This window comes from Mixophyes fleayi, chromosome 2 (genome assembly GCF_038048845.1).
Source record: "Mixophyes fleayi isolate aMixFle1 chromosome 2, aMixFle1.hap1, whole genome shotgun sequence".
Lineage (NCBI taxonomy): Eukaryota > Metazoa > Chordata > Amphibia > Anura > Limnodynastidae > Mixophyes > Mixophyes fleayi.
The window spans coordinates 190,507,663-190,770,543 of NC_134403.1; the positions used below are offsets into that span (position 1 = coordinate 190,507,663).

Sequence of the window (262,881 nt, forward strand, 5' to 3'; positions counted from 1 at the left end):
TTAATAGGTGAGGATGTGTACAGGTGTCGATGAGTGGAGGCATACAAAGAATAATAGGATGCAGACACTGAGAGCACAGAGGAACTAGATCCCAATAGATATGCAGCGTATCCAGCAAAGTCTATAACGGTATGTGGCGCTGCTTGGTAGAAACTTGCTCAGCACAGATATGCAGGCCAATAAAGGATAGTCAATCACAATTATGCATATAACGACTGAGTAGTACGTTTAATTCCAAACTGATATGCAGTGTAACAATAACAGTCTATAGCGGGTATGGATATCGCTGCTGAGAGTGGAAACTTGTCCTAGCGGATATGCAGAGTAAACGTAGAAAGTCAATAACAGATAGGCATACCGCTATTCAGTAGAACAGTCTGTCCACAGGAAGATGCAAGGACTGCAGAGACGCTGAACGGCAGAGACGAGTGTAGGAACCACAGGTGAGTAGATCCGGTAATCAGAGTCCAGCTGAGGGCACAGGCAGGAAACAGGAGACTGTAGCAGGTATGGAAACCAGGGATGAGTAGCACAGGGAATCCACAGGAACTGAAGACACTAGTAGTACACAGGAGACAGTAGCGGATATGGAGACCAGCGATGAGTAGAACAGGAATCAGTAAGAAACTGAAGACACCAGTAGAACACAGGAGACACCTTCAGAGACTCACAGGGAATGAGACTCAAGATCAGGCAATGAGGTAATGAGCACAGGTGCCTTAAATAGGGAGAGTTGCCTGATCAACCAATTAGATTAAAAGCAACAGTCACAAGAGTTCTTGGGTGTTGCGCATGCGCAGTCCATCAGGATGGCGGACGACCGCGGTTCAAGATAGGTGCCGGCAGGAAGGCTAGGGAGCTACGCACCAGCGTAGAGGCACTCACAGTCCGGTGAGTGACAGTACTCCTCCTCTTGATGAACTTGAACTGGCCGAGGTGCTGAAGGAGGAACAGAGAAACGGTTGATGATAAGAGGCTTGAGTAATGACACATGGAAGGCGTTGGAGATACGAAGGTTCTTAGGTAGTAGAAGTTTGAAGCAGACTGGATTTATTACTTGAGTGATCTATATGGACCAATGAAACGAGAAGCGAACTTCATAGATGGAACCTTCAAGCGAATATTTTTGGTAGAAAGCCATACACGATCTCCAATCTTAAGTGGTGGAATGGCCCGCCTCTTTTTATCCGCAAAGGACTTGTATCTGGCAGATGTCTTCTTTAAACAGGTTTTAACCTGAGACCAGATATCTTTGAAGGTCTGACAAACAGTCTCCACAGCAGGAACTTGGGTGGGAGGGAGGGCAGGAAATTCCAGGAAAGACGGATGGGACCGTAAACCACAAAGAATGGATTTCTTGAAGATGACTCGTGATACATGTTGTTATGGGCGAATTCAGCCCATGGGAGTAAATCTACCCAGTTGTCTTGGTTGGCTGAGGAGAACATCCTAATAAAAGTTTCAAGATCTTGATTGACTCTCTCGGTCTGTCCGTTTGATTGAGGATGGTAGGAAGATGAGAGTGATAATCGAATACCCAAGGTTTTACAAAGGGCTCGCCAGAATCCGGAAACGAATTGCACTCCCCTATCCGAAACAATCTCAGAAGGACATCCATGAATTCGGAAAATCTCTTTTATGAAATGATCAGCCAGAGTAGATGAAGAAGGTAAACCGGTCAAAGGAACGAAATGTGCCATTTTCGAAAAATCGATCCACCACTACCCAAATGGTATTACACTTTTTACTTGGAGGAAGATCGGTGACAAAGTCCATACTAATATGGGTCCTAGGTTTCGACGGAATGGGTAGTGGTTGCAGTAATCCCGCTGGTGTTCTGCGGGGAGTTTTAAACTGGGAACACAGCTCACAAGTGGCCACAAAGTCTTTGACGTCTTTCCTCATAGAGGGCCACCAGTAGCTTCGAGAAAGAATTTCTAAGGTCTTGCGTTCACCCGAATGTCCAGAAAAACGTGAAGAATGAAACCAAGACAAAATTTACCTCCTAAGAGATGGAGGCACGAGGGTTCTCCCAAGTGGTAGCACCTTGGTGGACGAAGTGGCCAGAGACACACACTTGGGGTCTAATATAGAGTGGTTAGGACCATCTTCAACGTCTGAGGACGTCACGAATGGCCGAGACAGGTCGTCTGCTTTTTTATTTTTGGAAGCAGGTTTGAAGGTTATAATAAGTTCAAAACGGGAAAAGAAAAGAGACCATCTTGCTTGACGGGGATTCAAACATTGAGCTGGTTGTAGATATGACAGGTTTTTGTGATCCGTAAAAATGGTTACAGGATGACGAACTCCCTCCAGTAGATATCTCCACTCCTCTAATGCTGCTTTTATGGCCAACAACTCCTTGTCCCAGATGGTATAATTCCTCTCCGCGCGTAGAAGACCTCGGGAATAGAAGGCACAAGGATGGAATTTTTGTTGCTCCGATCTTTGGGATAATATGGCCCCTAAGCCAACATTAGAGGCGTCTACCTCTAGGAAGAAGGGAAGCGTCACATCAGGCTGTCGAAGAACAGGAGCGGAAGAGAAGGACTCTTTGAGAGACTGGAAAGCTTGAAGAGCCTCGGAGGACCATAGCTTAGTGTTAGCCCCCTTGCGGGTCAGGGCCACTATAGGAGAGGCAATGGACGAAAAACCTTGAATGAAGCGTCTGTAATAATTCGCAAAACCTAAAAAACGTTGGATTGCTCAGAGAGTAGTTGGCTGGGGCCAACGTAATACAGCGTTCACCTTTTCTGGATCCATCTTAAGACCGACTCCGGACACAATATATCCCAGGAATGGAATATTGGATAACTCGAATGAACATTTCTCTAATTTGCAAAATAAAGAATTTCTTCGGAGTCTAGAAAGGACCTCTGCCACATGTTGATGATGAGTGGGCAGATCCTGGGAAAAAATTAATATGTCGTTCAGATAGACGACGACACAGACATACAGCAAGTCCCGGAAGATCTCATTCACGAAACCCTGGAAGACAGCGGGGGCGTTACACAACCTGAAGGGCATAACTAGATATTCATAATGACCATCCCTGGTGTTAAAAGCTGTCTTTCATTCGTCTCCGGACTTGATCCGGATTAAATTATAGGCACCTCGAAGATCCAACTTGGTAAAGATCCGGGCTCCCTTAATGCGATCGAAGAGATCGGTAATTAACGGAATAGGAAACCGATTTTTGATGGTAATGGCATTGAGTCCACGAAAATCTATACAGGGACATAATGATCCATCTTTTTTCTTTACGAAAAAGAACCCCGCTCCAGCGGGGGAGATAGAAGGTCGGATAAATCCTCGCTGGAGGTTCTCTTTAATATACTCAGATGTAGCTTGAGTCTCAGGTAATGAAAGTGGATACACACGGCCCCTAGGAGGATTCTTGCCAGGTTGTAAATCAATTGGACAATCCCATGCCCGATGAGGAGGAAGGCGTTCTGATTGAACCTTATCGAACACATCCGCAAAGGAAGCATACTGTGGGGGGAGACCCGGAGGACACGGTGAAATGGAAGACTGCTGTATTTTGAGCGGAACAACTTGAGAGAGACAACGATGATGACATTCGGGACCCCAGGAAGTGACTTGAGGAGTGTTCCAGTCAATCTGAGGGGAATGAAGTTGAAGCCATGGAAGGCCTAGTACGATGGGACTGGTAGTAACAGGAAGGATCAGTAAAGAAATTTTTTCCTGATGTAAGGCTCCAATTTGAAGAGTCAGTGGAGACATACTTTGAGTAATGAGACCATTAATTATACGTGACCCATCGATAGCAGTAACGGCAATGGGTATCTTTAAGGAAATCACTGGTAGAGACCATTGATTCACTAGGGAACTAGAGATAAAATTTCCGGCAGCTCCAGAACCTATAAGTGCTTGAGAGACAAAGGATTTGGTAGCAAAGGAAACGGTGACATCAAAAGCACAAACTTTCACATTCGTAGAACATGGAGAGGACTCCAGGGACCCTAACCTTACCTCTCCAGAACTGGTTAGGGCCTGGCATTTCCCGACTTCCTAGGACATGAGTTCAGCATGTGAGTAGAGTCAGCGCAATAGATACAGAGTCTATTTTTCACTCTTCGTTCTCTCTCCTCTGATGTTAGTTTAGAGCGACCTACCTCCATAGGTTCTACTGGAGGTGGAGAATGACGAACTTGAGATACTGATCGAAGAGGCGCTTTGCAGGAAGTTACTCTCTCGGAATCTCTCTCACGAAATCTCATGTCTACACGATGGCAAAGGGAAATCAAATCATCCAAGGAGGAGGGTAATTCTTGAGAGGTCAGTGCGTCTTTAATTTTATCGGAAAGCCCCTGCCAGAAAGCGGCGATCAATGCCTCAGTGTTCCACTGAAGTTCAGAGGCAAGTATACCCGAAATTGAATGACATACTGAGCTACTGTCCGAGATCCTTGGCGTAGTCGGAGGATACTGGAAGCTGCAGAGATAACACGACCAGGTTCGTCAAAAATACTTCAAAACGTAGAAATAAACATGGCACTATCTTGCAATAAAGGGTCATTTCTTTCCCACAGAGGGGAGGCCCATGCGAGAGCCTGTCCGGAAAACAAAGAGATGAGGTAGGCCACTTTGGAACGATGAGTAGAGAAGTTATGAGGTTGAAGTTCAAAATGAACGGAGCATTGGTTAAGAAAGCCCCTACAAGTTTTGGGGTCTCCATCATATTTAGAAGGAGTAGGCAGGTGAAGCGTGGAAGCGATGGACACCTGGGATGGCACTGGGGAAGGAGATGGAGATACTGGAAGATCTACGGTAGCTGCTACATTTTGCACAGGGGTTCCTTGGGAGGCTAAAGCCTGACAACATTGCAACAGCTGTTGTTGGCGAACATCTTGTTGCTCGATTCGGGTGACCAGATACTGCAGCATCTCTTTAGCTGTTGGTTCCGATCCTGGGTCTGTCATGGCCTGATCTTACTGTCACGGGCGCTAGGAGTCTTGCCCAGGAATTCACCAGATGACTGGGCTTACCAGAGTAGTGAAGTTCACACAACGGTCCTCTGGTAGCAGGGTGACTAGCGGAACATATATCACAGCAGATGGAGAGAGAATGCCAATAAAGAATAGGAAAGTCAGTGACTTGCAGCAATCTTGGTCAATGAGTCAGCGACTAGCTGATATAGTGGAAAGGCAGATTTGAACACGGAGATCAGGATGGACGTGAGCAGATGCGGGAGGTAGTAGGGAAGTCAGTGGTCTGCGTACAGCAAGTTGTACCACTGCTTATGGTGAGAAGACTTGTCCAGGTGCAGGTAGGTAGCGGGAAAGTCAGTGGTCTGCGTACAGCAAGTTGTACCACTGCTTATTAGGTGAGGATGTGTACAGGTGTCGATGAGTGGAGGCATACAAAGGATAATAGGATGCAGACACTGAGAGCACAGAGGAACTTGATCACAATAGATATGCAGCGTATCCAGCAAAGTCTATAACGGTATGTGGCGCTGCTTGGTAGAGACTTGCTCAGCACAGATATGCAGGCCAATAAAGGATAGTCAATCACAATTATGCATATAACGACTCAGTAGTACGGTTAATTCCAAACAGATATGCAGCGTAACAATAACAGTCTATAGCGGGTATGGATACCGCTGCTGAGAGTGGAAACTTGTCCTAGCGGATATGCAGAGTAAACGTAGAAAGTCAATAACAGATAGGCATACCGCTATTCAGTAGAACAGTCTGTCCACAGGAAGATGCAAGGACTGCAGAGACGCTGAACGGCAGAGACAATGTAGGAACCACAGGTGAGTAGATCCGGTAATCAGAGTCCAGCTGAGGACACAGGCAGGAAACAGGAGACTGTAGCAGGTATGGAAACCAGCGATGAGTAGCACAGGGAATCCACAGGAACTGAAGACACTAGTAGTACACAGGAGACAGTAGCAGATATGGAGACCAGCGATGAGTAGAACAGGAATCAGCAGGAAACTGAAGACACTAGTAGAACACAGGAGACACCTTCAGAGACTCACAGGGAATGAGACTCAAGATCAGGCAATGAGGTAATGAGCACAGGTGCCTTAAATAGGGAGAGTTGCCTGATCAACCAATTAGATTAAAAGCAACAGTCACAAGAGTTCTTGGGTGTTGCGCATGCGCAGTCCATCAGGATGGCGGACGGCCGCGGTTCAAGATAGGTGCCGGCAGGAAGGCTAGGGAGCCACGCACCAGCGTAGAGGCACTCACGGTCCGGTGAGTGACACCTCCACAGCTGATGAGTGGCCACATCAGAGCAAACTTTCAAATTTATCCAAATCAGGGCATGATCTGAGATTAAAATACTCCGAATTTGAGAATAACTTACTCTAGAAAGTAACAAATTTGAAACCATGAGATAATCAATACGTGAAAAGGTATGATGAACCCCCAACTGGAAGGTATAAGTTCTTTCATTGGGGTTATGAACCCTCCACGGCTCAACAAGCCCATGACTATCTTTACAATATTGAATATTATCCCTTTCAGAGCTAACATAGGAGGCAGGGATAGCTGATACATCTAACCGTTGATTATCTACCATTTTGAACTCACCTCCCACAATAAGATTTGGAAGGTTTCTTTGAAGTGAAAGTCCCAACAATTTAGCATAAAAGCCTCGATTAGGCATATTTGGAGCATAAATATTCAACAATGTAAAACGTTCACCATTAATTAACAAATGCAAAAGAATATATCTACCCTCAGTATCAATTATCTTATCCTCAATAGTATAATGCAGTCTTTTATTCAAAAGTATCGCAACTCCTCGCTTTTTAGTTTCATAAGGGACGAAAATACAATCTTGAATCCATGAAAACTTTAAAATCATCCCCTGAGTATAATTCCAATGTGTCTCTTTAATGAATACAATATTCGGTGACAGAGTCTTCAAATGAGTTATAACTTTTTACCTGCTTAAGTGGTGAATTCAATCCTCCTACATTCCAGGAGATAATATTAAATTTAGACTTCAGGATCCTCGAAACTCAATTTCAATCATATTATTTTTTTATTATCCTAACCCCACCTGTGGGCAAAATGAAACAATCAGGAATTTATTAAACATCTCTCCTGCCCTGTCCCAGCAAGCAGGACGAAAACAAATTTCAATTTCTTTATATCTATGACTGCACCTGAATTTCCAAAAGTTAATAACAATCAATATCCCAAATAAAAGTTGTGGAATATAAATAGAAAACTTCTCCCTTTTCCAATTTTCCACCTGGCCTAACTTCATGCACCAGGCTTTAAGTACCAGGGACATGGAGGAAAAATCAACAATCACAAATAACAAAACAAAAAACATAATAAACAAAATATTATCATTGGACATCCTATTCATTTAAATGATCTCATTTGCATAGTGTCTGAGAGATTCATGTGTTTTACAAAATCCCTCCTCTTAACCTGATCCTCAAAAAATAGTTTTGCCCCTTAAGTAATTCGTAATTTAGCAGGATATAATAAAGCAAATTGCACCTGATTCTCTGAAAGAATTTTACATATTGAAAGCAAATTCCCTTCGTTTTTGCGAGAAAGTAGAAATATCCTGAAATATCAGAATCCTTAACCTTTCACTGTCAAAGATTCGATCCTACGGAAAGAGCGTGAGATCATTTCCTTCTCTCCAAAGCTAAGGAATTTGGCCATGTTCTGGACCCATTCTATGAGCCTTCTCTATTGTAACACTCTTAACATCAGATGAAATGCCTAAAACTTCAATTAACTCAATTTCCAAAAATTTCAACAGACCAGTTCTTTTTACCATTTCAGGAATACCAATAAACGGAGATTACTACGTCTAGAACAATTTTCAAGATCATCTATTTTATCTATAAGCATTTTAATTGTTTTACTTTGGGAGGCAGTTTCCACCTGTAAGGACTTATTAGAGTTCTCAATATCACTAACTTTAGTCTCGAAAGAATTAATACGTTCGGCATTAGATTCAATTTATGCCAAAGTCATAGCAACAGTAGCATGTATGCCATCCAATTTCTGATCGATTAATGGCATTAATATAAGTGACAATTCTTTAGCCACCTCTGCAGATGTAGGAGAAATCAGAGAATCAGAGTTAGCTGTAACTGTAGATATACTAGCTTCTGAAGGAGGTACAGGGGATTTCAATGTAGGGGAGGGAGAACTTCGAGTAGTCTGGGATCGACCCTCAGAATGCTGTCACTCACCGGGCCGTGAGTGCCTCTTCCCGGACATTTAGGAACCGTGGTCGTCCTCCATCCTGAGGGTCTGCGCATGCGCAGCCCTTTCCTATACTTTAGTGTATGTCCCTTTAACTCAATTGGCAGATCAGGCAACACTCCCTATATTAAGCACCTGTGGTCAACACCACGTTGCCTGATCTTGGAGTCTCATTCCCCATGAGCCTCTGAAGGTGTTCCTGTGTTTCCTCGTGTATTCAGCGCTGCTGATTCCTGTGGTTTCCAAACCACTTCTACCTCTGTGGTTTCCTAACCACTTCTCCTACTGTGGTTCCCATACCACTTCTACCATCAACTGTATCATCGTGACTGTTTGCTGATTCCTATCCGCTGCCTCCGTGCACTACAGTCTCCTATACCACTTCAACGCTATTATATTCCATAGTGACTGTTTGCTGATTCCTATCCGCTGCCTCCGTGCACTACAGTCTCCTACACCACTTCAACGCTATTATATTCCATAGTGACTGTTTGCTGATTCCTATCCGCTGCCTCCGTGCACTACAGTCTCCTATACCACTTCAACGCTATTATATTCCATAGTGACTGTTTGCTGATTCCTATCCGCTGCCTCCGTGCACTACAGCCTTCTCTCCTTATCCACTCACCTGTTCATCATCAAGTCTGTGAGCTGATTCCTAGCTGCTGCCTCCGTGCACTACAGCCTCCAGCTGGCAACTCGCCTGTGTTCATCATCGTGACTGTGAGCTGATTCCTATCCGCTGCCTCCGTGCACTACAGCCTCCAGCCGGCAACTCGCCTGTGTTCATCATCGTGACCGTGAGCTGATTCCTATCCGCTGCCTCCGTGCACTACAGCCTCCAGCTGGCAACTCGCCTGTGTTCATCATCGTGACTGCTAGCTGATTTCTATCCGCTGCTCCTGTGCACCTCAGCGTCATCTCATCTCTCCCGTGGGTTCGCAGAGTCCTGCTGCCGTTGCCAGTCCTATCGTCCATCTACTGCTGATCCGCTCTCCACGCCTTCCTGGCTCCCCTGGTCGCTACCCTCCTGTCAGCATTGGATTCGTGTCCCTGTTGGTCTACTTGCCTGTGCGCTGCACCTACTAGACTCCTGCTTCTTACATCCAGGGACTTCTCATCCTGTCGGCCTCCTGCCGCCCAGGTATCACTGCACTCCTGTCTGACTGCCTTCTGAACCACGGTATGCATACTTCTCATTGACTGTGCTGGTGTATTGCATATCTTGCTGGACTGTGTTGGTTCTCCTCTGGAGTTTGCAATCCGCTGAGTCTTTTGCCATCATTGACTGTGTTACCTTGTGCTGGATTACTTCAGAGACTTTCTACATTTGCAGACCTGTTCAGTCATTTATATATATTGTGCATATTACTGTGGATCGTGTTTAATGTGCCCGTGTACATCCTGTGTTGCAGTCTCTCCCCGTACACCTCCTCACATATATTTTCAGTGGTACAACTTGCTGAAGGCAGACCACTGATTCCTGTTCCAGTATCACCTGTTCCATTCCTCTCACATAGCAGTGGTACAACTTGCTACCGCAGACCACTGACTTCCCGGATACCTCCACTTGGATTCCATTCCTTCACTCAGCCAGCGGTACCACTTGCTATCCGCAGACCGCTGACTCTCATCACCTCCTCGTTTCTGTTGGACATTCCTCCTCACTATAGCAGTGGTACAACTTGCTAACGCAGACCACTGACTACCTCCATTTGCCCTTGTCCATACAGTTCCTCGTGTATTATCACCTCCATATTACCAGTGCTGCTAGTCATAGACTTTCCTGAGCATCTCATCATCTACTATTGCCTGTTCCGTGATCACCCTGCTACCAGAGTACACTATTACCATCTATATTGCTCTGGTAAGCTTACCACCTGGTGATCCCTGGGTAAAGACTCCTAGTGCCCGTGACAAATGCTTAGATCTACCACTTTTCATCGCAGGATTCTTCCTCCCAGGATTCCCCATATATCTATCCATATCAATCAAATGATCCAAAAGGGTAAATTCACTAAGACAGCTCCCTCCCTATGCTAGTTGATAATTGAAAAAAGACAAAAAAAAACAAAAACTAAATATAAGAGCATAGAAGTGCTAAGGCATAGGCATACCAATTAGGATCAGTTTAAAGTTTAAAGCATTGGAATATTGAAACATTATTTCCACTGATACCAATAAAGTCCAGTAAGTCAAATGAAATGAAAAACCAGTCCAAATATCAACTATCAGCGCAAGCATAGACATAGGCCTTAGCAGCATAGACAGCTAGCTATATAACAGCTATATAACACATAGTTGCTCCAACCGTGGCCATACTTTACATGTCCAAGCATATGCGAGGAAGCATTCGATTCAGTTCTATCCTCTGCTGGTCTGTGGTCTTTTTTAGGCTCCAGACTGTATCCGTAATTCTCAATCTAAATTTTCAATATAGGAGTAGAATTAATTAGTTCTAATATTCCAATATAGAGTCAGTATAAGTCAATCCAATCATTCAGTTAGCCATAGGTTCATCATCAAGATTTTTTCCTCTCCTTTTTTTATGCTTTTATAAATCTTTTATAGACTTTTATAGACTATTATAGACTTTTATAGATTTTCCAATACTCATCTGTCTCTATCATCTCTACAAATTGCAAGCCCCAACTGAAAAACAGACACAGAACAGAATTTGGTTTGATTTTAGCTTTCTTTTCCTTCTTTCCTTTCCTTTTTTTCTTCCACTCTCTCCACTCTCTTTCATTTTTTCCCGCTCTTTCTTCTCTTTTCTTCTTTCTCTTCTCACTATTTTTTCTTTTTTTTTTCCCCTTCTTCAAATGGATATACAGTAAAGTCCATAAATATTGGGACATCGACACAATTCTCATCTTTAATTTGAGGGAATTTAGAAAGGCACATATACAAACTGCTGTAATTCCTACACGTTCACCTGATTTGGATGTAAATACCCTCAAATTAAAGCTGAAAGTCTGCAGTTAAAGCACATCTTGTTAGTTTCATTTCAAATCCATTGTGGTGCTTTATAGAGCTCAAAAAATGAGAATTGTGTCAATGTCCCAATATTTATGGACTTGACTGTATATTGATCCAATGCTATTTGGTGCACTAAGCAATCAAATGCAGTGTTGGGCTTCAATACACTTTAATATGTTTTAATACATTTTAAAAGTCCAAGTCCAAGTCCATCTCTATAATCAACACTCACTTGCTGTGAGCTAGACTCCGGGCAAATCACGACAGGGAGCTGACAAGACATCTTCACTTTGCCTTACCTGTCTTTATCCCATCAACCACTATTCTCCATCCAGCACTCTTTCCACGGCTACACCAACACTGGATATACCGTTCACACAGGTTCCAAGTGGAATACAACTCGGCACGGCCCCTGGCTCTCAGCTCTGCTCCCGGCTCCCATTCTCACCGCTGTACTGTTAGAGTAGTCACCCTCGAGTTTCCTCTCTTCCATCCATAGAGGAACAAGCCGCCTGGCACCCTGGGAGACTGTTGGTCACGAGCTTCTCCAGGAGCTCTTTAAAAAAAAGCACCTATCAACAGGAATGCCTACCCGGAGGAGTAACGTAACCATCTAGGTATAAGGAAAGAGGTCAGGGCAACAGTGGGAGGACCAAAGTTTCGTGAGTGCAAGTTTGTACCCTCTGGAACATAAAAAAGGGGGAATGTGCAAGTGGATGAGCAACGTTTGTTCTTGGGGGACAGGAATGTGGGGAAGGAGAGAGGTAGAGGGGGGGGGGGGCTAAATACAGGACAAAAAAGTAAACCAAAATAATTCCAGTCCTGGAGTTAAAGTAGTTACTGGAGGGGAAACTGTCCTGCAAAATCAGTAACTGAGGGAACATGGCCCGAACTTGGGGGCTTCCCACTCATAGCTCTTGTAAAGTTTTATGTTAACTACCCTTAGCAATCAACAAAATAATAACAAATTTATGAAGATAGATGCAAAAACACAACATAAAATAACTTTGTGGGCAAAAATGTAAAAGTGAGAAAATACTCCAATTACAGTATACTGGTAATTGATGTATGGGAAAACAATAACATTAACAGGAGACTGACTGAAGAGCTCCAGTGAAGCACAGTTCTGCTTACCGGCATGGGACCTACACCCTGTGCCAGAGGGAGGTGACCAGGCTGAGTATCCCAACTGGCTAGAGGTCACAGTCAAAGAGAAATTCCTGGATAGATGACTAAAGAACCACAGGGGGCCCCAGGGGAGTGATGCGAGTCCCGCCAAAATACGATAAACCTAGATAGAAGAAAAAGAGAGAAATCGGATGATCCATCACTTTCCAGCCACCTGTGACCATTCATTACAGGTTTGTGCCCGCGGGGTCGGGTCAGAAGTCGGCAACTGTACAGTATATCCCAAGAGTTCATGAGCTGTACTCCATCTTCCATGGAGGCAATTATGTGGGTGAAATTGTTGCACTGTATAATTAGATTAACTGGAAAGCCACTGCAGTAATGGATCTCCTGGTCCTGCAGGGCTTTGGTGAAAGGTTGGAAGGACTGCCGTTTAGCAACAGTGGCCGGAGAGAAATCAGGGAAAACTTGGAGTTTCTGAAGAACTTCCGCAAAAGCAGGTGCCCTGGCAGCCCTCAAGATCCTCTTCTTGATATTATAGAAATGTATGTGTATAAGCGTGTCACAGGGGACTGTCTCTGGGCCAGATCTCAGTTTTGGGAATCTGTGAATGCGGTCCAAGAGGAGGTTTTGTTCTCAAGGCCTCAGGGAGCAGCTTTTGGAACAGTTCTCTGACAAAGTCAGAAAGCTCTGACTCCATGATACGCCGTATTTTTAAAGTTGTTTTGCCTGGAGTGGTCCTCGATGTCTACTAACTTGTCTTTCATAGCAAGGACTTGGCCCTCGAGCCTCCCACGTGAAGAGATGAGACCATTATGGGATGCCACAAGCTCCTCCATCTTGTCTTTAATATGTGGTGTTTTTCCACCCAGCTTGGTCACTTGCTTGTTATCCTCACGTATAGAGGAGCGCATATCAGACACCAAGTTTGCTCTTTGATAGTAAAAGGTCCATTGGGTCAGCTTGTGAGTGTAAGTCAGTGGGAGAAGAGGAAGCTGGGGGAGATGTAGACACCCCGGTGCTAGTGTCTCCGGAGCTACTGTGCCTGGCTGTGCCCCCTGCGGAGGATGTGGACTGAGGTTTGAAGAACTGGACCGGAGAGGCCGCTGCAGAGGGCTTATTTCTCTTAGGCCCCATGAAGGCTATAGGCACAGGCACCGATATAATGATAAAATGGGCAGCACGGTGGCCTAGTGGTTAGCACTTCTGCCTCACAGCACTGGTCATGAGTTCAATACCCGACCATGGCCTTATCTGTGTGGAGTTTGTATGTTCTCCCTGTGTTTGCGTGGGTTTCCTCCGGGTGCTCCGGTTTCCTCCCATACTCCAAAAACATACTGGTATGTTAATTGGCTGCTATCAAAATTGACCCTAGTCTCTCTCTCCGTCTGTGCGTGTATGTTAGGGAATTTAGACTGTAAGCTCCAATGGGGCAGGGACTGATGTGAATGAGTACAGCGCTGCGGAATCAGTAGTGCTATATGAATAAATGATGATGATGATGATAAAATAAAGCCGATTCCAATAATGACTAGAGGATATTCAGACTTTCTATAAATTGGATGGACCATATGTGCGACATACCTGTTCCATGCCTCCTATACATTCCAAACACAACAAATGCCAGCATTGGAATTGCTGTCACTTACAATGCAGAAAGTGATATTTCCGGTTTTAAAGCAGCAATGCCAGGATCTGCCTAGTTAAAGTAATCTAAGGGTTAGGGTTAGGATTAGGGTTAGAGAAAGTAGTAGGGTTAGGGTTAGAGTTACCATTAGGGTTAGAGCTACGCTCCTGGCATTGCCACTTTAAAACACCAAATCTCACTTTCTGCATTGTAAGTGATGTCAATTCCAAGTGCCGGCATTTGCTGCATTTGGTATGTATAGGAGACATGGAGCCGGTGGGGAGCACATGTGGTCTTATTTGTAGCAAGTCTGCATTGCCTCTACATCATTATTGGAATTGGCACTATTTTATAAGCTTCAGTATAATGTACCCCACCCCTATAGTTATAGCTTTTTTTTGCCTGCACACGCAAATGGGAGGGCTGTTCCCACGCTGTCCAACAGCTACGAAATCTAATGTGCCTGGGGGGGTTATAATGTTTTCTTGGGCGGGTCATAATGTGTCTGGGGGGTTATAATATGTATTGTGGGAGGTTGTAATATGCCTTAGGGGGGTCTAAATGTGTCTGGCGGTGCGTGGGTGACATGATAATATAACTGGGGGTTGCATGATATGAAAATGGTATCATGATATGGTCTGAAAGGTGGTGTTTCTGGGGGGTAGCATGGTGTGTTTAAGGGGTGGCTTGGTGTGTCGGGGGTGTCGTGTAGTGATGTGGCAGGGGGTGGCGTGATACGTATTGTGGCAGAAAGGGGGCAAACACAGGATTTTTAAGGGGAGGGTTCCAAATAGTTGAATTCGGAACAAAGCAAAAGTAAAACTTTATGTCTAACGGAAACTAGACACTGGTGGGACCAGATTTCACTACAGAAGTATTTAGATAAGGATATTATCCCAAGAGGCCTCCGTATATTCAAAACTGCTTCTTTTCAGGATGACAATTGTTTTACGAATGAATGGAACACCATTCTGGATAGTTGCTCTATGAGTCTGATGAAATTATTAATTAAGTATAGGAATCTTAAAATAGACACCACACAAAAGGAAATTGAAAAGGTTCAAAAATCTTTGAGACCATTTGAGGCCTTTGAAAGTTTCAAAGAAAGGGACCTCAAAATTAATAGACGAATGGTAGATTCAGAGAAATCCCTAATCTCTCGCAAAGAAGCCAAATATAGGAGAGATCGGGAGGACTATGACACAGGCAGAACTAGGTCCTACAATAGACCTACTGGTAGATTTCCCAGAATTAACAGCAGGCCCAATCATGGACATACACAACGTTTTAATCAAACATTCAGGGACCCACATGACCAGAGAAATGATGGTTCTAACAGCTCTATTTATTATGGTCATTTAAAAAGAAAGGGCTCCTTTAGAGAACAAAATAACCATGGTCCTAATACACACCTGCAAACATCTGTCCAGGAATTCTCAAAGAGAACCAACAAAGTCAACACTTCCATCACAAGGAGTTGTATTAGTAATGTACCAGACTCAATAGATGACACACTTTATGTAGAGGACTCAGCTGGTTCTGCCATGAATACGGTCCCACAGGTTAATGCTGTTCCCTCTGGATCCTCTCTTCCCTCTTCATCTTCTGTGTCTTTTTTAGGGAGAGGTCATCTTCCCAGTCTAAATGCATTAAGAACAGAAGGGTCAAATTCAGTTACCCCCAAAAGAATAAGAGAGGAAGAGTTAGAGGGTCCAGAGGAGGTGCCGCAAAAAAACATAAAAAATGTACGCCGTTATTAAGCGGCAAAGGTATTTTCAATCTCTCTTCAAAAAAACTAACATCAGCCGATTTAACATTGCTACAAAAAGGTCTCAAGTTCGCTCCTTCAATGAAACCAAATCTATTCAATCTATTTGTGGATTTGAATAGATACATCAGAACTTTAAGTAGAAAATGATATTTTGCCATCAAAGCTATCAAAAAGGCTAAATCAGATACATCTCCCATTATCTTAGATGATGGTGATGATACAGTACTGTCCGTGCTAGAATCATTGCGGTCGGAGAATAAGAATCCTGTTTCTACTTCTGAGGTGGAACTTTTTAACATTAATGCTTCTACATCTGCACACAGATTTAAGAACCCATCAGATTTTTATCCCCTGCAATACAGGGGTCCATATATTGAAAGCTTTTTTAAGAGCACCATGGAAGAATTTCAGCGCATTTGTGAGTCAGCTTCACACGAACCCATCAAAGACAATTTAACCTTCCAATAAAGATCGGCCATTAAGAGTTTGATGGAAGACACTACCATCATAGTAAAACCAGCAGATAAGGGTGGTGGCACGGTGATACAGAATGTTTCCGATTATTATGCGGAAGCAATCAGACAGTTAAGTGATGGGCGATTTTATGTTTCATTGACATATGACCCCACCTTAGTGTTTTTAAGAGAAACTCCATGGCATACTGGATCAAGCCTTAACATCTGGCATTATTACAAAAGAAACGTATTGGTTCTTATTTTCTAAACATCCTATAATACCAACATATTACCACTTGCCTAAAATCCATAAAACCCTTGTGTCTCCACCAGGGATACCCATTATCTCCGGTGTAGGCTCATTGACTAGTAATTTGTCTTTTTATGTGGACACTTATCTTCAACCTTTTGGGACAATGCTAAAATCCCACATTAAGGACACTACTACTTTCCTATGGCTGATTCATGAAATTGACTGGAAACCCTCGTTCTATTTTATTACTTGTGATGTGGAAGCACTCTACTCGAATATACCCCATGACATGGGTTTAGAAGCCATAAAACATTTTCTGAATAAACAGGAGAATTATGACTGCAGACTATCCGAATTTCTTTTGATATCTATAGAGTTCATTCTGAACCATAATTATTTTTTGTTTGATTCCCAATATTATTTACAGATCAGAGGGATGGCCATGGGGACCAGGTTCGCCCCGAGTTATGCGAATCTCTATATGGGGCTTTTCGAAGACCAATACATATGGGATTCTCCATTTGGGGCGAACCTGGTCCTTTATGGCCGCTATATCGATGACCTCTTTTTTATTTGGGATGGGGATCTTTCTACTATGGAATAATTTTTTGATCATTTAAATTCAAATTCCTTTGGACTATGGTTTACTACCAGTTTTCACCCTACAACAATCAATTTTTTAGATATTACAGTCAAAATCATCGATAACCAAATAGTAACTACAAACTATTCCAAAGATGTAGACTCTCTTAGTTTTCTTCATTATAAGAGCTGTTATGTGCGTATTGTCGCTAACCAATAACGATTGTCGAACCTCGATTTATGTTTCCAAAGCACAAAGATTTATTCGCAAATAGTAGACTAAATATGCTCAAGCGAAGTAATAGTAAATACAGCCGTTACTTATCACAGGCGCTCTGGATCCAGTGCAGTCATTCAATCCTGAATTCTGGGGACAAGAAGTCTGCACTCTGGATCACAAGCTGCTGCTTATATACACAATCAAATACAGTAATACAATGAAGATGGTATAGCTTGCATCTATTGGTCCGGGTCTCAGGAATGTCCAAGGGGTCGTCAATCATTGGCTGGTTCATCCTAAGGAATCCAAAGGAGGGGGTCATCTCTGCAGGGGGTATGCTCTGCTCTTCCCGCCAGGATTCCTTAGTCTTAAGTAGTTCATAATTCCCTATCATTCATAACTTGTGTATGCACTCTGCGATTCCCTCGCAGAGTGAACCAAACAGTAGGATATGTAACGAGGTTCATTATGATACCACTCATGATGTTATTCCCTCAACCCGTGCCGTGTATTTCACTAATATGCATGTAACTCTAATATAACATATAAATACTACTATATTTCGACATAACTGACTATGTGTTGCAACTACCATTAATGTGTACTATTTTATTAGTATGCGTGTTAGTGCGAATGTTTGGTAAAAGACCAATTACTGTTGCTGCCATGTGTAGTGGATGCGTACGCCCTTTCACGGCATAGCATGCCCTTGTACGTCGTAGCGTACCGTACGCATCATTTCAGACAAAGACAACCAAGTTTGCTCGACTTAAATTGAAATGACTTTATCCAATTTGCTGACTTCGACAGCTCCACCCTTTGATAGTGTAATAAACTATCACCCAATCACCGTTTGAAGTTCAGGTTTATACAATACTTCTTCACAGACCATGATCTCGGCATCTGGTACCACCCTTTCAGTCTCTTTCTCAGTGTTACTCCTATGAGACCATTTTCCACACTTCAACACAGTAGGAACACATTTGACAACTAAACCAATTGCTAAGATGACACCCAGTATGAGGAGAAGGAGCTTACCTACACTAGCAACCATTTCCTGTACCCACTCCCCCAGACCGGAGAACCATTTCACAGGGTTCAACCACGAGAACCAACCCGCCACCTTTTCCCCGACCTCATATAACGAAGAATTGTGACTCTTTCGAAATTCCCATTTCAGCTGCAAAATTTCATCCATCTTCCGGTCTATAACCTCTTTAGGGTCATCCGTATTATTAGTAATGTACGTGCAACATTTGACACCGAACTGGGTGGCCAGTGTCACACAGTACCCACCAGTAATAGAGGTGAGATAATTTAGTACCAGTCTATGTTGCACCAACTCCTTCTTGTACGCTTGTAGCTCCCTTCCAGTATACCTGAAAGTGTCATCATACATCTCTGTGATATTATCTATTAATTTGGCTAGGTCTTGGATATATTTAAAGTTTAATGTTCCCCGAGCGGTCCTGGTGAGATCTAGAGCAACCATAACTTGGAAACCAGCAGTTTCACTAATCAATTTTGTAGCTATGGGTTCCTCACCAGGAATCATATTTCTCTTGCCACGGTGTTCATACTGTGTGTGTATGTATGGTGGTGATGTAGTCTTGTGAATATCAACCATTTCTTCATGAGTAATAGTCATGATTTCAGGAACCAGTTTAGCTAAGAAACACAAGCCCTTGGAACTCGGAGTCACCCAGGAATAAGCTTTCCTCCCACAAACAAAATACACATCATCAGGGAGAACATAAGGAGCAGTATACCCATGAATTATATCACACAGAGTTCTGATAAAACTTTATGACGGCTACTGTTCTGGGTAACTGGGTAACTGTATCGCTGTCAGAAGTCCTTTTATGTGTTGTGAGTGTGCCACTGGTGTACCTGCTGCTGTCGTAAAGTTTCTAAGACGCCAAAGGGCCCCAAAATCGTGCACTACCCCGAAGGCGTACCTAGAGTCAGTATATATATTGGCTGATTTACCCTCTGCCAATTCACACGCTCTCCTTAGTGCTACTAGTTCCGCCACCTGGGCTGAGTGAGGTGGACCAAGGGGTTCAGCTTCTACCACATCCTGGTCGTCTACGACAGCGTAACCAGTACATAGCTCTCCTGTCTCTGTCTGTCTATGGCAACTTCCGTCTGTATAAAATGTAAAATCTACATTTTCTAAGGGGGTGTCACGTATGTCGGGCCTTGCAGTAAAGGTCTGATTCAGGTGTTCCATACAGTCATGTGTGTCAGTATTCTTGCCTAACTCATCATCAACCAGGGTCTCCTCACCTCCCACCCTTTGTGTCTCTAGAGACACATACGGAAGGTATGTAGCTGGATTTAAGGTGTTACATCGTTTGATGGTGATGTTTGAGGGTGCCATCAGGGCTAGTTCCCACTTTGTGAATCTAGCTGAAGAAACATGTCTGGTTTGGGCTGAATTTAACAGAGCTGATACAGCATGGGGTGTATAGATAGTTGAATTATGTCCTAATACTACGTCCTCGCTATTACTCACCAGAAGAGCCGTTGCTGCTACACTTCTAGGACATGTTGGGAGTGATCTTGCCACATTGTCTAATTGTGCACTGTAGTATGCTACCGGTCTGCTAGCGTCACCATGTTTCTGTGCAAGGACACCTGCTGCACAACCATCAGCTTCTGTACAAAATAGCTCAAAAGGCTTTTCATAATCAGGTATTCCTAATGCAGGTGCTCTAGTCAGACTATCTTTAAGATTAAAGAACGCTTGCTCTGACTCTTCTGTGTGTACAACACGTTCTGGTTTTGAGGAAGAGACTAGCTCCTGCAATGGTAATGCCAGAATAGAAAAACCTGGGATCCAGGATCTACAGTATCCACACATCCCTAAGAAAGTACGAATCTGCTTCTGGCTCTGCGGCAGAGTCATGTGTTATATGGCCTCAATTCTGTCGGTTGTCAGGTATCTTAGCCCCTTAGTGAGGCAGTGTCCTAAGTATTTGACCTTAGTCTGACATGGCTGTAATTTATCCTTTGCCACCTTGTGCCCTGTTTGTGAAAGATGAAGCAACAACAATTTAGTATCATGTAAGCATGACATAAAAGAATCAGAGCACAACAACAAATCATCCACATATTGAATTAGAACAGACCCATTGTGGGGTTGGAAGGATTGCAAACAGTTATGTAAGGCTTGGGAGAAAATACTGGGGCTGTCAATGAACCCCTGGGGTAGTCTGGTCCATGTGTATTGCACTCCCCTGTAGGAGAATGCAAAAAGGTATTGGCAGTCAGGGTGAAGAGGGACTGAGAAGAAAGCAGAACATAGATCAATGACAGTAAAATGACTGACAGACGGTGGAATCTGCATGAGGATGACAGCTGGATTCGGCACTACGGGGAATTGGCTCTCAACAACTTTGTTAATTCCCCTTAAGTCCTGGACTAATCTATAGCCCCTCCCCCCATTCTTCTTCACAGGGAAAATGGGACTATTTGCTGTACTAGCTGTACGAATTAAAATCCCTTGTTGTAACAGCCTCTCAATAACAGGATATACCCCTAGTTCCACCTCCGGTTTTAATGGATACTGTGGGATTTTTGGAGCTATCCTACCACTTTTTAGATTGACCATGACAGGGGCTACGTTTGCCATAAGTCCAGTGTCCTGTCCATCTCTGGTCCATAGGGAACCTGGTATTTCCAGCAACATCCCCTTTACTTGAGATGGACTTTGTTCTATAACAGGAGAGTGTAACATTAACCTTTGAGGGGTGTCCAATATATCCTGTACCTCATGTGCGACCTTCTCCGGTATATCTAAGAACACACCATCAGAAGTACAGTATATGACACATCCCATTTTACATATCAAGTCTCTCCCTAGCAAGTTAGTAGGAGCCGCTGCAGCTAAGAGAAACGAATGCTTAGTATGCAGAGGCCCGATAGTAACTTTGGCGGGCTTAGTTAGAGGATAATGTAACACTTTTCCCGTTACCCCCATAGCTGGAATGGTTTTACTGGTCACCTGTAGATTGAAAGGAGAGGTTATCACAGATCGGGCCACCCCTGTATCTACAAGAAAGGTTTGTTTCCTACCAGCTATGTCAACTATCATTGTTGGTTCTTCACTCTGACTCTCAGTTAACCTCACTGGCTGTAGACTACAGGTATGATCTGACCCCTAGCGCTGACCATTGATTTCCCGCGCAGCATTTGCTGCTGTAATAAGCGCGGGTAAATGTGAGTCTTCTAGTCTATGTGAATCCCTCCTTGGAGGATATCTATGTGACCCTTCATTAGGATTATACCTTCCCTTTGTACAATCTTTTCTCATATGTCCTTCTTCTTTGCAATTGTAACATCTGAACATTCTGCGTTTCCCGTTATGTGGGTTATATGCTGGTGGTCGTGTATGCATTTCCCCTAATGCCTGTATACTCACCGTCATCAACTTGTCACTCTTTTCTTCCCTTTTCCTAAAGATATTTTTGTCGTGTTCCACAGCAACTTCTCTAAGAGAATCTACCGTGCTGCCTCTCCAACCAGGGGTTGAGGTTTGTACTCTTGTTTTTAGATTTTCCTTTAAACCATCCATCAGTACTGTTACCGCTACTTCCCTATGATGTGGGTTCTCCCTTATATCTGATATCCCCGTAAACTGTGTCATTGATGCAAGAGCTCTACCAAAATAATCTGCTGCAGTTTCACTGTCTTTTTGTTTTATGGTGAAAATCTTACTCCAATTTACCACTACTGGAAAATATATGGCTAAGTGTTTGACAATTCTTTCTATATTCTTTTGGTTAATCTCATCAGTCAAGGTGTCATCTTCCTCCAACAAACAATCTTCAATAAATTTTTGTATGTTAGTATTGGGAGGAAGACACGCCCTCAACACTACATGCCAATCCTTATTGGTTGGTTCGTGGGCATTTCCTAAGTCTTTAAGAAATTTCTGGCATTTAGCTAACTCCTTTCTAGGATCTGGGAATTCAGTCATAATGAAACGTAATTCTGATCTAGTCCAGGGACAATGCATTGTAACATTTCTTAAAGAAACTACACCATCCTTATCCGGTTTACCATTGGGAACTGATATTGTGCGGACTGGGAACGCACCCTCTGGTATACTGACTTCAGGGGACACTACAGGATTTGCTGGTTCTAAATTTAGAACGCTTTCACTCCTAGTGATCACGCTACTCTCACCTATCTCAGCCATTTTCTCATACTTGTGCTGAGCCTCTAGTACACTATTGGCATGGGCAATGGCCAAAATCACAGTGGGTTCATCTTCATTTTCAGATACACTTGATTTAAACTGGCTTAAAACAGGATACAACTTAGCAATTTTTCTATTTTCAGTTTTAACAACGGCTGTACTTACCCCTCCCGCCACATAAGGTGGCGGGGGCGCGCTTGCGCTGAGTTCGCCACGCTTCTCGACGGTTACTTCCGTTGTGCGAGCGCTTTTAGCCACGCCTACTTCCGGTTTGCATTCGCTGCTCTGCCACGTGTTACCTTCCATTTGCCATAATTTTAAACAATCATTATGTTTATTCCTCACTTTCGTTGAGGTAATCAACCATACTTTATCTTTTACAGTATTTAGTACCTCTGCATTAAAACTCCCTATTGTTGGGAAAGGCCTATCACAACCTTTGGTCATCTTGACCCACGTGTCGCAATACGCAGTTGCGTATGCACCATATTTCTTACACATAAGAAATCTCGCTGAACCAATAGGACCTTCCTTAGGCAGTACCTTGGCCTTCTCTAGCGTTTGCTTAGCACCCATATTGAACAATAGGGTCCCAGAAATATCACAATATCCTGCCATAAAGGCTTCCAGAAATAACACAATATTCAGCCACTAATTTTCAACACTACCGCTAGAGATATTTTACCGGCCTGTGGACGTATTTGCTACAAGCCGCGTCCACTCGCTTCCTCTTGTATTAAACAAGGACCCCTAATACAGAAATATCAATGCGGACTAAAGGGTTATCAGCTCCTCGATTACCCCTGACTCTCCAACAAGATCTGTTGAGTTTATTACAACTGGTAGCATCCGGTAAAGTCAATTACCAGCCTTACCAACGTAATTCCTCCCCGTTACCCCAAGTCGCAATCACGGCTTTCCTTGCCGTGCGGTGCAATCGCAACGCTTAAAGCTAGTCTGTAAGCGATGCGATTACCCTTGGGTGCACGTCGCGAAAACTTATTCAGTTTCCGCCCCCCGGTATACCTGCCTTGTATACCGTACACCAGTTGGGCACCTGCCTCGTCAAACAGCAACAGACACTCTATTTTGCAATAGATAAACCTTAGTGTATTTAAAGTCAACAAATCACACGACATACACCTTTTCTGCGCAGAAAATAAACGAATTCCCAACAATAGTAATAATGTCCCAGAGGTTTTCACAAGTATTTATATTATGCACATATAATAACTATCAAGACGATTGTTTAACCATGTGGCAAATCTACCGGAAGTTCGCTTACGCACAGCAGGAAATACACATACGCTAAGCAATGCAATACAGTTAAAACGCACAATGACAGAAAAAAGAAACAGTTTTCTCTTTTGTCCCTAGGTTCTAGTTAGCGTGCCCTAGATAATGCAAAACGGACATTCGGTTTCGCAACACAGAGTAAAATTCAGGTTTGGAACACCATGCGTTCTTACCCGTTTATGACGCGTCTCCACCCTTTGTTGAGGAACCGAAATCCGTTGGTCTTGCGTATCATCGGCAACGAAACCTCCAAAGCTCACGAGCCCCCAAATCGTTATGTGCGTATTGTCGCTAACCAATAACGATTGTCGAACCTCGATTTATGTTTCCAAAGCACAAAGATTTATTCACAAATAGTAGACTAAATATGCTCAAGCGAAGTAATAGTAAATACAGCCGTTACTTATCGCAGGCGCTCTGGATCCAGTGCAGTCATTCAATCCTGAAGTCTGGGGACAAGAAGTCTGCACTCTGGATCACAAGCTGCTGCTTATATACACAATCAAATACAGTAATACAATGAAGATGGTATAGCTTGCATCTATTGGTCCGGGTCTCAGGAATGTCCAAGGGGTCGTCAATCATTGGCTGGTTCATCCTAAGGAATCCAAAGGAGGGGGTCATCTCTGCAGGGGGTATGCTCTGCTCTTCCTGCCCGGATTCCTTAGTCTTAAGTAGTTCATAATTCCCTATCATTCATAACTTGTGTATGCACTCTGCGATTCCCTCGCAGAGTGAACCAAACAGTAGGATATGTAACGAGGTTCATTATGATACCACTCATGATGTTATTCCCTCAACCCGTTCCGTGTATTTCACTAATATGCATGTAACTCTGATATAACATATAAATACTACTATATTTCGACATAACTGACTATGTGTTGCAACTACCATTAATGTGTACTATTTTATAAGTATGCGTGTTTGTGCGAATGTATGGTAAAAGACCAATTACTGTTTCTGCCACGTGTAGTGGATGTGTACGCCCTTTCACGCCGTAGCGTGCCCTTCTACGTAGATGCGTACCATGCGCATCTTTTCAGACAGCGACAACCAAGTTTGCTAGACTTTAATTGAAATGACTTTATCCAATTTGCTGACTTCGACAGAGCAACCACCACAAACCCTGGAGAGACAATATCCCCAGGGGTCTATTTTTGCGTGTCAAAAGAAATTGTTCACAACCGGAAGAATTTGTTATCCACTCTAAGAAGCTGTATATGGCATTTCAACAACAGGGTTACCCAGATTCCATTCTAGATAAGACACTATTAGATGTAAGCCAGATCGCCAGATCTGATTTACTCACTCAATCAAACAAAATTAAGAATCCGGCGAATAATTCTAGAACATGCACTTTTGTCACACAGTACAACTCTGCAGCAAGAGACATTGGAAGTGCCATCAATAAAAATGTTTCTTTGCTGAAACTTGACGATTATATGGGCCATGAAATTGAGACCAAGAACATTGTGGTTTTTAGAAGATCGAAAAATCTCAAAGAAACACTAGCACCTAGCTTATTCAAACATTTTGATAAAACCCAATGTATCCCAAAGTCCACTGAACCTGCTGATAGATGGCTAAGTAGATCGAATGGATTCTACAAATGTGGGAAGTTAAGATGCATTACGTGTAATTTTGTGGACCACAGAGTGAGTGAATTCTCCTCCTTTAGACTAGGTAACAGCTTTCCTATCAAGAAAATTATGGACTGTCAATCTACTTTTGTAATTTATCTTCTCAATTGCGCTTGTGGAATCCAATACGTAGGATGCACTACCAGATCCTTGAATACACGCTTCTTGGAGCACAGACGTAATATACTCAATAAAGTAAAAACGCATAGTCTTTCGTCACATATCAGCACCTGTCAATGTGGCAGTTTATCTGGTCTTAAGATAAGAGCAATTGAGCAAATTGATAAAACAAAAGGAGGAGGTAATAGATTTAACTTACTCTGTAGACGAGAGGCGATTTGGATTTTTAAACTGAACACTTTGGCCCCACAAGGCCTAAATGACAGCATAGAACTTAACAATGTCTAATGACACTATTTATACATATATATATATATATATATATATATATATATATAAAATGTTCATTGCCTTCTATTTTATAGTATGTTTAAATATCAATAACAACCCTCCTTAGATAATCTGATCTTAGTGCCATTTATGTTTTTCTGTATAGTAACATACGAACCTATAAGCTCTATTTCTCTCAGAATGTTAAAACCCTTTCTAAATTTCTGTATTAGTTGAATTATAGATATACAGTAAAATCAAAATATTGGCTGTGTGTAATTCACACACCTACAGATATGTTTCAGTAGGGGTTGTCTGTATCTTGTATACTCATTATGTTATAATGTAGACTTTACCAGATCTATGTCATAATTATGGCATATGTTTTTAGGGTTATTTACCATTATACGAAATGTTTATTGTTATCATTATTATTATTTATTATTTTTTATGTTTATTTTTATTTTTGGAGTTTTAAACAGTACTTTATTGCCTGTCAGTTTGGGGAGATATAAACATCACTGAACACTGTTGCCCATTTGAGGTATAATACTATTTATTCTCTTGTCAACTTGGATCTTGTTGATCCACAATATGGTTGCATCAAGCGATTTGCCACTTTTTCTTTCCCCCACTTCTGTTATAATGCGGTTGTTATTTATTTTGCTATTTTATAACTTACTCCTCATGAATAATAGTATATACAATGACTTTTTTACGAATGGACTCAGTACCCTATTGGATCTCTAGGTGTCACATGTCCGCCTATATGTTCATTGGCTAATACTCACCACATGATCGTGTCAAATGAGTATATGACAACTCCCACAACTTTGGATGTTCAATCATTTGCCTCTGATGAAACGGCAGGCCATTGCCGAGAAACGCGTCAAGCAGACTTTTTGAATGTGCACTGGTGATTTTGGAGTCTTTGGAGATTTGGAGATTGTCCACTCCGTATACCCCAGGGCAAGGCTGATTGCACTAGACAAGTTATACAGTATCTCCCTGTATTACATCGGAGCGATTACCGGCTTCACCAAGTCGTAAGTGGAGGACATTGAGCCCGCGCTAAAGGTTTAAGATATACAACTTATATAATATAAAGTGATATCTATCGGGCAGTACTTTTACTAGGTTTTCTGCATACGAGAATAATAGTCAGGAACGGAGGACATCAAGTCCCGCCCACAAGCGGGCAATTTTTACTTAGAGCATACCGCTCTCTGTCAATTAGGATTTATACACTTACGTTCAACTATTTTAACAGAGTGATTCCACAAATAACCTGTGACAAAGGTCTGGAAGATACAATCTTCATGACACAAAAGTGTCATTCTGTTGGGCAGAACTTTTGTTTGGTCTTATTTCTATGAGAACCAGTAGCCGGGAACGGAGGACATTAAGCCCGCTTACAAGTCAGCATCTTATATTCAGAGCATATCACTTTTTGTCAGCCAGGATCTATACACTCAAGATAGAGTGATTCCACAAACAGCTCTGTGGAATAATTATGAGTCAGCTTAATTGATATTGGCAGCATATACAGTTTTTATGTGGTTTCTCAGTACCCGGGTACATTTCATATTGTGATACAATTTTGAGATTATACAATGCTGTCAAAGTGATTGCCCTATTTGATTTATCATGTGATGCAATCTCCTTTCACGAATTACTGATTACTATTTAATACCAGTGTACATTACAACTATTTGTATTGTTTTTACCTTTGGATGTTATTAAAATTTTCATGCCGATCTGAGTTTTGCGCTATCTGATCTATTTGTATTAGTTTTTAGCTGTGTCAACAGGTCCAGATCCTGTTTAGGTAGCAGCATCTCGATCAGGCATTTTAGGGTAATTAGCGCCCCCTATATGCGTGTTTGCTATACTATTTTACTGTGTTTCCAAATATGTCTATTATTTCATTTTGGATACGCCGGCTGTTGTATCTTGAGTTTTTGGCAGAATTTTGTAGATGGTCTCTCAATTCACTGTCTCCTTCACTTCAGTATTTTAAAATGGCATTAAAGTTGCCTTTGTTTGCAGAATCATCCCTAATACAGTCTAGATGACCTCTTAGAGCATTATTTTGACGACCACATTTAGGTTGTAAATCTTCTAGCAGTGAAATAAACCTCTGCACAATGTTTTCGCTTTACAGACTAACAAAATATAATGACACTGATAATTGGTTTAAGCTTAGATCTATTTTGCTCAAAATTCTTATATCTTTCATGGCTTAGGTAGTGGTCCACTGGTTTGTGGATTCCCATATAAGTCTGTTAAAACTCTGAGGCTACTGATACAGCATTTACATGAGTTAAACAAACTTGGTGTTTATTTAATGTGCCAATCATTTTTGTCCAGTTTGAAAACGAAACAGACACATAATTTTTAGCAGCACCGCTTGGCGGAGGGGAGACAGCACAGAAAACACAGAGTCCTGCATCAAGCGATTTAGAATATGTCTAGGTTACAGAGAGTTGTGTGCAAAACGAAAAAAAATAAAATATCCAGTGCGCGGCAATTCTGTGGGCAAAAACGCCTTGTTAATGAGAGAGGTCAGAGGGGAATGGCCAGACTGGATTAAGCTGACAGGAAGGAGACCGTAACTTATATAACCATGCGTTACAACAGAGGTATGCAGAATAGCATCTCTGAATGCACAGCACATCGAAACTTGAAGTGGATAGGTTACAGCAGCAGAGGACCACACAGGGATCCACTCCTGTCACCTAAGAACAGAAAACTGAGGCTACAGTGGTCACAGGCTCACTAAAACTGGACATTTGAAGACTGGAAATACTTTGTCTGGTCTGACAAATCTCGATTTCTGCTGCAACAAGCAGATGGTAGAGTCAAAATTTGGCATAAGCAACATGAATTCATGGATCCGTCCTGCCTTCTGTTAAGGGTGCAGGCTGGTGGTGGTGGTGTAATGGTCTGAGGAAGGATTTTTGATTTGCAGCATGAATGTGAAGCCAATAAATCTGCAGCAACTGCGTGATACTACCAAGTCAACCTGGACCAGAATACCTAACAAATGTTGCCACAAAGAATTCAGGCTGTTTCTGCCCAGTACTAAATAAATGTACCTAATAAAGTATTAAATTATAATACTGATATATAATAGATTCTTTGTGTGAAGCAATCTGTATTTTAGGTTAAGTGGCCCTTCAAATGGTTTCCACTAAATCCAAAAAGGTTCTGTGTGAGGCAGTGTAGATAAAAGTTTGATATGTACCATGCCATATTGTGGATGAAAACAGTGTTTTGGGGTGTAAATATAGGAGGAAGCTGTAGTGTACAGTAGTATTTGTCTGATATAAATGTCTAGGCAAAGAGTGTGTACAGTCCAATATACAGTGGATTTAGTATAAACAGCAGGAGCACATTGTGTGTGTGTTGGGGGGGGGGGGGGGGGGGACTTTGAAAAAGGATTCCCCACCTGATACCTGATGTGGCCAGTTGTATAAAGCAAATCTCTGATACATTCAATGGTAACAATTTGGTTCCTGGCGTTAATAACTTTAATATCTCCCGTGCACAGCTTTCTGTCACACTTCTACACTCGCTAGATATGATAAGTGAGCACATCATAGCTGGGCTTTCTGCATCCATGTAACAGCACATGACCTTTTATAGGGAAGAATTTTGTTCCGCTGTCCCTCAAAATTTACATCACAATGGCACCCGTAGCAGATGACACCACACCAAGCAGAGAGAATATAGCCATAGCCTTTATTTATTTATTTATTTTAATCATACTTGGTAATTTAGGGCCCCAAATAGGTCGGCCCATTAACCAAACACCAATGGTGTTTTCGTTTTATAACAAACTATAACAAAGTTTAAATAACGGTGTTATTTTACCTTTGCAGTTAAATTGTTATGACATTTTCACATATATTAATAAATTGACCTATCCAGATTAGCCAGTACATCAGTTATCAATTATAAAAAAAAAAGTGAACGTAAATCCTACAATGTATTTTTCTTACGGACAATAGAACAATTGAAATCTCAGATTCAAGTACTTGGTAGTGTATAGTGCCACTATGTGGCAAATCTGTGATACTGCAATAGTTTACTACATTATTAAAGTTCCTTCAAGTGTTCCTGTGCTCTCCTATAGCCACTAAATGGAGCTGGACCATTCCTATTTGTAAGGTTCTACCCACTAAATAAGATATAGAAATAGTAATTACATATACATAAGATATATTTTAAATCAACAAATATGCTTTGTTATTGGGGCATTATATTGTACATTATTATTATTAGTACATCAATATCATTATGTATAGGAGGCCATTTGCTGCATACAAAAGAGCCACTTCTGGGTATTTGAGACATCTTTTTGTTGCATTTGCACCTTGTTTATGCAAAGATGGCAGCTATTCAAGCAGTATACAGACATTGCATACATTAGAATAAGAACACTTCTGATTACACTCTTACATGTTTCCACCGAATGTGTAGACATGTTTGCAGTAAAATCATACTTGCCTACCTTTGGCAAGCTGAATCCGGGAGAGGGGCGTGTCTAGAGGGCGGGAGGGGGCGGCGCACAGCGATTCACATCATTTTGGCCCCGGCAACAAAACAGCATATTTGACGCGGGGGCGGGGCCAAAATGACGCGATTCACAGCAAATCGTGTCATTGTAGCCCCACAATTGCGGGATGCAGGAGAATTGCCAGCTCTCCCGGGAGTCCGTGAGACCAACCTGACATTCCGGGAGAGTTGGCAAGTATGAGTGAAATACACTGAATATCTTAGATTATTTTTCATCGTTACAAATAAAGTACAACCTTACCCCTACTCTTAGTTTTGTTACCTACAAATCTGCCACTTGGTTGTTTCTAAATCCTCCAACCACATTATTCAGAAGCCTACCCAGTTTGAGAATATCTGTCTGGAAGTAACTGCTCAAAAAACTCTTATCATGTTTTTATAGTCTTTTATACATCCTGCAAGGGCTAAACAAATTAATCTATATAGGTTTCAGATGGTATTAAGCTAGGTACACACTACATAAAATTTCTCCTGTTGCGTTATCTGTAACGATTTTACCAATGACTGAAAGTCCCAATCAGCAAGCCGATTCATGAGTACACGATTTTACACAATTTACCTTCAGATCTGTGTTCTTCATCTGTCATAACCATCTGCTGATAAGATCGTGTCTCTGTAGACTCTATGGAGATCTGCCTACACTGTTGATCATGAGTGCATAAATACTTCAGAATTTCAATTACTTTGTTCCATCATTTTTAGAAATTTTTAGTCCATTATAAAAGCAAATGAAATGATACCATGTGCTTTGGAACGATAAAACATGATTGTGGGAGCATACACAGTAATGGAATATGGGACCTAACAGTCATTCATCGTATGATTGGCCTGTTAATCGGGAGAAAAACCTATAGAGCCTGATTCATCAAGACACATATTCTGAGCTCAACCCACACAAATTATGTACATCTATCTAGGGTTTGCGTGCTCCGGAATTCATCAAGCCACGGATCTCAAGATCCATGCCCTGTTGAATTCAGGTGCAAGGCAGCTGTAATACACAGGCCGCTGTAGCTCTAATTCAGTGTAAAAATAGAAATTTCAAAAAACAGAAAACTGTGGGGTCCCCTCTTCCTAATGCTATTAACCCTAGTGCAGCCAGCCTAGTGCTGGCTTCTGCGAAATCAGGGGTAAAAATGCGTGGGGTCCCCCGATTTCACAAAAACCAACATTAGGCCAACCAGCCGGGGTTGTTGGCACTATAGCAAGGGAAAGTTGTTGGAATGTAGGCACTCTTACTTGGGGTATCCTGGTGTTGCTCGGTACCCCACTTGCTGTCACCCTTCTCCACTGCTCTGGCTTTGGCGTGGGTATGGCATCCATCACCAGGGGGTTCCCTGCATACTCAGGAATTTAGATCAGTTACTGTGGAGTGACCACTAGTGGCAATGCAGTGCAAATGTACATAAATATTGGGCACCAGGACACCTCAGTTCCAAACTGAATAAAACTTTATTATAACTCCTCTTCTCCTCCAGTACAAAAAAGCATAATGGTTGCAGATAACGGTTGTATGACCACTTCAACTCCTCCAGCTCACACTTGCAGCAATAAAATAACTCTGGTAATTCACACACCTGATGTTACAGCATCAGTCAGAGCCAATCATATACACAGACAGACGGGAGGCATGGTCCAGAGGTTCTCGCACTACGCTCCTGCGCACCATCCCCTATGTCAGGGACCCTCCTTTTCAACTTGTTGCCACTGTTGCCACACTGCCATCATGCAGTGAACCCCCCCCCAATATAGGGGTGCTTCCCAAGGGGGCTCCTACTGCTGCTTTACAGAGTAAGTATCTACTATCTAGGTACCTTTCCACATCTCTCTGCTGAAGTTTCATTTATCTATTTGGGAGAACACTTTCAAAATATTTTATAGTTGTGCATCCCAGTTGTCAGGGATTTCTGCATCACCTCATCATAGCCACAAGCTGGCTTGCTGACTCACAGTGCTCCCCTGACTGCCGGGTCCAACCGTACTGCTACACATGGCACTCTCCCTCCTCCTTAGGACACATGAATCAGTCTCACAGGGCATCAGGCCATAAACTCTCTCCCCGGGTGCTAACACTAGTCAGGACTATGTCCAAGAGCTTTCTTTACTCCTTGTTAACGCACAAATGTTTTTTCTGTTGCAGCTGCCACACACTCACCTCTATCCAGAGTCTTTGTATGACACTCCATACCTCACTCTTACAGACACACTCCTCCAGGCAGCACATCCAAAGGCTCTACCATCCATAGATCTTTCTAGCCTAATCTGGGGTACTCCTGGAGGTGGGAATCCCCCCTCAGCAGACCCACTGCTCACTATGCCTCACTATGGGGCTATTTGCTGCCCTTAATAACTTCAGGGCTTATACACACCTCTTACTAGGGTCTGAAAGTGGCACATTGCGGAACTTGCCGCACACCCCCTCTCCACATGCCTCTAGGAGTGGCTCTCCGATAGATAGATAGATAGATACTCTTTCATTGCTGGCTCGCGACACCTGCCGTGATCCTGGGATTACCTCCTCCCTCCTGGGTCCTGGCTAGCAAATGGCTTTACCAAGGGTGGGAAGCCAGAGTCTTTAACTGTATGTGCTATAATAATCATACTAAAAGCACTACACAGTGCCACCCTAAATCTAGGATGTTCACTGACCACCGTGTTTTAGTTTTGGATCTTCATTTTTTCTGGCAAAAAATGTAAAAAAAATCTAAAATCACATAATTTGGCACTTTTTGTTATTCCTACATTATTATTAACCTCAATAACATTAATTTCCAGTCAATTTTGACCACCTCACAGTTCACAATATTATTTTCATCCACCTTAGGCCAAAGACTGCAGTGAACTGGCTGGATACTAAGCAACAGAGCAATGGTACAAACACAGGGCAGTTCACAGCACATCTAGGAAACATTGCCACACAGCAGTAGCAGAAAAGAAAAGTGGTGCAAGATGGAATTGTCCTTGGACTCTCCCACCCACCCTTATGTTGGATATTAAAAAGGACATGTACAGTTTAACAAACCAAGCACTTCACTTTTGTGGCTGAAGTGCTTTGTTTGTTTAGGGCCCCACAAAACAAGCTACCAATGGGCTTAAGACAGCTAGGCTAACAGTGCTGTCAATGAACTTTACAGTTTCAATATGTTGTCCTCTGCCTCATCCTCACCCTCATCAGTGTGTATATCACCCTCACACAATATTAATTTATCCCCGCAGGAATCCACCATTATAAAAATCACTGTACTTTGTTGTAATTGCCGGTAAAGGTAATGGAATTTGTAGTTCATTTTGATGAACATCATCTTTTACATATTTTTAGGAAGTAGCGTCCTACGCCGATCGCTGACATGGTTCCCGGCTGTGCTGAAAACTTGTTCTGAGTACATACTGGAGGTTGGGCAGCTTAGGTATTGCAAAACGGGTCTGTACATGGGTCTCAAAATTGCCTTTTTGATGTGTCTATTTGTATGCTGTCATTAAAATAATCCACCATTCTTTGGATGTTGATAGTATGATCAGGTGGGGTTACGGCAGAGGTGTCACGAATTTTGGGCAATTCTTTTAGACCAGACCAGATGTTAAAATGTTGTGCTGACTCACCTACATTACCACTGGGTCTCTTGGGAAAGCTAAGTCTTTTCCTAGCAGCAGTTGCCTGAGAAACTGAATGAGGAGACGTTGTCGTGTCATGTACCACTTCAGCTATCCACTTGCTCACCAAGCACTCGTTGCATCTGTTAAGATCTGGGTCAGTTGAAAATAAACATAGTTCTTAAATCTAGGATCAAGCACAGTTACCAAAATGTACTGATCCGCTTTCAAGATGTTGATAACTCTTGGATCCTGGCGAAGCGAATAAAGTACTTGATCTACAAGTCCAACGTACTTAGCGTAATTGCTCCTCCTTCAATTTCTCTGGCTGCCTTTCCAAAAGTCTAATAATGGAAATCACTTTACTCAAGCTAACAGTGACTGCACTCACTTCACAGGTGATTACTTCGAATGGTTTCAGCACCTTGCACAATACGGAAAGTATTCTCCACTGCACTGAAGTACATTCTCCCTCCTTCCCCAATGTCATGGCTTGTTGAGTAATCGTGGATGGCTTTTTGCTGTTTCTCCTTCTTCTGAAGCATATAAAGGGTGGAATTCCACCTTGTTACCACCTCTTGCTTCAGTTGGTACCAGGGCAAATTAAATTCTTCTTGCAACTGCAGCAAACTTCTACATGCCAAATTTTGCTTCATAGATAGCATCTCCTGCACGTCCCTCTGTACCACCAAGTAAATTTTGTGAGCAAAACAGGGAAAGTGATTTAATTCACCCAGCTATAATGGTCTCACAATATTGGTGGCGTTATCAGAAATCACATATCCTCAGTAGAGTCCAAGCAGGATAAGCTATGTTGCAATGAGATCCCTTAGTTTTTCTAACAGGCTGTCAGTGGTATGCCTCTAAGCGAAACTAGTGATACACAGAGTAGCCTGCCTCTAAAAGATCTGGCATTGTTTGTTAGATGCTGCTGCTGTTCCTGCTGCTGAAGGCTATTCACAACCAGTGGGCTGTCACAGACTTTAGTTTGCCCAGTTCCGCTTGTCCGCATATCTGTGTGTGAAGATATGTGGTTCCCAATTCACTCGGACACAGTATTAGAGGAAAAATAGTGGGATGATTCTGCAGAACAGGATTAAATACAGCACGGCCCTGTAATGATAGCAGGTCCAACAAATGAAGAAATCAGTTAAATAAATCCAGTGAGATATGTTCCACAGCGCATCTCTGGCAGAGCATCACCTCTTGGCCAAAAGTTAGTCACACATGTCCAGCTCCCAGGGTAGCCTCTTTTATCACCTCCTAATCCCACCTTGGGATCTGCCTGTCAAGGGGAGTTGCAAAAGGTCTCGATGGTGGGCTGCTTACACTCTCAAGCCCCCTCCCCTACCTCCCCAGGTGTCTTCCCTCAGGTGATCTCAGCTGGCTCAGCCTCCTGGCTGGCTGTAGAGCTCACTAGTGAACAATAGGGAGCAAACAGAAAACCCAATGATAGCTTAATTCACTTAACTCCTGAGTGTTCCCTGTGGATGTGGAATTTAACCCCTGAAGTACTTTTCAAGGAGATATTATAATTACATCACTGATATTTGCTGATAACAACATGGCTAAAAGTTCAGGTATGGATTAGATTAAGGGGTTGTAACACCATACACCAGTCTCGTTGCCTAACACTGTGATTACATGTACAGTTGGTAGAATGGCATTTTGTAGCCTAATAATTAGGTTTTTTCTAACCTCCTGGTACAGGTGTGGAATTGCTTATCTAGTAAATAGTGTCAAGATGGAATTTGGTAACAGGGACAAAGGACCTCAATTAACTGTCTAAAACCTGCTGCATTAATGGTGGATACTGGATACAGATCTAACACTAATATAGTCACCATGGCATCTGTGATCCACTGTGCAACTGGGTGAAAGCTGTCATACTTGCTTCTTCTTGCAAATGATTGTTTAACAGCCAATTGTTGTAAACTACTAATAGACTTCTTCTTGGTCTGCTTCTAGGATGGAGATCCACCCCCAGCAGCAGCAACAGCGGGCCTAAAGCTCAAGAATTCTTCTGAGGAATCCTGGATAGGGGAGGAGTCATCTAGACTTAGCAACTTAGATGCAGGACTAACTCCGATCACTAGTGAGGATATTGATGATGAAGGTGTTGGCGATGTAGATTGAAGGTGGGATATAGCTGAGAGAAGGGAGGTAGCTGATAATGGACTGCTTGTTATTTTTTTAGCATTACGTTTCTGATTTTCCCAAAAGCTTGCCATAATCTCACTTCAAATGGCGTAACATGGATTAGGTTCTTAGTAGAGATGAGCGCACTCGGATTTCTGAAATCCGAGCCCACCCGAACGTTGCCGATCCGAGTCGGATCCGAGACAGATCCGGGTATTGGCGCCAAATTCAAATCTGAAACTGAGGCTCTGACTCATAATCCTGTTGTCGGATCTCGCGATACTCGGATCCTATAAATTCCCCGCTAGTCGCCGCCATCTTCACTCGGGCATTGATCAGGGTAGAGGGAGGGTGTGTTAGGTGGTCCTCTGTCCTGGTAGATCTCGTGCTGTGCTGTTTAGTTCTGTGCTGTGCTGTTTAGTTCTGTGCTGTGCTGTGTTCTGCAGTATCAGTCCAGTGGTGCTGTGTGCTGTGCTCTGTCCTTCTGAGGTCAGTGGTGCTGCTGGGTCCTGTGCTGTGTCCTGTTCACTCCAGTGGTGCTGTGTCCTGTGCTCTGTGCGTCTAAGGGCATAGTTATTTCCCCAATATTCCCCTGTGTTTAAAAAAATAAAAAAAAGTTATTTAAAAAAATTCCAAAAACTAATTTAATTTTTTTTTAATTACCACAAAATTTGCACAACCAATCCTGCAGTATAAGCCCATTGGAACTGCAATATTACCAAGTTCACACATTCAGCAGTAAAAGTCCAGTGGTACTGCAATATTACAAAGTTCACACATTCTGCAGTATCAGTCCAGTGGTGCTGTGTCCTGTGCTCTGTCCTGCTGAGTTCCGTAGTGCTGCTGGGTCCTGTGCTGTGTCCTGTTCAGTCCAGTGGTGCTGTGTCCTGTGCTCTGTGCTTCTAAGGGCATAGTTATTTCTCCATTATTCCCAAGTTTTTAAAAAATAAAAAAAAAATTATAAAAAATATTAAAATAAAAAATTAAAAAAAAAGTAATTATAACCAAATTTGCAAAACCAATCCAGCAGTATAAGTCCATTGGTACTGCAATATTTCCAAGTTCACACATCATTCTGCAGTATCTTGTGCTACATATAATGGAGACCAAAAATTTGGAGGATAAAGTAGGGAAAGATCAAGACCCACTTCCTCCTAATGCTGAAGCTGCTGCCACTAGTCATGACATAGACGATGAAATGCCATCAACGTCGTCTTCCAAGCCCGATGCCCAATCTCGTAGTACCGGGCATGTAAAATCCAAAAAGCCCAAGTTAAGAAAAAGTAGCTAAAAGAGAAACTTAAAATCATCTGAGGAGAAACGTAAAGTTGTCAATATGCCATTTACGACACGGAGTGGCAAGGAACGGCTTAGGCCCTGGCCCGTGTTCATGACTAGTGGTTCAGCTTCACCCACGGATCTTATCCATCCTCCTCCTCCCCCCCCCTCCAAAAAATTGAAGAGAGTTATGCTGTCAGCAACAAAACAGCAAACAACTCTGCCTTCTAAAGAGAAATTATCACAAATCCTCAAGGCGAGTCCAAGGGTGTTGGTGGTTGTCAAGCCTGACCTTCCCATCACTGTACGGGAAGAGGTGGCTCGGGAGGAGCCTATTGATGATGTAGCTGGCGCTGTGGAGGAACTTGATGATGAGGATGGTGATGTGGTTATTGTAAATGAGGCACCAGGGGGGGAAACAGCTGATGTCCATGGGATGAAAAAGCCCATCGTCATGCCTGGTCAGAAGACCAAAAAATGCACCTCTTCGGTCTGGAGTTATTTTTATCCAAATCCAGACAACCAATGTATAGCCATATGTAGCTTATGTAAAGCTCAAATAAGCAGCGGTAAGGATCTTGCCCACCTAGGAACATCCTCCCTTATACGTCACCTGAATAACCTTCATAGTTCAGTGGTTAGTTCAGGAACTGGGGCTAGGACCCTCATCGGTACAGGGACACCTAAATCCCGTGGTCCAGTTGGATACACACCAGCAACACCCTCCTCGTCAACTTCCTCCACAATCTCCATCAGATTCAGTCCTGCAGCCCAAGTCAGCAGCCAGACTGAGTCCTCCTCAATACGGGATTCATCCGAGGAATCCTGCAGTGGTACGCCTACTACTGCCACTGCTGCTGTTGCTGCTGTTAGTCGGTCATCTTCCCAGAGGGGAAGTCGTAAGACCGCTAAGTCTTTCACAAAACAATTGACCGTCCAACAGTCGTTTGCCATGACCACCAAATACGATAGTAGTCACCCTATTGCAAAGCGTATAACTGCGGCTGTAACTGCAATGTTGGTGTTAGACGTGCGCCCGGTGTTCGCCATCAGTGGAGTGGGATTTAGAGGGTTGATGGAGGTATTGTGTCCCCGGTACCAAATCCCGTCGAGATTCCACTTCACTAGGCAGGCGATACCAAAAATGTACAGAGAAGTACGATCAAGTGTCCTCAGTGCTCTAAAAAATGCGGTTGTACCCACTGTCCACTTAACCACGGACATGTGGACAAGTGGTTCTGGGCAAACGAAGGACTATATGACTGTGACAGCCCACTGGGTAGATGCATCCCCTTCCGCAGCAACAGCAACAGCTGCATCAGTAGCAGCATCTACAAAATGGCTGCTCGTGCAAAGGCAGGCAACATTGTGTATTACAGGCTTTAATAAGAGGCACAACGCTGACAACATATTAGAGAAACTGAGGGAAATTATCTCCCAGTGGCTTACCCCACTTAGACTCTCATGGGGATTTGTGGTGTCAGACAATGCCAGTAACATTGTGCGGGCATTAAATATGGGCAATTTCCAGCACGTCCCATGTTTTGCCCACACCATTAATTTGGTGGTGCAGCATTACCTCAAGAGTGATAGGGGTGTGCAGGAGATGCTTGCGGTGGCGCGCAAAATTGCTGGACACTTTCGGCATTCAGCCAGTGCCTACCGCAGACTAGAGGCACATCAAAAAAGCATGAACTTGCCCTGCCATCACCTCAAACAAGAGGTTGTGACACGCTGGAACTCCACCCTCTATATGCTGCAGAGGATGGAGGAGCAGCAAAAGGCCATTCAGGCCTACACAGCCACCTACGACATAGGCAAAGGAGTGGGGATGCGCCTCAGTCAAGCGCAGTGGAGACTGATTTCCGTGTTGTGCAAGGTTCTGCAGCCATTTGAACTTGCCACACGAGAAGTCAGTTCCGACACTGCCAGCTTGAGTCAGGTCATTCCCCTGATCAGGCTGTTGCAGAAGCAGCTGGAGAAAGTGAGGGAGGAGCTGGTAAGCCATTGCGATTACACCAAGCATGTAGCTCTTGTGGATGTAGCCCTTCGTACGCTTTGCCAGGATCAGAGGGTGGTCACTCTTTTAAAGTCAGAGGAATACATTCTGGCCACCGTGCTCGATCCTCGGTTTAAAGCGTATGTTGTGTCTCTGTTTCCGGCGGACACAAGTCTACAGCGGTGCAAAGACCTGCTGGTCAGGAGATTGTCCTCTGAAGAGGACCGTGACATGCCAACAGCTCCACCCTCATTTTCTTCCACATCTATGGCTGCGAGGAAAAAGCTCAGTTTTCCCAAAAGAGGCGCTGGCGGGGATGCTGATAACATCTGGTCCGGACTGAAGGACCTGCCAACCATTGCAAACATGTCTACTCTCGCTGCATTGGATGCTGTCACAATAGAAACAATTGTGGATGATTACTTTGCTGACACCATCCAAGTAGACATGTCAGACAGTCCATATTGTTACTGGCAGGAAAAAAAGGCAGTTTGGAAGCCCCTGTACAAACTGGCTCTATTTTGCCTGAGTTGTCCCCCCTCCAGTGTGTACTCGGAAAGAGTTTTTAGTGCAGCGGGGAACCTGGTCAGTGAGCGGCGAAGGAGGTTGCTTCCTCACAACGTTGAAAAAATGATGTTTATAAAAATGAATAATCAATTCCTCAATGAAGTACAGCACTGCCCTCCAGATACTACAGAGGGACCTGTGGTTGTGGAGTCCAGCGGGGACGAATTGATAATGTGTGATGAGGAGGAAGTACACACTGTAGGGGGAGAGGAATCAGAGGTTGAGGATGAGGACGACATCTTGCCTCAGTAGAGCCTGTTTAGTCTGTACAGGGAGAGATGAATAGCTTTTTTGGTGTGGGGGCCCAAACAAACCAATCATTTCAGCCAAAGTTGTTTGGTAGGCCCTGTCGCTGAAATGATTGGTTTGTTAAAGTGTGCATGTCCTATTTCAACAACATAAGGGTGGGTGTGAGGGCCCAAGGACAATTCCATCTTGGAACTTTTTTTTTTGCATTATATGACCAATCAACAGTCGTTTGCCATGTTCAAAAAGTAAAACCAAATTTAAACAAATTCAAGAAATTAAACCAAAAGTAAAATGCCCTGTCATAATTTAAAACAAGAGGTATTGACGTGCTCTAAAACTACTGTATTGTTGTTTATATTTTATAAACACTACACTTGAAAGCTTGAGTCTTTCAATAAAAAAGTAACTGTCCATTGCACGAATATTTGCAACAGGGACAATTTTAGGGTTAAGAAAGTCAACTAATAACACTTCGACGCTGTCTGTCTTTATAAACACTACACTTGGAAGTTGGAGGAGGTATTGTGGCCCCGGCACCAAATTTACTACCGGGGCCACTCCACTGTGCAGTCCATATTTAGGTGTATCAGATATTAAACAACGGTGACAGTTGATGCCCAATTTTTTAATTATATTGTGGCCTCGGTACCAAATTGTGTACCGGGGCGACAACACTACGCAGTCCATACCCTTTTTTGGTGGAATTCTGACCCGTGGAGGGTTTTTTTAATTATATTGTGGCCTCGGTACCAAATTGTGTACCGGGGCCACCACACTACGCAGTCCATACCCTTTTTTGGTGGAATTCTGACCCGTGAAGGGTTTTTTAATTATATTGTGGCCTCGGTACCAAATTGTGTACCGGGGCCACCACACTACGCAGTCAAGATAGATAGATGCGTATCATAGATAAAGTACATTCAGTGGTGTGGGGCAAATTGAAAAATATTCAAAATGCACTGACATTATCAAAAACAAGAGGTTGTCACACGCTGAAACTCCAACATGTATATGATGGAGAGGATGGAGGAGCAGCCGTATGTGCAGTGTAATGCAGACCTGTTGAAGGTTTTTTATATATTTTATTGTGGTGCCCAGTGCCCACTACTCTACGCAGTCCAGATACTATTTTTGGGTGTAATTCTGACCTGTTGAAGGTTTTCTATATATATTTTATTGTGGTGCCCAGTGCCCACTCCTCTACGCAGTCCAGGTACATTATTGGTGCGAATCATACAAGTTCAGGGTTTTTAATTTATATTGTGGTGACCCACTCCTCTACGCAGTCCAGGTACATTATTGGTGCGAATCATACAAGTTGATGGTTTTCTTATTATATATATTGTGGTGACCCACTCCTCTACGCAGTCCAGATACATTTATTACTGCGAATCATACAAGTTCAGGGTTTTTAATATATATTGTGGTGACCCACTCCTCTACGCAGTCCAGGTACATTATTGGTGCGAATCATACAAGTTCAGGGTTTTTAATATATATTGTGGTGACCCACTCCTCTACGCAGTCCAAGTACATTTATTGGTGCGAATCATACAAGTTCAGGGTTTTTAATATATATTGTGGTGACCCACTCCTCTACGCAGTCCAGGTACATTTATTGGTGCGCATCATACAAGTTGATGGTTTTCTTATTATATATATTGTGGTGACCCACTCCTCTACGCAGTCCAGATACATTTATTGCTGCGAATCATACAAGTTCAGGGTTTTTAATATATATTGTGGTGACCCACTCCTCTACGCAGTCCAGGTACATTATTGGTGCGAATCATACAAGTTCAGGGTTTTTAATTTATATTGTGGTGACCCACTCATCTACGCAGTCCAGGTACATTTATTGGTGCGCATCATACAAGTTGATGGTTTTCTTATTATATATATTGTGGTGACCCACTCCTCTACGCAGTCCAGGTACATTTATTGCTGCGAATCATACAAGTTGATGGTTTTCTTATTATATATATTGTGGTGACCCACTCTTCTACGCAGTCCAGAAAGATACCTCGTTGCAACGTTTTGGACTAATAACTATATTTTGAGGTGTTCAGAATACACTGTAAATTAGTGGAAATGCTTGTTATTGAATGTTATTGAGGTTAATAATAGCGTAGGAGTGAAAATAAGCCCAAAAACTTGATTTTTAAACTTTTTATGTTTTTTTCAAAAAAAATCCGAATCCAAAACCTTAAATCCGAACCGAGACCTTTCGTCAAGTCTTTTGCGAGACAAATCCGAACCCCAAAAATAATGAAAATCCGGATCCAAAACACAAAACACGAGACCTCAAAAGTCGCCGGTGCACATCCCTAGTTCTTAGATGGTTAAGGTCCCTACCTAACTGTGGCTTTACAAACGCTACAAATGGCTACACAACTGTTGTCAGGATTTGGGTAAAAATAATTCCACACAAAAGAGGTGTATTTTTTGGCCCTATGCCCAAGCATGACAATGGCCTTCTGCTTATCACTGGCAAGAACTGCTTCCACTGGTGCAGGACTTACACAAACAACATCCTCATCAGCATCCTCATTAGCACAGTCGTCAGCTACATTAATATCCCCCTAATCCTGTTGCAAAACCAAAGTGGCATCCTCAATTTCTATATCACTAACTATACCTGTGCTGCTCATCAACACATTTGCAGAAATGGTGAAAGGATGCTTCTTTATGAGTACAGTATCAGAAAGGTCAGGCTCAGACATATCACTCGTGGATAGACTCTCCTCAGGGATTTGTGACGTTTCTGAACACACAGTTTGTTCTACTGCCTGTTTTTTTTCAGCACCAATTTTACATATGTCATTTTTTGGGCACCTCTTCTAGACTCTGAATGACAAGGTCTTGCATCGTCATGACAGACATAAGTAGATGCCTCACTGACAGTTGCAGAACTATCACTTATAAATAAAGGCGAAGGCCTGAATCTTTCTTTGCCACTGAGTGTGTAGAATGGCATGTTGGCAATTTTATGTTTCTCTAGAGTAAACTTTCCCTTTATCAGTGGTGTTTTTTTCTTTACTAATTTACAAGCTTTTTGGGGGGATTTCAGTTTCCCTTACTTAAATCCACTATTCCCTTGAGCATAGGCTTTAGTAGATGACACTGAAGGACTAGTATCATCATGACAGGTGGCAGCAGCTGCTTGGTGCTCCTGCTCTTCTGTCGACTGATCGTGATCCATATTGATGAGCATCCAATTTGTCCAAAAATTTAAAAAAAATGTAAAATTATTCCGCAAATGACAAATGAGTACACAACTGAGTACAGTACACACTGCAAGTCAGTGATTTTTCTGAACAACGCTGTCAAATAGACACACTAGAACAGCGTGCAATTCTAATTAAATATGTTTTTTTTACCAAATGAAAACTAAGCTGAGTACACACGGCCAGTTAGTGATTTTTCTGAACAATGCTGTCAAATAGACACACTAGAACAGTGTGCAATTTTAGTTGAATATATATTTTTCTCACCAAATGACAAATGAATAGAAGACACTGTCAGGCAGTGATTTTTGTGAACAACGCTTTCAGATAGTATACGCACACTACCGTGTGCAATTTCAATAAAATAAAAATAAAGGTTTTTTTTTAAGCAAATGACTACTGAGTAATGACAACTAAGTAGAGAAATCACTGTCAGACAGTGATTTAGGTGCTCTGTTGCAGGATAGATTGAGATTTGTGGCTGGAGACTGGAGAGTAACAAAACGATGTTAGCCCTCCTGTGTCTATATGAGCAATGGCACCGGATCTCCTGGGGATGGAGGGACATAGGGAATCCCAAACCCGTGAGATCCGATGACGAGACAATGATGTTTTGCCTCATCGTTGGATCCGAATAAGTGGAGAGTACCGAGTCAGCTCAGCTTGGTACTCAAAACTATATGGTTCGTGGGGGGGGGGGGGAAGGTCGGTTTTCTAAAAACCGAGCCTGTGCATCTCTACCTAAAACCTTGGTGCCCCATACACCATGAAAGCATATGGTGTTTGTTTATGGGTATAAATGAGATAAAAAAATAATAATTTATTTATATAGCACCTTTCTCCCATTAGGACTCATCTTGGGCATGCTCAGCTTCTATTCTATGGAATCATTCACATCATCCCTGCCCCTTTTGAGCTAACAGTCTAAATTCCCTAACACGTACAAACACACACTAGGGTCTATTTTTGTCAGAAGTCAAGTAACTTACCAGTTTTTAGACTGTGTGGGAGGAAACCCTAGCACCCGGAGGAAACCCTAGCACCTGGAGGAAACCTACATGCAGGCTCCACACCGATAGAGCACTGGTCGGAATCGAACACATGACCCAGCGCTGTGAGGAAGCAATGCTAACCACTGTGCAACCTGTGCTGTCATTACATAAAAATTACATATTATAAATTTGTCAATGTGTTCTCTGGGGTAATACTGTAAAACCTGTGTAGTGTATGTGTATGTTACTCATTGCTGTGACTTTGTCTTGTCAGATGCAAGTCATAAGAAGAGAAAAATAATTTGAAGACCAAGTTCCAGAATAATATAAATTATATTTGATAGTTTGTTTTTTTGTAGCAGAACAAGTATCTACAAAACATGAAATTCTCTGCACAGCAACGCACCTGCAGAACATTGGTATACAGCTGATACACAAATACCTCCTTGACGGTAAACTTGTTGTCACAATTGTACTGGGACTTAACACTTATTTGGGACGCGGGGACATCCAATGCTGTATGGGCTGGAGTAGAATTACATTACAAGGTACAATTTCACTGTAGAAGTAAAAGTAGCCCTCTTTTCAGAATGGCTGTTTAAGTACACTAGATATAAGAGATGGGGGCCAGATAAGGATAGAGAAGATCAGCAACAGATATAATGGCAGTCTGATTGGGAAAGATTTAACAAAAACAGTTTAATTATCTTTACATATTTTGCTATATCCATTGTTGACACATTTTACTACAACACCTCACTGAGTTACAGGATGAATAACAAAGTAATTGTGATAATTTCTGAGCTGTCTTGGAAAACACATCACACAATCTTTATTTAAAAACACCCACGCTTTCATGTAACCATGTAGTTAAAAAGAATAGAACTGGGACATTTTTGGGCCTTAATAAATATGACAATCACTATATATATAGATACAGTACATTTCTAGACATAACTTTCTCACTATTTGCCAGTTTATATCAAAGCATGTTTATATCATATTTATACAAGCACAGTTTTTGCTGTGTTTTTACTAAGGCACACAGTTTCAAATAAACCAATGGATTACTTTAGTCAGTTTCTGTCAATAATTATAAAAGAGTGTAGAGAAATATTTCACCTTTAACGCTGATCGTAGCAGAACAAATCTGAAAGTGCTCAGTCAACAACAACACAGAGAAAACAATAGCAACACTATGGAGGTCATTTACAAAGTACAAAACGTCTGCATTGGAAAAGCGGTTTTAGACCTGTCATGTGATTAGAGGTGTGCATGGATTTCTGACCAAGAATTTGGGTTTACAGAGTAAGTTGGTGGCATTTGTAGAGGAGCAGAAGACAAAGAAGTTTTACGGAGTAAAGGTGTACTTAGCAAAGTATAGATTAGGATTTCCTTCTGTGGAGCTGTATTGTTGAGATAAGATTTGGGGATCTACTGATAAATTTGTGATACAAACTAGAGATTGTAGAAGAGATTCAAACATTGTCAATATAAACATTACCTTGACCACTGAGCTTGCTGAATTCCAAAATGTGTGATGTTACTGAAATTACACTAAAATTGCCAGCAAGTGAGAGAAGCCAGGACTGCTTTAACATATCAAGCTCCCCAGGGGGCAGAAATAAGAACTTTTAAGAGCCTCACCTATCCAGGCTCTATTCCATGCCTAAAGTTCTAGGATGGGACCCCTGCCCTGGTCAGCCCAAGGCTTGTGCTTTTATTAAAATGGCCCTGGAAGAGGTATATGAAGATCAGAAGATAACAGCGCAGATTACAACAGGGGCATTTAAGGTTGTGGCCCAGGGCCTAGAACTCCCCTATTGACACTCAATAGTGTAACTATCAACCTGACAACAGATAAAGTAAACTTGGGGTGAGAGCTTACTTAATATCCTGAAAACCTTTATAGAGATATTCTTGCAATTTATTGCGAAATACATGACCTTAGAATGCCTGTTATGTATATTTATACACTTGGGCTAGAGTCTTGCAGTGTGCTATTGTGAAAAAAAGGCAAAAGTCATCTAGCATGGATATAAAAAAAAAAAGAATAAATGAAGACAATTTTAGAAACATTGTGAAACATTTTTTTTTAAGATTTTTGCGTTCCATTCAAAAATTACTATTTGTTTGCTTGTTTTGTTTAAGGAAAATATCTATGAAACACAATGAGTTGAGAAGTAAGAACACTTAATTTACACCAAGTAGCTAGAAGTACAAAAGGAATTGCCTGCACGCTCAGATGAAAGTAAGGGTGGGAAGAAATGAGCCTCATCTGGAACTTCAAACAAGAGTAATATCTAAATGAGAACTTTCCAACATAAGGGGCTTATCATGTAGCGGAAAATGGCTAAAAGTAAACAGTTCAGTTTTCATAACACCTGACCAATCAGTGTCTTTGAGGTGTATTTTGTTCCATCATGGTCAGGGATCATACAGTTGACTCAAATGCTATGAGACAATGTAGGCAGCAGGGGGGCGTAAAAAGACAAAGAGAAAAGGGAATGCAGAGCCTAATGACCTAGAGACAAAAAAATAAGGAAAATATATACAAGGTGCATGAACATATCCTTCCCATCCTTTTCCAGAAAAACCTGCATCTCGATATGGAGCAATATACAGAGATCAGTATATCGAGAAATGTGCTGTTGGTCATTGACAAGGAAAGGGAATAACTCTTTGAAGATTATCCGGTGAGACAGTCGGTGGGGTCTGAGGTTTGGGAAGATTATCGCCCTGGCCCTTTCATGTTCTTCGGCTGGTACTCTTGCACTGACATCATACTGTAACAGTCCGATGGGTTGCATCTCCCTTCTTTGCCTGTGTTACCTTTTGTCCCAGCTGGTCCAGGGATACCAGGGATTCCTTGTTGTCCCATTGGTCCAGGTAAACCCACTTTTCCATAACCAGGTGGACCCTGTGGTCCTGATGCAAAAAAAAAAGAGGGTAATAACTCATTGGTGGAAGTTACAAGTTGCTTGTCCTCCTTTAATTACTTCTCTACACAAATGAATACAAGAAGCTTAAAGTAAATCATACCTGGTGCTCCAGGGGGGCCCACATCACCCATGATACCAATACCATTGTTCCCCTTCTCGCCCTTTGTTCCAGGTTCACCTACAAATAAAAATGAAAAAATAATATGCATGTACATTCCTTAAAGGTGTGAGGGATTCCTTAAAACAAGTTGGATTTTTTTATTCAATAAAAACAGTTTATTCAAAAGCTGTAAAGGATATATCAGTATTATTTCCCAAATGATGCTTGTATGTAAAATATATACATATCACAAGAATTTTTTTTTTAGTAGACATAAAGTAGACTGAAATACTTATAAAATAACATACAGACATAAGTAGATAAGTTTTAGACATATTTTCAGCTGCACTAGTTTAATGCATCCACTAATCTGTATGTACTTTCTTTTTACCTCTCATTCCAGGGACACCTGGTCTTCCCTCCCGGCCAATCTGCCCTGGGGATCCTGGAGCGCCTGGGGTACCTGGGCGTCCTGAAACGCCATCCTTCCCAGGAGGACCTGGTCTTCCAGGTGAGGAAACCATCTCCACTGGCACCTGCATGCGTGAGGTGTAATACGCCATCCTCTCTATGGGTGCAGTCATCAGTCACAAAAAAATATATATAGGAAAAATTTGCCACAAGCATGTCTAAAATTTCATAACCTTATTATTATATGTTACATTTAGAGAAGTCAGATACATATGTCATTTAGGAATCACAAGTCCACAAGTCTAGCAAACATACCGTCAAAAAGCTTCATCATCTCTTGCCGAATCATCCTCTTAATTTCATCATAATTGATGGGGTCCGCCTAATAATAAAAAAACACAACATTATTTTACTAGCTCCTGTAATAGGACAAAATAAATAATGCACAAATATTATTTAATTCTTCAAACGCTAAATCTACTTTTAGTAATAAATTCCCCATGGTTTAAAAGGTATGTTTGCTTGTAACTAGTAGAGTTCCTATGTTTTACTTTCCACTTAAAGCTACAGCTACTTTGTATTGTTCTGGGAGTTGTAGCGTTGGACAGTCCCCTTGGTAGTTAGCAGCAACCAGCCGCTCCTGCATATGGCTGCAAATACATGACACACGGTTGGTTAACTGGTTGGGCTTCAAGCATGGTCGTATTTACTATAAAAACATGTAAGGCCCAGACCTAGGGCTAGATTTACTAACGGGTGGATTGCTCAAACCGCCACTTTTCGGCTAGTTTTTCGGCGGTTTTGAAACCGGCGGATTTACTAAAGCCCAAACTACCATCAAAACGGCCAGAAATTACACTTTTCAAAATCACCACTTTACAAAACGCCATCCCGATTTTAACAATGATGAATATACAAACAGCAGGATTTACTAAGCTGGGGTTTTCAAAACCGCCGCAAAACAGCCATCCAAATGGCCAAAATGAAAGAGGCGCTTGTGAATGGTGAGATTGATCAAACAGCTGCTGCTTGAGCTATTTTGCCATTCAGAACATAAGAGAAAGCACCATTGATATTATAATTATTTGGAAAATCATTATTTATTGATAAAGGGACAAAATAAATGTAATATTAACTTATGAGAGAATTTTTTTTTATATATTTTCTTTTAAAGGGACACTATTATAGCATTATATTATGTAGAAAATGTTAATATATAATATTATTAACCGATTGTTAATGGTGGATATAATTATTTATGTTGCACAATTTGTCATGACATATTATGCAAATATATAATAATTAAATAATGTTATCCCCTTAATATAATGAAAATTTTTTATTCCCTCATAAGTTAATATTTAATTATTTTTTCCCCTTAATCAATAAATAATGATTGCAAACATAATTTAAATGTCAATGGTGCTTTCTCTAATGTTCTGAATGGCAAAATAGTTCAAACAGCATATTTAAGCTATCAAGCCATTGTGAAGCAGGTATTCAAACTGTCCTGTCCAGTCTTTTGGATGGCGGTTTTGATGGCAGTTTCATCCAAACTGCCGGCGGTTTAGCTTTTTCAATCTGCCACACATCACCAGTCATTTTAAATTGAAGCCTCAAGCTGCCCTATAGTAAATGCGGCGGTTTGAACCACTAAACCGCCGGCGATGGGTGGCGGTTTCAAACCGCTACCAAACACGATTCTTAGTAAATCTAGCCCCTAGTGTGTCAAGAGGGACATTGCAACAGGCTTTAAGATATAATGTTTTTTTAATGTATTTTTGTTTTATTTTTATTTTAATGTATTGTTCTCAGCTTTCTCCTCTGATCCAATGGAATTATATCCAGGATTGAAGGGGTGGGGACTGGCAGTGACCAGCACTTCTAAAACTCACCAGATTCATGGGGCAGATGCAGATGTTTGATAGAGTGGATTCCAACTTTGCCTTTATTCAAAGTATTCATAGGATAAGTTATACATATGTTGCAAATACAACATAGTACTTTATATAAGGCAAATATTCTATATATAGTTCCTCTAGACATGTCTACAAATCACACTGCTTTGCAAAAGGAGTTAGTTGAAATGCTTGTGCAGTTCTATAATTAGTAGCACTTCAGCTTTGCCTCATATATTACACAAGTTAACCCGTGCATGATACTCATGCATTCTAGTCAAATCAAGCTACTTAAGGTCTTAAAAAGGTTCTTGTCATGCATTTGGACCTAGTCCAGGCCTCCTCAGGGGAAGAGCGTTAGTTCCCGACGCAAGCGGCCTTTTTAATGTGTGTTCATGAGGTAAAATTACCTCACGAAAATGAGTTTGACCCCTCAACTCGTAAATTTAGCCTTTACTACCCCTCCCACGGGGGGAAGGGGGGATGATGGAAGTTAACTGACTTGACTATTCTAATTTTTTTGTCAAATAATGTCAGTATACCAAATTTCAGGTGAATTGGATGAGCCCTTTCTGAGAAAATAGTTTTTTCCACACACACACACACACACACACACACACACACACACACACACACACACACACACACTAACGCACGCCTCTACACATGTGTGTTCATGAGGTAAAATTACCTCACGAAAATGAGTTTGAGCCCTACCAAATTTCAGCCCTTTTTGAATTTTTTTTTCCCACACACACTAAGAATTTAGTAGGTCAGTGTATAACTCTGCCCAGCAGGTGGCGCTGCAACTTGTTTTTTTTTCTTCACACACACACACGCCACTAAGCATTTATATATTACATATTAAACCTGGACTAGAACTCAGAATATAATTCTAATTCCCCTCTGCACTTACCTATGGGAAGGTGGAAGCCTGGCAAAAGGTGTGAACTGTTGCTCATTAAATTAAAGCTACTGCAGTTCATAATAAAGCTACATACTACTACTGGGCTTTACTACTACAGATAGGCATCTGATTGGACGGTATTGCTACTGATTTGCATATTACTAGGTAATAATGCTTACTGAGAATTGATGCTACTACTAGGTACTTTATAGCCATTACTACTGCTGGTGTATAAATTATAGGACACTGCATCCTGCTCAGAAATTTCCATTAGTATATAATGGATCTTACTGTGCATTTTCACTGTTGTTGGACAATATCACTGCCATATTCTTTCTAGTTGTGCATTACAAATCACTGATCTTGACATGTTAGCCCTTGGAAATTATCAGGGGCATATGATACCGTGCTGGGCACTGGTATATTATATATTGCTGGTTATTATCCACACTGGCATATTACATCTTGTAGAGCAGTGTCTGGCATTGATCATTATCACTAGGATAAATGATGTTTTCATAGACATTGAGCATATTAGATCTTAATGGGGACATGCTCCTCTGGAGTCTCCCATCCTGGGGATTATCAATAGCATAATATATCTTAATGGACAAGACCGCTGGCATATTATAACTTAATGGGCATTATCATTAACATAATAGACTTTGCTGGGCATTATTACTGGCATATTTTATTTTCAAGAGCATTAGAAATGGCACATTAGATATTGCTGAAAATTGTAACTCATGTAATAGACATAGATGAACATTTTAAGTGACATATTAGATTTTGCTGTGCTTTATCACTGGATTATTATATCAGACTGTTGGGCGTATTTATCAAAGGACGAAAAGCCTTATGGCTGACAAAAATGAGTCTTTTCGCCGGCGATAGGGCTTCTCCCTATACGTCAAGTAATTACCCCTGCAGGCGTAGTAGATGAGAGGACATTAAGCTCTGTTTAACCTAACTTGTGTTATCTATTTAATCTATGCGTGAGAATTAACCTATTATTTACTTCCATTGAATTAATTCCAGCTGAATTTTTTTTTAATTAAAACATGTGCCAATTTCTTGTATTTGGAAATATGACAGTCTGCACTTAGTAACATCTTTATTTTTTTATAAAATTATAGCATTTTTCATATTTTTAAATATTTAAATTAAAAGCGACTTTTCTTTTTGCTCATTGACAGTTGTACTCTTACTTCTGTTTCCTGTATTTTTATGGCTATGTTTTATACACTTTCACACACTGTACTATAGGTATAATGAATCCTTTTTGTAGGATTTAATGCACAATCAGAATGATAGATTTGCATTTGAAAGACTCAGTTAATAAAGTGAATATTAAAACAAAAACTGTACATTTTATAATGACATTTCTCATAGACTCATAAGCTTCTACCTATGCCTTCCAACCTCCAATTTTGCTTCTACTTTTAATCTTTCCATAAGATGAACCAACAGCAGTTTCTGCACAATATTTATGTCATTTTATTTCTAAGACAAGCATTAGAATCCTCAATGCTCCATTGTAACTTTCCAACTAATGAGACTACAAAATTCTGATCTACCCACACTTTTTTCTCTTTCCCCATTCTTACCATTATTCCAGGAGTTCCTGGAGTTCCTGGAGTGCCTGGTGGTCCTGGAGAGCCAGGCGTTCCTCTCTCTCCAGAAGGTCCTCTAGGCCCCACAATTCCTGCAGCTGAACTTTTTCCGTAGCCATCTCCAGGAGGTCCTGGTCTTCCTCTCTCCCCTGGAGGCCCTGCAGAACCTGGAGCCCCAGCTTCTCCCTACAATAAGAGTGTAAGGCATGGGTAATGACATCAGGGGGTATATTTACTAAACTGTGGGTTAGGAAAAGTGGGAATATTGCCTATAGCAACCAATCAGATTCCAGCTGTCATTTTGTAGAATATACTAAATAAATGATAATTAGAATCTGGTTGGTTGCTATAGGTAACTTCTCCATTTTTTCAAACCCCCATTTTAGTAAATATACCCCCAGATTACATAACTTCCAAATGACTAAATAATGGATGACTCCTCACCTTTTCTCCATATGTTCCAGGAATTCCAGGTTTTCCAGGAGCACCCTTGCAGAGAGAATGGGAATGAACATGAAAAGACATATAGAACAAATCTAGTGACAGCCAGAACCTCATATTAGTCTAATATCGATTGCATGAAAATAGTAGAACACAAGATTATTTTGGAATTTTTGTGGACTTTTTGTTTTTCTCTGACCTAAACCTAAATGTATTATGTAGATCATGGACTTAGTGCCAATAATACGGAGGAGATATACCTTATTTACAGTGGTTTGAAAAAAAGATTTGCCCCCTGTCTGTTTTTCTGCAATACCACTTAGTTCACAGTGAATGTTATAACATCAACAAAAAACTAATATTAGCTAGTAGGGGCCCTGATTTACTAAATAAGACAAAATATTGATATTTATTTGATATATGTATTACTGAAATGTGTGCAATACCGAATGGAATGTAAAAAAGTAACTGACCTCTTGGGCACATTAACTGGTTATACCACTATTAACATCAACAATTGAACCTGATGTTACCATCGGACTTACATAGAGCACTAGAGGAATTTTGGACTGCTCCTCCTTGCACAACTGCTTCAACTCTGGACTTTAATTAGGCCATTTTAAAAGTCAAAGTACTTTTTTATCCAACCATTGTTGAGCTTTATCTTCAGTGCTCTGATGGTAAGTTATCCATAGCATGATGCCTCAAATCACTCCCAAACCATGACATTACCACCACTATGCCTGATTGAATGCAATATTAGATTTTCTCCAGACAAAATGAGAACCATTTTCACCAAAACCAAATCCACTTATTTGTCTATAGAATATTGTTTTAGAAAAAATCCAGGTGCATTTTGCCAAACTTTAAATGAGCATCCATTGTTTAGTGGTCAGTGCTTTCTGTATTGCTACTTTGGCTTGGATAATGTTTTTGACCAGCATTTGTTTATGATGTTGAAGTAATAAACACTACTAGCTGATGTAAGAGAGGCCTGCAGATCCCTAGATATTCCAGAGTTCCTTGTGACTTCATGGTGGGGTCTTCTTCAGCCTCTGCCCCTACCATATATGCCAGAGAAATGTTTTAACACTTGAATCATGCCCCATGAAATGTATCTAATGTGTTTAATAGAAAACATTAATTTCACAAGATCTGGAGTGTGGGGAACACAAGTGGCCACTGCTGGGACCCACCCCAGGCAGTGTTCCTGTTAGCTATGCAGGATCGAGAGTGAGAGAAGGGGCCAGTGGTGTTTTGTCTGCCATATTCCAATTCTCCAAGTGGTATTGGAGAGTAGCATTGTCTCCTTGCTGTAGCAATGAATGGATTCTAATCAATTCATAAGGTTCAGTGCTTTTTGGGTGTCCCATGATGCAAAGCATCACAGTCTTGAGCTCTTACTGCCACCCCGGGATCTGGTGTCCAGTCCACTGGAGCCATATGTCCCCCCTTTACACTGCAGTAAATGTAAAAACAAAAGGCTTGACCCAGATTGATCTTCATTATAGGTACTGTAAGTGTATCAGCCTGGATAGGTTAAAAGGACAGGGGGGCTCCAAAATGTTGTATAGACATTGCATAAAAAAAAGGCCAATGTAACGTGTGCCTGTGTGTAACATAAATATCTCTAAGTTTTGTGTAACAGGTCTTATAAAAACCTTTGGGCAATGAGCATCTTCACTGCTAAGATCCTGCTATGTTCTTGTGACCAACATATTAGAGTTATCTCTATAATCCATCTACCGATTGTCCTGCATCGAGCCCAGATTCTTGCTCGCTACCCTGCTGTCCTAATCCAATTTAAGCAATCAGGAGCCAAAGTAACCAGCTTAGAGGTTTATAAAAGATATGCATACTACCCTGAAGTGTGAGATGTTTCCAGGTGCTGGTTGAAGGAGCATGGTGGTGGCAGCAATGCCTTCCCACAGTGGGGGACACCAAATTGATGTGCAGTGGACCCTCATAATTGCTGAGAAGCTGATGGCCAGGTGGTGGCAGTGGGAGTTGCAAATGACAATAAGGCACTGGCTGAGAGCAATCAAAAGGGACCCATCTCATTAAAAACAGCTTTATACCTTGCCCTTAGAGAGATTTTGACACAATAGCCAGTCCTTGGAAGACTGACTTATGTTCCAAATTGTGGTTTGGCCCCCATCCACCACACCTTCCATGTTCTGCAGGACATGTTTAAATTTTTAAGACTGACAATTGTAATCAATCCTTCTGTTCCCTGGAGGTCCCAGGAAGAAAAGCAACAGCCCAGGTCAAAGAGCTCTGACTGCGCCAGCAGTAGGACCACTAGTATGAAGTCTTGGTTCTGTCCTCCTCGAGCCATATTTGGCTTGAAGGGGGCACCAAAACCTTGGGGACTCAAGTCCTCAAAGTCTTTGTGGTACCAGTCTGAAGAAGGGACTGAGTACAAGATTAGTGAATCAACCTGGAGTGATTAAGGGGCTGGATTAACTCTGACAACAATATGTATAAAACATTGTCATGAGTTCAATACTCGACCATGGCCTTATCTCTGTGGAGTTTGTATATTCTCCCCGTGTTTGCATGGTTTTCCTCAGGGTGCTCCGGTTTCCTCCCACACTCCAAAAACATACTGGAAGGTTAATTGGCTGCTACCAAAATTGACCCTAGTCTCTCTCTCTCTCTCTGTCTGTGTGTATGTTAGGGAATTTAGAATGTAAGCTCCAATAGGGCAGGGACTGATGTGAATGAGTTCTATGTACAGCGCTGTGGAATCAGTGACGCTATATAAATAAATGGTGATGATGATGATGATAAAAAAAAGCAGCAAGCCCTAAGTAAAATGTCTGTGTACTTCCTTCAATTTCACGTGTTTATAACAGCTGTTTTAAAAGCTATTAATAAGCAATATACTAATACTATTCTTAAAGATCCTGCTCTATTCCTGCAAGACACTGGTACCTGCCGAACTCCTATGACCTACAGATAAGAGATAACACTCTCATCCATGAGAAAATAGATGCAGCACTGCACCTATCCATTCTTACAAGGCAATGAACCATTTATCCATATTGTTTGTTTATTTGTCTTCATTGTTTCATATTTGCATATAAATCATTAGCTGACTCAGGAACTTTATTGTGAGAAAGGTGTAGTTAATCAATACAATTTATATGCTAATTCTGTTACTTTTCAGTGTAATTTGTGCACATTAAGTAATTAATCTATGTTTTGAAAATAACCAATACCTTTCATAAAACCACACTTTCTACTTATTTGTTAAAACTGCTTACAAATTCTAATGATTAAGAGCAGATAAATCTTCGATTGCCAGAACCACAATTTGATACATTTACCCCCAGGTGTGCAGAGACATACAAAGTAAGACTCTCACTCCCTCACATCCTTGGTTGCCATTCAAAGGGGTAATGCAGGGTTGATAACCTGGCACCACTTATCACAAATATCCCAGAGACCATTTAGTGTTAGGTATTAGGTTTAATAGGACATTATTAGTTAGGAAGTCATCTGGTACCTTTATATAATGTGTCACATATCAAAATGTAGCCCTGTTCACACATATACATGTAGTGTGCATATAACTGAATAGAAGGACTATGCTTTGTCATAGCACATACCTCTTTACCAGGAGCTCCATCTGTTCCCATTTCACCCTAATGAGAGACACGAAGATAAGATTTACCTATACACATATACTGATTGCTGACTTCAGTGATGCTTGGGATACTCACAGCAGGCCCAGGATGTCCTGGGGCTCCTGGTTCACCTGGAAGACCCATTAGACCCCTCTCACCAGAGGGCCCACGTTCACCCTTCAAGCCCTAGAATAAAACAGATGTAGTCAGGCAGGTGTTATTATAAAGTCTAATATTTGCCTCTAATTTAATAAAGCATTATTATAGAATTACCAGTCCTGGAGATCCTGTGTTGCCTGGTTGTCCTGGGCTTCCAGCGGGTCCCTAGAAATAAGGTGCCAAATACAGTATAAGGTGGACAGTCTGTGTTTGTTTGTGTCAACATACATTATCTTTCTTTACTTACAATGTGTCCTGGAGGACCTGGACGTCCTTGTGGACCCATGGGACCAGGGTCGCCCTAAATTGAAGAATGGATATTCACAGCATCATAGACATGATCAAATCAATTACATTTTTAGTAACTAGTGACCAATACTGTTCTGAGCTTACCTCTGCTCCTGGCCTCCCAGAAGCCCCTGCAGGTCCAATAGGTCCACAATCTCCCTGTGAAACAAAGGTCAACCTATGAGTTAGTCCATATAGTAAATCTTTAGCAAGAGTTAGTAAAACTTTAGTGTGGTTACAACAGAAATGATCAGGAACCCAAACATAGTTTAAAAAGCTGTACCTTGGGGCCAGGGACTCCTGTATGTCCTGTTTTTCCTTTAAATCCCTAAAAATAAAAACAAATTACACACATATTCGGAGAGATAAAACAGCTTCAAAGTAGCACCCAATGATATAATCTACTAAAACATGTTCCAAATTTGAATGGCGATTATTTTAACTTAATCTTACATCCAAACACACACAATGTGATTCAGCTTCACAGTATACCCAAAATCTGTTATTAAAACACCTCTTTCAATTTAGAAAGTAAAGACACCAACATAAAAGGCTTATTTTAAGGCCTCCATAAATAATAAAATGATGTCAAAATACGCACAAATGATACCTAATCGGACAGGACACATAACACTTAGACCTTTTTGCTTTCACTCACCGGAACACCGTTACGTCCAGGCAGCCCTGGAGGACCTGGTTCTCCCTGCAGATGGAAGACAGGGCAGGATAGATAAAAAGAACTAAACTTTTTATATGAAGTAATATAGAATCCCTGGTAATACAGTATTTACTGCAATGCAGAATAGCTCTAAGCATAGCTACTTATATAAGTAACACCTGTACAGGCTTCTGGAGAAAATGAATACTAAAACTTTACTTAATAACGTATCCATTAATATATGATCATGCAATGTACTCTTCTATACTGTGTTTAATAGTTACAATAATTTTTATCATGGTTGATTTTGTTTTGGTACATACCCTTACTCCGGGCTTCCCATCCTTCCCATCTAGGCCTTCAATTCCAGGTGGTCCCTATAGAATTTCACATAGGATAGTTTTAAGGTTATTCTGGCCCTTCATGCTGTAATTCTTTTCAAAAGCAGGTTCCACTCACCTGTATTCCAGGCATCCCTGGAGGACCAGGTGGACCAGTTAGTCCTGGAGAACCACGTTGCCCCTCAGGACCCTGCATAAAAGTGAATAAAGAGATATAAATTAGTCAAGGTTTTGAATTAATTGTAAACTTAGACCTTTACAAATGAATACATGGAATAAATTAAGATAGTATCTCTGCAATGCTTTAGTTTTATTATATTGTGCCAAATAGTCAACCTTATAATGATCTCTGTGGCTCCTTATACAACTCTATAACATTCTTTTACTCATTAAAATTATTCACTCATTAATATTTTCTTTTATAGACACTATAAGTCTATGACATTGATCTGGTCAATTCCCCAATGATACGAATAGAGAAATAATGTCAAGATCCATAATTTGGGAAGCAAAAAATAGAGATGCAAAGTGCAAAGCCGTTTTTTTAACTGTTGTCCATCACACAACTGCTTTCTCCCTCAGATTTATGTCACTGCACACGGATTTAGACATAAAGAGGGTGTCTTTTGTGAAAAAACAAATGCACTAAGGCTAATTTACAAAATGTGGACCAGAAATTGCTATTTTGTAACATTGTGTGCCTAGTTTTGTAAGAATATGGCAGCATTTACAGTTATTTTTATAGTTTAGCTTGTCAACATAGTTGTGAAGGCAGGGATGCAACATTGTGCTTCTTCTGATGTGAGAAGGCCTAATGCTTGCATTGTTTGGCAGTGAAATACTGGGTGGGCATCTTTTAGAGCAATAGAGCAGTCAAGAGATCTCTATAAAGTAATAATAAAGTAGCTTGAAAACGTTGGTAAATATAGTTAAAAATACAGCTGACCCAGTAGGCAGCAGGAGAAACCTCTCCACTGGTAATCCCATTTACCTTATACCAGTGGATCCCAAACTCTCTCAGTTCCAGATGCCCTTAATTTTTTCCAGGCACCCCTAAGCCAAAATAATTACCAAGTAGTTCCCTGACTTGCTTACCACCGGCCCTGTGAGATCGCCTCGGCACCCTTGTGTGATCGCCGCGGCACCCCAGGGAGCCGGCGCACAGTTTGGGAACCACCTAATGCTCTTCACTTTGCCTCAAATGTATCTGTTCAGCCACCCCTGTGGTCACTGGGTAAATGATGCTAAATTAGATTTTTGCACAAATCTGCACTATGCCATCAGTTTGTAGATGACCCCCAAAATATTAGTAATAGAAATTTGAACATTACTCATTGCTAGTTGTTCACTGTAACTGATCGGCAACATAACTCAGTCTAGTCATGTTTTCTTTCCATATTGCTACACATTAGCCAAGGGCAAAATATTAGACTATTGTATAGTATAAGGCTGGGTACACACTGGAGCTTTTTCGCCCAATCATCGGGCAAATCAGCCGACAAACGACCGTTCGGTCGGAAGTCGGGTTAGTGTGTATAATGTCACGATGGTAGAAAGTCATCCCAAAATATTGATTGTCGGCTCATTGGGTTGGTCGTACTGTTTAATATTTTCCTCCCAATCACCTAATGATCATGTAGTGTGTAAAATTTCCGATCAACCCACGAGTAACTGTGACTCCTTTGGGGGTGTGTGTATAAAAATTTCTGATGCCTGTACCTGTAGCAGGAAAAGAGCAGTTGCTTGTTGTTCTTCAACATTATCCATATTAGAACGCTTTTATCACAAATGGGGACTTTATATAGAATCCTTACCTCAAAATATGCAAGACATAATACATATTCTGTTCTATACGAATATTGAAAAATATTGATAGTCGGAGGGTATGAGATAGTATTAAGACTTAAATTACATATCTCTCATTCATTTGTTTCTTATGAAAAAGGGTTTGAAGTGAATATTATCTTGTTTATAGTATCTCTAATACAGCTAAAGGTTGCTCCAAGCTGAGCTTTACCCCCTTCCTCCCCCCACCCCTACCCACCCCACTCGTTCTACCCCCTTTATTTTTTATTATTTAAAAATGTGATTGAGAATTAGATACAAAACAACTACAGCCAATTTTCTTGTGCACTTTTGATACTAGAGCAAATATGACCAAAATATTGTAAGTCAAGATTGTTGAATCGAATTGTTAATTCTGTATTTTTTATATGCACAAAAAACTGTTATATGTTTTGTATGTATGACTTTAAGAAACAATAAAAACAGATTATAAGACATTATTCATATTAGTAAAAAAAATTGTTGATATGCAGTTGCAAATTAACACAATTATGTGCTAATGAATGAATGAAGAAAATATGTTCCCTTCTCTTTTTTATGAGGTTTTGGGTGGTTTCTATTGAACATGCTCTGCCCTTTATTTAAATTTCTGGGGATATTGTTTAAATGGACCTTCAAATCTTTGATCACGACAATATGCCTGTGAAAAGTTACAGGCCAGATGGTTGGTCTTTTGTTAATCGTCCAAAATGTGACTAGTGTGTACGCATTAATTGTCTGAGCGATCGGACCTTTAGTCGAAGGTAAAGTCATTGTAGATCACACGTTGGTCAGGAAATTCTTCAGTGTGTATCTAACCTAAGTTAAATAAAAAAAATCCTAGAATAATATATCACTTACCTTGTCAGCAGGAGGCCCAGGTGGTCCTGAGGACCCTACTTTTCCTGGAAATCCAGGAGGTCCCTGAAAATAGAACATTGTCACATTCCCAGTCTCCAAACTTCCAGTCATAGAACTGCTGTACTAGTATATTGACCAATCATTACATCACACTGACAATGGCTGTCTCTGAACCTCATGTTATATATCATAGTTTTAATTTACAGATAAAGTATAGCATATTATCTACTAACAGATTATCAGAGGTCATATTATATTTCAACTACAGTACCACATCTTAATTTACCCAGTTCTTTACTTACAGGAGGCCCAGGGAATCCAGGTGGACCTGCAAATCCCTGTGGGGTGAAAAAAACAGGAAAGATGTATAAATAAATACAATGTGACATGTGATCTCATGCATTTACCCTGACATGAAGCATTGATAGCATGTATAATAAGAAAAGCTGGCAGAGGTGCCATCCAAAGTGGCTTCTGTGGGTAAGATATGGTTCCAGGGCACACACAATGAGGAATTTTGGCCAAACATTACTAAAAAGTAGCACGTTGTGTTTATTGACATAAATTGTGTCAAAATATGACCTTGTATGAACTTGCAAATTTGGAAGAAAATAATATTAATAGGTCATGAAGTTTTGTTGGTTTTCAGATGTTGCACTTTCTAATTAACGACAACGTTTCCATGTGAATGACTTTACTTTAGCAGTAATCAGCCTACGGCAAGCTATAGCACTGGTGCTCGTTATTCACTGGTGTGGGGGTGCCAATTTTGAAATTAATTAATTAATTTAATTTTCATAAAACAATATATATGTGCTGATGGCACATTGTTTATTCCTCTTATTTATAACAGTAAAGTTGATGATGATGATGATGACATTTTACTCCGACTGCACATCTACGCCAGATTGAATCTATGCTGTGGTCTATACGCTGTATTTCAAACCCAAATCTAAACCAGGCTTTTAATTAGCAATAACCATTCCCGTCACATAATGAAACATCACTGTTAGATATGTTGTATAGTCTATTGTGAAAACAAATAATGATAATATGACTAAACTAAACTAAACTAAACTAAACTAAACTGCTCTACTCTGGAATATGTTCAAATACATAGTATATATTTTACATCTTACACAAATATATTTTGTGTAAGTTCAATCATGTGACAAGCCAGCATCACCATGTACGAGGCGTTGCTATCTCAACAGTTGCTCTTATGCTTTTATTAATAGCCACTTTTTCACTGTTGCTCCTTAGCCCCAACCTTGTTATCATTGTAGCTGCAACCCTCCCTCATCCCATCTATACAATAAATAAATACAAATAAGTTACCCCATATCTAAATGTTTATCTGTAAATAAGAATTCTTAATAATACAATAATAACAATAATAATGTACAAAGTAAGAATAGTGTCCGTAGCCATATTCACAAATCCGAGCCTAAATGGGATGTGACATGGTACATCGTAATAGTGGAAGATACACTAAAAGGGCAAGGAAAGGAATAATCCACAGTGACATTTAAATGTATTTTCACTTTAATGCCTGTATTTATAACTTTGCATTGCACAACGGATGCAGCTAAAGAAAACACCAGCATTCAGAAAATAGTGGTTATCCAGCTACTCACCTGATCACCTTTCTCTCCAGAATTTCCTGTTACTCCTCGTTCTCCTCTTGGTCCCTGAAAAGTTAGACGACATCATCAAATAATTTGAAAACTGAGAGTCGTCACAACAAGAGGAAATAGCGAATACAAACTTACCGAAGGTCCAGCTGGACCAGGAACGCCAGGAATACCAGGAGGACCCTTACATGATAAAAAAAAGACAATAATTAGAAGTATTACATTTTATTATGAACATTATGTTTTATGTGTGTATGTAATATCAATGGTCTATTACTGAAATAGGGAAACATATACAAACGGGCCTTTTACATTTTTGTGCATATGATTTCTTCCTTGAATTGAGGCTTTGCCTTCATCTAAATCAATGCACAGCTTCAAGTTTTCTTTTAAAATCTTGCACATTTGAAGTGGACAGCTCTGAGGACAGTGGCAGGTGGGGAGTTTAACTGGGACGGTACACCTGTCAAACCATAAAGTAGGTGCCCTAAGGCAAACTCAGGGAGGACAGAAACCTCCCGTTGAGCTGAAGGAGTGATGACCATGCTTGTGAAATCAGTTAAGAATTGTGTGTCACAAACTGCATCCACAAGAGAGTACTGACCCAAATTTTATTTTAAGGATTCTTTCCCCAATTTATATAAGACAACTGTGCAATTTGTGGGTCATGCAATTACTTTGCATTAACATTCTTGGCTCAGATAAGGCTAAACGATAAAGTGATATTTAGTGGGCTGGGAATCATATAGAACTTGACATCACAAGGGTTATTTAACAGAATGAAGCAATACATAGCTCCTTGCTCTCTCCATTAATTAGGGTGTCAACTCACCGACTCTCCTTTTTCTGCTGCTGGTCCAGCGTACCCTCTTTCCCCCTTAAGACCCTGAAAAAAATATTGTCATTTGTCAGTCATTCAGCACTTTAAATACTCTTCCTAATACCTCTTCTTGCAAAGTCTTCTCATATAACCCTATTACAATAAACCCACTTACGGGAAGTCCGGGGGGACCCAAAGCTCCAGGATATCCAGGAAGACCAGGAGGTCCCTAAATCAGAATGAGAAAAGTACAATATTATATGTACCCACACCTATAAACTCACATTAAATATATATATATATATATATATATATATATATATATATACACACACACACATGTACACACATACATATATATATATATATATATATATATATATATATTTATATATATGTATATGTATGTATATATATATATATATATATATATATATATATATATATATACATACACACAACAGAAAACAGGCGGGGCGCCTCATAGTGTGATATCAAAATGTACAAGTTGAAAAAGGTAATAATATGCGTACCGTAAGGTAAGCAGCTCCTGATGAAGTCTTGGTTATTCTCAGACGAAACGCGTTGAGCTGTACTATTCTTATCCAGCGCTACTCTGTATACTTCATGTGAGTGCTTTTTACACATTTTTATTAAAACTTTTGTATATATACCAAATTGTCTTCCCTTTTCTCAATCTCGTTCATTTCCGCCGATTGAATGAGGTTGGAACTGTGAAGCTTATGGTTATGTATACATGAAAACCTGCAATCAACAACTTGTTTGATATGTGAGATTTCCTTTGTGTGTCTGGTACGCAGATTTCATATTAATTTTGCACTTATAAGGGTGTCCTTTTATGTGATTTAGGGATCTAGGTCCCACACACCCTATAGAACATTGGTGTTTAGAGGTGCGTCACCCCCATTAGGAGTATCATCTATTGCGGTGTTACACAATGTTTGTTCTCCCTATATTGCTGTGCTGATTTATGGAGATTTGAAGGAATCAGACCAGAACAGAGGCTACTCTATCTTTGCTTTGATATTCACTGCTGCTTACCTCACGGTACGCATATTATTACCTTTATCTACCTGTACATTTTGATATCACACTATGAGACGCCCCGCCTGTTTTCTGTTGTAGTTATCCCCTTTGTCCGGACTGACCATCTGGTTCCAGGCTCTTGAGGCTGCCACTCATACAGGAGTCAAGTGCTGATTAATGTGGAACTCATATTTGGGACTTTTTATATATATGTTATCTGAGATATTGATTTTAGAACATACGCAGCGGTGACTAGCGCCATACATATCTTTTTGTTTGCTTTTTATATATATATATATATATATATATATATATATATATATATACACACACACACACATATATGTATACAATCACATACACATGTGTGTATCTGTGTGTACATTATGCATCTCTAGAAATCAATAACTAACCAAGCTGCACATAAGTAAAGTTGTCTTGCTTTCTACTATCATATGCCTATTTTGTTCATTTAGATTAGCAAAATGTCATGTTTTCTGAAAATAGCTTATTTATGCTATGATGACGGGAGCTTGTAAAGTATGGATGGATTTATTAGTACGTTCATCAATGCTTAATGTGGTATAGCTTAATGCTGTAATAATGCAGCTTATTCAAGTGCAAAACAAAGACAGAATATTTTAATGAGGAGTGGAGACATATTTAGTGCATATTTCAGACATTCAAGACCAACAATTATTCATGTAGAATGGAGATATTGTTACACCACCTTAAAGTTGGGAGCAATCTGGCTTCGGCCACTACATTCAGTAGGATGCCTTTTGCACCATACAGAGTAGGTGCATTTCATAGCAGAAATGTATCAATATGCATACATGAACCCATGTAAACCAAAATCAATGTGTAAAATTACAACAATTGAAATAAAAGAAATCCCCCTAGATGTTTAAGAGAATGAGAGTGATGCCCTGAAGAGCAGGGGACATGAGCTAATCTATGCACCCAGCGGGAGTTCTTCAAGTTTACAAATAGCTTGTTTGTATATAATGGTCCTTAAATGAATTTTAATGCTCGTAAACTTTTACCATATTGCTTACACTATTTAGTATGCTGAGAATTTCCCTACACTGTTTCCAGTGTCTGACAATCTGTATTCACCATTAATTGTGCCCCCTAGATTCTCAACATGCTGTTCAATGTAATGTAAATGTAAATTTTACCATTGAGTATAAACTAAAGACATGAGCATTGGGTAAAGAAGGTGAGGAGAAGGGGATGGGCAAAGAAATTATTTGAAGGTGGCAAAGAGGTGACAATAGTATTTTGACTGGGTGTATATTAGGGACTTAATGTGGGTTTGTTTGGCGAGAGAAATGGCAGTGTAGTAAGAAGATAGTATAAATTTGTAGTGAATGAACTCAGAGTTGTAGCGAGAACTTCTCTATTTGTTTGGGGTTGGGATTGCTAGAGATGACATGTTGTGGTTGGAGCTGCCTTGTCTAGGTCATTGGTGTGAATTGTTGTAGAAAGAGAATGCAGTGTCAGGGCAAGACATGGTAGAAGACAGGTTAGAAGAGGATCTGTTAGAGGGCGTTTTGGCGTTAGTGTGTGTGCATGGAATTGGGTGCAAGTGGAGACAAGGTGAGGCAAAGACAAAGGAAGTTCTAGGTGGAGAGCCGGGAAATTGAGTTGGAGAAGCTTGAGATGGAGCAGAAATGGGAGACATCAAGGACCAGGTAGCTTCATTGTGGCATCACAGGGAGAGACAAAAGGAGGAGTTTAGAGGCAGAGTTATTGATAATGATGTTGAGATCCCATAGAATGTGAGTTGGTAGGTCTGTGGGTAGGAAGAGAGTGAGTCAGGTCCTGAAATTGTCAAGGCATTTGGAGACTGGGCCTGGGGGGGGGGGGGGGGTGATAGATGACAGCAATGCAGAGATGTAGCAGAGAAAAAGAGCCAGATGGAATGGACTTTGATGTCAAAGAATGCAGGGTTATTGGGAAATTACTTGAAAGGTGCAGCCTGGGAAGAGTAAGAAGCGTACTAACCACCTTATCAGCTACCTGGTCGAGGAGTGTGGATAAGACGCCCATAGGAGAGAGGTACAGGGGAAGACGTGTCAGAGGGTGGAAGCTAAGTTTCAGTGCAGACAGATCTAGTGTTCCAGAGTGCATAGGAATAAGAAGGGAAAGAAGTGGAGAGATGAGAAGAAAAAATGAGGTTAGAAGAGTTGGAGTTTCATGGTAAATGTGAAAAAATTAATAATAAGTTGATAATAATTATATCTCCCTACATTTTTCACTCTGCCTAAAATTCTGTCATCCTGGACAGTCCTCTTTCGCTGTTAACCTGAAAGTCTCCTACAATGTTCAATGTGCCTGTAAATTTGTTATTACCCTGTTCATAATGACTGATATTCTCTTACCCTACACTAGACACTAGTTGTTGTGCCCTAGATTCAATATTCAAGTGTGACGCTAAGGGATGCTTAGGGAACAATAGAGGTTGCAATCATTAACTGAGTGATTCGCTAAGCATATGATGATCATACAAAAAGGAATGTAAGGGCAATGACTATATGATAATAATGTATATGATATAATAATTCCACAATACAAAAAAAAATATTAAAATAAATACAAAAATCTAAATCTACAAATATTAGTCAAATGTATTTAGGCTTCATAAAGACCGAAAATTGATGATAAAAAATGTAATCCTTTTTTTTGGCTCATTTCCATTGTAATCTGAATTAATGATGCCAGTAAAGTATTACTTTGCAAATAAAAATAAAACGCACATAAAACAAAGTACAGTATTTCAATCTCTGCATTGCTTGCAAAATCCAAACAATAAAAGTGTTTTATTACTTTAATTAGTTTCAGACTTTTGAAGCAACTAATTTGCATAACCATAATCATAAGTGATCAGCCGTGTACAGTGTGAAAGTGGTTCACAACCAGCACATATAATTCAATATTCTAATGGCAGATTAGAAAATTTACTTTTACATACTTTGATCTTATACAGCTGTTTTCAAATGTTTGCTATGTTCTTTTGATTGTTCTTTCAAACACAATTCCCTTCAATACTTTTCCTTTTTAAGGAATTATTCAGCTATAGTAACGTCTTACCGAATCTCCCTTATCTCCGTGAGGTCCAGGTGGTCCTCTTTCCCCTTGCATGCCCTTGAAACAGGAAAAAAGACAGTTAGATCACTTTGCTACTTTATACTGTGCTCTAGATTCCGTCACTGCTCTGGGGTCCATTTCTCAGTGTTAAGGTCAGAAGCAATACTCACCCATTTCAAATGATTGGAAGACAGAAGCCCCCTTTCATGGTGATTGTACTCTTATAATGAGACTTTGTTGCAATGAAACCACTGATATTAAAAAGTATCAAATTAATATCTTCTTTTAACTCAGGTCAAAACATATTTTGAAGACTGCACTTTCTGGTGAAAGACTTTTTGTCATTGATCCAGCTGTGTATTGTCTTTTTCTTTTGGATGCAAAATCCAAAAATCACATTAGCATCTAATCTAATTATTGGTCATAGAGGTGAGATATGAGATATTTTAGCCAAATGAACAAGAGTGACACAAGTGAGCTAACATCAAGAAAAGTAGTTGTGTAGTGTGCATAGCATAAATTATAGTGGTAGATAGATGGAGGGATGTGTATCAGGCTGCAGTTAATTGGTACAGAAGGCATAATTATGCTAAAGATTAACTTTCTTTAGTAAATATGAGCTCTTTTGCTCAGTAGTTGCAATTAATATACCATGCGTCAATACACAATAATATATGCATCAGTTTGGACAGTTTTGTATCAGACTATCAATAATAATCTATTTTGAAGAAATTTTCTTATATAATATCCAATTATATCCTTCGTCACTTGTTACCATGCCACACAATTTACCAGTACTGAGCATGTGCTAACCTCACTAGCTCACAAATCCTAGCACAGATCTATTAGACATGAATTAGATCTGGCAAAGATTTTGAGAGATTCCAGACAACAGCCATTCACATAACAACTTTGCTTGATACAGACCCCTGAGATGCAGCATAGTAAAAGATACACCAAAACGGGCAATGTAGGACAGTCCCGCTCACCAAAAACATATGCAAAACACAGGTTAGGTTAAGTAATACATGGAACAGTGACTAGGACAATGACACACTGGGCTCACAGGGACATGTAAGACAGAATGGTGCTCTCAGATTAGGCAAGTGACATGATGATACAGGATAGAGTGGTGTAAGATTGGGGTAAGAGATTCCAGTACATGAATTGCATATACTGTATAGTCATTATAGGGATTTCTATCCAAAATGAACCATCTAAATACAAAGGTTGGTTATGAATAGACCTAGAGTATGTAGGGAAATGTATTCCTACAAAGTAATAATATTACTCAAAAAAAATAACTGCACTATAGATCTCCCCATCACACCTATGGTCTGACTCACATGTGTCCTGGTGTATTTACCACTAGAAATCTATATTTTGTTATGAAATTCAGAAAGTGAATGAATTAACAGGATAATCTGTCAATGTGATTGATCTGATTTGCTTTCTATCTCAAAAGAAATATTAGGTGGTCTTTATGACCTTAGCAAACATCATGTCTTTTAAGTGCCTACTCTTTTTGATTCAAACTATGGTAACCCAGTCCCTAGGTGGAGGATAAAACCTCTTCATTAAACATAGATATAACTATAGACATCTCTCTCATTAGGTCCCCCAAATGTGAACTATATAACATTTTTTGCTAGCAACCCATATATAACCATACTATCCACATATGTATATCAATAGGTTTCTTACACCACTGATTCTTTATCACTCCATGTATCTGTCCAGCTGTTTATCCATCTCTGTGTATATATTTTCAAATCCACATATAAGTGGGCAAAGTGGAATGGGAAGGTATACAATCTATGCAGAGTAGGTGGCAGCTTGAGGAGATTTTCAGACACAAAAGGAGAGACTCTTGATACACAAGGGGAGAAGACTGTCTCACAATAAGACTTTGGGCACAAAAGGGATGAAGTTTGAAATCACATCAGGTGTGGCACAAGAGGTAAGTTTATTGGCACAGCATTGGTGAAGTTATGTGGCACATGGGGTTGAGGGTAAGCGAGCTAGCAGTTGTGAGGAGTGTTACTTTCTTACAGGTAATCCGGGAGAGCCAGGAGAGCCTGGAAAACCTGGGGGCCCCTAAGGGAAAAAATAGGGGTATCACAATCCAAAAGCCACTGCCGGTGGAAGGAGGAACAAGAGCACCCTGTATCCAAGAGAGTGAAACGACCCAACCCTCTGGAGAGAGGAGCATCAACACGGTTATTAATATTGTTAGAATTGTTACATTTTATTATGCTTGTAATGTTTTCTCAGAAGGAATCACTTGAAAATATTATTTTCTAATTCCCAAAATGCATCAGAAGTTGAGGTTCTCATTTCTCGCATTCAGAAGCAGGAACCTTAATAATTTCCTTGGGGATGGATGGTGTTATTTGGTTTGGAAGCCAATGACGGATTGGTCCTGTTTAATCTAGTTCACCAGGAATTTACATACCAAAATCCATGCAAGTTCAAGAAGAACTCCATTTAAACATAGCATTTGCACAATAACCATTTCCCACTAAGAAGCACCTGAGCCCATGGTGCAGATGTAAGCAACCTCTGTACACACTGTTATGTCTCTCAGGCTGACAGTCAGGACAAGCTTGTAAGTAAACTGGGGAGATTACCAACCAGGACATGAGACTCCAGTGCTTCTATTAGTTTAAGTGAGGAGGTAATTGTGCAACTTTTACATTTAGGTATAGTTTCTATTTAAGTGAAAGTGATATTATTGCCAGGATAATGATACAGATATTATTAAGGACTCCAGTTATACACGTCATCAGAAGGATTTTGAAGGCGTGAAATACTTACAATTGATCCTGGAGAGCCAGGAAATCCTCGTGCACCTGGAGGTCCCTGCAGTGAGACAAAGCAAGGAGTAAGACTAAGGGCCACTTAGAGTTAGGAGCACATTCAGCTAAAATATGACTGTATGCACCATGGAAAAACCATGCTGCTCTGCAGGTGCAGCTGGTGGGGTGGCGTGTCTATGCCTATTTGTAAGTTACAATGCACGAATAAAGCTGCTCAATATTTGAGTGCTATGTGCAAAAGCAGCCAGCATTTTCCCTGTATGTAAAAGAAAATAGCATTTGCACCCCTGCATCACAACATGGGTTGTCCAGTTGCAAATTTGCTCCCTTTAACTGGATTCGCCTTTAATTATAATTTAAATCCTAAGAGGATACCAGATAATCTTAGGTTCCCATAGCAGGATGCAGTGTCCTTACCTCTTCACCCTTTAACCCAGGTAATCCTGGGATTCCTTGCTGGCCTGGTCCACCTGCACAACCAGGATCAGGTTCATCTCCCTATAAAGTAAAAGTGGGATAAAGTTTGGGAAGACTACTTATGTACAAATAGACATAAGCAGGTGTGATGTCATAAAATACTCACCACTTCATCATTCTTTTCTAAACGACACTACAAAGAAAGCAATATAAAGCAGATGATTATAGGGGAAGATATTTCATAGTAGGAAAACAGGCAGAAACACATTGCGTAGTGAGGTTATTGGAATTAATTTGCGCTCACGGACAGTTATAGCACAAAAGATCCCAAGATCCCAATCCTTTATGTTGACATACAAACAAGTGCTTGGACAGAGAGCTAACACACAAACATGACGGAACACCATATTATTTACAGTTCACATAGTTTGCTTGTTATTTTCTACTTACAATTATTTATAACAACTTTAATTCAGAATCATTACAATATCACAGACAAACTTCACAATATAAGTAAGACAAAGACAAGGTTTTTACAAGGAAAGCACATTATTATTACAATACCTCTCAACCTCACTATTAAGGTAAACAACATATTTACAGTGTTGACAACATTACACTCTTACAAACAATGGAGGTCCTTTACAAAGTGCACAATAGCTGAGCTGCAAGCAAAACCCTATTCAGAGATGCTGATGTTTCTAGATTTCCGCCATGGGTTTCTGGAGTAAGATGGTAACATTTGCGCTAGAGCAGAAATTTGCACGGGCATTCCTTACTAAGTGCTGAGTAAGCGCACTGATGAGCCTCGATTTCTGGAGCAGTGCTAAAATGAGATGACATTTAGCAGAGCTAGATTATTACAATGAGATAACTGTGTGGATTGGGTCTATCTTTCATTGCTCCTTAGGAGTAAGCATAGCCATTTTCACTCCACAAAAACATTTACATTTTGCAGTTGGATTGGGTCCATCCTATACATATAATACAACATATTTTGCCACTTCCTCTTGCACTTCGACAGAGAGCCCATTTCTACACTTTGCCCAATGTTACAAAAAAAAGTCACATGTATTATTAACCCAAACTCCCCTAACTCTCATGATTAATTTGAGCCATAAGTAAGGCTAAGCAGAGCAGTTAGGAGAAAAGGTGATAAGTTTTATTTAGTAAAGAGGATTGTTCTAGAGGAGAAGGGGTTGGAATTTCATGATATTTACACTTTTGCACAGTATGCCACTTCAGATTTGTCCACCTCTTTACATACCTAGACACACTTAGGCCATCTAAATGTTACAGAACAAAACCAAAGTGATTTGCGGTTTATCAGCTAGTGCACTTTTTAAATGAAATCCACAGTTTCCCATCATGTTAGCTCACAACCACAACACCTTGTCACATAACCTTGTCATACGGGCACATCACATTATCATACAGTCTTGTCTTTCTCCTCTAAGCAATGCCGTAATGTTTCTTCATATGGTGATAAGGAAACATGATGACTGCTGAGTTAAAGAGCAATACTTAATGCAACCATATCAATGTACATTGGTATTAAAGATACTACATATTTGTTTTAAATTAGTCAAAGTACAGAGACAATTGTACTTGGATCAAAGCAACAAAATAATTGTAAGTGCCAGGCAGAATCCTTGCAATTAAATGAACAGCTTGACATAGCATACAAGGATCACACAGTCTTAAAACAATACCATTCAGACTCCTCACTATACCAGACAATAGTGCAGAAGTCTCCACAATACCACTCATTCCCATCACCAAGTTGTATTCCCTTATACAGCATCTCCATACCCTCTCACAGTCCTCCGTTCCGGGATTCCCAGGCTGGCCTTGATCTCCCTTCTCTCCTTTCATGGCGGTTGGATTGTTCTGCCCATTGGCACAGTCCCCACAAATATTCTGTATGAAGCAGGGGGATATCAGATAAACTATATCACCCCCCATAAAGTGGCTGGTCCATTGTTCCAAGGATTTCCCACTAGACACACAAACTTCAAAAAAGGCTACCAAAATAAATTAAACCTTTGTTGTAGTCCCACAATCCTTTTAGTTTTTCCCTATGACATCCTCACCTTCAGGATATCAATATTTCCTTCTGCAGCCAGGGGTTCCTGTGAAAGAAAAGGTGGGAGTGAGAGATTTGCAGGGGAGGTCTACCACACATGGAACACACAGAACTGCACAATGACCCTGCAAAGCAAAGTGACAAGGTGAGGACACCAGAAAAGGGGAGGGAAGGTGTGCACATGTCACAGCTGCCCTACTTTCTCTGTGTGACAGGGGTTAGGGGTACATGTAGAGAGCGTGGCACTGACACACAGCAAAAGCACACCAGCGCTCTTTACCTACCAGTTCTCCTGGCACTCCAGGTGGTCCTGGCATACCATTGTGTCCAGGCAAACCCTACAGTCAAGGAAGAAATCTGGGGCTAAAGCATATGCTATGGGTCTCCATCATCTGCACTGTGTGCCTCCTGCAGTCACATAATGCACTACTAACTCCAACAAGACTGTGCTAGCAGGACACACAATGCAGAAATGAAGGGGTAGAGTATTCCTGCTGCCCCTATTTCATGTGTGACCAGCACTTGCTCTCAAGTGATCTTTCCTTTGTACCTTTGTCTGTGTTTAAGGTCTGATAGCTCTAGTGATAACTCAAGTTGGAATAATGCAGTGTGGGCAAAGCCTCATTATAATGGTTATAATTCACTATGTTAAATAGTGTTTAAATACCCGATTACCACTGTTCTGAAAATCAAACTTTTACAATTTATTTCTAGAGCATTACATTATTATCAATGGAAAATAAACTGTTGCCCTGAGTTTCTTTTATATATGCTAAATCAGCAAACGTGTCTAGAATTGTTTTCTACATACTATTTTAAGCTTAGTCTTTATACAAATTCATCTCCACTGTATATATGATATAAAACAAAACTAGTTATTCACAAACAAATCTGATTCTCTTTAAAGTAGTCAATGAAAACTTTCAGAGTGGCCCGAATGTCTTTTACAGGTAGAGCACTACCACCCCTACAGAAGGATATAAGCCTTCACTAATTTCAATTAATACGTAAACATCATCAAGCTCAATTTCTTTTAAATTAGCCTCACAAGTATATTCCTCCATTATACAAATGGTTGGAGACTCACCTGTATTATGGTAAGTAAAGTCATGCATCATGAGAATACCTTCTGTAATGTACCTATTCGGGTCACCTCTGTGTTCAAAGTATATGTCAGCTTCCTGGGGAAATTATGCTAGCAATAGTTTTATCATGCATGGAAATTCCCACTATGTAGCTAGGAGGGCACTGGTGCTTTCTCTTCGCTATTAAATTAAGAATACGGCTCACCTGGTGACCGGTTAATCCAGGAGGACCGGGAGGCCCAGGTGGTCCAGGAGGTCCCTGAAACAAAGGGAATCAGAAAACAATGAAGGGTTAGGAGAATGTATGGGTCTGCAAAGATCTAAAAACGATTTGGATACAAATATGATAAAATATGTTTATTAATAAAGAATACAAAAGGACTAGTAAGTCAAGGGTTCCTTACCAGTGTTTTGGAATGTAATTGTGTGTCACCATTATTATTATTATTATTATTATTATTATTATTATCGTTTATTTATAAGACGTCAGAGCAGTACAATGGGGAGTAGAACAAAACAACTATGATTACATAATACAGAAAAGGGGAAAAAGAAGCATAAGTGCAACATACAGTTTGAGAAAGTGCTGGGAAATCCATGAAGAGCTGGCAGCGAGACAGCTGGACACAGGTGGGAGGAGGAAAGGAGAGAGGTCATGGGAGGGAGAGATAAAGTTGGTTGTCGTCGGTATAGACCGGTACTGAGATGGATATATCACAGGAATTTAGAGGTTAAAGTAGTAAAGAGTTGTTCATGATTGTAGCGTTATTTAGCACAATATTTTAACACTGGAGTGTCATGAAAAATCAGTCACTTGTCAGTTGTGTCACAACAATGAAAAAGCTATAAGTCACAGTGGTTACAAACTTGTCCATTTATGGTCTCCTGTATTTATATTTATAATATAACTGTTGTAATTATAACCAAGCAGATAATCATCATTTTCTTTGCTGTAAACAATTGTCTGTTGGGTTCCGCAGGGGACAGGCAGACTAAATGACTGTGCTAGTTCTCAGACAGCTATGTATCAGGATGCTGGCAGTAAGAGGCAGCAGTACATGGGTATCTTTACAGTTTCTCTGTATTGTATTTGGGTTCTGTTTTGTCATTGGTCAAATGAAGATCTAGGGCCTGATTCATTAAGGATCTTAACTTGAGAAACTTCTTATTTCAGTCTCCTGGACAAAACCATGTTACAATGCAAGGGGTGCAAATTAGCTTTCTGTTTTGCACATAAGTTAAATACTGACTGTTTTTTCATGTAGCACAAAAATATCAACTTTAAATTTCAGTGTACAAATAAGCTATCAAGTATTTGTTCTACATGAAAAAAGTCAGTATTTAACTTATGTGCAAAACAGAATACTAATTTGCACCCCTTGCATTGTAACATGGTTTTGTCCAGGAGACTGAAATAAGAAGTTTCTCAAGTTAAGATCCTTAATGAATCAGGCCCCTAAATTGTATATTGGTCATCAAATGAGCACTGTGTTGCATCCTGATTAAATAGCTGCTGCTTTTGAACATACTACAGTATTTAACAAATGTTACAATATATTAAGACGATATAGTGATCTCAGCTTGTCACTGCAATTTACTATATACTAGGGGCTACATTGTTTTTTTATAGTGATGTTTACTATAATGTTTTTGCATTTATTATTTGTATGATCTTGGTGCCATCTGATGTTTGTATGTAAAATAGCTCACATCCACTTCCTAAAAATATCCACAGAGTTAAATTATTTTACACTGGGCTGTCAATATACAATAATTGGCTGCTATCAAAATTGACCCTAATCTCACTATCTAATCTAATCTTCCCTATTTAGGGAATTTAGACTGTAAACTCCAATGGGGCAGGGACTGATGGGAGTGAGTTCTCTGTACAGCGCTATATAAATAGATGATGATCCTGCTGAGTGCAATGTCTTCAGGAGACTAACAAACAGGAGGTCTGGCAGGCATAGAAAAAAAATCTTTAGATAGATTTATGACGCATACTAGTAAGAAAATATTTTGGATGTATCTAACTATATGATCATTAGTGGCTAGTATGAGCAGGTTTTTCCTTTTTTTGACAGTAATCTGACAACATTACTTTTATGGTATTAACTGGGTCCAATTTTATATATTATGTAATAAGTACATGAACTGTTTTGTGGCAATCCAATTGTACAAGTCAGACTGTATGTCATTGTACCATACCAGCATGTGGATCTTGTGCCAGCTATTCATTTTCCATCCTGAGATAATGATGGAAGGAGTAAAGGAATAAAGACAAACACTTAGATAGAAGTTAAGAGAAACAAATGAGGGGAAGCTGGTGTTAATTACAACAGAAGTTAAAAAAGAGCAACCTAAAACAGACCTGAATTCCATATCGCCAGAATTCATTATTCGTTGTTGTGTCCTGATGAACAAAAACAGGTTCCGTTAGGCAGCAAGTGGATAATGTCACGTGTCAGTAGTGGATGGAGATACTTACCATCCATGGTCCAGGAGGACAAGAACAAACGCCGCCCTCTCCCTAAAATGAGATAAACACCCCACCATGAAAACCTACTACTTGGCTTAAATTAAGAGACATAGCATGTGTTTATGTAAGTATTATGGAAACATTGCTTTAGTCTTGTGGTGTGAGAGATCTCTAGACAGTGTTATTCATCAACACAAATAATCTAATTGCAATGATAATACAGAAACTACAACAACTGTCGCTGTTAAAAATGCACATAAAGAGTGTGGCTGAAGTAGATATATAGTAAATAAATATATATGATTCATAGGGGCAGATTCAATTCTGTGCAAGGTGCTGCTGAACATCGCCTCAATGTTGAGATGCGCATCTTGCCCGCTATTTAGTTAAGAAATCTCCATTCATCGTTCTGCGCGAGGAGCGCGCAGGAGCATTCTTCTCCGCTATGGAGCACAAGGAAATTTCTGTGAAAAACTCCAACACGATGTGGAGACACATTGCGTCACTTCGTGCTGAATTGAATCTGCCCCATAAAATCTATGAAACTCAATAACTGAAATTGATTTATATTATATTATACATGTGTTTACATAATGAAAAATATACCTTTATGCAGCTTAAAATAAACAAGTAGAGAATTTTCATTTACATAATTCTTTAAACATATGCCCTCCAATGGCCCCACACCACAGCAATCTTTTATATGGCTTGTCCTAACTAGGGTATAAAGTCTGCATCACATGTCCATCTCTATCTTTGTCCATCTCATTTATCTTTTGCCTGGCACTGTGTGCTGTTATTCTGCTTTCTTACAGCTAGTATTACCAAGTTATCTTCCATTTCAGGTTTTCCTCAATTGTATTCCATTTAATGTGTAATTAACATAGTTATTACCAAGGCCTATCTGCCATATCTTGACTCAGTTTACCATTTTGTACAATCATTTTTTAGTAAGTTACTATCCTGCTCTTTGTTAAAAACCCTCATAACTTTCTCGGCCATCTACAAGGTCATTAAAAAGAGATTAGAAAGGACAGAGCCCAGTACTGATGTCAGGATTGTCTTTAGTATGCGTATTGAAGTTTATCATTACTTTGGTTGAAGTGCTTAGAAATGCACCTGCAGTAGTGTAACTGGAATGTGCAAAATACTTCCAATAAAAACAAAATGAGACCCAATTTCTGACACCTCAAACATGGGAGCAAATTAAAGTCTGTTTGCAGGGAAAAAAGACTGTACACTCTTTGGCAAGCAGGGAACACCCCTGTTAATGTACCCTCTTTACCATTCCTTTATTTCATCTATGTCCCACAAATCAAAAGTAGTTGGTGCAAAATAAGGTGCACTCTTACACCATACATGCCAACTTTCAAAACTTGTCCCAGAAGTCATGTGACAGCCTGGGTAGGAGAGGGGGCGTGGTGACGTCGGCGCATCACCATAGCCCTGCCCCCACTATAAAATGCCGAAATTGACGACAAGCCCTGTCCCCGTCCTTCAATTACGTGAATTTTGGCAAATCCGGGAGGTTTTCCTACTCTACCGGGAGTCCGGGAAGACTACCCAAAATTCGGGAGCCTCCCGGGAATTCCGAGAGAGTAGGCAAGTATGTCATACACCTTATCTGTAATCAGCAGGAATGTCATTCATAAATGACCCTTAGATTCTACCAGCACAAAAACCTAGCGCACGGGGAGCGGAATCTACATCCTTCTAGCTGAGCCCATCGTGGACTAACGGTAATTATATATTTATTTACCTGCATTTGAGAAATCACCTCATCGGAGTGAATATCTGTATTCCACCTAGGGATTTCAACTGTTTATTACATCTGGTGTGGCCACACCGTTATCTCTACTCTCTACTCCCTTCGGATTGTGGTAATTTGAGACATTGGAATAATATTTTTTAGTCACATAGACAGGGTGACTCATGGTCATCATTCTATTTCATCGATCACTGTTCCCGACTCTTTTTGTAGTACTAGTGACCATTTGTTTCTGATATACTGCAGTTTTTCAATTTACTCAAAGGCCAGTGATTGCTCTTAATATTGTTATGTTTTTATTATTAAATTGTTTTTATTTCACCTCACCGATTGATTAGCGGGTTTCGTGTGTGCTAGCTGCCAGCGCTGTTTTTGTGTGTTGTTTGGACCCTTAGCATCTGTATGATATTATAGTATGACACAATGCACTTACTTTTTCTCCTCTGTCTCCCTTGTCACCCTGTACAGACAGAGGAAATGAATTATGAGTACAGAGAGTACATGTGGCAATGAGCAATAATGAGTAGAAGAGAATGGAGTACATTGAGTGCATAAGGAGGATGTCACAGAGTATATTTGCCTTTTCACACACAAATCCATCTATTTTCAGCATCACCCCTTAAAAACTGGTAGATAGTCTTTCCATTGTAAATACTATGAGCCTGAATCATTAGGGCAAGTAAAGGGGAAAAAAAGAAGTACATTTTCTCTTGGACAAACCATGTTACAATTTAAGGGGTGTAAATTAGTTTATTATTTTGCACGTAAGGAAAATAATGGCTGTATTTCATCTAACACACAAATACTTGATAGCTTTATTTTTACACTGAAATTTAAAGTTGATCTAGGACATGCTCTATCCCAACTATAAATCTGTTCCCACATTTTAAATTTACCTCCCCTTCCAATGCAACATGGTTTTGCCAAGGGGCAAAAGTTACTCTTTTTTTATGCTTTGCTCTCCTTAATGAGTCCCTATATCATTACTTTTTACATAGTTACATAGTCACGTGATGAAAAAAATCCCTTTCTCTGTTTCTGTGTTTTAATTTTAGCATGCTGTACTGTGCTGTCCAACAGAAAGACTGCAGCAGGTGGGTGATAACAAGCATGGAAGGAAACCTCTTATGTCTTTGACACACCTTTCTTGACATATCCCCAAACCCAGCATTATAGCAAGTGAATGATCTGGGTAGAAACAGAAGAATGAAGGTTGCTGAGATTGAAGGACAGAGATTGTGATTAAGTAGACATGGATGAGTGACTGCAGAGGGAAGACTGGCTGTAATATATCTGAGTCTGTTACTTACTGGTCTACCATCACTTCCCATGTATCCTGGTTTCCCTGGTGTTCCATCGCGACCCTGTTGGAAATATTTTTATTATTAGCATATGAGATAACATTTGTTGATTCTTTTTCAACACAAGCAATTAAAAAAGTACTAAATGGTGTAGAATATATTTGGCGTTCTGATCTAAAATAGGTGTGGATTAAGACTGGAGTAATGAGATTCAGATTAATGGCAGGATACCTCTTGTGGACAGCTGAATTTTCAAAACTCTTCCCCTGAATATTTGCATTTGGGCTTAATATTTTGCGTTAGGGTAAATTGAAAGTGTTCTTTTGGCAGTATGTAGCTTTAAGTGTTTAAACACAAAATTCCCTCTTTATTTCCATCTGGACTTTCCCTTACTATATCCCAAACACACCATAATCACCATAAAGCAAAATTAAGTAACACCATTGTGGTTCCAGCTCTAAAAATTCAGCAAAATTTATGTACTAAAGGTGTAATGGCCTTTCAACATAATTGTGAATTGACAGCAGAGTTTAAAAATCGCATTGCTCAAACTTCACATAGTTCCAGCAATGAAAACAGCCTATTGCAACCCAAAATTTGATTAGTGCTAGCATGAGATTCCACTGTAACTTATCTCATCTCCACCAATGTGAGATATAGAAGGAGAACTAGGATGTTCAGTCTACTTGTGAAAGAGTATGATAAGAAGATATAATGACAGGATATAATAGTATAGAAAATGAGGATGTTCTTCAGAATAAGCCTATGGTGGAGCTATATAAAGTGAGCTTATATAGAACTGAAAAGCAGAAAGAGAGCCATATGAGTTGACTTGAAAAGCACAATAGAGCTAAGACACTGTGGTCTTGATTCATCTTCGGACATAATTCCGTTTGTGTGTCATATCTTGCGTGAAACAGCTCTGCTCATGCTCAGAAATAAACCATGGGCCAATGAATGCAACTGCATGGAAATCACATCTGAACACAAATGGACTTACAGCTGTCTACAACTTGAAGGGCGGAATGGGGGAGGGAAGAGGCAGATGACCGTGGACAATGTACTTTAAGGGCGTGCCAATGCAGATGTGTCCGATTCATGTCCTGGATTTCTCTTTAGTACGTTTCAGATGTTTCAGGCATTTCATTTGCACCAGCTTTAGGGCGGGTGCAAGTGCCGAATGATAGTAATGACAAATTCGGCATAGTCTTGTTTTAAAAACTACACATATGCCTAGCACTAGCTAACACAGAACATTTGTATGCAAGTAATATAGACTATAAAAACTCATTGTATGTATGCATTAAGAACTGATTTATGTATTTACATTTAAAACATGGCTAAACAAAATATTTTTATTAATGATTGATAGTATTAAAAGTTGTTAATTTTTTATATAAAATATTTTACTGTGAATACGCTCTGATAGGACTTTATCTTGCACATATGCAATTCCTTTTTATATGTATTCGTCCTTTCTTGAAACATTTATGTACATTGGTTGAATATTAATGTAGGCATATAATTTTCTTCTAGAGTGAAGTTCATAGTAAGGGTACGTGCTTCCTTTAAGGAGTATACTATGCGTGCTCTTTTTTTTCCCCTGATGGTTTACTTGCAACCTTATGTGGAAGAAGTTATTTACTTATTATCTTTTATATATATATATATATATATATATATATATATATATATATATATATATATATATATATATATATATATATATATTCTGTTTACACCTTTATCAAATTGAAAAGATATTATTCAGCATATGCATACAGAGTTAATGTTTACCATTTTTAATTGCTGCTTTGATCTGATTGGTTGCTAACTATTTAAATACCTTCTTCCTGTGATCTTTTTTTTTACTTTTGAAGAAGCCATACAAGCTATGGAGAAATGCGTTCCTAAAATATACATTGTGACACCGGTTTATTTACTGTATCATCTTGTCACCAAACATGGAGATTAAAAGAACTGTGCATGTATCAATGTGGTTACTGTTTCCCTTCTCCTGTGTCGCTTTGGAAAGTATGCCTGTATACCTGTTAGTGTGAAACATCTTTTATCTAAACAGGGCAATAGAGGTCAGAGCTCAAAAGAATGGATCTGTGAATATATTATCTGTGCTGAACTTTTAAATCTTCTACAGTTCTACAATGTATATATACAATGCTGTGCAAAAGTTTTAGGCAGGTGTGGAAAAAATGCTGCAAAGTAAGAATGCTTTCAAAAATAGAAGTGTTAATAGTTTATTTTTAGCAATTAACAAAATGCAAAGTGAATGAACAGAAGAGAAATCTAAATCAAATCAATATTTCGAGTGACCACCTTTTGCCTTCAAAACAGCATCAATTCTTCTAGGTACACTTGCACAAATTTAGGGATTTTGTAGGATTATAATCAGGTGCATGATAAACCAATCAAGTGTGCTTTTTTCATTAATAGGATTCACTGTACTCACCGGAGGTCCAGTGGCACCCATACCAGGAATCCCAGGGTCCCCTGTTGCTCCTTTTTGTCCATAGATACCCTAGGAATCAATCATTGTCATCAGATTTGTGCATTTCACCATAATTTAAATCAGTCCTAGATTTGGAACAGAATGCTCATTCCTGTAGGCCTCTTTTTTCAACATCAATATTAGGTTTGCACTTTTCACAACTAATGAAACAGATATATTTCTACCTATAACTTTTTCCACATGTGACCCTGCTAATCTAAACTATGTCCCAAACCTCTGAAAAGACATTTCTTAAATCAGTCATCATGTACTGTTTCAGAACCACTGCACTATTACACTGTAATCAACAGTTTGATCTCCAAGTTACTTTTCCACTGGAAAAATGGTCAAAATATAAATATTGATTTCCTTATGAATTATCCTCCATTGTCACTGTCAGTTACAACTTGATTAGGGATGCGTTAAGGGACTGTCTCGTTTTAGAATTGTGATATGTTAATACCATACATTACATGCACCAATTTTTATACCCATTCATCCTTTACACGGTGTACTCACCTTTTCACCTTTGGGTCCCATATATCCAGGCGGTCCTAGAGGTCCTGGTGGTCCCTATAATAACACATTAGTTCATTATCATATAGCTTAATTTCTGTATGAGACCAATGGTTGAAGTAAAAATTTAGAAGTGGCAGTATGAAAAATGTAACGGGACTGTAAGTGAATATATTTTTACAGTTTTACAATGAAGACAGTAGGAGAAGTGACGGTATGGCATACCACCCTATACACCCCCACTTTCACCACTGTATTAGACACTAGACTTACAAGGTGCAGACTAGACAGAGGTTCTATGTGCTAGAGATAATACTCACTGTTTTCCCGGTTGGGCCACGTTCTCCTGTCTCCCCCTAAATGAACAAAAATGTATTAATCAGTATAGTGTTGGCTGTGCCTTAAAATGTATTGCTGCATACAGTTGTGTCAGTGTTTGCCACTGACTAGTATGATATGCACTGGCCATCTAATTTTCCTGATTCAAGACTAAAAAGTATTTTGTTGACAAATTGCTTCAAGCAATAATTATCTAGGTACTTGCCTGTGGTCCTCTCTTTCCTTCTCTTGAAAGTCCTGGCTCCCCCTGAAGGGGAAATATATAATACAACAAATTATATACAAAGTCCACTATTATTATTATTATTGTTATTATATTTTATGTATATACCATATGCATGGAAAGATTAATAAAAAAACAATTAAAACACTGAAAAAATGTGATTTGTTCAAACAGGGATGATATAAGATCTTAACACACTAGAGTATTTTTAAATCAAATTTCAGTGCATTTGTAAAATCTAGAAACCTAACAAAATATGCTAATATATTGGGCATTTTTTGCTGCTTAAGTTTAAGTAAAAGGGCCATGAAAACAAAATATATAAAAACCATTCATATTAATATAAATCCATGTATCTTTAGCCAAATAGTGTCATCACATTATAAACACGGTGTTAAATGCATATCTTTCACCCAAGCTAATAAGGTATAAAGTTGAAAGTGGCCGGATTGGCAAAGTCTAGTATCATCTGAATAAACACAAACTAGGGGTGTGCACCGGCCACTTTTGGGGTTTTGGGTTTTGGGTTCTGATTAGCTTGAGGTTTTGGGTTCTGATTTGTTTTGCCAAAACACCCCACGAAAGGTTTTGGTTCTGATTTTGGGTTTTGGGTTCTGATTTTTTTTTAAAAAAGCATAAAAAGTGCTAAAATCCATATTTTTGGGTTTTTTTCACTCCTACACTATTATTAACCTCAATAACATTCATTTCCACTAATTTCTAGTCTATTCTGAACACCACACACCTCACAATATTGTTTTTAGTTCAAAAGGTTGCACCGAGGTAGCTGGATGTCTAAGCTCCATCTAGGAGTGGCACTGCAGTGGCAGACAGGATGGCAGTTTGCAAGAGTTTGCTAGAGGTGCAAGATGGAATTGTCCTTGGGCCCTCCCACCCACCCTGATGTTGTTGAAATAGGACATTCGCACTTTAACAAACCAATCAGGAACAGTTAACGTAGTTTAATATCTGGTACTAATATTTCTGGACTGCAGGAACAGTGAACGTAGTTTAATATCTGGTACTAATATTTCTGGACTGCAGGAACAGTGAACGTAGTTTAATCTCTGGTACTAATATTTCTGGACTGCAGGAACAGTGAACGTAGTTTAATCTCTGGTACTAATATTTCTGGACTGCAGGAACAGTGAACGTAGTTTAATCTCTGGTACTAATATTTCTGGACTGCAGGACTATCTCTGATCGAGATCGTGGAGGAAATTGGCGAGGAGGGTGTTGCTGGTGTGGATACAACAGGACCAAGGGATTTAGGTGTCCCTGGACTGCTGACGGTCCTAGCCACAGGTCCTGAACTAAACAATGAATTATGAAGGTTCTTCAGGTGACGTATAAGGGAGGATGTCCCTAGGTGGCCAAGATCCTTACCCATGCTTATTTGAGCTTTACATAAAGTACATATGGCCATACATTTGTTGTCAGGATTGGGATAGAAATAATTCCAGACCGAAGAGGTGGATTTCTTGGTCTTCTGGCCAGGCATGACGATGGGCTTTTTCATCCCATGGACAACAACTGTTTCCCCCCCTGGTGCCTCATTTAAGATAACCACATCAGCATCCTCCTCGTCAAGTTCCTCCTCAGCGCCAGCTACATCAATATCCTCCTCCCGGTGTACAACATTCACACCTTCATTATCCAAATCTGTAACTGGACTGTGGGTAATCCTTCCAGCATATGCAGAGGGCGTGCTGCAAATGGTGGAAGGAGCCACCTCTTCCCGTACAGTGATGGGAAGGTCAGGCTTCGCAACCACCAACACCCTTGGACTCGCCTTGGGGATTTGTGATGCCATCTCTTTAGAAGGCAGAGTTGTTTACTGTGTTGTTGATGACAGCTTAACTCTCTTAAATTTTTTAGAGGGGGGGAGGAGGAGGAGGGCTTAGATCCTTGGGTGAAGCTGAACCACTAGTCATGAACACAGGCCAGGGCCTAAGCCGTTCCTTGCCACTCCGTGTCGTAAATGGCATATTGGCAAGTTTACGTTTCTCCTCAGATGATTTAAATTTTCTTTTTTTGCTAATTTTAGTGAACTTTGGCTTTTTGGATTTTACATGCCCTCTACTAGGAGATTGGGCATCGCCCCTTGTCAGACAACGTTGATGGCATTTCATCGTCTATGTCATGACTAGTAGCAGCAGCTTTAGCATTAGGAGGAAGTGGTTCTTGATCTTTCCCTACTTTAGCCTCCAAATTTTTGTACTCCATTATAGTTTAATCTCTGGTACTAATATTTCTGGACTGCAGGAACAGTGAACGTAGTAAAATATTGCAGTACTAATATTTCTGGACTGCAGGAACAGTGAATGTATTTATGTATTGCAGTGCTAATATTTCTGGAATGCAGGAACAGTGAACGCATTTTTATATATTGCAGTAGTAATATTTCTTGACTGCATGAACAGTGAACGTAGTAAAATATTGCAGTACTAATATTTCTTGACTGCAGGAACAGTGAACGCATTTTTATATATTGCAGTACTAATATTTCTTGACTGCAGGAACAGTGCACGTAGTAAAATATTGCAGTACTAATATTTCTTGACTGCAGTAACAGTGAACGTATTTATATATTGCAGTACTAAAATTTCATGACTGCAGGAACAGTGAACGTATTTATATATTGCAGTACTAATATTTCTTGACTGCAGGAACAGTGAACGTATTTATATATTGCAGTACTAATATTTCTTGACTGCAGGAACAGTGAACGTAGTAAAATATTGCAGTACTAATATTTCTTGACTGCAGGAACAGTGAACGTATTTATATATTGCAGTACTAATATTTCTTGACTGCAGGAACAGTGAACGTATTTATATATTGCAGTACTAATATTTCTTGACTGCAGGAACAGTGAACGTATTTATATATTGCAGTACTAATATTTCTTGACTGCAGGAACAGTGAACGTATTTATATATTGCAGTAGAAATTTTTATAGACATTTTTTATAATTTTTTTATATATTTTAATTATTTTTGTATACTTTTTTTATAATTTTTTTAAATTATTTTTGTATAAATTTTTTTATAATTTCTTAATTTTTTTTTAGAACTTTTTAATAATTTTTAAATAACAATGGCCTTAGCAGAACAGAGCAGAGGACACAGCACCACTGGACTCAGCAGGACAGAGCACTGGACAAAGCACCACTGGACTGATAAGCAGGACAGAGCACACCGCAAAGTAACCACTGGATTAGCAGGACAGAGTGACAGGACACAGGAGCAGGAGCACCACTAGACTGATAAGCAGGACAGAGCACACCACAAAGTAACCACTGGATTAGCAGGACAGAGTGACAGGACAGAGGAGCAGGAGCACCACTACTACAACCTTCCCTGATCTGACCCCTAATGAAAATGGCGGGCGCAAGCGGGGAACTTATGACATCCGAGTCTCGCGAGATCCGACGCGAGACTTGGACGTCATAGCCTCTCTTTCGTTTTTTTTTCCCCCGGAAATACCCGAACAGTGCTCGGATCCCGTCGAATCCGCACTGTTCGGGTGGGCTCGGATTAGCTCAATCCGAGCCCGCTCATCTCTAACACAAACGTGGATAAATATTGCATTTTATAATGTGAATTTGCAAAGATTTGAAAATAGGCAAAAGGGAATAAAAAACAATCATAATTTGAAGTACAAATACAGAGGAAAATAGTGAATCGTATACTTATTGGTTCATTGTCACTATTGGCATAGACTTAATAGAATGTATTGGATGTTGCTTGGTGCACTCACTTACCTGCTCACCCTTAATTCCTGGTGGCCCATGTACGCCAGGTAGACCAGGTTGGCCCTACAAACAGACAGAATGATTAGGGAGAAGATTTAGTGAGATAACAGAAATATTAAATATTAAAGTGTGGCTCACCGGCCTTCCTGTCTGTCCCACTCCGGGAAGTCCCTGGTCTCCTTTAGCTCCTGGTTTTCCTGGTATACCAATAACATCTGCGAGTCCATCCAGAGATACTGGACAGGAGTCACAGGCATCTCCCTGTAAACAAGATAAATATTGGTGGGTAGAGACCACTGCCAAAATATTTTAGCCTTTTTCATAGCAATTTAACTGTATAAACTTTTAAATAGCATACATTTGGCAAAACAGATCATTTTACAAGGCCACATACCAACTGGTGTTTATTAACATTTTAAAATACATGTACCTATTTACCCATCATTGGCGTCTGCCAGCATTGTGGTAGCATTACGTTTACATTCCATTTTTTGGAACACATCTTGTTTATCCCCATACATTTACAATGGGTAAACACATTGTGGAAGCCTACAGTGTGCTTCAAACGCTGTAATAACAAACCCATTACCAACATTTTAGTAGACTGTATTTTCACTAGCATTAAAAAATGATAACCCAACATCGTTGGGTACCTGGTGAAGCAGAAGGTAAAGATGCAAACTGTGAATTGAATCCATTGACCATCATTATGTAGTGGGAATGTAATGTTGAGTGTCCACACTATTGCTGTATTATGTGTTTAGACAGCCATAGAAGAATCTGAGAGGTAATGAAGAAGCATATTTGCAGTTCTGGGGGTAAATGTGTCTAGCTGAGAGTTTTCCTGTGGATTTGAAAAGTGGAGATGTTGCCTATAGCAACCAATCAGATTATAGCTCTCATTTTGTAGAATGTACTAAATAAATGATAGCTAGTATCTGATTGGTTTTTCAAACCAGCCGGAAAACTCTCAGCTTCATACATTTACCTCCTGATGTTCCTCAGCAACAGGAAATAATATGTTTTTATCCCTCCTTACAACTAATATAATCGGCCTACACAAAGTCATATTTTTCTTTATTTCCCATATCATATCACTGACATCTAAATATATTTACTATTGACTTTCCTGCCAAAGTTTAAGAAATAACACCATATTTTTGTTAGATTATGTTTAGGTAGCTGGTGAACAACACTGGAGAAATAATGGTTTAATGGAAACAATAGTTAACGTGTCTTTAACCAGCTAGTGTAGGTTGTGTAGTTTGTAAATTGTTACAAACATATGTACTTATGCACAGAAAGACCTAAACATTTTTTCACACATAATTCATTGTTTGCTATAAAGGAAATTGAATTTGAGCAAAATGTTACTTGAAGTCACAGCATGATGGGAAGTGTACTAAAGAAATATGATTTCTGAGACTTCAAATGCATCTGGTTTTTGTCTTGACTTCTTCACATCTTTCATATGATCTGAACGGCTACTGTATCTATACTAACATGAGACTGAGTGTAACATAACAGAGATCACCTTTACATCATACTCTCACCTTCTCCCCTTTGAATCCAATGGGCCCTTGGATTCCTTGTTCACCAGACAGACCTGGTTCACCTGCGAGCCCTGGCACGCCATGATCCCCTTGTTTGCCAGACTCACCCTGTATCACAAGTAAACAGTGTGGGGTTACAAGAGTGTGAGTTACAACAACCTAGAAAAATAGAGCCTGAAGAAACAAGAAAAGTTTCCTGTAGTGGGAATATGCATCTTCCTTGGGGTCTTCAACCACTTACTTTCTGTCCTTTCATTCCATTGTCGCCTGGTTTACCCTAGAGACAAAACAAATATTTATTCTTTAGAAGAGACAATTAAGCAGAGAAGAAGCAATTAATGAACTTTTATCATCTACATGACATCATTCCCAGCAAGGAATACGCGGAAATAAAGGTATATAAAACTATGTGATGAAACAAACAAGTTTAGTTGACGATCTAGAGTAGGTGAGTGATGTATCTTTCTCAGTATTGTTATATCACACTCATACAATATGGAAGATGGCTCTATGTTCCCATAATCCTTTATTATAACCCCTTTCCTATTTTCTTCCTCGCTGCAACCATCATCTACTGCTACCTCTCATTCATTTCCTTTAGTGTTGTAATTTGCTCTGTCCATGGTACTCACATTTTTCCCTGGCTGTCCAAATCCAGGTTCCCCTGGTTCACCTTTCTGTCCTGGTTCCCCTGGCACAGCAATGACTGTCTGAGGCATAATTTGTTCCGCTGGCAGAGATGGACACGTAGTGCAAGGTTCCCCCTGCAATAGAAAATAGATTGATGTATAGGAGGCTGCACCTTCATTTGTCAGGAGAAACATTCCACAAAAGACAGAACAAAATAGTAAAATTAACGATATCTGACCTTTTCTCCTTTGGATCCAGTAGATCCTTTGCTCCCCAGGTCTCCTGTTAAGCCCTGTGGAATAATCAAGCTGCTGCGGTTTGTTTGCTTAAAACTCTGATAGTTGTTGATGCTGCCTATCCCACTGACACAGTGTCTTTAATATGAGCTTTTATGACTAGAATTCCAGTTGTGCATTTTGAGGCACTTTATTGCAATGGACCAAAAGTGCAAATACACTATAACATCCCTCCCAAGGCTCAGCAATTATATCCCTCCTAATTTGGCTGTGATGCTATTGGGCAAGGTGACAGTATTAAAAGGTAAACCCACATTGATTGCAATATTGTACTTACTGGTATCCCAGCTGGTCCGACTTCACCGCTATCTCCCTAAAAACAACATGACAGAAGTATAGAATTAATGACTGATCACTGTGTCTGAGATACCTGCACAATCTCAGTAGGTGTGACATGGTAGAACATAAACCACTACATATGCTAATTTGAGTCATTTATCGGTGTAATCAATTTCTAGGCATTAATTCAGTATAGGTTATTGCAAATAGAAACAAATGTTAAACCTGGCCTAGAATGTTATAGAACAGTGATAAGGCTGGGATTGTCAGGTAGGATATTACTCACTAAGAACATGAGGAAGAAATAAGGGGAATCCAACCAACTAATTAGACACATTAAAACGGCAAATCTTTATCAATATTAGTTCACATTTGGAACCAAAATAAAAGCAAAATATTAAAAAGTGCAATGCTGTTTGTGTGTGTGTATAAAACATAGATAGGCATCTTATGCATATCAATCTAAATATACATGCATTTACTTTACACAAGATAATGCGGGTTGGGTATGGTGAATCTGCCGACAGTCACACTGTCGAAAGATTAATTCTGTCAACATGTTTAAAATGTTGACATTGTGATTGTCGACAGTAGTAATGTCGGCAGTCACAATGTCGACTTTCAAGGGCAATGCTAGGTGCAGCCGGCGGACCTGCCAGCTAACCTGCCGGCATTACAGCCATAACATTGATTATAGAATAGTTCATATAAATATAAAATAAATACATACACAAACATAACATTGATTATAGAATAGTTAATATTAATAAAAAAACATACATAGACATTAACCTCAACCCCCCTTCCCTCAAACACATTAATCCTAGTGCTGCTAGCCTAGGTTGGTACTAGCAAAATCGTATCTAATCATATCTAAGTGGGTATCAAATCCTGTAGAGAGATTTCTTATCTGATCTAAAAAGATCCTCAGACACTCATCAATGGTGGTTATTAACCAGAGCTGCATGTTATTTGCCACCAGTGTCTATAAAAGTCCTATAATGATCCTTATTTCATGTAAATATAATGTATATATTACATTTTCTGGCAAAGAGGAATCATCATTTATGAAAACCTCACAGCAGTACATTTTGGCTTTTTGGGTGATTGAGTCTCGCATTGATAATACGTAGTAATATGAATGATGAGAGCACATAAGAATATTAACAGCAATGTATACAATATGAAATAGTTCTTTTAAAGGAGATAACGCATAAACATTTGATGCACGTGGCACCTAAAAATTAATAATAACGATTAAGAAATAGATCAACTCGGGACACTTGTAGTAATTATAACAAGTAGAGATGTTCACTGACCCCCGTGTTTTGGTTTTGGTTTGGTTTTGGATCTGGATTAACTTTGTGTTTTGGTTTTGGCAAAACCGCACTCGCGTGTTGATCCTGAGGTTTTTTTTATTTATTTTTTGCTAAAATCACATAATTTGGCTCTTTTTTTATCCTTACATTATTATTAGCCACTATAACATTAATTTCCAATCATTTCCAGTCAATTTTTGTCAAGTGACAAAAACACTGCTACCCCTCCTGTTTCTGTATGAGCAATGGCACTGAGTAATGGCACTGGAGACTGGAGAGTGTCAAGAACACTGCTATCCCTGTTTCTGTGTGAGCAATGACACTGAGCAATGTCACTGTAGACTGGAGAGTGACAAGAACACTGCTACCCCTGGTTCTGTGTGCAGGACCGGATTAATGGAATGGAGACCCCTGGGATAAGAGGACCTCCATTCCCCCGTGAGCCGCCCCTCACTGCCTCAGGCACTTACCTCCTTCTCCTGTCACTGTAGTCCTTCCCCGGCGCGCTGTAAGCTCCTTACTGAAGAGATCACATGAGAGTGAAACTTATAAGATCTCCTCAGTAGGGATTACTGAGTGCCGGGGAAGGACTGCAGTAAAAGTGCTCAGCAGCATTGATCGGGCCAGGGGTGCCCCCGCCCCGATCAATAATGCTGCTGAGCACTTTCAAGGGCCCCCTGGATGCCTGAGGCCCCTGGGCTGTAGCCCAGTTAGACCTCTGGTTTATCCGGCCCTGTCTGTGTGAGCAATGGCACTGAATCTCCTAGGGAGGGAGGTACTTATGGAATCCAAAACCCGCAAGATCCGACAACGCGACAATGACATTTTGCCTCGATTCAGATCCGAGGACGCGCAAGAGTAATGAGCCAGCTTGTGAGCAGAAAACCGAGCCTGAGCATCTCTAATAACAAAGAGTGTTTTTTTCTGATTGGTGAAATAAGATGTCAATCATATATGTATGTCCTATTCCTTTTTGGCTTAACTTGAATACCAATAACGCACACTGTAGAATTATGTTTTCATGTTTTCTGATTGGATTTAGAGGATGACAATTATGTAAATTGACTCTGATAGGAGGTTTTACCATTTAAATACAATATCCAGAGATACAATTGGGTTTATTTAATGCAAAGCAAAATATGTGTCCAATAAGATAAAGTATATTTTATTGTCATCTAATATAGTTAGAGGAAGAGAACTAAAACTAGGTAAAATTAATTCTGCTAAAAAAGATATAATAGTGTCAGCAGCCCAGTTGGGGGATATTCAGTTCTTGCAGATAGAAGCCCTGAACCTCTCTGTTATAGAACCCAATGTCATGGTTTGAATGTTTTGGGTGAACAATAGAATCAGCAAGCACAGTCTTAATGCTAAGGGTGATTTGTGCATCAAAGCCAATGCTGTATTAGGTTCATAAGCACACAAGCAATAAGCCGAGATAATTAGTATAGCCAGTTGAGTGATGAAGTATGAAAACATAAATGTCCACTCATTATGGACATATATATGTACCTGCATGCCAGAGTGGGATGATAATATGAATTGCTTACTAGGGGATAAATGAGTATGTAAATAAATGTTTATAGAGGAAATGTGAATGGCAGAAATACATTTTCTGCAACAAAAGTTGGCACTTATATACAATAAACCTATCTGCTATTTTTCTGCTATAAACTGATATTTGTAAAAAATTATGGGAAACTCACTATTTCTGATAAGAAATACACAATTCTAAGAAACAAAATGTGAACTCCATCTCCCCCATTATTAATGAAGCAACTGGCAACTAATGTGAAGTTTGTTAAGGAAAAATAATGATAGGTTAATGGCCCAATGCTATTACTCTGTCTAAGATGTGATATATATCTATACATTTATAGATAACAACATTGAATAAGGATTGGTTAAAAAAATCACCCTTGATGAGTGTCTGAGGATCTTGGAGGATAATAGAAAATGAAATAAGAGCAGCAAATCTCTCTATATGATTTGATATATATATATATATATATATATATATATATATATATATACACACACATTATTTGGAAACAATATTTGGCCACATCTGTTAATTATTGAATTGAGATTTTTCAATCAGACCCGTTGCCAGAGGTGTATAAAATCAAGCACCTAGCCATGCAGTCTCCATTTGCAAACATTTGTGATACAAAATGGGTCGATCTGAAGAGCTCAGTGACTTCAAGCGTAGTACTGTGGTAGGATGCCACCTTTGCAATAAGACATTTGTGAAATTTCATCCTTGCTGGATATTCCACGGTCAACTGTAAGTGATATTATTAGAAAATGGAAGCATTTAGGCACAACAGCAACTCAGCCACGAAGCGGAAGACCACATAAAATCACAAAGAGGGGTCAACGACTGCTAAGGCGCATGGTCCGTAAAAGTCGCCAATGCTCTGCTAATTCCAGAGCTGAAGAGTTCCAAACTTCCACTGACTTTAATGTAAGCACACAAACTGTGCGGCGGGAGCTTAATGGAATGGGTTTCCATGGCAGAGCTGCTACATGCAAGCCTCACATCACCAAGACCAATGCCAAGAGTCGGATGGAGTGGTGTAAGCACACCGACATTGTACTGTGGAGCAGTGGAAACGTGTTCCGTGGAGTGACGAATCACACTTCTCTGTGTGGCAGTCATATGGGAGAGTCCTGGTTTGGCGGATGCAAGGAGAACATTACCTGCCCGACCGCATTATGCCAACTGTGAAGTTTAGTAGAGGAGGGATAATGGTATGGGGCTGCTTCTCAGGGTTTGGGCTAGGCCCCTTATCTCCAGGGAAGGGCAATGTTAATGCTTCAGCATACCAAGTCATTTTGGACAATGCTATGCTTCCAACTTTGTGGCAACAGTTTGGGGAAGACCCTTTTGTATTCAAACATGAATGTGCCCCAGTGCAAAAAACAAGGACTACAAAGACATGGTTTTATGAATTCAGTGTGGCAGAACTTGACTGGCCCACACAGAGCCCTGACCTCAACCCCATCGAACACCTTTGGGATGAACACAAACAGAGATTGCGAGCCAGGCCTTCTCATCCAACATCAGTGCCTGACCTCTTAAAGAATGAATGGGCACAAATTCCCACAGAGACACTCCAGCATCTTGTGGAAAACCTTCCAAGAAGAGTGGAAGCTGTTATCATTGCAAAAGGGGGACCAACTCCATATTAAAGTATATGTATTTGAATACAACCTTATTACAGTTCCTGTTGGTGTAATGGTCAAGCGTCTGAATACTTTTGTCCATATAGTGTATATATATATATATATATATATATATATATATATATACTTTCTTTTCCTTTTTCAATGTATTGTGCTTACAATTATCCTAAGTCATTTCATTATAATGTATATAATATAAATCAATTCTATACTGAAAAAAGATGAAAGTATACCAGTGAGGAGGATTTTTTGCTATTTTGAGCTCTCATTTAGTGTTCCATACAGGTATCTTTCATTATGTAGTGATTATGTATAGGTGTCATTCCTGTATTGATCATGCACATGTTTAGTTAATATAGTAACCATGCAGAAGTATCTCCCACAGCTGTCTCTCATCTAATTATTATAAACATGTATCCCTCATCTAGTGATCATGGCACAGGTATCTCTCACTTAGTGATCCTGTACATGTATCTCTTATGTATAGGTATCTTACACCTAGTGGTCATGCACAGGTATCTCTCATGTAGTAACAATGCCAAGGTATCTCCCATATAGTGACCAGACACAGGTATCTCTTATCTAATGATCATGTGCAAGTATCTCCCACCTAGTGGTCATGCACAGGTATCTCTCTACTTGCAATCACGCACACTATCTGTCTAGTAGTGATCATGCACAGATATCTCTCATCTAACCATGTACAGTTATCCCTTATCTAGTGACACAAGCACAGGTATCTCTTATCTAGTGATCAAGCACAGGTATCTCTTATCTAGTGATCAAGCACAGGTATCTCTTATCTAGTGATCAAGCACAGGTATCTCTCATGCAATAATTATGTAGATATACCACTCATCAAGTGATAAGTTGGTGAGCAATAGCTATAAATAGCAACTATATGACAGATACCTTACATGATCAGCTGACCTAGCTGAGAGAGATACCTGTGAAAGATCAAGACATGAGAGATCCTCTTATAAGGTGAACAGAGATACTTGTGCAAGACAACAATTGAGATATATCTGTGATCAATCACTGGAAGAGACACCTGTATTTATTATCATTTATTTGCATAGTGCCACCATATTATGTAGAGTTTTCTAGAAAATATTGAATCATTCATATCGGTCCCTGCCCAGGCGGAGGTTACAGTATCATTTCCATAACACACACAAACTAGGGTCCAATTTGTCAGACGCCAATAACCTACCATAATTTGTTTGGACTATAGGAGAAAACTGGTGCACCGAGAGGATGCCAATGCATACACAGGGAGAACATAAAAACTTCACACTCCCTAGTCGGAGTCTAACTCATGGCCCTAACCTTTGCAATAAGATCATAGGGTACAGATACTGTATTACTAGCTGACAGGTACTTGCACTTTAAAACTAGGCAAGAGAAGTCTAGTTATTTATACATCACCTTTTCTCCTTTGGGCCCTGCAAGTCCAGGTACACCAGATTTACCCTGTTTAAAAAAATAAATGAGGTCAGGATTCGTGTACTTAAAAATGTAAGAACATTTTATATCTTGTAAAACTTGAATAGTTATTTCTATATATAAGCACACATGGATCCTATTTGTACAGCTGCTAATTAGCAGACACTGCAATTAGCTTATTATTAGTATTAAAGCTTTGCAATATTACACTGAAAAACTACATTTTGTTACTTTCTTTAAAAGGTGAGTATGTGATAGGACACAGCGCTTACATATGTTGTGAAGAAACTTACAGAAGTTTTGGTAAGGAATCAAGTTTAGATACAAGTTCAAACAATTATATCAAGATAAATAAAACTTTCCATACATCTATCTTTGTCATCTGAATCATCCTACAAATATTGTTACCTGTGGAACCCAAATTGTTAGGAATCAATGTATTGTTACATTACATTAAATCTAAATATTGTTTAAAAGGTGTTATATCCAAGTTTAATTATTTTTAAGAAAATGCAACTAGCCAGATTGCAAGCTTGAGACAATGCCTTGGGGTATATTTACTAAACTGCAGGTTTGAAAAAGTGGAGATGTTGCCTATAGCAACCAATCAGATTCTAGCTGTCATTTTGTAGAATGTACTAAATAAATGGTAACTAAAATCTGATTGGTTGCTATAGGCAACATCTCCACTTTTTCAAATCAGCAGTTTAGTAAATATACCCCCTTGAGTGGCCAAGCAGATATTATATTTTGAATATGTGCTTCCAGTGCACATAAACTTTGTACTTTTAGATGTTCCCACAAGATATGACAGAAGTAACCATCATATTACAGTCAGAATTATTATATAATAATTATTAAATTGATGTAGATTGGCTGATGTGATATATGTTCTGTGTAACATCTTGAACACTTGCTGATAATCCCTAGACAGTTGTAACTTTTTCTGAAATGTTCCAAAATAATTTTCAATGTACCTTTGGATATTGGTTCATTAAATATTGTCTCCCAAGAATGTTTCACAGCTAAAATTTGATATACGACTCGTTAAGATTAGTGTATAAGTCATATAAACTACCTTCTCCTAGCTTGTAGATATAAGCATCTGAAAAGGAGTTGGAGTTTCCTGGATTATTACCTGAACAGGATCTGAAAATATTTCAGTTGGTCATAAATATTTTGTAACAATAAATCTTTGGGGACATTTATGGAATATTTGTTGCAGTGGAAAAAAGAGTGGTGTTAGTCAAAGCAACCAATCAGATCTTTGCAGTACTGTCTTAAAATGCACTAGGAAAGTGACCGACTATGATTGGCTGCTATGGGCAACACCACCTTTTTCTACTGCACCATTTTTTATAAATGCTCCATACTGGCTACAGTAGCTAAACTTTCTATCTGTGCTTATGTTCAATTCCAAAATGGTGTGTGGCATATAAATAAGTATGTGACTTAGAAATGTCACAAATTTATAAGATAAAAATGACCAACTGTGGAAAAATAATGGTGTGTCATTTCTAGAATTGTGCAGTTCACTTGTTCAGTGTATGAATGATGGCTAATGGTTACACAGGACAATTAATTAACACAATTATGTATAAACTCAGGAATTTATACACATATATTGACAGATAAGATAAGACTTTCTCATATTGAATTAAAATGTGTCTCTGGTTTAGTGTTCCTTTAAATAGGCTGGGACAAAGAAATTCAAGACATTGCAGACATTTGCAGTGCATGTAATTATAAATCATCAATTAGACATAAATAAAGTATTGGAAAATAATAGCCAGTCGGTGTTGTATAGAAGATCCATCAATGTTGGTGTCAATGTTGGGGTCTAACAGCCAAGCTACTGTATCTTTTACATCAAAGTAACAAAAGGTGGAGTCACAGAGGCGCTTTTTATCCCATGCTTAAAGCACAACATTTAAACCAGCACTAACACTAGGGTTATTACACACAGTTATTGAGGGAGTAAAACACACTTCAATATCATACATGAAAATGTTTTTGTTGTATAATGTATGCTCTTTGGCCTGCTGAAGGAAGCCTCTAGAGGAGGAAGAATACAGGAGGTTCTGTTCCGGATTACTTCCATGCGGAATTGACTAAAAAATTCCGGTACTTGAACCAATTGTAAGTGTTATTTGTGTCCATAGAGAAAAAAATGTAAAGAAAAAAATGGATAAAAATGCTGCTGCTGAAGGTCATCTGCATGGACATTGCTAGTATTTAAAGATCAAAACATTTAAACAAATAAAGTAAAAAAAAAAAATGACCCCCCCCCTCACCCCAAGAAAGTGCTTATGGCCTAGACTGGTAGGTCCCAACTGTCATTTCAGCTAAACACCACGTGGAGTTTAGCAGCTCCTAACCAGTCAGATTGGCTTAAATAACCAATCACTGCGACTTGCCAGTCATAACAAAACAGCCCTGCTGGATTCCTTTCTGACAAGTCTGGAGGCCTGTCATTCACAATGGAGCTCCGAGTGGAGCAGTAAGCGGTGTCAATAGTTGTATTTATCTTTTGCCATTGGCATGCCATCTGAAAGAGAAAAGAGGAATTCCCCCAGGATATAGGAGAGCAAAAAAGTGGAGATTGAGTGTGTGGGTATTATTTTTATTTTTAATAAAGGACCTTTTTTATGGTGATTGTGCATTTATTTTCCTGTATGAGCACTTCTGGAGCTGAAAATGTGTTAGCATAAAAAGGGGATGTCCCCTATAAAATAAAGGCAAATATCAGATTGGTTGCTAACACCACTTTTACCTTTTCTCAAATATTCCCCGGTGAATGTGAAAGTGTCATTCTGCTCTTAAATGCAATCCTTTGAGGAGCTACATTATCAAGATGGTAATCGCCACTGAGAAGCCACAAAATTATGTAATGTGCAAATGGCTCAATAGTTATGTAATCACATTAGTTATGCCACAAATGAAATCCACTAACCGGGAGGCCAGCTAAACCAATTCCAGGGTTCCCTGGTTCACCCTTGGGACCAATTGGTAGTTTCTGTAAACCAGCAGGATCTGGAAACGGTTGGCAAGATGTACAGGCCTCTCCCTGGAAGAGAAAGAAAAGTTCTAAAGTAAAAAATCCATGATCCCTTATTAAAGCAGTTGGGAATTTGGGATCAAAAACTAAGCGTATAAGTATGAACTTCAATAAGCAGGGCTATTTGTTAAGCAAAACTTGTAGACAGAAGGTGTACCATAAACGAAAAATATTTTCTGTGCAGATGGTCATTTTAGACTTTTCATTTTTACAGATTTAGGGGCATATTCAATTAGCTTTTGGATTCGCGGCAACGCGCCGGAACAACCGCGAAACGTAATACACGGTACCGCAATAACGTGGATTTTCGTTCGCAGCCCATAGGGTTGCGAACGAAAATCCGCGTTAATGCGGTACCGTAATACCCGCAAGAACGCGCACTTTTCGCGGTAACGTGCGTTACCGCGAATCCAAAAGCTAATTGAATATGCCCCTTAGAATAGGGAGGAACGTGTCCTAATTCAAATCTAAATCACAATGTTAAAATAAAGTTGCCCAGTATTTGTGTGTTCCATGCAAAAGCATCCAGTAATATACCTGCATTTCCACCCCTGACATAGCAGCATGGATTGTCATTCAGTGTATTGATTCCTAACTCTAAATTATTTTACTGGTTTTTAAACACTCATTATTTAATAAATAAAACACTGCATTAAGTGATACACACTGATATACACAAATAGTAAAGTATGGTTTTTTGATAGTGGATACTATTCTGCAGAATGTAAAATCAATTCAAGTGTCTCTTGCCAAACTCATGGATTTTCCTATAAATTATAAGGAAGAAAATATGGACTCTAAATACATACATAAATATGTGCAGTGTCGGACTGGGGCATGAAGGGCCCACCGGGGGACTGCAACGCTAGGGGCCCACCAGAGGGGGTGTGGCCAGCCATCATAGAGGCGTGACCAGACACTAGTGGGGGAGTGGTCAGCCCACGAAGGACAGCTAGCACCATAGTGTAGTATATAAATAATGTAGTGTGTATATAAAGAGTACACAGTGTTGACCTGCCCCTTAGATTGGCAGAACAGTCACCAAAAATCGGGATTGTCCCACTAGACCAGACTTGGTAAACCTGTGCCACTCCAGGTGTTGTGAAAGTGCAAGCCCCAGCATGCTTTGCCAATATATAGCAGCTTATTGCTGGAAGGCTATGCTGGGACTTGTAGTTTCACAACACCTGGAGTGCCACAGGTTAGCCAAGCCTGCACTAGACTCAGAATATTTGACAGACTGTCCTACCTTTTCTTGTCACTTTTACCATCTGTGGCTGCTGGTTTCTTTAGTTGCAGCTTGTCTGTATCCTGGAATGTTGAGGGTCCTATTTGGAAAAAATAATGGGTACATTTAGAAAATTCCAACCAGCCTCGGCATTAAATAAATAGGACCCACAATTAATACTTAGGCCTTCCTCCAGACCCAACATTAAATTAATAGTATTCCCATTTAATAAATAAACCTGATACCCTCCCTCCAAACAGCCCCAGCAATAAATGAATTAGCATTTACATTTAATTCATCCATTTCCCACAACCATTCCCAGCATTAAAAAAAATTCACATTTAATAGATAGCCCTCCTCCCCACACTCAGCCCCACATTCAATTATAGACCCAAAACACCTCAGCATTAAATTAAAGGTCCCATCACCCCCTCCTTATAGTGTTCTCTGTGCAGCCCCCCTCCCTATAGTTTAGCATAGGCAGCCCCCCTCCCTAGAGTTTAGCATAGGCAGCCCCCCTCCCTATAGTTTAGTGTAGAACGGCAGCCAACCTATAGTTTAGTATAGTCAGTCCTCCTATGCCACACAGTAGTGCCCCCAAACAATATTATTCCACACAGTAGTGACCCCAAACAATATTATTCCACACAGTAGTGCCCCCAAACAATATTATGGCACACAGGAGTGCCCCCAATGTTACCCCACACATTAGTGCCCCCCCAAACAATATTATGCCAAACAGGAGTGCCCCCAATGTTATCCCACACAGTAGTACCAAAAATTCACAAATGCCACACTATAGTGCCCCCAATTCATATTATACCTGCAATAGTGCCACCCAATTTATATATATATATATATATATATATATATATATATATATATATATATATATATAAATAAATGACACACACACATATATATATATATATATATATATATATACACACAAGTTAACCCGTGCATGATACTCATGCATTCTAGTCAAATCAAGCTACTTAGGTTGTTAAAAAGGTTGTTGTCATGCATTTGGGCCTAGCCCAGGCCTCCTCAGGGGAAGAGCGTTACTTCCCGACGCAAGCGCCCTTTTTTAACGTGGTTTTGTCCACATGTCACCACCTCATCATTTTTCTCCATCACCTCATCCTTCATCTTCATCGCCACATCCTTCATCAAGCTACTTAAGGTGTTAAAAACTCGCCACTGTCACCCCCGGCAACCACCAACCACTCCCAACTGTCACTTCTCCTTCAAGAAATATATAGGTCAGTGTATAACTCTGCCCAGCAGGTGGCGCTGCAGCTTGGCTTTTTTTTCCCCACACACACCACTAGGCATTTATATAGTAGATATATATATATATATATATATATGACACACACACACAGAGATATATATATATATATATATATATATATATGACACACAGTGATAGCACAAAAATATATATAATTGGCTGAAAGCTACTTACCCATTTGTTGAGTGTAGCGGCCTCTCTGCTCCTTGATGCTCCCGGCAGCCTCTCAGGCATCCATCAGGCAGTCAGCTGACAGGGGGAGGGGGAGGGTGTGTCACATGATCGCAGCTGCGATCATATTTGGAAGATGACAGGCTGTCATCTTCCAAATGCGATCGCAGCTGCGATCACATTTAAAGCAACGGGGACGCGGGGAGGACAGTGGGCTCCTTAGTGGGGACAACGGGTCCCCAGGGGCAGATCCGCCCACTTTTTAAAGGGGGTGTGGCCGTGAGGCAGCATGGCCCACCGGTGATTTTTCCGGTATCCCGGTGGGCCAGTCCGACGCTGAATATGTGTATTTATTGTTATATTTTGTGTAACTTCTGTCTCTCCCCTTTTAGTGCTTTGCGCCTCCCCCGTTTTATTTTTATCTGTTTGGGCTGTCCATTGCTATCTTACTGAAGCACGGGGACCTTGTCTAAAATGATGACAAGTCTCTCTATTTTACAGTTCAGGAGACACAGATTTAGAGCCTATTCATATACACTAGAGCAGTGTTGGGTAACCTGTGACACTCCAGGCGTTGTGAAACTACAAGTCCAAGCATACCCTTTCAGCAATAAGCTGCTATATATTGGCAAAGCATGCTGGGACTTGTAGTTTCACAACACCTGGAGTGTCACAGGTTAGCCAACACTACACTAGAGTGCTGTGCTACTCTTGTTCGTACATGAAATAGTAACAGTATCAGATCTTAGTAATGTAGGTTATATATACTGTATTGCTTGGAACAGTTTACATTTGGCCCTTAACTCTGCAGATCTACTGTAATGTGTTCTCAGCCAGGATTTACTGACCACAAATCGCTGGCCTCTAACCATAAATGTAATGCATTTTTACCAAACCTGTAATTTTGCCATTTATACCATATAATTTTAGTTCAATTCTTCATGTTCTTCAGCTTTAGTCTGGACTCCAGCTTTAATCATCAAATAGTGAAGCAAATAGTTTTCAATTAAGATGCTGACATGTATGTTTTTTTTGCAGTTTCTCTGCATCTAAACTGCTTGATATTACCATTGCCCCATTTAATACTGCCCCTCTTACCTTTTCACCCTTCAAGCCATTATTGCCTGATGATCCCTGCATTCAACAGAATGTAAAAAGAAAGATAACAGTTATTTACCATTGCTGCCTTCTTATAAAGGGAGACTTTGTAAGTACAATGAGAAAAAGAGTGTATCACCACCTCTTGTACACAAATTGTACATAACAGTATTTAAAATAATTGAACATAAATAATCCAAGCATTCTGGAGACTGAGAAATACAGATCTGGGGATACCACCTTCAGACGACGTTTTGTTTGTTTGTTTGTTTGTCACATCACCCTAAAACTTTTACTAAACACATTGCTTTAGATTTCCCTGTTCCTATTGTATTTTCTCAAATTCCTTTATATGATCTAAGCAGAATTGATTATTTTAATTGCAGATGGATAAGACACAAAACCGCTTTGTTGATACAACTTTATCCTGTGCACGAAATTGAGCTGAGCTGTTCCTGACCCAAGGGAAACACAAATAAAAAACTGCCTAGATATTAAACAGACCCTGGCAATATATTTACTAGAAGCTGCTTGAGAGCTGAACTAAATCAATAAGTTAAAGGTATCCTACGGTGGAAATCCATTTAGATAATTGCTGTATACTATATTAATACCAAGCCAAAAATAATTTGTTTGTACACTGTGCTCCAATAAGAATTACGGATTTTCATTGAACTTCCTATACAGCAAATACAACATTTCTTTGGTCATCAAAAAACATAAGCATAAAATCCCACTGAACGTCAACAATTACGAGGTCAATTTAGTGGACATTCAGGACCTCATTTGGAGTCGGACGCAAAGTCCGATTTAGGCGCATCTAACCAAAAAACACTACCACGCATGTGCAGAAAGCTCCAAATCCGTCTGCATCTTGGATACAATTAACACTTGCGACAGCTTGCGACTCACTACGAGAGAATGGAAGGAACGCGGAATTGTGAAGGCGTGACCATGTAAATGCATCCTAGTCGCAGTGAGGCGCAGACGCAACACACCTCAAAACAGGGCTAAAGCTGTGCGGGAGGAATTAGGTGGTGCAAGCGTTAGCTAGTTGCTCGTAGCTCGATAGGGTATTACGAGTGGAACGCAACTGGGGTTTGCTTGCAACTCGTAATACCCTACCAAGCTGCGGCACACTCCCACTGCTACACTCCTTACACAGACTTTGTGTCCGACTCTAAATGAGGTCCTAGATGTCCACTACTTTCAGTGGTGGCTCCTTGTAAATGTTGGATTGCATAGTACAAATAATAGGTCCACACAGTACAATGGAGAACGCTCCATAACGTGCTGTCAGTGCCTATATCCTTAATCCCTATTACAACACATATCTTGCATAATGTCAGTTATAGCAGGAAATGTAAAGTAATGTTCAGGCAATACTGTTGCTTGAGAAAAGAATTGCCTGTTGTTTCCCTCTCCAAACCACGCCAGGTATACCTGTTCACCTTTTGGTCCTGGTTCGCCTGTTGCTCCCTGAAAGAGATACAAAATATTACAGAGTGAAAAGAGAGACGGAGAAATGCCACATAATCTTGGTGAGCCAGTTTAGTTTGGTATTAGTAAAGCTGTTGTTTCATTGGTCAATGATAGAGATATATTTACTATATAGTACTAGTGAACCACATGTCTAGGATATTTCTCTTCAAGGGCAGCATATACATAGTATGATTTTATTTTATTTTTTATTTTTGGCTAGTTGGTCTGTACCAGGCAAACATTTCTCCAGTCAAAACCACATGGGAGGTGATGTTGAGCATGGTTATGTTAGGTGCAAAATCAATTAATTTAGGCCATACAGATCTCCAATAGCTTTTGGAAGGCATTTTATTTAAAATGTTTTATTTATTAATATTAATATTAAATATATAAAATTCTAAAACTATTAGACAATGACCTCTGAATTATCCAACCTATCTCAGTTACTCACAGTTTTTCCTGGCTCTCCAATACCAGGGAGACCCGTTTGTCCTTTTTGCCCCTTGGCACCTGGCATACTTATAACTTGTGTCCCGTCTCCATCGAGGGTTGGGCAAACTTCACATGGATCACCCTGTAAGAAATAGGGAATACTAGTCGTAGGTCTCATAGATTAACTGTAAGTGGCTCACATAAAATTCAGTGCATAAGTACAGATGATAATGGCCTGATACAGTAAAATCTGCTCAGGAACACACACTGTTATTTATACAAACATACGTGTACATTGAGAATGTTGGTTTACCTTCGCTCCTTTCAGTCCAGGGTTGCCTGGTTTTCCCTGAAAAATCACAAATTATAAGGTATATAGTACAAATCAGAATATCAATTCATATACTTCCATTAGAAAAGCACATTGTCCTGCCAACAATTTGATTGTACTTTAATCATCCGTATTTCCCAACATATGCAATGGGTTCAGGTGTGATAGTGTAAAGTGCAAAATGAGACAAGTTTCTCAAATTTATACTGTATATTTGGATACACGCAAAACTGGTAGATGTCTGGACACCAATTAACATGAAAACAGTTTACTACACAGTCATACGCGTCACAAAGTACACAGAGAGCATTTGATAGTAAGCTAGTAATATAGAAGTAGGGGAATGAGTGTATCTGTAAATATAAAAATAAGAGAGCTGAAAAGAGGACAACATGGAAATATGGATCAGGGGAAGGTTTTGAACTGACTAACTTTTTTTCAAAGCCCTTAATTCACTCACTGTGCTGTATTTCCAAATGTACATGTTAGGTACAAGCAGAAGGTGTCAGAGGTAGACGATATTTCAAATGTAATATTAATACCTCTTATGTTGTGGGCATATGTACAAGTATCACACCGAAATCTAGAATAGACAGTTGGACATAAGCCTCAGAGTGCTGGTTTCAGGTTATCTAATATCACAGTGCAAAAACAAATGATGTGTGGTAACCAATAGCAACAAATCAGAAATAGTCTTTTTGCAGTCTAGTGTAATCAGACTAATAAGCTGATACCCAGTTTGTTGTTATGGCGTACAACAGATGCTCTGCATGCACCACTTAAATAAGTTCACCATTAAGGTGAAGTACACATTACAAGTAGACCAATCCTGGGATACTGACCGGTTTTCCTACAGACCCATCATTGCCAGTAGTTCCTGGTGGACCCTGGGGAGGATTAGAAAATGGCAAGTACTGAAATACTTGACAATGCTACACAGGCTACATTACATGTGTAAGTGAAGAAATAATACTTTTTTTTACAATGGTCAATATTTCTTACCTTTTCTCCTGGAGGACCAGGTGGACCACCAGGACTACCCTGAAAAGATAAAAATCAGGACACATAGTTAAAATGGGCACATTACAAGATTATCGGAAAAAAATGCTCAAATATTCATGATAGTCACTCAGAACAGTCAGTTGGAGGAGGGAGTGTAGGGCATTGTATACTACATGCTCTCACCTTCTCCATGGGCTGGGGGCTCCGAATTAAAGGTAAGTTAATTGACTAAAGGTCACTAGATTAGCTGGTGGGGATGTTTGAATGGCATTTGGGAAGGACTGGGTTGCCTGTGTGGATATCTAGGTGGCATGTGTGTGTGTCAGGGGTCAGAGTGTTATGTATGTGGCATGTAGGGAGGCCTGGATGTCATGTGTGGAGGACTGTGTGGCATGTGGAGGGCATGTGGTGAGGTCTGCATGGCATGTGGGTTGATCTGAGTGGCATGTGGGGAGGTATGAGGGGCATATGGGGAGGTTTGAGGGGCACATGGTGTGGCATGTGCAGAAGTCTGGATGGCATGTGGGAATGTCTGAGTGGCATGTGGTTGGCAAGTTGGGAGGTCTGAGTAACATGTATGGAGGTCTGAGCGGCATGTGGGAGGGTCTGTGTGGCATATTGGGAGGTCTGAATGGCATGTGGGGAGGCCTCTGAAGGGGAGTTTGGACTAAATGTGGGTTCTGAGGGCATGTGGGGGCATTTTATGGCAGGTGGGGCTTTGAGGGCTTTTGTGGAATTTTGGAGCAAGTGAGGGGCATTTGGAGGCATTTTGGGATTAGGGGGTGTCAAAGTCGTTTTGGGACTGTTTTTTAATTATTGAAGTTAATGTGCAACACTTTGGGGGTTTAGAGACATCCTAGCACATTAGAAACACTAGGCATGCCCCTTGGGCGTGTGGCATGCCTCCAATGTGATGCAACCACTCTCTCTCTTCTAAGAAAGGTAAGAATATGTGAAACAAAAAGAACGGCACTGTAGTGAATAGTGAACTCGGGAAGCAGACAAAGTAACACATTCCTTTAAAGTAGGACAAGGTTGACCAAAATAGAAGGATCTGGTTGCTTGTGCTCAGGTCAAGAGACCAGATCATATTGCAACAGTTAATGAGATCAGCAAATGTCTGTCCACACTGCTAGACTGCCGTCATTGTCTGGCTGCAAATTCTAATTGTATCAAATAAATCAAAATATAAATGATAGACCTTATTTTGCAATGGTAAATTAATTGTATTAGAACAGATATTATTTACAATACAACTTTAAAGAATGCCTAAAACTCAAATTGGTTTATAAAATAGAGCTACTAATAACATTCACAAATATATATGTAAAAGTTTCAAAAGTTCATAAGAACTGAATATATTGTATATGATATAAAGCTGTGATTGGGGAGATATTTTTCAATATACAGCAAATCTCCTGTCCAGTAAACCTATTGGAGTACACTGCAGCCAGCCCATACTTACCAACTCTCCTGGAACATACAGGAGACTCCAGAATTTTGGGGACTACTCCCAGATTTCACTCCTCTTTCTTGTAAAGGGGGCAGGCCTTAGTGACGCAAATCGTACTTGCCCCTTGAACCAAAGAGTAGGCATGTAGGAAGTACATGTGTTTCAGATTTAAGGTCTCTTTAAATAAACTTCTTCTATATAAAGTCTGTGGATCTCTGAAACGAAGGTACTTCACTGAGCAACTGGCACTTATACTTAAGGCATACAAACTACAATCCTATCTGTCAACACTAAGGGATTAAGCAAATATTCAGTGATACGATATGAATAAAAGAATGTTCTGAGCATACAGGAGAATTCTGCAACTTACAGGTTTGCCTGGTATTCCAATCCCAGGGAGTCCTGGTTTTCCTGGAGGCCCAGGTTCTCCTGCAAGACCCTCTGGGCCTACTATTCCAGTTTCCCCCTAACATATGGGAATGAAAATCCATAGTTAGAGACAAATTTCAGCTAATACTAAGCAACTGTATCTTTTTCACAACACAAAATATAAAAGTTGTCTATACAAAATGTATTCTCTATATACTAACTTAAACACGTTTATTTCACTTTTAGCATGTGTGTGAGATGCGAGCCGGTCTATGTATGCTCACACAGGGGGCTTGCATGTGACAACGTAGTTTTGGATTAGCTGCTGCATAGATTAAGTAGTGTATAGACCATTACCAAACTGTCACTCACCTTTTGTCCCTTTGGTCCCACTACACATATTTCACCTGGTCTTCCCTAAATTAAAGAGAACACAGTTAAATAATGCCTGGTTCAATGTTATAATGAATACATCATCACACACAACGATTGCCCGATCTTTGTTCACCCATTAAACTACCTGGTAGCACTGGTAATGCAGATGGCAGATGAGTAAATCTACCATGGTTTAAAGATCAGATCCTTACTGTGCACCTATTGTTTATTAATAAAAATAACATAACCACAAACTGTCAGAACCAGCTAATTCATTTAAAATTGAAAACAAATATTTGTTCCTATTCCTACATTTAATTTGTTAAACTCAACATTATAATGTGTTTAACTGTGCATAGCAAGGGGAATGTACATGCTAGAAATACACTACATGTGGACACCTCTTCCAATTACTGTGTTTAGCCACACCCATTGCTAACGTATAAAATCAAACCTACAACCATGTGATCTCCATAGACAAACATTAGCTGTAGAATGGGGTGCACTGCAGAACTCAGTGACTTTCAACGTGTAACTAAAGGAAAACACCTTCCAACAAGTCAGTTTGTCAAATTTCTGCCCTGTTAGAGATGTCCCAATCAACTGTAAGTGCTGTTAAAGTGAAGTGGAATCATCTAGGAGCAACAACACTCAACCACGAAGCGGTAAGCTCACTGAATGGGATCACCAAGTGCTGTCCTCAGTTGCAAAACTCACTACCGAGTTCTAAACTGCCTCTAGAAGTGAAAGAACTGTTTGTCAGGAGCTTCATGGATTGAGTTTTCATGATCACACAAGCCTTGGATCACCATGCACAATACTGAACGTTGACTGGTGTGATATACCTCCATTGGACTCAAGCAGTGGAAACATGCAGGGTTTGACCAGGAAAATGTTTCTTGCCTGAATGCGCGCTGCCAACTGTGAAGTTTGTTAGAGGAGGAATAATGGTCTGTGGCTGTTTTTCATTGTTTGACCTATGCCCCTTAGTTAAAGTGAACGTAAATCTTAATACTACAGCACATAGAGACATTCTAGAGAACTAGAGTGTCATTATCCCAGTAGGAATGTTTCAATGTTATGAAGATTCATTGCCAATAGGCAATGCCTCCCATACTATTGTGTTGTGAGAGGAGTATCACATCTAATTCAGACTAAAAAAAGAGTTCTTAGGAGAAGATACAGGGATTATATGCAAGGTAATGTTAACAATGGCAACTCTACTGAATAGCAGGCTTAGACAATACAAAGGGAAAATAAACAAGGGTCTCTTTCAGAGAGCTCAAGTGACAGGGACCAATGGCTGGACAAACTATTTTGGCATTGAAAGCAAAGATGCAAACTATGCCCAACCCTAGAGGCCTGCACGTGCGAACACAGTGTAATTGAATGGTCACTGCATAACAATGCTCTTGGGCTTAAATGCTATCTTTCTGTGTGTTAAGATGGCCTTCAATACTAGAGATGCTCAGGTTTGGTTCTCCGAGAACTGAACACACCCGAACTTAGCAGATCCGAGTACCAAGCCGAGCCAGCTCGGTACTTTCGCGCACCGTCGGAATAGAAAACGAGGCAAAACGTCATTGTTACATCGTCAGATCTCGCGAGCTTTGAATTCTTTAAGAACCACCCTCCATGGTCCACGATCCAGCGCCATTTCCCAGAGGGATACAGAAGGGGTAGCACAGTTCTTGTCAGTCTCTAGTGCAGTTGGGCAGCGTCATAGGTAGAAAAGAAAGAGGAGGGGTAGCAGTGTTCTTCAAAGTCTCCAGTGACATTCAGGAGAGCTCCATTGCTTCATTGCTAATTGTCATTGCTGAAATACAAATAATAGGTCCGGCAGGCTTGGTCTTCTAAATCTGCAGTCTTTGTTTGAAAGGGTCTAAAAATAATATTGTGACCTGTGAGGTGGTCAAAATTGACTGCAAATGACTTGAAATTAGTGTTATTGAGGTTAATAATAATAATGTAGAGGGATAAAAAGAAAAAAAAATGATTTTATTCAGTGAACATCTCTATTAAATACATCTAATAAATCATGATGGAGCAGAAAGTCTATATTGTTTAGGTGCAGCCTTCTTAGGCCCATCCTTTGCCCTACTCTGCCCAGTGCCACCACTTTCTTTGCACTCTACAAACATGAAAGGTAGGTAAAGTGGCAGAAGGACAGTTGGATGTTACCTTTTTCCTAACACAGACCTAGCAGAAATGCTACATTAACTAAACCAAAAGTCCCCTTCCAAAAAGATTTAGCATCACTAAGCTATGGACTATGCAAATCACATAAAAAAGGATGTAGAGAAAATGAAACATAATCATGATGGATAGAGATGATAGGAAAGAAAAAAAATTAAAAGATGCCGGATACTCACATCTCGACCAGGAGAACCAGCTAATCCTCTCACTCCTGTATCTCCCTTATCGCCTTTCAGTCCCTAGGTAAAAGAAGGAAATTACTTTATGAACAAGAAGCTGATGTGCAATATAACATAGTGATGTACCAACAAATGTAACTTACTTTCTCTCCTTCTGGTCCAGATGGTCCCTCAAATCCTCTTGGACCCTGTTGGCGATAAAATAATTAGTTTGGTATCTGCAAAATAACTACATATGAGATTGATTTTATTACAAATGATAACCAAGCTGATTCCATTAGATGAGAGAATCCAAAACGCATTTTGCTGCAAGATCAATCACCTTTCTGATCCAAATCTGCATTTTCAGTGTGGTTGTCATGACAATGGAATGAATGCAGAATAAAAAGTGTTGAATAGCTGTCGGATCCACCTTGCAGGCAGTATCAGTGTTCAATCACATTCAACCTCAACATAAAAGGGTCATCAACAGAGCTCATGCATTTGAGATTTACTATGCTAATGGTCTGAGATTTCACATTTTATGTTGATTCAAGTTTGTGCAGTATGGTCCCATCTTTCATTAGTTAACCTGCTTTATCATTTGCTACCTGGGGCCAAAACTGCACACACCTTCACCCATGTCCAATGCAGTTCAACACAATGGATAATTAATAAAGCAACATGAGCCAAATTACTTAATTTGACATTCATCTACCACCATGTATATTTTTACATATCTTAGGCTTTACTGTGTCACTTTTTTCATCACAGGAGTTTATTATTGTGTTTTAGAAGGTGTTTATTTTTATTAGAATGATGACCGGAAAATGCAGGTTTCACAAGGAGAGTATGAAACATCACAATCCTATTATTAAACTTATTCTCCTTCAAGATCTGGGGTCAATTAGAAAGTGCAAAAATTGAAGACACATACAGCTTCTTTATTTTTAATTTAAAAATATAAAAACATTTTTACTGCTTGTTTTATATTCATTTTATACTATGAATAAGAACGGCTGGACATTGGGACTGTGCTTATTATATGTATCATCTTTGTGTATTTCAAAGTTTTTATCCCATTGGTCAAAGTGTGCTTAGTCATATGCATTTCCACAAAAAAAAGGTAAGATCTGGAAGTTGCAAAATGAACCAGATAGAAAATATAGAAGAGGACCAATCTCTACAACCTCAGGTGTGATGAAAATGTGAAATCCTTTAGCAATTAGAGAGAAGCTGTTAGCCCACCTGCAATGCAGGGAATTCCTTGTTGCATGAACCATCCCTTAATTTCATATAAATAATCTGTCCTGAAAAAAAACAATCTCATGTTTGTGTGTGTGTGTGGGTGTAAAAGTAGGTTCAATAATTTGTCCAATCTGTACTCAGTAATGAACGCCCTCAATTTTCAAAACTCCTCCGATCAGACAGTGTAAACTTTTGCAGCCTTCAGATGCAGCCATTATGATCCACAAATCCATGTGGAAGGCATGATTATCCAATAGGCTGACTAGGCTGCAGCCTAGGGCACAAAGCTTTTGGGAGTGCAAACTGAAATTCATTTAAATATAAGAGAATATGTGTTCTGCAAAATAAAAATTAAACATGAAAGACAAAATGCAGTCAGGTTTTAGTCTAGATTTATTACCGTGGTAAAGGCTGAAGACAATGGGCAGACTAGATTTACTAAAGGGTGCTTTGATGAAACTGCCAGATTTCTACGTTTTTTCCGGTGGTTTTAAAACTTTACTAAAGGCCAAATCACCAGTTAAAAACCTGAAAACAGGACAATGTTTGCACTAAATTTGCACTAAACTACATTATCCAATTGGACATGTGCTTTCATTGTCTAACTTGCATTAAACAGATAAAAGCTAATTGCTGACTGGATGATGGTGCAGTGCCAATTTTGCACCTAAACGCAGTTAGCTAATGAACCCTTAGGTGTGCATTATACATGATATGACCACTATAAAAATAAGTTTACTTACATAACCTCTTTTAATGCCAGGGGCATTGTCATTGACATAAATGTCCAGGGGTAAGCCCCTCCCATGCATTATGGAGAGTTAGCAGATATATATGCATGTATGTGTACATTATATACATTATGCTTACTACTGGATAAATCAGATATTGATATTAGTGTAAAAAAAATATCGTAAGTTAATTATTTAAAACAAAATATATTTTTTCTCATGTCAACAGTGTTTTTGTTGTTCAAAGTTATATGTATTAACAACGTTAGAGAAGGAGCAGAGATCCAAATATCTGACTACTAGACTTACAAGTCATAGCTCGTTGTATGAAAGTTTCACACGCAGGAAAAACAACATTTGTGTATGGGTAATTATTACTTAGAATTTCCTTCTTTGGGTATCTGGGCTATGTTTGTACAAAATGCCAATGGAAAAGATAAAGCATTCATAAATGCTGGAGAAACAATTCAGCAACAACAGGTATAGGAGCTACATATGTTCCTACATATAGTCAGCACTTATGTTCTGTTGGCAAATAATACATTTACTAGCATCTTCACTATGACATTTTCAGTGCTTATTTGTTAATTGCTCATTAATAAGTTTTACAACATTAATAACTGTTAATGTGCAATGTCTTTTCTTTAATACACTAAAACATTTAAGCACTATTCACAATTCACCCACATAATTATTACCTTTCCCTAAAAGTGTTTTCAGACCATTCATTTATGAGCATAAAGCTGCAATGTGACAGTCCCCAGCACCCTCTAGTGATAATATGATGGGACTGAACAAGAGACTAAATGCAGAGAATGCTTATAAAACACCAGAAACTAGTTGAGAGATTAATCAAACAGCCTGGCAAGAATGCCGGTGGTTCTACTAGTCAGATAACTAAACAGTTTAGCAAGCATTTTGTATGGAATTGATTACTGTGAAAAGCATTTTATAATAGTTGCCAACATCTGAAAATCATTTCCAGGAACACGTTATTGCGGTTAAATGCATCTTTAAAGGTTACATATGCTGCAACCAAGACAGAGAAATTGGGGCAAATGTAATGTCTCTAGCACTTGGTCATAAATATTATCCTTCAATTAATTAAAAGCAACTTATACAGTATAGAGAGAGCAGATACTAAGCTACGCACAAAGGGGCTTATTTAGAGTTGGAATTATGCCATTTTTGTTGCATAAAATATCCATTTCTATATTGTGCACATGTACAAAAAAGTGTACTCATCCATCTGTATCCAGGTTGTAGCGTATTGTTGACCTGCATCCCCATGCGTTCGAAGAGTCAGAACAGGGCTGTGGAAGCATAGGCTGAGTAGAAAGGGCATATTATGTAATTGTAGCGTAATTTATAGTGGATATATCCCCAAATATATCTTTTCCTGTGTACGTTAGCTGCGCACTTGTGTACACCTATATTGGATTCTCAAGAGTACAATATTAGGGAGGCTGTATTGTGCAATTTGTCATTACAAAGAATAAAAAGCATGAAAGCTTCCAGAGACAAATCTGAATAGCAGGAATTGTCCTCAAAATTAGGAATAGTTGGCAACATTGTTTATGGTGTTCTCAAATGAATTTCACAAGCTTACCTCCATGCCTCGCTCTCCTTTTTCCCCTTTCACACCCTCAGCGCACTGTGAAGAAGAAAATAACAGTTGTTATATTGCTGCAACCCTGCAAACAAACATGATTTGATTCACAATAGTCCTTCATTTCTATGTAGCTAGACACAGGGCCGGATTAATAATGGGCCTGATGGGACTGCTCCCCAGGCCCTTACATTGAAAAAGGCCCTAGGCGATCTGTAGCAATTTTTTTATTTATTTTATTTTACATGTTGTTTTTTTTTCTATACATCCTGTCTGGGGCCAGGACCAGGAGAGCCTCTCAAGTAATGAGTCATAACATATGCATATATAAACAACAATCCAGGATCAAGGCATAAAATACTGCTTTTTGGAGGACACAATTGATATATTTTTCCCTATATGTGCATTTTAGGAGACTTTTCTATACAAGATATTTATTAGTTCACAGGTCCGGATCTTAGTGTTTTTTAGTTGTTTTATATATTTTTATATATCATGTGATATTGACTTTTAATTTGCTGTCTTTTTAGTTATTAAAATACATTTTAATATATATCTATATAACTCTACAGTGATATATTTCTTACCTTAGATAGGATCATTTTTGTGCTTCTATGATATTTCTGTTTTTTGTTCTTCTTTTAATTGAAGATGATACACAAACAACTTCCCCAGTTAAACAGCATCTTTGATCTTTTTCTAAGGGTTTTAATGGCATTATTAATGGTTTTTGGCAACATATGATTTTTAAGGTCAGCACTTAGTCCTTACTCCCAATGTTGGGTGTAAAAGGTTCTGACCTTCCCGTTGCTTACTGTCTGTATGCTGGTAGAGAAGGAGGATCAGGTAGCACCGTCTGACTGGTACACAGTTAATAAGCTACTGCAGGACTCTGGCTATTGATGAGCATATACTTTGCATTGTGTAAGCATATTATTGATTAATAATACACCCGCCGGCTGCATAATGTACAACCCTTCCTATAAAACATTATACAGCCCCCGGGTCCTCACATTACCCCCCCATCAGCTATTACTTAGAAGTGACTCACTGTAGGGAAGTGTGTTTCTCTGATCTCTGGTATGTCAGTATTTCAAGACATCAAATGTTATCCATGCCGGAATTTACACTAGTCGCTATTAACATATAGTTCTAACCGTTGTCGGCATTTATGTTTTCAGTTTAATGACTACCACCACAGCATACAAGTGTCTATAATCAATTTAAATATTCCTAATGCCCAGCATACACATGTCTATAATCAACATAAATATTCCTAATGCCCAGCATACACATGTCTATAATCAACATAAATATTCCTAATGCCTAGCATATACATGTCTATAATCAACATAAATATCCCTAATGCCCAGCATACAAATGTCTATAATCAACATAAATATTCCTAATGCCCAGCATACACATGTCTATAATCAACATAAATATTCCTAATGCCCAGCATGTCTATGACCATTATACATATTCCCAGCATGTACGGCTACTTGGCTGGTCAGACTACTCATTGTGTACTAATTTGTGACTTCAATCAATAAGTCCACCATAAAAACCTGTTTTGTCATTGATCATGGTGCTACACTTGATTCATAACGTGAACACCAATTAGCTGGCATTCAGTATAGAAACACCTCATTTACTTAGTGACACCTCAGGATAACGGCTGTTCCGTTCTGCCAGGGAACCTAACTCATTGAGCAAATATAATTGCGTTTATGTTTTATCTCTAGAAACATTCCTTGTCTATAGGTGAATGTATGACAAATCCTTAAGCGTGTGTTTCACGGTGGCAGTGTGTGGGTTGGCAATTCTGGTACTGGGTAAATGTAGATGGATGGCCATTGCCCTTTGTATTTATTGAAACCTTTGGTTTGGTGAAGTAATGCCAAAAAGTAGTGTACATCTGTCTCAGACAACTGAGTGAACGTAATTGTGTAGTTGCTATAGTCAGATCCATGCAGAATTGCGTACAATAGTTTTGTGGGGTGGAGATACAGAGCTGGATGATTCTTCTTATATGAAATGTTGTGTTGTGTATCAGTCAATAGGATGCTATTAGCATTACATATCAGTCACTGATACTAGGAAAATTATTATGCATAAAAAAACATAATAGCTGCTTTGTACTACTTGTAATGCATCCCTGTTATTTCTCCTTGATGATGCAATGTGCAGTCTCCCGTCTATATTGGCATTATTTACTCCTCATTAATTTGATTAATATAATTTTTATATGCAGTCTTGTGTTTATATTGATTGGTACCATTTATATGCAGTGTCTGTTTTGTCGTTATTCATGGTCAGTAATATAACATAACTTTACTTCCCAACTTCCCTAATTTCATCAGGATAGTCCATATATTGGGGGACTGCCTTGCTTAGCCAGGAACATCAGGAATAATTGGGAGGTATTTGCTACTGTTCACTTTCCTTAAATATTGGGTGAACCAGTTAGTTGTGTGTGCATTATGCAAGGGAAGAGGAGTTAGAGATGGAGATGATTGGAGGGAGGCGCTACCTATGCCCTCCATGATGCTGGCCACACCCACTCCGCGGCGTGCTGCTGATCACAATAGGCAATCCATAGGTTTCAGCTCCAGGCCCATGTGGCTCTTAAACTGGTCCTGGCTACTCACATGACGGGTGGGAATGGGGGCATGTCATGTAGGATACTCACCTGTAGAGGTCCCTCTGATGAGGTCCGAATGCAATCTGCTCCCTAAAATGAAAAATAGGAAGAATGAGATATGAATGACAGAGACAAAAGGTGAGTGCAGCGCTATGTGCAGCATATCCGTACAAAAACAGATACTACACTTGATCTTAGCCAAAAGGCTGAGAGGCAAGATCACTCATCTACAGATACTCAATGTGGTTCTTATATTGCATGTTTGTGCAATGAGTGTCCATAAACTGCAGTCCAGCAGGTAGTTACTTAAGGTCATTAACAAAGCTACACAAATGCAGACACAGTGGTTAGGGCCGGATAACCATTTGCATCCTAATGTCCATTCACACTCATAATGAGGCTTGACCAAGCAGCATTTTAGGAGAGAAATGTAAAATCTGATGTAATGAAAAGGGTGGTCTTAAACTGCTATTATGATGTTTTTCCTGTTCCCACCATGTGCATTTCCTTGTGGACCCACAATCCCACAAAAGGTCGCAGAGTGTTTTCACAGTTAAGTTGTCAAAAAAGGAATGTGGCTATGATCCTATGGTATGTATTTAGGACAAAATAGGTGCAGTGTGCTTAATTAAATGAGCGATGGGACACGTTTTCTTCGAGTATGTAAATATCCTGTACAGTATGCAAATTTAATAAGTAATGAAAATATAAAATATTTGAACACTACTTACTCGATCTCCTTTCTCCCCTTTTGGTCCATAAGATCCAAACTGTCCTCTTTCCCCTTTAAGACCCTGTGGTAAGGTGACATTATTTTATCACACTCACAGATTACCAACATGCGATAAAAAACCCAGACATATACATATATACTGGCAGTATTCTGACAAACAAAACACAGATTACAGTTACGTAAAAGACACCATTTGTCCTCAGGTGCAGATTTCACCGTTTAGTCCCCCCAGCCACTTTTGTTGTACAACATTGTGTACTTACACATTTCACCTCAGCTATATTATTATTATTATTTATTTGTATAGCAACACCATATTACGCAGGGCTTCCAGAGAATATTGTACATCAACCTCTGTCCTACTAGAGCATGCAGTCTAATTCTGAACCACACAAACATACATTGGTAGGGTATGACGAGGCTATATGGTACTATGATGAGAGTATATGGTGGCATTATGAGGATAAATTGTTGCATGCTGAAACTATATGGTGAATAATGAGTCTATATTTGGGATATAATTGACAAATATGATGGTATGTTGGAACTGTATGCTGACTGAATAATATAGTTATATAGTAGGAACAGGGATTGTTCATGGTGGACTTGTAGATTTATTGTATTTGCTGGACTTCGGACTATATGTGATGGCCAATAAGGTCTGATGAACATATTTTTTTGCCATACCACAGATAAGCTTTTATTTTGCACTGTACAGTAAACGGCACACTGATTATATCCTTTTTATCAGAGCACTCATATCAAGTATCCACTTTTGATAAACATAATACGTAACTACTTAATACGCATCCACTTTTGATAAACATAATACGTAACTACTTCAGACAGGTTCCTATATAAACAAATTAATAAACACCATTTAGAGGATAATATTAAGGAAATCAGTATTATTGTGTTATGTTGAAGAGATTGCTGGGGGAAACAGAGGAAACCATTTGTTATAAAAGAGAACAGCTTAGTCCCATCTGCGACACTGCTACCCACTACCCCCTCACTCCTCTATAGATTACCAAGATCCCCCCATCAATTCTTGTTCCTTATGTATGTCTTGCACTAATTAAGTTAAGTTAAGTTGTTGCTCTATTTATCTTGGTTAGCTTTTATTTGTTTTCTATTATTTTTCTATTGTTTTGTCTGGCTTCATCTTAGAGAACAACTTATCAGCAATACTTGGATATTGTTAAGGTCTGACAAACATGCTAACGACTTGTGACAATGTTTACCATGTTTCCAACGATATTGTTAAAAAAGTATATGAAATGGTTTGTTCTGTATTGAAAAATTACAATGTCAGAACTATTACATACTAACATAGTACAGTCCTTGCAGACAGATGCTAGATCAGGGTTTCCCAAACCCAGTCCTCAGGGCTCCCCAACAGTGCAGGTTTTCCACATATCCTTGGTGGAGCACAGGTGTATTCATTACTGACTGACACATTGTAACAGATCCACAGGTGGTCCTAATTATGTCAGATGTGATCCAGAAAACCTGCACTGTTAGGGAGCCCTGAGGACTGGGTTTTGGAAACCCGGTGCTAGATAGTCCATGTTTCTTCTATGCTAAGCAATTTTGTACTCATGAGCCCTGATTTAGAGTAGGCCAGATTTGTGGCACAAATGTAAACGTAAACCCACGACCACAAAACTGCAGCCTTATACATGTATTTTGAGCTGAATGTATCACAAGATACGTGCGATTCAAAAGACAGTATAAATATGTTGCTGGATTAAAGATACTGCAGACATCACCATCAACTTGATGATTAATGCTATATCTTTAATATTTAAAGAAAAGAAAAGGGATATATATAATCTCAGTGCCATTTTCCGGGGGCACAAAGGGCATTGGGTCTCACTAACAATGCGGCAGCCTGCACCAGGCAACGGCCCGCTGGGCAGTTTACCACATTCTAACCAATCAGACACAGGATTTATCGATCCCTTTGTTCATTTGCATCATGACTCCACTACAACCAAGTCTCATCATTCTCTTAAGGTTTTTCAACTATTATTCCATTTGACTAATTCATGAACGAAGAAAGGAGGTACCCTATGGATTTAGGGGACTAATAAAGAGGTAGTGCAGTGAAAACCTTCCATAAGTGTAAAGTGTTCAATTTCCATATCCGTTTCTGTTCTTTTACGAGTGTTAGAAATGCTAGTAAAAGTATTCATTTTGATACCAGTCGGTATGAAGTCTTGAGCTTGAGATGAGAATGTCCAGGTTGTTTGTTGAATTTCTATACACGTATCTCTGACTGCGTATGTACAATTTTACACATTCTAAGAATGAACCCTTGAGTAAACCAAATCAGCGTTTAAGCCCCCTAAAACTAGGTGTATTAGAAAGAACAGCACTTATTCCTTACATCAGTTTTAAGAGCCCAAGCCATAATAGGAATTAAAAAGCTCAGCACAGTACATTATAAAATACAAATAATAAAAAATAAAAATCTCACTCATAAGGGACAATAATTTTTCTCACTGTTAGCTAATTTAACAGTGTATTTCCTATAATGCAGTATGGACATAATATAAAATTACAGCAGGATACGTCATTATATAAGCTGCTACACTGCTTTGTGGAAGTAGATATCATAGGCTGAGGGAGGGTGTTCCTTGAAAAGCACAAAGTAGGAGCTCTTTGTGTCTACATTTGTAGGAACTAGTTTGCCTTTAGCAGAGGAAGATTATAGAAATGAGATAAAGGGCGGAGAGGGAACATTTCCACTACACAAACAGGCTCATTTTAAACTTCTATATTGCATCCTCTTTTGTACTTTGGTGTAATTTTGTAATTTGCAATGACAGTTGTTCATTAACTGTTAAGCAGTCACAGCTCAGAGCGGGAGATCAGGGATTAAACCATATTTCTGCCTTAACTTTGGCTGCTAAACAGTGACTACAACTCATACAACACTAACTTCAATACAGCATTTTAATTTGCTTTATCATTTTGCTTACTTTTCATGAACCAGAGTACACATTATCTGTACTCCAGCCAGGCCTGAAGGAGGACAAGGGACAAAAAAGGACCATTATTATGTCTGAGCAGTGTGTGAAACTATACACAGTCCCCTAACAGACTTTTTTTTAGAGTAGCATAAAAAACTGACATTACACTATTACAGTACACTAGCCTGTTCTAGGTTAGAATGCCTTCAGAACTATTTCACAAAAAAGCATAGCACCTAATTAAACATAAAATGATTTGCAATCATGGAAATTAACATCAATGGTGATTTGAGATGATCTGGGCCCTAGGCTGTACATATGCCATGGGCACCCACCCAGCACCATTGACTACATGTGATACATACATTAAGCAGCATACCACTGAATTCAGGTGTGTGGTACACCACATAATGTACATTTCACATGTAGCTGCGGCTTGGATGGCCTGGCACACACACCTCTCTCCTGGTCTGGCGTCATATTATAACCCACTCTTATCTCCTCTTGTCACATATGCCCCCACTCTGAGAGTGGGGGCATATGTGACAGTGCAGAGCTGACCTGCACCAGCTCACAGATGACAGAGGAATTCCTCACAAGGAAGAGGTGAGAAAGATGCATAATAGGTCACATGATAATGATTAATATCATAACAACGTGTGCACAATCCCGTTCTGCCTTGAATATTCTGCCGGCCACAGCACTAGGAAAATATGGAGGAAAGAATACTAATAGTCTGAGCTTTCATATCCACATCCCTTTCCTATTCCTAGAACTTGGCAGGCTCCTTTGCCACTGTTTTATATTTTTATATTGGTTTCATATTGTTTAACTACAATCCATTTAACCATTAGTGGTGTAGAAAAGCTAATAGATTAAAACTGTGCTTTTCAACCATAAGGCTCTCATTTACTGGCATTAAGAGATGAAACCTATTGGTTGTAGTGATCATCCAATGATCACATACCCATTTATGCTTGCGTCTGATCGGCGGTGGTGCATGAATAAACAAAAATGTGAATGAAGTATCCCCCTCATAATCCTACTGCAGTGAGTTCTTTCTTATGACATTTTTTAACATTTACATAATTACTGTACTTAAAAAAATGATTAAACAATTGCTACAGCATACATTTTTTTTGCCTCTACTTTAGACATGTTAAATAATTTTTCTTTTTTAAAAATATTTCTTTGGACATCACCCCCTTCATGAGAGCTGAAATTGACTTACAGAAAGAGTACAAGGACAAATATTCCAAGGAACATAAGTGTACAAACAATTAGTCCAAGGTTGCTAGATTGTTTCAAACTTGTATAGACAGCATCTGCCTCAATGTCAGTTCCTACTTTCTAAAAGTTATTAAAGGGAATTTTCCAATTTCAGACCACCATCAAACAAATTATTTAATAAAGCTAATATTTGCCCCAAAACATATCTGTTTTTATTTTATTATGGTTTCTCCAATAATATTTTTGTTGGAGTTTCAGTGAATCCCAGTAACTGTTTTCTGGTTTAGATGCTTTTCAAAATACTGTTCTGGTGGGTTAAGAGCAGCATGCAGTAACATAGTAGTATTGTAGAAAATGTAATCTTCTATTATCAATTGCACGCATTACAGCAACACAAAGGGGTCTATTTATTATTAAACTGCAGTACCAATCATTATGTATCATTGCAAATCACAGTGATACATAATGCAGTACCCAGGGCCGGTGCTAGGGTCCTCGGCGCCCTAGGCACAATTTCAAAATCTTCCCCCTGGGTCTCAATGCCTCCCCCCTGGGTCTAAATGTCCCCCTCCCCTCTCTTTCCTTACCTTAAAGGTGACTCCATAAAGATGCTCCTCTCTGCTGGGTCCCGTCCCTCACTGACACTGTCGGGCCGTTATGATGATGTCACGCCCGACAGTCAGTGAGGGGAGGGGGACTGGAGGAGAGGAGACGGAGGGACGGTGCGCCCCATCAGCTGTTGGAGGGGAGGACGGCGGTCGCAATCTGTGGCCCCTCCCCCCTGCATGTGGATTTATTTGAAGCTGTGCGGCGGCCGTGGAAGGTATGCTCAGCGGGCGCCGCACAGTATTAAAGTACAATAGTAACTGCATTTTACTTCTGTGGTGCCCACCAGAGCCCGGCGCCCTAGGCAACTGCCTAACGTTGCCTAATGGGAGCGCCGGGCCTGGCAGTACCACTGCAATATACCATGTTGGGGCTGCTCTGGGATCCCCAACAAAGACCCCTCCTCCACAAAGACTTGGCTACCTAACGCTGCTGGTGATTGGAACATGTACATAGCGCTTTCATCCAGGAGGGATCCAGAATGGCTTCAGCTGGATCCCATTGAGAAAGGCCGGTAACACCATCCTGAAATGGCGTTACTTTGCATCAAAAAGCCTAAGAGGTCTAAGAGGACAGTGGTAAGCAGCTGCTCCCCGGGCTGGTCCCATAGTGGGCTACCTTGGGCTGGGCCACTGGGACACCTGGATTTTTTCTCCTTTAAAATAGGTTGCTGAATCTAATCTTGCCCCCTGGGCTAAAATTTGCCAGCCCACCCCTGGCGATAATGGGCAGTAATTAGGTTAATGCTGGTGAAATCAACCAAAATAAAACAAAAATGCAGTGCTATGAAATTCACTGTTGCTCCCAAAGATACAATCAAAAAGTATTCTTTGACAGTCACCAATTGATAAAAATACAATGTTTATTAATCATCATAACTATTATCGAACACAACCAAACCACAATTGTCCAGTCAGTGTTGTAACTTTTAAACTAAAACGCATAGGTATTATGTTATTTTGGCAAATATGTGTATCTAAACCTAATAGATTTTATGGAAGCCACTTGTTTGAAAGTGGACTTGTTCCATGATTTATTGGGTTTTACCTTCCCACAATCTTTATTAAATATATTAGTTCATCATTCTGGCTTTTGTTTTGTTTTTCCAACCAAGTCCTTGATATATTGTCTAAAACGAGTTATGTATTTACAGCTAAGTCTAGCTATGCTCTTTGCATAATATCCCCAATACAGTTTTTTTGCAGTAATTAAGAGCTCGTATTTATTTATATATATGTACCTGTGTTTAAAGTCTGCTTAATGCCCTTTAACATTAAGAGCTAGATTTACTAAGCTGCTGTCACGGGCACTAGGAGATTTACCCAGAATTCACCAGGTGTAACTACACTTACCAGAAGTGCGGACCTCTGGGTAGTGTGGTGAATCAGTGGAACCATACAGTAGAATAGAGGAAAGGAATGTCAATAGTATAAATGCTGAGTCTTGGCACCGTGGAACTGTGATGGTACAGCAGTTTAGTAAACAGGATAAAATGAGGAAAAAGTCCAAGTGCCTTAGCACGCAGGTAGCATATAGCAGGCCAGTATTTGATAACTGGATGACGTTAGGCAAAGACCAATCAACAATATAGTAGAAGAGTCAGCGACTTGCAGCTACAATACAGAGGCACTAGTAGACTTTAGTCTAGCTAATAGGTACCATACAGAGTAGTAGCTATATCACAAGGAAACATGAATGGTCTACAGCTGGTAAGTTTCACCACAGATATGTAGAGAAGACTTGTCCAGCGCAGGTGTGTAACAGAATAGCGTGAGTGGTCTGCAATTGGCAAGTTGTACCACTGATGTGAAGGGAAGACTTGTCCAGGCACAGGCATGGAACGGAGTAACGTGAGTGGTCTGCAATAGACAAGTTTTACCACTTTGTGTAGAGAAGACTTGTCCAGGTACAGGCGTGGAACGGAGTAACGTGAGTGGTCTGCAATAGGCAAGTTGTACCACTGATGTATAGAGGAGACTTGTCCAGGAGCAGGCAGGTAGCGAGAGTAGTCTGCAGCGGGTAAGTTCTACTATGGATGTGGAGAGAAGACTTGTCCAGAAGCAGGCAGGTAACGGAGGTAGCGAGAGTAGTCTGCAGCGGGTAAGTTCTACTACCGATGTGGAGAGGAGACTTGTCCAGAAGCAAGCAGGTAACGGAGGTAGCGAAAGTAGTCTGCAGCGGGTAAGTTCTACTACCGATGTGGAGAGGAGACTTGTCCAGGAGCAGGCAGGTAACGGAGGTAGCGAGAGTAGTCTGCAGCGGGTAAGTTCTACTACCGATGTGGAGAGGAGACTTGTCCAGAAGCAGGCAGGTAACGGAGGTAGCGAGAGTAGTCTGCAGCGGGTAAGTTCTACTACCGATGTGGAGAGGAGACTTGTCCAGGAGCAGGCAGGTAACGGAGGTAGCGAGAGTAGTCTGCAGCGGGTAAATTCTACTACCAATGTGGAGAGGAGACTTGTCCAGAGCAAACGGATAACACGAGCAGAAACAGGAAACACCTCAGAGTCTCAAGAAATGAGAACCAAGAACAGGCAAAGGTAATAGGGCAACAGGTGCCTTAAGTACTGAGATGTGATTAATTAACCAATGAGACTAGAGGCGAGGTATTAACAGTTCAGGGTTTCTGCACATGTGCAATCTTAGTCAAGATGGCGGATGGCCGCGGCTCAGGAGAGGCGCCGGCAAGAGCGAGAGAGACCCATGTCCCAACCTAAAGGGCACTAACAGTCCGGTGAGTGACAGCTGCAGGTTTGAAAAAGTGGGAAAGTTGCCTATAGCAAACAATCGAATTCTAGCTTTCATTTATTTAGTACCTTCTACAAAATGATAGCTAGAATCTGATTGGTTGCTATAGGCAACATCCCCACTTTTTCAAACCCGCAGCTTAGTAAATCTAGCCCTTTAGTCCAAAACATAATGTAGTTGAATAGACATATACACACGTTCTGACGAGTGTTTATTTCAATTTCAATGTTGCCTGCCGCACTCATGAGTTAATGTTCAATACTTAGTACACTATGCTGCACAGAGGCGTTGAGGGCACATTACGAATGCTCTGTTAAAAGCAAGGACAAAGTACAAGGTTTTATCCAGTTTTTCAATGCCCGTATGTACAGAAAATAAACATCTGACTAGATGATATAAATGCTTTAGCTAAAAAATAATAATCAACCAAGCAAGAAAGATAAAGTAATACAAGGATTAAAGAAGGGCATGTATAATTCAATAAACAAATAAAACAATTGTCAAAATGTGTAAAGCATTTTAATAAGGAAAATTCATTAGGAATGAGCAGGATGGTGTAGAGGGCAGGGTCGAGTCAGGAGTGAAGGACAGGCATACAGTTCAACAGCTTTATTAGATCCAAGTGTAGAAACACCAAAATGTGCAGTTCTGGAGGAGGGTGAATGTTGTAGAAGTTTATATGACATATAACGCCATTTACACTGGCAGAGGGTAGAACAGAGTGAGCCACCATACTACACCCATTCTTCTTAGTGGTCTCTATTATACTGGGCCTCCTGGTCTACATGAGGGACATAAGCCCATCCATTGGGAGCTATCTCATGCCTCTGGAGAAATTAACCCTATGCTGCTTCTAAGTGATCACAGTAACATTTTTAAATACAATTTACTGGAAATTGAAAAAATGCATCTTAAAAGCACAAATTCTAAGGGACAACTACATTTTAAGACGTTTAATGAATGCTGTATACAAAATATGGCTGAATCAGAACAAAGCTATGAGTCAATCACTATATCAGTTTTTGGAAAAATGCTGTAGCCTACAATCATTAGAGCAATATGAGAAATTCTATTCCAATATGATTAAATCCACTATAAGCCAGGATTTTGTAACTGGTAGTTCTAAAACCATTTCTGTTACCCACAGACTTTGGGGCCTCCATTAGTTTCCTTTTTGTACAGAATATACATATACAGAATATATATTACACATATTTATATATATATATATATATATATATATATATATATATATATATATATATATATATATATATACTCTACAAGCATTCTATCAAAACTAAACTGACCCATTCTTGAAAAGTTAGTCACTTCAATTATAGTTTCAAAGACCACCAAACATTAACTATGAACAACACCTTCACTAAAGAGATCAAAGATTCTTACCTAATAGTGTTTGATTGTATCTTGGCCGAGTACACCACAGACTCCCAAGGGGCAGCTCCCCTTGTCTGCTCCCTATTGTGTAGTACACCACATGCACGGCATGCTTCCCACGCTGTTCCCTATTTCCTAATCTGCAGCCCCATGTCTGCTTCACCATTTCCCATATTGTTAGCCTTGTTCCTTGTCTGATCATGCCCCATGTTCATTAAAGTGTCTTTTCCTCTCCATGTCCTTTGTCTCCATCACCCTGTCAGCACACACCATTTACTCCTCCAGTTTCTCCATAATGTAATTTGTTTGCTCTGCATAAATAATGCTTTTCAAGTTGTAAACATTCATGGGAGTGATGTGACATCGTATGTCTACATAATGTAGACTACATTACAGATTTCATAATTTAAATCACTTTTATACTTGCAAAGCAGGCAGCATTGCCACTGGTTAGCCATACACTTCAATGTTTAAAACATCATTGTGTTGGATTTTGAGCTAGTTTTTGCACATGAACTATGCATACATTTTAGTTTAGTTTGACAATAGCAAAGCTAAGCTTAGCCTTAGGCATAACAAGATGTGGTAAAATCACAAAAAAGTGGTGGGTTTGTGAGAATAATATTTGAATGAGCAAAAGTGGAGAACACTGGGCAAAACTTGGAGCCGTTCATGTGTACCCGGCCTGGAGTTTATGTCTCCTTCAAGGCAGTGTAATCTGATTATCAATTCCCACATGTAGGCACACATAAGCCAACTGGTGTACTATTGTGCACACTGTAAAGCAATGTAATACAAGGGTACACAATGACAAACAAGAAACAATTAGAAAACATAGATTATTAAGGCTTTCCCTTTCCTGAATTGTTTAATAATAAAATAGGGGTCAGACAAGCAAATGAATTACCGCACTTTGGGCAAGTGACAAATGTAGAAACAGCCATAAGAATATATTAAAATACATGAACAGGCTTATAATACAGACACTTACCCTGGGCCCTGGTGGTCCCGCTGTAACCTGTAGGGACAAACAAAAATTAAAGTGCATCTGTAAGCCAAGCATTACAGGGGCCTAGAATACACATTTATTGCATAATTGTCATGCTACATTGCAGGAACTGACTTAGATGAAATGTAAGTGTGAGCTACAGAAATCTCTGCATGTTATTTTTCAGCATTTCCTTTGTGTTATAATGAAAAAATAATGTGACTGCTCACTTTAGGTTTGGGTATATACCAGGTGAATAATATGCATTTTTATTGAGTTTTAAATCTACCTTTTGGGAACATTATCTATCTATCTATCTATCTATCTATCTATCTATCTATCTATCTATCTATCTATCTATCTATCTATCAACTTTTGTTATTTTTATCACTTTTATTACTCTATTTCCCATGTGCTATTGTGTCCTTTATATATCTGCCATTCATCAAACACACACAAGCAGAACGCAATCTGAATTGGACAGGCCAGGACTTGAAATGCTTTTCAAAGTATCCAGGAGCAGTGTTTTACACAACAAGCTGGCTGGCGCTGCTGCAAACCTAATGTATTCTTGTAATTATTAATAACTTTGTTATTTCTGTCATGGAAATGCCTGGATATTTTAAAGAACATCCTTTGCCTACAGGCTACATAACCATGTGACATAACCATGTGACGACCTCGACACAAACAAAGCATACAGACAGAATATTCGCCCCTCCTGACTATGTATGTATAGGGTGTACACCTACCATAGGTGAGCAACACCTGGTAGACATGTACAGCGGCTTTTCTTCTTACATTTTTTCCATCTTAACTCAGTGTTCTTAGTCTTCATGTAATGAAACCACTCATGTTATGTCGGGAATTCATTCCAAGTACAATCTACAGCTGCTAACTGTCTTCCTGCTTTACCACAATATGGATGTCAGGAGAGTGCAATAGACATTCTTACACACTAACAAAATGCTGTCCAGTCCACAATACTGTTCTATGTATATTAGAATCACATTTCACAGTAATGTATTATAATAAGTATTTGTCAAAAAGGTCTAGGTAATCTGTGGCTCTCTGTTGAACAGAGCATGCTGGGAACTGTTACACAATTGTGCTGAGATGTTGGAACCCAAACCATATATTATAATACAGATGCACCATCATGGTTAATGGTAAGAATGTCACATGATGTGTATGTTTAATATTTTAGATTTAAATTCTCCACTCCTCCATTCATCTAAGTTTTTACAGCCTGTAGTATATGTGATTCCTGGTACACTTGGTATACCATAGGAGGATTCAAGAGGTATTCCAGTCTGTTAAATATTACTTAAAACAGCAGTCAAAATTCTCATTAGTAACAAAAAAAAAATATACACAAATTCATAGGGTTATTTATTAAAGCTTTACATTTTAAAGATAATATTTAGTAAACATTTACAGACAAAATAGAGTGCTTGGTAAGAAAAATGTTGAGAAACTCGATCCAAAGACATGCAGTTTGTCTCTATGGCTATTTGAAACGTGTGCAATGAGAGCTGAGTATGTGAGTGTGGTCTACTTACATTGGGCTCTGGGAGACGAAATGCACATGACGCACACTGCATAAAAAACAGAAAGTCAAATTATATCCAGAGAAAATAGCTTTCAACAGCATTCAAATAATCTAAACAGGAGCAGTACAAGTGGTTTTCCACGGAAGAAAGAGAGTAACAACGTGCATAAAATGCAAACTTTTATACCATATACTCTCTTGCAGATTAGGAATCAAAGGAGTGGTATCATCACCAGAATCAGAGAACTGGAAAATGATCACTCACACATTTACTTGGAATTCAGTTACAAATGATATAATATACAGAACAACATAATAGCTACTGTACTGTAGAAAATATGTATTTAACTAATCTGTCCATAGTTGTGGGTTTCTGGCTTTATGTGAAGCAGCAAGGTGATTTATAATTTTGACTATGTAACATCCCATCTCGCGTTGTTGATCACGCCGCCCAGTAACTAAATGTGTGGCCCCAGTAAAATCCCAGAGAGAGACACCAGGTGCAGTTGCTTAGCAACACAAGGTTGAGATGAGCTGAGAGGAGGAAAAAGGGGCAGAGCAAAAAGGGGGGGGGGGGGGGGGGGTGAGAAAAAGTGCAGGAAAAGGAGAGAGAGCAAGAGATAGTGGGGCTGTGTGGTGATAGGACAGCCAGGGAACCGGACAGTGGGCAGGTGTTCCTGAGCTACTGGATTACAAGGAGCCTGCATGTGATGAAGGGAGGAACAGACAACCTAAACATTTGCCTGTAGATGGAGAGCAGGGAGAGGCTGATTCATCCAGTTGATGTGGAACTATAGTGCCCAGGGTGGTATGTAATGTGATTTACAACCTGAAAACTGACAAAGATTTGTGTAGGAGTGAGAATGGAGCTGTACATAGTTACTGCACTAGTGTTATTTGCAACTCATGTATCATGCTGGAGGATGGAGCGAAGAGCACGTTTAAAGTGAAGAGGCTATTTTAATAGAGATGGTCAAATTATTGAGACATCTGTTTGCACTGCACCCTAAGTTACAATCCATGTGTCCCAACACCTTTAAAGAAACATTGCATGAAATAACCTGCATGTGTGGGGACCCTCTGGCCATCTACATCCATGCCAGGAGCTAGCCAGGGCTGAGAAGGAGATGCACTGCCTAACTTGTGCACCTCACACTGCACTCAGTGACAAGGTGACAACTATAGTAGGGCAGGGGCAAACGCAGGATTTGTAGAGGGGGGTTTCCACACCACGCCGCCAGTGGGTGTGACAAGCATGCATGGGGGCGTTGCTATAATTTTAGACAGCGCTTGGCTGCTCTCCAACTCTTCCTATCCCCATAATATACATGGGCAATGCTGTGTGCACTACTGTTAGGTGCACGCAGCTCTCCCTGTTCAAGCAGAGCTGTGTGAAGCGGGGACAGGGTCCAGCCACCTCAATTATACAGTGCCCCAGGCTTTGAGGGGGTTTCCAGGCACTAGGAAACCCCCCCCCCCCCCTTAGTTTGCCTATGTAGGGGTATTATATACTACACATATAACTACAATATCATTCACAAATCTTAGCATAGAATATGGTATCATACATTTAGGGTAATTTTCACCCAGGAAAACAGCCACAGACATGAATATTATGGGGTTGGAGAATTTGGACTGTTTGGGGTTAGGTTGTTAATCATTAGTCCTAAATAATGTTTGTACTTTTTCTGAAACAAAAGGATTACACATAAACAAAAACTGTGGGCAGGAGTGACATGGGGTAGATTTTTGAAACTTGAAAAACAAGTGCAATGTGTATTTTGGACACTAATGACTAATGCTCCATTTGTCAATCATGTTTTCCATTATGTACTCCATGTATCCTCTACTGACTATACATGATGAGGTATTTCACAGTACATACAGTAACACATTTTACTTGTGAAAACCCACTTTATATCCAGTATTTTCTCTCATTACATTTAAATAATGGAGTTTGGCACACCCAACCCAAAGACCACATACCCACTGGTGTTAGTTACATGAGTTTATTATTATTATTATTATTATTATTATTATCTTTTATTTGTTAGGCACCACAAGGTTTCCGCAGCGCCGCACATAGTACAAACAGTAGACTATACAGGGTATAACAGTACAGAACAATAAACAAAAAGTACCAATACTTCAGAAACTCCAGCCAGGCAGATACAATAGACACGGAGCAGAAGAACGGGTAAGGAGACAGGAGGGAAGAGGGCCCTGCTCATACGAGCTTACATCCTAAGGGAGGGTAAAACAGACCAGGCACAAGAGGAGCCAGTTGAGGGAATGGGAGAGAGGGGAGAATGAGCGGAGGAGATGGGGGTTAAGTGGATGGTTGGTAGGCTTTGAGAAAGAGGTGTTTACCCATGTTGTAATGTCAGTACAACCATGTAAATGGATCAGACAATGAAGCCCATTGTGTAGTGGTTTCCCGAGTGCTCCATTCATTAAAAGTAAAAAAAATGCCAGTAGGTGCCTGGCCTTAGGCAGTAACAAAGCCAGAACAATCTCAAAGCCATTCTCTGTATGGAGCTTCAAGCAAAAAGTCCAGTATATAAATGATAACCAGAGAGGAAAAGGGGAATGTTAAAGCTTCAAAATTATGCTTGTTTCTTACAAATACAAAAAACATACCTGGTACTATCATTTTTTCAGGTTGATTGATATTTAAGAACATGTATCATATTAGCTTTCATTTGGCTTTGTTTTGTGACCTGCAGGCTGGGTATGTTCCTACAAGTCTTTTTTATGTGTCCTCCCAACCTCTATAGGTTCAAGTGAGTTAAATAATTTATGTACTGCCAAGTAAATATTTATAACATATATGTAGCCATCTTCGTGTCAGTACTTGGACAACATTGGTGTAACCTAAGCAAGTTAGCAAATATATAAACATAAATATTCGAGTCAGTGACCTGTACAAAGATGAGAAATGTGCTAAATAAGCCAAGCACACCCTTGGAATAAAAACAACTAAAGTCCAAAAAAGTATTCAAAAAACCAAAATCGTATTCAAATAGTATACATCAGACTAACATTGGCACAAATTGAAACCAATTAAAACTACCACCCATGGCTTTGAGAAGCAAGATAAAGGCTTTTGCAAAGGCTCAGGCTTCCCTGGGGGTATATTTACTAAACTGCAGGTTTGAAAAAGTGGAGATGTTGCCTATAGCAACCAATCAGATTCTAGTTATCATTTATTTAGTACATTCTACAAAATGATGGCTAGAATCTGATTGGTTGCTATAGGCAACATCTCCACTTTTTCAAACCCGCAGTTTAGTAAATATACCCCCTGGTGATGCAGGATCAGGGATATCCTATGTATATTGACATGTGTGCGACTAGTACAACTCTAGATCACTAAACCACAGAAAGGGATATGTGCATCTCAACATTTTTTTTTTAAAAAAGTTCTTTATTTTGAATGGTCAGTCAACAAAAGATGTATACAATACAAAGTCAAGAGTTTACAATGTAAACATAGAAGGGCAATAACATTGTAATGGAGTCCAGAGAAGGTGTCCTTCGACAACTTGAAACAAATATTGACCATATTTTCATTTTTTGCAAGTGTAAGAGACAAAAATGCAAAAAGTATAATGGGGGGAGGGGTGAAGGAGAATTAGGAGGGAAAGTGAAGGGAAGACCACAAAGGTTGATGCAGGAGTGTGATCAGAAAGAAGGTAAAAATGTAAATGATAGAGAATCAGGAGATGGCGGAACAGGAGCAGAGTCCTGCTCACCACACATGGGTCACAACGGAATCATTAAAGGCCAGAGGGGAACGAATGTTCTGCGAACTGCCTAGGAGCCCACACTTGGTTGAAAGCGTAATCTCTATCGTGTAAGTAGTAAGTAATCTCTTCTATGGCTGCCACATGCCAAATTTTCTTTTTAAGGGCAGAGGGAGATGGAGAAGAGCTGCATTTCCAGTTAAGAGCTATAAGGGATTTGGCGGCTGTAAGGATGTGTGCGGTTAGTTTTCTAGAAAATTTATCAAGGTCTGGAGGAGGGTAACAAAGGAGAAAAAAGGGTCCTTCACCACGGGAGCCTCAAATAGAGTGTTGATAAAGTCATGGATCGCGTCCCAGAAGGGAGCAATAACTGAACAAGTCCACCAGATGTGTAGCATTGATCCTCTGTGGCCGCAGCCCCGCCAACAGTCAGGTGATGAGGAGGGGAACTTTGTATGAAGTCTGGAGGGGGTATAGTACCAACGATAATAAATTTTATAAGATGTTTCTTTTAGTCTTTAGAAAGATATTATACCCTTATCCATGGGGTGATGTTTGCAAAGGTTTTAGAACTGGGTGAGGGGGATGTAGTAAATATTTAGGTGGTCGGGATCTTAAAAAGTGGGTGATTTGAAAGAACTCGAAAGGGTTAAGCTTTCGAGCTGGGGGGCGAGGCTGGAGTTCTGCTAGTGGGAGCCATTGGCCTTGTTTCGAGAAATCTGATAGGAATTTGAGGCCAGCTTGAGTCCAATGGCGGTGTCTCACATTGGAGAGGCCAGGAGGAAATATAGGATTAAACCAAATGGGAGTCAGGGGGGAAAGGGCAGATGTGATTTTTAATTTGAGTAAGAATCCCAGATCTTGGTGTCAAACTTAGTAGTATCTCAACATTTTAATGATCAAATATGGAGACAAAACAAACGTAAATTTCACACTTTGCCTGCTGGTGCCAATGGAAAACCAAAAAGCTGATAGCAGTGCTCTAGATCTACTATAAAAATAAATTTATCAAACACAAATGGCAAAACATAAACCAATGAGCACAAGCTGCAAATAGTATATAAAATAAACCATTATTTATTAATAACAAATAAAATATCATCATATATTTTTTTTCAAACTTCAGTGAAACAAAGGAACACACTCCCATCACAGAACTACAGAATCCGGCTTAGCTACAGCTATGTGTAGTCAATCAGATTCCTTTTTAATAAAAATTATAGTTTTCTCATCGCTTCTATGTACTCTCCTGACGCGTTTCATCAGAGCTTCTCAAATGCTTTGATTGACTACACATAGTTATAGCTTTTAGGTTTTCTATTGTTTTCTGAGTGTGGGGTTTGTGGCAACCTCTTTAATGACCGTTGCTTTGATCTAATTTTTTTAAATACATTTTATATATTTGTTTATTTTTGATTAGTCCCTACCCTCTGTGTCTAATTAGTTAAGTTTTTCCTGCTGGTGTCAAGCTTTTTTTTCTATCAGGCAGAATGCCTTGACTTTATCACCTATATCGCTTACGTTGAATTAATACAGTGGTGGAAGTGGAAATGTAGAGGTGGGTGTATGGAAAATGTTATTGAATGGAATTTGATCGTTTTACAGTGAAGGCTGTAGAAGTGGCGATATGGCTACCACTGTATACCAGCCCATGTCGAACTTTATATAGAATGGAGTACTATTACTTGACTTTTTCACGTTTCAATCTTTATGCACATTAATGTCACAAACTGCAAGAATCAATGGGTGCAGAAATTGATCAAAACAAATTGGCAAATGTTTTGCCCATGGTGCATGATAAAAAAGGCGAAAATCTAGGTGCAGTAGCAGAAGAGATAATGCACATTTTTTGCTGTGACATCTGATATTAAATATTAATGTGTTTAAATAAATGCTTAAATAAATGTTTATATTATTATTATTTTAATAACAAAATAAAAACATTAGAAACATAGAAAATGAGAATTGTACTGTACTCGGTCTAGGAGGTCTTACTACAAATCCCTACAGGCCCTATAGAAATGATTTAGCCTATGTGAATATACTTTGCAAAAGTAGAAAGCCAAAACAACTCAGTTATCTAGAAATTGTATCTGTGCTCTAAATGAACCAATACGCAATTACCTACTTTAGGGTGATCTTGAGGCTTACCAATAGGAGTGTCTGTTACATGTGAGCAAAACGCACATACACTTGTTGCTATAGTAGCATAGAACATCATTTACTTGGATATCTGGAAAAGTGTAATGGGAATTTTGTACACTTGTAAACTAGCAGCACGAAGCCTGGAAACTATAAACCAAAAATTCCCAGCCTAGAATGACAATAGAGCCTCTGGATACGCCTCTGGGATGCTGATAGCTTACTTCCAGTGCTATTTGCCAGAACTTAATTCATTCAATTATAATAAACGTGTCTGCCTACTATACACAACCCAAGTATTTCCTTAGACATAGATAGGGAATCAGGATTTAGAGTTAAGAAAGCGGTTGGCAACATGGTGCAGCTGGCAGCTAAGTGCATTGTAGCAGATGAGTTGCATTTTGTACATCTATAAAGCAGCATTATTGTTATTATTCTTTATAGATATCAGGCTTGGGCAACATGCCCAAAGTTACTCAAATCCAGTAACTTACAGGATCCCAAACAGCATGTCCTTACTGGGGGGAGATCATGATTGACTGGGTGACTAAAGTAATAGATAAAGTAATAGATAAAATGGAGGGGGGAGGGGGGGTGTAAATGTAGATTTTAGTAAGGCTTTTGACACTGTCACACATCGTAGACTGTGAAACAAGCTCCAAAGCTTAGGATTGGATTCGAAGATGGTTGAATAAAGAAGATCTTGATTGCAGGATAGAAAACAGAGAGTTCTAGTAACAAGATGGAAAGGTACAGTGGAGTACTCCAAGGATCTATACTTGGACCAGTGATTTTTAATATCTTTATTGGCACTGAAGGGAAAGTATGCCTTTTTGCTAATGACACAAAGATATGCAACAGAGTAGACACACCAGGAGGGGTAAAGCAAATGATCTAGGTAGACTAGAGGAATGGTCAAGAGTGTGGCAACTAGAGTTTAATGCCAAAAATGCAAAATCCTGCACTTGGGTCTCAAAAACCCAAAGTTTAAATTTAGTACTAATGACACTATAATGGAAACTACTGAGGAGGAAAGGGATCTAGGAGTCACTATTTCAGATGACTTAAAGACAGGTAAGCAATGTAATAAAGTAATGAGAAAGGCAAGTTAGATGCTTGGTTCCATAGGAAGAGGAAATCAGTAGCAGAGAGAAAGAAGTAATAATGCCACTGTATAGGTCATTGGTACGGCCTCATCTAGAATACTGTGTTCAGTTTTGGAGGCAATATCTCCAGAAGCATATAAATACATTAGAGACTGTACAAAGAAGGGCAACTAAAATGGTGCGTGTCCTACATTACACCACTTACCCAGAAAGACAAAGAGATCTTAATATGTATAGTTTGGAGCACAGCAGGAAAAAGGGGGACATAGTAAAAAACTTTCAAATATATCAAGGGTTTTAACAAGATACCGGAAAGAAACATTCTACAAAGGGAGATAAATATTAGAACACGAGGACATGCACCGAAACTGGAGGGACAAATGACTTCACAGAAAGGGTTGTGGATAAGTGGAATAGCCTCCCATCTGAGGTGGTAGAGACTAATACAGTAGAGCAATTTAAACATGCTTGGGATAGACATAAGGATATCCTTAGAAAGACTAAAGAATCAAAAGGGGTTTGAGGTTATCGTAGGTTAAACATTTTGCAGACTAGATGGGCCAAGAGGTTCTTATCTACCGTTAAATTCTATGTTTCTAGGCCAAAATAGTTGCATAAAAAGCATTTTTTATTTGGATAGTGACTTCTTACCAGCTTTCTATTTAGCAATAGGTTAATATACTGCTTGGCCTGACCACTTCATGCTGGTGTTCTGATCCCCCCATACTGTAATATTATGTTTCTCTTAAAATGTAATGTGCGGCCCCTTATGGGACCAAGGGTCACTTGTGAGGCCCCTACAAAATATAATTCTGACCAACAATGGCTGACAACTTGCAGACATTACATCAAGCTACAGATCTCAAAGGCAGTGCCTTGATACTGAACTGTTTATTAATGGAATGAAAGCAGAGGTGGGTCAAAGATTAAACATTTTCAGGGTGCCCATAATTATGGTGGTTGGTCCTGGTTATAGTCTTGAATATTACATTTCAACTACACTAAATGAATTGCATTCCTAGAGCCTTATATAGAGTTGAAAGCAATTTGGGTGTAATATATGGGCCAAAAGCGCACATGCAAAACTAGCATAGCATTTCAAGATGCATCTAGCTCTGCATCTGTAGCCTATGTGCCAATTTTATGGCAGACGTACTTTCACCCATATATGCATACACAGAACCAGATCTCAAGCACAATAAAACTGTAAAAAAATATTTTCATAGGAAAAATGCATTTGCTATTAAGCAAATATAACCTTTCTTTTATCTATGCATGAAAGTAACAAAGATATTTCTAGAGAAATACACACACAAGATCTTATAATATATGAACAATCAATGAAGAAAGCACCTAGCAGCTTTAGAGGTGATTTAGCAATCAGCCAAACAGAAACATTTTGCTAGTGCTGGCGATCGTCATCTTCATAGGTGTATATGTGGTGAAAATAATATGTCTGTAAAAAGCACGTCGGCATCATCGTGAAATTCCATGAACATGCCCTTCGTGTACATGCATGGTTTCTTTATGGACATGCCCAGAGTGAAATACGCTAGTTACGCTATGCAAACGGGCGTATGTTTAGCTCTGCATCAGGCCCAGAATTTTTAATTATCCAAACTTTATTATTGTGTGTATTTAATTTAATGAACTTTCCCGATGAGAATTTTTGTTATGCTGCCAAATCTACTATTTAATTTTCTCAATAAATTTTGGCCCCACCAAACAGTATTTAGTTAGTGCAGAGTTAAATTAAATGTTTTAGCCTTTTGGTTATTGGAATCTACCCACAATTACGGAACCAGATAAGGAAAGATATTTTTTTTCCTTTTGAAGTGTCTCACTCACCTCTGGCGGTAGGTCTACAGACATTCCAGAAGACACTTTCTCTCCCTAGACATGGAAACAGAAAATATATAATTTATTATTATCCTTTTATAAGTCTCCAACATTATGCAGTGCTTTACATTAAATGAATCACAATACAAATAAATGACATACAATGACATGAAACAGGAGGTAAAAGTATCCCCACCCAAACAAGCTTATATCCTAAGAGGTGTGGGTAAACTTGAAACATAAGGTCGCAGTATAACAATTGTAGCTGTTGGTTAAGATACATAGTCACGGATATGGGCACTGTGTTAGTTCCTGGCTCTAAGCAGTTGATGATTACAGACACTGTGCTAGTGGTACAGCTCATTTTCCTTTCTCGCCGCTCCTCTTCTGTCTCCCCCCTATACCAGTCCCTTCACTGGCTCCCCTTCTTCTACAGAATCATGTTCAAGCTCCTCACACTTACTTTCAAGGCCCTCTCCAACTACACTGCTCCCTATATCTCCAACCTCATTTCCATCCACGCTCCATCCCGCCCTCTGGGTTCGGCTAATGACCGTCGCCTCTCTTCCCCCCTGGTTACCTCCTCCCATGCTCGCATGCAAGACTTCTCCTTCGCTGCCCCCCTCCACTGGAACCAGCTCCCCCGCTCCATCAGAACATCCCCCAACTTGTCCAGCTTCAAACGGGCCTTAAAAACCCACCTCTTCCTTAAAGCCTTCCAGTCACCCACCTAACTGACCCCCTTCCAGCTTCCCGCCTACCGCCCTCCCTATCCTGCCCTCTTCCTACCTCCCTCCTCGTCATTCTCCTCTCCCCCTCTCTCCGTCTCTGCCTCCGTTCTCCCCCTTTCCTCCTCCAACCCTTGCGTCTTGGTCCGTCCTGCCCTCCCCTTAGATTGTACGCTCCTTCGAGCAGGGCCTCCTCTCCTCCTGTTCTCCACCACCTTAACTCTGCTCTCCAGCTCCTTGTCTCCTCTGTGAGGTCCTCCTGCCCTTCTACCCCTCTAGCTACCCCGCTGGGGGCTCTCACCTCTCATCTAGCTGTGCATTGAGCTTCCGAGTTACTGTGCTTTTTTGTTAACTGTACCGTGCTGTCTCACCCTGTATCGTGTTTCTGTCTGTCCCTGTACGGCGCTACGGATACCTAGTGGCGCCTTATAAATAAAAATTAATAATAATAATAATAATAACATAAATATCATATTATGTCCTTTGGGACGAGCCACAATATTTAAATGCACCTTGTTATTTTTAATAGGTAAAATCAGTTTGTGTTGGGTTTCTGCAGTCTGTGGGTCCGATTTGAAGGCCTATTTATTAAACAGATAACAGCCCTATCTCAGGGTAAATGGATGTTTTATGTTTTCTCTCTACCATCAAAGGGCAATTCACGCCGGAGTAAAGATTCATTTGTTTAGCAATATTTTGAAACATTTTTAATACATGTGGACCTGAGCCTTCAGTTTATCTGTGCATGCAAGAAACCACTGGGTCACACATTTACATATCCCTGGAGATTGGCCCGTCGGTGTGGTAAGATAAGCCTTATTGCTCTTGGTCAGAAGAGACAGGCAGTTAGTATCAGTCAAATGCCATTGCAATATATTATTAATAAATCAAGGCTGCGATAAGTGGCACTAGAAAACCATCCTTATTGCCTGATTTTGATAAATAAGCTCATTAGAGATGGACGTAAGTCCATTTGCAGCCTGAAAAATAAATGTAAAACTTGTCGCACTGTGCAGGCACAAAATTTGCACCTGTATTTTGAGCAGAGAGTATATTCTATTTGTGTCCACTTGTATTCACTCATAATTCAGTACAGTGATGTCATGGACATACAAGACAACCACTCCCCTTACACATGAAGTCCAATTGTGACTTATCTTTGTTCCTCTCGTTGGCCTGGTGCAAATTTGTGAGATGATGATGACATCTGCACTTTGTATCTACACATTATATTTAAAGCTGTAGTTGTAGTTAAGATACGTGCAACCAAAATAGAGCCACAGGAATGTAAATGCATTTTTGTGTGTGTAGAAGAAAAAAAGAAAACCACAATATTACGTTGAACATTGTAAATCGGGCCCTGTATGGGATGGCAACAATTCTGGGCATGATATGATAATTTGAATTTTCCTGAGTGAGCTCACACATTAAAGTATTTTTCATTTCTTTGTTATAATCCAGCTCTGAATGGGAATGATTTGTGCCCACACACAAAAAACAAAATGTCCTTTCTTCTTTCTTGGATGCATTATGCAAGCACGGAAGCTGGACCCTTTCCCTCCCTTCTTCTGACTGTATAAAACTCTCTCCCACCTTGCTTCAATTCCTGTCTCTTTTCCCGTACTTTTTGGCTGTGCATTGCAATGGAAAATGTGATGTATTGACAAATGAAGCATTAATGGGATTTGTTCTGCAGAGTTAAATATACATTTTTCTGCTCTCCGACTAATAAATAAACCTCAGACTTTTCTTGTTTCTGGAATTTCCACTCCAAAGATTTTAGATCCAAGTTACTGTAATGAACACTCCTTTCTATCTACATGTAGCATGTGACTTACAGAATAGTTTCATTTGAGTTGGAGTCCTGATATATATGAGATGGGAGGAGGAACTAAAGCTAATTTGTACAACTTATATTAAATCAGTCAAAATCCTTGGAAATCTTTATCCCAATATTTTAATCCATAAAGCAGCAATTGTTTTGTGATTTCCGTTGATTTAAAAATCAATGCTTTTCCCATTCCTTTCAATGTACCCACTCATATCAATGATGTTTCCCACTGTTGAAATTGTTGGGCACACTGAAATGAATGGGAAAAGCTCTATGGATTTTTCTGGTACTAGCCAAATAGGCTAGTCATTGAATAATTTGACATTTGGAAACCCTTCTACAGTTGTCAATTGAATTTTAAATGCCCAATGTTTTCTTGTTGGGTGCCAGTTTTACCTGTTTTCTTAGTGTTTCTATGTGCCTGGGATTCCCAGTAGAGTTAAATATTTTTCTTTTCACATAAGTGGTCAGGTAATACTGGCAATAAACAAGATCAGTTTATACTGTACAAGTTAGTTTAAGTGCACACTTTTTTTCAATGTTAGTACTGTTTATTTATATAATGCCATTCAAAATATGCAGCACTATATAGAGAATATGTTGTCATTATGTTATGAACAGAACTCAATATTCTGGTAACAAGAGTCTGTGAAAACCAACCTTTTCTAGCTGTAGGCCCAACATCCTGAAGGAGTCTACTTAAAGTTAAACTCTTAGGGCCTGATTCATTAAGGAAATTAAGGCAAAACAGTATAAATAGTCTCCTGGACAAGCCATGTTACAGTGCAAAATTAGTTAATTATTTTGCAAATAAGATAAATGATGGCTGCTTTTTCATGCAGCACATTTAAAGTTGATCTAGAACACACCCTACCCCACTATAAATCTGTCCCCACATTTTGAATTTACCACCCCCTCCAATGAAACATGTTTTTTGCCAAGGTGGAAAGTTACTCTTTTTTCTGCTTTCCTTTCCCTAATGAATTAGGCCCTTATTGTCTGCAGCAAGGAGCAATACTCTTAAAGCTTTCATAAATAGAGATTGAAGAGTATTTAACTGAGTGGATTAATTAATTAATGGATTAATTAATCCATTCATTCATAACAATGTCTGATTATGCTGAATATTGAAAGTGTCCACTGCATTATAATAATGAAATAGCACTAAGCATCCAATATTGAGCAAAATCAAAGTGTTAACAAATTAATTAACCACTTAATTAAATACTTATATATCTCTATTAATGTTGGTAAAAAAAAAACAATAAAAACTTTTGGGGTGTTCAAGGGACATGGAAAAAGACAGGATCATTTGGAATACACATTCCAAATGTCACAATATTCTTTAACTAGCTTGTTTGGCTAGTAATGGAAATTAATGGACTTTTATCCCACTGATTTGGAATTTATCTTGAGTCTCTGACATCAGTGCATTTTTGTGGTTTCATATTCTCTGCAGAAAGGATTGCTATCGTACATCACAATTCCTTTATAATGGTGAATTATTCAAACTATTAGGTATGTTTTCATTATAGAATACAATATTGGCTCTATATACTGTTCTAAATTTAGATTTAAAGAGGAACAACACTGAAAGGAAGCTTTATACCTACATAGTACACTAACCCCCAGGACTCATTACTTTGAATTCACATCTTGAACAGAAACAGAATATGCACTAAGTTTCCAAAGTGTGCGCCGCGGCTCCCAGGCGCTGTTACAGGGGTGCCGTGGCCAGGAGGAGAAAAAAAAACTTACCATCCAGCGGCACCCGGGACCTCCTCCCTCGTCGCTTCTCACTGAATGAGGGGTGTGACGTCATCACCCCTGACATTCAGTGACAAGCAGCAGTAGAGAGGATGCTGAGTCCCAGGAACCGCCGAATTGGTAAGACAGAAGAAAAGACAGAAGAAATATAAGAAAGAAGGTCAAGTATGGTAAGTAAAGAAATGGAGGGGAATGGTGATAGGAAACAGCAATGGAGGGGCAAATGAGTGAAGGAGGGGGCAGAGCGAGGATGAAGAGGGGGCAGAGGGAGGATGCATAGGGGTCAGAGCAAGGATGCAGAGGGGGCAGAGAGAGGGTGCAGAGCGAGGATGCAGAGCGAGGATGGAGAGGGGGCAGAGTGAGAGTGCAGAGGGGGCAGAGCGAGGAAGGAGAGGGGGCAGAGCAAGGATGCAGAGGGGGCAGAGTGAGTGGATGCAGAGGGGGCAGAGTGAGTGGATGCAGGGGCCACAGAGTGTGAGGATGCAGGGGCACGGAGTATGTGGATGCAGGGGCACAGAGTGTGTGGATGAAGGGGGCACAGAGTGTGTGGATGAAAGGGGCACATAGTGTGTGGATGCAGGGGGCACAGAGTGTGTGGATGCAGAGGGCACAGAGTGTGTAGATATGAAGGAGGGCACAGAGTGTGTGGAGATGAATGAGGACACATAGTGTGTGGAGATGAAGGAGGACACAGTGTGAGTTAGCTGTAAATTATTCTTTGACAGAAATATAATTGAAAAAAATATATAATAATATTCTTTTCCCTTGAATTTATGTGTATTATTTTTACATACAACTGAATAAGTATTTCTGTCCTGACATAAATACTTATTACATTTTTTTGCCCCAACTACTTATAAAACGGGACTGCTCTGTAATTATTTTGAAGGGGTGCCTTGAAAAAATTATGGAGACTCTAAGGGTGCCGCGAACTGCAAAGTTTGAGAACCACTGGAATAAGCCATTTTACTGAGCACCACAAGTGCTGGCGTTGTGGGGCTTTTGGATAAGGTTCAAATGTTAGTTGTAATCAGGGTGACTCTTTCATGATACAATCTATGATAACAACTATTTGGCTTTAATTAGCCTTGCAGGGCTCACACTCCTGAGCTCTGCTTATTCCCAAGTGATACCTGCAAAGTAAAGCTGGGTACACACTACACGGTTTTCGTCCAATAGTCGGCTCAATCAGCCGACATACGACCGCTCGTTCAAAAGTCGGGTTAGTGTGTGTAGTGACACGATGGTCGAAAATCTGCCCAAATGGACGATTGTCACCTCATTTGGTTGGTCGTACCGTTTAATATTTTCGTTCCAATCCCGTTTCCGTTGTGTAGTGTGTATAAACTTCCGACCGATCCACAACAGTGAGTACGAAATTACAGTCATTGCTCACGACAACATGGCTGTAAAAAGTCGCTAAAGGGACGTCCGCTCTTCCCTTTATCGTCCTAAACAAGGCTAGTGTGTATGCAGTCCATGGACCGAGCGATCAGACCATCGATCGCATGTAAAGTCGCTCGGCATAAAAAGTTGGTTGAAATTTCTGTAGTGTGTACCCAGCTTTAGGCTAGGTAGACACTGAAGAATTTTCCAATCAATCTGTTATTGTCACGGACTTACCTGATCCCATCCAGCCGCACTTCCGCATTCAGGACCATGTGACCGCACCCGGAGGTGGTCACATGACCACAACCCAGAGGCGGGGATTTTGAATCCCCTTCAGTATAAAAACCTCACTCTGACACTCGCTGAGTGTCAGAGCAACACTTACCTGTTCCTGGCTCCTGCTCTTCGTGGATTGCAGTGTCTTCCAGTTTCCAGTGTCTTCCTGTGTGCTGATCTCTGCCTGTTTGACTTCCCTGGCTCTCCGTTCCCTGTGTAGCGAACCGGCTTGCTGACCATTCTCCTATTCTTGTGACCCGTGTACCGAACCTGGCTTGTTGACTCCGAGTTGCCTTCTGATTCTGCCTGACTCCATTCCTGTGTACCGAACCGGCTTGTTTGACTCCGCTACCACCGCTTCACTCCGCTGTACTACATCTTGAGGCGAACCTGGGGACTGCGACCTGCGACTCCTGGCAGCGAAGCCCACCCCGCCTTGCGGCGGTTCTTGGTGAACACCGGGGAGATCGTTAGACTCCGCACCTCAGGTAAGCCAGTGCTAATCAAGATTAGTAATATAGTATCCAGAATCTGTTACAGTTATCTACAACGATTGTATCTACGACTGAAGGTCCTACCAGTCGGGTGATTCATGCATACACACTAAAGACGATTTACCTTCAGATCTGTGCACTTCATCTGGTCCTATAGTCATTTCGAAAATGACAGCACAATATGCTTTCATTCATTCATTCATTCATTCATATCACACTGATTAACTGCCTTGTCATAGCTATCCACATATCATAACCAATTTCGTTAGCTTCTGTGATTCTGAAACAAAATATTCAGTCTCAGAACGAACGAACGAACGAATGAACGATCGAACAAATTATTCCATCTACAGCAGTCTCTACATTTAGTCACCAGGACATGTTCATTGCCAGCATCGGCTGAAAAGACAATGACACTGTAAACTCTATGGAGATTGTGAGTTCATATACACTACATGATTGGAAGGTGATTGGAATGAGATTATTTTTAACTATTCATTTTGAAAAATAGCAATGATGTACAGATAACAATCAACAATTAGTACATTTGCAGAAATAGAAACAAAAACGGGGAACAATACAGATCATGGGCATATGTCACTGGTGCTGAAAGTATTTGAGTAGCATTTATCAAAGACAACAACAGGTTGTCATTAAACAGACAGGTAAGTGTACAATTGTTATCCAGAATATTCAGGATACTATAACATTTTATAACAATATAGTCGGGTAGGGGGGGGGGGGGGTACTGGTTGTCACCGAGAAACAGAGAGAAATAGCACACATTTCCCTTTATCCTCACATTTTCTCATCACTATCCTTCCCCTTCCCCTTTTTAAGAAGAGAGACAAATAAATAAAAAGGAAGTTCTTCTTAGAAGGGAGGAGATGTTACACAAGGTATGGGGTTATAGGTAAAGCCAAGGAGCCCAAATCTGGTGAAATTTATCATCCTTATCATGTAGGTGGTATGTAATCTGTTCTATCTGGGCAATAAAACAAATATAGGATCGCAGGGCCGCCATAGTGGGGGGTTCCACCTGTTTCCAAGATTTAGCTACTAGACAACGCGCAGCAGCCAGAACATGGGAGGCCAATTTTGCAGACTGTCTATCATCATCAATCAGAGGATAACAGAGAAGAAAAGACCATGGGTCTTTCCGAACAGGGCATGGAAGGAGGGAGGAGAGGAGGGTCCTAACTCGGTCCCAAAAGGAGGATATTTTAGGGCAGGACCACCAAATATGTAAGAAAGATCCCATCTGGCCACAACCCCGCCAACATAATGGAGAACTAGAGGGGAACATTTTAGTGAGTTTGTCAGGTGTGTAGTACCACCTATAGTATACTTTATATGGGTTCTCCTTCACCAAGGTGGAAATAGAGCTGGCGGCAACTTGATCCATTATGATTTCCCAATAATCCTCCTCTGGGGTGGGGGGGCAGATCCCTCTCCCACTCCCTCTCATGCCTATCACCTGGAGGTAAAAGTTCATTGAGAATTAAGCTGTAGATAAAGGAAATCGTGCCCCTACCCAAAGGTGAGGAGACATAGGGATTCAAAGGGAGACTTAAGAGAGGGGAGAGGAGCCCTCCCGAGGAGAGAGCCCAGAAAGTGTCGTAACTGGAAATACTCATAACATTTAGGATGGAGACTTGGATATTTAGAGCGTAGATCATCCTAGGAGATAAAGGCCCCCTGAAATAATAGGTCTCCGACAAATCGAACTCCCGCAGTGACACAGGGACTATAGAAGGCAGAGGAGAGCCCAGGAGGAAAGGCAGGGTTACCCCAAAGAGGTAGAACAGTAAGAGAGGACACCGGTATATTGAGATGGGGCCGGCAGGTCTCCCATATCGCAGCTGAGAATAATAAGGTAGGACATTGGGCGGGGAGGGGAGATCTAGTTTGTTTTAAAAGACCTCATATACAGGACAGAATGGGAAATTTAAGATAGGCGGATTCAATGTCAACCCACGACAGTGCCGCGGGGGGGGGGGGGGGCAAAGGAGGCTACAATCTGGCTCAAATGAGCGGAATGAGATTATTAAACAGTACGACCAACCAAATGAAACGACAATCGACACTTTGGAACAACTGTCATTCATCGTGTAAGTATACACACTAATGCGATATGTGGCCAAGCAGTCATTTATCGGGGATTGACCCGATAATTGGAGGAAAAACCTCCAGTGTGTACCTAGCCTTAGGAACAAGAAACTCTCAAGAGACTCTCAACACACTTGGTTGTACGGGATTCTTAATGGAGAAAATCAATTTTGAGAGGAGTTTTATTTACGGTAAAGATGGGAAAGGATGTTAGTGTGTAACAAAGTAGCATTGCAAGGTCCAAAGAAATCAAGGTCCCAGCCCCTCTACCAAAGTCGTAGTAGCACCCACTATGCACACTTTATAAATTTACATATTTCAATAAAATACAATATGACATTTTTGTTTCTTACAATTATACTGAGTTAGCATCAAACAACAGTTTGTCAAAATAAAAATAAAAAATAAAGAAATTAAAACCCAATTTTAAGATTGACCTGAGATATTGTTTTTGAGCTTCATGGAATGAATTTTTTTCTAGGGCCGTGCAACACCCCTGTTGTAACGTTTGTGACCCTTCTCCAAAGCTGCCTCATGTACATTGTGTATACATTATATTCTATTCAAAATAAATAGAGGATTATATTTAACTTAGGAACGGTTGAGAGCTATAGATAGTAAAATTATGTTATGACCATATTTGATGTTCATGTGACAGGATGGGTTAGGGGTGAAGGTTGCCACTATTTCTGCTATTTCACAGAATCTTGGCATGATAGGCTTAGATACACATGTGCTACAGCAAAGTGTCCCTGGAAATTGTATTCAAATATTTCTTGTACCTGGACTAGTCACGCTTTCCCATAAGTGATTTCCCCAGCTGCTGTTTATGAGAAGCTTCAGTAACATTTTGCAGGCACGCACAGAACTGTGTACTAATAGGTTCAATGCAGAAAGCTACATCACTTCAAGTTTCAAGTAAATAAAAACCAAATTCCACTCTTACAGACGAGGAAGATCAAATGGGCAAAACAAAATTATGTTAATCTGATGGATAAGTGAAGCGACAAGTGTATACAATCTACTTTTAATTCACATTAACATGTAGATGTCAACCTGAGATGTTCCATCTGGGCGATATTTCTTTGCTCTCTAGCATAGCACTGAGATAATACGCCGGTAAAGTGTTATATGGAGCGGTGTTTGTAAATAATAGGACTGGATAAGACCTAAAATAACTACATACACTACATAATTACTACATAATTAAAATTAAAAAATAAAAGACTATATATATATATATATATATATATATATATATATATATATGTACATTATTTTATCTAATCTCGGTATGTCTGCCTAATTCTCCTTATGTTTTTTAGGCTGACTTATTTGAAATAAGCAAGATATGGTAGGGATGGTACTATTGATCGCGACTTATGGGAGCAGGTGGTGGCATAAATAATTCTTCGTAGGTGGCAAAAAGTACATCTGGTCCTGGCTCTGAGAATGCTCCATGTGAACTAAATTTGCAGCCTACCATTCAGCCAATTATGTATTAAATGAATTATTATACAAATATTACTGTATATGACATATGTATTATCTCCATATGTGGAGTTTACTGGGACAAAATGTACACTTACATATACTGTAGTGAAACGCAAAACAGCCCTTTGCAAATGCGCTAATCAGCACAAGCCCCTGTCAGGCTGTGCGGTTAACCTATAGGGGGAGACCTAAATTGTGGGTTCCCCCAGTCATAATTTGCTCCTGCCCCAGCCTATGTGCCACCTCCCAGGAATTATCAGCCCTGTTCTGAAAAGCAGGGGAGCTCTGCCCGATCCCACTGCGTCAAAACACAATGCAACTTATTCATAGTCCATGAAGTGTCAATAAACGATTTGTCACAGTGGTTTCCTCAAGCTGCAGCCAACCCGTCACGGATGGTTCCCTTTTTCATTCATTCCTTTGCAACTCTTAGAGCAGCCTGTGAATCATTTAAAAGGTTTTTTTTTAACCTATTAAATTAATCTTGGATCACTTCAGGATGGAAGACAAAAATATCCCTAAGGATTTAGGAGTATAATAAAGATGGTTTGGGTGTGTATTTATTTTTAATAAAGGATTATCAATCACTATTACTTATGCAACTTGTTCTTCATTCCAAATTCCACATTATTTTACTGTGCATGCGCATTTTAGACCTTTTTATTGCCCTGCACTCTTTCCAAATGTAATTCCTGTAAATTCCATGATAATGAAATCATTATTATTATTATTTAGGTTTTTCTGCAACAGTCAAAAATAAACATGATGCAATGTCAAATTGATCGCTGACTATTGCTGTATTTTACTAAATATGTTGTTGTTTGCAACTGAGTATATGAATGAAGGCATTGCAGAAGGATTACATGTCCTAGACGTGCATAGTATAAAATAGTGCTGACCTATTTGTAACTAATTTATTACTTTATGTATTTGCTTAGTTGCCAGCTCTCTCTATTTTCCAGGGACAGTAGGAGGTTTATTTTTTTTTTTTATCCCAGTTGTAATACCAACTGCACAATAACATTTCTCTGTATTTCATTCAGACACAAGTGCCATTCCTGTCTTGTTATTCTCCTCACAACTGTACTGATTTAGGAGGGACAGCCACATTTGTCCTGAATGCAGGAAACTTGAGTGGAATGTCTCAATACTCTGTTTGGACCGGCACCAGGACCAAGAGAAGATACACCATGAATGGTTGCTTAGCAACACAAAGCTGTTATGAACTTATCAGAAACTAGGTATATATATATATAAATATATACATATATATATATATATATATATATATACTAAATAATATAAATGCATTTTTCATTCCATGATGGACTTTATTTACTCATGCCATAAAGCAAATGTATTTATTTTTTTAACTGTTTGGCAGTTCTGGTTTAATATATGCTTTGGAGGGTTAGGTGGTGGGAGGGAGGCCAGATACTTTTATACCAACAGGGACGGTGGGGGGGTTAACACGTACTGTCTCCGGACGCCATGACATCTTGATACACAATTGGGCACAGAGAAGTGTGTTGTATTATGTGTTGGACTCAGCTGTGTGTAGTATTGTGATCATTTGGGCTGTTTTACCATATGTTTAATATGATGCCGTTACTTGCTGTCTACGTGTACAACCAACCCTAATAGTTTCTACATGTCTCACAAATCTTTAATTACAAAATTACTGGCCTTGGCTTCTAATCTTTGAATAAGTGCGTCTGCCTGTGTTCTGTTCATCAGAGCCAGAGACATTTTATTGTGCTATGTTTGTAGCGAATCAGTGCAGCCAGGAATTATTCAGTCATCCTGCCCTACTTATTCTTTTGCCTTCCCTTGGACAGTTTGTTAAACTGTCTACTTGAGCAGTGAAGTTACAGAAATTCTGCGAAGTCAGCACAGAGTTGGAGCAGCTAGCGGAAGATTCCCATCCAACCCTCTCACCACTAATGCTTTCTGAGGTTTGCAGTAAACTTTTTGGAAGTCACATGAATCATTCCCTTTTATGTGAGCTCCCTTCCTCTTTCCCTCCTTTTTTTCATTTTCCCTCCATCCTCTCTGCTCATTTTTTCTACAAACATTTATTCAAGCTTCCAATACTGCTGTGAATCCCACACAGTAAATTCCACACACGTGGCTATTCATTAAAAAAAAAAAGTAAGAATAGAGCAAAGGCATAAGAATCACGGCAATATTATAGAAGACAATATAACATAACACACGGGTCAGAAACACATCTGCTTTATACTGTAAACAATTCAAACAGTTCACACTACATGTGCCGCCCTGTTCCATAGTACAGGGGCAGTAAAGAAAAAAGTGCATCTGCAAATGACTAGTTGCTCTTGGTCCTCTTAATTCAAAACATTGCTTGCATATGGCAGAACTACAAACAGCCAGCCTTTAGTACCAAGTATACTATCACAATAATTCCCAGGGAAATAAAATGGCTTATACATTGTCAAATAATTTTAATAAAAGCTTGAGCTGCAGTAATCTGTATAATGTAGATATATAAAACAACGTGGTCAGAGATGAATGTATATATAATGAATTTGATAAAAAGACAAAGAAAAAAAACTATTGGCAAGTATGAGCTTTTTAAACCAATCTAAACAAAGATTTACTCGTTGTTAATAACCATTTTACTTTGCTTTAGTTTGTCCTTCATTTTGCTGATAGAAGCACTTCCAGGCTTTCCTCACTATTTTATTATTTAATTAACACTTTATTACAAGCTGTGTTAATTAAATGGAGCATTTCAGAGAGCCTACTGTGACATGTCTTTGGGGAATAAGTGTACTTCAGTTACAGTTATTTGGTTTTTCTTTTCTTTTTTTTTGTGAGCGGTGGGGGTGGATTTCAATTTACATGTATTTAGAACAGATGCAATACTTTACACTACAAAATATAACAATGTTCAGTGCCATAGCTATGGATCTCGTTACCAAAAGGTGAAAAGCCCTATGGCTGATGAAAACTAATGCTTTTGCCAGTGATAGGGCTTCACCCTATTCATCAAGGTAGCCCCAGCTGATGGTAAGATTCGCCAGTGATAGCCTATTTAGCAAGGAACGCAACATCTGTTCTGTCTCAGTATTGGGATAACAGAAGTAAATCATAGACAAATGCTTTATTCTTTCCATAAAATATGTTTTATATGTCTGAAGATTTCACCTTTCTTAAAATATATTTTTACCATTTATTTATTTTTTGCCCACCAGGTGGAAGTGAAAACCCAAGTACGGGATTCCAGTTCCGCCTAGACGCCTCATGCATATCTGCAGATACTGGCCTGGCAATGCTGGCTCTGCGTGATTTTATTGATAAATTGCAATGATAGGAGCTTTGATATCGGCAGTCTTGATAAATATACTCCCGGGTGTATGATACTGGAACTCTCAACTGCTTTTGTTATACATGACTTATTTAACCCACTACACAACAGGCTGCTCCAGTTTTTCAAACTTATTTTTATATGCAACATGTGCAGGATTAATTGATCTTAAATGCAAAATAAATGGTACAATAAGCACTATATAGAAATATACCTGCATGCATTTACTGGGAATCCCATATCACCGAGTTTTTCTAAGACGTCTTTCCGTATTTGACATTTAAAGGATTAAGTTCTCACAATTCTTACATTATCACATGGAAAAAAAACATCTAGGGGCACATCTGTTCATAACACATAATCTAAATACTTTTTCACTTCTCAGTCCACAATGAGGCTTCAGCCTGATATTAGCCTCTGCTACCACACAGATCTAGCAGTTTCTATACCTACCTTACATGGGATATCCCCATACAACCCCCCCTGCAACCTGCAATCAGATGGTAGATGGGGGCCTTTGCTTAGGACCACTTCTGCATACACCCTGATATAAAAGATATAAAATAATGAAGTTCAACCCTGCAGTAACTTCAAATATCCTAAGAACCCGTTTCCAATGAACATTAAAGAGACATCCGCACTAATTCTTGCTATAGACAGGGCCATCTTTTCCATTGGGCACAATGGGCAGCTGCCCGGGGGCCCCACGGGCAAGGGGGCCCCATAGGCACGGCTCTTAATGAGAATAAATAATCCTGCAAAAGAAAAAACCTGCAAAAAAACCTACAAGGGTCACTGAGCAAGTACATCTATCTATCTCTAAATATCTATATCTATATCTGCATCTGTATACATCTATATATCTATAACTATATCTAGGGGCCCCGGTGCACTGCTTTGCCCGGGGGCCCATAATGTTGTTAGACTCACATATGTATAATAATAGTCTACATACATGCTGCCTAATTTGAGTTAATCCTCAGTTACCTCTTCTTTGAGTCACATCTTTACATCAATGTTGTGCCAAGTTTCTCTGAAAGTTTGCACTATAACCTACGTGAATCTAGCTGGGCCACTCACTCACCGGAACCATTTTCACCGTTGGCATTCATATTTGGCAACTTTCTGAAAGTCCCAGACATATTCTTCTGAGCATCTGCATATAGATTTACATGTTCAGATGAATATGTCTGGGATTTTACCATAAGTGTTTAGTACGGAATCCCCTCACTCACACCACAGAGCAGAAATAATTGGCACAGTTGTCCCAACTCTATGTAAACTCCTTGAAATTTACAACTACAATGTAGAATGGTATTCCAAGTAATGGTGGAGCAAGCGCAGAACTCAGATTTTTGTACCGGAAAGTCACACCTCTGGAAAATGGCCTATTCTGCTGCAAGACTCAATCTGGGCAGAATGCCATCTCAATTTCACTTATCTATACTATTCCTTGCTTTCTTTTGGGACCCTGATGAAATAGAACAGTTACCTATATAAAGCCCATGGCCCAGCCCAAGGTGACCCACCAAGGGACCAGCCCAGAGGGCAGATGCCCTTCTTTGCCCCCAGCCCATCCTGCCCCTGCCCTCTACTATGCAAATTGAGGTGCATCAGGGTTCTAGGAAAATGAAAATGCCAAATTAAAAATATCCAGTTTAGAAAAAACCCCAAAATACAGCAGTAGCATGAGAAAAACAGGACACGTTGCTAAGAGAACAAATGAAAGAACAAACAAACAATAGGGCCTATAATTTAAGCACAAATTATTCTGTCCCAGAATGCTCTTTCAGTGTGTGCCTAAATCTATTAGTGCTTTTGAAGCTGTATACCTACTTCTCGGTCTTTGGAAACCTTATGGCATACATATTCGGCTGGTTACCACTATTGACCATCCAAGTATACCGAGTGTTGTGACTCCGGTGCTCTACAGCCCTGGGAAAACTGCTTCAATGTGCAGTTGTCAAGGCTCAGCACTGGGCAACCACCAGGTCATGCCCTATCCCAATAGGACAATCTACCTCTACCTAGTGAGTATATTTACAACGCTAAGGTCCAATGAACAACATATTATTGAGAAAAAATGCAAATAGTACTAACAGTAAAATGTATTTATTAAAGAAAAGAAAGATTAAAATGCCAATAAACCTAAAATACAAGTTAGTGTCCCTATATAGGAGAGCTACTAATAATATTTACAAACATATGTGTAAAAGTTCCTATACCTTGACAGAACTTGAGATACTTTACATTATATTTACATTTGTTATATAGCTAATTGCAAGCTAGTATTCCCAATAAAGTTGGCTTAATGTGGATGATATATGAAGTGGTTGAGAGCAACTCAGCTGTGTGTAGGAAAACATTTCCTCCACATTCATTAGTTTATCTCAGATATCTTCAATCATGACAAGCTCATTAATCATTTACACAAATATACTGTATCTATATTTATCTTTATATTAATATTATTAGTAGCTCTTTTATAGAAACTAACTTCTATTTTAGGTTTTTTAGGTTTTCTGGACCTTTAAGTTTACAGAGTAAGCAGAACATTCAATATTGCGTAACTGGATTGTCCCATTCATGACCTGGGTTTGCGCTCCCATACCTCATTGATGTATATACCGAATCCTATAGATTGTAAGCTTGTGAGCAGGGTTCTCTTACCTCTCTGTCTGTATGTATTACCCAGTATTGTTTTATTAATGTTTGTTCCCAATTGTAAAGCGCTACGGAATTTGCTGGCGCTATATAAATAAATGATTGTGATGATGATGATGATCTCATCTTTTCTCTTACCGTTTTGCTCAATGAATCCTCAAGACAGAAGCACCGCGTATAACCCCGTTGCTTGGATTTTGCAGGCACTTCAATGAAGTTGCTGTTCTGCACATTCTCAACACCCTCCACATTACGTCTTGTCTTGGAGGCTTCCGGGTTGCACTGTACATGGGTATGTATAATAGGGAAAATATAATTAGATCTGCATATTTATCACCTATTTACAGAGTTCTTATTCTTTCTGGTATAAAAACGTTTCCATTAGTTTATGGGCTGTTGCAGGACAAGACACAAAGGTCCACTAACACGAAAAATGTAATTTACTTTTAATTTCATTATTTAAAATTAATTTTTATTTTCCAAAGCTTCCCAGATCTATTCTTATAAACCTCTTAAGGTATCCATTTATGTGACAGCTAAGTTCCATTATGTTACTACTTAGCAGTTTTTCTTAATTTTCATTCATTTCCAATGACTGAGTTCTGGCTGTCTGCAAGTCGGTCCACCTGTCAAAGGGCGAAAGGGGAGTGTCTAGACTAATGGTATGATTCTCATCTCATTGATGGCAGACAAATTCTTTCCCCTCCCAACTCATCTTATGCAACACACACTGAAACTATGGGCCTGACTCATTAAGGATCTTAAATTAAGAAGTTTCTTATTTCAGTCTCTTGGACAAAACCATGTTACAATGCAAGGGGTGCAAATGAGTTTTCTGTTTTACATATAAGTTAAATACTGACTGTTTTTCATGTAGCACACACATATCAACTTTAAATTTCAGTGTACAAATAAGCTATCAAGTATTTGTGTGTTACATGAAAAAACAGTCAGTATTTAACATATGTGCAAAACAGAAAAGACGTTAGTAAACCTTGTTCTGAAGGTTACCTTGAGATAGCTATGTGTTGACCATTATAATGACCAATACCAGATTGTGCCTTCATCTGTTGACCACACCAACAAGCCCTAGTTACACCAGAAGTAATCTAACTGCTCATCACAAGCGCTGAGTGTGTTCTATCATAGTAATTAAAAGCAAAATTCATATCATTCCATTTTTTTACAAATTAGGTTCAGGGAGTAAAGCAATATCACTATTGCTGATGCAATATACTCTCACACAGAAATCATATGCTTCAAATCCAGATAAATGGTTCAGTTTATACTTACACCTGAAGGAAGGATCTCACAACATCCTTCTTGCATTGCCATTTGTGGATCACAGTATATAAGGAATTTTTGGATGTCAATCTATTCAAACAAGAAAGAGAGCAGTACTATCAAACTGGGGGCATATTGTATTGAAAAGCTGATATGATTCTATTATTTTGATTAAAACTTACTTGTACTGGAGCTCCATTCACCATGTCCAGCCCAATAAAAGTGTGTCCTTCAACAGATATGGTTTTTCTGGGCTCAATAGGTCTGCTTGATATGAAGCTGCAGTCAATATGAATGGATACAACCCTCTCTTGCACGCTCAGCACAATCTTGTGCCACCCATTGTCAAACAGAGCGCTCACACCATGTCCAGTGAACGTGCAACCCACGTACTCTACGTCACGACCTCTAGCACGGAAGTCCAAGCTTCTCTCCTTGCCATTGATACCTAGAGAAATCTATAGAGGATTCACAGTAAGAGGATTTGTGAAGTCACTTCCAGGAAGAAGTTGGAGAAGTTTAGGAATAACTAATAGAATTAGCAATGAGTTGTGAATAAGAAAATGGAACTGGCAAACTCGGAGATAGACATGTTATGATCACCTTGGTCTGTAATGTGCATGAGCTTTGTTACAAAGTGACTAAGGAGAGTGCAGAGTTTTATAAAGATGGCTCATTATTACTTTCTAACACAGAGTATTATGTCCTAAATCTAGGTACAGTATTGTCTGTTTCTCAAGACAAGAGTTACATGAGACACAATTTATTACTGACTGTAGTGTACAGCATAAGTGTGGATGATCTCCAGCACAGTAAAGACTTCTACACAATAGAGTCATGGGGAGTCTTAGGGCCATGATCTGTTGCTCTGTGCTGCGCTCATAGCATGGTGTATGCAACTTTAACATTGGACATAACTGAACCCTCTGTAAAAGGCATGATCAATAATCACTGCTATATATTTACATAAACAGCATTTATGTTTCATCTTTTGTTTAAACCATACAGTGAAAAGTGAAAATGCATTTTGAATAGGGATCAATAATCTTTATTTTTATTGCAATTCCAGGTGATGTCACTATGCTGTGAAGGCAACATAGGACCACAGGTGGATGCTGATAGGTGCATGAGACCTAAGAAAATAGATAGTAGAGCCACAAACATACTTCCCCCTACATTGGTTATCTAAATGGCTACATGTACAACAAATATAGTCTTGTAGAAAGGCTGTGAGGAAGGATCATGAACAAGGTGGTAAGGTACCTGTGGATATCCCAGCTGGTCACTGATCTGAAAGAGGTACCAGTCTTCATCTGTCACCTGCTTCTTTAGTAACAGAGTTGTCACCAACGTGAACTCATGAGGTAGTCCGAGAGGGAACACCTGTCTAAGATAAGACAATACATCCCAGGTTACCTTAGTTTCTAACATGCTTTTTCTGTGTTCTCCTAATCTCCAATGAGGGATTTCTTGAATACACTGCACCACAGTCCATTCATTGAAGTATTAATGCCTTCTCCATAATAATTTAATTAAAGGATAGTTTAATGTGAGTGGCAGATTGTGTAACTCTTCTGTATACTCTTACAGTGAACACCAAGTCTAGTTTTTTTGCAGCATCTTTGATCCAGACTTTGTGTGTTCTGCTGAGATTTATGGCCTCTGCTGAATATCCATTACGAGATCAAAACTTATTCTTCTAAACAAGTTAGATATAAAATAAGAAAAATGCAGACCGTTTGCACAACGCTGTCATTTTATTGGAAAAAGATAGTCAAGGCTGGTGGTTTAATTACAGCCCAGAGAATAGCTAATTACACTTTCAATCTCATTACGGTGCCAAAAGAGGATTTGGCACTAACTAGACCTCCTGCCTGCAGGAAATTATCTAATTTATTGCAGCCACTCCTGGCCATGAAAGGGTTGAACTGGTGTGACAATGCATCCTGATTATAATAATAATAAATGAACATGACCTAAGGCCATTGTGGATTCACAAGAGTAAGTACAAGCAAGAAATTAAATGCAATTTTATGACTCTTGCCTATAGCTGTATACTGTGGACTGATACATGGGCTCTAACAAGGCACACTTTGCCACTCTACCTCTTGTTCCACCACTTTATTTAACATCTATATAGTCTTTATTATAGCTTGCTTTTAGAGCCTCAATGTTTGCTTTACAAAACAGTACTATGTCTTGGACTATGTTCTATATGTGATTTTTTTTTTACATTTCTGGGCTGCTGACTACATTATATTAAATAACACAGATGCTACAGAGTAGTAGTAACAATATCTTCAAAGTTATATAATTCTTTATCATTATCAGCAAGGGTAGGTAGGAAGGTTTCTTATGACAACGCAGGTTGCTCAGTGTGATTGTGATATCATCTGTCGTTCGCATGATAATGTTCCAAAAAAGCAATATGTAATATCCTCCAATGGAAAATACTGTTTTTATGAATATGGGCTCCTCAAAACCATTATTCATCCACCCAAGACCATCTGGGAAAAATGCCAAGACAAGAAAAAAAAAGAAAAGCTTGCAGTTCTCTATTGCGTAATGAGCTGGAGAGGTGCCCAGGATGATTCTGTGCCTGAGGCTCACTTTCCAGGATTAGGAAGGGTTTTACGAGACTCTCAGATAGCTGCCTTCAGGGTGTACACCTTAACAATATCAATCATAACAGTCGCCTTGTCAGCATTTGATTTGGGATGTGATTAAAACCATCTAAAACATTTGAGGTGGATAAACTTTACTTCATTGACAACTACTACGGTATTAAATCCACACAAATATAAATATCTGGATAACATGCAATTAATCTAGACATTTTATAGTAACATATTATAATCGTTATAATAATGTTGTACTCACACTGTATGCTCCACAAGCCGGGCCCCTCCAAGTCGCATAATTAGAGGTCCTTTGGGATTCCGAATTTTCTTTACAGAGCTCATTTTTTGGAGAGAAAATCTCTTGATCAAATTGAACCCTGAATGAGAAGTTATAAAGATGTATAAGAATTATAAATTAAGATTTATAAGAAATAATAGGTTAGCATATGTAGTACTTAAAGTACATTAATTTTCTTCAATTTGCAACCTAGTAGTCCTTCCAATTGTAATTTTTGTGTGTGTTTATATGCTGCATTTACCTCTTGAAGATGCACAATCAGCATACATCTAGGAACATTACTAACACACGTGAATGTCTCTGCAAGTTATACATGTCAAGTGACAACATTACTCCTATTTATCAATGTTTCAAAAAAAATATCCTAGTGCATACAATTTGAAACAAAATGCAAAACAAACTGCATGGAGGCTTCCAAGAAAACAGCAATTATTTACTTGCTGTTGAGAATATATCCTTATTTGACAAAGTTTCCATGTGGAGGAATGAGTTAGAAATATTGAAAAAGCAACATTAAGCACAATAAAAATTCAGTGATTAACAGAATTAAGTCATTTCATGATTTCTGTGTATTTAAGATTCCCATACAACATAATCTTAAATACACAGAAAAGCTGAGTGTAAAAATTCCTAAATTTCTGATTTTTTTTCTTTTGTGAAATATCATAGGTTGACATGTGGATTTCTAGCTGGGTTGAAACCACTTTCTCAATGACCTTCCCTAGAAATGGAAAGTTTGAAACTGGTCTATAGTCACAGGGCCTGATTATCCAATAGGCGGACTAGACTGAAGACAATGAGTCAACCTTGGGTAGGCGCTTGAGGATATGCAAGTAGGAGAGACTAGGACAGCGATGGGTGTAGGTTCAACAGCCCTCACACTCAGTAACGCTCATTCACGTTTCCGTTCCACTATACAGTTCTGATTCTAATTAAATCAAAATGAGTGACAAAGATTGCTGTGATCCATTTAAAAAGCCAAGTGGCGCTGAGTTGAGAAAACATGCAAAAGTAAACAGGAAGGAAGCAGAATTTTAAATGAAAGACAAGTTCATTTTCACCTTTAGCTGTTGTTGATGGCGAGGGAGCGCTGAGTTTGATGCATATGCATAAAAAAGATCTTTAAAAATCTGTGCGTGAGAATAGCATATGTACACCAATATGCCAGAGACATCTTAACATGCATCCAGCTCTGCATCGGTTGAAAATGCACCAGAATTACATCAGGTGTACTTACAGCCAACCAGGTCATAAGAATGCTACAAAAGACAGCCTCAATGGCAGCTCTAATGAGAATTTTTTTTAACATGCCGAACGATTGCAAGGTGGGAGTCTGTGATGGCTTAATAGGATATGCAAAACAAAGTGGTGATTGAACGGAGGTGTAAAAATACATGGGTCAAAAGTGGAAAAGTAAATGTAGTTGACATATAGGGCCTTGTGTAGAGCTGTATGTAAGACATTTTTATCTAACGTACACATTTGGGTACTGCGATTGAGCACCAAAGATACATATGCATATGTTTTTATGATGCCTTAAACTTAGAAAGGAGCAACAAGGGAGCAAAGGGGTGGGCAAGCTTAGGTTCATGTAATGGCGGCTAAAGTAGAGGTGAACACATCTGCAAGATACAGATGTCAGTAGGAGTATCTGGTGTGTGCTTGACCCCTGGTGCAAAAGTCCCTGCTGCTGCTAATGCTATATGTGTTTATTATAATTCTATATTTTGCATAGCCAAAAGTGTAGATATATATTCGTATGACAAGAACAATGCCATCAAAACTGTATGCAATATATGCAGTTGAAATGTTATGACTTTTTTAAACTTGGCTGCAATGTAATTTATTTACATTGCCAAATAATATATTAATAAATATTAAGTTATAAAGCCAAAAGAAAAAGAGTGTAGCAGTGAAAACGGTATCCAGTATATAAAATAACAGGAACTGTACTGTACAAATAGTCAATATTTAAAACCAGGGACCTTTCCATGGATAAAAAATTCCAGTGACAAATCCTTAAAACTCCTGGAAATTAGGGAACATTAATAGCTACATTGATATTGTTGCCAGATTCAAGAGTGGGCCGATAGAGAGATTCCAGTTACCCAGAAACCCCCCTTGTTCTAATCACCGACTTCTAGGAACCTTCTAGTCAGTATACTCATTAAATGAACTATAACACATTGTCTACAGGCTAGGAAACATTTTCATGAGTATCTGATATGTTTTGATGAACATTGGCGTCAACAAATTGGCCACTGTCACTGATTTTACTTAGTGTTTGGCATGGTATATTTAGTTTACAGTTTTGGATGTAGTGCTTTAGCGCTCTTCTAAAACATATAAATGTAGAATATAAATGACTTATGTTCCTCTGCACTTTCCTGTGAAGTACTGGTAAGTAACTATAACCCTAATTTTAATATTTTGTATTTACATTGGGTGTGAGGGAAGATTAATATTAGTTTTGTAGAGTAGTATTAATTTGGTAAAATGATCAGATTTTTAATTTGTACTCTCTATTTAAGTATTCCCAATTTCATAATATAGGCTGAATCTTTTACACTGATTCTAGGTACAGAGGGGCATTTTAGTGCTTATTTGTGTTAGTATTATTAGACTTTGGGGTCTAGTACTTGTGTCTTTTGGAGTATATTTGTTTTTTTTATTGTGTATATTGGTGTTTTCACAGCAGTATTAGTTCTGAGGAGTTTTGTGTCCCATTGGTCTATCAAAGGGGATGGTTACTCCCAGCATGCGTGCAAGATGTGGCATGCAGACCAGTTTTATTTGGCCCACCGGACCTCCACTAAAGCAGCTGAATATGGCTGCTGCGCACACCTCAGGAGTCAGAACTCAGCTGACTTTGGTTGCGGAACTGAAGACTTGTGTGCTGACTTCAGAGGTGAGTAGCAGCTGCTTACATATGTTGGCATTTGAACTGAAGGGCACAACTATGTGGTATAATATGATTTGGAGGCACTACTGTGTGGCATAATATGAACTGGGGCAGAGGCGGAATGGCCACAGGCCTTACCAGGAATTTTACCGGTACGCCGGGGACCTAATGAGGCTGACTGTAGGCTGCTTGATGTTTTTTTTTTCCATTACATCTTTTTTTGCCTTGGTTTATTTATTTTTTTACCATTGGGTGCTGGCCGACAATCAGTGCTAGCCTAACATGGGGTGGATTGTGTCAGTATAGTGTGTGTGGGCAAGGGGGATTATGTCAGTATAGTGTGTGTGAGCAGGAGGGACTTATGTCACTGTAATGGGAGTGAAGGTAGGGGACTTATGTCACTGTAATGGGGGTGAGGGCAGAGGGCTTATGTCACTGTAATGGGGATGAGGGCAGGGGGCTTATGGCAATGAAATGGGGTTGAGGGCAGGGGGCTTAAGGTAATGAAATTGGGGTGAGGACAGGGGGCTTATGGCAATGAAATTGAGGTGAGGACAGGGGGCTTATGGCAATGAAATGGGGTTGAGGGCAGGGGGCTTAAGGCAATGAAATGGTGTTGAGGGCAGGGGGCTTATGGCAATGCTATGGGGGTGAGGACAGGGAGGCATATGGCAAAGAAATTGGGTTGAGGGCAGGGGCTTAAGGCAAAGAAATGGTGGTGAGGACAGGGAGGCATATGGCAATAAAATGGGGGTGAGGGCTGGGGGGCTTATGGCAATGAAATGGGGTTGAGTGCAGGGGGCTTAAGGCAATGAAATTGGATTGAGGGCAGGGGGCTTATGGCAATGAAATGGGGGTGAGGACAGGGAGGCATATGGCAATGAAATGGGGTTGAGGGCAGGGGGCTTGAGGCAATGAAATGGGGGTGAGGGCAGGGGGCTTATGGCAATGAAATGGGGGTGAGGACAGGGAGGCTTTTGGCAATGAAATGGGGGTGAGGGCAGGGGGCATATGTCAATGAAATGGGGGTAAGAACAGGGAGGCATATGGCAATGAAATGGGGGTAAGGGCAGGGAAGCATATGGCAATGAAATGGAGGTGAGGGAAGGGGGACTTATGAGAATGAAATGAGGGTGAGGGCAGGGGGCTTAGGGCAATGAAATGTGGGTGTGAGGTAGGTGGTGACTAATGGGTGATGGTGGGGCAATTTAGTTTAATAGTGGGGCCTATTAATTTAAGGTGAGGAGGCAGGACTTTTAATTTAATGCTTGGTATGGGCTATTAATTGAATGTGGGGCTGAGTTTGGGGAGGGGGGCTATTCATTAAATGTGAATATGAATAATTTAATGGCAGGGATAGTTATGGGAAATGGTTATATTTATTAAACTTAAAAGCTATTTATTGCTGGGCCTTTTTTGGAGTTAGGGAAATAGGTTAATTTATTAAATGGGAATACTATTAATTTAATGTTGGGGTGGGTTGGAGGGAAATATCTCTATTTATCAAATGTGAATACTATTATTTTAATGGGGCTGGAGGGAGGCTTAATTATTAAACTTGTGTGCTAATGATTTAACACCGGGGCTCGGAGTTTTCTTAATTTCATGCACCCATTTTTTTTCCAAATAGGACTCTAAGGGGCATATTCAATTACGTTTCCGATCCGCGCCGGAGCAGGCCACAAAGTTAGTCCACGGTACCGCAATAACGTGGATTAACTATACCGTATTACCGGCAATAATCCGAAGGTAACGCGCGTTAACGCGGACCGGAAACTTAATTGAATATGCCCCTAAACTTTCCAGGATCCAGACAAGCAGCAACTGAGCTAAAGACACCAGCAGGTAGGGAAAGCGACAAGAACAGGACACACATACTCAGGTGCATACAGTAGGCGCACAGACACAGTGAGCGCACACACATACAGGTACAGACATAGTGAGTACACACGCATACTGGTCCCTACCCACCATTTATTTGGCCACACCCACATGAGGTCACTTTCAGAATTTTTCCAGGGCCACTATAAGTTCCCAATCCGTTCTTGAACTGGGGGCACAACTAAATGACATAATATGAATTGGGGGCATTATTGTGTGGCATAATATAATCTGGGGGCACAACTATGTGGCATAATATGATTTGGAGGCACTACTGTGTGGCATAATATGAACTTGGGGCACCATAATGTGGCATAATTGATTTGGAGGCACTTCTGTGTGGCATAATATGAACTGGGGGCAATACTATGTTGCATAATATGAACTGGAGATACAACTATATGACATAATATGAATTGGGGGCATTATTGTGTGGCATAATATGAACTGGGGGTACAACTATGTGGCATAATATGTTTTGGAGGTATTACTATGTGGCATAATATGAACTGAGGGGTACTACTCTGTGGCATAATATGAATTGGGGGCATAACTGTTACAACTCTGTCTGTTGTTTGTACCTAGCAGCAGTGCCTCATACCACCAGAGGTGCTGCTGTTCTGTTCCTGAACTCTTCTACATGCCTGAAAGAGTTAATCTCCTTGCATTATGCCTGATTCGAACTGCACCTGTCACACTGCTTTAAGTACCTGCCTCTAGCTGTGCTCTGTGCAGTTCATCCGTCTGTTCCTGTTCCTGGTTCTGTTCCTGTTCCTGTTCCTGTTCCTGTTCCGTATTTACCTTCTGGATTGAACTTCTGTGTATGACCCCTGCCTGTACCTTGCCTGCTTGCCTGATACCCCGAATCGTTTGCCTGTACCTTGGACCACGCTGTTTTGCCTGTTGCCCTAATCTTTTGGCCTGACTTCTGGACCTCGCTTATTCGCTTGATCTCTGCCTGGCTATTTGGATTTGTTTGTCTAATCTCTGTTTGATCCCTGGACTCTGTCTGATTTCCTGGACAGCCTTGTGCCTTCTGGACTGGGGTAAAACTTATAATACCTGTTCCTGCCATTTATACTATACAGTCTCCTTAGGAACCTGTTCTTATTAGTGGATCTGAGTTATCTTTGTTTGTGTATTTACCTGAATCAAGACACTTTGCTTTACACTTCCGTTGCTTTCCGTGAATGCACTGGGATTCATAACAACTATATGACATAAAATGAATTGGAGGTATTACTATGTGCCATAATATGAACTGGGGGCACAGCTGTATGGCATAATGTGAATTGGAGCACAACTATATGGCATAATTTAAACTGGAAGCACTTCTTTGTGGCATAATATGAATTGTTAGCACTACTGTGGGGTATATATTGGGGCAGCACGGTGGCTAAATGGTTAGCACTTCTGCCTCACAGCACTGGGGTCTTGGGTTCAATTCCAGACCATGGCCTTATTTGTGAGGAGTTTGTATGTTCTCCCCGTGTTTGCGTGGGTTTTCTCTGGGTGTTCCGGTTTCCTCCCACACTCCAAAAAAACATACTGGTAGGTTAATTTGCTTGTAACAAAACTGACCCTCGTCTCTGTGTGTGTGTGTGTGTGTGTGTGTGTGTGTCTCTGTCCATCTCTGTCCATCCGTGTGTGTGTCTGTCTGTATGTTAGGGAATTTAGACTGTAAGCCCCAATGTGGCAGGGACTGATGTGAGTGAGTTCTCTGTACAGCGCTGCATAATTAGTGGAGCTATATAAATAAATGATAATAATAATAATAATTATAATATGAACTGGGGTCACTACTGTTGCATAATATGAACTGAGGGCAATACTGTGGCATAAAACATGCTGGGGCACTACTGTGTGGCATAATATGAATTGGGGGCACTACTGTGGCATAATATGAACTGATGGCAATACTGTGGCATAAAACATACTGGGGCACTTTTATGTGGATTAATATGAACTGAGGGCACTACTGTTTGGCAGAATATGAACAGGGGGAACTACTGTGTCATAATATGACCATCTATTTGTTGGTCCCATTACTATTAATATTATCATGTCAATAGCATGATAAAATAAGAAATAATTAAAATGTATATATGTATATACAAGCGGCACCATCTGGGCTTGACTGGATTTTAGGCGCACACTGATAGAGAAAGGTTATTGACCCCTGGTCTAGTAATTTACTGTGTATAGTTGGTTTAGATTCATAGCAGAGCTGCGGTAGAAGGCAGAAGGCAGTGATGCTAAATTTTTAAAACTGGTCTGCGAGATATTTGCCACATTCTACATTTGCCCGCAAACCTTTTGCATGCTTTACCAGCGGAATTGGGCTTTGTATTCCCAGTCCTACCCAAACTACACAGCAGAATGAATTGACCATCATCCTAACTCTATTTATAGACTATAAATTCAGTGTGAAATTACAAATACAGTGTGAAGTAGCATTCTGCGAAAAGACCAAGCAAAAGCGAAACATGAAGACTACATGGTCGACACGTCAAATCTCTGCAAAGCAGAATGTTCTGCTGCACAACTCTAATTGGGTGAAATTCTGCTGCATCTCTTTTAGTAAGGCTCTGCTTAGGTGTCTGGAACAATATACTGTAATATGCTATAGTAATGTACTGTGTTGTAGTCAGAGGTCAAAGTGGAAATTTTGAAGTGCTGGTATGAAATTTTAAAGCAATGGCTGGGGGGTTAGATGTTTTTCTAACACTCTAATGTATAATATAAAACATATTAATTAATACAAGGCTAGTTGCAATTTTCCTCATATATATATATATATATATATATATATATATATATATATATACTATATTTCCCTTCAATCTTCCATAATATCTCCCTTATGTTTCTTCACCTCTAATATATCTCTTCCATGAGCTCTTCTCCTTTCCATTACCCATTTACTTTGTCTGTCCAACCCCCCCCCCCCTCCCATAAATGGTGTCCCTCTCCACCTGCTCACTTCTGTGCATCGACCCCTACTTCTCTCGCCTCCTCTCTCTCTCACCAACTTTTTCTCTCTCTCACCACCTTCCCTTACCCATCGCTCCTATTTTTCCTCACAACAGACAAGATGGAGATTGTCACTGTCCCGCTAAACCTTTTTTAGAGCTTTTTAAAAGACTACTTGGAATGTGGACATTTAACACCTACTAATCTGAATAGAAAAAGAAACCTTAAGGCACTAATGATTAAATAACAGTCAAAATTCAGATGGTAACAAATTAAGAGCTATTAGCTACAATGAGGGATTCATTACAAATCCGGCCATAAAAAAGACCATAGTACAAAATTCATAGTATAGCAGCACTTGGTTCTATATTCAGGGCTCAGTAGCTAAATATAACTGTTAAATACCGTAACATTTCCATCAACCTCATACATTCCCTCCTTCTTGGGCCCTGTCGTTTGCGGATCCTCCCTCCCCCTTCCCCGCCCTCTCTAGCTGTGCGTTGAGCTTATTGAGTTACTGTGCTTACTGTTTACTGTACTGTGCTGTCTCCCATTGTATTGTAATTTGTTTGTCCCTGTACGGCGCTATGGAGACCATGTGGCGCCTTATAAATAAAAATTAATAATAATAATAATAATACATGAGTTAGCAGATATTACTATGGAAATAGGTGTTTATATTAAAAAAAAGTATTACATTCATCTAGAATCAGGATACTCTACAGATACATTTAAATCAACTGATCACAAAATGCCACTATCTGAAATAAAATATAATGTGCTTGGCCAAATTCCTCACAATTTAATACCAGACTGTCATTGTACTAAAATCAAATCAAAGCATAAAAATGTATACTCTGTAGAATAATAAAGTAGAAGACAGTAATAAATATTATTATTATTATTATTATTATTATTATTATTATTATTATTGTTGTTGTTGTTATTAATATTATTACTATTATTATTATTATACCTAAACATATACATTTTGCTTGTTTTTTGTGGGGACATGCGTTTATTTTTTAGTAACTTGTAAATATCCACAATATAGAAATGTTCAGGTTCAAAAAGGAACTTTGTAATATGCCCAATGGGATGGGTAATCCAATAAAGTACACTTTTTTCTATATATAAAACACTATTTCGATCTCTTAAAACCTTAGCTGAAATGAAATATTAAAAGCATGTATAAAAGATGTCTAATTCTTAAGGGAATATTTTTATTTGTGTTTTATTCATACACTTCCTGCTCTTCTAATTCTCAAAGCTGTATTTAACTTTTAGCATACTACACAAACTGCTTTTTGTGTAGCAGTAGATGTTTGTCTACTTTGTTACAAATATGGATATTTGTTTCTCTTTCTTTATATTCTTCGCTTGCTTCACATCACTCAGTACATCAGTAGTAACAAGGTTTTTTTATACATAGGAAAAACTGCCTGAGATTGTCAGAATCGTAATTGTTTGAAATAAGATTAAAGTAGCACAAATTCACAGTTTCTCCCAATCCAACCCCACTCACACGGAGGCACACCCTCCCAACAATGCTTTCCCACCTGCATACTATCCAATCAAGTAGCTTGACATGTTAATATTTCACTTGTTGACTATTGGCTGACAGAGGAACCCATATCTAAAATTCCAATGGTACCTTACATTGATGGATGTTAAGCAGGCGCGCACGCAGGATTTTTAAGGGGGGGGGGTTTCTCCCCCACCCGAAAAAGAAAAATAGCGAGAGAGCAGCAGCTCCATTTCGGCAGCACTGTACTATAAAGCAGCCGCGGCGATGTCAAAGAAGCGTCCGCGGCGGTGCTGTATACAATACAGCACCGCCGCGGACGCTTCTTTTACAGCGCCATGGCTGCTGTATAGTACAGTGCCGCTATGTAGGGGCACTTCTTTAGCGGAGGGAAAGGGTTTCTGGGGACACAGAAACCCCCCCTGCGTGCGCCCCTGTTAAGAGTCGTGGAATACCACTGGGGCCAATTATGAAGAGGATGAGTACAGTTTAGTTCATGGTTTAAGATGTTTTCACTGTGATTGACTTCCCTGATTCACATCTAAAGGGTCTATTTATTAAGGGAAAGAGCCCTATCTCCAGCAAAAACAGCCCAACTCAGTTGCACTGTGCACGTGTGAATCTGAACGTGCACACAGATGTACTAACACTGGCCCAGCGAAGAGGTAAGACTATTCTTACTGTTCCAATCAGTTTTGCCAAGCAACTGAGTATCACCCAGTATCACCCAGTATCACCCAGTATCACCCAGTATCACTCAGTATCACCCAGTATCACCCAGTATCACTCAGTATCACTCAGTATCACCCAGTATCACGCAGTATCACTCAGTTGCTCCGGATATTTTATGAGTAAATTGCAGAAGTAATAGATAACAGAAGAAATAACAGAAAAGAGATTGAGGAGATGTGGGGGAATGAACCAGAGCAAGCTGAACCTGTGCTCATGAGAGAGGGGGTATCCCTTGCTTAACGCCATCTTCAGATAATTTACCATGTTTTATGGTCACCTGAGTAATTACTCATTAGTTTGAATCTGCACATGCGAAGTATATACAAGTCGGCCAAGCATGGAAGTGACGTCTTTCTGTGGTGTGGCTAAAGACATCACTGGGGGGGACAGTACTTCACTGGGCCAGCCGTTTTTTGGAAATGCTGTCCAGGTGGAATAATAAATAACTCAGATGAATTGGTACAAAAAGCTGCATATTGGTTTGAAAATGTATAAAATAGCCCCTTAGTGTCTTTTTAAACAGATGCTGCAAATTTTCATTTTGCTTTCCCATGTATAAATTGCTTAAAATATAGGTGGAAACTTGTACTCCTATCTGACATTGCCTCTGTCTTGGCATAAACAATTTGTACCTAGTGGCATAAACCTACAGAGATAATGATCTCCAACAACACTAAAAAATACAGTTGTTAGCAGGCAGCAAATAATGTTTCTGCTGGTTAGCAGAGAACACTCGCTGTTGCAGCAATACATGTATCACAGCATGTCACCTTACAGAGACCTACAAATAAGCTGCTGAGGTTTCTAAATAACGTGTACAAGAAATAAAAGCTGAAATGAAGAATAAGAAACAAAAAGGGTACAACTCTAACATAACACTTTAGATTTTAGAAACAAGTATAATTCAGAAATATAGTAAAGGTGAAGACAGGAAATCAGTAGAGTGTAATAAACTTTACTGCTTTGATGTGTACCACACAGCCCAAGACTAAGGTAACATTGAACATGCTCTTGTTAAATATATATAATCACAAACACACAGAATGCATGACATTGGAGCACAAAAGTTGTAGTAAAAACAAAAAATGAATATAGCAAAATAACATAATAAACAAATAACAGCAAAACATATTCAAGCTGCATCACCATTACCTGCCAGGATCTAGCCCTAGAGGTAACCATCCTTTACCGATAGGGGCCAAGGACTACAGGTAACTAACTATACATTAAAAAAACACCACTTTCTACCATACCACGTATACAAACAATGCCAAAATAGAAAATCCTAAGAAAAATATGTTAGGTTTCATTTTAAGTATACACTGAGTTACAGGTCTTGGAATACCAAAGTCAAATAAATTTTCCCCTACATTTGTAGCTTTGCAGATATTGCAGAAATAGTACAAGGTGGCAACAGTATCATGTCACTTTAAAGTCTAACCTATTTCCACTGTAGGACCATTAACGTCACTAATTTAACTTTTACTTTTTTTTCCTCCCCCTAAAATGCTGCATTGTTGACCTTCATTTATCTCTTAAATGAATCATAAGTGTGAGGGGACCTCGTATTTGAAGGTTTTTTTATTACATTGAATGACGTGCACCAAAAAATTAGTTTATTTTTATTTGTAGTTTTTCTGCCAAATATGCAAAATGCTTCCAACTTAAAGTATAGGCTGAAACTTCTGACTGGTTGAATAATTCAAGTCCTTTTACATGGGGGAAAAGGCTGTGTGACCTACTACTAAAAAGAGGAACCCCTCCCTTAATGCACTTTCTCCACCCCCACCAGTTCAATTAAGTAATTCCATCCGGTAAAACTGAGTCTCGTTTTTTGAACTTAAGAGCAAAATTTGGCACACTTGTGAGCCCAAATAGCCCAATTTTGGCTGTTGAACAGTGCAGATATTTGCACCCCACCACAGACACCTCGATCATGGTCTGCAAATCCATTCACTTATGACCTTAATGTGCGTACAACAGAAGCCAATTTTTGTCTTCTAGAAATGTTTTCTCTCAATACTCTTTGTTCTTTAACTAACAGTGACAGCATTCCACTTACTTTATACGTAATACATACCGGTTATATTGCTGTTCTCTTCCATTCCTGTGCTTTGTCCTTCGCCCTGTAAAGTTGGGCACAGCTCACCTGTAAAAAACTTGGTTTAGACATCTCATTCTGTGTTTTAACTAGAATATAAATGGCTTTTTAGGGTAACCGCAACTAAAGAAGATGACACAAACACAGAAATGTTTGAAACTCAATTTGTAACATTCATAGTACTAAGAAATAGGGGTAAATTAAAGATGACGCTACATCAGGATCACATGTCTGGGGGCTGCTATGGTTATCATTTTGAAATTGGGACTCTCTCTGTACTATGTTCTATGCATGTAATAAGCTGTATGTATGAACTCTGTATCATGTAGAGTAGAGGTTTATAACATACTTGCCAACTCTCACAAAATGTCCGGGAGACTCCCGGATTCCTGGTAGAACTCCCGGGGGAGTATGGCAGCCTCCCGCATCTGCCCATTTCCTAGTGAAGTGGGCAGAATTAGATCGAAAATGCCGCGATTTTCAGGGAATTGCGGCATTTGTCCCCACCCCCCACTGTAAAATTATGCATTTGCATCATTACGTCACGAGGGTGGGGCCAAAATGACGTGATTTGCATAGCCCCACCCCGGACCACCCACCTCCCCAGGCAGCTCCCGGATGCTGACTTGAGAAAGTCGGCAAGTATACCTTGTACTATTCCTTTATCAGTCTGACAGCAGTTTATGTGCTGTTTAGAAATACTACTTCTATTTACTAGAAAATAATCAGTGTCCTACTTGCCCATTTATTTGTTCACCATGGCTTTGCCTTTGTCACATGCAGCATGGCCCTCACATCGGTGGACATGTTACTGCGACCCACAAGAACATCACATTAATCTTATAAACTACTTGCTGTAAACATTCCAATGATCTGATTGGCCACAGGCTGTTCTATTCACATTCACATCAAAACTGGGGGCACATGGACAAGCAGAAAATGAATAGGGTGCTTTGACCCTATTTCCTGCACTAAACACCTAAATATATATGAAACCATAATCTACAAATAAATGCATGGAATATATTTTTATTTTGTTTTGATCTTCAACTAAGGAGTACTAATAGATAAAGAAAGACACTGCAGGGGTTATTGATGAACCACAAAACACGTGGAGGACAAAAGCAATTTCTTCTATGCAATCCAAAGCTTTATAATTTGCAAAAGTATTAAATGTATGTAACACCCCCTTTCTCACCTACCCCAAGCAAGTGGGTGTTTTTTAAAAAAAATGTGTGTGCCTGGCAGCGTAGAATATACTCTCATCTTGAGTATCTATTAGCGAAGTGCCTCCACCTTGGTCAAATTTAGTAGGCTCTTCGTCGGGTAATGTCCTTTGTTAGTGATACCAGAGGGACACCAAGGAACCCCAGGCCCCCTAATTCAATACCGCATGCACACCATAAATGCAATGGCAATACTACATAGTGGGTTTTGAAAACCACGCTGACACATTTATTGTTTAGGGCAGACCTTCAAAACTGGGTTTTGTGTCAAGCTTGACTTTTACTTCCAAATTAAAAGCTATATTAAGAATATATACTATAATCTATTCCTAAGAGTTAATCCAACCAGCAGACTAGCATAAAATAAGTTTCACTATAAACACGTCACAATTTAAACATCAGTGCAGTATACTTATAATCTTTCTCTCCTCCCTAAGAAGTATTTACCTTATATATTAGTTTAATACTTCAATTACTACAGCATCAATACACAGATTTTGTCTAATCTAAACTTCTCCAATGTACAGTTCAACATCAGATATATGCGTAAACATTTCAACATCAGATATATGCGTAAACATTTCAACATTAGGTTATGCAAAATTAAACAATGCAGGTCCGTCCACTTAATTAAGGAGTCCTGCCAGCTTCCTGTTAGTTCAGCTGTAAATCCAGCAGTAAAGTTGAGTTTGTACAATGTGACATCACTCATATTAGCCGTTGTTTGCAGCGGAGTAATCTCAAGCATGTTAGCAATACTCTTCTCGCTATATTCAGCAATATCTAGTCGAAATACTTTCGTCTTAACTGTGGTTCCTTATTTGTTATCTCTGAAGTGCAATTTTCCTTACATAAACTCTTTCTGGCTCTTTCCAATACTATAATGCTACTAGCATAGAAAAATCACTGACTGACAGTTGATACATCCCTTAGGTATAGCTCAGCACAGGTACCAGATAGCAATATAGGGTAAACTGGGACCTCTTTAATTAACACTGTCTCTTCCCCTAATTCTACCTATTCCCACTTCTCACCCTCGTCACAAACAAAGTCCAGGAACAGGCTCACTCACTATCTTTGTGTCTCCCCGCCTTTTCCCACATTAACTACTATAGTAATATATATTAAACTGAGTCCCATACAATAAATAGGAACTACAGGTTACTTATCACTTCCAGGCTCTGTCACCAGCTTCAGGTTGCTCTTCTCCTCAAAAATATTATGGTTCTGTTCTCCGCTAGCACACTGGATCCATGAACTAGCGTTAAACTGTCATCACCCCCTCTCTGAACTTCAGCCACGCTGTCTTCCGCAGGGGATGTTGCTTCCACCTCTGCCAAACGTTGTAGCCAATTTTATGCCCTGACTCCCTCAGCTGGAATAGTTTAGCATAATCTATATCCCTGTCAACGCTGTCTCTAATTGCCACAGCCCTGTCCTGGCTCTTTCCACAGTTATTTCTGCCCCTCCTCCTCTTCTCTCTCCTTTGGAAGTTTTTTTTTTCTCCCCCAGTGCTTACTGGGACTTGTAGTTTTTTTTTCTTTCTCCCTTGAATCCATCGCGCATGCGCAGACTCTTCTGGAGACTAGGGCCCTCTTACCTCCTGTTTCATTACCTAAAACTTTTGCTCCAACTACTCTGCCCACATCCTCTTTGGGCTTTCTGCCCTTTGACTCCACTCCTGCTTATCTTTGCACCTCTTGCATTGGTTCCTAACCTGTTAGCTGCACCCACAAGTTTCTCAGCTTGTGCCGCATATAGCCTGCACCCCCATCCCCTTCCAATCTTTCTGTAGCTGGATACTATTAGCTGCGCTGAGAGCTTTAAGAGTTATAGTGTTAATCATTTATTGTACCTTGTACTGTCTTAATGTTTGCAATCTGTACGGCGTTGTGAACATATTGTGGCACTCTATAAATAAAGGCTAATAATAATAATATTAATTGTTCAATAACCAGGGCTGTTGAAAGTAATGTCAGGGCCTGGTGCTGCTATTTCTCGGCCTGCTTCTCCTCGCCTACAGTGCCTGTAGCCTAGGGGCTGTACCTGTGTGGATCCCTCTGCTGAGCGCGAAGCCTAGGAACATTGTAACCATTTGACCAATAGGAAGTTATCGGTCCACTCAGTCACTTTACCCAGCTTTTAATGTGGCTCAAATGGGGCAATGGATGGGCAGAAGGGGCCGGAGCTTCATCTGCCCCCTCCATAATCTACCACCAGCGGGCCTCCATTTGAACCCTCACTGATAAGCAGAAAATAACTGGGAGTGGGGGTGGTCCTCACTAATGGGAAACCAAAATTCAATCTACTGAATATTATACACCAATGCCTGGAGAATTTCTAAGGTGTCAGGATAGTGGCATCAAGACAGCAGTATGTCATTGGAAGTGTGCAGCAATTATTCAAACAGGGGCCACCATCACTCGCTATGAAAATTCTTCTGCCACTGATGATTGCAGAACCTAAATTTAGGTATTCTTTAACTCATACTTACCAACTTATGACAAGTACGATCCGGGAGCTGCAGAAAAAAGGAAGTGTGCAGGGGGCAGGGCGCCTAAAACGCCCCGCCCCATGACGTAATGGTGCCAAAAGCGTCATTTTACAGCGTGGGTGGGGCCAAACGCCGCGATTCCGGGTGAATCGCAGCGATTTGGACCAAATTCTGCCTAATGCGGGAGATTGTCATACTCTCCCGGGAGTCCGTGAGACTCACCCAAAATGCGGAAGTCTCCCAGACATTCCGGGAGAGTTGGCAAGTATGCTTTAACTTGGTAATGTCATGGTTCCCAGTGGGGGACCTGTTAAATAATTTGCAGAGGAACGAGACGAAGGTCACAAACATGGCTGTAGGCATCCCTTTTAAACATTTTTATGGGCCACAACATCCATAGACAATCTTCTAGACCTGAGGCTTCATGAAAGTATTAGCAACAGTTGAAAACTAATTCATGTGCATATGGGTAGTTCATATTTACTTACTTGTTTTACTTTACTTACTTCACTATCGTTTTTAACATATTTAAAAAATACTGGATAATTTTCAGCCCAGTCTGATAGAAGCGGCATGTTAAAAACCATGCAGAACATATATATCTAAGTCAGCAATTTATGAACATAATTTGCATCTCATTACAGGCTAATCTTGGAAGATATGAATGTCTACAAATCAAGTATAGAATGTGTATTACATTCTTTCTATACTAACTGCCGATCTTAATTGCTCTGTTATGTTACAACCTCCCATAAATTGTACATTCTGTAATTGGGATACTTAGTGAATGGTTCTTATTGCAGTGCTGCATGGTGCATATACTATTCAGTACAGACCAACACAAATCGTGGATTTTTTAAGCACTCACTGAGCAAGAGGTTTAAAAGGGACAATGCTATGTTATTTCGGGATTCTGAACTGCAGGGTATAAATATTTTAAAACCATGTATCACTTATTTGTATTAACATTCCATTTGTCTTTCATCATTCACGTTTAGGAGGAATTATATATTGCACAAACAGTATACTTCAAAGAAAATGAACTGGAGATACAGGTTCTTTAATATAACCAAACCCCAGGCAGAAGTGAAATTAGCTACCAGTGTGCGTCTAGACTCATGTACATCGCTGAGTCTTGCTTAGTATAACCTAGAACAAGGAGAGGGGAAAGAAGGGAACATGCTAGAGAAGGGTGTTACCTGTTTGAGGTAGGATTCTTCCATTGCTGCACAAAAAGCAACTGATCAGGTAAATTGCAGATGTCCACAAAAGCCACATGTTGCCAGTCGGTCACTGTGGTTGACCTTACCTATTTTGTAATGGTGACAGAATTTAACAAAATTTACTTTTCTAGGACCACGGAACATATCAAGGTAAAATTTAATTGTGAAAACCAAAAAAATTAAACAACACAAATTAAATTTGTGACTAGATCATGTCATATATATAGTAGCGCTTATCAGGTTTAGTGACCAGTAGAAACAACTAGCGCAAGTGCAAATTCAGGTTGCTTAGAATAAGGTCTTTGATCTCCATATTTGTATACCATTACATAGTGCCTCCTAACTGTCCCTCCTTTGTACTTATATCCACCTGTCCCTTTTCTTCCAAACTGTCCCTATTATTGGTTTAATGTATAGATCAGTATGGTTAGTCTCATTTACTGTCTTTAAAATGTGCTTGTTTGGCATCAAAATCTATAACATCAGCCATCCTGCAATTATTATGTATTGCTTTGTAGTGATTGTAGCTGTGTATAGTAAGCTGTGTTTTATGATTATTCGTATCTCAAAGGCCATGTGTCTGGGAGATCTAGGTAAAAACCTTATGGGTCACCTTGGATTTCTGTGACCTGTATAAAAGCACTTGGCCTACAGCATTTACAGGAACTCAGAATTCTCTGTGACTTCTAATATCATCTACAGCATAGAATACATTTTCTTATATATAATCATAGAAACATGCTGCCACGTGACTTCTGGAGAGTTGTGATTGTGACAAAGTGGTGATGATAGACCAGGTCTCTACTGGTACAGTACCCTTGTCAGTGGTCTTTCTGCTGCAAGTGTCTGTATAAGATACCTCACACTTATCAACCTTAGCAAACTGCCCTCTGTGAGGAGATTCCAGAGAGGAGGTCACATGCCCAGTGTAGGGGGGAGGGGATGGCGCAGTGAATTGTGTCCATTTGATGGTAAATCCCGTCATTGAGGCCCCCATCCCATCCACTCACTAGGAAGCAGGTAGGATGTAGGAGGATGTCCCAAACATTCCAGGAGAAAGTATGAGATCTTTTCTAGTATGATTTGTACAACGTTCATAACTAAAGCATATTAATGTAGTTTTAAGGGCTCATTTACACATATACTCTGGAAAAATTGGTAAAAACATAATAAAAACGTTTGCTTTGGACGCATTTTAGTTATACGTTTTTTTAATGCATTTTCCATGAGATGTTCATGTTTTACACTTTTTACCAATACAATGTATTGTGCTGGTAGAGTATCTTATTGAAAGAGAAATAGGTTTTGCCATGTTCCACCACTTTATGTGGCGCGGATCAGGTATACACTGATATAGTGTAATATGCACAAGAATAACCTCATAGAAGTGAGGCAGAGACTAATATCATTGTGGCACTTTATCATTTTTTCAAATAGACCCCAGGCTGTACAAAGGAATGTACAGGAACCATACTGTAACTGAAATCCAATTGTAATTTCTATTTGCAGACACTTACACAGGTTAGCACTAAATGAGTTATAAGATACATTACTATACATGAGGTTACTATTACATTACTATAAATATATTAATGCAGTATTGTACATTAGCCAGTAAAATGTCAGTGGAGATGTTATCGGGCAGTATTCTGTGTCACAAGGTGATGAGCCTGTACCGACAGGACTCCTACTCCAGGATCATCAGGGATATACAGGTAAATACATGCTAGGATTCCCACCTGCACACTATACCCGGGGCCCTGGGCGTATGAGCAAGGTACTGTAGCAAAGAGAACTGCAACTGCAATGTTACTGTTCAAGGCTTGTTGAGTGAAGACAAAACATAGGTAGATAAATGTCACTGCACGAGGGGTTAATTAATGCGCAAGACAATGCAGTAGTGCAACAATTGTTAAACAGTGTGTTTGTAGTATAGAGGAAATATGAGGATACATTGTCTTAGGATTAGTGTCCGTTCCTTGTTTACCTTCCCTACGTTACCTTGTAATTTAGCTGAGATGTCCATTGGCCATTTCTTAATATGATTACTAGAGATGCGGAAGCTATTCTGGCCTGGTCCAACCCCCTCGAAATTTTGGTCAATTCAATCTTGAATATATCAAAATGATTTTTTGTTTCCACCACCATGGTGTGCATTTTATAACTGCTAACCTACAGTCTGAAGTTCAAGATAGCATGGACAAATTTAAACAGTACAATACAGTGTACTCATTTAGGTATGAACATCCTATTTAGAGAGATGAAACACTTTAAAATAAATGTGAGCATCTTTGATTACTACTTATTACAATATTACAGGGAGTTAAAAACAATATTTACACTTTTACTGCCCCATAATATTATATTATCATTTATATTTGTAACAAGTGCTGTGAAGCCAGATTATTTATTACAGTTTATGCACAAGCTTATTTTATTACCTGGGAATCCCAGCAAATTGTATAGGCAGAACAGTGAAAGAAAAGGGCCAGGGATATACAATGTGCTCTGAGAGTTGGGAATATCACATATCCTGCATACATTTCCCCTCCTTTTGCTTACAGTGATCCAGGAGTTTTAAGGTCTCCCATAAAATCATTGCGTTGGCAGCTCTGATGTAATTATTTTAGCAGAGACTGTTTCCACAGGAGGATCTCCAGAAAGAGGCATATGAAAAGGCTAATTTGGAGGGCTGTGCTATATGAATTAATATTTGCTAATTGAAAAGAAACTTTCAAGATCAAACTATTTCATTAACCCAGCATTATACAATTGTTCAAATACTCTCCTGTGACACTCGTGTAAAATGGAAAATGATTAAACCATTATACAGATGTTGTACTGCACAGTGCATTCTGCAAGCAATATATATATATATGAGATAGATGCGCGGTTTGATAGGAATACTTAAAACATTAAATAACATCTTTGCACACAAAGCTGCCTGTGAATGGTACAGTTTTACTTGGGGCAACAGGTATAACAACATTTAAATCAATATATATTTAGGGTGAGATACAGCCTATAAGTAGCTGTGACACGGGATACCTGAAAAATAGTTACAATTGCAAAGGTTCCGAATTTAGTATCATGCTCAGTTAATCCTAAACTAATACCACAGACAGACAGACAGAGAGAGTGAGTACAACACTATCAACAAGGGGTGTCCCCAGTACTCTCCTTTGTGTCTGTTGTCTTGTGGTTGTAACATTCACGTTCAAGACAGGAGATGCTGCCAAGCGTAAGTGCGGACACTGCCCTCTCTGTCTGCCAGATCACAGGCCACACACATCACTCAGACTCACCGTTCTGTGGGACTGACCTTCCTCAGACACAGGAGTTTGCATCCATGTTGCAAAAAAAAAAGCTTGAAACTCAGCGATATTTTTCCCCTCTGTACTGAAACTTCACTCAGACTCAGTCTTTCCTTCCCCTCCTGTCTCCTCCTCCTTTCTCAAACTTATTTTCCTCCCCTCTATTCCAAACTCTCAACCCCCTCCTCATCTCACTATCTCTCAATCTGTCCATCTGGTTCTTTCATGTATCTTGGGTTACTCACTTTTCTTTACCAGTGTTTTTACATCTCCAAGGACAATATAGATATCTTTTACCCTAGAGCTACAGACAGGAGGATAAAATTAGTTATTTTCCTATCCTGATGGCATATTGGGCTAGATTTACTAAACCGCAGGTTTGGAAAAGTGGAGATGTTGCCTATAGCAACCAATCAGATTCTAGTTTTCATTTATTTAGTGCATTCTACAAAATGACAGCTAGAATCTGATTGGTTGCTATAGGCAACATCTCCACTTTTTCAAACCCGCAAATTTAGTAAATATACCCCCTTGTGTTTAATTTGGTCAGGTGGAGTAGAATGAAAGCTCTTTTGCACACAGACCAGTACTGCACATTTTAAAGTCTCATTGATCCTTTTCGATAAAGATAATGAAAGTATACGCTTTCTAGTTTTGTGTTTCCGATAAATCCTTTATCACAGATGTGCTAAAGCATAATGGCAAATTTTACCACCAATATATCATGCGAAGCAAAATGGCCCTTGTTTGAAGTTTGTAAAATGAAAGCTTGAAGTGTGAAGTAATGGATTTATGTGAAATAACCAGCTATAATTTATATCGGTGCTAAATCGTGGAATTTCTCATTCTGCATGCAGGGCAGCACAACCTGAAGTGTTCAGATGGAATGTAATGTATAAATCACAGATTGCCCACAGCTAAGAAAAAGAATACATGGAAAATATTTTAGGGATATGTCCTAAAGTGTCACAAATGACTATTACTGCAATCAGTGCAGTGTTTTAAACACTATCCATGGAAAATAGGGTTGGTTGTGCTTGGGTAGGCTGTTAAGATAACATGCCTGTTAAAAATGTTTAAATACTATCCAGAGACACTTTGCTGCTGTGCCTCTTGATCTAAGCTCATAATGCATTGTATTTTTTGTTTGATGCACCTTGGAGCACTACAATCCCCATCATGGCATGTTTAATGAATTTGTTTCTTATGAATTGTAAGCCTTGACTGTTGTCTGCTGAGTATCAGCAATAGCAGGTTTGAAATGACAGGCAATGTCCTATACTACTTAGCTAGACCAGGGTGCCCTGAGGAGTTTGATTGGCTGCTTGTGAAATTGCATATTCCAGCAGCCTCAAGTATCAGTTTATACCGGGATCAAAGAGAAGGAATTTGCCGCTGCTATATAAATGTTGATGATGATGATGATGAAAAACACCTCCAAAGAGCCACATTCACACTGTCTTCTGGTGGGGCCAGCATCATGTGCAGACGTTGCTGGGCAAGAGCCTGCTGTGCTGAAGAAAGCATTGGGCAAGCCACAGCACACTATATCATTTTATAAAGCATTATCCAGAACCTTAAAGAAAGTCTGAGTTCAAAGATACTCCAGATCCCAGTGAATATTGCTGGAGTTTGGATCAAGTGTCAAGGGAGCCTGGGTTCTGAGTGGTAGACTGTGGATAATAGTCAGCTCTGAGAAGAGAAGGATTAAGCTGCTGGAGGACTTTAAGATGTATCACAGCATAACTTTAAACCACAGGGTTGCGAATAAAGCCGATCCCTACACAGAATATTGCAGATTATCAATAGACCCCTTGCTCCAGCAAAAGGCTGATATTTGTAATGCTGTGATAAATAACTTATTGCAGCAATTTGCCGAAAAATATATAGCTGTGGTTATCGCTGGCGATAGTAGTGTTATCATTGGTGGTAAACCTTTCATGTATTGCATGAAATAAAAAAAAAACCCTAACATTGGCAAAAACTCCAGTTTTCCCGGGCAACAGGGCTATTCACCCATTGAGAAATCAGCCCCTAAGTGTAGGCCTGCGGTACTGTTGTTAGAAGCATGTGTCCTAAGTCTTGCCCAGTGCGCAAATGTACAAAGATGGTTGCACTATTATTGGTTGCATATGTCTATATATTGTTTAGTTAGAGAAGGATTAACATTGCTAGAAAGTGAATGTGAGATCAGAAATACTGTTAGTAAATAATTATAGCATAAGTCAGAGGTCGGAGAGAGGCATGCGCTCCCTGGGCAAGACCCCCATTATGTGTTGGGCTGTAGTATTGGTCATGACCTCAGGTTACCTACACAGCGCTTCATTCGCTATCACAGCATTGATCCTAAGTCTGCTCCCGTAGGCAGGGCTCCTGTGGTTGAACTCCGCACCCTAACGAAAGAAGATGGATGAAAAAAGTGATTAAATTTACTTTTATCTAGGTAAGTGCATTAACAGTATTTTTATATGTTATAATATGAGAAATGGTTTTGGGGCTTAATTCATCATTGCATTTAACAGACCAGCAGTGCAGTTATATAGCAATTTCCCTTTACCATTATAAGCTTGTTACTGTAAAGATGTGGTATTGCTGGAGTACCACATACCACTTACTTGTGCTTGTTCAGAGCCAAAATTTATCATCTGCTCCCTTCATCTCAGACATTTTGGAGGTGTTTGTATAGCAAAAACTGTAGAATGAATAAGGGTTTATCAGAGGATTCTGAGTGGTCCTTAAGGCTTTTGCTCCTAATGTTGCCTTGAGGGATATAAAATTTGCTTACTTCGATACACCTACATACACCTACATAAGGAGTTTTTTTTCCCACAGCCCAAAATAGGAATGGGGGTCTATTTATCAAAAGCGGCAACAGAAGAGATTTTCTATCGCCCCATCTCACAGCGATAGAAAATCTATCACTGTAATTTATCATTAAAAGTTTGCCAGTGTAGCTGAGCGACGCTCAGTTACCTGGCTACACTCGCTGGCTGCATTAAGTAGAGACTTACCTCTTAAGTCCCTTTTGCACATGCCACATGCATGACCAGAGCTGGATTAGGAGGGCCCCCTGCACTTAGTACACTAAAGGATACCAACGGGGTGACAGTGTAGTATTTGGTGGCTGGCCCATTCCCCGGGACCAGCCACCTTCCTTCTGTTGGTCGCGGATCTTATGACCCATCCCTACCCCTATGTGTTGCCTCCTCTTAACCCCTTAAGAAGCAGATGTCAATGGGATGCGCACAACATGACATGTGCTGTCCCATGTGTACACGGTGCAGGAGAGACAGAAAGAGGAGTCTCTAACTCAGCCAAGACTGGAACAAGGTAAGTGTGAGGGAAAGGAAGGGGGGTGGGGGGTATGTTACTATAATGTGTGAGGGAAGGGACAAGTATAATACTATAAGACTTATAATAATAAGACTATAATGTCTGAGGGGTTGTATGTTAATATAATGTATGAGAAAAGGAGGGCTGGTATGTTGCTATAATGTGTGAGGGACAGAGTATGTTAATATAATGTGTGAGGGGGGTGTATGTTAATATAATGTTTGAGGCAGTGGCAGAACGCGAACTGTTGGGCCTGATGCAGGGAAGCAGGGAGGAGGGAACCAGGACCCACAGTTCACAAGTCCACCGTGCAGCGGGCCCCATTATCTCCATGTGCCCCGGTGCACTGCACCTGTTGCACCAATGGTAGTTCCGCCACTGGTGTGAGGGGGGTGTATGGTAATATAATGTGTGAGGAAGGGAGGGCTGGTATGTTAATAAAATGTGTGAGAAGGAAGTATGTTAATATAATGTGTGAGGGAAGGGAAGCATGGTCTTAATATATAATGTGTGATGGAAGTGAGTGGGGGTCATAATATGATGTGGGTGGGAGGTTGGCTATTTATTTAATGGTGGAGTGTAGGTGGGGGTAATTAATGAGTGTCATTTGTAGGGTTATGAAGGGGCAATTTTATTAACTGGTGGGGCAATTAAATTTGAAAGTGGAACCTATCAATTTAAGATGGGATAATGGGACCTTTAATTTAATGTTGGGGTGGTTTGGGAGCTATTGATTGAATGTTGGGCTGTTTTATTAAATGTGAATAGGCCCCTAAATGCTTAATGTTACACAGTTTTAACTGCCATCAGGTGGGTTCTCTAAACACTGCTAGATTCTGTAACATGTGCCCTAAAAGAGGGATTATAACTTAGGCACATTAGGATATATAGGCCACAGAGATGGTTTGCGCTGTCCACTGGCATTATTCTTGCAGAACTTCCTCTGTTAGCGGTTGGCCATATTTCACAGGAAGTTGTGCTAAGCTTTAAACATGATTTCACCCAAAAAGATTGGAAAGGGTTAAATCAGAAGGTGGCGCTAGATGCCCAGATACTGAGGTAATCACGCGTTATTGTGTGGACAAGTCCCATTGTTTAACATTTCAGCCTAGCAAACTTCCCTGATCCCAGCAAAACAGGGGTCTTGCTAACTATTGTGAGGGATGAGGGGGAGTAGGTGACAGCCCCTCTAATGAGCAGGTCCCAATCCAGAGAGACTTTGATATCTAAGAACCATCCTTGTGTGAAGCCACACCACAGGGGGAACCAGACTAGGTATAATAAAGGGTTTTGCTCCACTGACAGGAGTATTCTGCTTGGACAGTTCTGACTAGGGGTTACAGCTTCTGTTAGACTTATTGTGGATTAGTGGATCGTGCTGGTGATTTAATGGATTAAGCCTCTGTGGACTTTGTTATTTTGTGAGTCTGTTGAAAGTAGAGAGATATTGAACTTGTCCCAACCTTGCTGGTAGAGGAGTGAAGATCAGGGCTCAGCAGCTGGTATAGCACTCCGAGGAAAGGTGTCTCTAGCTCCTTTTAGATAGGTTTGTATGCTAGGTGGAAGACAATTACCCACTAGTAAATGTTTGGTAAAAGTGCGTGATAGGCCAAGCTCTCCTCCTGATGATCTAAGGCAGCTGTGGTGTTTCTAGTGGCTCCCACCTCCCTAAAACATCGGAGGTCCCCCCTCCGTGGTGAAGGGGTCATATGAAGGTGTTAGTGGAGGGAAGAAGATTCAGCCTTTGGGTATAGCTTCAGCAGATCCCTGACAAGGGTCCTTCATCTTTCGAGGAGGGTCTGAAGAACCGGACCCCTGAACACCCTTTTGGGTTTTTTAGAATTTTTTTTGGATGCACTGGTGGTTTTTAAGAGCATCATCCCAGGCTTTCAAATAAAAGAATAAAAAAGCAATTTACAATAATGCACACAATTTATACAGCGATATTTCTAAAAGCTATCAACAGTATGGTACATTTATATACTGCACAAAATCCTGCAATGCCTGCAAGGACCGGCAAGTGTGAAACCTGTCCCCCTAGTGCATTTGGAGGTTGCATGCCCTCTTCGTGTTCTTTGTGTCTGCCTCTGGGAAATCAATGTATTCCAAGCTTTGTGGGTTTACAAGGTGTGAATGGTGGAAAGAGTGAATCATCACTGCAAAGTCCAACCTAAAACTAACACTTTAGATTACTCTCCTTTTTTCAATGAAACAGTTTGATTTTTTGCCTAGAATACTACTCTGTATTTTTTCAATCATGCCTTAAATTAATCATGCCAGTTTTGGAATATGGGGACTGTCATTATTACATGTGACATTTTTGTTTGAAGCTTTTATATTGCTTAAAGAGCACCTAGAAATAAGCTTTCCCATAGAAGTGCAATGGAAAGATGCAAACTGAATCCCACTAAAAGTTTATTATGAGACACGATCCGGAATCTCACTCAGAGGTGTTAGGAACTCCTTCAGTCAGCACGACAGAACCCGGAATCTACTCCGATGTCTGGTGTTCACTGGAGCCCCTAGTGGTGGGGACAGACTTGGCTGCAGACAAACGGAGGGTCGTGTAGTGTGCACTGACTGGGGAGAACCCAGAGGCAGCGTGGTAGAACACAGCGATGTGAGGTCCAGGCAAAAGGTCAAGGGCCGGCAGCAGACAGGGATATCAGAAAACAAGCCGTAGTCAGGGGTCACAGGCAATACAACGAAGTCCAAAAACAAGCCAGGGGTCATACACAGGAAATCCAATAATAGAGTAAACACAGGAGCAGGGAAACAGGAACAGGAGCCTAGCTAAACAGGAAGCTATAACTGGCAATGAGGCTCTGTCCTCACTGCCTTAAGTAGCAAGGGGAGCCAATAGGAGTGAGTGCCAGTGAGACCCCTCCCTACTGCACTAATCTCAGAGAATAGGCCATACAGAAAATAGGAGAACAGAATAATCAATTCTATCAGAGCCAGGTATGGTAACTTCCTAGCCAAGACTCCAACACAGAATCTATGCACAAAAAACAAAACAAGAAGTTACCTTTTTCTGCGCGCCTGCGCCCGGGTGTCAGACCGCTGGCCGGGCGCTGCGGCCTCCGGATTACAGCGTCCCGGTTGTTGCCTAGGCAACCGGGACGTCAGCGGCGGAAGTGAGACCCCGGTCGTCATGGAGACGGCCGGGGCGTCTGAGAGAGCCGGAAGCGAGCCGCGGCGGCCCGTCGTGGAGCCGCGGCTCGTAACAGTACCCCCCCCTTGAGGAGGGGTCAATGCACCCCGACTTCCAGGTTTCCCAGGATACTTTTTAAAAAAGTCTTTAATGAGTTGGTTAGCATGTAGATGCTTCTGCGGTACCCAGGACCGTTCCTCCGGGCCATAGCCTTTCCAGTGGACCAAAAAGTGGAGTTGACTTTGCACCTTTTTGGAGTCTAGGATCTTTTCAACAATGAACTCTTGGTGTCCTCTGACTGAGACAGGACGAGGTCTGTGCAATTGACGTGGTCTGAATTTATGTGAACATGTAACTGCTTTCAACAAGGAACAATGGAATGTGTTAGGAATCTTGAGTGAAGGAGGAAGTTTCAACTTGAAAGCCACGGGATTAATCTGTTTAATAATGGAGAAGGGTCCAATAAACCTAGGACCTAACTTCCTACAAGGTTGCTTAAGTTTAATGTTGCGGGTAGACAGCCACACCTTGTCCCCGACCTTGAAAGGACACGGTCCACGATGCTGATCAGCATAATATTTAGACTTAAATGAAGCTTGATTGAGGGCAAGGTGAACCTTTCTCCATATCCGGCACAGATAAGAAATCGAAGAACTAGATCTGGCTTGATTCGAGACTTCCAGCGAGTTGGACCGAGGATGGAATCCGAAGTTACAGAAGAATGGCGATACCAGAGTAGATGAATGGCACGAGTTGTTGTAGGCGAACTCTGCCCATGGAAGCAAAGCAGCCCAATCACTATGGCATTTAGTTACATATAAACGGAGAAATTGCTCAAGGGATTGATTAACCCTCTCCGTTTGTCCGTTGGATTGTGGGTGATACCCCGAAGATAGACAGAGTTTAATTCCTAATTGGGCACAGAATGCTCTCCAGAATGTGGCTACAAATTGGGAGCCGCGGTCAGAGACAATATTAACAGGAAGTCCATGGAGCCTGAAAATGTGCTGAATGAATAGGGATGCCAAGGTTTTAGCACATGGCAATCCTACGAGAGGGATGAAATGTGCCATCTTACTAAATCTGTCTACTATCACCCAGATGGTGTTACAGCTGGATGCGCGTGGTAATTCTACGATGAAGTCCATCGATATGTGGGTCCAGGGTCTCGTTGGAACGGATAGTGGCATAAGAGGTCCGGCAGGACGTCTGCGAGAAGATTTATTCCTGGCACAGGTTTCACAGGATAACACAAACTCTTTGGTATCGGCTGCCAAGGAAGGCCACCAGACGGAACGAGACAGCAGTTCCAATGTCTTGGATACTCCAGGGTGACCTGAGGTTTTATTATCATGACATTCAGTGAAGACCGTCCTCCTCAGATAAGCTGGTACGAATAATTTACCCCTGGGAGTAGCTGATGGTGCCAACTGTTGGAGACCCCGGAGGGTTGTGCCAAGATCCTGAGTTAGGCCAAGGACTACTTTGGATGCCGGAATAATGAAAGCGGTTTCAGTGAGGGAAGGATGAGAGGCGATGAAACTGCGAGACAAGGCGTCTGCCTTAATGTTCTTGGATCCAGGCCGGAACGTAATTGTAAAGTTGAAACGGGAGAAGAAAAGGACCCACCGGGCTTGCCTGGAGTTCACAATTTTAGCAGATTGAATATACTGTAGATTTTTGTGGTCAGTATATACTGTAACCACATGATTAGCTCCCTCTAGCCAGTGGCGCCACTCTTCAAATGCCCACTTGATAGCTAGCAATTCTCTATTCCCAACGTCATAGTGGGTCTCAGCGGAGGAAAATTTTCTGGAAAAAAAGGCACAGGGATGCAAACAGTGATCAGTGATATCTTTCTGGGAAAGGATCGCACCTGCCCCGACGTCAGAGGCATCCACTTCGAGAACAAACGGTAATTCCGGATTGGGGTGTCGGAGGACAGGTGCAGAGATGAAGGCCTCTTTTAACTTTTGAAAGGACGTCAAGGCCGTAGGGGACCAATTAACGGTATCAGCCCCTTTACGTGTAAGGGCTGTGATCGGAGCCACCAATACAGAGAATGACTGGATGAATCGCCTATAATAATTAGCGAATCCTAAAAACCTCTGAATGGCTTTAAGATTGCTAGGCCGGATCCAATCGAGAACTGCCTGTACTTTACTCGGATCCATGGAGAAGCCACGAGGTGAGATGACGTATCCGAGGAACGTGACCTGAGTGACTTCAAACTCGCATTTCTCGAGTTTAGCGAAGAGGCAGTGCTGGCGGAGTTTCAGGAGTACCTGTTTGACATGAGTACGGTGTTGCTCCAGTGATTGGGAATAAATCAAAATGTCGTCAAGATAAACTACAACGAATCTCCCCAGGAATTCTCGCAGGACATCGTTAATAAAATCTTGGAACACTGCGGGGGCGTTACATAGGCCGAAGGGCATGACCCGATATTCATAATGGCCTGAGTGAGTATTGAAGGCCGTCTTCCACTCGTCGCCCTTTTTTATTCGAACCAGATTATATGCCCCCCGCAGATCGATCTTGGAGAATATCGTGGCTAATTTGAGCTGATCAAAAAGTACGGAGATGAGTGGCAACGGGTAAGTATTCTTCACGGTAATCCCATTTAGACCCCTATAGTCTATGCACGGCCGAAGGCTTCCATCTTTTTTTGCCACAAAGAAGAAGCCCGCTCCTACGGGTGATTTGGAGGGTTGAATGAATCCCTTACGTAGGTTTTCCTCCACATAGTCATCCATAGACTTAGTTTCAGGAATAGACAAGGCATATAATCTTCCCTTAGGAAGCTTGGCATCTGGAACCAAATCAATGGAGCAATCGTAGCTACGGTGTGGGGGTAGAGCGTCTGCTTCTTTTTTCGAGAATACGTTGTGGAATTCACGATAAGGCAATGGAAGAGATTCAGGGCTAGGCTGAACAATCCGGAGAGGAAGAGCAAGACAGGTTGAGGAACAAGCCTTACTCCATCGTATGATCTCCCCCGTGCTCCAATCTATGTGAGGGTTGTGAAGTTGAAGCCAGGGATGTCCGAGGATCAATGGTACGGAGGAACAGGGAATTAGAAAGAACGAGAGGACTTCGGAATGGAGAGCTCCCACCGTAAGCTGCAGAGGTGGTGTTTGATATGAGACCCTTCCGTCAGTTAACGGTTTACCGTCCAGACCGCAGACCGTGATTTCTGAGTCTAAGTTTACGGACGGAAAACCAAGTCTCTTGGCAAAGTTTATATCCAAAAAATTTCCAGCTGCCCCGCTGTCAAGAAAGGCAGGGATAGAAACGGATCGATTACCATACATGATCCGAGCAGGGATTAAGACCGAATTCTTGGAAGAGACCATCTGGAGACCTAGGCGTACCTCCTCCTTTACTCCTAGGCCTGGTCTTTTCCCGCCTTGTTAGGGCAGCTACGCAGGAGATGGCCTTTATTGCCACAATAGAGACATAGCCCCAGTGACCGGCGCCTGGATTTCTCCTCAGGGGACAGGCGATAAGCCCCTAACTGCATGGGCTCCGGTAAATCCTGAGGAACAGAGTAGACGGCTGGAGAGGGCCAGGATGGTGAGGCGGCCTCCTTTTCGGACCTTCTTTCCTTGATCCTGCGGTCAATTTTAATAACTAGTTGCATTAAGGCCTCCAAGGAAGATGATGAAGGATATTGGACTAAGGAGTCCTTTATCTGCTCCGAGAGCCCAAGCCGGAACTGACTCCGTAGTGCGGGGTCATTCCACTGACTGTCGACCGACCAACGTCGGAACTCGGCACAATATTCTTCCGCTGTCCGCCTCCCCTGTTTCAGCGCTCTTAGGTGGGACTCAGCCGAGGCCACCCTATCTGGGTCATCATATAAGAGACCAAGTGCGTTGAAGAAGGCGTCTACGGACTGTAGAGCTGGATCCACAGGAGTCAGACTGAACGCCCAGGATTGGGGATCGCCTTGGAGTAAGGAGATGACAATGCCGACCCTCTGTTGCTCCGAGCCCGAGGAGCGGGGCCTGAGACGAAAATACAGCTTACAGCCCTCCTTAAAATTTCGGAATAAGGTTCTATCTCCAGAGAACCGGTCCGGAAGATTTAACTTTGGCTCAGGTGCCGGAGTTGCTTGTGAGGCCTTGGCGGCTTCTTCTTGAGCAGAAAGCCTGAGTGAAAGATCCTGAACCATCTGCGAGACGACTTGGATCTGCCCTGCTAGGACCTGAGCTGGACTGGGTTCCATCAGTGGAGAATAGGATCGTTATTTATTTGGGCCAGTTATAATGTTAGGAACTCCTTCAGTCAGCACGACAGAACCCGGAATCTACTCCGATGTCTGGTGTTCACTGGAGCCCCTAGTGGTGGGGACAGACTTGGCTGCAGACAAACGGAGGGTCGTGTAGTGTGCACTGACTGGGGAGAACCCAGAGGCAGCGTGGTAGAACACAGCGATGTGAGGTCCAGGCAAAAGGTCAAGGGCCGGCAGCAGACAGGGATATCAGAAAACAAGCCGTAGTCAGGGGTCACAGGCAATACAACGAAGTCCAAAAACAAGCCAGGGGTCATACACAGGAAATCCAATAATAGAGTAAACACAGGAGCAGGGAAACAGGAACAGGAGCCTAGCTAAACAGGAAGCTATAACTGGCAATGAGGCTCTGTCCTCACTGCCTTAAGTAGCAAGGGGAGCCAATAGGAGTGAGTGCCAGTGAGACCCCTCCCTACTGCACTAATCTCAGAGAATAGGCCATACAGAAAATAGGAGAACAGAATAATCAATTCTATCAGAGCCAGGTATGGTAACTTCCTAGCCAAGACTCCAACACAGAATCTATGCACAAAAAACAAAACAAGAAGTTACCTTTTTCTGCGCGCCTGCGCCCGGGTGTCAGACCGCTGGCCGGGCGCTGCGGCCTCCGGATTACAGCGTCCCGGTTGTTGCCTAGGCAACCGGGACGTCAGCGGCGGAAGTGAGACCCCGGTCGTCATGGAGACGGCCGGGGCGTCTGAGAGAGCCGGAAGCGAGCCGCGGCGGCCCGTCGTGGAGCCGCGGCTCGTAACAAGAGGTGGTGGAAAATTGTAGTGGAGAGATGATGATTGTGTGACGCCCTAGAAAATGGCAATGCCACCCCCCCGTGTGCCCTCTCCACTCCTCATTTAAATAATTTCATCTTTCAAAATGTAATCCCATTTTGCATTTTGATGCATAACTACATGCAATAATTCACATAATCCGTATCCAGCAAGAAATGTCCTAAAACCCATCAGTGTCTGTATCCTCGCAGATACCAATATCCTGGCCTGCAACTTCATGTGTTTGCCTGTAAAACCAGATGCATTTTTATGAAGGTAGGCGTGTAATTATATCCCAAAAAATGAATTCTGCCGTGAGTTCGATCTTTTTCACATATGAGGACAGGGGAGGGCTGGCAAATTTCAGCTCGGGGGCAAGACTCGACTTAGCAGCCTAATTTAATGGAAAAAATGCAGGTAGCCCAATAAGGGACTGGCCTGGGGAGGGGGGGAGCAGATGCCCCCCTGCCCCCTAGCCCAGCCTGCCCCTGTTTGAGGATGAGTCTTAATGTCATCCAATTGTAACTGTGTCTGCTAAGCTCTGCAATAAATCTAGGAACGCTACAAAGAAAGATGAGGTGGCAACCACAAAGCCATAACAATGGGGGAAAAAATATGCTTCACGACTAAGACAGATTGCTGGAAGTTTATTACTGTTTGACTGACAAAGTCTGTAGCTTCTGATAAAGTCTAGCACTTGGAGCATATTCCTGACAGGAAAAAGCTAGTGGAATGTTAAGGAAAGAAAAGACTTTCTGATGTGTGTTTACCGTGCTTATTTTGGCTGTTTGTAGATATTGAAAAAAGATTAGCACAGCAGGCTGTGACAAACCAGCAGAAAGGCAGCTGCTCTCCCTCCCTTCTGCACGAATGCTGACTCAAGGCTTTCTCACTAGACCTTCATGAACAAACGTTTGTGTTGTGACAACTAGTTTTGGATAAAAATAATTCTGCAGCAAAGTATCTAGTACACGTTACCCTGCTGCAAACAGTTCATATCCATGCAAATGTCCTGCCAACAATTGCAAAGATGCAGCTTTAGATTTGTGTACATGAAGAAAATTGACTAAATTATTTTAAAAGGTAACTCCAGCAACATGCCTTGACCCTAACCAGCAAAACAGTGATGGACCCATGCTAGGTACCAGGCATTTTTGAAGAACTCACCCTTACCCCCAGTACTGCAATGATTTTTGACACAGGTGGTGACTGCACAGAGCCATGGCTCTGTCACATAGGTATTTGCGCTGTTCAAATTTTAAATACTCCCAGTTGCCAAAGATGGGAACAAGAATCATTACAGCCCTGCCATGGGGTAAGGTCTCCTGCACGGCGAGCATTGAATAATTGATGAGTGAGAAAAAATTATTTTACAGACAAAAAAGCATGGAAAATGTATGCAACAATCAATGCCCTTACCACTGGCTTATTTGGATAGCCACAATCATGACTGACTAACAGTTATTTTTTGGGAAACACTAGTGACACAATCCTCATCTGTTTCACTATTTTGCTATGCCTGTACTCGCTTGGCTAAAGGACTTATGGGCAGAAACTAGTGTTTTCGGCAGCAACAGGGCTTCACCGTATACATCAAAGGGCTACTGTTGAATGTTTGCCGGGTTTCGCCGAAGATAAGCTTATTGAACAAGCATTGTGGCGGTACATGTATCGCTGCAAAACCTGTTCTGATAACAGAGGAAAATGACTGAATAATGTATTATTATTTTAAAAAAACATATTTTTTTTAATACAAGGAACTGAAACTTCAATTGTGGGAGTCCAAAGTCAAATGGATATTGGAACAGACACAAGCTGGATTGGAAATCATACAGTAAGAGAACTGTGAGGCAGATGAAGGTTTTTTAGGAGAAGGCAAAATCAAATATAGTGAATAATCAAATGTTGGTACAAAAGGAAAAGCTATACAGAACACTTGCTGAACACTTGCTGAACCTAATATACCCAGGAACACTAGTAGGATGACTGTAATGGACAACTAACATTGATGCCAGTCTTGGACTTAAATTGACAAAATGGCGCCAAATGCATCAGGATGGGTGTTACGCATGATTGCCAACTCTCCTGGAATGTCCGGGAGACTCCCGAAATTTGGGTCAGTCTCACGGACTCCCGGGAGAGCAGGCAAGTCTCCCGCATCCCTAACCTGCCTAGCCTAAATGACGCGATTCGTGGTGAATCGCGTAATTTTGGCCCCGCCCCTGCGACAAAACGGCATTTGCCGATGCGGGGCCAAAATGCCGCGTTTGGCCGCACCCCGCCCCCTCCCGCCCCTCTCCCGGAATACACTTGCCAAAATTTGGCAAGTATGATGTTACATGACACACATATGAGGGTGCAAATCTGCAAATAAGGACAAATAGAATAAAATAAATAAGGATTCTCTCACAAATACATAACGCCAGAGGTAAAAATATATGATAACCACATTTATAGTCAGTTGGGAAGTTTCTGTAACTAAAGCAACAGTGTATAAATGGAATAAAACATTTTCATTTTAACAATAAGGCAGTTTCTTTTAACAAACCTTTTAGAAACAATTTTTAAAAGTAGATATTCTCATATTATTATTCCCCTGTAGAACACTATAATATAGAGTGATTTGACACATGTAGGCAGGGTTTTGTGATCTTTTGTGACAGCCATTTGGTTAAGAAAAAGTGGCATCCATTAAATATATTTCACCTAAACACACGTATTTGCTAAAAGTATACGATACATGTGAGCTTTAATTGAGAAAATCCAGCAGTGCCTGACTCCTGATGATTAATATTAGAGATGGGCGGGTCCGGTTCTCCGAGAACCGAACCCACCCGAACTTTGGGTATCCGAGTACCGAGCTGAGCAGCTCGGTACTCTCCCGCCCATTCCGAATCCAAATCGAGGCCGAACGTCATTGTGACGTCGTCGGATCTCGGGGCTCGGTTCTCGCGATACTTCAACTTTATAAATACACGCCTCCACAGCAATCCATCGCCTTTTGACAGAGGGAGAGAGCAGGGTGTAGTCATAGGCTAATTAGAGCAGGGACAGAGAATACAATATTGTTCTTGCAATTGCTCTAACCAAAATCGCTAGTGCAGAGAGGAGGATAGAGGTTTATTATTTTTTCTTCATATTTGGCACTCCCCAGCGCTTTTAGGGTGTCCCCCATAATTGTGCATAAATATTTCTGGCTGTCAAAAGTCATATCTGTCAGCAGTATCTACTAAATAATTTTTAGCACTCCTCAGTGCTTTTGGGGTGTCCTCCCTAATTGTGCATTAATATTTCTGGCTGTCAAAAGTCATATCTGTCAGCAGTATCTACTAAATAATTTGTAGCACTCCTCAGTGCTTTTGGGGTGTCCTCCCTAATTGTGCATTAATATTTCTGGCTGTCAAAAGTCATATCTGTCAGCAGTATCTACTAAATAATTTTTAGCACTCCTCAGTGCTTTTGGGGTGTACTCCCTAATTGTGCATTAATATTTCTGGCTGTCAAAAGTCATATCTGTCAGCAGTATCTACTAAATAATTTGTAGCACACCTCAGTGCTTTTGGGGTGTCCTCCCTAATTGTGCATTAATATTTCTGGCTGTCAAAAGTCATATCTGTCAGCAGTATCTACTAAATAATTTGTAGCACTCCTCAGTGCTTTTGGGGTGTCCTCCCTAATTGTGCATTAATATTTCTGGCTGTCAAAAGTCATTTCTGTCAGCAGTATCTACTAAATAATTTGTAGCACTCCTCAGTGCTTTTGGGGTGTCCTCCCTAATTGTGCATTAATATTTCTGGCTGTCAAAAGTCATTTCTGTCAGCAGTATCTACTAAATAATTTTTAGCACTCCTCAGTGCTTTTGGGGTGTCCTCCCTAATTGTGCATTAATATTTCTGGCTGTCAAAAGTCATAACTGTCAGCAGAATCTACTAAATAATTTTTAGCACTCCCCAGTGGTTTGCGCTCAGAATGGATTCAAAGCAGTCCACATATGATCTGAATGAGCAACCAGGTTCTGTCACCAGTCCTGATGTTAGTGTTCCCAGTACGTCATCTGGCCAAGGCGATGTCAAACAACAGAGTGTTTTCAAATTAGTGCAAAAAACAAAAACCAAAAAAAAATTTACTGTATTGAAGTGAAAAAGAAGTGTAACTGAGCAAAAGTTAAGTGACAATAAAAAAAAAATTGCAAGCATGCCATTCTACACACGCAGTGGCAAATAGAGAATGAGGCCTTCACCTTTGGCTATTAGTGGCAGATCCCAAAAAGTTACCCAGCCTACAATTGGTGCACAACTACTGTTACGCGTCAAAGCCGAGCTGCAAGATAACAGTGAGGCATTACAGGAGAATATTTGCTCTGATTCACAAATGACAACAATCCCTGTGGAGAGTCCATCCAACAGTGGGATGTCTAATCGTGAGCATTCTGCTGATGTGTGCCTTAATAGCCCGAGTGTAGCTGGTGATACCCAAATTGAGGATGCCACTTTGGAATTAGAAGAGGATGAGGGGGAGATTTGTGTAGGCGACGAGGGCGCTAATGATGATGTTGATGATTATGATGCAGACAGATACCAAATCGCCTTTCTCAATTTCTATTTATATTCTAGATTATATAACGGCTGAATAGTTTTCTATTTTTTTCCTAGTGGAGAGAGGATCTGATACAGACAGATACCAAACTGCCTTTGTCCATTTCAATTTATATTGTACAGTATATAACGGCTGAATTTATTAGTATTTTATACAAGTGGAGGGGGGCCTAGAGAGACAGAAACCAAACTGGCTTTCTCCATGTCAATTAATATTGTACAGTCTATAATGGCTGAATTTTTTGGTATTTTATACAAGTGGAGGGGGGCCTAGAGAGACAGAAACCAAACTGGCTTTCTCCATGTCAATTAAGATTGTACAGTCTATAATGGCTGAATTTTTTGGTATTTTATACAAGTGGAGGGGGGCCTTGAGAGACAGAAACCAAACTGGCTTTTTCCATTTCTTTACATATTTAACTATAAGTGTAGGGTGTAATATACATTCAAAGACGATGGCTGCATTGCCAATATGCATAGATGGAGAGGAAGACAATCTGTTTTGTGTGTAGAATAGGCCTACCAACGAAGAATTAAACTGTTTTTTTGGATGATTTATTACCTCAACAATTAGATTACTTGTCTCTAAAACAGTTGGAGCACTAAATTGGGTTAATTTAGGCCCAAAAACATGGATTTTCCCAAAAAATAGCAAAACAAAACCAAACAAAACCAAAACCAAAACCAAAACACGCAATGGCGGTTTTGCAAAACCAAAACCAAAACCAAAACACGACGGTAATCCAGATCCAAAACCGAATCCAAAACCAAAACACGGGGGTCAGTGATCATCTCTAATTAATATTGTTTATTTGGATGTCTCTGAGGAACAGATACTGCTATGCAGCCTAGATATCGTCTGTCCTGGTCCCTCCCACTTTAAACTCTATGAGCTTGAGGCAGAGTTGGAGGCACATTGGGTGTAATTTCCACTCAAAAAAAACTGGATGTAAAAATAGTGTATTTTACACCCATATGCTGAGCACCATATGTGCCCGGTTTACACCCAGGACACTTCACAGACACTTACATCCCACTTACACCCATGTTTTTAACCATTCATTTTATGTGAAATAAGCGCATTCACTATTATGCCTCAATAAAACTTTAAAAAGCTATCTAATATAGCAGAGACAGCTCCCTGTCTCGTGTACAAAATATAAGGTTTGCTTAAACAAGCACACAATAGCATTATATATGACTGAATGACGATGAAAGCACCAATCATCGTCAATGGTGCAATCACAAACAGCCAATCACAAGCGATTTGCTAGTGCCAGAGACTATCGTCATCATTATCTGTTATTTGCACCTGCCCCTGACCACCTGGAAATAATACGACTTTCCCTGTATTATATGCGTCTTTTTCTCAGTCTGTGCAAATACATCCTTACTGTACTTGGTGTATGTTAGAATGTACCCGTCCATCTCTCTAGATGCAAGATGGCATATGTGGAAAAATCATGCAAATCCGGAATGGCACATTTGTGTGCGCCAGCTTTCTATGCATACATCACACGGTTTCACGCAAGATGCAACACACAATCAGTCGTACTGCTCACTGTGCATCAGCCGCTATCTGTGCCTTCTCTGCAAGCGCTATCTGTCAGGATAAATACACTAGCCAATGCAACCAGGTTGCAGGAAAGTTGGTGATGTGGTCAGAGGTAGAGACAGGAAGTGTTCAGTTCCGCTAATGGATGCATTTTTGCTATGAATGTGAGCTGTAGTTTATTGCCACAATCTTTGCACGTAGTGCTGTGATATCGCTAAAACCAACCATTCACCCACTAGAACTGCATTTGAGAAAGCAATAAAGATATAAAACTGCTCCTGGGATTTACAGACGCACCTTACAAAATATATCTCTGTGGTCACGATAATAAAACGAACACACAGACACATTTATTTGGCGTATTATAAGCTTTATTACAAATGCTATTAAAAGAAGGAGTTATCATTTAAGCTTGGCCAAACCTTGATTTCTTGGAAAGAAAAACTTGGAACACCAGATAGGCTCTTAAATGACTTCTAACAAATCTGTTCTAGCAAAAAAGAAAGCTAAGGTGATATATTTTATTCTCTAGTTTAAAGTATTGTAGTATTTCATGTGCTTATGTTCTCCTTTACATGACGAACACTATTCGCCAGTGACTGAGAATTTGTTTTAATGAGTATGCTCACAAAGTAGTGATATAGAATTTCACTGAGACAATCTCCAATTAGTGATTCCAGCTATCAGTGAGACAATCCCTCAGGAAAACTATGATCCTTCAGCAAGAAGAGCAATAACAACTGAGCAATAACAGCTAATGATGAGACTTTCTCTAATCTTCTCTAGTGCATAGTGCTGGTTTTCACTGAGACCATTTTTAACAAGCAACGTTGTCCTACAATGCACTGATCTCTGCTTTTCAACATTTCACTTGCTGGAATTGAAAATCAAATATAATAATTTGTGACATGGGAAGCATTGTGTCTTAGTGGTTAGCACTTCTGACTCGCAGCACTGGGGTCAGGAGTTCGATTCCCAACCATGGCAATTATCTGTGTGGAGTTTATATGTTCCCTCTGTGTTTTGTGGGTTTCCTCCGGTTGCTCCGGTTTCCTCCCACACGCCAAAAACATACTAGTAGGTGATTGGCTAGTATTAAAATTGACTTTAGTCTTTCTCGGGGTATGTGTTAGGGAAGTTAGACTGTAAGCTCCAATGGGGCAGGGACTGATGTGATTGAGTTCTCTGTACAGCGCTGTGGAATTAGACTATATAAATAAATGATGATGATGATGATGATGAACATGGCATAATACCACCAAAACCACAGGTCCTTTTAAAGCATTTTTCATTAGTTTTAAAGGGAACTGTGCTTTCTGTGACCCGGCGGTTCATGGTATGTGATATTTCGTTTATAGAAGCCCATGAGCTGAGTGAAAGACAGACATGAAACAACAACTTTATAGCACTTTCATCATGAGAAAAACATTTGAAATGACTCTTCGACCGGACTGGATGCACTTTGTAGACGTTTCACACTAATCCCTTTACTTTAATTTTTCACGCACCTTGCATCTCAATACATGTGTGCAATCCTTTATATGTGGGGTGTAAAGTAAAACTCATCTTAAAGACAGCAAGTGACAGAGATGAAACCCTTTAAGGTACAGTGCATATTTCTCAGATGACGTGTTGCATGTAACTCACTACTGTGAAGTTCTTGATAATAATCATATTGCCAAGTAATGTTCTATTTCTCCACATGACATCATTTTTGATTGTAAAGATGAAAAAGAGTGTAAAACACACATTTCTATTATGGAATGTCAATTCTTCTGATCACATCCCTCATTATACATTTATTTTGTTTATGCATGATTGTTGCCAGACAGCGAATCAGAAACCCCTAATTAGCAGTCACAAGAACATGCAAGAATGGTGGATAGTTATAAAATAAGTGCAAATTAGAGACTGACATGTGGAATATAGCGTGAGTTAAATATATACGTCAGTTACTGAAATGCAGCCAAGACTGTACGTGACAACTGTGACAACTGTCGGACTTCAGTTTCTTTTGACAAAGCCTTGAAAGTGAAGAAGCACAGAAGGAGGGTAGGGTAATGATTGTGAAGATCATCGCCATGGAGGTGAAAATAGCACATTGTAATGTTTTTGAGTTAAAATGTAAATTAGCTTTATGTCAAAGCACACAAAAAAACAAAAACTATGTAATAGGGCAACACAGTGGCCTAGTGGTTAGCACCTCTGCCTCAGAGCACTGAGGTCATGAGTTCAATTCATGACTATGGCCTTATCTGTGTGGAGTTTGTATGTTCTCCCTGTGTTTGCATGGGTTTCCTCCAGGTGCTCTGGTTTCCTCCCACACTCCAAAAACATACTGGTAGGTTAATTGGCTGCTATCAAAATTGACCCTAGTCTGTGTGTCTGTGTGTGTGTGTATGTATGTATGTATGTTAGGGAATTTAGACTGTAAGCTGGGGCAGGGACTGATGTGAATGAGTTCTCTGTGCAGCACTGTGGAATTATTGGCGCTATATAAATAACTGATGATGGTAGTAGAAATACTAGGGCTGGCAGGCTTGGTCTTCTGAATTTGCAGTCAAATTGTACAGTGTTATATAGGTTACATACAAAGAGGAGAGTTCCATTGCTAATTGTCATTGCTGAAATAGAAATACTAGGCTGGCAGGCTTGGTCTTCTGAATTTGCAGTCAAATTGTACAGTGTTATATAGGTTACATACAAAGAGGAGAGTTCCATTGCTCCATTGCTAATTGTCATTGCTGAAATAGAAATACTAATGCTGGCAGGCTTGGTCTTCTGAATTTGCAGTCACATTGTACTGTGTTATATAGGTAAAACACAAAGAGGAGAGCTCCACTGCTAATTGTCATTGCTGAAATAGAATAGGGCTGACAGTCTTGGTCTAAACCTGCAGTTACATTTTACTGTACCATAGCTCTGTCAGAAACAGGAGAGGTGGCAGGGATCAGTGCTGAAACAGAAATTGTAATAATAGGACTGTCAGTGTTCTTAAAATTCTCCAGTGAAATTCTACTGTGCCATAGCTCATACAGAAACAGGAGGGGTGGCATTGTTCTTGTCACTCTCCAGTCTCAGTCATGATAATACTAATTTGTCTGCCTCATTTGCTAAAGTCTATGTTCAAGTGCATAGTGGTTTTAAGTCTGGATAACAAAAATGTAAATAAAAAGCTTGTACCTTTATAAAGAAAAAAACACCTCTCTAATAAAGGTGAAAGTTTACTGTAGAAAAATATAAAATTGACAACATGCCATTCTACCCAAAATATTACCAATAAATTAACGAAGGAGGGCGCAAAATGATTGACACAGACTAATGATGGTATGTTTGATTAAGTTTATAGCTCTTTCCAGAAAAAGTTTGATAATTCGAATAGGAAATTCCAAAAAACCATCAGCATAAAGGAGAAAAAAAACGATCTTACCCTATATGACCCTGATCACTGGTCCCGGGACTCGATCCGATTTATTTTCTTCCTTAACTCTCACAGTCAGCAGTGGATGAACTTGTTGTGAGATTTGAAGTTACTCCAGACGAAATCCGGACAAGTTGTTATGGTAAAATCCTATTTTTATTTTTCAGCGTTCTGGTAGCCAAAACGTCCCGCCGCACACAGCAGGCAGGATGATGTAATGCAGACTACGGTGGCTGAGTTGAGTCTAAGTTAAACCAACGCGTTTCATCCGATATTGGACTTTTTCAAGGATGTTGTGGGGTAGATGGAGAAGGTCTTATAAAGAACCTGCTAAGTCCCAATTGGTTGGGCACTATTTTAACATTCTTAAGATTTTTATTGATTAAAATAATAACATATTATACCAAAATGTTATTAATGTTAAAATAAGAGATAATTATAAATATAAATGATTAAAATTAGATCTTTAAAAATGACCCCAAATCGAAGTCACTATTTAAACCAATAGTGACTTCGATTTGGGGTCATTTTTAAAGATCTAATTTTAATCATTTATATTTATAATTATCTCTTATTTTAACATTAATAACATTTTGGTATAATATGTTATTATTTTAATCAATAAAAATCTTAAGAATGTTAAAATAGTGCCCAACCAATTGGGACTTAGCAGGTTCTTTATAAGACCTTCTCCATCTACCCCACAACATCCTTGAAAAAGTCCAATATCGGATGAAACGCGTTGGTTTAACTTAGACTCAACTCAGCCACCGTAGTCTGCATTACATCATCCTGCCTGCTGTGTGCGGCGGGACGTTTTGGCTACCAGAACGCTGAAAAATAAAAATAGGATTTTACCATAACAACTTGTCCGGATTTCGTCTGGAGTAACTTCAAATCTCACAACAAGTTCATCCACTGCTGACTGTGAGAGTTAAGGAAGAAAATAAATCGGATCGAGTCCCGGGACCAGTGATCAGGGTCATATAGGGTAAGATCGTTTTTTTCTCCTTTATGCTGATGGTTTTTTGGAATTTCCTATTCGAATTATCAAACTTTTTCTGGAAAGAGCTATAAACTTAATCAAACATACCATCATTAGTCTGTGTCAATCATTTTGCGCCCTCCTTCGTTAATTTATATCAAATTTTATTTTTAGAGGTGCTGCAGTATTTATTTGAGAGCGCTCCCCCCACTTTCTTATTCAAAATATTACCAAGCATACCAACATCAGCTAGCTCCCTTCTCTCAGCTAGATCCCAGCACCTGCAATCTATACAGTCATCATCCTCACCCTCACCTTAATTAGACTTTTGGAAAAGCACCTTGAAGAATTGAAGGAGGAGATAAAACAAAGAAATTACTAGAGATGAGCGGGCTCGGATTGCACTAATCCGAGCCCACCCGAACAGTGCGGATCCGACGGGATCCGAGCACTGTTCGGGTATTTCTGGCGGCAAAAAAAACTGAGGCTCTGACGTCCAAGTCTCGTGTCGGATCTTGCGAGACTCGGATGTCATAAATTCCCCGCTTGCGGCCGCCATTTTCATTCGGGCTCAGATCAGGGAAGGTTGTAGTAGTGGTGCTCCTGTGTCCTGTCTGTGTCCTGGCACTCTGTCCTGCTAATCCAGTGGTTACTTTGTGGTGTGCTCTGTCCAACTGATCAGTCCAGTGGTGCTTTGTCCAGTGCTCTGTCCTGCTGATCAGTCCAGTGGTGCTTTGTCCAGTGCTCTGTCCTGCTGAGTCCAGTGGTGCTGTGTCCTGTGCTCTGACCTGCTAAGTCCATTGTTATTAAAAATTTATTAAAAAATTATAAAAAAATAAAATAAAAATTTTAAAAAAATTATACAAAAATAATTTTAAAAAAATATATAAAAAAATTATAAAAAAAGTATTAAAAATTTTCTACTGCAATATATAAATACGTTCACTGTTCCTGCAATCCAGAAATATTAGAACTGCAATATATAAATACGTTCACTGTTCCTGCAGTCCAAAATATTAGTACTGCAATATATAAATACGTTCACTGTTCCTGCAGTCCAGAAATATTACTACTGCAATATATAAATACGTTCACTGTTCCTGCAGTCAAGAAATATTACTACTGCAATGTATAAAAATACGTTCACTGTTCCTGCAGTCAAGAAATATTACTACTGCAATGTATAAAAATACGTTCACTGTTCCTGCAGTCAAGAAATATTAGTACTGCAATATATAAATACGTTCACTGTTCCTGCAGTCAAGAAATATTACTACTGCAATATATAAATATGTTCACTGTTCCTGCAGTCAAGAAATATTAGTACTGCAATATATAAAAATACATTCACTGTTCCTGCAGTCAAGAAATATTAGTACCAGAGATTAAACTTTAATGGAGTACAAAAATTTGGAGGATAAAGTAGGGAAAGATCAAGGACCACTTCCTCCTAATGCTGAAGCTGCTGCCACTAGTCATGACATAGATGATGAAATGCCATCAACGTCGTCTGCCAAGGCCGATGCCCAATCTCCTAGTAAAGGGGATGTAAAATCCAAAAAGCCAAAGTTCACTAAAATTAGCAAAATAAGAAAATTGAAATCATCTGAGGAGAAACGTAAACTTGCCAATATGCAATTTACGACACAGAGTGGAAAGGAATGGCTTAGGCCCTGGCCCGTGTTCATGACTAGTGGTTCAGCTTCACCCAAGGATCTAAGCCCTCCTCCTCCTCCCCACCCCTCTAAAAAATTTAAGAGACTTAAGCTGTCATCAACAACACAGCAAACAACTCTGCCTTCTAAAGAGATGGCATCACAAATCCCCAAGGCGAGTCCAAGGGTGTTGGTGGTTGCGAAGCCTGACCTTCCCATCACTGTACGAGAAGAGGTGGCTCCTTCCACCATTTGCAGCACGCCCTCTGCATATGCTGGAAGGATCACCCACAGTCCAGTTACAGATTTGGCTAATGAAGGTGTGAATGTTGTACACCGGGAGGAGGATATTGCTGATGTGGTTATCTTAAAAGAGGCACCAGGGGGGGAAACAGTTGTTGTCCATGGGATGAAAAAGCCCATCGTCAAGCCTGGGCAGAAGACCAAAAAATGCACCTCTTCGGTCTGGAGTTATTTCTATCCCAATCCGGACAACAAATGTATGGCCATATGTTCCTTATGTAAAGCTCAAATAAGAAGGGGTAAGGATCTTGGCCACCTAGGGACATCCTCCCTTATACGTCACCTGAAGAACCTTCATAATTCATTGTTTAGTTCAGGACCTGTGGCTAGGACCGTCAGCAGTCCAGGGACACCTAAATCCCTTGGTCCTGTTGTATCCACTCCAGCAACACCCTTCTCATCAATTTCCTCCACGATCTCGATCAGAGATATTCCTGCAGTCCAGAAATATTAGTACCAGAGATTAAACTACGTTCACTGTTCCTGCAGTCCAGAAATATTAGTACCAGAGATTAAACTACGTTCACTGTTCCTGCAGTCCAGAAATATTAGTACCAGAGATTAAACTACGTTCACTGTTCCTGCAGTCCAGAAATATTAGTACCAGAGATTAAACTACGTTCACTGTTCCTGATTGGTTTGTTAAAGTGCGAATGTCCTATTTCAACAACATCAGGGTGGGTGGGAGGGCCCAATTCCATCTTGCACCTCTAGCAAACTCTTGCAAACTGCCATCCTGTCTGCCACTGCAGTGCCACTCCTAGATGGGCCACGTGTTTGTGCCGCCCACTTGTGTCGCTTAGCTTAGACATCCAGCTACCTCGGTACAACCTTTTGGACTAAAATCAATATTGTGAGGTGTTCAGAATAGACTGGAAATTAGTGGAAATGAATGTTATTGAGGTTAATAATAGTGTAGAAGTGAAAAGAAAACAAAAATATGGATTTTAGCACTTTTTATGCTTTTTTAAAAAAAAATCAGAACCCAAAACCCAAAATCAGAACCAAAACCTTTCGTGGGGTGTTTTGGCAAAACATATCAGAACCCAAAACCTCAAGCTAATCAGAACCCAAAACCCAAAACCCCAAAAGTGGCCGGTGCACACCCCTAGAAATTACGCTAAGTGTTGTAGATGAAGTACTTTAATCGTTGGCTATCAACTTCTGGAAAACGTATAACTACATTTTGGCGAATATGCTTGATCCTAGGTTTAAGAGCTATATCTTCTCTTTATTTCCCACTGTCCCAGATCACAAGAACTCCTGGTGAGCAAGATGATAGCTGAAGTGGTACCTGACATGACGGCATCCCCTCCTTCAGTTTCTCAGGCTACTGCTACTAGTAAAAACTAAGCTTTTCTAATAGACTCGAGGATGATGCAGATGATTCAGCAGAATATTTTGACATTTGGTCTGGTCTAAAACAATTGCCCAAAAATCGTGACAACTCTGTCGTAAAATGAACTACAAGGAAGGACTTTACTGGCATTTAGATCAAAGTACAGATACTTCTGTAATGATGGATTCCAGCAGGGATTTATTAGTATTGAGTGATAATGATGTTCACACTGATTAGGGTGAGGATGATGACAATGTAGATTGCAGGTGCTGGGATCTAGCTGAGAGAAGGAAGCTAGCTGATGCTGGAATGCTTATTAATATTTGGGTAAAATTACATGTTGGCAATTTTATGTTTTTCTACAGTAAAGTTTCACCTTTATTAAAGATGTGTTTTTTCCTTTAAAAAGTAAACCTTTTTTTTACATTTTTGTTTTTGACATTTATGTTACAGGGACTTCTGTAATTGTGGTTTCCTGCGGGGCTGAATTAATATTGTGTTAGGATGATGTACACACTGATGAGGGTGAGGATCAGGCTGAAGATGATTACAACAACATCTTGCCACTGTAGAGTTCATTGACAGTGCAGTCTCCTTAGCTGCTTTAAGCCCATTGCTACCTTGTTTTGTGAGGGGCCCAAACAAACCAAGCACTTCAGGCACATAAGTGGCACTCCTTGTCACTGAAGTGCTTGGTTTGTTAAAGTGTGCATGTCCTTTTTAAAATCCATTATTAGGGTGGGTGGGAGGATCCCAAGGACAATTCCATCTTGCACCACTTTTCCTTTCAGCTACCACTGTGTGCCAATGTTACCTACATGTGCTATAAGTGCTGTTTGTTTTCAATCATCCTTTCAATTGCTTCTCTCTCATACGTGTGACCACATACTTTGTTTTTCACTGCCTTCACCATCTCCAACTGTGTTATAGGAGTGCTCTAGGTGACGGCGATCTCCTCGTCTTCATCTTCCAAATCTTCGCCTGCAGGGGCTGGTCACACACCCATTTGTTTTCTCAGGTCTCTTAGCTGTTCTTTAAGCTGGAGATATTTATCATTCTGCCTCAGGGGCTCCTCTGTATTATTCTTCTGAAGTACAGTGTATCTCTCGTGTACAAGCTCTCTTATAATCGGGATCTCATCTGGTGGGTCACGTTTTAATTTAAATACGATCTCCTCAACTGTGTCTATATATTGGTTTAAATCTCTGTTCAATGCAGCATATTCCAAGATGACGAATTCCTTGCTGCCCACATGTTCCGTGTCACAGTCTACTGAAGCAGATGTAATGCCACTCCAGTTGTGATATCCATTCCTGTGTCTACATAAGTTTGGCAGTTCTTCAGGGATGGGAGGGAGGTATCCAGAGAGGAGAAGAAGATTGTTGGAGTTTATTACACTGTTTTACTTTCAAAAAGGAAGATGCCCCACAGGTCACATTCACATTATTTTGTGCATGCTGACATCTATCACTATGAATGGCCGAAGACTCAGAGGGGGGCTTGTATGTGTTATGTTATGTACTTAGCTTTACAAAACATCAATGCAGATCACAGTCGAGCAGCACAGTGGTTTAGTCGCTTGCACTACTGCAATACAGTACTGGGGTCATGAGTTCAATTCCCAACCATTCCCTTATATATGTGGACTTTGTATGTTCTCTTCCATGTTTCTTTTGGTTTACTCTGACATTTTAAGTTGGTGTACGCTATGCTCTTTTTCTAATTTTAATCGGACCTCATTTCACATTAACTACCACCTTCAATGCAAGATGGTTTTGGGGAGGTGTTTATTTGGTTTGCCATTTGCCATATACCATCCTTAATGATTCATGCCCCCAGGGCACCTTATGTTGTTGTGAAATGCAATTAGCATTAGCATCTGCCAACCTTGTTTTTTCATCTCATGCTTGTATGTTATGTCCCCATCTTGTCCAGAAAAACCCTGCAGCCAACACCAGGTCTGCATGGTGACTTTGTGTGTAGCACCTCTGTCATCCAGTGCAGGGGTCATGAGTTTGTTTCCTGCCTTATGTGTGTGGGACAGATTGCCTTATCTGTACAGTGAGGCAGAACTAGTGGGGCTATATAAATGTGAAAATTATGAGGTAGTAGTAACGAAACAATCTACCTTAAATAAATGTTATTATTGAAATCTCCATTCCTTATTGACCTAATACCCACATGTTGTGCAATTGAAATAAATTAATAAAGACACCCACGTCAATGATTGTGTTTGAATAGAATATATTAATATCAACTTTTTTGAAAAAAAATAAAATCAACCATACAGGTCATCTAATAATTTTAGATCTTGCTTAATTTTTTTTGGTACTTGTCAATCTTGCCAGAATGTAGCCACATATCTCCCTTGGAGGTGTTTTTGGGAGCTGAAAGAGGGGGAAAAAAAAAATGAATACATGTTTACCGAATGTTGAAAACACATGGGAGTTAGCAGAGACGTGTACTGTTACCTAACTTTCAGATTACAGCAATGTCTAATTCATACTTACCTACTTTCTTCAGCTCCCTTCCGGGAGCCAGCCAGTGGAGGGGGGCGTGAAGGGGCGGGGTGGCCGAAATCGCGTCATTTCGGACCCGCCCCCTGTGACGTCATGACGCAAATTGCGTCATTTGACAGCGGGGGCGGGGCCAAACGCCGCGATTCACCGGGAATCGCGGCGTTTGGGATCTAATTCTGCCCACTTCACTAGGAAGTGGGGCACTTCCTAGTGAAGTGGGCAGAATTCGGGAGATTGCCACACTCGCCCGGGAGTCCGGGAGACTCTCACAAAATGCGGGAGTCTCCCGGACATTCCGGGAGAGTTGGCAAGTATGGTCTAATTGGATGCAATATACAATTGGAGCAAGAGGCCTTAGTCTTTTTGGTTGCAGATTTATATATCTACACATTTCTGTTGTGGCCAGGGAAGGGCTAGATAGTCTTTACTAAAAGGATATAAACATGACAGACATGACAGACACACACCACTATCACATGGCCTGTAACAATGTTTGCTTTAGCCTTAGGGATGTGGAAAATCTCAGTTTAGTCCTTTTTATTGGGCCCATCATAATTAAATCAACCAGATAATTACTGACTGATTAGGGACATATAATACAGGAGGTATTTGTGTTTGGCCTGCTAACACGTGAAAACAATCTTAGGCCAACTGAGCGTGAGCATTGTTTACAAAGATGGCGTTCAACTCTTTTTGCAATATAACACATCTGCCACTTTCATATTAAAAATGTCTGTAAGGTAATGTCAGCACGTTGCCTTAGTGGGTAGCACTTCTGCCTCACAGCACTGGGGTCATGAGTTTGAATCCAAAATATGGCTTATTGGTCTGGAGTTTAGGCCTCAATCATTAAGGAAAGTAAATGTAGCACTATAAAATTAGGATCCTGGGGCCTAAGTATGTGGCATTGGAGAGGGATTAACATTGCTAATCTGGAGACAGATTTATCTTTGGGGTAGAGCACCTCCTTGGCAACTTTTTGACACTTAACTTTGAAACTAGTCTTACGAATAAAGCAAGCGTTTGTATTACAATATTTTATACGATTAATAGCGAACTCACATCTTACAATCTCCTCCCTGAGATCTCTGGGACTGGCGCCGGCGTAAGTCGTACCAGCGATGTTGCAGCTGGACAACCAAACGCTGGCGGTTAAAACTCTGCCAGATGTGCCGGCACACTCTCTGGTATGCCCGCAACTTTAGTTCGTCCATGACCTCAGTCAGTACATGGAGTTTGCGCCTGGCAAAAAGTGATGGACCTCACCTTTGCCGTCACTCACAATCCAGTACTCTGCTCTGTGATTGGTTTGCAGAGGACATTTAGGCGAGGTCACGTCACTCGCGGATCTTTTCTACACTTGTGCACAAAATGTCTGCCTGTCATTCACTCATCGTATCCTAGCAAAGAGGGGGCGGATAAATGGGATATGTACTCCACTATTCGCAATTACTGGCACTTTATATAACAGGATCCTGTACCTGCATGCACCTGATAACATGACCTACATTTATAAGTGTGGTAGTTTGTCCAACTGAGTTGTAAATGTAAGCAAATAAATAAAGTGTAACATTGAGATGTAACTACCAGAAAAAAAACAGACAGTAATTTACTTATGGTTTTAAATATGTGCCTAATTTAAAACATAACTTTGGGATATGATTTTGCTAAGGTTCAAAGTAACACATTTATTGGCCATTAAATTACCTCATGAATCTGGTCCTCCTATCCGCACAAACTTACTGAAAACATTTTAGGCAACACAGAGGGTATAGGGGTGTTATTGACAGTGAGTGAGATTGGAGGTCAGTTGGTGACTCTGGCATGGAGGACAATAATGAGCTCTGTATATAACATGATTTGCTTTAGCTATCATTGTTACATCCATGGGGCAAATGCAGAAAGACAGTGGTTTAAAACAGTGCTGAAAGAAATCGGGCAGGGAAACCAATGTACATTTGGATGTACTCGGCGTAGAGGTGGTATTGGAGGCCAAATGACCAAATTAGTAGCCCAAGACAAGATATGTATATTATCATACAACATTTAGAAAAAAAAGGAGCCTTGTGAGACCTCAATAGAGAGTGATAATAGAAGGGAGAATGTGCCAGAGGTGGGCACACTACAGGAGCAGTTAGAGAGGTAGGACGTGCCCCAGGAGAGAACTGTGTCTAGATAGACAATGGAGTGAAGGATGTGTAGGAGAAGAGGGTGTTAAACAGTGTCCAAAGCAGCAGAGAGTTACAGGAGAATGAGTATTGCAAAAAAAATAATATTTATTTCTAAACACAATTACAGTAATCAAATGAAACTTAGGGGTGTGCACCGGGCACTTTTAGTGTTTTGGGTTTTGGGTTCTGATTAGCTTGAGGTTTTGGGTTCTGATTTGTTTTGCCAAAACACCTGACGAAAGGTTTTGGTTCTGATTTAGGGTTTTGGGTTCTGATTTATTTTTAAAAAAGCATAATAAGCGCTAAAATCCATTTTTTTTTGTTTTTTTACACTCCTACGCTATTATTAACCTCAATAACATTCAATAACAATAATTTCCACTAATTTCCAGTCTATTCTGAACACCTCACACCTCACACCTCACAATATTCTTTTTAGTCCAAAACGTTGCACCGAGGTAGCTTTCTGGACTGCGTAGTGGAGTGGGCCCGGTACCCAATTTGGTACCGGGGCCACAATATATCACCCTCAACAGTTCTGAATTCCACTGCACAGCTGCCTGCTCCTACATCCTCTGGAGCATATACAGGGTGTAGTTCGAGCGCGTCAATACCTCTTGTTTTTGACGATGACAGGTAATTTTCATTAATTTTGGATTTGGCCCCAACACTGAATGTAGTTGATACGCATCTATCTGGACTGCGTAGTGGAGTGGCCCCGGTACCCAATTTGGTACTGTTGCCACAATATATCACCCTCAACTGGTCTGAATTCCACTGCACAGATAAAAACAAAGAACATAGCATTAAAAATGGCAGTTCCCCTTTTTTGGAATTACAGAAACAAAGAACGTAGTAATAGAAATGGCAGTTCCTCTTTTTTGGAACTATAAAAACAAAGAACATAGTAATAGAAATGGCAGTTCCCCTTTTTTGGAACTACAGAAACAAAGAACGTAGTAATAGAAATGGCAGTTCCCCTTTTTTGGAACTACAGAAACAAAGAACGTAGTAATAGAAATGGCAGTTCCTCTTTTTTGGAACTATAAAAACAAAGAACATAGTAATAGAACTGGCAGTTCCTATTTTTTGGAACTACAGAAAGAATGAACGTAGTAATAGAACTGGCAGTTCCTATTTTTTGGGAACTACACAAACAATGACCGTAGTAATAGAACTGGCAGTTCCTATTTTTTGGAACTACACAAACAATGACCGTAGTAATTGAACTGGCAGTTCCTATTTTTTGGAACTACACAAACAATGACCGTAGTAATAGAACTGGCAGTTCCTATTTTTTGGGAGCTACACAAACAATGACCGTAGTAATAGAACTGGCAGTTCCTATTTTTTGGAACTACAGAAAGAATGAACAGTATATAAATAAATAAATAAATAGTAAATAGCAGTACCTATTATTTTTTGGTACAGCAGCAACAGTGAACGTAGTTTGACTTTTAAATATCAGTACCTATTATTTTTTGGTACAGCAGCAACAGTGAACGTAGTTTGACTTTGAAATAGCAGTACCTAGTATTTTTTAACTAATTTTTTTATCTTTTTTTTTCAAATTTTTTTTGATAATTTTTTGATAATTTTTTTAAATTATTTTTGTATAAGTTTTTTTTATAATTTTTTAATTTTTTTTTTATAACTTTTGAATAATTTATAAATGACAATGCCCTTAGCAGAACAGAGCACAGGACACAGGCAGCGCCACTGGACTCAGCAGGACAGAGCACAGGACACAGCACCACTGGATTCAGCAGGACAGAGCACAGGACAAAAGCACCACTGCACTCAGCAGGACAGAGCACTGGAAAAAATAACCACTGAACTGATCAGCAGGACAGAGCACAGGACCAAGTAACCACTGGATATTAAGCAGGACAGAGTGACAGGACACAAGACACAGGATGGAACACCACTAAACCTATAACCTCCCTCTTCAATGATCTGAGCCCGACTGAAGATGCCGGGCGTGAGCGGGGAATTTACGCAATACGAGTCTCGCAAGATCCGACGCGAGACTCGGACGTCAGAGCCTCAGTTTCATTTTTTTGGTGCCGGAAATACCCGAACAGTGCTCGGATCCCGTCGGATCCGCACTGTTCGGGTGGGCTCGGATTAGAGAAATCCGAGCCCGCTCATCCTTAAATGAAACACAAAATAAAACCAAGCTGAAAATACAAACTCCTTTGTTAAATAAAAACAAATTTGTGATACAAAAAACATGCATGTTGGTTTTTACCCATTGGTTACAGGTGTTGCAAAGCAGGTCATGCTGGAACCCATAATGGCTGTCTTCTTTATCTGTTCAACTATGCATATCACTTATCCTCTTCTCCATCATTTGATTCATAGTTTAATAAGTAGCAATCTCCTATATTCCTCCTTCCCCCCCCCCCAACCTTTCTCTCCCCTTGTTTGCCGCCCCCCTCAAGAAACAAAACAAGAAAAACAAAAAATGGTAGCATACCTATTCATCTTTTGTAATTCTGAGTTTTTCTCAATATTTGTAATCATCTTGTTTTCTATATGTATATTGTTTGGTATGTTTTGTATATGCTGTTTTCTAAAATTTAATAAAAATAAAAAAATAAAAATAAAATAAAGTTACATATGATAATCTCAGCAGTGGCAGAGGCAGCCCTTATAGGCTGTTTTCAAATTTGCAGAGTTCAAAGGTAAACATTAATATTTTTTAAAGTCCAAACAGTCTGGTGCATGCATTTGTATATGTTTCAAAAAAAAGAAACAGGCCTTTACTTTTGTCACTAAATAATTGTATTTTTAGGATGTTAGAGAATTTTAAAAGTGTGATCTATACCATATTCAAATTTTTTTTTACCTTGCAAATCAGTGTTGAACCTGAAGTGGCCTGTCTCCACAGTTTCAGGAGGGCTGGGGATCTGTTGGATAAACATGCAACATGGGAAAGTGCAAAAACACATAAGAATTATCTTAATAGATATTAGATTAAAAAGCTTCACAACACCTTACATATGAAAATAGAGATGCACTGTTATTGTGTAATATACAATATCTTACAAACACAAACATTTAAAGTGTCTATAAAAGAGTAAACTAAAATATAACTCTCAATACAAATAACAGACCACTATAGAAAGCCACACTAGAAAAACACAGTATAGAGCCCTAACCAACTTCAAGTGTGCATGAAGCAGTCTTTTATAGTTGATTGTAATGAGACAGTATATGCAGGTGTATGGCCCACTGTAGTATCAGATGACGGATCTGATGCTTGGCCTATGCAGCGCTGTTTACGAAAATATGTTGTTTCCTTTTATACTGATTAAAAATGTTTGATTTCATTTCTGATTGCGAATTATTCTGATATGCATACTTTATTTGAATTTTTAAAAAGCAAAACATGATCCTTTGTGTTACTAAGAAGGTGTGTGCAAGTGTTCATTTAATTATGGTCATTAACACTTTAGGATTCCACTAGGTCCTGTGTTGTGTTCTATGTTTGGTCCAATCTGAAGTATGCCTTACTGGTTAGACAAATGAGCTGGCAACAGTGAGGTCATGAGTTCAAATCCAGAATCATGCCTGTATCTGTGTGGACTTTGTATATCCCCATGTTTCTGCGGATTTACTCCAAAGTGTCACTTATAGAAGAGTATGCTAATATGTTTTGGCGCTTACTATGGCTAGTGTCATGCATATTTATTATTGCAAATTATCAGCCGTTACATCCGCATCCACGGTTATTTTCAATTCAAACTTACAGATGACACATTTTTGAGGTTAGAGAACAAGCGAATGTGTGTGTGTAATTCTTTATTGTTTATCCTTAAACCTTCATGTTGTCAGTAATGCATGTGTTGTGTTGTGAATTTCCATATCCAAATATTTAAACTGTGCATGTACCAAGGATTTAGGCATCTAATATTTTATTGTAGAAATGATAATAATTTAATTGATTGATTGATACATTAATTAAAATTATTAAAGTAAACAGTTTTTATGAGAGACATGGATGCTCAGCTTTTCCTTCTAGTCTGTTTCATGCATATATTGTTTCCACTTGCATGTTGCCTTAGTGGTTAGACAATCCACTTTTCATCAGTGGGTTCATGAGTTCAATTCCTGACCCATTTTGTGGAATATGGATAAATTGGATAAATGGATAAATTGCATGTTGAAAATTGTGTGCAGCTACAACACAGAAAAGCAGCTGTGCAAAATAACTTGATTCCAAAGACATAGGAAATATCCACAGATAAAAGCTAATGCCTAGTGCCAATTAAAACAAAAAAATAAACAAAAATGACAATAAAGTCCAATTATTATTAATATTATACATGAATGATTTTCAATATCCAACTATTTAAACTGTGCATGTACCAAGGATTTAGGGCTCTAATATTTCAAAGTATAATTACTGACATTAATAAAAATGAACAAAGAAAAAAAGCTTGTTATGAAAGAAGTTGATGCTCAGCTTTTCCTTTTAGTCTATTTCATCCACTTGCACATTTGCTTAGTGGTTAGACAATCCACCTTTCAACAGTGGAGACCTGAGTTCAAATTCTCACCAACGCACTTATTTCTCTGCAGTTTATATATCCCCCCATGTTTGTGTGGATTTCCTACATGTCCCTTATGTAAGAGTACACTTGGTTTATTTAGCTGTTATGCTTTTATATTATTACTAGCGTATTGTTAGCCATTTTTACAAATATCAGCAACTAACTGTTAGACACATCAACCACATGCTTTTAAAAAAAGTACACAATGTTTAATGTTTGATATAAATATAAAATAATTTTTTTTTTATGGGAAGTGCATTAAGATGTATGTTGTGCATATTTAGTTGTGAGTGTTTTAAAAGAACGAAGCTATTTGAACAGTTTAGTGTTGTTATTTAGCGCTGGTGTGAAGCAAAAAAAATATATTTCAAAATTATTATTGCAGTACCGTACTTCACATAGAAAAATCTATGTGAAGTTAAATATTTTTTTGTCAAGTTTAAGCAAGAAGTTAAGATAAAACTCACAGCATTTCTTTCTCACTATCCAAAGGATACGGAGGTAACACCTAGTCTTCTTAACTCAGTACAGATAATGCCTACTCTTCTTAACATCGTATGGATCTCCACCCATTCCCCTCCCATTCCCATCCCTTTTTTCTTAAGTGTAGAAAATCTTAAGTGCAGTTAGGAAGGCTATTCATCTTAACTTAAGAAATTCTCATCTTACGCAACGGATTTTCCTTCGTATCTCCTTTTTCTTGGCATGCGCAGAGAAGATTTTTGTAAGATCCGCAAAAAACGGCATATCAGTTCACTAATGAATCAGGCCCTTAGAGTTCATTGACAGCACTGTTGGGCTTATGGCAGCTAAGCTATTCATAGCTTATTTTGTGGGGGCTCAAACAAACCAAGCACTTCAGCCACAAAATTGGCACTCCTTGTCGCTGGAGTGATTGCTTTCTTAAAATGTACATGTCCTAGCTGATTTTGGTACACAATAAAGGTCTCACTGTACCTATAAAACAGAATGGAGGTCACAGAGCTTGTTTCAGAAAAGGCAGGGGGCGGATGGAAACTGTATCAAATAGTCATGCTCAAAGCTGCAGGCTGCGGGCAAATAGATAAGTATAGGTCTGGTATACTGATGACCACAAACAGAAGTATGCTGGGCCCTGCTCAGGAATGACTCAATAATCTGGCAACCACAAAATTACATTGCTGGATCTTTACAGGACATCAGGAGTTTGATCTCATTAGCTACGGTAGTGCCACTGCGCAAAGTTGTGGGGATTTGAATGGAGTAATCACCTGCAACTTAGAACTCTTTCCGATCGTGGTGAGACAAATCTATTCTCTAGCTCAGAGCAGTGCATTGTGGGATTTTATATGCTTATGAGTTCTGCCATTCAGTGCATCGATGAATCACTATCTTCTATCTCATCTTTTGTAAGTGGCTCCATGCCGCTTGGCAACAGAAGTCACTGCTGCTATAGTTTGACAGGTATGTTCTTAAGCAACTTTGTTAATAACAAACACTAAGTAAATAAATGCAAGTTAATCATTTGGATGAATGCATAGAAATGCAGTACTACAAAACAATGTATATGTAGATATACTGTACTACTACACAATGTATATGTGGATATACTGAAAACATATTCCAGTGTTTCTGCTTGTTTTATTCTTAATGTGATCCCTAGTTTCTTAATGATCATTTTCCCTTACTGCTCATAGTTTGCTGTCTGTCCAAGCATTTGTTAAAAAATGTTACGCTACTGACCTCTGTAACCTCTGCTAGGAGGCTACTGAGGGAACTGCAGAAACGCCCCGCATCCCTCATGATTTACATATTAGCCTACAATCCACGTTTCCATCTCCCTGGAATTTCTCTTCAATGAATCCATTTCTGAATACTTATTCCCACATGTTTCAACAGATCACAAAAACGCAAAGGTGTTATGCTAAGATGTGACATTTTATGATAAGTGGAAGGAGTGATGTGGCTATATTATATCAGCACAGTATCGTCAAACTGGAATAACTGTGAGAGAAAAGTGAGTATTTCTCCTGTGTTCACACCTCTCCTAGTTTCTTACTTTCCCTATGACTCAATATCTCATCTTTTCCTCCATTACGGGCTTCTGACTGTTTACATCTCAGTGTAAGATGTTGGCAGGAGCTGTACTTCTTTTGGACGACTTTTCACTCCCTCCCTGTGTCTGCTCTGGGCCCCCTCTGTGTCTGGATCCAGATGTGTTTTACGTATTAGATTATTCTCCATGTACTCCCAGCTATGATGTCAAGGGGTTTGTGCAAGAAAGCTGCTTCAATTAAAGTATCCCAGCGTGGCACTGGGCTGCTGCTCTGTATTTTACTATTAGTAGAACTTGGTAGAAAAAAATAAATAACACAATAACAGAAATTGGAGACATAGACATTGTTAGAAACCTGCACAAAAAACAGAATTAAAAAGCACAGTGATTTTTACAAATGAACTGTGTAATTTCAGTGCTTGTCCAAATTCTACCTCCAAGTGGTTGCCTTAGAACAGCTCAGTATGTGTGATATTTTCACATATATGAGGATCCCCCTGTCACTGTGTGTGTGGTCCTGGGGTGCATGAGCGGATAATGAACATCCTTCCTTGCACTTTTCTTGGACATAGCTAGCTCTTGGGTGTCGGCATAAATGACTAGAAGGTCCATGCACATGTGAGCTTTACAGCAATGGGTGAGGTGCTTAAATGGCCACCAAGAGAAATTCGGGCACTAGTACAGCAACTTCTCAGGGCCCTTTCCAAAGCCGCAAAAGGTGGTGTGACTGCCACTCTCTGTTTCTCCCTGCAGGCTAAACCTAGTGAATCCTGTTAGCCAGCTGGCTGGACGCGGTGGCAGGAGACATTGAGCGTCCCGGTTGTTGCCCTGGCAACCGGGACGCAGAAACCTCTTGGTAAGTTAGCTCTCAATTTAAAAACGCATAAATGTATGACCCAATATAGGGATTCATTGTTCAGATTTAGGACCACTTTAATAGCAGAAGCGCCTTGGTCGAGCCGATGGATTATCATACATTTGCATGTATAAGTAGAACAGCAGCTATTTTACTGGTTCACAGCAGTGTGCTGGGGATTTTTTCTCTGTGTTTGTTCCTTTCTGTTTCCAGAATAGCGAGACAGCTGAGTATCATTCAGTTGCTTTGGCAATATTTCAATACACAATTGCAACAATAACAGATTTTCTATTGCTGCAATAAACTGAGATAGAGATAACTGGGCCCTGAGAACGGCACCATTGGTCCATTGTAGTACACATGCACTTTCCCCATGAATTGAAATATACTGAGGGGAAGGCAATACAGAAGAGCGCAGCTGGGTCCAGGAACCCCATGAAACTCTGCTGTTGGGTTAGCATGGTAAAATATAAATGCTGGAAGACTAGCAGTTTCCAAGGTAATATTGATCTTACACTATATCAGGCTCCTTGTCATTACCTTACTGTGGATCCAGCTCCTTAAAGGTGGATAAGAGATTAATATTAACTTTGAATTAATATTTGTCCACTATATTCATTAAGATATCTTTCAAAAATAAAAGTGAATATGGAAAATATGTCCTTATATATGCCATACTCTGGATGTCTATAAACAACTCCATTATAGAAGCAGATACTTCTGGAAATACCTGTTACATCCCAGAAATTTGAGTGGTATTCTGAAACAGAATCTTGATCACCTGTTTGGGGCTTATCAGTATCGTGTACATGCATTTTGTAACCATGTGACTATCTGTAGCGTCAACCTCACTGAACTGAAAGAGGTTAGGCAAATAGATAACACGATTGTAGCAACAGCCACTTGTGGGTACTCTATTATAGCAACAGTCACACGTGGGAACACTATTAATGCGATTACAACAAACAAAATGTAGTAACTAGTAATGTTCGTAGAAATATCAAAAATGCCCTGATGTAAAAGAAACAGCCTGAGTAAATGAAAAAGGAGAGGAGTTGGGTGGAGTGAGGCCGTTCCTAGCAAAGTATGCAGTATGTGCCCCATGATTTGTCCAGCAATCAGAAATGAGAATTCATTTTAGAGAGAGATTATTGAAATGAGATAAATGGATTTATGGAGTACATTTTCAGGGGTGTTCCTAGCTGTGGATGGGCATTCTCACTCTGAAAAAGGACTTGAATTTTGCACCAGCTTAAAGCCGCTGGAAGTCTGGCCTCATTCTAAACTTTTTATGGGACTTTTTTGCGCCTGTATGTTGCACTTTGGTGGAGAAGTGAAGTTGTTGGCGCCCTCCAAGTAATGTAATACAAACTTTAGTAGTTTCCTAAACTGGCCGCTAGTGATTAAATGCCTGGCAAAGGGGAGTCCATGGAACTTCTGGCTTTAATTATTAAGAGCCACAGCACAGGTAGGTATTTTTTGTGGGCATTTTTTTACATTTTGTACCCATTTGGGCTACATTGAATCAGGAAACAAGAAAAGAAGATTCATATGTAATTAAGTGATGAACAAGGGTTGTGGGAAGTATTTTATTAAATTAAAATTTGTTTATAAATTGTGTGTGTGTGTTTTAGGGGTGTCAAAGTTGCCACTCAAGGGACTCCAATCTTGCTACTTACCCCATCCCTGCAGCCCAGGAACTTTGGAAGAGCACCAGCCCTTTTCAAAAATGGGACTGATTTTTGCATATAGGCTACAGCCCTACACTTACCAGAATGGAGTTAGTTTTCACTATGTTAGGGGATCCCATGGACGTGGCTTCCCTGTTATAGTGGAAACTAACTCAACCTGTCAAGCACTGGAGCTGGCCGACCATTTTTTTAATTATTACTATTATTATTATTATGACACTGTCCAAATTGATGAGACACATTTTGCACATCTATATTACACTTCACCAGAGAAGCTCATTACTAGGCACAGTCCAAGCAATATAATAAGAAGATTCAAACAAAACGTGACGCTTAATAAACAACAGTCCTATTGTCCCCTCAAAATCATACTTTATCAAAGCCATAAATGAGTTTAGCAGTATTTTATTTGATAGAAAGGGGTGATACTATAAGGGCAGGAGAGTGGACTTGATATGATACCTACGCTTTTGTACAGTGCTTCACCTCTCTGGAGAGGGGGCACGCATCTTGGTGTAAGCTGGGTGGGCCACACAGAACGTCAATGTCATGTCAATGCTACACTCGGAGTGTAGAGCTGGACTATGATGTCACAGCCATGAATGAGTAAAGTGACAGACTTATCATATAACTATCCTATCACTTTATTCTTATAGCGTTCCTTTCAATAGGCTGGGATAGGTTTGCACTGCAGTTATTTCAAAGTGTGATTAGCACTGACCACAACTATATCATCAAGAAGAGCCAACTCTTGGGAGAGTTCAGCAGCACTTTTAGTAATGGTGGGGGACTGATCCTTTCCAATCTGCTCCCTGCCCTCGATCAGTAAATTAAAACAAGGAAGACAAAGGGTTCTGTTTCTTCCTGAAATGCTCCACGTGGAATTCTTCCGATGCTGCTGAATCTATTTCTGCAGAAAAAAATAATGAACACCAGATGCAACTCCACGTCACTGTACACCAGCACATAAGACATCCAGCTCCTCTCACTGAGCATGTATAGGCAGTAAATAAAATGTGGGATGTGCTGCTTGGTTTTCAGTTTAGTTACTCCACGATAAAGCCCCAATACATCTAGTATGCAATAATGATAATAATAATTCTATTTATATAGCACTTTTCTCCCAATAGGACTCAAAGCACTTTACATTTGCAATATCACTCAAGGGATTGCTGCATTATTTATAATCTGCATTTACGTTTGCAGTATATTCAATGTGGTAAGCAATTTTCAAAAATGATTCTATTTGTAAATCACTGCATTGCTGAGATACACTGTACATCTTCTTGTCATATTGCTAAGGTTGCAGGTGAAGAGACATATGGCAATATAATGCTGTTGCTGTAAATTGCCCGCTGAGGAACACGAAAAAAAATTATGAATGAAACATGTTCTAATTCTGAAAGATTCTTAGAGATAAAAATAGAAATAGACAGCAGGGTATCACCTAGGGAATAGTCTGGCTTTGTACAAGAGTTAGAAATTCAGACAGACAGAAAGGAAGTTCGGCCCTTCATGTACAAAGTGATATATTGGCAGATATAACTGGATGCTATTAGAGGCAAAAACCGAGGCCAGTCATAGTGATCACAGCTGATATCTTATATGTGTGCGATCACTATCACACACATTATAGCATGTGGTCGTCAGAAATATTGGCTTTACAACCAATATCACACACAAAGTAACACTACTGAAAACACAACATTTTGCAGCGTATGTTTTAGTCAAAATGTGATGAAAATTATTTTTGTCTATATAAAATATAGCCAAGTCAACACATGTCTCTTTGAGCCAGACACCATGCTGAGTGGTTCCTAAAAGTCTATTCAGGATATGGCTCACCTCATGGGCCTTTAAAGCTGCCACAGGTGACACTGCTATCTTCTAACCCTGGGATGTGCAGACCCACCAAATACACACACAACAGACTCCTTGACTTCACATTTTACACTTTAGTAGCTCAATTTATCAATGGATTCATTTGATATACCATATTTACACTGCACTCACGATTTAGGCCTTGTCCCCCACAATTATGTGATGGGTTAACCCTTATAAATAACTGTAAGTTCTCTATGTTCATGGCAGGTAATATTTAGCTCTCTACCGTAAATGGCTTGCTTGTTCTTATTTACTAGTTGCTGTGTATATGCACAGAACAATATGTAGTACTTCTGGACGCTAGAAGTGGGCAAAAATACAGGCATGGGTGGGACTACTAAGTCTGCAACAAGACTGTGGTAAGTGGGTACAAGTTATAGTACCATGCAGCATGCACTGCTAAAGCAATAGTTTATACAGTGGGTCAAAACTGGTACTTCACAGTAGAATTTAATCATATTGGTCAGATGGACATGTATTGTATATATTGTATACAATACTATTATACATATATTGTATACTAGCCATCAGAATTAACCTATGTATTCTATACTAGACAACATATTGGGGTAATGTATTGTGTATGGGGCATTAGAAGGGGGTATTATTATATGCTGGACATCAGAGTATGGCTCTATTTTGTGTACTGGACACCAGGTGGGGACTGTGGAGTTGCAGATTTAGGGCAGATATGCTAAAAACTTGCTTACTTGTGTATTAAACACATTGGGCCTGATGCAGAGTTGAACATATGCCTGTTTGCATAGCGTAAATGCATTAATCCACTCTACATATGCCAAAATAGACCCGTAAGTATCCACACACATTCCATTGGCTTCCAAGTGTCACGCCTGAGGATCTGTCTGTACCCAGACTGGGTTGTGTCTCTGGAGCTAAGCTGGTGGCTACATACACAAAGCTGGGTGGCCAGATTATGTTCCTTTGCATGTAAGTGGAAGGACTGGTACAGATGATGATTAGCCTATCAGAGGAGGCCAGGCAGGAACCGGATTGCTGGACCAGACTGAGACCGGAATGCTGGACTGGACTGAGACTGGAATACAGGCTGCACTGTCTGAGCAGGAGTAATCAGAGAAGAATGCAGACTGCTGGGATTCAGGTTGGCGTCTGGAGAATCAACATTGCATTGGCAACAGGTAAGGGCTCCAAGAAATCTTTTTATACTAGCAGTCATCACCTGATTGGAGGCTGCGGTAATCTGGGCTGAAGCACCACTCTGACTGGCTGAAAGTGATCAGGTGACTAGATCCAAGATGGCAGCACCCAGGAACTGATTTTGGAGGGAACCCTGGAGTGGTGAATGCTATCTCCTGATTGGAAGCACCAGTCAGCTGAGCTGAAGAAGTACTCTGAATGGCTGAAGGAGAGCAGGTGACTGAATTAAAGATGGCAGCGCTATGTATTGTATTTAGAGGGATCTCTGAGATGGAGACAGACTGGACAACATCCTGCAGACAGATCTGAGACCAGCAGAGCCTGTGGACAGCTGAGACAGCTTAGAAAGACAGCAAAGCAGTAAGTGACAGGACCTGAAAGCCTGGTGCGTGACACCAAGGATGTAGCCAGGAACCATATCAGCACAAAGCCAAATTTTTGACATTTCTCTGATAACAGGAAATCCTGTGGCATCTTTATTCTATATAAAGGTACAAAAAACATGATACATTCAAGTGTACTGCATTGCAGCACAGCTGTAAGCACAATTCACAGTGAAACATAATCAATCATAATTTTTAGTACAATACAAGACATGAGGTGTATAAGATATGACATCCTACACTATACATCAAGTACTGAACTAACCATGCATCACTTTGACAACACAACAGTTTCAAATAAGCAATGGATATGAGTGGAGAGGTAAGTGATGGGGAAAGGGAGGGGGGAATCACAGGTCTGAAGCTTTATTGAAGAAACAAACACATGGAGGAGAAGTGGAAGAAGGAGACAAAACCAATTATCTTCCTCTTTCTCAGTTCTGTCAATGGTGTTATAATCTCTTAGCAAGCTATGGATCAGCCTGCAACAGTCCTGGATGGACATTTGCTCCCTCTTCAAAATGAGGCGATTCCTGGCAAGTCATATAGCAACCTTAAAACAGTTCATAAGGCCCAAGAGTGTGGGTTCCAGGAAATAATACATAAAATACAGAATGGTATGAAAGGCAAGTCCTGAGCACACTGTCCTTAAGTTTATGTTCCAAGGCATCTAACAGTGCCTGTACAGTGGGACAGTCCCAAAAGATATGCTGAGATGTTTCCCTTTGATAATACAGAAGGGGCAATGAACATATCTGCACAGATTCTGGCAGTGCATGAAGGTCTTGAGAGGTAAACCCCCCTGGATAGCCATTCATGCAATGTGTTTGGACCTGAGTCATTAAGGAAAGGAAAGCAAAGCAAAAAAAAGGAGTAAGTCTTCTCCTGGACAAACCATATGCAAAGCACATAAGTTAAATACTGGCTGTTTTTTCATGTAGCACACAAATACTTGATAGCTTTATTTTTACAAAATTTAAAGTTGACCTAGGACATGCCCTACCCCAACTATAAATCTTTCCCCACATTTTAAAATTACCTCCACCTCCAATGCAACATGGTTTTGCCAAGGTGCAAAGTTACTCCTATTTTATGCATTACTCTCCTTAATGACTCAGGCTCTTTATGTTTATTAGTCAACCTAGTAGAAGTCACATTCTCACACACGTGTTTAGCAGATGCTGCATGAAGCCCTGGAACAAACCCCATAATGTCTTTAGCTCTGATGAACTTGTAGACCATTTTTGGCATCCACAAATCTGGTTTAAGTTCCTCCAGATGGTGTTCTGTCACAAATTATCCAACATCTAGGTAAAACCAAGGTGTAGCCCAGTTGTAAGGTAAGGAGCTGTCCTACTTATTCCAGCCAAGGACCCTCCAAAGAGGCAAGAGTAAAAAGCAAGACATGGACTTCCCATCAGTAGCATGTGTTCTTTTAGATCATAGTCCTGCGTATACAGTTACAAACAAAGAAGGTTTATAGCATAGTGGGGATATCCGATATCCTTTTCCCGCCTTTGCGGGCTCCTTGTACAGAGCCCCCAAATGAAGTGGAAGACTGTCCTTGTGATAGTCTTGCAGACCGCAGTAATAGATGGCCAGGCTTGGGCCGTGTACTGCAGAACAGGAAGAATTTCATTGCACAGCACCAGTGCTTTTCCATCAATGGTGGGGTCTCTGAGGTTCCACAATCCGATCTTCTGTCTCACAGTCTCAAGTCTTTTCTCCCAACACTTCGGGGTCGCCTCATCTCAATCAAACCAAACTCTGAGAATCTTGTAGAAGTCTGGCTTGATTGTGAAGGGGAATGCAGCGGGGGATGACAGATGACAACTGCCTCTGACTTCGCACAGTTGACCTTTGCCCCTGAAGCTCAGTCAAAGCTCTCAAAGGTCTGGATGAGTGCTGTCACTGATCATTGGTCACGCAGAAGACAGTGACATCATCCATGTAGAGCGAGCATTTGGCCTCTTGTCGGTCTGGACCCAATGCGGCGATGCCTCTTATCTCTGGATTCTGTCTGATGCACATTGTGAAGAGGTTCAAGAGGGCAGCCTTGTCTAACCCTAGACATAACAGACAAAGCGTCAGTCTTACAGACATTTAGCAACACTGATCAAAGGCCTTCTCCTGATCAAGACTGGGCCACATGTAAGTTGGCGAGAATCTTCTAGTCCACTTTTAGAAGAGAGATGGACCTCTAATTTCTAAGGTCACACCTCTCTCCCTTGCGCTTATACAGAATTGTAATCATTCCTTCCCTCAGAGTTGAGGCATTCTGCCCACCACCACTGTAACCTCTTACTACTCTAGCATGTCCCGGCCAATGAGGTCCCACAGTGCTATATAGAGCTCCGCTGACAGACCATCACTGCCCAGGGTCCCACCTGTCCTAAAAGATCTAGCAGCAGAGAGCAGTTCCCACAGTGCCAGGGGGCATCCATGACTTTTTACCTGTAGGATCAAAACTGTTAGTGATACCTGACACAAATGAACCAGCCTCTTCAATGTCTTAGGGGAGTAGAGGTTGCTGTAGTAGTCTGTGAAGACTCCCATAATGCCATCTTTCCCCTTCCTGGAAATGCTGGTCTCATCTTGCAGTTTAGTCAGGCCGGAGTGAAGTTTTCTGAAAAACAGTTACATTCTTACCCTTCTCCAGATTCTCCACATTGGAATGAAAAAATGATGCATCTGGATTCCTCCAAAGTGCCTTTTCAGGCCCCCTTGGTCTCCACCAGATCATCTTTCATATACTAGCTGAAAAGTTGGAGATTTAGCAGGGACCGCAGTTGTCTTTGCAAATTCCAACCAATTAGGCATGTAATTAAAATAAAATTTGTCATTCTTCCATGTGATGTAGGCATCCCTCAACTCCTCTAACACATCATCCCTTTCAAGCAGAGCTCAATTCAATTTCCAGAACCCTCTGAAAGAGAATGGCCCTGCGATTTGAGCAGAAGCAGGGAACCATGACATGCCTATTCTGTCTTATTGCTCTAAAGGTAAACACAAAGTCAATCGAGGAACAGACTGAGCAATTGGGCGGCTCCAAGTATAATTAACAGAGCCAGCCCCCATGGATCCCGCAAGGATGCTTTGGTTACCATCTTCTGCAGCAACTTAGTGGTAATATCTAGCTTAGCAGTGCTACTAGAACTATGCTCACCTTTCTCTATAGGACATTTACAATCCCCATCATTACCGCCCTGGTGGTTGCAAGCGGGGCCCGCAGAGACTGGGAAAGCTCCAAACGCTCTTTTTTACTAGGGGATGCATACACACGGATTAGCCTAATAGACTCATCTGCCCAAGAGCCATCTACGATAAGAAATCTGCTGCAGACAAACTCCTGATTGGAATCTACTGTGAAGAGGCCTCCCCTGATAAGTATGGCACCCCTTGCAGATTTACACTCACCCCCCCTCCAGACCAGTAGGAGGGCCCATGAGACCACTGCTTACCCAGATGTCAAGAGGAGGTAGAGAAAGACAAAGAACATTACTGAAGCATGTAAACATCACATTTCTAACTAGCAAGCAAGGTAAACACAGACTGACGGCTAAACTTATCCTTAATACTCCTCACATTAACTGTAAATAGAAAAAAAATAGTCATTCGTTGGGGGTAAAAGAGAGAGTTAGCACATACAGTACATTAGTTACCATCCTTGTCAGTTGCGTCTTTGTCTGGTCTGCTCGTGTCTCCATGTTTATATAGAAACAGACCTCTCTCTTTTAACTGGTTGAAAAGGCAGATGTTTGGCAGCTGCAGGAATTTCTCCACCTCCAACTCTTCTGTTTCAAATTCCTGAACTGCCAGTAGCTCATTCACCATCTTTTCCAGGCGACCCTCCTGTGGAAGGAGGTCCTTGACAAGCTCAACCAGTAGTTTCTTGGAAGATATAGAGTCGGCAGCTGGGATGCCGTGATTATTCTTCTTCCTCCTCAATTTGTTTCCTTTACCTGCAGCAGATACAAGAGGAGGAAATATTCCAAAGGGAGGGTGCTGCAGTAGCTTTGGAGGTGGTTAGTGCTACTGCAGGGAAGTAATGGGGGAGGGTTGGAGCAGGGGAAGGAGAGTGCAAGGACTGAGGGCAGGAGTGGGTGAGGGGAGGTGGGGAGCTGTAACAGCATGAAGGGATGGAGATGCTGTCACAGTGGGAAATCGGGAGGAAGGTTTGAAAGGGGGGTGGGAAGAGAGGCTGTGGGGGTGGGAGTTTTCTTACCCACTCATGACTGTGGTTGAGGATTCTGCTGCTTCCTCTGGGCTGGTTTGAACTGCAGGACAGGAGCAGTTTCACTTTCCAGTAGGTTTTTCCCAGCTGCTGCAGCATAGGTTCTGGCCATCTGGGGTCAGTCTATGTAGATGTGACTGGCCAGGCCACAGAGGTTGCAGGATGTCTTCCTTGGGCAGTCCTTGATGTCCTGCTACACTGCAATTCATGCAAGCTGAGACTTTGTAGTTCTTCCACACGTGGTCATCTCACCCGCAAGTTTCTTGGCTGATCGGAATAGTGAAGGAGTCCAGCAGAGCTGCCCAGGTTAAAGCTTGATGGCAGGTGTTGGAGACTAACTGCTGCATTTTTGTTCTTCCTGAGCCTGACAATAATGGACCACTTGCCTGTCCAAATGCCATTGACATCCAGGATCTTGGAGGGGTCTTTGATCACAGTGCAAAATTGTCTCAAGAAGGTAGCGATGTCTTTGTCAGGTGTGTGAGCATTTCTTCCCCTTTTTTCCTCTCTTTGAATGGGACAGTTACCCACAAAGCAAGCAAATGGGGATTCAGGTCTTGCAGACTTCACCGCCTCCCAGTATCTATTACAGATTGCTTTGGAGGCAAAGATTATGTAGAAAATCTCCTTCAGGTAGCTCTGTATGCTGATTGCTTCAGTCTTGAAGAATTCCCGATCAAGGATAATTTTTTTTGCAAAAAGGTCTCAACTGTCATATCTGGAACACTTCCATCTACTTCCTTTAGCTTCAGGACGACTGTCTGCCTCATCCAGAGTAGGAGTTCTCTGGGAGAAGGGCTCCTGGGTGAGTTCCCCTTGTCCCGAAGCCCGTGCTGCAGTGGAGGCAGAGGTTTATCATCAGGGAAAGATTTTGGTGCTGGGGTCTTTTCTCCTTTCTTCCTAGGATCTGGAACAAGAGTGGAGAGAGGAGCTGGAAGAGCTGAAGCCATCTTTCTGGCTCTTTTCCAGAAGCAGAAAAGCTGGAAGCCTGGTCTGGAGGGAATTCTTCAAGGAGAGCTTAGCTATGGGGATTTCTTCCTGCTGGGCAGGAAAAGGGGATCTTCCACTAGGAAGAGGTGCTTCTTCCTTTGGGGCTGAATATACTGGAACTGGAACAATACCAGGAATATACATGAGCTGATGCTGGAATAATAACAGGAATATACAGAAGGTAATGCTGGACAAGTATTATGAATATACTGGAGTTAATGCTGGAAGAATACCAGGAATATAGTGGAGCTGATGCTGGAACAATAACAGGAGTATACTGTAGCTGATCCCGGAACAGTACCAGAAATATACTGGAGCATATACTGATGTAGGAATATTACCTGTCATGATTATTGAATATTTATATTATCTGGTGGATGCTTGTATTCTGCTCTAGGTAATACACCATTTTTTGCCCTCAATCTAGATCACACACATGTCACTTAGCTATTTACAGATCTTTCTCAAGACCTTAAACTGTTTTTCCTCTCCAAATATCTTGGGCAATACGGTTTTGTCAATAGTCTGTGATGAGGGTTGTCAGACTGCTCTCTCTGTAGATTTAGATTTTTAATAATTTTGGGGGTGGATCTTGGATCTAAACTCTGGAATCTATTGCCATGTTGGGTAACCAGTCTTAAAATTACCCCAATAATCAAGGCAACAATAGAGGATTGCTAATCTATCAATCTAGATACATCCACCTTATCAGCTGTATGGGATGTCTCCAAGTCAATCCTTAGGGTCAACTATATCTCTGAAATCAAATCCACTATGTTTATCTCAGACTTTGGGATCTATAGATGCTAACTGCACATTACTTTATTTATTATAATATATGGTTACTGTGACAGTATGGACCTCCTATGCCACCCTGTCCGTTGTTACTGGGGACCGGCTGAGCTTGCCTTGCCACCGTCCCATTTCTTTATCCCAAAGTGCGCCCCTATAACCAAAGTAGTAGAGGCCTGCTGCCACCACTAGGCTCCACCCGCTTCCTTATGGGTAACTTTTGCTGCTATGGTACCCACTCACTGGGCACCTGGGCTGGTACCCCTGACCTCTTCCTTTAGATCAAGGTTGCTGTGGATGATTCCCCATGGTCTATCACACTGGCTACAGTTGCAAGGTAGCGGGCAGAGCGTTTGTACTGGAATTCTGGGTCCCAACCTCAGAACATCCAGATAATTTCCGCAGGTAAATAGGCGTGTAAGCAGGATCTTGAAGCAATGATGTTTAGTAGCTCAAGTGTCCTAATATGGACAGTTACACTAGTTTGTAGTACTAGTGATCTCCAGAAAGGTACAGATGGAATAATACTACATTACATGGTCAAACAGTCTGCTTTTTATACAGGGCACCGAAAGGAGGGGAGCGGGTATAAATTACTCAGCCCGGAACTTCCTGGGGGGCCCGGAGGCCCACTAGAGCTCTACAGTTAAAACATGTGTGACTAAAGGTGCTGGGCAGTGAAGGGGCATGTGTGACTACAGCTGCTGGGCACAGAGGGGTCAAGTGTGACTAAAGGTGCTGGGCAGAGAGGGGGACATGTGTGACTAAAGGTGCTGGGCAGAGAGGGGCATGTGTGACTAAAGGTGCTGGCCAGAGAGGGGGCATGTGTCACTAAAGCTGCTCATCTACTTACTTGTTCTATGGTGAGGACAAGGTGGTTCCCAGGCAGCGGAAGAGAAACTAACTCATGAGATCAAAATATGGAAATCGGAATGCAGCGAATTAATTTTGATTTGCTGCCAAGTGAGACACAATGCAATGCGGGTCATGACAAATGTTATTATTATCATTGTTTATATAGCACCAAACATATTACACAGCGCTGAATATCTAGTAATTAACAACAGTCCCTGCTCCATTGGCACTTATAGTTTAAATTCCCTATCACACACTCAGGGTCCATTTTTTTGAAGCCAATTAACCTACCAGTGTGATTCTTGGACTGGAGCACCCAGAGGAAACCCATACAAACACCCAAGAGATAAGAGTCCTGGATATAGAGGAACCTTGGAAGCCAGGACAAAAACACTACTATGGTATTCCTGCATCCTGGGTCCCTTTGTATTGGTACTGCTTACTGTGAGCTGCAAAAAAAGGATCTTCCAGACCTTATGCGGCCCAGAGGTTGTACATCTATATAATAGGAGCTATGGAAGATCAACACAATGACACAAACCGATTTTTCAGAGAGAAACACACAGATAGGTTTCTTTTCCCTAGAACTTGTGCACAGTTTAGCGCTGTGACAGAGCTTGGCTTGCTTATTCCAAAGTTTAAAATTGAAAAGAATAAACAGGATTTCCTGGTAGGAATCATATTCTCATGTAAACTGCTGCTAAATCTGTCATCTATTCACAATTAATCCTAAAGTCTCTCAAGTTTGGATTAAAAGCACTAGAAGAGCTCCTTCTTACACAACTGTCATTTGGGTATAAAAACGCAGAAACTGAACACTTAACACAACTATGCACCTCTCTATGAAAGGTGAATAATATTCTATTAAGTATGCTTGCACAATGGGAAATCAGTGGCATAACATTCAATGCCCACATTTTCATGCCTCCCTCCAGGACAATAGCATTTAATCAAAGGGCCCAGAACATCCTCAGAACCTCTGCTGCCCCCTCCCACTTCCTATGGCACTGCTGAAACGCAGAACTACCATCACTGAGGGCATGGGCAGCTGTTATGCTCCCCCATTCCACAGCACCCTTTGCAACCACACTAGTTCTGCCTTTGGCTCCCTTATTAAGCTTACAAAGCCTTGTAGAGTGGCATGTTATGTCATATGATGAAAAGTAAAAGTAAAACTTGGCACACAACTTTCCAAGTTTTTGTTATCACATACTAGAATAACAGCACCAGTTATGAAGAAGCAGGCCATGACCTGAGCGCTAAAATTTATGATGGCCCATTAGTGTTCAAACCCAGTGGGACCCAGAGAACATATGTAAGTGTACTATTATGAAATACAATTATCCTAGACCCTTTGTGTTCTTTATTCTGAGCTCATTCTCTAAAACTAATTTCAAGTCATTGTTGCCCCAAGATAGCCTTTCTCCATATCCTTATCTTATGTCTGTGTCCTCACAATATGCTTGCCACATTTTCTGTCATTAGCTCTGATCCACTCTTACTTCCTCTCCCTTTTGTCTCCTGTTTCTATTTTAGGGTTATAATTAAAAGATGCCTATTGCCTTTGTAAGTGCTTAACAGTGCAAGCTTTCAGTAGTCCTTCTGCCTTTTATCCTCCTCCCGTCTACAACCATTTGGGTTGGCTGTCCTTCCACAATTTCCCTCATGGAGCCACATTGTCGGATTTTTATCTAATTAGAAGTATACGGAATCAAGATATCGTGCTTCATTGAAACCAGATGGGGCTACAATTTTGTGTCACAAAGTGCTTAAAAGACAAAATGTTAACAATGTGTCAGATGCATTGCCCTACATTCAAGAACTAGTGTAAAAAAGGAATGCTTTCAGCTACACAACCTGCCTTTGATCCAAATAATGTTATTATGCTAATAGCTCAAGAAATCAAGGTCTTTGTTAGTAAATGCTTCAATTTAAGATCTAAGTTTTTGTACCCCTGTAAAAATATTTCATACAATATAAACTAATATGAAACAGATTCTTAGAAATAATAAAAAATCCCAGCCAATGAAGGGTTAAATTATATATTTACAATATATTCACTTTTGCTTTTTTTTTATTTTTTCTGCATTTAATGCTTAAAGACCAATCCTTACACCATCGTTTGAAACTTAGAGGGTGATCATTCTATCTTTCTTTCAATCTAAACATAATCAAATATTGATATTTAAATATACTGTAACTCCTGCTGCCTACCAAGTTGCAGCAGCAAAGTAAGTAGATGGACAGGCACATCCCCAGATATCCCAGACAGTACAAAGGGCCCTGGGGTGCTTGCCAGCAACTGGTTTCTAAAAAAAACCTACATCTCCCAGCAGCCTCAAGTTGCAATGAAACCTGGGAATGAACTGCTATCAACTCTATACTGGTGGGACCAGCAGTATTTAAGGAAACAGGCAAAGAGAGAAAGAGTCTGGTCTTATGTAGAAGAGACCAAGCCAGTCAAATATATTACATTGCCAGAACAAGTATCAAGCTAGACTGTTCTCTGGAAGTCAGTGAATGCCTATAGAAGATTAGGAAATGCGTTAATCTAGTGTGTCCCCTGTAAGGGAGACTCAGTGCACGCTGAGAACAGCAGGATTGTAGCAATATAACGTTAAATCCCTGGGTTTTGAGTAATGCTGATGCCTGCATCTTTTACACAATAATAAACTACCCATTGTTTGTATTAAATGATATTGCAAATGATTGTATTATGCTTTAACCCTGTTCAATTATCTTATTACGTCAATCCTATTCTTACATTCCTTCTTCACTTTACTCTTTACCATTAGTAAATGTGCCATATTGGATTGTCGCTATTTCCTTATTTGAGCTTTTTTGTGGCTGATGAGTCAACCATATATCAGGGCTTCTCCTTGGTTGGGAAGCCCTGATATATTACCTGCTGTGAGCCTAGAGAGGCGGGTATTGGTGGAAACACTGCAAAGCCATTTGGTGAGTGAAACATATCAATATTTTATACCCCTGGAGGAGGCCTGTACATTGGTTACAGTGGAGGCACTGCTGAGATTTGCTGATAATCCCACTCATATTACCAATGTGACAGCTGGCAAGGGAGATATGACAAGCGTTAAGGCCCTAATATAGTGTGAGAGTGCACAGACAGAAGCATTCTAGTGCAAGGAGTGCTTAATGATGAGATGGCCCATGGTATAAGCTGCCTGTGGGGCCGAGAGAGTGCAGAGTGATTGAAGCCAAGGAGGGAGTTGAAGGTAAATCACTTGAGGTTGACAGTGCACTAGACAAAATATCTCACCTACAGCTGTGTTAATGTCCAAGAGCAATGCCACAAGTGAAGAATCACACAAAGAGAGAAAGGCTGCCTTCAAAGATTCCCCTCAATATTTATCAAAATCCACATAGCAGTACCTAATTTAGACATGCCTAACTCCTCAGCCAATTTGAGGGAATGATCCTAGAGCCCGCCAGTAGCCACAATGCGGCTGGACGTAGCTGTGTTGATGTTCTGTGATGATGTGATGATGAGGCTGGATGTAGCTGTGATGAGTTTTGGTATCAGAGAAACGGAAGAGGGGGGCCAGCAAAATAACTCGCCGGCCCCTCTCAAAGAAACAAATCCAGCAGACCCTTTTCCTGTCATGTGGATTTAATTACTTCCAGAGGGTTTGGTGAGCCCAGCCATAATCTCTTTCTTTGAAAGGTGGTATTAATGGCACCTACCCAGGGTCCCATTACAGCCCCTGTGAGTCCTAGAGGCCTGGTGTCTTAGTGACAACAGCAATCTACAAGTATGCATGACACCAGCATATATTCTTGTATCATGTTGAAAAGCTGGGGGAGAAATTATGCTCGCCAACTATATATTCATTCCATCTGGGGGTAAATGTATCATGGTCCGGTTTTTTCAACACGCCGGAAATCTGCGAGTTTACAGCTAAAATTTAAAGCGGCGCTGGCTTGTAAAGGCAAACTTGCCTTTACAAGCCAGCGCCGCTTTAAATTTTAGCTGTAAACTCGCCGATTTCTGGCGAGTTGAAAAAACCAGACCATGATACATTTACCCCCTGGTCTGCTACTTAACATTAGAAGGTGTAAAGGGCTAACACCTGAGAGTTTCTATTTCTATTACAGTGACATCCCTCTGGAGGAAAATCGTGAAGAGCTTAGGACAGTTCCATATCAGGATCATCAAGGTGGTCTGGTACCTAGTAACTATGCAGTGCATGAACTCGTGGACCAAGGTTGACAAGCTGCATGACTACTTGTATGGAGTAAATTTAAATGTGCATATTGACAACAGCCTTTTCACTTACATCCAAACCAGTGCAAAGCTTAGGACATCAGTGGTTGGCTGCATTGGTATGTCTTCAATTTAACGTAGAAGCCTGGCTGAACAAACATGGATGTGGATTCCTTATCCCGCTTACCTGGTCAGACATTCCAGTTGGGAGAGTGAGGAGTAAAAATGCCAGCCACAGAAGTGAGAAACATGTGCCAGAAGAGTTAAGTTTTCCGATCATCAATCAAAGGATGCATACATACTTTGGGAGCTACAGAGATATCTGGCTGGAGACACATCATTTGCCCCAACAGAGAAGGGATGCATTGATCAGAGCCCAACAGGCTCATGAAGTGGCACAATATTAGGATTGCTTCCTCAAAAGAGAGGAAGCAGTCTTACTATCTTGCCAGCAAGTGGTGAAAGAGGTCTCAAAGATAAATGACAGTACAGGTGAATTTTGAATACAGCTAGTCCACTCACAGACTGTTTTATTAGCTCTGCATAATGAGCATGCATATCTAGGAATCAACAAGTATTTGGACCTTATACCTTACTGATGGAACATCAAGAATGGAGCATCAAATAGAGTAATATTGTAACACCTGCGGAAATGTATACTTATATGCATAGAATTCCTGACTATTGAGTTTGATGAGCATCAGCAATGTCCTTGTGGTCACAGACTGCTACACCAGATATGATATGATATTTCCCATCAAAGATCCAAGGGCAACTACAGTTGGGAGAGAATCTTTATGCATTAGAAATGGAAAATGGAGCAGACTTCAGTCATCTTTTGTATGCCTACAGTTACACTAAGAATGGACTTGACAGGCAATCCTCCATATTTCTTGCTGCTTGGCAAAGTAGCTAGACTTTCAATTGACATGTGGTTTGGGGTCTCCTCTGAAGACGTACCAGTTAAGCCTTATATACAGTAATTGAGAGGCTGAAAATGGAACTGAGGAAGGCTCACACATTGGGCAAGCTGTTACTGGGAAGAGAAAAAAAGCACAACATGACACCATATTTAAAATCAAATTGATACCCTGTGATCAGCTTCTGATCCGACATATAGGTGTGCCCTTCAAACAGAAGCTTCTAGATCAGTGGTGTGGGTCACCAGTGGCCCTTGGAGTTTTACCTTCTCCCCTCAGCCTGTTGCTCCCAATCTCACTTATTCTCTGCAAGAAGTGAATGAGTGAATGGAAACAGCTGGCCTCCTCATCATGTTAACTCCTCTGCATAGAGTAGGAAGATCATGCAGCACAACCAATCAGAGGAGGAGGGTTATGCAATGCATTCTGGACTTCATCCTCTCCCTTCTTTCTCTGCGGGATGAATATGTCTGAGAAAAGATGTGAAGAGGTTTGAGGAGAGATGTGAAGAGGTCTATGGGGAGATCTAAGTGGCATGGGGGGTATAGGGGGAGGTCTGAGTGGCATGTAGGAGAGTTTCTCAATACATGTAGAAATATGGGGGTATTTTGTGACCTGGCTAATGGTATGTGGTGATGATTTGGAGCAAAAGGCACATTTGAGTGACATGGTGGAATTTTGGAGCAGGTGTGCATGTGGGTCCATTTTGGGATGAGTGATGTGTTGGTGCCGAAGAGGTTTTGAAATTAAATGTAACTTGTGGCCATTTTGATTTTGGAGATTTGAGGGCTGCACATATGGCCCTTTAAGTATATTAGGCTGCTCATCACTGTTCTAGACTATTGGCGAGATGACCCCCATGTAATAATAGAGAAACTAAGTTGGGTACCATCATACAGAGTAAAGCCAGAGAAAGGGTTAGGACCCATCAAAACCTACAACCAATCTCAATTGCTACCTTTCAGTCAACAGGCAAAGTTTGATACCCCCTCTGAGAAAGTGACACCATCGACATGCATGAAGAGAGCCTAGTCCATCTTAGCTCCAGAGACTGAGGAAGACTAGAATAAGGAGGAGTCAGGGATCTATTGCTCTTTCAAGTGTCAGATGGAACTGTATAAAATTAAACAGATGATGAGTGAAACAGATGATGTGTGATCGCTGGAATAAGTCAAGCTAGTCTGTGTTCTAAGAGCTAGACTCTGGGTTTCAGTGAGACAAGCTATGAAGTTTAGGAAATAGGGACCCATAGAGAAAAACCATAGACTTGCAGTGAAACTTGTCAGTACATGGGGAAGACTTTTCACTGTAGATCGTAGGTTCCCAAACTGTGCGCCATGGCTCCCAGGGGTGCCGCGGCGCTGTCACAGGGGTGCCGTGGACAGGAAGAGGAGAAAAAAAGCAAACAAAAAAACCCCCAAAAACTTACCAATCCGGCGGCGCCGGGACCTAGCAACCTCCTCCCTCCTCGCTTCTCTCTGAATGTTTGGCGTGACGTCATCACACCCGACATTCAGTGATAAGCGGCAGGAGAGAGGATGCTGGGTACCGGGCGCCGCCGGATTGGTAAGTTGTTTTTTTTTTGTTTGTTATTTTTTCTCTCTTCCTGTCCATAGCGGGATGCAGAGGGGGCAGAGCAAAGATGCAGAAGGGGCAGAGCGAGGATGCAGAGGGGCAGAGCGAGGGGGCATAGAGGGCAGAGCGATTGGGCAGAGAGGGCAGAACGAGGATGCAAAGGGGGCACAGCGAGAATGCAGGGGGTACAGTGTGTGTGGATGCAGGGGGCACAGTGTGTGTCAATGCAGGGGGCACAGAATGTGTGTATGCAGAGGGGGCACAGAGTGTGTGGATGCAGGGGGCACAGTGTGTGTCAATGCAGGGGGCACAGAATGTGTGTATGCAGAGGGGGTACAGAGTGTATGTATGCAGAGGGGGCACAGAGTGTGTGGAAGCAGGGGGCACAGAGTGTGTGGATGCAGAGGGGGCACAGAGTGTTTGGATGCAGAGGGGACACAGAGTGTAGACGATGCAGGGGCACAGAGTGAGTTAGGTGTAAATTATTCTTTGACAGAAATATAATTGAAAAAATATATAAATATATTATTTTCCCTTGGATTTATGTGTATTTTTGCATACAACTAAATACTTATTACGTTTTTTGACCCAACTACTTATAAAATGGGACTGCTCAGTAATTATTTTGGAGGGGTGCCTTGAAAAAAATTATGCAGACTCTAAGGGTGCCGCGAACTGCAAAATTTTGGGAACCACTGCTCTAGACACAATATTAGCCATCCCATTATATTGAAATATAGAAGTTTATAATACCTCTCGAAGAGTGCACTCTGATTCAGTATGTTCTTACATGTGGTACAGCTGCTGATATGGTATGAATGTTGTCAGATTTACAGGAATAGTCTGGATTTGATAACCCCATCTCTTGTTGTAGGCGGTTAACCCACCCAATACTCAATTGATAGAGGTTGAGTTCATCAGGGGGATATTGTGACCTCCTCTGAATACTAAGTACTGATATCAAATCTGGTACCACAAATACTGCTGCTGAACTGCCATCACACACTCTTCTGGAGAGACCAACAGCAAAGGCAGAGAGAGAGAGAGAGAGAGAGAGCTTAGGTCAGCTACAGCCCGCTATACTATATTGCCAGTTGAGATCAAGTGTTAAGCCTGTGTTCCAAGAAGTAGACTCTGAAACTCTGTGAATGCTTAAAGGAGACCATGATAATAGCTAGCCCGTGTTATGAGAGGTAGATTTCAGGTCTCAGTGAATGCTCACAGAATTTAGTATTAAGCAATTGGACACGTGGATTCTAGCAGTATAACGTTAAATCCTGGGTTGTGAGTAAAACTGATTCCTGCTTTTACCCAGAGCGAGGGCCATCTTAGCAACATTATGGGCCCCCGGGCCAAGCATACACTGGGCCCCCTACCAACACAACCACTCACAGGAATAAAAATGTAAATTATCAATAAAATTAAATTTATATTTATTGTTATCTGCTTAAAAAGTCAGTGTTTAAACATTTAAAAAAAGCATGCCATACTACAGAGATTAATCCACATAAAGGTTTTTTTCTGTTTGCCCCCCTTCATCTGGGTTCTGGTCTCCCCCTGTATCAGACACTGTGCCCTCCATTTTGCTCCTGTTTGTCCCCCTTCATCCTGGTTCTGGTCTATCCCTGTAACAGTCACTGTGCCCTCCATTATGCTCCTGTTTGTCCCCCCTTCACTTACATTTCTATCGCCTTCTTCCCTTCTTTTCGGTTTTCTTTCTTCCTCGATTGCTTGTCCGTCACATCGTGGCTCCTCTGGGTGCGCTCCTTACTGAAAATGTTGGGTGTGATGATGTGACAGCCGACTTCAGTGCGAACGCAGTAGGGAGGAGGGGAAGAGGGGGGAGCCGGATTGCCGCTGTGTGACCACAAAAAAGGTATGTTCTTTTCTTAATTACTTCAGAGCCCTGGCTATGGGGTCCCTATGCAAGTGGGGCCCCCGGGCAGTTGCCCAGCGTGCCCAATGGGAAAGATGGCCCTGCACAGAGCAACACACAACACTAGTTCCTGGAGTTACAGCAATTACTGGGGACTGAGAGAAATTGTTAAGATAGAGCTTACTTCCACATTGCATCAAGCGCATATAATTTAGACACACTGGGCCTGATTAATTAAGAAACATAAATGCTGATTTGTGCCATATTTTGTGTAAAATCGCTTTGTGTATGCCCAGAAACGGACCATACACCAGTAACCGCAGCAACATCCAACTCATCTTCCAGCTCAAAGGTCCCTTACTGCAGGCTATGATTTCAAGGGGGAGATCAAGGAGGGGACGGGGCTTATGCACGTAGTCAATGTACAGTGAGGGGCGATTCAAGCTTTTGGCCTCTCAAAGGTACATGCTTTTCTATCGTATCACTAACACCAGCTACAGGTCTGGTGTAAGTATCGATTAGTAGTGATGACTAGCCTGCTAGCTAGAATATATTTTTGCAATCAGGAAAATTTTAAAAATGCATTTTATGTACAGTAGACATACATAACATCCTAAAACAAATAAAGAATTGGCAACTCTCAAGTGCTCATGATTCACTGTACAAATATTGTGTATTATGCTATACCTGTTGTATAATCTATCTAGTGTTGCACCCTCTCTTAGGTATGCCAATCCTAAGGAGAAAAAACAAAAACAAAATAAAGAAAGGGGCACATTTAGATAGATATATTATACAGACTTATTTGGATATCAATACGGAAACAGCTGAGTTTGAATCTAAATAATTTTTTCTTTAATTCATCTAATATGATAAATCACAATAACAATAATAAAATAGATAAAAACACACAGATATATAATTCCACTATCTGCTATGTGTATTTGGTAATGTCCAAAGAGAAAGGAACAGGTTTATCTCCTCAGAGAAGCTTATTGTTGATGAAAACCTGGTTGTATGTACTCTATATAAATCGTCGGTTCAAGAAAGAATTTGAAGCAATCCTATGGTGAGTGGCCAGTTCACCATGTAGATCGCAATCAGGTGGGTACTTCAGATCTATTCAAATGTAGATGGTATCCCAAAGCTGACTTTTATTCCAGAGGTCCACTCCTGGGATTGAACCTGAATTGTCTACACAATTCGCATGTGTCTACCCTATATATGGAATAGATCCTTACACATCAAAGAAGGGTGTTTTCAATCATAGAGAACAGCAAGCAACAGTCTCACTGGATCTGGGTAGATGTCACCTAGGGAATATTTCCCTTTTCCTTCCAATCCACTTCTGTGTCCAGTAAGTTATCAGTTGTTAATCAGGGAGATTTCACTGTCCTCAGTTTCCCATAATATGTAAATCTTCACTTACAGCTGCGTGCAGGATATGTGGAATATCTCATTAATATAGAACAATCCTGTTGTGACTTGACAACAGATTGCGCACTCAGCGTGTATCCAGGTAATCACACAACTGCTTCTCACACCAGTCTTAGTAACAAGTGTATGGCAACCTGACGCGTTTCGTCCTCATATGAAGACTTTATCAAAGATGTGTTCATTCACTTCCCTTCCTTTAAATAGTGAAGTTGGGGAGAGGTCCTCCAATCACTGTGTCTCTCTCGTTAGTATATACTCCTGGAGTGAGATGTTCATCTACTCACATTACAATGAGTGTCATTTAAATCACATGATAGCACAGCCTTTCTTATTGATGGTAAACAGACATAAAACCTATATTTTCATGTTTATATATCCTATATTCTGAACGGCTGAAACTGGAGAGTGTATATTCCCTTATCCACTTGCAAATATATACATTTTAGAACGTGAGAAATGGAATTTCTAATATTCCACCAAAAAAATCAGATTATAGTTACAATGATCAATTTCCTCCTGACACAACCAAAATAATTAAAATAAAAATAGAAAGTAAAATGAATAAAAATGAAAATAAAAAATATATAAACTTTTATTCCAGAGGTCCACTCCTGGAATCAAACCCAAATTAAGAAGTATCCTATATATGGAATAGATCTTTACAGATCAATTTCACTTAGAGAGAGATCCATTCAGTCTCATTGTGATCATAAGATTTTTTAATGTACATAGCATGTTATAGGCAGAAACCTTAAAAAAGAGAGAGGGGTCTATAAAAATAAAAAGTAGAAAGAATAAAACCCGAGTTTTCTACATACATCACATGTGTCTTAACCATCGACCCTACACATAGACCACTGAAGAAGTACAATATGGGTTTCACCTAGAAAAATTCATTCGTGAGAATCTATTAATTGATAAACAATATTCAGTGTTTATATTAATCCCATTGTATTCATATATGTAAATATATAATTAAGCCATTAATCAACATCTCATTATAATGAAAATTAAGAATGTGTATATATATTATTTAAAAGGTAAATAGAGGATAAAAGTTGCACAAACCTTAGATCTAATCTGTAGACATTGAATATAGATCAATTTGATCAAGTGATTATTAATCATGAATAACAGCGTCATTTTATTATCCTCATGGTGTGCCTTTCTCCCCCCGTTGTTCCTCTGTGCTTTTCTCCCTTTTTTTTTACTTATCTAGCTGTTTTCCTCTCTTCTCTTCTGTCTTCTCTCTTTTTGCTTCATTCTTGGTCCTCTCTGTGCTGCTCCTCACTGACTGCCAGGCGTGATTTGATGACGTCACGCCCGGCAGTCATTGTAAACAGAGCAAAGAGGAAGGAACAGGGACGCCGGCGCCGCGATCACGTGAGTATCTTTTTTTTCTCTACTACCCTGCTCCCCCCGAACCGCCAACACCCCCCTCACCCCCCGCGCAACAAAAAACAAAAAAATGAAAAAGAAAATAAAAGTAAGTAAACCGTGAACAGTGAGGGCCCGGGCCTGGGTAATTGATACGCCCCCACTCCTTTCCTCTCGGCGGCCCTGTATATATTTAAATCCTTTCCTATTGTTAAATTTTGTTCCCTGCGATCCATTCTCTGTCTTCATTAATAATGAGTCTCAATCTAGATTTTGTGCATAATCATAAGCTTCCTCTAAAATTTTCCTAGGGTATCCTTTTTCTTCAAATATTTTGATCATTCTTTGCTTGTTTCTCAAAGGAGCTTTCTGCTACACAATTTTCTCCTTATTCGATATAGTTGGCTTTTCGGAATATTTTCAAGTAACGGCTTGTAATGACTACTAGTAAAGTCAATATAATTGTCAACATCAACATATTTCTGATTGTTTTCAACAATGATCATAGAGCCCTGAGCTGAGAGGATCAGATCCAAAAAATTGACTGTGTGTGTACTCCAAGTGCACGTGAAACTAAGATTATAATCGTTAGTGTTGTCACTCACCGGACCGTGAGTGCCTCTGCGCTGGTGCGTGGTTCTCTAACCTTCCTGCCGGCGCCTGTCCTGAGCCGCGGCCGTCCACCATCTTGATGGACTGCGCATGCGCAGCATCCAAGAACTTATGACCTTTTGCTTTTAACCTAATTGGTGGATCAGGCACCTCTCCCTATTTAAGGCACCTGTGCTCATTACATCGTTGCCTGATCTTGAGTCTCATTCCCTGTGAGTCTCTGAAGGTGTCTCCTGTGTCCTGCTAGTGTCTTCAGTTTCCTGCTGATTACCTGCTCTACTCATCGGTGGTTTCCATACCCGCTATTACTCCTGTATCCTGCTCGTGTCCTCAGTTGTCCGCTGGATCACCTGCTCCGCTCATCAGCGGTTCTCATACCCGCTACTGACTCCTGCATCCTGCTCGTGTTCTCAGCTGCCTGTTGGATTATCGACTCTGCTCACCTGCAGCTCTCATACCCGCTACAGTCGTTCAATGCTCCTGCTGTGTCTTCATATTCTCGTGGACAAGCTTCTCTACTCATCAGCGTTATGCTCACTCGTTATTGACTATCCACTGTTACTTTGCATATCCGCTTAGGACAAGCTCCTCTTCTCAACAGCAGTATCCATACCCGCTATAGACTTTGGCTGATACTCTGCCTATCCGCTTGATACAAGCCTCTCTACTGAGCAGTGGTATACATATCAGCATTGACTATTAGCGATAACACTGCCTACCCGTTTAGAGAAGTTCCTCTGTGCTCTCATTGTCCTCATTCAGTTATTGACTCTTTCCCTGTATTCACTTATCAGTACCAGTACAAGTCCTCACTTACTAGCAGTGATACAACTTGCTGTACGCAGACCACTGACTTCCCTGCTACCTACCTGCACCTGGACAAGTCTTCTCACCATAGCAGTGGTACAACTTGCTGTACGCAGACCACTGACTTCCCCGCTACCTACCTGCACCTGAACAAGTCTTCTCACCATAGCAGTGGTACAACTTGCTGTATGCAGACCACTGACTTCCCCGCTACCTACCTGCACCTGGACAAGTCTTCTCACCATAGCAGTGGTACAACTTGCTGTACGCAGACCACTGACTACCCGTTACCTTCCTTCACCTGTGCACGTCCACTCTGGTCTCCGTGGTTAAACCTGCCTTTCCACTATAGCTGCAAGTCACTGACTCATCTACCTATATAGCTGCAAGTCGCTGACTCATCTACCTATATAGCTGCAAGTCACTGACTCATCTACCTATATAGCTGCAAGTCGCTGACTCATCTACCTATATAGCTGCAAGTCGCTGACTCATCTACCTATATCACTGTAAGTCACTGACTATTCATCCGCTTCATTGGCATCCTCACTTCATCTGCTGTTATATACGTTCCACTATTCACCCTACTGCCAGAGGACCACTGTGCAGACTCCGCCCCTCTGGTAAGCAAAGTCATCTGGTGAAATCCTGGGCAGAACTCCTAGTGCCCGTGACAAGTGTTAAGAAAGGATATAAACTTTTCAATTAAATCAACAGTGCTGTCCCAAATAATAAAAAGATTTTCAATGTAACAGCCATAGAACACAAGGTTTGCCCCAAAGGAACCATCTCAGATATATGTCTGTTCAAAATGCCCATGTATACATTGGCATAGCTGGGGGCAAACCGTGTGCCCATGGCTGTCCCAACACTTTGTTAATAATACTTGGAGAGAAACAGAAAGTAATTCTGAGTTAAAATATAGCAATAGAATCAATAATAAAATTCCGCTGTCTCTCCAAGATTCACGTATGACCTTTATCTCTCTACTGTGCGGAATGTTGGTATATAGGGCTACCATGTCCAATGTGACAAAATGATCGGAGGGTTTTCACACCACATCCTGCAATAGTCTCAAAGTATGTGTGGTGTCTTTAATATGGAATCTCAGAGAGACAGCGAATTCTTGAAGAAAAGAATCAACAAAGTGTGGCAAAGGTGTGCTAAGGGAACCTAAGCCTGAAAGTATAGGATGCCCCAGGGGTGCAGTGAGGGATTTGTGCATCATTGGTAGGTGATAAAAAGTGAGGATAACTGGATAAGTGATAAATAAATAATGCCAACAATCTTTAGAAATAACCCCCTCAGCCAGGGCTATATCTAATAAACTTAAGTTATCTCTGATACTGTTATCTTCTAACGGTCTATGCGCTTCTTTTATATAATTTTCAGTGTCTAAAACTACCACCCTACCTTCTTTATCTGCCACTTTAATCGTGATCTTTGTGTCACTTTGGAGATCTTTAAAGCCGTCCACTCCTTTTTTGTCAAGTTCTTATTTCTCCTGTTTCTCTACCCATATATTCCTTGTTTTGTCTTTATGGCATAGATTGTTAAAATCTGTCATAGTTGCCTTATAAAAGCACTGGATGACTGTACTTTTATGCTGTATTGGGTAAAAGTTAGACTTCAGTTTAAATTGGTCAGTCTTACTTTCTCCTTCATCTAAAAGCTTCAATCCAATAGGGCTATTATTATTAATACTAATATCAAATATAGTAGTGATAGAGTTAGCCTCCTCTCCTAGTGTATTATTCTCTGTCCAAAGCTCTTCCAGTATTGTTAGTGCTTCAGAATCTAACAATACTGGTGTTCAGTCATCTATTTCTTATTCTTTCAATTTTTTGGGCAGCAAATATCTCTACATCTCTAGGCCCTATGACTACACAAATCTCTTATATATTGATTCAATTCAACCTAATAAATGTATGTTTTTAATGTTTTGACATTTTGATATTTTGACATGACTACATTATTTATTGACAGGTGATATTCATTAAACTTTTTTTTCTTCTGCGTTTCTTCTTTTGGGACTTTATATTCTACATATGTATTAGACTTATCCTGCAGTGTATTGTGTCTGTTAGAGAAAAGCGCAACTACACCTGTATTCAACAACAGAATATGGGTTTTAAAAAAAGTTTTTATAATCTATGGTTACTCAGAAGCTTCCATAAATATATTGATATTGTCATAAGATCTTTGGTTTAAATAGAATCAACTGGCATGGAAATAAACAAAACAAACAAAATCCTTGCTTGACTGGCTTCTAACTATTACATGGAAACTTCCTCTCTAAAGTGAGGGACCTAGTGTCCCACACACATACAAAACAACAGAACTTACAGATCACAAAAAACATCTCTCAGGAGCCATCTGACCTTCTTCCCAGCTATTGAGGGACTGAATGAACTTCCCATCAGGTGCAACTTATCAGGATTCCTAGTATGAACACTACTAAGAGAAATATAAATAAATCAAGGTGGTTTATTTAAGCACAGAACATACAGGTAAAACTCGGATGCAGCAAATTAAAATTTAGATAACACAAGTACTAAGTAGTCAGAGTATGCAGGATTGGCTGAGGAGCTGAATCTGGCTTTCCAGACACAGAGAGTCTGAATGTCCAGGATAAGCTGGGAAGCTTATAGCTGGATGCTAGGCATGCGAGATGATCAGGGAGTCAGTCAGGATCAGAACACAGGAGTTTCCCAAAGAGACCAGCAACAGCAAAGACACTTGATGAACTGGCTCAGATTGAAGGGAAATCCAGTCTCTTAAAGGCCAACCACTGGTGATTAGGATCTGCATTCAATGATTTGGAGTTAACCCCTAGTAGGCACGATCTGCAGAAGGCAAAGCAGCATCTACGGAGAAGATGCTGCAGTATAGCCAGAGGCAGATTGCGACACAACTCTTGATTACTAGCAACTTACTAACTGGCTGTAAAACTCGAAATGGGCCTTATGAATGGAGCCCACCCTTCTCTCTCCATTCATACCCAAGGGACCTTTATACTGGCCCTTCCTACAGCCAAACACACTCTTTAAAACACAGGACAGAAATTCAGGGCTTATATACCTGCCATTTACTACTCTCCCAGTGGTTCTGTCACAATATGCTTCCATACCTTTTCACCTGTTTCAATTTATTTTAGTAAGTCAGCAGCACAGCATATGAAATCTACATTGGTTCATCTGTGCCATTGCCCCTAAGGCTACTTTATTTCCGGTTATTGAAACTGCTTCCTGAAAATCAATCTGTGCCCAGTTTTGCAGGTTTGTGGATCCACCTGAAAAAGTGCATAGTGAAATGAATGAAATATCCAAACTACTACCATTTTCTCTAAAAGTATTGCTCAATTTAGCTTAATTTATATCTTAACTCTTTGAGCACCAGAGGTTTGAATTGATAAGCTCACTCAGGAGCCTATTTTTGAAACCCATGAGATATACCTCATATTTTTTCTGTTACTTGTACCAATTATAAGAACACAAAATATCGGGCTTGTCCCTGCACACTTGCACCTGATCACACTCTGGAAGGAAAGCCCGAATATGCCTAGCATTGCTCATTAGACCATAAAGGTCTTATGGGGCTATTCAACATCGCTCACATTTTTACCCCATTAAGTAATATCTGTCATCGCAGCAATGACAGATGACTTAACGGAGCAATTTACCATTAAAGACATGTCATCTGATTGGAGTCTGTGAGTCTCTTCTAATGACTACTCCGGGTTCTGACCCAGAGTCTTTACTGCACAATCGCGACCTGGGGTAATTAGAATAAATAGGGTAAATGGGATAAATAGACCCCCTTAGTCTGCAAATTCGATGCATTTGCCCAATTCCCAGGTGCATTTGCTGAAATGCAGGATGGTAACACCACAAAAGAGCATTTTTTTCTTGAGAGTTTGCTCTATTGCAGGGCCTTTAAAAATGTTTAATCCATTTAAATACATGATTTGTGTAACAGACATCTTAATACTCCTACTACCTCCACTGAAAATGCCAGGAAATAAACAGATTCAACTATTTGTTTTAGAAAAGAACCACTGAACTATACTGTAAAGAACAATACTGGTACTCTCCATTTGTATCCACAAGATGTAGTCTGCTATGTCCACATGTCTGGCTCATAATACCATCTGATCAATAAATGCATGGACTCTTTAAAGCAACACATTTCTGACTTGGATTGTCCGTTGATGTTAAAATCATGGATGTATAAAGATGCAACCGATACTGATTGAGACACTTCTTATATACACATTGTTCCCCTTCCTCATCCTTGGAATGTGCTGTCCCTTTATAAATCTTTCTCTCCACATGAATCACGTTCTGTGACACAAAACTAAGAGTTTCCAGATGTTTGGACCATCCTGTGATAAACAGAAGAGAAAGCACTAAAGACTGGCAGGATTGTAAAGCCAAAACAGCAGCTGGAAACAGGGTGCAAAGGATATGAAAAAGCAGAGTCTACGAGGCTGTGAGAAACACACAAAAGTGTCAAAACATACTATAAAGTATACCAAAGACAACGTTTTCTTCCAAGTAGAGATGAGCAAAGATGGAGCAAAATTGAGTTTTTCCATATAGCAGTTCTGGTCATACAGTCTTTTGTGTCACCATTCCACTAAATGCCATTCTGCTCTGTATTTGTAATTTCACATTTTGCTGAATTTATAGTTTATGATTAAACCTTGGAAAACAATCAATTCACTCTGATGTTTCATGTGGTTAGGATATGCCTGAGAACACTTAGGGACAAAATCCATCCCCAAAATGTACAACTTTGCAGCCAGATGCAGAGAGAGGGAAATATTGCGCAGTATCAGAGAAGCACGCAGGGGGGGGTTTCTGGTTCTCCAGAAACCCCTCCCTTCCGCAAACAAACGGGCAATAATATAAAAATATAAACGGGCAATATATATAAAAATAGATTAGGAGAGTGCATGAACCATAACATCAGTGATTAAGCAGCATGGCATACATTGCGCTAGATTATGGAGCAGTGTAAGTTGTACATAATGTATGAATGATTGACATGCATGATATGATGTTAACAATTATTAAGCTTTTTAACAATGTACCAGTACATGAAGTGGAGATTAGCAAGGACAGATCAGGTTATGCGGTTGGTGTGTAAAAACATGTTTCATTTAGGTGTTTACAAATAGGCAATCGTTACTGTAGTGGTAAAACACGAGGCGCTTGCTGAGGTTTGCCTTGGTTTGGTTTGGCTACTGATATATTGCGATATGTGCAGCTGGAGATAAAACTAGTTGGGTGGTTGTTAAAAGGTGATTAACATCACATAATATAAAAATATGCATTCTTTTATTCTGTATATGTAAAAAATGTTTTGGGATTTTTGGATAATGCATTTTCAATTCCTGTCTAAGCTTTATTTCCAAACATCTTCTGTATATCCCAATTTTTATACTATATCTGGCACATGTCCCTAATTTCCAAAAGTTAATCCAGTGGGGCTTGAGGACCAGAGTTAGACAGTACTACTTCATGTCCTTAGGTCCACTTAGGTGCAACAGCAAAATTTTAGTATAAAAAATTTGTATAATTAGTAATTACAGATTTAGCCTTCAATCTGGGGACTTTCACACTCCTCACAAGCACTTTAGCAAGTCTCCCACCTACTACTGCTGCTCCATTCCTACATTGAAACCAACTGTGTATCTCCATTGTATGAGCAGCATACCTGCTTCCTGTTTCATCATCACTACTAATCAAGGAGGTATCAGGGCTCTATGGGGACCCCATGGAAATATCAAAGACTTGTCTGCATCCCCCTGGACTCCAATACCACCACAGTTAGCAGACATGATGAAACACTGAGCAGATGTACTGCATCTATAATGGAGAAGTGCATCAAGTAAGCTTGGAATGTTGCTAAAGTGTCAGGAAATAAATATATACTGTGTATATATATATATATATATATATATATATATTTACACACACATACATATTGATGAGTGGGGTGGGGGATAAAAATATTCCCTCTACCCTGACACGGTCTTCTCTAGTCCCTGAAGCCCTGTCTCTGGGATCTGTGCCCTGACATACTTTCCTCTCTCCCCTAGCACCCGTGTCTCCTGCTCACCATCTCCCTATGACCCTCTTTGTGTCCTACAACACCCTCCACTCCCCTTGCCATGTTGTTCTCTCCACTTGGATCCTGTACCCTGACACAATCCTTTCTCCCCTGGTTACTATAAAAAAGATAATTGCACCCAAGTTGCGTTTTAAAAAGGAGCATGTTGCTTGAGTGTAGTTCCGACTGTACTCAAATCAATGCAGATCTTAAGATGTGTTTTCATTTGTATCTGAGTGTAAGCATCATTTCTGATTTCAGGTCCCATATAGTTAAAGTAACTAAGGGGGGGAGATGCTCTGCACAGGGATTGAAAGGAAACATCCACATGCGATATATAACAAGATGTAAATCTTTAACATGTAGCATGTGGGGGTGCTGGTCCTGTTATATTAGGACAAAAAGATGATGATGAACAGGGGTTCATATTAGAAGGACAAATTTGCACTCCTTATGTTGATTAAAATATAACTTTTAATGATTATTGTTTAATAATGACATCCTCCCGGAAGACAAGGTGAAATATATTAAAAATTACTTTCAAATACACACATACACACGTGTAATAAAAATAAAAGACACCAATTGATAGGGATCTATTATATAAAGGAATAATCTAGTAGATACAGAGAATTATCTGTATAAATCCTTGGTAGCAAACCATTTACTGGTAAGTGGTGGTTAGTAAGAAGACAAAGTGATTTAAAGAGTGAATGAGAACCGTGTCTCTTATGGTGTTGGTATTGTAAGCCTTCTAGTCACCACTGTAACAAGTGTAGCAGGCAGATAACGGAGTGAGATACTTAATCTCCGTGGATTTAATGAGGGGAAACCTCTAGCTCATGATAGTGTTAGCTTGCATGGTGATATTTGTAAACTTAGGATACAAGGCTTGTTCTGGGTTAATAACAGTATAAAGCACTACACAATAGTGCATCTATACTAAGGCTGGTGTACTTCCTGCAATGTGTGACATTGTCAGCTATAATAAATGCAGTTGACTCATTGCCAGTAACAGCTCTGTGGTACTGAAAGTTGTCCCTGATATGGGCTAATTTATATATAGTCTCCGTGATGGACAATATTCACAGTAGCTATACACATTAGTGCATCTATGATGAGGCTGATATAATTCCTGCGATGTGTGACCTTGTCAGCTATAATAAATGCAGTTGACTCATTGCCAGTAACAGCTCTGTGGTACTACAAGAGGTCCCTGATAGGAGTAAACTTATGTATAGTCTCCGTGGAGGACAATAATCACAGTAGCTCAGCTCGTTTTATCTGACTGATAGAATCCCATAATATTGTACAAACTCCATCTATATCTATGTCTGCTACTAAATAGAGGCTACCGCTACATCCCTATCTGCAATTGGTGTTGGCGCCAAATAACGCTGGCCCCAACGTACGTTTCACCCTCAGGCTTTGTCAAGGGGAAGCCATATAGTTAATACATAACAATGCATACAACTAAAAATACTAAATTGTAAGGGATTACCGTGGTTACTAACAATAATTGTTATGCAATATATATATATATATATATGGATCATGTTCTAAAAGAACTAACTTTAATGATGAGATAAATGCAAAATCAAGAACTTGTACTGGAATATTAATAATTATGGACCTCATTTAAAGTTAGGAGTATATCCATCTAGAAGATACAAAACTATGAGGCACTGCGGGGGTAAAGAAATATACTAAATAGCCTGTATCAGAGTATCCTGAATAGTACAGTGCGTTAAACTCGAGAGACAATTAACCTAGGAAATTACAATCGGACAAAAGTCTGATTAAAAAAAAAGCCTGTAAGCGTTATATACCTATTAAAAATTCAAGCAAGTAAAAGGATTTAGGGTATGGAAATCCTGGGCAAAGCAAATAATTACATTAATCCTTTAATGTAATTACAGTCTTTAACCTCCAGCATAATGAAATAGTGCTTAGAGTGCTTTTCTTACTGTGATGCCAACGCTACAGCAATTGTGACAAGGATCACTGGATCAAGTCAATCAATTTAATTCTTTAATTATCCAGGTGATCTCCATTGAGCAAATTCATTTACAAAGTGGATCTGTGTTAATCAAGTTAAGCAACAATATATTTATACATAGACAAATAATAGAGTCAAATTTACAATAGAACAAGTAGACCAGCAATAGACAGGATAAATAAAAATACATTTGGGTTCAGGTAAAAGACAGTCAGTAGGATATGCACAACAATGAAGTACAAGTAAATTAGATATATACCTAATACCTAATACAACAGATAACATCATTTAGTATTGCTGTAAAGTAAAAGCATTCTAGTCCAGTGATGAGGTTAAAGTGGGGCCTGCAAAAGAAAGCTGTACATCAGTGATGCCTAACCTGTGACACTCCAGGTGTTGTGAAACTACAGGCCCCAGCATGCTTTGCCAGTAGATAACTAGATGATAGCTAGCAAAGCATGCTGGGACTTGTAGTTTCACAACACCTGGAGTGTCACAGGTTAGCCATCACTGCTGTACATAGTCACTTTTTAAAGAACCCAAGTGTACAAGGGAGGAGAAATGTGTCAGGATAGCTGTGCAACCAGCAGGTCTGATTTGGGATAATCATACTTGCCAACCTTTGGCAAGCTAATCCCGGGAGATTCCAGGCAGGGGGCGTGGTTGTAGGGCGGGAGGGGTGGGGCGTGGTAATGCGTGTCAATTTGACCCAGCCCCTCGCAACAAAATGCCGGGTTTTTCGCGGGGACGGGGCCAAAATGATGCGATTCACCGAAAATCGTGTCATTTTGAGGAGCATGTTGCCATATGCGGGATATTTGCCTGCTCTCCCGGGAGCCCGGGAGACCTACCCGAATTTCGGGAGTCTCCCGGACATTCCGGGAGAGTTGGCAAGTATGGGGATAATACTAGGAGAAAAGGAAATGAGATTCTGTAACCATACATAGAACAGACAAATGAGGGAGAGTAAGATTTAGGGAAAGTGTGATTTAGGCCAATAGATCAGTAGCTGAGTAGTTGTGGAAGAAGATATAATATTGCATAACTGGAATATTTGCAGGTTTTTGTTACGTTAAGTGTAACACGCTATGTGTAAGATCTTAAACACAGTAGGCCTGATTCATTAAGGAAAGGAAAGCAAAAAAAATTATTAACTTTGCACCTTGGCAAAACCATGTTGCATTGCAGGGGGAGCTAAATTTAAATAGTGGGGACAGATTTATAGTATTTAACTTCTGTGCAAAATAATAAATTAATCTGCACCACCCCTTGCATTGTAACATGGTTTATGTCCAAGCAGGGCCGGATTAAGGGAATGGAGGCCCCTGGGCTAAGGGCACCTCCATTCCCCCGTGAGGCCCCCAATGTGAGCCACCCGCCGCCCCACCGTACCCCGTGAGGGCCCCACCCAAGCGCTTACTTGTCACTGTAGTCCTCCGTCCCCGGCGCGCTGTAAGCTCCTTACTGAGGAGATCTTGCGAGAGTTCACTCGCGAGATCTCCTCAGTAAGCAGATTACTGAGCGACGGGGACGGAGGACTACAGTGACAGTGCTCAGCAGCATTGATCGGGTTTGGGGCGCCCCCGCCCCCGGACCGATCAATAATGCTGCTGAGGACTTTGAAGGGCCCCCTGGATGCCCGAGGCCCCTGGGCTATAGCCCAGTTAGACCTCGGGTTAATCCGGCCCTGTGTCCAAGAGAAAACTTACAATTTTTTTTCCCTTACTTTCCTTAATGAATCAGGCCGGGTAATGTTAACAGTTGTCCAAGGTGATTTCTGCAGCACATTCTAGCGTGACAGTAGTATGAATACTATGGCCGTTGTCACAAAACATGTTAAGTCTGGGCCCTTTTGGAGATATCAGTGAACAGTTTCTGAGGGCATAGGATCCAAGCATTTTGGGAGATAGGCAATCAACAATATACTGCTGGGGGTTGTAAATGATAGCTCTGTATGTCCATTTTTATTTTGTCTGTAGTGTAAGTAGGACCAACCTATGAGTGCATATAAGTAGTAGTGATGAGTAGAGAAGTGCAGGGCTCTGTGATAGGTAATGTCCAATATTTCCAATGTGTAAAGTAACTCATTGGCTATATATATATATATGAGGCGGCGCCAGAATACAATATAGAGGCACCGGGTCCACCTATTGCCACCCTAAAAGCGGCAATCGCACTGTCAGCAGTGAATGACGTCCTTCCCAGTCGCCGCTTTTTGTTTATTCGGAAGTTACAGGTGACGGGTATAAGTGCTGTCGGAGGTGCTGTACATATAAATTATGGTATTCACTGTTGAAGTGATGTTAATCGTTATTTTTATGTTGCAGTTTTTGTTGTCGGTGTTACTGTCATCGGGTATCCATACCCCACCCATAAGTTGCGCAGTCAATTGGGGAAAGGAACATAGATTGACCTAGCAACATCTGTTGGTCGCTGTAGTCAGTAATCGGTTTAACCTGAAGAAAAGATAAAACCTCAATAAATCCAATACAGTTTTAAAATACAAACCACAGTAATTATTAACATGCAGTTTGCATTAAATTGCATCTGGTGACAGTATAAAAAGTTCTAAACCGCTGCTCTTCAAACATGAAAAACATTTTGGGCCTGATTCATTAAGGAAAGTTAAGCAAAAGTTAGTAAGGCAAAACCATGTTGCATTGGAGGGGGAGGTAAATGTATAATGTGGGGACAGAATTATATTTGGGGAAGGGCATGTCCTAGATCAAATTTAAATTTCAGTGTACAAATAAGCTATGAAGTATTTGTGTGCTATATGAAAAAACAGCCAGTATTTTCCTTATGTGCAAAATAATAAACTAATTTGCACCCCTTGCATTGTAACATGGTTTTGTCCAGAAAACTTGAGTAAGTAAACTTACTTACTTTTTTTGCTTAACTTTCCTTAATAAGTCAGGCCCTTTGTGTGTAACACCTGGTCCTAGCATTCACCTGTGTTAGGAGGCTGAGACTCGGGAGCTGAGAAAGAGAAGAGGGGAGCTGTAGTTAGCATCCCTGGGGAGCTTGGGTGCCAAAGACTACATCCCCCAGCATGCCAGCACTGTGGGAGGAAAGTAGAGATGGTCACTGACCCCCGTGTTTTGGTTTTGGATTCGGTTTTGGATCTGGATTACCGTCGTGTTTTGGTTTTGGTTTTGGTTTTGCAAAACCGCCATTGCGTGTTTTGGTTTTGGTTTTGGTTTTATTTGGTTTTGTTTTGCTATTTTTTTGGAAAATCCATGTTTTTGGGCCTAAATTAACCCAATTTAGTGCTCCAACTGTTTTAGAGACAAGTAATCTAATTGTTGAGGTAATAAATCATCCAAAAAAACAGTTTAATTCTTCGTTGGTAGGCCTATTCTACACAAAAAACAGATTGTCTTCCTCTCCATCTATGCATATTGGCAATGCAGCCATCGTCTTTGAATGTATATTACACCCTACACTTATAGTTAAATATGTAAAGAAATGGAAAAAGCCAGTTTGGTTTCTGTCTCTCAAGGCCCCCCTCCACTTGTATAAAATACCAAAAAATTCAGCCATTATAGACTGTACAATATTAATTGACATGGAGAAAGCCAGTTTGGTTTCTGTCTCTCTAGCCCCCCCCTCCACTTGTATAAAATACTAAAAAATTCAGCCATTATAGACTGTACAATATTAATTGACATGGAGAAAGACAGTTTGGGGTCACTCTGTCTCTCTAGGCCCCCCTCCACTTGTATAAAATACCAAAAAATTCAGCCATTATAGACTGTACAATATTAATTGACATGGAAAAAGCCAGTTTGGTTTCTGTCTCTCTAGGCCCCCCTCCACTTGTATAAAATACCCAAAAATTCAGCCATTATAGACTGTACAATATTATGAAAAATGGACAAAGCCAGTTTAGGGTCACTCTGTCTATGACACCCTACCCTTAATGATAAATTGCCCTAACAGCAGCCTTTCAAGATGGTATGTGATATGGAAATGCCACAAGTCCCTTTCCTCTTTGGGGGTAGATTGCACCCTACACTTACATAGAAAGTTTTAAAAAGATGTTATGGGCATCATCTTCAGCTTAATCCTCACCCTCATCAGTGTGTACGTCATCATCACAGACTATCAATTCATCGCCGCTTGAATCCGCCATTAGAGAACAGTCAGTGCTTGGATGTCTTGGATGGTGAAGGCCTTTCTCGTGGAAGATGTAGTTCATTTTTATAAACATCATTTTCTCCACATTTTTGGGAAGTAACCTTCTACGGCGATCACTGACTAAGTTCCCTGCTGTGCTGAACACTCGTTCAGAGTACACACTGGAGGGTGGGGAGCTTAGGTATTGCAAAGCAAGTTTGTACATGGGTTTCCAAATGGCCTGCTTCTCTTCCCAGTAAGGAAAGGGACTGTCTGACATTTCCATATCAACTACCTCTTGAAAGTAATCCTCCACCATCCTTTGCATGTTTATACTCATATTGGATGGAGTTATGGGCAAAGTGACACATTTTTTTGAAAAATCCTTCAAACCAGCCCAGATGTTAAATTGTTCTGGTCTGCCCCCTGTGTCTTCCCTGCTTCTTTTTTGGAAATTTAATTTTTTACGAGCAACAGCTTGAGAAAGTGAAGGAGGACACGTCGTCAAGCCGAGGCCCAGTTCAGCGGCCAACTTGCTGAGCAATAGCTCCTTGCAAAAGTTCACATCCCGCTCATTTACAAGTAAAGACTCAATGTAGGTTTTAAACCTTGGATCAAGCACAGTGGCCAAAACGTACTGATCCGAGTTCAAGATCTTAATAACTCGAGGATCATTGTGAAGCGAATTAAGTACTTGATCGACAAGGCCAACATACTTTGCTGAATTGCTTGCTTTCAGCTCCTCCTTCATTTTCTCAAGCTGCTTTTCCAATAGTCTAATTAAAGGAATGACTTGGCTCAAACTAGCAGAGTCTGCACTGACCTCACATGTCACAACTTCAAATGGTTTCAGCACCTTGCACAGCACTGAAAGGATTCCCCACTGTGCAAGAGTGAAATACATCCCCCCTCCTTTCCCAATGTCATGACTTGTGCAATATGCTTGGATGGCTTTGCGCTGTTCCTCCATCCTCTGAAGCATGTACAGGGTGGAATTCCACCGAGTTACCACCTCTTGCTTAAGTTGGTGGCAGGGCAAGTTAAACTGCTCTTGGAGCTGCTGTAATCTCCTACATGCTGTGGCTGAATGCCTGAAATGGCCTGAAATTTTACGGGCCACCGAAAGCATCTCCTGCACCTCACGGTTATTTCGTAGGAAGCTCTGCACCACCAAGTTGATGGTGTGAGCAAAACAGGGAATATGTTGGAAATCACCCAGCTGTAATGCTCGCACTATATTGTTGGCGTTATCTGAAATGACATACCCTGGGGAGAGTCCGAGTGGTATAAGCCATGCATCAATCACATCTCTCAGTTTGCGTAACAAATTGTCAGCCGTATGCCTGTTAGTGAAGCCGGTGATACAAAGAGTGACCTGCCTGTGACAAATGTTACGTAGTGGTGTACATGCTGCTGCTGTTCCTGCTGGTGAAGGTGAATGACCAACCCAGTGGGCTGTCACAGTCATATAGTCTTTGGTTTGGCCACTTCCACTTGTCCACATATCTGTGGTTAAGTGAACAGTGGGCAGAATGGCATTTTTCAGCGCAATCTCTACATTTTTACACACTTTTTGGTATAGTTGTGGAATAGCTTTACGGGAGAAATGGTGTCGCGATGGAATTCTGTAACGCGGACACAAAACCTCAATTAACTGTGAAAAACCAGCTGCGTTTATTGTGGAGATTGGACGCAGATCTAACACTAATATTGCAGCCATGGCGTCTGTGATTCGCTTGGCGACTGGGTGACTGCTGTCATATTTGCTTCCCCTCGCAAATGATTATTTCACAGTTAATTGCTGAAATGTAGGACTGCTCATTTTATTAACCTGCCTCTGGGATGACGATTCACCTCCAGCAGCAGCAACAGCAGCAGCAGGACTAACGCTTTCTTCAGAGGAATCAATAATAGTGCCGGAGTCATCCAGCCTTAAGTGGGATGCCGGGCTAACTCCGAGCGCTACTGAGGATATTGATGAGGATGGTGTGGTGGGTGTATTTTGTAGCCGTCGGTATGTCGGTGAGCGGAGGGTCTTAGCTGATGAGGGAGTGCTTGTATTCTTTTGGGAAGAACTTTCAGCTTTTCCCAACACTTTGCCATGAACTCTCGTTAAATAGCGTAACATAGACGAGGTTCCAAGATGGTTAAGGTCCCTCCCTCGACTGACTGTGGCTTCACATACACTACAAATGGCTATACAATTGTTGTCTGGATTTGGGTAGAAATAATTCCACATATAAGAAGTGGATTTTTTTGTTTTATGCCCAGGCATGACAATGGCCTTTTTCTTGTCACGTGCCAGAACTGCTGCCACTGGTGCAGGACTTACACAAACAACCTCATCCTCATCAACATCCTCATTAGCGCCCTCGTCGCCTACACAAATCTCCCCCTCATCCTCTTCTAATTCCAAAGTGGCATCCTCAATTTGGGTATCACCGGCTACACTCGGGCTATTAAGGCACACATCAGCAGAATGCTCACGATTAGACATCCCACTGTTGGATGGACTCTCCACAGGGATTGTTGTCATTTGTGAATCAGAGCAAATATTCTCCTGTAATGCCTCACTGTTATCTTGCAGCTCGGCTTTGACGCGTAACAGTAGTTGTGCACCAATTGTAGGCTGGGTAACTTTTTGGGATCTGCCACTAATAGCCAAAGGTGAAGGCCTCATTCTCTCTTTGCCACTGCGTGTGTAGAATGGCATGCTTGCAATTTTTTTTTTATCGTCACTTAACTTTTGCTCAGTTACACTTCTTTTTCGCTTCAATACAGTAAATTTTTTTTTGGTTTTTGTTTTTTGCACTAATTTGAAAACACTCTGTTGTTTGACATCGCCTTGGCCAGATGACGTACTGGGAACACTAACATCAGGACAGGTGACAGAACCTGGTTGCTCATTCAGATCATATGTGGACTGCTTTGAATCCATTCTGAGCGCAAACCACTGGGGAGTGCTAAAAATTATTTAGTAGATACTGCTGACAGTTATGACTTTTGACAGCCAGAAATATTAATGCACAATTAGGGAGGACACCCCAAAAGCACTGAGGAGTGCTAAAAATTATTTAGTAGATACTGCTGACAGATATGACTTTTGACAGCCAGAAATATTAATGCACAATTAGGGAGGACACCCCAAAAGCACTGAGGAGTGCTAAAAATTATTTAGTAGATACTGCTGACAGATATGACTTTTGACAGCCAGAAATATTAATGCACAATTAGGGAGGACACCCCAAAAGCACTGAGGAGTGCTAAAAATTATTTAGTAGATACTGCTGACAGATATGACTTTTGACAGCCAGAAATATTAATGCACAATTAGGGAGGACACCCCAAAAGCACTGAGGAGTGCTAAAAATTATTTAGTAGATACTGCTGACAGATATGACTTTTGACAGCCAGAAATATTAATGCACAATTAGGGAGGACACCCCAAAAGCACTGAGGAGTGCTAAAAATTATTTAGTAGATACTGCTGACAGATATGACTTTTGACAGCCAGAAATATTAATGCACAATTAGGGAGGACACCCCAAAAGCACTGAGGAGTGCTAAAAATTATTTAGTAGATACTGCTGACAGATATGACTTTTGACAGACAGAAATATTTATGCACAATTATGGGGGACACCCCAAAAGCGCTGGGGAGTGCCAAATATGAAGAAAAAATAATAAACCTCTATCCTCCTCTCTGCACTAGCGATTTTGGTTAGAGCAATTGCAAGAACAATATTGTATTCTCTGTCCCTGCTCTAATTAGCCTATGACTAAACCCTGCTCTCTCCCTCTGTCAAATGGCGATGGATTGCTGTGGAGGCGTGTATTTATAAAGTTGAAGTATCGCGAGAACCGAGCCCCGAGATCCGACGACGTCACAATGACGTTCGGCCTCGATTTGGATTCGGAATGGGCGGGAGAGTACCGAGCTGCTCAGCTCGGTACTCGGATACCCAAAGTTCGGGTGGGTTCGGTTCTCGGAGAACCGGACCCGCCCATCTCTAGAGGAAAGTGACATCACAGCCCTTACCCACAGAATTGAGTGCTGTGAAAGAGGGAATGATGTACATGAACAGAGATGAGTGATGGTGCAGAGAGAAAGAGAAGTGGCAGTGCCATGGTGGAGTGGTGAGGCCTGGTCAAAGGGGGTACAGTGTGGGCTCAAGAGTGGTTACTTACCAGTCCAGTGATTCAGCAGTGTTCAGGTGCCCAGAGAGTCCAGATCCAGTCCAGAGACGCCGAAAGAGTCTGGTCCAGAGACCCAAAGGAAGTCCAGATCTGGTACAGGTGTCTATGGAGAATCCAGTTGTGTCTAGATACCCACCCTCACTTTTCTATAAAGCATTTTGACCTGAAAGAGAGAGCCTGAATGTATGCAGTCTGGCTACAGATGAACTGGGAGGCTTAATGAGACAATTAGAGACTTTAGAGTCCTTCTTTGAGTGTCCTCCAGACCTGGAACTTCTCTGAAACCTGTGTGAGTAACCCTGCAAGCCTTGCACAGCACAATACAAGGGGCTATATCATCCATACTTTGCCCACCTGAGCTAGAGGTCTGAACTTGTGCTATCATAACAATGTAGAGACTACTTCTCCCATCATCCTCCGTATTAGATTAGACTGGGAATATAGCTGATTTAGGGGTATATTTACTAAACTGCAGGAATAATAAAGTGGAGATGCTGCCTATAGCAACCAATCAGATTCTAGCTATCATTTATTTAGTACATTCTACAAACTGACAGCTAGAATCTGATTGTTGCTATAGGCAACATCTCCACTTTTTCACACCGGCAGCTTAGTAAATATACCCCTTAGTGTGTTCCAGATCAGCCTTTAGATGAGGTGCTGTCAGGCTGCAACCAATCTTCAATCCTGTCTCTTTAGATACTTGTTCTTTTATCCATCATGCAGATAATATTCTCTGCTTCTACCCATTCACATTACCCGATCTTCACGGCAACCACAGCATTTTATATTGCTGTCATAAACGGCAACAGAAAATCAGCCCCATCATCTTAAAATAATAAATATATTTGCAATCTTTATTGTTCTGTGTGTTTTTTACTTTAAGTTCTGTCTGTGTGTGCATGGTGTGCGAATGCTAGTTTAGTCAATTCCCTATTATATGTAATAAAATTTAGTGTATTTTATTTAATTTTATTTATTTTGTGTTTTATTTTGGAGGAAGGGGTAATGATAAAGAAAAGAGTGGAGTGCAGGGATTTGTAATGGATGCCAGGACACTGGCAAGTGAGCCTTACTCAAGATGGAAACAGCTGCCATAGAGAGTGTTTGGAAAAAAGGAAATAGGAGAGGAAGTGGTAGAGGAGCAGAAGACTTCAAAGGGAGCAGGGGGATGATAACAATTAGAGGTAAGATAACTAAGTCCTGCTGTAATATTAGATTCTCACATTACAAGAATAATGTGCTAATTAGAATAATGACCTGTTACCCACAGGTCGCAGGAAGAGATGCCTCCAAAACACTATTGAAACACAAATGTCAGTTGTAAAATAGTGTGTGTAGTGTAGCCAAAGCAGCCTGGATAATAAATTGCCCCGTGGCACACTGCAAAAAGCATTACTCAGACATCTGTAGTGTATGACAGTGATAGTCATACAGCCCAGTAACATGCTGGTGTATACATATATGCATTTATCACGACTTTTTGACCTCCACTCTGGAAGATTCCACAAGGGAGGTCCGAGTGCCATGTGTGGAGGTGTGTGAAGTTGTGATTTACATCATCATAGACTGGGAGCAGAGGCGGAACTAGTGAGCGGTGGACCCCAGTGCAGGGAGGAGGGAACCGGGGTTCTTGACCCTCTGAATTTGCCATGCAGCGGGCCCTATTATCTGCATGGGTCCTGGAGTGCAGCACCTGCCGCACTAATGGTAGTCCTGCCACTGCCCGGGAGTCCAGGATATCTCTCAGAAATTGGGGAGTCTTCTGGACGTTCCAGGAGAGTAGGTAAGTATGGAATTTACACATCAATGCAAAACATGATGATGATGATGATGTATGCATTGTAATATGCTATGTCTATGATAACTTTTTAATTCAGTAAGTATACAGTGATTTAAATCTTCATAGTTTGATAGACCAAGTCCCTCACACAGAGAAACTGTACAAACTGAAGCAGAGTCAACAACAGATGCTGAGGAAGCTGAAGAGTACACCTATAAACCAAAAGTAAATTGTATAAACATGTTGTACAAGTTAACCCGTGCATGATACTCATGCATTCTAGTCAAATCAAGCTACTTAAGGTGTTAAAAAGGTTCTTGTCATGCATTTGGGCGATAGCCCAGGCCTCCTCAGGGGAAGAGCGTTACTTCCCGACGTAAGCGCCCTTTTTTAACGTGGTTTTGTCCACATGTCACCACCTCATCATTCTTCTCCATCACCTCACCCTTCATTTTCATCGCCACATCTATCCAGATGTCTATCCAGACACAGGGATCTCTCTCAGCGGTCCTGAGTATCACACTCCTCTCGCTCTGTCACCCCCGGCAACCACCAACCACTCCCCACTGTCACCCCCGGCAACCACCAACCACTCCCAACTGTCACTTCTCCTTCAAGAAATATATATATATTTTTTTTAAATCTTTATAAACACTTTTAACAATTAACAAATGAAATTAACAAATTAAAAACATCTTAGTATACCAAATTTCAGCCCTTTCTGAATTTTTTTTTCCACACACACTAAGAATTTAGTAGGTCAGTGTATAACTCCGCCCAACAGGTGGCGCTGCAGCTTGGTTTTATTTTTTCCACACACACACACACACACACAGACAGACTAACACACGCCACTAAGCATTTATATTATAGATAAACAACAGCATTTACACATATGCTTACATTCATGGCAATATGCAGCAGCAACATACACAAGAAAGTGTGATACACCTACAGAGGGAGATGATGACAATATGGTCAGCATTCATCTCATGGACATTGGCTCTGCAAAACCAGTTGTTGAAATATATACCATCTTTTGTGTGTCAAAGATGTTTTGATCGGAAGCAAAATGTGTTAATGTAAAATGTTTTATATTTTTCTGCAAAAATAAATAAATAGACAGATGTGCACTTGACCAAATTATTCAACAACGATGTAAATAACCACTTTCTTTGCAAAGATGAAAATCAGCAACAATGTAGACAGCAGAGTTCTGGAGTTGGGTGAATAGCACAAATAGGGCTCACACATTTCTACAGGAAGGGTTCTTCAGAACCCCTTTTAAAGAGAAATTGTCTAGAATCAAAACCCCCATCAACAAGTATCAGTGGAGAGGTGATGAGAAATATGTGACTTCAGCAATATATGTCCTATATCACCTAGATGTACTCTTATTATTTTTATCTATGTCTATTGCTGCAAAGATGGGCATTTCGCCAACCACTGCCCCGCCACAAAAACACCCATGCCATAGCTTCTCCTATATAGTTACGATAACCTTCTGATCTCTATTTCTGCAGATGGGACACCTAAAATACAGACTTGACTCTGAAGCAGGGGGCAACTTTCAGAACTGCACATGTGCACACAACAGAAAATTCCAACTGTTCCATAGACACCTGGGTTCAGATGGAAATAATAGATGGGACTCACTAATTTCTGTAGACTGGCCCAGTAAACCAGTGATAAACATCCATTTGTCTAGACTCTTATTGGTAGTAGATGCCTCTAATATTGCAGTCTGTGCATACGTCCCCAAAAAACTGTCACCTGCTGAGAAGAATTTTGATGTTGGCAACAAAGAACTCCTTGCCATGAAACTAACTTTCTAGGAATTGCAACATTTCTTTCAAGAAGCCATCCACACTAGTTGTGAAAATATTCCGCCCTCAGCAGAATTGTTGGTTGGACCAATACCTTGCCAGATTTGATTTCATCATCTCTTGCAAAGCCGGCTTAAAAAATGGTAAAGCAAACCCTCTCATGTGAAATTGTGTCTTCTAGCTCTACCAAGTCTGTACATGTCCTGCCACACACAGATTTCTGCCTTACTCAACCTTTTAACACCTTATATTAAAAGATCTGACGGTTAACCACACAGCTATACCCATATCATCATCTAACTCAAATGTTGGAAAAAATGGTTTCCTTTGACCCCAATGTTGAATTTATGTTCCTCCTGCTATATGTCATGAACCCCATGACTCCTGCAGTGCCAATCATTTTGTGGTGAAATAAAACCTTGGGTTTGGTTAAATGCCCATTTTGGTGACCTGAAATTTATTGTGATTTCAAGCATTACGGGGGGTATTCAATTGTTTCTTTTAACGCGCTAAAACCCAAAAAAACGAGCGCTCGAAAAAAACTTCATATTATACGGTAATTTTGCGCGCATAAACAGTTAATACGGTACTTACTCGCTGCCAGCGGGCTGAATTTCAGCTCGCTGCTCAGGGAGCTGCGAGATGAAATTTAGCGAGTAATTACCATATTAACGGTAATATTTTTAGAGCGCTCGTTTTTTTTGGTTTTAGCGCGTTAAAAGAAACAATTGAATACCCCCCTATATGTCCAGCTGTGATGTATACTATGTTGCAAGACACAAGCCATTTCAGCTTCTGTTAGACCAAACTAGGCCGTGGGGCTACAGAGCTTTTTTTCATTTTTATCTTAGTCATGTTTGACTGCCTGACCAAAATAGCACATTTAATACCATATGAAAAATTGCTTTTATCATTAACAATAGCCAATGCTCTGACTCAGGAGGTGTTTCAATTGTACAAGTGTTTTAGGAGATATCCTCTCAGACTGGGGTTACGAATTTAAATCTCATTTATATGCAATCTGCAGTCTTCTTAGAATTAACTTACTACTGCTTATAAACCACAAACTAATGAGCCAAACAAATCTTAAATCAATATCTACACTTTTATAGTCGCTTCTTACAAGATGTCTGGTCCCAGTTCCTCCCAAAGGCAGAGCTTTCATTCAGCCATAATATTCATTAGGGATGAGCGCGCTCGGATTTCTGAAATCCGAGCCCACCCGAACGTTGCGGATCCGAGTCGGATCCGAGACAGATCCGGGTATTGGCGCCAAATTCAAAAGTGAAACTGAGGCTCTGACTCATAATCCCGTTGTCGGATCTCGCGATACTCGGATCCTATAAATTCCCCGCTAGTCGCCGCCATCTTCACTCGGGCATTGATCAGGGTAGAGGGAGGGTGTGTTAGGTGGTCCTCTGTGCTGTTTAGTTCTGTGCTGTTTAGTTCTGTGCTGTTTAGTTCTGTGCTGTTTAGTTCTGTGCTGTGCTGTGCTGTTTAGTGCTGTGCTGTTTAGTGCTGTGCTGTGCTGTGCTGTGCTGTGCTGTGTTCTGCAGTATCAGTCCAGTGGTGCTGTGTGCTGTGCTCTGTCCTTCTGAGGTCAGTGGTGCTGCTGGGTCCTGTGCTGTGTCCTGTTCAGTCCAGTAGTGCTGTGTCCTGTGCTCTGTGCTTCTAAGGGCATAGTTATTTCCCCAATATTCCCCTGTGTTTAAAAAAATAAAAAAAAGTTTTTTTAAAAAATACCAAAAACTACTTTAATATTTTTTAATTACCACAAAATTTTCACAACCAATCCTGCAGTATAAGCCCATTGGTACTGCAATATTACCAAGTTCACACATTCAGCAGTAAAAGTCCAGTGGTACTGCAATATTACAAAGTTTACACATTCTGCAGTATCAGTCCAGTGGTGCTGTGTCCTGTGCTCTGTCCTGCTGAGTTCCGTAGTGCTGCTGGGTCCTGTGCCGTGTCCTGTTCAGTCCAGTGGTGCTGTGTCCTGTGCTCTGTGCTTCTAAGGGCATAGTTATTTCCCCATTATTCCCAAGTTTTTAAAAAATAAAAAAAAAGTAAAAAATAATAAAAAATTTAAAAAAAAAAAAATATATAATAATTATAACCAAATTTGCAAAACCAATCCAGCATTATAAGTCCATTGGTACTGCAATATTACCAAGTTCACACATTCTGCAGTATCAGTCCAGTGGTGCTGTGTCCTGTGCTCTGTCCTGCTGAGTTCCGTAGTGCTGCTGGGTCCTGTGCCGTGTCCTGTTCAGTCCAGTGGTGCTGTGTCCTGTGCTCTGTGCTTCTAAGGGCATAGTTATTTCCCCACTATTCCCAAGTTTTTTAAAAATAAAAAAAAAGTAAAAAAAATAAAAAAATAAAAAAAAAAAAATATATATAATAATTATAACCAAATTTGCAAAACCAATCCAGCAGTATAAGTCCATTGGTACTGCAATATTACCAAGTTCACACATTCTGCAGTATCTTGTGCTACATATAATGGAGACCAAAAATTTGGAGGATAAAGTAGGGAAAGATCAAGACCCACTTCCTCCTAATGCTGAAGCTGCTGCCACTAGTCATGACATAGACGATGAAATGCCATCAACGTCGTCTTCCAAGCCCGATGCCCAATCTCGTAGTACCGGGCATGTAAAATCCAAAAAGCCCAAGTTAAGAAAAAGTAGCAAAAAGAGAAACTTAAAATCATCTGAGGAGAAACGTAAAGTTGCCAATATGCCATTTACGACACGGAGTGGCAAGGAACGGCTTAGGCCCTGGCCCGTGTTCAT

General features: G+C 40.4%; 1 protein-coding gene and 1 pseudogene across 6 annotated transcripts; both read right to left on the minus strand.

Annotated features, from left to right (window-relative positions):
- Positions 1-44,705: 44,705 nt before the first annotated feature.
- Positions 44,706-177,795, minus strand: COL16A1 (collagen type XVI alpha 1 chain). 6 transcript variants are annotated; one of them, XM_075195175.1, is made up of 71 exons: positions 177,662-177,795; positions 174,333-174,442; positions 169,393-169,461; positions 157,261-157,378; positions 155,644-155,767; positions 154,563-154,838; positions 154,390-154,470; positions 153,235-153,378; positions 137,023-137,067; positions 128,191-128,226; positions 126,632-126,658; positions 116,682-116,744; positions 115,999-116,040; positions 113,307-113,351; positions 109,883-109,927; positions 109,737-109,799; positions 107,362-107,406; positions 106,991-107,086; positions 105,168-105,206; positions 105,008-105,052; positions 104,148-104,183; positions 103,854-103,976; positions 103,364-103,399; positions 101,921-101,956; positions 98,022-98,135; positions 95,051-95,095; positions 89,113-89,148; positions 88,778-88,831; positions 88,542-88,673; positions 88,151-88,186; positions 87,910-88,017; positions 86,495-86,617; positions 86,366-86,419; positions 82,582-82,623; positions 82,358-82,393; positions 82,041-82,094; positions 81,483-81,551; positions 79,025-79,078; positions 78,148-78,174; positions 75,956-75,997; positions 75,839-75,880; positions 73,673-73,726; positions 72,667-72,720; positions 72,390-72,428; positions 72,109-72,216; positions 70,463-70,489; positions 70,297-70,377; positions 69,878-69,922; positions 69,113-69,157; positions 67,064-67,117; positions 63,096-63,149; positions 62,933-62,986; positions 62,239-62,283; positions 62,104-62,157; positions 60,769-60,804; positions 60,467-60,529; positions 57,900-57,971; positions 57,764-57,817; positions 57,441-57,485; positions 57,066-57,110; positions 56,888-56,941; positions 56,742-56,795; positions 56,609-56,659; positions 56,432-56,521; positions 56,318-56,353; positions 52,707-52,751; positions 52,257-52,448; positions 48,160-48,226; positions 47,825-48,001; positions 47,434-47,511; positions 44,706-47,319 (listed from the first exon to the last, which is right to left on the minus strand). In XM_075195175.1, the coding sequence occupies exons 2-71, from the start codon at positions 174,409-174,411 to the stop codon at positions 47,123-47,125; spliced, it is 4,851 nt and encodes a 1,616-aa protein (XP_075051276.1). In that variant the 5' UTR covers positions 174,412-174,442; positions 177,662-177,795; the 3' UTR covers positions 44,706-47,122. The 6 variants fall into 6 exon arrangements, with proteins under 6 accessions (XP_075051276.1, XP_075051278.1, XP_075051280.1 ...); XM_075195177.1 differs by lacking the exon at positions 72,667-72,720; XM_075195179.1 differs by lacking the exon at positions 72,109-72,216.
- On the minus strand, positions 116,084-116,168 carry LOC142142022 (U2 spliceosomal RNA; annotated as a pseudogene).
- Positions 177,796-262,881: the final 85,086 nt, after the last annotated feature.

Coding starts and splice junctions, on each gene's coding strand:
- COL16A1 (XM_075195175.1), bottom strand. CDS start 174,411: ATGTGGCTTTTGTGGACATCTGCAATTTACCTGATCAGTTGCTTTTTG. Junction 69,158..69,877: donor CTGGCTCTCCAGGATCAATT/GTAAGTATTTCA, acceptor TTTTTCCCTTAG/GGGCCCCCAGGTTTTCCAGG. Junction 60,530..60,768: donor CTGGATTCCCTGGGCCTCCT/GTAAGTAAAGAA, acceptor TTCTATTTTCAG/GGACCTCCTGGATTTCCAGG.